Raw genomic sequence first — 262,981 nt, 5'->3', positions numbered from 1 at the left:
AGATGCAGGCGAAACGTCAGGAGAGAATGCCTCTAGACCATGGCCATATAGCCTGAAAAAACCAACAACAACCCAGTGATTCCGGCCATGAAAGCCTTCGACAATACGAATGAATTCCTATGCACACTGCACATATCTTATTTGTAGTGCAAAAAAAACACTTAAAAACAATACAATAATTAAAATGAAGAACAATTCTAACAAATATAAACTTATTAGTATTTCAGTGGGAAGTGTGTGCCTTCTTTTGGCTGATGGAATAGGATTGTTGTTGTTGTTGTTGTGTGCTTTCAAGTCGTTTCAGACTTAGGTTGACCCTGAGTGAGGGCTGGGTAAATGACCTTGGAGGGCCGTATCCAGTCCCCGGGCCTTAGTTTGAAGATCCCTGGATTAACCTGTCCTCAGATGTGGTGAAGAGGAAAGCATCGCTTTTTCAATCCAAGACATTTGACATTTTCATAGAATTATGGAGTTGGAAGAGACCTCCTGGGCCATCCGGTCCAACCCCATTCTGCCAAGAAGGAGGAATATTGCATTCAAAGCAACCCTGACAAATGGCCATCCAGCCTCTGTTTAAAAGCTTCCAAAGAAGGAGCCTCCACCATGCTCTGGGGCAGAGAGTTCCACTGCTGAACGGCTCTCACATTCTTCCAATGTTCAGGTGGAATCTCCTTGTAGTTTGAAGCAATTGTCCCGTAGTCCTAGTCTCCAAGGCAGCATTCGCTCCTTCCTCCCTATGACTTCCTTATACATGACTATCATATCTCCTCTCAGCCTTCTCTTCTTCAGGCTAAACATGCCCAGCTCTTTAAGCCGCTCGTCATAGGGCTTATTCTCCAGACCCTTGATCATTTTAGTCGCCCTCCTCTGGACACATTCCAGCTTGTCAATATCTCTCTTGAATTATAGTGCCCAGAATTGGACACAATATTCCAGGTGTGGTCTAACCTAGGCAGAATAGAGAATGGGGAGCAGGACTTCCCTAGATCTAGACACTATGCTCCTCTTGATGCAGGCCAAAATCCCATTGGCTTTTTTTGCTGCCACATCACATTGTTGGCTCATGTTTAACTTGTTGTCCACGAGGACTCCAAGATCTGTTTCACACGTACTGCTCTTGAGTCACACGTTCCCCATTCTGTATTTCTGCATTTCATTTTTTCTGCCTAAGTGGAGTTTCTTGCATTTGTCACTTTTGAACTTCATTTTGTTAGCTTTGGCCCATCTCTCTATTGTTCAAAGGACTTCTAAGCAACAGTGTTGCTCTTGTCATGTATCTTCTCATTGACGACAGATTGTGGCAATCCTGTCCTAGTGTTTTCTTGGCATTGGCCAAAGCTGAGAAAATGCGCCTTGCCCCGCACACTTTAATGTGTGCTTGCATGAGAGTTGAATGAAAAGTAATGCCTCCACCTTCGTTACTTGGGTTTGGATGGGAATATTTCAATAAATCAAATGCAGAAATAATCCTTAGAATGTGCTCTTTAACTACCACTATTCACTTTTCCGCATAATCACCAGACAATTGGATACATTTCTGCCAAATGATGAACAAGTTTTCTGAAGCCGTCACGGAAGAAGCCGACACTCTGTTTCCGCAACCAGCGTCTCACAGTTCTCTCATCCTGGGTACCCATCGTGCACAGATCTTCCGATAGCCAAACAAAGCAATCATGTGACCCACACATTCTTGTGGAATGCCGATTATGCTTGAAATTTCTCTCTGAGTGATATGATGATCGTCCTGAATCAATCTGTCAACTTTTTGCTTGTGAAACTCAGTGGTTACTGTCACAGGACATCCAAATCTTTGTTCACGCAAGTCAGATGTTCCCACCTCAACATCTTTAGACTTACTCTCCCAATGACGCACAGTCCTCACATCAACACAATCACCATACACAGCTTGCATTCTCTGATGAATCTCCTTTGGGGTGACACCTTCTGCGGTCAAGAATTCAATGACTGCACGTTGCTTAAGTTGCATTGACTGACCGTCTGTGTACAGCTCCATACTTCCTACTTGAATAACACAACCGTTCAATGCTAAGGCTTCCCACCAAAATAGAACTGTAGAGGAGAGTCTACTGAACAAGCCAGTACCTGCCGCATACGTTGCTTAAGTCGCATTGACCAACCATCTGTGCAGGGTTCCATACTATGCACTTTAACAACACAACCGTTCAATGCTAAAGCTTCCTGCTGAAATGGAACTGTAGAGGAGAGTCTACTGAACAAGCCAGTACCTGCCGCATATCAGTACTGCCATCTGTTGAGGAGTTAAGAAGGTGGAGGCATTACTTTTCATTCAACCCTCGTAGAATTTGGAGCCCCCGTGGGACATTGGGTTAAACTACTGAGCAGCTGAACTTACTTACTGAAACATCGCAGGTTCAAATTCAGGGAGTGGGGTGAGCTCCCACTGTTAGGCCCAGCTTCTGCCTACCTAGCAGTTCAAAAACATGCAAATGTGAGTAGATCAATAGGTACCACCTTGGCTGGAAGGTAATGGCATTCCATGAAATTATGCCAATGACCTTGGAGGTGTCTATGGACAACACCGACTCTTCATCTTAGAAATGGAGATGAGCACCATCTCCTCGAGTCGGACACGACTGGACTTAATGCCAGGGGAAAATCTTTACTATTACCTTGTAGAATTTAGCCCAGTGCTATCCAAAATCTTTATCAGAATAAGAGTTGGAAGAGAACACATGGGCCATCCCCCTTCTTCCATGCAGGAAAAGCACAATCAAAGCACCCCCAACAGATGGCCATCCAGCCTCTGTATAAAACCTTCCAAGGAAGAAGTTTCCTCCACACTCTGAGGCAGAGAGTTCCACTGTTGAACAGCTCATATGGTCAGGAAGTTGTTTCTAATGTTCAGGTGGAATCTCCTTTCTTGTCATTTGAACCCATGGCTCCTAGTTCTAGTTTGAAGGGCAGCAGAAAAACAAAGCTGCCCGCTCTTCCTTATGACAGCCTTGCACATATTTATACATGGCTCTTTTTATGTCTCCTCTCAACCTTCTCTTCTGCAGGCTCAACAAACCCAGTTCTTCAAGATGCTTTTCAGAAGGATTATTTACGATCCCCAGACCTTTGATCCTTTCAGTCACTTCCTTTGGAGATCTTCAAGTTTGTCAATATCTTTTTTAAACTGCGATACCCAGAATTGGAGACAGTATTCCAGTTGAAGAGGTCTAACTGTAATCGGAGGTGACACCCCCTCCCCAGGGCTCTGTAAAAGATAGTTCAGAATCAGGGAATTCATAGTTTTGCCAAGAACATCAGGCGAGAATGATCCCATAATCGCCTGTCTCTCCTCCTGTTTTTACGAATGGACTTGGGGGGGGGGGGGCGGCATGAGTTCCCCTTCAACCCTACATGCAGAGGTGGCCCTAGGTCATTTTCAACTGTAAGCAAACAGTATTTTGGCGACCCCCCCCCCCCAACCAATCATTGATATATAGGTTCTTGTGGGTTTTTTCGGGCTCTAGGGCCATGTTCTAGAGGCATTTCTCCTGACGTTTCGCCTGCATCTGAGGATGCTTGCCATAGATGCAGGCGAAACATCAGGAGAAATGCCTCTAGAACATGGCCCTAGAGCCTGAAAAAACCCACAAGAACCTAGTGATTTCAGCCATGAAAGCCTTCGACAATACATTGATATATATTTTCTGTTCGTCGTGGGAGTTCTGTGTGCCATATTTGGTTCAATTCCATCCTTGGTGGAGTTCAGAATGCTCTTTGATTGTAGGTGAACTATACATCCCAGTAACTACACTTGCCGCACTTGCTCCCTTGCCTTGCCCGCTTTGGGTCCGGAGGCGTGCCTGAAGACCCCGGCGTATGCACCAAAAGTCACCTCTTCTCCTGACTTTCTCCTCAGCCATTGCGACCGAGAGAGAGAGAGAGAAAGAGGGAGAGAGAGAGAGGTGGAGATGCCCACCTTTCCTGAAGGTAGGCGCAAAAACAAAGGAGGGAGCGGAAGTGGGAGATACCTCCAGTCGGAGGGTCTCTCTCTTTCTCTCTCTCTCTCTTGGTCCCAATGGCTGAAGAGAAAGTCAGGAGAAGAGGCGACTTTTGGTGTGCATGCTGGGGTCTTCAGACACGCCTCCGGACCCGAACCGGGCCAGGTGCGGTGGCTCCGCCCCTTGGCCCACCCGCGGATTGGGGAGAGGAGAGGATGCAGGTGGAGCGCCAGGGGATCAGGAAAGGGAGCCGGTCATGGGGAAGGGATCGAACGCGGAGAACGATTGCGCGCCGGCTCTGCTTGTGCACTCGGTGGCCAGGTGGAGCAGGAACCAGAGGGGCCAGGCGAGGTTCAAGGGCCCGGCCCCTTTGGGAAGAGGATCGCCCGGCAGTGAGGCAAGAAAGCTGAGGCTCCCCCCGGACTGCTCCCTCTGGACTGTTGTGAGCTGAGGGGGCGCTCCTCAAGTGGCGGTCGAGGGGCATTTACAGAGGCGCCTCTGCGCCCCTGGCCAAAAAAAGTGTTCTGCGACCGCTTACTTCACTCCCATGCCCTATTCCTCATTCCCTATATTTATGTATGTCTATATAAGAAAATAGGAAGCAAAGCTGCCCTTTTTATAAACCAGCAACTCACAGTTCTTGGAGTTTCCAAACTTCCTGAAACAATAATCCCCTAACAAAGGACTCAACCAGATCCATTTGCATGGACAATAAATAAATGGCTCTACTTGCCTGGACCTCAGATGGCTGATAGCCAGGCCATCCAGCATAATGGACTCTATGGACATATTGAATCACTCAACACAAAGGACATTTCCCATCTGCGAGGAACCGGGGATTTGTCATTGCCTCTGACCTCTGGAACCTATCTCTGCTTCATCAATTAACTTCATATCACAGGACAGTGTGACAAAGGACCTGGCCTCTTGGGACCAGACAAAAATGTTAATTCAAGAGACAAAACAATAACTCAGGCCGGGCTTGAGAGCCCAAAGCTATCGCCTGGTCATTTCACAAACACCAGTCATTTGACTGGCCATATAGCCCGAAAAAACCTACAACAACCCATTTCTTCATTGTTTTCCTGTTGCCTGCCTCCCTCCCACCTCATTGGCTGAGCATGGCCAGGGCCCTCATTGGATGTACTCCTGGCTTGTTGATGTCACAACCAATCAGCGAGAAGCTGGCTCAGGAGGCAGGCATGGGAGGTCTGAATCTGACAGCTCTATAACTATTGTATTTCTCTGTCTGTTGGGTTATGTTGGCTCCTGGGCAGATAACTGCGGTTGTCATCCGTTTCAGCTGGAATGAAATAAACATGTATTTATTTATTTATGACATTGATATGCTGCCCTTCTCACCCCAAAGGGGACTCAGAGTGGCTTACAAGATATATATACATACAATATATTATATTATTAGCATAGTACAATATCAGTATTATATATTACTATATTGTACTATACCATTATATTGTAATATTGTTCTGTCGCACGCTGGGCCTGTAACAGTTGTACTTTTCTATAGGACGTATACTTTAAGCCCAGCGGGAAGCCAGGGGGCCTCAAAGAGAGGTTCTCAGGGATTTTTCTGAAGTGATGGTCTTTAGAGTCTTTGATGATACAACAAAGTCTTTATTATGGAACAAACAACAAATCTTCAATGGTTCAAACAACACTTCAAGGCTTTCTTAGTCGTCCTCAATGGGCTGGTACCTGACTTCGATTAACTGAACTTTCTCTGTAGGAAAAACCCTTTTTAACCTCTCCCAGGCTGCTTTCTATCTATGCCTCATCGGTGTGGGACCTACTACCGATTCCAAATGCGTCAGGGTATCGAGTAGACCTACCAGCTGAGGCTTGAAGATATTTCAGCTGGAGTTCCATGGATCTGTAATGCTGTTCTCCCTTTGAGAATTCTTAGAAACTTCAAGGCTGTTCCCTCTGATGCTGTGAGGTTGAGAGGCTGTGAGCTCTCAGTCAGAGCTTTTGGGACCTTTATCCTGGAATTTCTGCTTGCCCGGATGTTCCTTTTTCCCTGGATGGTGTTGGGGTTCAGCCTGAGTTTGAACTTGAACCTGATTCTCTGTTTGTTCCTCCTGATGCTAATGAAAGTATATTTACTGATGCTAGTGGAAATGTACCTTTTGATGCCAATGCTCCAGAAATTAGTGAGGAAGAAACTGCTGTAGGTTTGGAAAATGCCAAAGTTCCTGAAATTAGTGAGGAAGGAACTTCTGTAGATTTGGAAAATGAAAGTACCAGTGTTCATGAGAATGTTTCAGAGGGAGACCTTGAACTTTCCCTCCCTTCTGCACCTGTTAACTGTAATGACAACAGAAGGGGCCAAATTTGGGACGACAGAAATAAATCACTCAGTTTGCGTCGATCCTCCCGAATTCAAGAATTAAAAACATTGGCTTCAAAAAAGAAGGGCGGTTCACGGAACCAATTCTTGAATTTTAATTGCCTTACGCCGGGCTGACTGTCTCAGTTCAGGCATCGTTTCAGAATTGATGAAGACCGTGGCAGTTCTCCCGGTTCCCTGGCCATAGTTTGGGAAGATTTCTAGGATATCAAGTACGGTTAGTGGATTGCTAACAGGTTCCAGTATTTCACAGTGAGGCTTTTGGTTTTGCTTTGTCCATTTAAATTCATGTTTGCTGATTTTGCTGTGGCTTTTGACTTGCATTTTTCCTTTATTTTGTAACCATTTTTCTTCAATAAAAAAGGATTGTTTTTCACAGCCAAGTGTGGTGGATAGTTATCTTAGGGCCTCGTTCCCTGCTCTGGATTGCAACAGATGGTTAATTCCCCTGGATGCTCTTGAGAAAGGAAGCTTTTCTATGGGACGAACTGGTCTACGTCTTATAGCTTAGCTACCTTGTGTGAGACTGCCCAAAAAATGGCTCCTTTCCCTCCCAGAGCCCAGAACAAGGGGCGGAACCAAAGCTTAATTATGATGGACAGGAGGCCTGCCCTATGACTGCAAAACAGATAAGAGAAAGAAAATAATGTTGGAGCTCTTGGTACAGATGTACCAGCACAAATATTATTAGTAATATTACATGCAATATAAAATATATAATTATAGTATTATTATTATTATTAGTAGTAGTATTATATTGTATTACATTATAATATTACAAATATTATATGTATATACAATATGTAACATTACATTACATTTTATTATTAGCATAACACAGGAGACAAGATGGAATTGTCCCCTGCCCCCTCTCTCTTCACTCTGGGCCAGAGCGGAAGTTGGTGCTGGGCCCCTCAGCCACTTAAGCATGAGTTATGGGCCCGGCACTCAGCTTAACTTTGGTTATGGGCCCAGCACCCAGCTTAAGCAGCCGAGGGGGAAAAGGAGTTGGAAGTCCAAAACACTTGGAGGGCTCAAGTTTGCCCAGGCCTGATATATACCATTAGACCTGCTTCAGATGGATTGCATTGCATTACATTACATTGCATTGCATTGCATTGCATCTGAAGCAGCAGAACACAAACTTCACCCAGCCTTTGCCACATTCCCGACCTCCTCCGTGTCTGCCGAGCCACCTGTTCACACATGCCTGTTATTTTTAATAAAAGCCCCCTGGCATCTGTTTCTTTCTGCTGGGCGCAATGGGACCCTCAAACCACAGGCAGCTGGTGGCCTCTGGGTCGGTGGGACAACAAATCCGCTCCAGGATCAAACCTGCATTTTAATAGAATTCCTCCTCCTGTTATTGTCGAAGGCTTTCATGGCCGGAATCACTGGGTTGTTGTAGGTTTTTTCGGGCTGTATGGCCATGGTCTACAGGCATTCTCTCCTGATGTTTCGCCTGCATCTATGGCAAGCATCCTCAGAGGTAGTGAGGTCTGTTGGAACTAGGAAAAAGGGTTTATATATCTGTGGAATGACCAGGGTGGGACAAAGAACTCTTGTCTGCTGGAGCTAGGTGTGAATGTTTCAACTGACCACCTTGATTAGCATACAATGGGCTGACTGTGCCTGGGGCCATCTTTTGTTGAGAGGTGATTAGATGTCCTTGTTTGTTTCCTCTCTGTTGTTGTGCTGTTGCAATTTTAGAGTTTTTTAATACTGGTAGCCAGATTTTGTTCCTTTTCATGGTTTCCTCCTTTCTGTTGAAATTGTCCACATGCTTGTGGATTTCAATGGCTTCTCTGTGTAGTCTGACATGGTGGTTGTGCAGAAGTGTACCGTGTACCATGCAGCTGTGGACAAGTCTACAGAGGGACCACCAAACGCAGCAATGCCCAAACACGGATCAAGGAACATGAAAGGTACTGCAGACTAACTCAACCAGAGAAGTCAGCCATAGCAGAGCACCTGAGGAACCAACCTGGACACAGCATATTATTTGAGGACACAGAAATGCGGGACCACTCTCATAACCACCATGTCAGACTACACAGAGAAGCCATTGAAATACACAAGCATGGGGACAATTTCAACAGAAAGGAGGAAACCATGAAAATGAACAAAATCTGGCTACCAGTATTAAAAATTACAACAGCACAACAACAGAGAGTAAACAAACAAGGACATCTAATCACCTCTCAACAAAAGATTGCTCCAGGCACTGCCAGGCTATCAAATGCTAATCAAGGTGGTCAGTTGAAACATTCACACCTAGCTCCAGCAGACAAGAGTCCTTTGTCCCACTTGGGTCATTCCACAGATATATAAACCCTTTTTCCTAGTTCCAACAGACCTCACTACTTCTGAGGATGCTTGCCATAGATGCAGGCGAAACGTCAGGAGAGAATGCCTCTAGACCATGGCCATATAGCCTGAAAAAACCTACAACAAAAGTTTGCTCTAGGCACTGCCAGGCAATCAAATGCTAATGAAGGTGGTCAGTTGAAACATTCACCCCTAGCTCCAGCAGACAAGAGTCCTTTGTCTCACCCTGGTCATTCCACAGATACATAAACCCCTTTTCCTAGTTCCAACAGACATCACTACCTCTGAGGATGCTTGCCATAGATGCAGGCAAAACGTCAGGAGAGAATGCCTCTAGACCATGGCCATATAGCCCGAAAAAACCTACAACAACCCAGTTATTCTGGCCATGAAAGCCTTTGACAATACAAATTCAGCATTACTTGCTTCTAGGTCAACCCTTTGCAGGAAGAAACGATCAAGCGTGAGCAAGCGTGCAGAGCCACAGGTTCTGGCTAGTAAAATGCATGCAAATGAGACATGTGCGCAGCTACTTATATGGGCAGGCAGGGACTCTTCCAGTCCTTTTGAGTGCGAGTCAAAATGCCTGCAACCAGCCCTAGCTGTTCTTGTCAATTGTAGAGGCATCCAGCCAGAAAATTTCCAAGGATTAAGTTAAAACCATCTGTTTTTAAGCTCCGAAAGTCACTCTATCGCTTTGGGGGGAGCGCAGGGGGAGGAGTAAGCGGCAAAGCAGGCAGGAGGCCCCTAAGTTGAAACACAGCCCTCCGCACAGCACACGCTTCTAGGCAACTTTTGGGTCATCCCTCACTTTCAGCAGGCTTTCTCCAAAAGCAGCAGGGGAGACATTATGTCTTGCATTGCTGAGCTCTTCTTAAGGATCACTGAGAAATCATTCATGGGAAGCTTAGCACAAAAACATATTTATGTAAACACTAGTGTATATAACCAACAGAGCCCAGGTTTGCATTTTGATTGGTTCGCCTTAGGGCAGGCATGGGCAAACTTTGGCCCTCCAGGTGTTTTGGACTTCAACTCCCACAATTCCCAACAGCCTACCGGCTATTGGGAATTGTGGGAGTTGAAGTCCAAAACACCTGGAGGGCCAAAGTTTGCCCATGTCTGCCATAGTGTCTCCATAAGTCAGAACCAAATTGAAGGCTCACAAAACGAACCAAAAATCATAGAATCATAGAATCAAAGAGTTGGAAGAGACCTCATGGGCCATCCAGTCCAACCCCATTCTGCCAAGAAGCAGGAATATTGCATTCAAATCACCCCTGACAGATGGTCATCCAGCCTCTGTTTAAAAGCTTCCAAAGAAGGAGCCTCCACCACACTCCGGGGCAGAGAGTTCCACTGCTGAACGGCTCTCACAGTCAGGAAGTTCTTCCTCATGTTCAGGTGGAATCTCCTCTCTTGCAGTTTGAAGCCATTGTTCCGCGTCCTAGTCTCCAAGGAAGCAGAAAACAAGCTTGCTCCCTCCTCCCTGTGGCTTCCTCTCACATATTTATACATGGCTATCTTATCTCCTCTCAGCCTTCTAAATATGCCCAGCTCCTTAAGCCGCTCCTCATAGGGCTTGTTCTCCAGACCCTGGATCATTTTAGTCGCCCTCCTCTGGACACATTCCAGCTTGTCAAAATCTCTCTTAAATTGTGGTGCCCAGAACTGGACACAATATTCCAGATGTGGTCTAACCAAAGCAGAATAGAGGGGTAGCATGACTTCCCTTGAGCTAGACACTATGCTCCTATTGATGCAGGTCAAAATCCCATTGGCTTTTTTTGCCGCCACATCACATTGTTGGCTCATGTTTAACTTGTTGTCCACGAGGACTCCAAGATCTTTTTCACACGTACTGCTCTCGAGCCAGGCATTGTCCGCCATTCTGTATCTTTGCATTTCATTTTTTCTGCCTAAGTGGAGTATCTTGCATTTATCACTGTTGAACTTCATTTTGTTAATTTTGGCCCATCATCTCTCTAATCTGTCAAGATCATTTTGAATCCTGCTCCTGTCCTCTGGAGTCTTGGCTCTCCCTCCCAATTTGGTATCATCTGCAAACTTGATGATCCTGCCTTCTAACCCTTCATCTAAGTCATTAATAAAGATGTTGAACAGGACCGGGCCCAGGATGGAACCCTGCTTGTGGCACTCCACTTGTCACTTCTTTCCAAGATGAAGAGGAAGCATTGGTGAGCACCATCTGGGTTCGTCCATTTAGCCAATTCCAGATCCACCTCACTGTAGTTTTGCCTAGCCCACATTGGACTAGTTTCCTTGCCAGAAGGTCGTGGGGGATCTTGTGGAAGGCCTTACTGAAATCCAGGTACGCTCCATCCACGGCATTCCCCGCATCTACCCAGCTTGTAACTCTTATCAAAAAAAGAGATCAGATGAGTCTGGCATGACTTGTTTTTGATAAATCCATGTTGACTATTAGCGATGACTGCATTTGTTTCTAAGTGTTTGCAGACCGCTTCCTTAACAATCTTTTCCAGAATCTTGCCCGGTATCGACGTGAGGCTGACCGGACGGTAGTTGTTTGGGTCATCCTTTTTTCCCTTCTTGAAGATTGGGACCACATTGGCCTTCCTCCAATCTGCTGGAACTTCTCCCGTTCTCCAAGAACTCTCAAAGATGATCGCCAATGGTTCCGAAATGACTTCCGCTAGTTCCTTCAATACTCTTGGGTGAAGAGCAAAGCTAGAACCAAACTGAAGTTAACACTGCAGTCGTTCCATTCTGAGTTTGACTTTTTGCAGATCTTATTATCCATGGATTTGATTATAAGGATTTTCTTTAGGAATCTCTAGGTCCTCTATAGTCAACTACAACTTCTTTAGGAATCTCTAGGTCCTCTATGGTCAAATCCAACTTCTTTAGGAATCCTTAGGTCCTCTATGGTCAACCAACTTCTTTAGGATTCTCTAGGTCCCCCATGGTCAACTTCAACTTCTCTAGGAATCCCTAGGTCCTCTATGGTCAACTTCAACTCTTTAGGAATCCCTAGGTCCTCTATGGTCAACTTCAACTCTTTAGGAATCCCTAGGTCCTCTATGGTCAACTTCAACTTCTTTAGGAATCCCTAGGTCCCCTATAGTCAACTTCAACTTCTTTAGGAATCCCTAGGTCCTCTATGGGCAACTTCAACTTCTTTAGGAATCCCTAGGTCCTCTATGGTCAACTTCAACTTCTTTAGGAATCCCTAGGTCCTCTATGGCCAACTTCAACTCTTTAGGAATCCCTAGGTCCTCTATGGTCAACTTCAACTTCTTTAGGAATCTCTAGGTCCTCTATGGTCAACTTCAACTTCTTTAGGAATCTCTAGGTCCTCTATGGTCAACTTCAACTTCTTTAGGAATCTCTAGGTCCTCTACGATCAACTTCAACTTCTTTAGGAATCCCTAGGTCATTTATGGTCAACTTCAACTTCTTTAGGAATCTCGAGGTCCTCTATGGTCAACTTCAACTTCTTTAGGAATCTCTAGGTCTTCTATGGTCAACTTACTTACTTCGGCAATCCCTCGTAGCCTGAAGATGATGGTCCTCCAAGTGTAGCATCTTTGCAGTGAGTTCATAGGTGGCTGTGGAGCCCTATTCATTGATCCACATGTTCTTTCAGTGAGAACACAGGTGGAAGGTGGTGTCAGTCAGGGTTGGCTTGGTGCACCTTCCTCTTGGCACATTTCTCCCTTTTGCCCTCCATTCATGCCTCTTCAAGTTCTGCAGCACTGCTGGTCACAGCTGACATCCAGTTAGAGTGTTCAAAGGACAGGGATCCCCAGTTCTCTCTTGGTGTCTATGCCAGTTTTTAAGGTTGGCTTTGAGCCCATCTTAAAATCTCCACCAACATTACATTTTCTGTTCTGCTTTGGCAGACTGTGATCTTTGGGCATTTGTACACCATGGCCAGTCCAGTGGAGTTGATGGTGTGGGAACATCACTTCAATGCTGGTGGTCTTTGCTTCTTCTTCCAGCACACTGACATTTGTCCACCTGTCTTCCCAAGAGATTTGCAGGATTTTTTTTGGCAGCAACGCTGATGGAATCATTCCCAGATTTGAGTGTGACATGTGTAGACAGTCCATGTTTCGCAGGCGTATAGCAGGGTTGGGAAGACAATGGCTTTATAAACAAACACCTTTGTGTCCCTATGGATGTCCCAGTCCTCAAACACTCTCTGCTTCATTCGGAAAAATGCTGCACTTGCAGAGCTCAGACGGTGTTGTATTCAGTGTCAGTGTTGACTTTTGAGCCAAGGGAGCAGAAATGGTCCACATTTTTTAACGTCACACCATTAAGCTGTATTTCTGGTGGAATATGAACAGAGGATGAGGGCAACTAAAAGGATCAAAGGTCTGGGGACCATGAATCCCTCTGAGGAGCATCTTAAACACCGCCACGAGTCGCCCTAGGGCTGAGAGCGGCGGTTAATAAATGCAAGAAATAAAGAACTGGGTATATTTATCTTGCAGAAGACAAAGTTGAGAGGACACATGAGATCCATGTATCAGTCATGAATCCCTCTGAGAAGCGTCTTAAAGAGCTAGGTATGTTTAGCCTGCAGAAGAGAAGGTTGAGAGGAGACGTGAAAAGGTGTCCTAAGGAAGAGGGAACAGGTCTATTTTCTGCTTCCCTGGAGACTAGGACTTAATAGAGCCATGGTTTCAAATGACAGGAGAGGAGATTCCACCTGAACATAAGGAAGAACTTCCTGGCTGTAAGAAGAGTTGTTCAGCAGTGGAACTCTCTGTCTTGGAGTCTGGTAGAAGCACCTTCTTTGGAAGCTTTCAACCAGAAGCTGGATTGCCATCTGTCAGGGAAGCTTTGATTGTGCTTCTCCTGTATGGTAGGGGGTTGGACTAGATGGGTCATATGGTATCTTCCAGCTCTATGATTCTATGTCTAGGCTTGACTACTCTGGTGCACTGTACATGGGGCTACCCTGACAATAGTTCAGAAGCAAACTGGTTCAGAATACAGTTGTAAGCCTTTTAGCTCAGATAAGGCTGGTCAGTCTCTCTCTAGAGTTTCAAATGAACTAATTGCTCCAATCAATTTAACAATTTGGGGTTAAGCTAAGAAACTATACATAAAAAGAGGGATTGTACAGCCTAGTAGGTGGTGAAAATTCTGTTGTCGGTGGGATGGAAAATCCCAGAAAGCCTCAACAGCCTTGGCCAACAACCAGGGATTCTGGGATCTGAAGTCCAAAATGCTCAAGAGACCAGAGTTTGGGAAATACTGGTTTAGACCAAACTTTGAATGAGCTATCCATGGTGCTGGATTCTATTCTGAAAAATGGCCTCAGCACAATGGATAGCATTGTGGCATCATTGCAATGGATAGCATTATAGCAACTAGTGACCCTTCCTTGATGAATATGCTTTCCCTTTACGTTATTATGGATCCCACTTCTGGGTGACTATTGAAAGAGACTTTTGGGTGGCACCTCAGAATTTCGCAACCGTTTTATGGTTCCAGGAGGATGCTGAGAATTATAGTCCCCTCTGCAATGTTCCCAAGCTCTGCTTTATCTTTGATATGATCTCCCTTTCCAGATATATGGGGTGTCTTTTACTGTTCAATCTGGATTGTTTCTCCCTTTCTCGAGCCCCCCAAAAGTCAATATCTGAGATGGAAATAGATGTGCAGGACTCAAGCATAAATCTTCCTGCCATGGTGCCAAAATCCTACTGGGCTGCTAGCTTTGCATCCCTTCCTCCCAATATCAGCCCACCCAGATAACAAACAGACCATCAGTTTTCCATTTCTAGAATTCTTTAATAGCATATTTAATTTGACCACGGATTTGGCCGTACTTATTATAGAACGACTCCAGTTCAAAGCTATTTAGCAATGTTTATTAACCCAATCCAGGAACTAACATGGAGCTGGCAGAAACCAGAGTTCTATAAAATGTTTTCAGGGTGGATTTCTTTGTAGTATGGATTTGCTTCAGAATACATAAGTAATTAAGTATAAATGACTAGTTACTTGTAATTCATTTGTTTTTGTAAAAATTGGGGCATAGTTAAATTACTATATAGTTACAACAATTCATATGGGATATCCTTGCAGCTTTCGTGGTGCAACTGTAAACTTTTAGTTAATGTATAAAAACTGATTCCCTCAAGAAATGGTGGAGGAGGAATATCATTGTTGCACTCCAGGCCTGGAAATATCTATGACCACTGCACCACACAAGAGTCCAAGAGTATAAGCAAACACCGACCACCGTCTCCCAAAGCAGTTGCTCTACTCCGAACTCAAGAACGGAAAACAGAATGTTGGTGGGGAGGAAAAGAGATTGAAAGATGGGCTCAAAGCCAACCTTAAACACTCTGGCATAGACACTGAGAACTGGGAAGCCCTGGCCCTTGAGTGCTCTAGCTGGAGGTCAGCTGTGACCAGCAGTGCTACAGAATTTGAAGAGGCACGAATGGAGGGCGAAAGGGAGAAGCATGCCAAGAGGAAGGCGCGTCAAGCCAACCCCGACCGAGACCACCTTCCACCTGGAAACCAATGCCCTCACTGCGGAAGAAGGTGCAGAGCCAGAATAGGGCTCCACAGCCACATACGGACCCACAAGAATACTGGAAGACAATCCTCCTCGGAAAACGAGGGATCGCCTAAGTAAGTAAAAAGCAAACAGTTCAATATAAAAAGCATATAAAAGTCAAGAATAAGAAAGGAAGATATATAATCCAAAAAGGTGAGAATTAAACAAGAATCCAAATGTCCCATAAAATTCCAAAGGCAACAAAGTCCAGGAACAGCCAGGAATCACAGATACAGATACAGCATAAGTCCACAAGTCAGGAAAATGTAACTAGTAAGACTTGAACAGGAGTACATTAACAGGAACACAGAAAAGTTCCAGGATATATTAAACTCAAAATCAAAGCTTGACTTGAACCAGGAACAGGAGAACTCAGGTGTAGCTTCTCACTTTAATGCAGTGTTGCCTGAACTGACTTTAAGGTAAACAACTGGTTTCTTCATAGCCCACCCATGGAAGCATCCAATTTTCCATGAATTTCTTTCACAACTTTCCCGCCTAATCTCTCTGAACAATGCAATCTATTTTCAGCTCTGACTATTTAGACATAATGGAGGACATGTGAGACACGGTGTGGCAAGGGTTAACCTGCCCCTATTACTTCCCCAATGGAAGCCCCATTCTCCTCACTACCCTGAAGCTATTAGAGCTACAAAGTGCAGCCAAGCAGGGAGAAAAAGGTCACCTCTTCCTCCAGTGCCCAAAACCTCAGTCCAAATTCCCTCCTTCTCACCTGTTTTTAAGCAAACAAAGATGCCGGAGCCCAGCGGGATGAGGTGCGAGAGACTGAGGTGGGATTTCCCCGTCACATCCCATTTGGTCCTCACACCTTGCGCCTTCGGAGTGGTGGTTTAAGGAACTAAGAGTCTCACAGGCAGCATTGCAGAGTGATTGCTTTCACTCCTGTTGCAGATTAGAGAGGCGATTGTCCAAAACTAGCAAAACGAAGTTCAACAGGGACAAATGCAAGATGCTCCCCCTCTATTCAGCCTTGGTAGGACCACACCTGGAATCACGCTGTGTCCAGTTGAAGGGAGATGTTGACAAACTGGAATGTGTCCAGAGGAGGGTGACTAAAATGATCAAGGGTCTGGAGAACAAGCCTTGTGAGGAATGAGCGGCTTAGAGAGCTGGGCATGTTTAGCCTGCAGACAAGAATGCTGAGAGGAGACATGTTGAGGGCTATGTGTAAATATGTGAGGGGAAGTCCTAGGGAGGAGGGAGTAAGCTTGCTTTCTGCTGCTCTGGAGAGTAGGATGCGGAGCAATGGCTTCAAACTACAGGAAAGGAGATTCCACCTGAACATGAGGAAGAGCTTCCTCATGGTGAGAGAGAGCTGTTCTGCCCTAAACTGTGGTGGAGGCTCCTTCTTTGAAGGCTTTTAAACAGAAGCTGAATTGCCATCTGTCACGGGGCTTTGAATGTGATTTTCCTGCTTCTTGGCAGGGGGTTGGACTGGATGACCCATGAGGTCTCTTCCAACTCTAAGATTCTATGATTCTATGACTGCTGAACTACAAGGGGGAAGTGGATAACATGAAATACATTTCAAATAAAGGGTATCCCCAACTCTGTATACGAACCCACACGATCTCTTCGATCATCTGGAGAGGCCCTGCTCTCGATCCCACTTGCATCACAGGCGCGATTGGTGGGGATGAGAGAGAAGGCCTTTTCGGTGGTGGCCCCTCGACCCTGGAACTCACTTCCTAAGGACATCAGGCTTGCCCCAACTCTGGCAGTCTTTAGGAGGAACTTGAAGACGTGGTTGTTCCAGTGTGCCTTCCCAGAATAATGATTCCGTAGCACCTTGTCCTTCAAAGCACTTTACATTTGTTTAGGTCTGCTTGTGTGTTTTCCACAAACGCCCCATCACTTTTTTGCCCATGTCCCAGCATTACTTCCAATTTTAATTTTACATTTGGCCTTCCCACAGTTTTAACCGTGTGGTTTTATTGTTAATGTTGCATGTTTTTATTTTAATTGCTTGTATTGTTGTTATTATTACGTGTATTGTTGTATTGGGCTCAGCCTCATGTAAGCCGCACCGAGTCCCTTGAGGAGATGGTAGCGGGGTACAAATAAAGTGCTATTATAATTATAATTATTAAAGTAAAAAAATCCTGGAAGAGTAATACCAGTATAGTGGAACCTCAATTTAAGAACATCTCAACTTAAGAGCATTTTGAGTTAAGAGCTACTGCTCAGCCTTTGTTTCACTTTGACATACGAGCAGCAATTTGAGTTAAGAGCTAGCACCAGAGGGAGTGCTAGAGTGAGAATACAGGGCTTTAAGCCTTCAAGGGAGCAGCCTCTGGGCCTTGTGCCTTGTATTCTTGTCACCTTTAGGAGATTGCTGTCCACTTTGCTCTTGTCCACTTTGAGAAACTTTGGCTTAGTTGATTTTATGTGGTTTTATTCCTGGTCTGTTTGGCTTCATGACACTAGAGAGGGTTAAGGAACAGGGAAGGAGTGAGGTTGAAATGAGCACAATATGAAGAAGAAAAGGATGCTTCTGCCTCTTTACTTTATGCTTCCTTGACACAACTTTGTGCTTCTGTCATTTTAAAGTTGATCTTTCTGTTTTTTAAACTGTTCCATGTGAATGTGCATTTACTAGGCGTGTGTGTGAAATTTGTTCCTATTCATGTCTTCCATTTCTTTGGAAGCACGAAACGGGAAGTACCCTCCCCACACGAAAATCTGCTCAACACAAAATCCTGCTTTTGTGTGCATCCAAACTTGCTTCCTTGCCTTGGAAAGAGAGTGTGTGTGTGGTGGGCATGCAGGCAGGCACGCTCAGAGGTTGGCTGCAGGTGCATTTCAGACCTGCCTGCATGCCCCGTCACCAGGGGCGGCTTGTCCATTACGCGAGGTAAGCGGTCGCAGAACACTTTTTTTTGCCAGGGACGCAGAGGCGCCTCTGTAAATGCCCCTTGACTGCCACTTGAGCGCCCCCTCAGCTCACAACAGCCCTAGCAGTCCGGGGGGGGGGGGAGCCTCGGCTTTCTTGCCTCGCTGCCGGGCGATCCTCTTCCCAAAGGGGCCAGGCCCTTGAACCTCGACTAGCCCCTCTCGTTCCTGCTCCACCCGGCCACCGGGTGCATGAGCGGAGCCGGCACTCAGTAGTTCTCCGTGTTCCATCCTTTCCCCATGACCAGCTCCCTTTCCTGATCCCCCGGCGCTCCACCCGCCTCCTCTCCTCTCCCCAATCCGCAGGTGGGCCAAGGGGTGGAGCCGCCATGCCTGACCTGCTTCGGGTTCGGAGGTGTGTCTGAAGACCCCAGCATGCGCACCAAAAGTCGCCTCTTCTCCTGACTTTCTCTTCAGCCATTGGGACCAAGAGAGAGAGAGAGAGAGCCCCTCCGGCTGGAGGTATCTCCCACCTCCGCTCCCTCCTTTGTTTTTGCACCTACCTTCAGGAAAGGTGGGCATCTCCACCTCTGTCTGTCTCTCTCTCGCTCTCTCTCTCGATCCCAATGGCTGAGGAGAAAGTCAGGAGAAGAAGTGACTTTTGGTGCACGCACCGGGGTCTTCAGGCACGCCACCGGACCCAAAGCAGGCCAGGCAAGGGAGCAAATGCAGCAAGTGCAGTTACTGGGATGTATAGTTCACCTACAATCAAAGAGCATTCTGAACTCCACCAATGATGACATTAAACCAAATATGGCACACAGAACTCCCACAAGAAACAGAAAATATATATCAAAGATTGGTTGGGGGGGGGGGCAAAATACTGTTTGCTTACCATTGAAAATTACCTAGGGCCGCCTCTGCCCGTCACACACGCACTCTCAGGGAATGTGGCGGAGTGTGTGTGGCGGGGCGTGTAGCCTGGCAGGCTCAGAGCGCACCCGCAGCTGAGCATCTCTTACTCTAGAGTAAGAGTAGTTTGGCTACAGGTACTAGCAGGTGCAAGTACTTTCCGGGAATGCCTGCACGCCCCGCCATACACGCACTCTCTTTCCAAGGAGAGTGTGTTTGTGGCGGGGCATGCAGGCACATCATTGGGTGCAAACCATGGGTCCCTCCAGGTGGATTTCTCAACATTAGCTATACTGACTAAACATCCCTTCACACTATGCAATTACAGAACTACGAGGGGTATTTTTTAAGTAAGGTCCGTTTTGTTGTAGACACTAGTAGTTCGCGTGCATACCGCAACGAGCGTGTGCGTCGTGTACCGGCATGCCTCGGGAACAACTGTGTTCAGTTTCCGCTCTGTAGTTAACCTGTACGGTTCTGTTCTGTACTTTAAAAATGTTTAAGACTATCAACTCACCCGCCGCACGTGAGGTTCACTCAGTGATACGGTTTTTGTCAGCAAGGAACCTGCCTGCTGCAGAAATTCATCGACAGATTTGTGAAGTGTACGGTGATATTGTTATGAGTGAAAGCAAAGTGCGTAAGTGGGTACGACAATTCAAAGATGGCCGTGACAACGTCCATGATGAGGACCGCTCCGTTCGCCCTTCTTTGATTACAGACGATTTGGTGGCTTCAGTTGAAGTGAGGATTTATGAAGAGGGTATTTTAAAATTGGTTCAGAGTTATGATAAGTGTTTGAACAAACTGGGCAACTATGTCGAAAAATAGAGTGAAGTATGTGCTTTCTGAAAATAAATTTACTTTTTTGAAATAAACTTTCGTTGTGTACTTATGTTCCAACGGACCTTACTTAAAAAATACCTCTCGTATATTTATTTATTTACCATATTTATACCCCACCCTTCCACCACGTAGGGGGCTCAAGGCGGCTTACATATAAAGGCATCAATAAATATTTCACTTTAATTGGCATGAAAGCATTTGATGGAATCCTGGGATTTACAATTTAGGCAGGGACGTTCAGAGTTCTCTGCCAGAAAACCCCAAAAACCACAAATCCCATGATTCTGAGTGAGTTAATGTGGAATCAGAGAGCTATAATTGAGTGGAAGTGTTTACAAGGGCTCTTCGTAGGTGGGGAAAGACTCAATGTGTTTAAGGCAGGAAATAATTAACGATCATTTAGTTTTAGAGGGCTGGTCAGTTTGGGTATCTGTTACATGAAGGTATAGCGAATTCTGACATTTTGTTGTTCTTTGTAACAGGCTCTTTCCCTCCTCTGCCTCCAATATATGCGATGTGCCAATAGCACGTTAATGACTTTCATCACCTTGAGCAAGTTCTGAAGATTTCCAGGCAGTGCAGCTTGGAAATTTGTAGCACCATAAAATCTCAGGTGTAGAATTTTATAACACTTTTCATAAGCAACTGTTGATGTGTAATGAACCACATGCCTGAGGGGACAACAGCAAAAAACATTAAATCGGTTCAGCTCATCAACTCACAAGGATGGTAAAACATCAAAACATCTGGGCGTCCCATGGGCAACGTCCTTGCAGATGGCTAATTCTGTCACACCAGAAGCAACTTGCAGTTTCTCAAGTCGCTCATGACACACACACACGCAAAACAAAAGCCAGCAACCCCCCCCACACAATGTTTTCCATACTTTCAAAAACTCTGTTGTGATCCGTTTGGGAGGAATTTTGTTCTGCTTTCTTTTAGGGCCCTTCCACACAGCCATATAACCCAGAATATCAAGGCAGATACTCCGTGATATCTGCATTGAACTGGATTATCTGCCAGATAATCCAGTTCAATGTGGATTTTATACAGCTGTATGGAAGGAGTCCTAATTACATGAAGGTGGATGCTGAAATAAAGCTAGTAGCACTGACAGTTTGCTATCTTCATTTGGAGACGAGGGGTGCATCTATATTGTAGAATAGATGCAGTTTGGCACCGCTTTCACTGTCATGGCTTAATGCTATGCAATTGTGGAAGTTGCAGTGTTACATAGTCTTTGGCTTTCTGTGCTACAAAGTATTGGTGCATCACCAAACTATGACTCCAAGATTGCATGGCATTAAGTTATGGCAGCTGAAGTGGTGTCAAATTGTACAAATTCTGTATCACCAAACTACGACTTCCAAAATTGCATGGCATTAAGCTATGGCAGCTGAAGTGGTGTCAAATTGTACAAATTCTGTATCACCAAACTACGACTCCCAAAATTGCATGGCATTGAGCTATGGCAGCTCAGTCAAATTGGTGTCAAATTGCACAAATTCTGTATCACTCAACTACGACTCCCAAAATTGCATGGCATTAAGCTATGGCAGCTGAAGTGGTGTCAAATTGTACAAATTCTGTATCACCAAACTACGACTCCCAAAATTGCATGGCATTGAGCTATGGCAGCTGAAGTGGTGTCAAATTGCACAAATTCTGTATCACTCAACTACGACTCCCAAAATTGCATGGCATTAAGCTATGGCAGCTGAAGTGGTGTCAAATTGTACAAATTCTGTATCACCAAACTACGACTCCCAAAATTGCATGGCATTGAGCTATGGCAGCTGAAGTGGTGTCAAATTGCACAAATTCTGTATCACCAAACTACGACTCCCAAGACTCCATGGGGTATTGAGCTATGGCAGCTAAAGTGGTGTCAAAACCAGTAGATGTGTTCACATGTCATTTGTTTTTACAAACTGAGGGATGTAAGGATGTTTTAGTGCTGGACTAACTCAGGCAACTTTGACCCTCTCTCCAGGTGTTTTGAACATCAACTCCCATAGGAGCATCAACTCCCATTAGGAATTGTGGGAGTTGAAGTCCAAAACACCTGGAGGGAAGCCTGAAGCTCACCCATGCCTGCACTAACTGGTCTGAAACTTGAGTTTTTAATCTATCAAGAACATTCCTGCTATAGATGTGGGAAGCTACAGGCAAATTTTAAGATGCGCTTGCATGGATTTCTTACTTCTTTCCACATACTAATGTTTGCATATCCTATTAGTGGAATATGCAAAAGCTTAGTTTAGCTGATAAATTCACCCTTTGGGCTGGCTGGGGCTGAGACTGTTGGCCCAATAAAAAGTTCAGATGCTGTGCATGAAAATACTGGCCAACCTGGACAGTGAGCCGGAGTTAAGTCAGCAAAATATGCCAGCCCAGAATTGTATTGTTATGCAGTTTCCTTGCACCGATGTGCTGTGAGGGGAGCTGGAACAACACTCTTCTTGGCAGCCCTTGGCCCTCTGCTCATGCCAAGCCATAACCATAAAACTCATTAGTATTGATGCTGAGACTCTAAACGATATATGCTTTGGCATGAAAGCAAAGTTAAACTCACTAAACCAGTCAAAACTGCTTTGAACCAGACGGCTCTCATTTACTGCGTCTACATGTAGATCCCTCCATCCTCATTACCCTTTTGAGGAGAAATGAAATATGAGACAGGACGTTCGCTGCCAAGATTGCTCATTCCAGTCAATGAGGTTTCTGCAGTACCTGGAAGAAAGTTATAGAAACAGATGGGTTTCAGAGGGTGAGATAACAGCATGGACGGGGAGGATGTCCCACCAGTCGGATCCTATGGTAGGAATATCTGCTACACTGACCACATACCCAATAAAGTCATCTGATGTGAACACCACAGACATTAGAAGAAGGTTCACAGCGTGACAGTGAATCTAATGTACAGCAGAAATAAAGTCAGTGAATCTAATGTACAACAGAAGTGTAATACTCATTGGTTATTCTGGGAGTCCTAAAAAGTTATTTCATAGGGTTGCCTTAAGAAAGGAAGACTCAGATGTAGTAGCTAGTTCTTTCTTCTGTAATATAGCCTTCTACAGCACCTGGTATTAGTTGGCAGTCTCCCAATTGGGTGTCTTTAGGGTATTTAGTAATATTCAGTATCTACAGCCAGCGCTGTATATGTGTTTATGGTAGGAAACGGGAGATAATATATGCAGGATGCTCTGGTAAAAACGTACCCTATTTGCTCGAAACTAATGCTCACCTTTTTTGGGCGTGGTGGGGCAATAGGTTAAACCCTTGTGCTGCTGAACTGAAGGTTGGCAATTCAAATCCGCGAGATGGGGTGAGCTCCCGTCTGTCAGCTCCAGTTCCTCCCAATCTAGCAGTTCAAAAACATGCAAATGTAAGTAGATAAATGGGTTGAATGAAAAGTAATGCCTTCACCTTCGTTACTTGGTTTTGGATGGGAATATTTTAATAAATCAAATGCAGAAATAATCCTTAGAATGTGCTCTTTAACTACCACTATTCCTTTTCCACATAATCACCAGATACATTGACCGACCATCTGCACAGGGTTCCTTACTTGGCACTTTAACAACACAACCATTCAATGCTAAGGCTTCCCACCAAAATGGAACTGTAGAGGAGAGTCTACTGAACAAGCCAGTACCTGCTGCATACCATTACTGCCATCTGTTGAGGAGGTACGAAGGTGGAGGCATTACTTTGCATTCAACCCTCATAGATACCGCGGTGGCGCGGTGGGTTAAACCCCTGTGCCGACAGGACTGAAGACCGACAGGTCGCAGGTTCGAATCCGGGGAGAGGCGGATGTGCTCCCTCTATTAGCTCCAGCTCCTCATGTGGGGACATGAGAGAAGCCTCCCACAAGGATGATAAAACATCAAAAATCATCCAGGCGTCCCCTGGGCAACGTCCTTGCAGACGGCCAATTCTCTCACAACAGGAGCGGTTGCTCCTGACACGACAAAAAAAAAAAAAAGCAGGAAAAGAGACGCTCCAAGCAATCTTGCTGGCCACACAACCAGGAGGTGACAACGCAGACTCCTTGGCTTGAAAATGGAGAAAAAAGCACCTCCCCAGAGCCAGAGACGAGAACCTCCAGAATCCGAAAATGAAAGGTGAAGCCTCTGCCTTTGTTTGTGTTTGTGTGTCTCATTGCATATGATTGTAAAGGCATTGATTCTTTACCTTGTATGTAAATGCTGTAATCTGTTCTGAGGCCCCTAGGAGAAAAGGGTGGAATATAAACAAAGCCTATTATTATTATTATTATTATTATTATTATTGTTGTTGTTGTTGTTGCAAAAATTGGGGTGTGCATTGGATTTGTGTGGTCATCTTAGTACTGAGCCAAGCAAAAAGGGAATGCCACAACCTGTGTTTACAGTTATTAGTAATGAATAGGATTGCAGTATGGCATGCATATCCATGTGGAGCACCTGGAGCTCCTATTTGAAGGATCTTGTCTCCAATTTAATGGCCATGGCACAAGACTATGCAATCGTGGGATTTGTAGTTTGGTGAGCAACTAGCATTATTTGGCAGAGAAAGCTCAAGACCTTGTAAAACTATTATTTCAGGGAAGCTTTCTGTGTGCCGAGAAGGGAGACTCTCAGTCAGTATCAGCCATGTAATGAGTCAGGTTCAATCCTTGTGATGTGCAGCTTTTGCCTTTCCTGACGCCATCTTGCTGTGGAATCAGACATAGCTCTATTTTTTCCACAATTCTATTCAAAATAAGTAGCTCTAGAACTTTATAAAGCTGGAGACTGGTCTATTTATTTTATTTATTTGTCGTGTCAGGGAAACCAGTCAATTATATTACATTTCTAACAGATCAAAGCAAACAAACAGACAAAATACAAGATTTGTGAGTTTGGTAGTTGATTAAATGTCCTTTGACCAGTATCTGGCCACTTGGAGTGCCTCTGGTGTTGCCGCAAGGAGGTCCTCCATCGTGCATGTGGCAGGGCTCAGGGTGCATTGCAGCAGGTGGTCAGTGGTTTGCTCTTCTCCGCACTCGCATGTTGTGGATTCCACCCTGTAGCCCCATTTTTTAAGGTTGGCTCTGCATCTCGTGGTGCCAGAGCGCAGTCTGTTCAGCGCCTTCCAAGTCGCCCAGTCTTCTGTGTGCCCAGGGGGGAGTCTCTCATTTGGTATCAGCCATTGGTTGAGGTTCTGGGTTTGAGCCTGCCACTTTTGGACTCTTGCTTGCTGAGGTGTTCCAGCGAGTGTCTCTGTAGATCTTAAAAAACTATTTCTAGATTTAAGTCGTTGACGTGCTGGCTGATACCCAAACAGGGGATGAGCTGGAGATGTCTCTGCCTTGGTCCTTTCACTATTGGCTGCTACTTCCCGGCGGATGTCAGGTGGTGCAATACCGGCTAAGCAGTGTAGTTTCTCCAGCGGTGTAGGGCGCAGGCACTCCGTGATGATGCGGCATGTCTCATTAAGAGCCACATCCACTGTTTTAGTGTGGTGAGATGTGTTCCACACTGGGCATGCGTACTCAGCAGCAGAGTAGCATAGCGTAAGGGCAGATGTCTTCACTGTGTCTGGTTGTGATCCCCAGGTTGTGCCAGTCAGCTTTCGTATGATATTGTTTCTAGCACCCACTTTTTGCTTGATGTTCAGGCAGTGCTTCTTGTAGGTAAGAGCACGGTCCAGAGTGACTCCCAGATATTTGGGTGCGCTGCAATGCTCCACCAGTGGGATTCCTTCCCAGGTGATCTTCAGAGCTCAGGATGCTTCTCTGTTCTTGAGATGAAAGGTACATGTCTGTGTTTTAGATGGATTAGGGATCAGCTGGTTTTCCCTGTAATAGGCAGTAAGAGAGCTAGAGCTTCGGAAAGCTTCTGTTTTACCATCCCAAAGCTCCCTGCTTGAGCAGTAATGGCACGATCATCAGCATAGATGAAACTCTCTGTCCCTTCTGGCAGTGGCTGGTCATTTGTGTAGATGCTGAACATGGATGGAGCAAGCACGCACCCCTGAGGCAGGCCGTTCTTGTTTCCGCCATCTGCTTCTCTGGCACTGGAACTCAACCAAAAAGCTCCTGTTTTGTAGCAGGTTTCCTCTGAGGCGGGTGAGGTGGTCGTCCTTTGTGATATTATACATATTTCTCAGGAGGAGGCGGTGGTTCACAGGATCATAGGCTGCTGACAGGTCTATGAAGACATCTCCTGTGATCTGCTGCCTTTCAAAGCCATCTTCTATGTGCTGAGTCAGGTTCAGCACTTGCGATGTGCAGCTTTTGCCTTTTCCTGACGCCATCTTGCTGTGGAATCAGACATAGCTCTATTTTTTCATAATTCTATGCAAAATAAGTAGCTCTAGAACTTTGTAAAGCTGGGGATTGGTCTATAAAACGACATAAAACAGTTCAAAGCATGTAATGTGGATAATACGCTTTGATTATATGTCAGCGTAGAAAAGGCTTGGCTTCCCTCAGTGAAATCTACACTCAAGGCCTTGAAGTTAGGCCTCTGGCTCTCAGCGGTCGCCTAGCAACGTGTAAGCGACGCTGATTGGTTGCGGCTGCTCCCGCCGCCATTTTTCAAACCGAAGCCCCGCCCTTTCTGCTGTTCCCTCCTCCTCGCTCGGCTTCGGCGGCTGCGCTCTGCGTCTCCTAGCAACAGCCAAGCGACGCTGATTGGCTGAGGCCGCTCCCGCCGCCATTTTCAAACCGCTTTGCTTCCTCCGCCGCCATTTAACTCCTCTCCGCCCGGGCTGAGGAAGGGATGGCGAGCCTGGAAGCGGAGGGGAAGCCCCCCGGGGCGGAGAAACCCCATCTGAGGCGGAGGGCCAGCCGCTCGGCGCTCAGGCGGAGCAGCAGCGCCGAGGAAAACGACAACAAGGCCGGGCGAGGCCTAGCGTCGCTGGCGGAGACCCCCCGCGGGGAACAGCAGGCCTCAGGCCGGCGGTAAGAGCAGGCCTCGCGTTTCGGGCCGTGTTAAGGCGCCTGGGCTCAGCTTTCAGTGTTGTGGCACCATGGGAGTTTTACAAGGGCTCGAATATTGTCTGTTAGGCCCCTTGGACACTGTCGTATCAAATCCAGACGAAGCACATCAGTGATAACGAGTAGCAATAAGTGTCAGAAGAAATATGAGTTGCCTTCCCATTCAGACAAATAAGAATAGTAATAATAATCTATCTATATATAAAATGCTCTGTGCATAATGAGTACCTTAAAAACAAAAGAACCAATGAACGAAATCACACCAAATTTGGCAACAAAACGTCTCACAACACAAGGAGTGACCATCACTCAAAAAATTATGATTTTGTCATTTGGGAGTTGTAGTTGCTGGGATTTATAGTTCACCTACAATCAAAGAGCATTCTAAACTCCATCAACGATGGAATTGAACCAAACTTGGCACACTGAACTCTCATGACCAACATAAAATATTGGAATGTTTGGTGGGCATTGACCTTGGGTTTGGGAGTTGTAGTTCACCTACATCCAGAGAGTGCTGTGGACTCAAACAATGATGGATCTGGACCAAACTTGGCACAAGCACTCAATACGCCCAAATATGAATGCAGATGGAGTTTGGGGGAAATAGACCTTGACATTTGGGATTTGTAGTCATTGGGATTCACAGTTCACCTACAATCAAAGAGCATTCTGATCCCCACAAGCGACAATCGGGGCAAACTTCCCACACAGAACCCCCATGAACAACAGAAAATACTTAAGGCCATCCAGTCCAACTCCCTTCACTGGGGCAAGAAAACATAATCAAAGCCCTCCTGACAAAGAGCCATCCAGCCACAGATATAGATAGATATGACACACACACACACACACACAGATATAGTATCATAGATTTGAAAGGGACCCCTAAACAAGGACAATTCTATGTTGCATGCTCCAGAGTAGGCCAACCAGATCAACGCAAACATAAAGAAATTACATATATTAGAAACCAACACTTTCTCATTACTTTATTTTCCAGATCACCAGACTGGGCCACAGCAACACGTGGCAGGGGAAAGCTAGTAATCTATATAAATAAAAATGTAATGTTCGTTTGTGGGATTAACATAACTCAAAAACCACTGGACAAATTGACACCGAATTTGAACACAAGACACCAATCAGGCCAATGAGTGTCCATCACGCCTAAAAACACACACAAAAACACCAGCAGAACGGATTTGTAGATAGTGTTGCAGAAGTCCAGATAGGATGTGACTAAGGTGTGGACTACCATGGCCAAGCCTAGGGGCCAAAATGTACAAAGAAAGACTTTAAAAATAGTAAGTCTTTACACTGAAAATAAGCAGACCCAATGGAGAAGACTAAATGTCATGAAACAGAGACATCATCATCATCTATATTTATATAGTGTCCTATCTCCCTGAAGGGACTTAGGGTGGTAAACAACAAAACCAGCAGATATTCAGTGCCGCACAAGAAACATCAGTACATACCCATCCCACCCAAATCTCAAAACAAATACACATTTATAGCAAAAGTAAGAATCATTAAAACAGAAGATAGCATATAAAATTTACAATTCCATCATAGCCATTGAAAAACAAAAAAAAATCAAACTTGCAGAGTTAGATTTAAAATTTAGGATTAAAATTACAGCTGCACTGGCTCCCAGTTTGCTTGCTTTACCCTATAAAGTCCTAAACAGTTTGGGCCTAGCCTACTTGAGGGACTGCATTGCCCCCTACCAATGCACATGAGCCCTGAGATCACTAGGGCATGTACTACCATGGCCAGATCTGGCATCTCAAGGTACAGGCGCAGCTGGCGCACAAGTTTTAACTGTGCAAAGATACTCCTGGCCACCGCTGACACCTGAGGTTCCAGGGTAAATGATGTGTCCAGGATCACCCACATGCTGTGAAACTGTGTCTTCAGGGGAGTGTAACCCCATCCAACACAGGCTGTATCCCTATTCCCCGATCTGCCTTCTGACTGACCAGGAGCACCTCTATCTTGTCATGATTTAATTTCAATCTGTTTGTCCTCATCCAGTCCATTTCTGTTGACAGACACTGGTAATCAGCTGAGATCCTTTTGTTTAGTGCGTGATGTTGTTTAGAGCTGCATTCCCTTAAAAGGCGTAGCAATAGTGAATAGTTAGATGCCTGCTTTGGATCAAAACTGTACCTAGAAGTACAAGGGCCAGGTAAGCACCCTGTCTGAAGCCACAGGTGGGTCACAAAAACAGCAGCCACGTACCATTGTTCCTCTTGCAGTTGGTATTCTGCACAAGGTTAATGGCCAAGGCTCATCACTGACAGTGCCTCTAGGGAGATCTAGAAAGCTACTTTTTCCTGTGTGAATCACTATGAATGTGTTTGTGTGTGGTCGGGAGTTTCTGTATGGCTATTTTAAATGGTAGCCTTCCTCTGCAAGCAAAAGAGAATTTGGTCCCAAAGTTATTAAAGATTCCTCTATAGAAAGCTATCTGGCAGTACAGCTTTGAGGCTGAGAAGTGTTGGTAACAGGTGGTGCCAGGTTATTTGGCCTATAGTCAGTTGTTATATAAAGTGGGATCATTTGAAATGTGCTGGAGAAGAGATCTTTAGATACCATCAGTTTCAAAAAAGCTGAAGAGTGCAAGAGCAAATCAGTCCTGATCTCTAAGAAGTGATGATGACAAAACTCAAGCTGTCCTGCTTTGGACAAATGATGAAAGAATGACTTCTTAAAAAACATAGAATCATAGAATCAAAGAGTTGGAAGAGACCTCATGGGCCATCCAGTCCAACCCCCTGCCAAGAAGCAGGAATATTGCATCCAAATCACCCCTGACAGATGGCCATCCAGCCTCTGCTTAAAAGCTTCCAAAGAAGGAGCCTCCACCACACTCCGGGGCAGAGAGTTCCACTGCTGAACAGTCAGGAAGTTCTTCCTAATGCTTAAAAGCTTCCAAAGAAGGAGCCTCCACCACACTCCGGGGCAGAGAGTTCCACTGCTGAACGGCTCTCACAGTCAGAAAGTTCTTCCTAATGTACATCTGAGCATGGTAGCTGATCACTAGGGATTTTAAAGGTTTCTCATTTATTTATTATTTGCTTTATTTCTATACCGCATTTTTCAGCCTAATTAGGCGACTCAATGCGGTTCATTTATATCGTCACCTTAACTTGAAATCTATTGGATGGCAATATAACAAATGAAGACTAGCTAATTTATATGGAAATGAAGTAAGTAAGATATGCCTTGCTGTGTTAAAATTATCCAAGTTAGCTGCATATTCTTTCATGAATCCCTGCAGTTGACAAGTAGTCTGCAGATTTATCAGCGCATTTCCAACTGTCATCAACCTTATACCCACCTTGCTCAGGAATTTAACAAAACTCATAACCTTAGTTTAGAATTAGAAAGGGTCTCTGCAAGTTGGCCACCCATCTGTCATTTTTCCAGTCCTATTTTATGTTAAAAGTAGAGATGGTCATGCTTGGTTTTTACAGTTCAGGACAGATGATGAGAAAAGATGAGAATGTTTATTTCTGTGAAGTCAGAACATTCAGGGTTTTTTTTTCTTATCAAGCAGAGAAAACTCACTGCAACATGTTTAAAAACTGAATTTTCAAGAAATTTGTACAGTTTCACTCAGAACTGCAGAACTTTCTGAAGAACAACAGCACAGTTGAAGGTTTGCCTCTGCCCATGGCTGTTTCATTTTTCACAGCTTTTTTTCAAAATGGGAAACAAGACATTACAGGAATGGATGGATTAGGTATGTTGAATTAATAAGTATTGCCTACTGGAGTTTGAGGGAGAAAATGTGGAGGCCGTGACAGACTTTGTATTTCTAGGTGCAAAGATTACTGCAGATGCAGACTGTGGCCAGGAAATCAGAAGACGCTTACTTCTTGGGAGGAGAGCAATGTCCAGTCTCGATAAAATAGTAAAGAGTAGAGACATCAGACTGGCAACAAAGATCCGCCTAGTCAAAGCCATGGTATTCCCCGTAGTCAGCTACGGATGTGAGAGCTGGACCTTAGGGAAGGCTGAGCGAAGGAAGAGAGATGCTTTTGAACTGTGGTGCTGGAGGAAAGTCCTGAGAGTGCCTTGGATTGCGAGAAGATCCAACCAGTCCATCCTCCAGGAAATAAAGCCCGACTGCTCACTGGAGGGAAGGAGACTAGAGACAAAGTTGAAGTACTTTGGCCACATCATGAGGAGACAGCAAAGCCTAGAGAAGGGAATGATGCTGGGGAAAGTGGAAGGTAAAAGGAAGAGGGGCCAACCAAGGGCAAGATGGATGGATGGCATCCTTGAAGTGACTGGACTGACCTTGAAGGAGCTGGGGGTGGTGACGGCCGACAGGAAGCTCTGGCGTGGGCTGGTTCATGAGGTCATGAAGAGTCAGAGACGACTGAACGAATGAACAACAACGAGTTTGGTGGCTTGTTTTTCTAGCCTTGCTTGGCAGAAGGGCCAAAAGCATGCTACAAAATCACCACCAGTCTGCTTTAAGCCAGCTAAGGTAGAGCTGCGAAAGGAACAGCAGCCTTGGTGAGAATGAAGTAAATTAGCAGTAATGGAAAAGCTTCAGGCAGTTAGAGTAAGCAGCTAGGAAAGAAAAGAGAGTGTGGACTCAGAGCCCATGAAGCCAGTGATACCCACATAATAATAATAAACATTTTTTTTAAAAAAAACAAACAGCCAAGAAAGCGTGCCCAAAGAGGAGCAACCTTGGGATGCATAGCATAAGCAAGCTTACTACTATACCAGTAATGCATGGTACCAAATACCCCAGTCTTGGAATATATAAAAGTTAACAGATTTTAGTCAACTTGATGAGATGCAAGTGGACTTATTTCCTAAAATGCTTACTAATGCTTGATAGCCTTTTTCTTTTGATTGATTTGTATCAACCAATGTTGATACAGATAAATTAAAATGTCAGCATTTTTTTTAAAAAAACAACAATTGGGTGCTTTTATTGTATTTTAAAAGGAGGCAGAGTCAAAGAGCCAGCGTGGTGTAGTGGTTAGAGAATTATGATTCAACATCAAGGTTCAAATCCCTGCTTAGCCATTAAACTCACTGGTTGGCCATGGGCAAGTCACTCTCTCTCAGATTCAAAGGAAAGCAAAAGTAACCTTCTGTGAACACATTTTGCCAAGAAAACCCCAGAAAGTTTCACCCTAGGGTTGCCATAGGTCAGAAATGCCTTGAAGATTCATAACAAGAAACAGAGAGTTCACAGTAAATACTAAATATAAATTTCTGATTATTCAAATATAATAGTCCATGGAGATGCGAGATAATCTTAGCAGTCCTGGTCTGCAAGTGGAGTATATGAAGGAGAAGTAGAGTCTGTCTAAATCTCTCCCCAGAAACTACATCCAGCGTGGCTTACTGAAGTTAGTTGAGTGGAACTGTCCTGGCTATGGTTTTCTTGCAGGCATGACATCACCTTTAAAGAAGCCTGTGGCCCTGCTCGGCTGCAAGTAGAGCCTAGTGAAGTAGCAGAAATTTGAGCATATCTTGTTATTGCAGGTGGGGTTTTACATTTCTGGGCATTCCATTTTTATAGCATAGCGGCAAATAATTCAAAACACATTTCTTCATTAAGTAGAAATAGTTTAACCCAGCTATTATCTGTGGTGCAAGCATTTTACTTGTATGTATGTGTCCATCTAAGTGTGGGCGGTGTGTGTGTGTGTGTGTGTGTGTTTATTTTTCCACTTGGGGAGTATCCAGATGTTCTTGCACCCACAATCTAAAGTTGTACAATCCATTCTGCAGACTCAGGCCTTGATTATGTCATTCTGTCAGGCGGGTAGGACTTGAATTTCAATATTTTTCTAACTCTGCAAAATGTGTTCCTACCAAACTTTTCATGTTATTCCTTAAAAGCAACTCTCATTTTCTTTTTGTCGTGTTTTGTTGCAGTACACAAGACCAAGCAAAGGTGTGTTGTGTATAATCTTGGGTAGCTTGCTCCGTATTTTTCAGCCATCTTTCTCTTCAGTCTCCTATGTCATGCAAGTATCCTGATCATAGAATTCTTCATTTCTTGGTCCCATGGGTACACTGAAATATTGGGACAATATAAAAATATTTGTTATAGTTCGTGGCTGATCACAAAATGCCCATTTCACCTCAAGAGTCAAGGACTGTATTTACTCAAATCTAACTCTCACCTTTTTTGGCTAAATCACCTTGCCGAAATTAGGGTGCGCATTAGATTTGTGTGATAGGGTCATCTTAGTGCTGAGTCAAAGCAATAGGGGAAGCTGCTTGAGGAACACCTGAGGCTTCTATTTGAGAGATGTCATCTATAATTTTATTGTCGTAGCTCAAGGCATGTATTGTTATTGTTATTGCTTGTTTTGTTGTATTGCGGGCTCGGCCTCATGTAAGCCGCACCAAGTCCCTTGGAGAGATGGTAGCAGGGTATAAATAAAGTTGTTATTATTATTATTATTATTATTATTATTATTATTATTATTATTATGCTATTCTGGAATTTTGTAGTTTGATGAGGCATCAGCACTCTTTATATATCTATATTTGTATACTGCCCTTCTCAGCTCGAAGGCGACTTGAGGCGATTTACATTTGGCAATCAGTACCCCACATGGCGGTGCTGTAGCCCCCATGGCTCCATACATTGAGCAAAGGTAATTAAAGTGGACTCATTCTGCAGCATAGATGCACCCCAAGGTTTCTTTTCCATTGATGAAAGCTTTGGTTTTCCAACAAAATTGTTTTTAAAGAAGAAATATTTAGCAGTCAGCAACTGTAATGGGAAAATTAAAAAGAGTGCACTTTTTGCTGCTGCGCTTTACATTTGCCAGCAATTTTTTTTTTATTAAAGGGTTTTGAAAATTGAGGTTCGCATCAGATTCGATGGTACATTAGACTCCAGTAAATATGGATAACTTTATCAAGAATCAAAATGTAAAGTGGAATTAAAACCAGCATGACCCCATGGTTTTGTTAATACAATAGAATATCCATTTTGCAGAGGTTTTTCTTTTGCTCAGTTTCCTCCCAGGACAGTGAGAGAGATTGTAGAGAGAATGAAAATATACATACCTGACTGCGAGGGAGATGAATGTTGTGTAGGGAGGGACCCAGCCATGAGAGAGAAAACCTAGACCCCTAAGGAAAGATAGCTGAATGAAGAATGAAAGCACACCCATGTTCAGGGGAGTGAAACCACATCCTGCTCTTTCTTTCCCCATTTCAGTTGCTTCAGGCCATCCTGCTTTGTGTCCTCCCTTTCCAGTGTACATCCCTCTGTCCTCTTAAATACTTTCAAACTGCTTTCTCTCCGCAGGGTTGGGCTTCTTGTCCAGACACTTTCTCTTAGTTCCCCTCCCAGCTCTTAGTGCTTTTCAAGGGTGTAGTTCATTCCTGTGGGGAGAAAGTGGATGTGCGACAGTGAGAAAGCTGGTCTCAAGCTGCTTGACGTTGAGTCAGATTACTAGTTTGTGTAGTAGAATATTGTCTTCACCAGGCATTCCAAGTGTGGATGGACTGTGACTACCATTGTTTCTCAACATCTGGACAGCCATAGCTTATGCTGACTGAAAGTTTCTGGTTAACCAATGATCACATATTATTATTATTATTATTATTATTATTATTATTATTTGAACTTATATGCTGCCACTCCCCTGGGGCTCGGAGCGGCTTACAAGAATGGCTAAAATCTAACAAAAATTAAAAGCAATTTAAAACAATTTAAAAACAGCAATATCAAACATTAAAAGCCTGTCAAAACAGGTATGTCTTACATGCCCTGCGGAAAGCTGGTAAGTCCCGCAAGGCACGGACTTCAGGTGGCAGAGTATTCCAGAGTGATGGTGCCACTGCTGTGAAGGCTCTGCGTCTGGTTGCTGTTAGACGCAAGGTCTTGACACTGGGAATTTCCAATAGATCTTGGTCCTCAGAACGGAGGGATCTCTGGGGTTGGTAAGGGGTGAGGCGGTCCCTCAGGTACATCAGCCCCAGACCATGCAAGGCCTTAAAGGTGAGTACCATCACTTTGAAAGTGATCCGGTGCTCAATCGGTAACCAATGCAGCTGCAGTAAGATTGGTGTTATGTGGCATCTCATCGGCATTCCCGCAAGAAGCTGAGCAGCTGCGTTTTGTACCAACCTGAGCTTCTGGATCACCAACAGAGGAAGGCCAATGTAGAGAGCATTACAGTAGTCCAGTCTTGAGATGACCGTGGCCTGGATCACTGTAGCTAGGTTGTCCCTGGACAGGGAGGGGGCCAGCCGTCTAGCCTGCCGCAGGTGAAAGAAGGCGGTTCTGCTCACGGCGGAGACCTGCGCCTCCATCGTCAGCAGAGGGTCCAAAAGGACTCCCAGACTCTTTACCAACGATGACGGGCGTAACACCTCGCCATCCAGGGTGGGCAGATGGATGTCCCCACTGCCTGGTCCACCCAGCCATAGGATCTCCGTCTTTGCTGGATTCACCCTCAACCTGCTGGCACGCAGCCATCCAGTAACAGCCTCGAGGCACTGATGGAAACAATCGGGTATAGAGTCCGGTTGGCTTTCCATCTTCAGCACCAGCTCAGTGTCATCGGCGTACTGATAACACTCCAGCCCAAAACCTCGAACCAGCTGAGCAAGTGGTTGCATATAGATGTTGAACAACAGAGGGGAGAGAATGGCCCCCTGAGGAACCCCACAAGAGAGAGGCGAGCTCTCAGAGACCAGGCCTCCCCTCTCCACTCGCTGTCCACGGTTGTGAAGAAAGGAGGACAGCCAGTTTAAAGCTCTCCCCCTGACTCCAGCAACAGCAAGGCGGTGGGTCAAAAGATTGTGGTCGACTGTGTCCAATGCTGCTGTGAGATCCAATAACTGGCATCGAAGGTGATCCGTGACGGAGACTAGCACAGTCTCTGTCCTGTGCCCCGCACGGAAGCCGGACTGGAAGGGATCTAGTCCGGCTGTGTTGTCTAGGAATTGCTGCAACTGCTCCGCTGCTGCCCTCTCCATCACCTTGCCCAGGAACGAGAGGTTAGAAACTGGGCAGTAACTGGAGGGAACCAAACAATCTAAGTCTGGTTTCTTCAGCAGGGGAGAGACCACCGCCTCTTTTATATCTGTGTATACACATGCACACTCACAATTCCTTCTTTGTATATGACATTTATATTAGCAGACTTTTGCTATCAGCTGGTGTTTGCTTCCACTGATATTGAAAGTCCCAGCAACATTACAAAACATACTGTTGTTATTAATACTAGCTTTGGCTTACCATCCAGAAAAGGTAGTTTGCAAGAACACTGTGTTAGTTTTTATGGGTGCTAATACTTAAGTCTGCTTATTGCCATCTTTTAGGATAGAAGACATTAAAGCCAATCATCCATTTTATAGCAAAATCATTAACAAAGTAGAAGAAACTTACAAAACGAATGTATTTGCTGTCAGTTTCGCTTATGCTCATTCTGTCCTTTTTATAAAAGGCAGAAATTTTAAAGATGGTTCTATGGGAAGAAAAGAGAACATATGGATCATTCAGAAGTTCCTTTCCAAATGGAAAACATTATGTAGTTCTTTTTGGCTTCTTGATCTTCTAAGAAGGAAGGCATTGCAATACTACAATTGTCTTTGTATACAAGATTTTAAAACACTTTTCATTTTTCAACTTAGTGTAGCTGTCCCTTGTTCAAATTGCTCAGCCTTTGCTTGACTTTTGTTACTTTGTAGACAATCCATAGTGCATCTTCTCAGTTTTTTGGCATTCTGGATCAAAAGTGGATGATCCATGAGTTTGAAATGAGATTAGATGCTGCAAGAAAAAGATTTGTACCAAGGTATTCTGGTAAAGATTAGGAAATATTCCCACAACTGCTTTCCCAAGTTTACCATGCAAACTTTATAATGACTTGGTAAATAGACCAGATCTTGTTTAGTCTGGGAAGCTAAGCAAGGTCAGCACTGGTTACTACTCGGATGGGAGGCTATCAATAAATACCAGGTGCTATAGGAGATATTTCAGAGGAAGGAACTGGCAACATCACCTCTTGAGTAATTCTTGCCTAAGAATGAGTGTGGATTGTAATTTGGTTTTCATTCACTAGATGTCAGTAGAAGATGCTGGTACAGAGTGAGTATTCCTTCTCTGAGTGTTTGAATGTTTAGAGCAGTGGTTCTCAACCTGTGGGTCCCCAGATCTTTTGGCCTTCAATTCCCAGAAATCCTAACAGCTGGTAAACTGGCAGGGATTTCTAGGAGTTGTAGGCCAAAACACCTCGGGACCCACAGGTTGAGAACAACTGTTTTAGAGTTTATTTCCCCTGACTTTGGAATATCTGTATTTGCATATGGGTACGTGATATATCTTGGGGGTGGGACCCAAGCCTAAACATGAAATTGATTTATGTTTCTTATACAACTTTTATATATAACCTGAGGTAATTTTGTATACCATACATTTAACAAGTTTGTGCATAATACAGATTGTCTGTACAGTGATGAAATAGGGCAGGTGAACCCTAAGTATCAGAGGGGAATCCATGCTAGCATCAGAAATTAGATGTCGCATCCTAGAGAGAGTGTTGGACAGGGGTGCATATGAGACAGGTAGATCTAACAGCTTATACTTCCTTCTGCTAAATCTGGGGGTGATGGAGGAAAGCATTCCTTTCTGTTCAAAAGATGAATGGACCTTCTGTGACTGCCCAACCTTGTCTCAAAGTGCACAATCAGTTTTGCAAGTCACCTTTGTCCCTTTCGGAGTGTCTTCATTCAGGAATGCAGGTAGTGTTGCATAGTGGGGTAGCATGGAGGCATCAGCTATTGCAAGACTCAATGTATTGGTAGTCCACTTTACATTTCCTTCCTCCCTTCCTCAGTAGAAGCTATTTGGACTACTGTTGCCAGTGACTGTCAGTGGGAAAACACATCAGCTACTTTTTTTTTTTTTTTGGTCGTATCAGGAATGACCTGAGAAACTGCAAGCCGCTCCTGTTGTGAGCTACTGAATTTTGGACATATATTGTTTTTGCAGCACTTGACGTGGGGAGAAAGTGTGTCTTAAAAAGTGTGACTTAAAATTAAATGTGCAGCATTGTAGTTGAGAAGTTACTGCAATGCAATGACATCAACACAAGGTGGCATACATGAAAATGTTTTGAAATTCTTATCCAGTTGTTCATGGTCCTTGTATGGAGCTGCTTCTGCACAAAACTGGAAACATCAGCATCTTTAGTTCTGCACAGGAAGTCTATCAGTCTTTGATGGCTGGAAAAATATGGCTGTATGGAGAGGTTGTTCTGTGCTTGGGTGTGAAATATTTTTCTTTCCTAACCACAGATGATTTCTCAATCCACCCCCCCCCCCTTAAATAAAAAGGTATGCTTTCTCTCATCATCTCCAACCCCACCCTAACAATTAAAGTTGCTTGACAAGTACACCAAAAGCATTCAGGAGGCTTCAACTTAAACATGTTTCCTTGCAGCAGCATTCCCATATTAATTCCACTAAAAAAATTCTGCAGCTCATTTTTCATAGGCACGTTTCCTTAAAAGTGTGAGTGGGACTTAGTCTCACCTTTAGCACATGCAAGAGGAGATGAGCAAAGTGCAGCCTAAGGCAACAGCAGCCTTAAGGCTGTTTGCTGTGGCCCTTAATCCTTTGAGATTCCCTGCTCCATCTTTTTTTCTAGCCAAGAATTGCAATTGCAGGGGACACTGCTTACTTAAACTCATTGTGCCCCCTCATGATGACAGAAAAAACCCTTGTTTTTCAGACTCAGAGCTGGACCTTCACCAAGTTCTGGTTTTGTGGTCCGTGTGAACCCAGAGGGTCCCAGTTGCAAAATAGTGGCCTCCAAACCCCAGATGCCAATCCCTGTACAGAGGTTATTTATCATATAGTAGTTGTGGTTTTTAAAATTTCTACCAGAAAATGTTTATGTCTATTGTTTCAGTAGCTTTTTACGCAATGTAGATAGTTACACTGTGGTTTTCCTTAACTGGTTGACTCAATTAAAATTCTGTGGCATGAGAGGGAAGCGTTCAGTAACCTTGTAGTCATGTTTAAGGAAGTAGCCAAACTATTCAGGAAGGGGGGGGGGGATAAAACAACTCTAAATGTTTTATTGTATGTCTTACAAGTACTGAAGAGATATATGTTATTTTTCTATGTTGTGCTTTAACAGAAATTACTTGCCACTTTCCCCCACTTTTTTCATCCTGCAAAATACTTCAGACTGTACTTTATGTAACAAATGTTACAGGCTTTGGAGAGTCATGGCTTCTTTGATGGAGTCTCTTCATCTAGAACAGTGTTTCCAACCTTTTTTTTTTTTTAAATCAGGGACCACTTTGACCAGGGACCATTTTAACCAGGGACCGCTCTCCACCATTACTATTAAAAGGATTACGAATCGGTTTTTGGTCAACTTTAGATTTGGTTTGGTTATTTGGGGTGCTATTTCAGAAAATTGCATTGGATAGACCACATCAGCTCTAGTTTCTGATACAGAACATATGCCATCTGCTCACCTACAGAAAACCGTATTAAATAATCTAGAGCTGATGTGGTAGTAGTAATCTTTTGTAGTAGTCAGCCTCTCCCCTCCCGACATCCTTGTTGCCTTGGCACTATAAGAGGGGTTCGCGAAACCAGTCACTCTCGTCGTGTGGTTTTGAGGCAATAGTGTAGTACTGGTGAGACCATATTTTCATTCTTGCAAACCACTGATGGTCCATGGACCACAGGTTGGGAACCACTGATTTAGAAGGTGGTCTTCTCCTTTTCCTCCTACTCATTATATGGCCAGAAAAAAATAGACTCATTTAGTCACCTTGACTTGTAGGGAGAGCTCAAGTCTGATTTGACTTTGTCTTTTAGTATGTTATATCCACATAATTTTTGTTTAGTGATATATCTGAAGTGAGTTGATTTTCTCCCTACTAGGCTTTAAAAATTATCCATCTTTCACAACTATCCATACAAATAGAAAATGTATGTTGAAATAAGAATTTTTTATTCTCTGGAAAGGCAAAGAAGCACAATATTGCAATGTAAATCTCCTCTTATTTCAGCTGGCATCATTTTGGACAAACAAAAATGCTATGTTCATATCTTTTGGTACAGTAAATTCAAAAATTAACTTCTGCCAAGCATCTTAACAGAGCCGACCTTCACTTCCTTTCCAGACAAGGCCATCCGGCTAAGAAATATCCGTACTAGAATCCCTTGCAGAATGTATACATTTCAGCTTGTTGCTTAGGCAGTTCATGTTTTACTTGATTTCCTATTCCTACTAACATTTCCTTTCTTTTGGACTCTTCTGAAAAATATTTACAAATGTTGCTTCTCTTCTCCAGTTCAAAGCCTCCTCCAATTCATGCGGTGTTAAATGTTCATCCAGTTTAACATTGTCTTAATCTTTTCTACATATTAATACAAAACTCATGAGATAAGAAAAACCAAGCATGTCTCTAAAAGGGTAGCACAAGCAGAACTTTTGGAATATGTGCATTTATACTATTGTGCTTTCATCTGATAAGAAGCACCTGTGAGATTGTAAAACAACTATAGGTTTGCAAACCCCTTTGTCCGAGAGCAAACGAGAAGGCTAGTTAGGTATAGATGTGCCTCAGATAATCTCTTTAAATAAAGTTAAAAGGCTGTTCTAATGAAACTGATGGGGCAAGACAATGTTTTCATATGGTAGAGTTTTTTATGGCATTGAGGCAAGCATTATCTTGTATTTCATATCAAGTTGCAATCAAATGCATATTACTAACCCCATCCATTGGTTAAAATGAAGAACAGAAAATATTTCTCCAAATTAAGCACAGAAGGCTAGTATTTTCTAAACAAAATTGTAATCCAGAACAATCAGTGAAGGAAGCAGATGAAGGGCAGACCTCATCCTTCTTGTGGCCTTTTCCAGCTTTTATCTTCAGGCTGCCAAATTAGGCCCGTAATTCCGCACAAACAGCTGCACTTGATGTTGTAACTGCGTTGCTGGGGGAGTTGGATTTTCCATTGCTTCTTACATCACAAGATAACATTTGACATGAATGGCTCTTCATTGTCCCAATATGGTTGTTTGGGGAGGGTAACTGAAATTGTGGAATTATTGCTGATAGCTAAAAAAGTACCTTCAGAGGCGCAATGGGCCATATGGAAGGGATGAGCAGAGACTTGTGGGTGGGCAAGGAGGAAATGTGCCACTGGGCAGCTTGCCTCTTCCCCCCATCTCAAATAATAGAGTTGGTTTGAAATATAACCGTCAGTTCACCACATCTGTCTCTTGACCACAAGTTTTCGTGCAGACACGCAGCTCAGAGGGCTTAGAACAGGCTCTTTGTCCTTCACAACATGCCAGCCACTGAGAGAGCGGGTGGAGACCTATTAACGACCAAAAAGGCAGTTACCAAGTAAACACAGATAGGACTTCTTTTATGATCTTTAATTCAACATAACCCTCAGAGGTTTCAAGTAAAAAATCCATGCTCATAACATGACCACCCACAGTCCAGAAGTCTCTTAAAATAATGTCTGCTTAAATGACACAGTTGTTCCTCCTAACAGTGTTCCCTGCTCTCTTTGTGAAAGTTGCCTTCCTGATCTTCTTTCTAGAGACTACTATGGTTCCGTACTTCACTCGTTGTCTCTCCAGGATACCTAGTTTTTGTTGTTTACTGGATCTTTTCTCATGTTCCCAGCTCAGATTTGAATTCTTTTATTCTTGGAGTCCATCCCTCTGCCCCAAGTACTTACTTACTTAGACGATCCCTCGCTTTCTGAGGATGATTGTCTTCCAGTGTTCTTGTGGGTCCGTATGTGGCTGTGGAGCCCTATTCTTGCTCTGCATCTTCTTCCGCAGTGAGGGCATTGGTTTCCAGGTGGAAGGCGGTCTCGGTCAGGGTTGGCTTGACGCGCCTTCCTCTTAGCACGCTTCTCCCTTTCGCCCTCCATTCGTGCCTCTTAAAAATTCTGCAGCACTGCTGGTCACAGCTGACCTACAGCAGGAGCGGTCAAGGGCCAGGGCTTCCCAGTTCTCAGTGTCTATGCCAGAGTTTTTAAGGTTGGCTTTGAGCCCATCTTTGAATCTCTTTTCCTGTCCACCAACATTCCGTTTTCCGTTCTTGAGTTCGGAGTAGAGCAACTGCTTTGGGAGACGGTGGTCAGGCATCCGGACAACGTGGCCGGTCCAGTGGAGTTGATGGCGGAGGACCATTGCTTCAATGCTGGTGGTCTTTGCTTCTTCCAGCACGCTGACGTTTGTCCGCCTGTCTTCCCAAGAGATTTGCAGGATTTTCCGGAGGCAGCGCTGATGGAATCGTTCCAGGAGTTGCATGTGACTTCTGTAGACAGTCCACGTCTCACAGGCATATAGCAGGGTTGGGAGGACAATAGCTCTATAAACAAGCACCTTGGTATCCCTACGGATGTCCCGGTCCTCAAACACTCTCTGCTTCATTCGGAAAAATGCTGCGCTCGCAGAGCTCAGGCGGCGTTGTATTTCGGTATCAATGTTGATTTTGGTGGAGAGGTGGCTCATCATTGATCATTTCCGCTACCTTGGCCCCAAGTTATGATAGTATCTAAATAAAAATGTTGCTTGCTGATTGGAATATTTGGAATACCTCTTGTTCATTTCCATGATCCTAAAGTGTTTTCCATTGGCTCTCCCATTCTTGCCTATAGTACAGGGGTAGGAATCATATGGCCCTCCCAGGATCCATGGCCAGCCTTGGCAGTGAAGAGGATGGGTTGGAGGTGCAGACCAACAGATCAGCAAGAACCTGCGAGTCTTGCTTCCTCTACAGCACATCTTTTTTCTTTTCTTAAGCCTTGACACCTCTTCTTCTTGATCCACTTTCTTTTGTTGTCTTTTACTACCAATAGTTCTTTTAGGTCCTTACATCTTAGCTCCTCTAACAATCCTGTTTCCAACTTCTCTTTTCTGTCTCTCCTCTTCCACTGGCTTACCGGGACTTAAAGAGGGATTCATATAAGACTTTTCATGGGCAAACTAACTTTTACCTTTTAGCTGATCATCAGATTCTGTTGATGGACTGTTTCCATCTAATCAGTTAAAATGTTTCTGAATTTTCCATATGAATCTTTTGGCCACAATAGGAACAGAATATTAGATTAGATAGCTCTTGGGACTGATCCAATATTTCCGTTTGTATATTTTCATGGTTAGACAAGAGAGGCATTGTGTAGATGTGTCATACCAACAACGAGCACTTTATTGTCTATTATTTATGGATTCCATTATTTTTTTACCTATGAGAAATGTATTTGCTTTTGGAAAAATACAGCTGACCTGTGCTGTTTGCCCCCAATATACTCTAAATAAAGTAAAGTCAGAGCCAGAATTGTGCAACTATTCATTATGAATCTTGCTTTAGGCTAAAGCAGAATTCAAATAAGTTTGTCATCTATAATAAGTAGTGAACTGAGAATAACATCTCAATCATGGGAAATGTTTTCTGTGACAATCTCATGTCACGATTTCGGCTGATCTTATTTGGGAATCCAGTATTTCCCGCAAAAGAAGAAGGTCTGTTGAATTTTCCTCTCCCCACTCACGTCCTCCTTATTCTGAATCTGTGTGATCTCAAAAGGGAGGTTCTTACTCATGGTTCATCACTGCTGATCTTTGAAGTTCAGTGTTTTTCTGTGGAAATACTTGAAAAAGCTAGAGACTTGACTTGAGGAAAGAAATAACACAGTGAGTTCAGCTAATCTTGGAATGGACCTTTTGCCTTCTAGCCAAAAGCATGCCTTTTGTCTGGAATGCATAATGGAGAGCTTACTTTAAAAGGAGGTAGAGCAAAGCCCAAAAGACTGGTGGATGGCGGCGAGGAGCAATGACCTGTGTTGTGTCCCATGTGGAAACAATCTGGCACGCATCATTCCTCCCACTAAAATTAGTACAGCACAATCCGCCCTTTCCCATCAGGTCTGCGCTCTTTGCTGTTCTGCTCTGGAATTAGAGTTCTTTATTTCCCTTGGACATTGACTGCATATTACAACTGTTTATGGTGGAGGCCATAGTTGATGATTAATGCTATGCTGGGTGGGCACAAGGTGTTCATTTTCATTTTTTTAGCTGTATTCAGGCTTTCTTGTTGATTCTTTTAAAGAAGAGGAAGTGGAAGAAAATGCCCTAAATCAGTGGTTTTCAACCTGCCTAATACTACAACGTGGGGCTGCCTCTGAAGACTGCCCGGAAGCTGCAGCTAGTCCAACACTCGGCAGCCAGATTTCTAACGGGGGCTGGGTACAGGGAGCATACAACCCCTCTGTTACGCCAGCTCCACTGGCTGCCGATTAGCTTCCGAGCACAATTCAAAGTGCTGGTTTTGACCTACAAAGCCCTAAACGACTCTGGCCCTGTTTACCTGTCCGAACGGATTCTCCCCTATGAGCCATCAAGGCTATTAAGATCTTCCGGGGGGGGGGGGGGCTGCTCTCGGTTCCACCACTCTCACAGTCGCGCTTGGTGGGGACGAGAGACAGGGCCTTCTCAGTGGTGGCTCCCCGGCTCTGGAACTCCCTTCCACTAGAGATCCGATCTGCCCCCTTCCTCCTGACTTTCAGGAAATTACTAAAGACCTGGCTCTGGAATGTGGCTTTTGAGGACTGAATCTTTAATGAACTGTGACTACGACTATGACTGCGATTGTATTGACGTTTTGGCCTGGGTAATTGTAATGATGATGTTTTATTGTATTTTATTGTGTTGTTTTTAATTCTTAATGATGTTGCACCCGGTTGTATTTGTATACTTTGTAATTGCATATATGCTGTAAACCGACCTGAGTCCCTCGGTTGAGGTGAGAAGGCCGGTATAGAAATCTTCCAAATAAATAAATAAACCCCTGAATACAGGTTCTTCGTTTTGTGGTGACCCCCAACCATAAAATTGTTATCGTTGCTGCTTCATAACTGTTAAGAAGTAAGTAAGTTGTTACTTCATAACTGTAATTTTGCTCCTGTAATTAATCATAATGTAAATATTTGATATGCAGGATGTATTCACTGGACCAAATTTGGCACAAATACCCAATATGCCCAAATTTGAATACTGGTGGAGTTGGGGGAGGTTGATTTTGTCATTTGGGAGTTGTAGTTGCTTGGGTTTATAGTTCACCTGCAAATGAAAGAGTATTCTGAACCCCACGAACGATAGAATTGGGCCAAACTTCCCACACAGAACCACCATGACCAACAGAAAATACTATGTTTTCTGATGGTCTTTGGTGATCCCTCTGACACCCCCTCATGACCCTTCCCCAGGGGCCCTGACCCCCAGGTTGAGAAACACTGCCCTAAATGGATACGATTAGTGGATATCTATGAGACTTAGACCTGCAATGTTTCTGGCTCTGCTATGCATTCAGTTGGGGGACCTTGAATGTTTTGCAGTCCCTAACATCTTGTTGGATACTTTATGTTGGACCTGTCTGATGAAGCACTCAAACAATCTGGCTAAAAATAGGGATTCCTCAGAATGCAACAGTGACAACTGAAGTGGAATTATGGCACTATAGTTATGAGTGTGAATTGTGTATGAGGAAGAGCCCCTCCGTCCAAAACCAGCATCCATCTCTATCTTTCATAAAGTCAGCCTCGCAGACAAGCCTCACACATTGCAAACCAAGAGGAAATGTAAACCTGACAATTAACAGGATGAGAAACACCCAATGATGACTCTGTAATTGGAGTTCACAGTATCTTTCAGAATGTAGGACTGGGAACAGAGTCTGATGCACAGTTGAGATACCTGTGACCCTACAGATGTCTCCCCTGCTTTAAAAAAATTATGCAGAGTCCAGAATGGAAAGGACCGTGTAGCAGTTTGGTTATGTGAGCCTTTGCCAGGGCCTCCTTCTATTCTTATGGCTATACATGTCATGGAACTAGGGATGCCACATTTGGCGTATGTGTCTGCATGAACATATTTTATTTATAAATATATGGTGCTTATTTGGATAAGCAACCATACGTTTATGAAGTATCTTACAAAAATAAATAATAACAAAATGCAATAAAACAGGAACTAAATAGAGCTAAATAACTAACAGAAAATACATTGAGTCATAAGGAATCTGGGGAAACCCATGCAGAACCGATAGTTCCTAACACTGAATGTGTCTTCATTACTTCGCTCAGCAGTGGAACTCTCTGCCCTGGAATGTGGTGGAGGCTCCTTCTTTGGAAGCTTTAAAACAGAGGCTGCATGGCCATCTGTCAGGGGTGCTTTGAATGCAATGTTCCTGCTTCTTGACAGGGGGTTGGACTGGATGGCCCATGAAGTCTCTTCCAACTCTATGATTCTATGATTTGGTTCCCTGTCTTTTAAAGTTGTGTCCAGGACACCCTCTGTGCAGTAATGTAGATTTGACAGGAAGTTGCGGGTATATAGAAGTTGATATTGAAAACAAAAAATGTTATGGAATCCTGGAAATTTATCTAGTTGATTTGGCATTTTATACTCTGTACAGCAGTTTGCAGCAGACAGGTAAAACGTATGCCAGTATCTATCAAAGCTTAGACCACAATTAGATAAATTTTCTGTATAGGGTACGGCAACACTCCCTTTTGAATAAATACTCTTCCATAGTTAACCTGTGGATTTTCTTGTTTCATTGAGGCCATGATAGCAAAGAGGTGGTCCCTGAATTATTTTTCTAGGGAAAGTTTTGATTTTAAATATAACACTGTGTAACACAGTTTTTGTTCCTGGATCATTTCCTAATTGGTTCTATCATAAAAACATGGGAAATGTTTATTAAACTGCAAAACCTTTTTTGAAAAGTTAAAAATGGCATATTTTCATTAAGGAAAATTACAAACTTTTGGGTTTCAGGTAATAGAAGGATAAAAAACAAAATCAAATTTCTGGAATATAACAACTACTTTCAAAGTAAGTGAACAGGAAATAACACTTTCAAACCAGGAACAGAAAACATTTCTAATTTTGTTACATAGTGTAATTGGTCTTGGGCATTTTTGTAAGCTTAGGTATGCATTATGACTCTAAGAAAGTGCCCCAATATAGTATTATAGCTACAAGAAATAGTTTTACATTGCGAGAGTGGGGTAAAAGACCATAACATTATAATTCTACAGAGACATCCTCAAGTTTCAGACTTGCTTGGCCGTGCATACTCATGTTGGCATGTGCATTTGTGAATCGGTGTGGAATCTCTCCTACCTGGTAGCAATTTGTATTCTCCACAGGTATTAAAAACTAATTGCCTTTGCAGAAACATCAGTTCCATACACAGCACAGGTTGCTAGGCAGTTTGGCCTGGACCAGACGTCCCACGCGGTGAGGAAAATCCGGAGACAGCATGAAAGGAAGGCCCTTCACCAATAAAGGAAGTCTGCTGCTGGGAGATAGTAGAGCTTTTAAAGGGAGAATCTAGATTATTGTCCGCATCCTAGCACAGTGGGAAATATGCCATATAGAGACCCACCCTACAAATTAACTTAATGACACTTTGTTGTTTTTTTCTGGTCAGTACAGCGATAACTACTTTGTTTTGCTTCTTTGGGCCAAAAGATAGAAATAAAGTCACTATAGGAACAAACATGCAGGGCAGTTCTCTGCCTCTCCTACTACATCCAGGGGACTTACTCTAATCAGTCAGCTTTAAAAGCAAGCAAAGTAGGGCATGTTTTGCTGAGACCTGTTTGAGATGCTTAAAGTGGCATCCTCCAAAACAGTGAGAGGATATCAAAAGAATACACTAATTGCTATTGTGGGCTTTCTGCAAAGTACAACAAGTCCAGAAATGAACAGCAGTAGTCTATATCCTGTCTGCTTGGTTTTAGCGGTTGGATTTTGTTTCGTCCCTCCACCCTGTTAATTGCTATTTTACCCCTTTCCAGCCAAATTGTGTGGCTTTCATGACTTTACCATTTGGGAACTGGAGGCAGCTGCTAGAATTACTAATTGTCCCAGAGTTGCAAATAGGCAAACAGTGGCTGTTCTGAATGTTTTGGGATCGGCTTTCATAAAAATACCAAAAAGCAAATGACTCCTCCTTTGGGATGTTAGTTTTCTAGACCTGTTCAAGCAGTTGATGAAACTTAATGCAATTCTTCAAAAGCACACCACAAGTGGAATCCTATTCATATTTGTTCACTCTTATTTTCTGTGGCACAACTTACTTTTTAGGGAATGTCTTGAGGACTGTTGTTGATGTCCTCCTTCCCATCATAACTGCTGATGCCAAAAGAACTCTGTTTTGACCCCAGCAAATACCTAGGAGGGGGAATTCATGGCATGGAACAGGAGAAGTTTCTATATCATCTACCATAAGCCAAACTCAGTAAAACAGCTTTTTCATTGCTAAGCTGTACAAATATCGTACAGTTTCCCCTGAGAGAGGAACACAGATGTTTAAGATGTGTTGGAGGCATTCAGACAATTACTTCACAGTCAGTCTTATGCCTCTTGGCTTCACTAATATTTTTATAGTTGTCTCGGTCTACAGATTTATTTGTGTCGCCTGTTCATTTTAGTAGGTTTTCAAAGCATATGTATTTGGGATCCTAGTTGATATGTCCCACTCATACAATAACTGAATTCCTTCCTTTTCCCAGCACATTTGTCGCCCAACTCTAGACTTTGTACATTCCAGTGATCAAAAGACTTGGAAGAAAAGAGGCACAGAACAAATCTCCCTGGAGAACATGATTGTCTTGCTTGTTGCTGTAAAAATGAATATATTTTTATTATAATTGCCACTCTAAATAGTAATATTTCTATTCTAGGATTGGACATGAATAACGGGAAATGGTTTTGGTTGCTTCTTACTGGAAGACCCACTGATTCAGTTTCCACTGTTTGAATTCATGCACACTTGGCCTATAGAATAAGGATGTGGTGAACAGGCTGATCATGGAACTAGAACCACAACAACACCCTTTGCTTGGAAACTACTGTGAAAGAGTATGTTTGAAAGGATTGTGTTCTATATACAGACTCAGTTCAGACAGGCCATTCACCAGATTCCTAGGTTCTCACTGTAGACTAGTAGCTTGTCAAGCTTCCCATTTATATGTCCAATTTGTTTTGTGTTGTAGGGGAAGATGTGATCGGCAAACCATTTATCAGTGAAAAGATCAAATCCCATTTTGTTGAGAAGCCCCTGATATACTTCTGGTATTCCTGACAGCTGTGTTTGAAAGCTATGCATTAAGATTGAGGTCTGTTTCTACTATCTAGGCAACAGAACTGGGCTCTTTTCAGTATTTCAGATATTGTTAAGAATCTAGGAACATTTGGCATCTAGAGTCTGCATTACTGAAAAGAGCTAATTTCATGTCTTATCCTGTTTGCAAGAATATAAGGTTATTTCCTTGTCTTAATTGAAGTGTCTCTTGCTGCCTGTGAATGCATTATTCATCATGCGCTCATGTAATTACATTGGACTGAGTGCCAGTGTATTACGACTGGGGAAAAAACAAAGCAGGTAACCCCTAAAGGAAGGAAATTGAGCATTTCAGACTAGTCAGAAGTGCTTATTTTTTTGGTAGTGAAGGATGTTGAAGGTTAACAAGACTGCCATATTAAATGATCTAAGCTTTCTGGACAAACCATCAAATGGAACAGTGAGCAAAGTCTCTTTGAAGATGCTGATAATAGCTTTTGAGACTTGCAATAATATCAGAAGATGGACTGTAGAACATGCTGCTCCTTAAGAGATGTGCACAGCTCTCTAGATTGATAGCTTATTATGCAGTCTGCATAGTCAGCTGCACAGTGAACCTTACAGCTGAAGATTAAAAGGGCATTTTATATCCTTGTGGGCCATCACTTCTTCAGCTGGAACGGCCAAGCACAGCACCCCGAAAGAACTGTAGATAAGTAAGCAACCAACATTTGTACTACAAAAGGATGTACAAGGATAAGATCTATGACTAGTAAACGAGTCATCTACAAGTATCCCCAGCATAGTTTTTCTTCCACAATTCATAGGGGATGTGCATGATCTGTTCTTATCTCCTACTTCCTACATGGCAGTTGCTTTATGCCGACATAAAAGATGGGACAAGTAGTACATTTTTTACGAGAGGTCTGTCTCGGAATATGAGAGATAAGCAAATATTCTAGCGTTCTTTTTCTTTCAATTAGCAAAGTACGAGATGTGACCTTCATAGATATTGGGGGGAAGGTGGACAAGAGCCATTTGAACATTAGCTTTCATTTGAAAATAGTTCAGCTGTTAACTGAGTTAACAGCTTAGTTTCTCCATTCTGTGTGAGTGTTAGGCTTCTATTCCCTTAATTTTGGGCCAAAGCTAGAAACAGCGTATCTAGCTTTGGCCCCAAATTAAGAAATGTCAGGTGAGTCTAGGATCAATTCTTGGTCTCTAAGATCTTGACAGGTAGCTGGGAGGCCCGGCTTCCTCAAATGTGCAAAGTAAGCCCCCCCCCCCTCCCAAGCAAATTGGATGGGAGATTGTTAATGGAGTATATACAAATTTCTTCTTCGTGATCTCCATAACCACACAACTGGGTTATACTGTGCCTGTGCAGTGCCCTAATGGATCTTCCAAAACTTTAGTGGTTTGAACTTTGGGCAGCTCTGCCTCCTCTCTTCCGGGCATAAAAGTGGCCAGTGCCTTCCTATCCGACATCCTTCTTCAGCGACTGTCTTGCCTTCTTCCATGCCATCAGGGCCACCATAGCCTCAGATGTGTGGGTACTCGACATTTTCCCATATGTCTCTGGTGTCACTAGCTTTACAGGATTGATTCTCTCCTCGAAAAGTGTGGCATTGAAATGGCAACAGTAGAAGAGCATCCATATGTCTTCTTCTCCCTCTATTTCCCTGTTCCCAAGAAGGACAGTGGCCTCAGACCCATTCTGGATCTTAGGGGTCTCAACAAATTCATTCACCCAAGGCCCAGATGTTTGTAGGTGGTCATCACGTCCTCCATATTTCCATTACTCTCTCACTATAGACTTAAAAGACGCTTATTTCCACAGTGCCACGTGCCCATCACACTGACGCTTCCCTTCCCTCCCCAAAAAATCTGGACGATTAGCTGCTAGTAGCAAATTCCAGAGAGACGGTGCTAATCGTCCTCAATGTGACACTCTCCTTCCTACAAGCCCTAGGACGTATCATCAATTGGGAGAAATCCAACCTAATTCCCTCAACCCAGTTCAAGTTAATTGGGGTGCTCTTTGACTTTGCTCAACAAAAGGTCTTCCTCCCTGAGGAGAGGTTCCTTTTCATCCAGTCAGCAGTCAAGGCTTGCCACAGAAATAATCTCAGAAAGGCCAGGGAGTTCCAGGTTCTCCTCAGACATATGACGTCCACAGTAAAAGTCATCCCATTGACCTGCCTCCACATGCACCCACTCCAGTGTTGGTTCCTTGGTGTCTTCAATCCTATCAGATATACCGTTGAAGAGGCTATCAGCTTCGGGACTGGTGATCACATCACTTTTCATGGTGGGACTCCTGAACTATTATCTGTTGCAGTGCAGACTTCCACCCTCCATAACCGGCCACCTCTCTCATGATGGACTCCTCCATGACCAGATTGCAACAGCAATATAGAAATTGTGATTGGCAATCTACAGTTTTTGTAACAGATTGCAACAGCCTCACGATTCACAATCTCTGAAGCCACAAAAATGCTCAGAGACACATCAGTTACCTAGAACTACTAGCAATATTCAAAGCATTGAAGTCCTTCCAGAGAATCCTTCATGGCTCAACGGACAAAACAGTGGCCATGTTTTATCCAAACAAGCAAGGCGGCACACAGAGTGTTGATGGGCTCAAAGATGATTTAAAGATGGACTTGAAGCTAACGTTAAAAACTGTGGCATAAATACCCAGAACTGGGAAGCTCTAGCCCTCAAGCATTATAACTGGAGCGTTCTATTCTAATTGGAGCTAAAACACCTTCATTTGCTGTCAATGGGAGTATTTTAAAATCATTTTTATCTTGGCCTTTGGTGACCATATTGCTTCCCCATTGAAAGCTCCAGTTAAGAGATGTGTGAGCTGGGTTCTCTTATCTATCTTTGGAAAGAATCCAAGCTTATTGTCCTCTTTGATGTTCCAAGAATGCCTCTTTCATAACAATAGGTTGAGAACGGGGAACAGAGTTTCCTTTGAGTTAAACAGGGAGAGCAGGATACCTACCACAAGGATGCAGAGTATTTGTCTGAAGCCAAGCTCTCTCTTGTTTTTCCTGCTTCAGTTTACCTCCCTTGGTACAGATTAATTCTGGAAGGGGAGAGGGTGGGGAAGGTTACACAAACAAGCTGAGCTTCCAACCCGGCAGCCAAAAGGAACTTGCTGTCAAAGCATCTTTGGAGAGGCAAAGCAGAAAGGAGAAAGAGAACCAGATGGCATAATCATTGAGGCTCTCTGGCTAGGCTCCTGGTTGCTTACAAAATGAAGGCACCATCCAACCTCAACAGAATAACATCCTGCTCTGTACTATCCCAGTGAATGGTATGTTCTCCATCATGGGTTTGCTGATGTTGGGATTAGCAGTGTTTCTTCTGTGGTCTGTCAGGGAAGGCAAAAATGGGATAGGATCACAAGTAAGAGTCCTTTCACTAGCACAAGGTTGCAAGTTGTGAAAGCAACAAAAGAAGATGTTTCACTGGCAGTCAAACCTACTGAGAGCCCAGTTGTGGCAGTACACAAGCCCTGTGGTGAATCTGTCTCTTGTGCACCTCTTAATACAACTCTATAACTGTGAGATAGGACTTTTGGATGCCCAGAAAAAATGAAAATATTTGGATTAGAAAAGCATACATTGTGTTTTCTCTGGTTGCCTTTAGGTTAATGCGCATTTGATTACAGAGGGTAAGAAAGTGTTTGCATAATTCCTATTGAAATTAATGAAATTTCAGTATGCATGCATGGGATTGGATCTTTAGTGTCACTCTGATGAACTGTTGCCTTTTGAGGCAAAATTATGTGGGATCTTTGAAACAAAGCTGCCCTTATTCACTCCCATGAAGAATTATAGAGAGCTTGAGGAACTACCAACCTCCCATCCACAACTAGCCCACTCTTCAGTCCTGCAAATGTTTCTAGCCCAGGGTTCTTCTCCTGGGTGATAGTAAGAAAGAAGCTGATATCATTCTATCCATCATAAAAGCCAAGTGATCATCTCGAACCACAACATGTGGGCAGGGTTTTTTGAGAGTGTCAGTACGCATGTGTTTAGGGGCAAAATGGTAGACACTGTTTACTTGGATTTCCAAAAGGATTTTGATAAGGTCCTTTATGAAAGACTCCTGAGCAAATTTAGCTACCATGAGGAAAAAAACAAGTCTTCTTATGGATCAGTATTGGTTTGTAAAATAGAAAGCAAAGATCAGGAATATATGGCCATAGTGGAACAGCCTAAACAGTTCTCCCAAGACCTCTGTATATTGAAGTTTGGCATTTTATAACTTGTTTGTGAATATTCTGGGCTTAGATAATCAAATGAACTGGCCAGGTTCACTGATTAGAGCATTTAGGACAAAGAGGGCAGCAGAGAGACCCCCCCCCCGCCCCCTCTCCCCAAAAGATCTCCAAGAGAGAGGTGGACAGTAAAAGACAAATGTAGTTCTGTTGTCAGCAAATGTGAAGTGATGCCTATTACAGCAAAAGGTCTCACATCACTCCCATCTCGGAAAGGTGGTATTAAAATATATTATTATGTTAATGTTTATATATAGAATCATAGAGAGAGACCTCGTGGACCATCCAGTCCAATTCCCTGCCAAGATATATATCTCCAGCAGAACCAGGAGGACATACTCTCCCAGGCCAGTTTCCCCAGTATCGGTCATCCACCAAAGTGACCAAAGCTGTCTCCCATTCCATAATCAGGCCTGAAGCCAGATTGAAATAGATTTCAATAATCCATTTCATCTAGGAATCTCTGTAGTTGAAAGGCCATCACATGTTCCATAAGCCTGCTCAAAAGGGAATATTGGAGACGTGTTGATAACTGGGTTTTAATCTTTTTTTGAGAAGTCTGGCTTGCTGTAGTGAAGCACTTTCTCCCTTTGCACAAAGTTAAACATATCCAATAACACAGGACAAAAAGGTGCAAAGATTATATCTACTGGACAGTATTCAAGCCAGTGCGGATCCAAGCAATTTTATTTGCAGAGCTGGATCTGCTCCTTATTTTGGACCATCCTGAATCCTGCGTTGAGAGAAAGGCAGAAAACACAACAAAATAAAACCCCTAACAGTGCTTTTGTTTCAATCCCAGTTCATTTCCACACTGCCTCATCCTTGGAGCTTCCATAGCTCTATTCTGTTGGAGGGGAATCGGAGGATGATTGTATCCACTGCCTTAGTCATTTCCCAGTTCTAGAGATAACAAGGTATTCAACACAATTATCTGCCATGGCAATAGGAAACTCTTTAACACTGTGAGCAGCCATAGAGAGTCATCCGCCAAACAGAACTTCTGGTTTCTGATGAAGTAAAATGGGACCAGAAGGTCAATTCAACACTTTAAAAATGGTTCGAGGGGGGAGTGAAGTGATCAGTGCTGTTCATCACAGTGGGCATCATGTGTTAAAAGGATGCCCTGGAGACTTCCTTTTGTACTTTGGGTTCCATGAGGATTGGAGGTCTGTACAATTCACACATCTGCTTAAGACAACAGAATTTAAAACATCATTTACATAGCCTTTGCCCACCATGAGTACGATGGAAATTGAGGCATAAGATGCAAATCTTACAGCCTCTTAGTCATTAGAACATCCTGTACATAATTAAAATGTCTGGTCAAATTAGCTGGAACTGTTGGTTAATTATATAATACTATTCTTCTGAGATTTTAAGAAAATCTGGATTCCCAGTAAAGTCTGGTATGTCCTAAAGAAAATTTAAAAAATCTGCTATAAAGCTGCTAAATTCCAAAATAGCATATCTTCTGTCTTCTCCCTACTACCATTAATCTTTGCAACCACCCTATCTAAAAATGGTGACTTTTGGCCGGTGAATTCATGTCTTAATGGGGTCAAAATAGCAAACAACAGATGCAACTGTGTAAAGTATAGCTAAATGCATAAAGTATGACAACTTAGAAGGTAGTTAATCTGTAAGGGGCAGGAAACAGTACCACCCCCCTGGATTGAGGGACTTCTTTACTGCAATAACTAATTAAAAAAAAACCTTCTTGTTGTGTTCCTTCAAGTCAACTTCCCTGTAAGGTTTCCTTGCCTTCTTCTAAGACTGATAGAGTAGGACTTCCCGAAAATCAACCGGGGGTTTCCAGGGCTGAATGGCTATTTGAAGTCACGTGTCCAGAAGTCCTAATTGAACCTTCAAAATAGTACAGAAATAGTGATTATTCCAAACTGGAATAATAAAATGTAGGCCTGTCCAATTAAAAAGACATTGCCCTTGGCAGAAGGAGAATATTAATTGAGCGGGTAACCCCTCCTTGATATGTAGTATGGTCTGTGAGTAGCCACCTGGAAAACTTTCTGTTGTGTCAACACCAAAGGTGTCTCTTGAAAGCCTTGTGAGACTCCCTCCTGAAATTACACAGACTGCTCAGTATACTTTTTCAATTGACAGATGTTATTGAAGGCAGAAGTCTATTTATTTAGAATATTTGTACCCCGCCTTTCTCTGCGTGCGGACTCAAAGTGACTTACAATATAAAAACATACAAATTCCAAGAAGTATAGAAGTTGATAGGACTCTCCAGGCTCCGCTTGTATTATACTCATAAAAAGAAAATATTTTCTTTCTGCAGGTATTCTCTGCGGAGAGGAAGCTCATTCACATTTCTAACTCCAGGGACACACTGGGATTTTACTCTGGTGAGTAACTTATGGTTGATTTATTAAAAATTTTATATCCAATCCTGCGTCAAAACCTCTATGGGAAAAATACTGATAAAATCAATTGAAAGCAACTATTGGACACAGAAGAGGGCCTCTTCTGGTGTTTTTTTGGAGAGGTGTTTCTTCCAGTATTGTGGTTCCAAAATGCTTAGAGCTTTAAATATCATCACAAGCTCCTTGAAGCACATTGGCAGCCAAAGCAAATACAACAACTGCTGCTCTCAGATAATTTGGGCCTGAGCTGTATAGGGCTTTATAGATCAAACCCAGCACTATAAGATGTTTCAATCCAGCTGCTGCATTTTGTGTTAGCTCTAGTTTGTTGTCTTCAAAAGCACAATGTGGAGCACAATGCCAATAGTCTAATCGAATTGTATCAATTAAGAGTTAGAATCTTGAACAAACAAGCAAGCTATATTCCTGTTTTCTTAAGGTTGTTCTTTGCTGTAGCAAACAAGAGCTGGCTCTCCCTTTCTGTTTAGTGGTCAAACCAGCTTCACCAGCTATTCAATGTTTGCCATTCTGTCTTTTTCAGCCCTGAGCATTGCACAGTAACATATTTCCATGTGTTGAAATATATACTATGGCTGGCTTTTTTTCCTTCTGTGTATTGTGATAGAATTTGCATTCTCAATGGGGCATCTGTAGAACCACATGTTCTACCTGTTAATGTGGGAAGCAGTGCTCCTATAACATTTTTTGGTGGGAGTCCAAAACATTAATTGCCCCAGCACTTTAAACTCATTCGCTTCCCTCTGTTCTGCTTAGTAGCATCATGGTGTGTCCCTTGCAATCATTCCATACACTCAGTGGACTGTTACAAAATAATTCAGAAAGCACTGGGCTTTTAAAGAATTGAGGTAACCAAAAATCTGTGTAAAGAATAAATTACAACCATCAGTAAGCACATGAAGACCTGTTTCTACTCTTATCTGTGATTCCTATATATCAGGTCTGGGCAAACTTCAGCTCACCAGGTGTTTTGGACTTTAACTCCCACAATTCTGAACAGCGTATTGGCCCATGCCTGCTATACATGTTTACTGGTGCAATCTGTACTTCTAGAAAAGTTCATCGACAAAAACCAATAAAATGATTAGTCGATAAGAATTTATTATGCGTCATGTTTTCCTTGCTAGATTCACATTTTACTTTCTAGCCTTCCCACAAAACATTTTTTCCATTAAAATGAATCTGAAGATCAAAAGCTGGTGTCCATCTGGGTTTGGGGAATTTCTTCATTTGACCTTGCTTGATTACAACTAGTGTTAGGGGATTTGACCCTAACAAGTCAAAACAAGTCATGCCAGACGAATCTGATCTCTTTTTTCGATAGAGTTACAAGCTGGGTAGATGTGGGGAATGCCGTGGATGTAGCGTACCTGGACTTCAGTAAGGCCTTTGACAAGGACCCCCATGGCCTTCTGGCAAGGAAACTAGTCCAATGTGGGCTAGGCAAAACTACGGTGAGGTGGATCTGTAATTGGTTAAGTGGACAAACCCAGAGGGTGATTCTCCCCAATGCTTTCTCTTCATCCTGGAAAGAAGTGACGAGTGGAGTGCCGCAGGGTTCCGTCCTGGGCCCGGTCCTGTTCAACATCTTTACTAATGACTTGGACAAAGGGTTAGAAGGCATGGTCATCAAGTTTGCAGATGACACCAAATTGGGAGGGATAGCCAATACTCCAGAAGATAGGTGCAGAATTCAAAATGATCTTAACAGGTTAGAGAGATGGGCCAAAACTAACAAAATGAAGTTCAACGGTGCCAAATGCAAGATTCTCCACTTACGCAGAAAAAATGAAATGCAAAGATACAGAATGGTGGATGCGTGGCTCGAGAGCAGTACGTGTGAAAAAGATCTTGGAGTCCTTGTGGCCAACAAGTTAAACATGAGCTAACAATGTGATGCGGCGGCAAAAAAAGCCAATGGGATTTTGGCCTCCATCAATAGGAGTCTAGTGTCTAGATCCAGGGAACTCATGCTCCCCATGCTCTATTCTGCCTTGGTTAGACCACACCTGGAATACTGTGTCCAATTCTGGGCTCCACAATTGAAGAGAGATATGTGTCCAGAGGAGGGCAACTAAAATGATCAAGGGTCTGGAGAACAAGCCCTAGGAAGAGCGGCTTAAAGAGCTGGGCATGTTTAGCCTGAAGAAGAGAAGGCTGAGAGGAGACATGATGAGTGCCATGTATAAATACGTGAGAGGAAATCATAGGGAGGAGGGAGCAAGCTTGTTTTCTGCTGCCCTGGCGACAAGGACATGGAACAATGGCTTCAAACTACAAGAAAGGAGATTCCATCTGAACATGAGGAAGAACGTCCAGACTGTGAGAGCCGTTCAGCAGTGGAACTCTCTGTCCCGGAGTGTGGTGGAGGCTCCATCTTTGGAAGCTTTTAAACAGAGGCTGGATGGCCATCTGTCGGGGGTGCTTTGAATGCATTTTTCCTGCTTCTTGGCAGAATGGGGTTGGACTGGATGGCCCATGAGGTCTCTTCCAACTCTGATTCTATGATTCTAGGAGAACCAAGCCATAAAACCTATGGGTGGCATTGTGCAAGTCACACACTCTCTGCCTCAGAGGAAGACAAACCCCATCTGAACAAATCTTGCAAAGGAAGCCCTGTGGCAGATCACCATAAGTTGAAAACGATTTGAAGGCACAATGGTGACAACTGGTGTTGAATCAGAGCTGTCGTTCGTAATAGTTTGGATGACTCCATAAGCATTGCTCATTGAGATATGTCTCGAAACAAAGATATTATGATGCTATTTCTGCATGGTGTGTTAACAGCTAATTTGTTTACACACCGGTTTGGATCTGCAGTTCATGATATTACTAAGATTTTGTGTTTTAAAGCAACTTGGACTCTGCAGAAAAGAGTAAACAATATCAGGATCTTGGTACATTATAAACTGCAGATATAGTTTACTGGCTGATGGGTTTTGTAATTAAGTCTTGCATTTTCCTGAAGATGCCAAGAGCTCACACCCCACTGAACCTGTAGTACAGCGGTTCTCAACCTGTGGGTCCTTAGATGTTTTTGCCTTCAACTTCCAGAAAGTCTAACAAAACTGGCTGGGATTTCTGAGAGTTGTAGGCCAAAAAACTTGAGGACCACAGGTTGAGAACCTTCAGGGCTTCCCTAATATGACCACCTGGTTTTAAGTTTGTTGCAAGATCAATCTGTAAGTGATGGAATCTATTGATTAACCTGACCTCGGTATCTCCTGCTTCCATCCATTTTCCCACATTGATTAATCGAGGAATATCAAGTCTAGCTCTGTAAGACCAAATTCGAGTGCCAGTTAAGCTATTGCATTCCTGGGATGACACTGAGGTAGTTATGTCCCAGCTCAATTGTCTCGTAAATTTGTGAGCATAAAATAGAGATAAAATGAACACAGGGATTAGATGTCGAGAGGTAGACTATACATGTAACAGAGGAGAAAAATCAATATTAGTCATAGAAATAGAACAGCCTGTCTCTTATGAGGGAATTTTCTGTCCTTACAAAAAAATCTTGCTAATTGACACATTTCCTAAGAACTTTAGTTTTAGGTTAAAAAAATACTCCTCTCATTGCTATCTTGAGAAGGGCAGCTAGTGATCATTTTAGAACCCTTTGTTGAGTCTAAAGAAAATTCAGTTTCCTTCCCCTTTGCAGACTTTTTTCCAAAGGGACGGAGCTCAGGAGACTTAAACTGTTCATCCAGCCTGAGAATGACAGGTCAGCTGGATAAGCCATTGTTATTTGGAGTCATTTGAAATACTGTTGGTTTCCTTTAAGAGTCTGCTTCTGATTTAGTCGACACGAAGCAGCTGGCTTTTCTGTCAAAACGTCTGCTGCTTGTATGGATCTTAACTGAGGCGAGAGAACGAAGGGCCTAGCCAAAGCAAGACCTATTAAACTAGTCTCGCCAGTCTTCAAAACAAACTTTTGGACTTCCTTTAGAGTCTGGAATTGGAAGGCACTCGGACCTGCATGCTGGAAAGAAAGAAGAATTGAAAGAACTATATATTTTCTAATCAAAGAGCAATTTTGGTTTATTGTAAGGGACACACCAAGAAAAAGATGGAAACTGCAAATTTTGCTATTTTCCATTTTTCCCATGTAGATAAATGTGAATAATTTGCAAATGCCTGGTTAGCATGATAGTAATATTCTTGGGAGGAAAGACCTTCTCAGTTTGATTCTGTGATACCTCTTCATAATGTGTGTGTTTGTGGAGGTCTGCCCTCTACTCTTCTTGTCTCCTATATGCGTCATTTCTCCCTCCTTTCTCCTGCCATGAAACATGGAAACGAAAAGACTGGCACTTGGTCTCTATAATATTATTTCAGCCTAGAGAAAGGCAAGTGCCACGGGTTGCCTCTGTTTGAATTGCCCATGCAACCTCAAAAACACTGTTTTGTGTTTAAAGAGGGCTGTACTAGAAGAGCCTCCATATAATGTTGTAATGACTGCTTTTCTGCTTTGAAGAAAGTACAGATCCATATATATTTTTATAACAGGGCTCTACAGAAATATAGGGCAGTCCTGTAGAAATGGAAGGCATATGTCTGTCCTGACAGTGAAGGACTCATTTGGTCACCTGAAGGCAACTTTCAAGGCCAGAATGGAAAAAAATGTGGTGTGTAGAACCTAGAAGGGTGGTTGAGGGCACTTACATTGCCACATAGTGCATAGCATTTTAAAACACAACACTAAATTACCGAGGCATTTGGAATCAGAATAGGTGTTTTGTTTCACTAAGCTCTTTATTGAATTCCAGTAATTAATGACCTTGTTAATGCATGCTATTCACTTTCATGGTAATTTTTCTTGATTTCTTCCTCTTCTAAAAAAAAACTTCTCATGACTCAACGAAGACGCAGCAACAAAAGTTCACATCTTTTCAGTTCTGTGTAAGGTCAAGTCAAATGACATCAGTAGTCTGAATGAAATACCTCCAGCTTGTTGACATCTTTGTTTGCAAAAAGGAGGGCAACTTTGGGATTGGTTTTGAATTCTTCAGCCTCTATTATATGTAGGAGAGCACACTTCCTTCAATGGATTTCAAAGCCTGGGTCATAATTTGTGTAACTTGTGTTTTCTTTCTTTGCAGAAGAGGAAACGGAGGGAGAAAGATGATGACGTTGTCAGCATTTGTAGCCTTGATCTTAAGGTAACCAAAAACATCTTATTGTGATTGTATTGGAGAGTAAGTTGTTACATAGTACTGAGACTCCTAGCCCACCTTATCATAAAGGCTTATTATGGCAGGCCATATTGTTCCCTTTCTGCTGTTGGGTTCCTTTCAGTGTATTTGAGAGCTTTCTGTTTAAAACACTCGGAGATTAACCCTGCCAAGATCTGCCCAGCTCCACTGCCATGTGAGTTTCCCAGGTTCAGACCCAAGGCATAGTCGTCCACCTTCAAGATCTGGCATCTAGAGAAAGTAAAAGTGACTTGTATGATGACACTCCATTTGTTAAATACTGGTATAAATCATACAAAGATCTTGCTTTTTGAAGCCTTTTGCACATTTCCAAACTTCTCTGTGAACATATGGGCTCTAAACATTTGCTTCTACCTTTTAAACTTTCATTTTGCTGAAAACTACAATGTTTTCTTTGTAATACATGTTAAGAAAACCTTATTCAAAATGCTTGAGGCCAGAAGTGATTTGGATTTCAGATTATGTACATATATGTACATAATGAGAGATCTTGGAGATTATTTTATTAATATGTTTCTGTACATTGAACCACCAAAAAGCAAATATGTCACTATTTCAACTACTCATGTGGACATTTTTTGATTTGGGAGCAATTCGGCTATTTAGATAAAAGATGCTTGACCTGGACATGGTAAAAAGAAGGATTCTGTATAGATATTTTTATGTGTGGGCTTCATTTGCTGAAAATTACAATGCTTTCCTTATGATCTATGGTAAAAAGAAAGAATTCTGTATACATGCTATTATGGGAAAATGTTATTAAACATTTATTCCAGGAAAATGTAATTCAAATGGCCAGTTTTTCAGAATGCAGATTTAATTGGTTGCCTTCCACAATGCTAGCATAGTTTGTCAGCAGATATCCATTTGGCATTCCACAACTTAGCCAACTGTTCTCTGTTTGAGCCTTTCCATATTCATCCTCATCACTTGTTTCCTGTTGTCTTATTGACCTCTATGTATTTAATATAAATGTTAAGCTATTTAGGCAGAGAACTCTGTCCTATGCTTCTATGAAGAAGTACATCATTCTCTCCAGTCTTTCTGGGTGCCATCCATGCTGTGGAATCACCTTGCCAGGGAGACTTGCTATTGTCTGTTTTGCAGCAGAAGGCCAAAGCACATTTTTGCCATCAGCACTCAGAATTGTGCTGCCCAATATTTTTGTGTTTGGTGGTTTTGTAATTCTAGGCCGTGTGCAAAGGACTGTATTTAAACACATGTTTTTTTATGTGTGACTTGAAACATGGCATTGCGTGTCGTCTTGAGCACATAATGAAAAAGTGATTTAAGAGGCATTATAAATCTGTACAGTTCCAAATGTGCTGCAGGAGACCCCTCGGCTGGGGATGCTGCTCTCTGAAATGGATCCCAGATGCTGCGTGAAATGTCATATGTGCAGAACTTCAGAAAGCAAACTTCTGCTCCTCGGTGCCTGTGGATTTGTGGCTTTGGATATGCGTGCATGCACATGTACATTAGGCTTCTTTTTGTGGTAGCAAAGTGATTTCCGAACTGAGCCCCATCTTAAGGGGAACTAACATGCAGCGTTCTCGGTTCAGGTCATCTTCGTGCAGAAGTGAGCCTTTGGAGGAAATCAGAATGAAAATTAACAGTGACTAAAGGTAGTGACCTTTATAATGTGACCTCTTGAACATGCATGTTTGCATGTCTGAGCAAAGCTGCCTTCAGAGTATAAGGAGCAGTACTTTTCCTGCATGTAGCCTTATCTTTCTCTGAGCAATGTATCTAAAGTAAATATCATGAGACTAGAGTTTGTGGAGTGCTTGGCTTTTTAAGAGATATACAGGTCAGGGACAAAACCTCTAATGGGTCTTCAAGTACTGTTGTCTCCTCTGCTGCTGCTTTTCTGGAGATATCGCAGCCTTAAAATGTTTATATTCGTCCCTTTATCCCAAGATCTCAGTCTTGGGAGTGGGAAGGAGAAACATCTCTTCTGTGAAGTGGTAACTCTGGAGTTCAGAGTCAAAGAGCTCTTACAGCTTCTCTGCAAATCCACGTTAATTCTACTTTATGGGAAATAGATCCCTAGGCATTGCCTGCCTCCCTCGTTAATTCATGATTCTGCCTGAAGTTTGAAAGCCTCACTTTTTATGACTTCTACACAGAAAATTAATTACCCTAAGAAAGTTTTCACAGCTTTGTTTTTTAAAAAATAAAAATAAAATCTGGGCTCCAGATATACAATCCTTCAAGTCAGAAAAAGCGAGTATCATGGCGGGCTGGGCAGAACCCAGCAGCAGTTCTCTCGGAGTTGTGCTCGTGTGCTTCCTGTTAGGATATCTCAGGTCATCTGTCCTCTTCTCCAGCTGTGGAAGAACTGAGGCTGAGTGTCATCCGTTCACTAAACGGACTCTGACCTGGGAGGCAGCCCTCTGAAAGGCAGTACGTGCCTCCCATCAGGTGTAGCCAGGCATCTCAGGCCTTTCCCACCCACCGCTGTCTTCACCCCTATTGCTGTGGCACTCCCTACATTCTCCGCTTTCTCCGTCAAGGCGTCCATATTCTCCTCCCTCTTTATTGAAGCCTATCCGGAAGCACATAAGGAGCCTAAACAACCTCACGGTATCCAATCCGTGTTTGGAAGCTAAGCAAAGTCAGCCCTTGTTAATGGGAGACTGCCAACTTATTTTATTATTTATTTACTTCATGAATTTCTCCCCCTGAAGGGGGACTCAGGGCGGCCTCACACAAGCACCATACGATGCTATCAACACCTAAAACAGTCTAAAATACATTAAAAACATTAAAAACTTATTATACAATTTATTTAAACAGTTACTTTAAACATGCCAGTCAAAACCAAATCCAAATCTGGGCAGAATAATGTCTTATTTCCAATTGCCGCTGTCCGTTAATCAAACGCCTGGTCCCAAAGCTTTGTCTTCAGTTGTCTTCAAAAGGACAGGAGGGAGGTGGCCAACCTGATGTCTCTGGGGAGAGATGGGGGGCCACTGCCGAGAAGGCCCTGTCTCTCATCCCCACCAACCGCGTTTACGATAGTGGTGGGATTGAGAGCAGGGCCTCTCCTGAAGATCTTAAGCTTCGTGATGGTTTGTACGTTTGGACAGGTAATCTGGGCCAGAACTGTTTATCTTAACTAGGTAGATAACTCTAATTCATTGGAAGGGACAGGTGAAAACACCACTGAATATTCCTTGTTAAAGAAAACCCTATGAAATGAATGCGGCTGCCATACATTGAGAAGTGGCTGGGAGGTGCATACATACCTCAAAGCACTCCCTTGCACCAAACTTGTCCTCACACTTAGGGACCCACCCTCATCTTATTTCTACCTGGCTTGTCTTTCATTTATTTGGGCTTAATATGTTGCAAGACAAATATTTTGGAAAGGCAACAATCAAATGTAAATAGATTACGGCACTGCAATTAAGCATGATTAAAGGGCTTTTGAGGGCTCTCATTCAAAGTTTAATGTGGCAGCTCTGGTAAATTAATTCTATTGCAGTTTTAATAGTTCTGATCAGGGTTCGCTTTGAAAAGGTGTGCCTATCAACGTGGCAGAAATCTCTTCAACTTAAGACTAGTTAAACAAAAGTGCTGCATTTATTGATAGCATGCAGCTCACACCCCCTCAAAGCACACTTTGGTCTCATTTACAGCTGGTGCAAATCAAGGCAAGGCAAGATAAACATCATTAGCATCTTGAATGTGCCCAGTCAGTTGAACATTCAAAGACAACAAGGTGGAAGGTTAGCTCTTCCTTTTCTGCAGTTGAAAGTCTAACTTGCTGACGTCAATGTAGAAATGCCTTCACTTTCCTCTGGCATTTGGGGCAATCCATTTTCTATCATGTTGGTCCAGAGAAAGGGATAAACAAGCTCCTTTGGCTTTTGTAGGAGCCCCCTGTTGCTGTCCCCATTTGCCAAACAAGTATTAATCCATTGCAAAATACCTTGCCTTCTGTGAACAGATTAATGGCAGTATTTTCCAGGAGATGACTGCCAAGTATTTCCCCCCTCCCCTCCTCTTCAAAGCTAGACAGTGGGGCTTCCTTGGTGATCCATGACTCCCCTTAACCCTATTCTTCTAGCCATAAGAAATCCCTCTGGCCAAAGGTTTTTAAATGGCTGAAGGTTCCAGGGGGGTGGAGTAGATGACCTGTGTGGTCTCTTCCAAGTCTGCTATTCTATGACTAGCCATCCCCTGCCACACGTTGCTGTGGCCCAGTCTGGTGATCTGGAAAATAATGAGAAGGTGTTGATTTCTAATATATGTAATTTCTTTATGCTTGTGGGTAAACAGTATTTCTTGCTGTTTATTTGTCAGTGATGATGTGGAAATTGTCTGGTTTGCGTACTCTGGAACATGCAACATATAATTGTCCTTCTTTAGAGGTCCCTCAGAAATCTATGATACTGCATCTGTCATATCCATATATATGTGTGTCTGTGAATCATATATATCAATCTATTATCTATGGCTGTATGGCTCTTTGTCAGGAGGGCTTTGATTACGTTTTCTTGCTCCGATGAAGGGAGTTAGGATTGGATGGCCTTAAGTATTTTCTGTTGGTCACGGGGGTTCTTCTGTTGGTCATGGGGGTTCTTCCGGGGAGGCCCTGCTCTCAACCCCGCCTCTATCACAAGTGAGATTGGTGGGGACGAGGAGCTGGGCCTTCTTGATGGTGGCCCCTCACCTGTGGAATGAACTCCCTGGGGAAATTAGATCATCGTCATCCCTCCTTTCCTTTAGAAGGAAATTAAAGACATGGATTTGGGATCAGGCGTTTGGGCAATCTGGCAGATAAATAAAGGACATCGACGACCGATAGAAATGGAAAATGTGGAATGAAATTATGGATTCTGAGTTGCGAATGCTGAGCTTAAGATTGGTTTTTTATTGACTGTGATATATATTGATTGTTTTAACTGTTATAACTGTTTTAATTGCTGTCTATATTTTATCTGTATTACTGTGTAGGCATCGAATTGTGCCTTTTTGTAAGCCGCCCTGAGTCCCCCCTCGGGGGTTGAGAAGGGCGGGGTAGAAGTACATGAAATAAATAAATAAATAATACATTCTGTGTGGGAGGTTTGCCCCAATTCTGTCATTGGTGAGGTCAGAATGCTGTTTGATTATAGGTGAACTTTAAATCCCAGCAACTACAACTCCCAAATGTCAAGGTCTATTTACCCCAAACTCCATCATATTTGGGCATTTGGAGTATTCGTGCCAGGTTTGGTCCAGATCCATCATTGTTTGAGTCCACAGTGCTCTCTGGATGGAGGTGAACTACAACTCCCAAACTCAAGGTCAATGCCCACCAAACCCTTGTGTTTTCTGTTGGTCATGGGAGTCCTGTGTGCCACATTTGGTTCAATTCCATTATTGGTGGAGTTCAGAGTGCTCTTTGATTGTAGGTGTACTATAAAGCCCAGCAACTACAACTCCCAAATGACAAAATCAATTTTTTGAGTGAAGGACATACATTGGGATGTTAGGTGTGTGCTGTCCAAATTTGGTGTCAATTCATCCAGTGGTTTTTGAGTTATGTTAATCCCACAAACGAACCTTACATTTTTATTTATATAGATCCTATTCATTAACACTGGGTTTTTTTTACCTGGCAAAGAATTCAGGGGGACAGACATGGATTTATGAGCAAAGAAAAGTCTACACTCCAGGGCCTTATATAGGAAGTGGTTGCAGCAGATGCTGGTGGATTGAATGATCACTGAAACATTATGTGTACGAGAGAGGGGAAAATAACATTTGCTGTTTTCTGTGTAGTTCTTGTGTGTACATCTGCACTTGTACTTCATTGTTTTCTAATTAGAACCCCCTGTTCTGGTTGAGTTGTCAAGATCTGTATTTTCAATACAGTCACCAAGTCCTTCTGTGTCTTGGAAATGACAGAAGTGGCACAGTATGTTCAAGGGAAGGCTTAGTCATAAAATTAGACGGCTTTGGGCTACATTCTTCATGTCACCCTTCTCTCAAGGCTTCTCACTTTCTGCTAAAACCTGGGACTGAACTGGATCATTCACATTGCTGATTTCTCCCACGTTCAGGACAAAACACTCTAAACTGATCCTTGTTTAATCTTTTCCTCTGACGTTTTTGTGGGGATGTTTTACTTGTCTGTCACATGTGCTAGTTAGAAGCAGAGGCACTATACATGCAAAATGATTTAGATGCCATAATTTGTCCTGGGGAAAAAAAGCTAGGAACTGTACTTCTGAGTCCTTCACAAGGTTTTCTGAGAGCTTTTTATTTATGCGTTCTTTCTCTGCTGTATTTCTACCACAAGAGTATATAGTAGGGCTGGGCGGTTTCGTTTCGTAATTTCGTAATTCGTTAAAAATTTGTTATTTTTTTTTTGTTACGAAGCGATAACGAACCATTCAGGAGCATCTAAAAATTGAAACGAATTTTTCAATTCGTTTCGTAATTGCTTCGTATTCGTGTCATATTCGTTTCGAATTCATTTCGAAATCGTTTCGTTATTATTTCCGCATGTCTGGGGCAAGTTTTATAGCTGTTGTTTGTTTAATCAGTGAAAAGAAATTATAAATATCACACCAACAGTCAACAACAGAGGGAGAGGGAAGCTTCAGAAGTTCCCCCTGTCCCATATGGAGGTTTTTTAGCGTATTGCGTGGTCGCGTCCGCCATTAACGAATCGATTCGTATTCGTTTCGTATTGTTTCGTAATTTTACGAAATTTCGTAAATACCAAACTTTTTAAAATAAAAATTTTGGAATTCTTTTAAATGTCGAAACGCAAAAAACCCCCAAAAACGAATCGAGTTTAGAAACAATTTTTTCCGTGGTTGCCCAGTTCTAGTATATAGCCCTGTGGAAACAGGTGTCACAATAGAGTGGCCTCAGAGGTACTCTAGTTTGCCTTGTGGATTTTGCGCAGTCTCATAAAACTATAGAATAATAATAATCATCATCATCATCATCATCATCTTTATTTATACCCCGCCACCATCTCCCCAGTGAGGACTTGTAGTGGCTTACATGGGGCCAAGCCCGGACAACATATTACAGCAGAATAAAACTAAAAACAAAAACAACAAACATCATCGAAATTACATAAGGAGAATGGGAAAAGAAAACATTCTAATAAGCACAGTCACAGTAACAGTGGGCAGGCCACATGTACAGGATAAAACAATTAAAAGACTCTGATGAGATAAAAATAGGAGCAGGTTATTTGCTGGGGGCTCATAAAAACAGAGTTGTGAAACTAAACTTCCTGTTTGGGGGGCATGTACTCCAGTGGCAGAAGCGTTGAGGGGAGCAATAATATCATGATTGTGCACCTACTCGCCAAAGGCACAGCGGAAGAGCCGGGTTTTAAGGTTCTTTTTGAACGTTTTTAGTGAAGGGGCTTTCCTGATCTCTCCAGGTAATGAGTTCCAGAGTCGGGGGTGGGGTGGGGGCACAGAGAAGGCTCTCTCCCTTGTGCCCACAAGACGAGTAAAATCCCCTTATCCACAGCGGATATGTTCCAGGATGGACTCTGGATACAATGAACACCATTACATTTCTGGTCCTCTACGTGTTTTCAAGGAATTTTCTAGGTCCTTCAGGACAACTCCATGGAGACTTCCTGGGGAAGCATATCATAGAATTGTCGAGAACCCAAAAAGACATTTTTTCCCCTCTGGATGCAAGTAAAGGGATACCACGGATATCGGTTGCATCATTGCCGGAGTCTTTCTGTATAGTCTCTGAGCTTCTTTGAGGAAGTTTTGGTTGATAAAATGTGTCAGCATTTGGTAAGAGCCCAAATTGGCCTGGGACAATTCTTTCCTTATGCGTTCTCTCCTACTATTAAGTCGTCTGTTACATAACTTACAAAACTAATGATTCATGTTAGGTGATCCCTTAAAGTGTATGTTCAGAAGGCGTGGATCCAATGTTTGTTAGCAACAAGATTGCAGTGGCCTCTTTATCCAACTGTGAAGCCTGCAAGGGGCACAATGGAACCATTATGGATAACTAAACTTGTCTGAGGTGTAGTGCCTTAGAGCCCAGGCCAAGAATATTGGACGCCTTTTCTCTTTGAACGAAGCAATGGGACTTCTGCACAGGAAAACATTATCATTAAAAACAGGCAGACCCGTGAGATTGGTTCTTTTTAAGTGTAGACTTGCTACTACCCAAAATTGCATAACTTTTTTGCGGCTCACATAGGAAACACTGGAAGAGCTACGTGTTCCCATTTGTACTTGGTTATGCCACATGTGCTTTCTCTCGGTTGATGAGAACATCAGAAGAGACAGACCAGACCAGGTGCAAAGTCAATCTTAATTCTGCTTTCAAGAATAGCTACCAGATGCATTAATTCTTCTGCTTTTATGTTTATGCCTGGGTTTTTCTTTTAATCTTTGTGAACTAATATTTATTGGGGACTGTGATGCAAGCTATTACTAGGGCTAAGCTTAAGCAACTTTCAATGAGAGAAGGTTATTTAATCTTAGCCCTAGCAACAGAAAAAAACAGGAATGGACACCCCCCCCCCCCCGAAAATGATGTGTTAGTTGGGACAAAAATAACACTCTAATGTCAAAAAGCAATTTTAGTCAGCTTTTGGTCCAACTATGTCCACATTTGTAAAACAAAAAAATTGCACGTTGCAAGTGGATTAAAAATTGTTGTAATTGTTTACAGTTGTGCAGATGACAGCACTGTGGAATGTCTAGACTGTGGGTGGAGTTCTGTGAGAATTCAGCAACGAATCCTGACTGTAGTCATGCTAAGATCTCTTCTCCTGACACATGAGGGTTTGGATGCTCAAGTTGGTTTGCAGAATAGGCACAGATATACTATAAAATCAGGGACAGTAAAACGATATACGCTTGCTGCTACTCCTATGTCCTGATTTGTAACCCAGTTGTGTCGGACCTCTTTCAGACCTCTTCATAACTGAAGGCTGTGGAAAAACTCGCCCCAGGCGATTTAATGTAGTCTCTTACTGTAGTTTTGCAAGAGACTAACAACCAGCATGGCAGCTTCATCTTTTCAGGCTTCTCACTCCATTACTTCTCCTACTTCAGTCCAACCGGGTCTGCCTTCCACCTGGAAACCAATGCCCTCACTGCGGGAGAACACGCAGATGAAGAATAGGGCTCCACAGTCACCTATATACCCACTGCCAGTTGGAAGAAAATCCTACCCCGACAACGAGGGATCACCTAAGTAAAATAAAAAGTACTTCAGTGCTTCTCAGGCTATCTTATATTAGGGACTAGCAATCATTTTCATCTGTCGTACCTGAGATCAGCACCATATTGGTGCTCACTGGCTACAGTTGTTTCTGTCTTTTCTGGAAACGTGCACTGGTCCAGGAACCATCACTTTGAGTTGCTCTGCCCTAAGTTGCATCTACATAATAATAATAATAATAATAATAATAATAATAATAATAATAATAACAACAACTACTACTACTACTACTACTACTACTTTAATCTTGTATCCTACCACCATCTCCCCAAAGGGATGGAAAACACAATTTCAAAATACAGTTGAATAAAACATACAGGCATATTAAACGACAACTTAAAACTCAATTAAAACAACACTCATCAACCAATGGTGGTGATCAACTATAAGCGTGGCCAAGCTGTAAACCATTGGGCAAGGAATGGGGTAAGCACAAAGCTGTAACCATTGGACGAAGGCATGGGATGAAGTGCAAAGCTGCATAACAATTGCAGCTTTGACATCACTTGATCTGCCATGGCTCAATCAATGCTATGGAATCCTGGGAGTTATAGTTTGGTGAGTCACCATCACTCCTTGGCAGAGAAGGATTCCATAGCATTGAGCCATGGCAGTTTAAGTGATGTCAAAATGTATTTATTCTACCTTGTAGATACATCCTTAGTTTTCTATCTTGTGGTTATAGAAGCTCAATTTTCATTGACCCTCGTGCTCAAGCTGGCAAGAGCAGGCCATATGATGTTTCCTCATTTTCATGTCTATATGTTTTATGTTTTCTATAATTTTCACATCGTTTTCGATTGATTTGTGACATTTGTGAGTTATATTCTGGCTAATTTATTATGACTTGTTTTATTTTTAGTCATTTAAATGGTTTGACTTGTTTTGTGTTTTATTATTTATGTTATTGTCTTGTAAGCCGCAGTGAGTCCCTTTGGGAGATGGGGTGGGATATAAATAAAGCTTCATTCATTCATTCATTCAAGTGCTCAGATAGTTCAGATTACTATAAACCTACAGCAGAGCTTTGTGATATACCTTCTCCAGCAAAAAGCCTGCAATGGTGTTCCTTTTAAAATAAAAAAATAACTTAGGAGGGGATCTACATCATACGTTTTTGGAAAGAGAGGCTGGTTCTTGTATTTCAAAGGGGAGAACTTTCCCCTTTAGTCTTAAAGAAGGACCCTGGGCTGTTCAGATAAGTGTAGCACTCTCTGCCTCATCTGCTTTCATTCTCTCTTCTTCAAAGGAGCTTTTGACCCTGTGCAAACAAGGGGCCCTTGTTTGCAGATGAAGAAAGAATAGATTAAGAATCTCTCTAATTCTTCTAACAAGGGCTCTCCTTCTCATATATATGTGTAGGCACACGTAGCGGCTATCGCATATCATTTAGGTAAGCTAAGTGGAAAGAGTGGCCTCCAGTCCTAGCCATAACTGACATAATGAGAGCATATTGGGTCAATTTTCTCAGTGCTGAAACTAGTTCATAAATTATTAATAAGATATAAGAGATAATTTAGCAAACTAGCCATCTCTCCACACTTACTGGAGTTGGATTCAGGACTCCCCTCAAAAGTAGCAGCCACAAAAAAAGTTTCTGGTTTATAACAACTACTTTCAAAGTAAGTACCACACGTGTTGTTGAAGGCTTTCATGGCCGGAATCACTGGGTTGCTGTGAGTTTTCCGGGCTGTCTGGCCATGTTTCAGAAGTATTCTCTCCTGATGTTTCGCCCACATCTATGGCAGGCACCCTCAGAGGTTGTGAGTTTGTTGGAAACTAGACAAGTGAGGTTTATATATCTGAGGAATGTCCAGGGTGGGAGAAAGAACTCTTGTCTGTTGGAGGCAAGTGTGAATGTTTCAATTGATCACCTTGCTTAGCACTGAATATCCTTGCAACTTCAAAGCTTGGTTACTTGGTTACTAAACACCTCCCTTCCGTTGGGAGGTGATTAGCTGGCCCTGATATGATATGACATTATAGCCATGTATAAATATGTGAGAGGAAGTCATAGGGAGAAGGGAGCAAGCTTGTTTCCTGCTTCCCTGGATATTAGGATGCGGAACAATGGCTTCAAACTACAAGAAACTGTGAGAGCTGTTCAGCAGTGGAACTCTCTACCCCGGAGTGTGGTGGAGGCTCCTTTGGAAGCTTTTAGACAGGCTGGATGGCCATCTGTCGGGGGTGCTTTGAATACAATTTTCCTGCTTCTTGGCAAGGGGTTGGACTGGAAGGCTCATGAGGTCTCTTCCAACTCCATGATTCTATGATTCTATAATTCCATGTCTGGAATTCCCTTGTTTTAAGAGTGGTGTTCTTTATTTACTGTCCTGATTTTAGAGTTTTTTTTTAAAATACCTGTAGCCAGATTTTAATTGTTTAAGTTTTAATTGTGCAAATACTTCCCTGGCCACCGCCGGGACCTGGGGTTCAGGGCTCACTGTTGAGTCCAAGCTCATTCCGAAACTGCGAACCTGTGTCTTCAGGGGGAGTGTAACCCCGTCCAACACAGGCTGTAACCCTATACCCTGTTCGGCCTTGTGACTGACCAGGAGTACATCCGTCTTGTTTGGATTCAGTTTCAATTTGTTAGCCTTCATCCAGATCATCACAGCTGCCAAGCACCGGTTCAGGACCTGAACAGGCTCCTTAGTAGCAGGTGGAAAAGTGTGATACGAGTTGAATGTCATCTGCATACAGATGACACCAAACTCCAAAACTCTTAATGATTTCTCCCAACGGCTTCATGTAGAAGTTAAACAACATGGGAGACAATAATGAGCCCCTGCGGGACCCAACAGGACAATGGCTATGGGGCTGAGCAGGTGTTTCCCAGTAACACCTTCTGGGAACGACCCTCTAGGAAGGATTGAAGCCATTGCAGAACAGTACCTCCAAGACCTCTTCCTGTGAAGCGTCCCAGAAGGATACCATGGTCTATGAAGCCCACTGAGAGGTCCAGCAGATCCAACAGGGACACACTCCCCCTCTGTCCAGTTCCCAGTGTAGACCATCCCCTAAGGTGACCAAGGCTGTTTCAGTTCCATGTCCAGTCCTAAAGCCATTCTGCATCAGATCCAGATAATCAGTGTCTTCCAAGAACACCGGGAGTTGTGAAGATGAAGGAGTGTGGCGAAGTCTCCTTTGTCAGCTTTTAAATAGAGATTGGATGTCGGGAGTGCTTAGATCAGTGGTTCTCAACCTGTGGGTCCCCAGGTGTTTTGGCCTACAACGCTCAGAAATCCCAGCCAGTTTACCAGCTGTTAGGATTTCTGGGAGTTGAAGGCCAAAACACCTGGGGACCCACAGGTTAGGAAGCAGTGGCTTAGATTGTGTATCCCTGCATTGTCAGGATGGGTTTGGATAGGATGCCCCTTGTATTCTCTTCCGGTTCTTGAATTCTATGGTTCTAGTTTGTGGAGATAAATTTCAAGCAAGAGGTCTTTCCTTCATGCCCTGTTGTAAAGCTTTTCGGACACTTCGTGTTTGTCCCATTGCCACACTATAGAGATTTTTTGTTTTACTAAGATTATTTTTGCGTTTTATCATGATGGAGTGTTGCTACGAGGGACCCAGTGATGCCCACTAGTTTGTATGCTACATCTGCTTCATAAATTCCTATATGATAACTAAGCCAAAAAATGCCACCAATAAAAAGCAGATAAACCACTGAGAGAAAATGACCCTTTTGTATGTAGTATGGGAGGCTACAATTTTTCAAAGAGTCTGAAATTCCCTTTCTTGCCCCAGAGGGACTCAGTTGGTCAAGTTGGGCTCCATTTTCTCTGGGACCACAACTGTTGCAACCCCCCAGAAGGCAGAGCAGTACAGATTCAGTGATTTGTCTTGGCCAGGCATGAAAGAGCAATGCATTTAGAATTAGTGGAACTAGCGTTTTGTGGATGAGCTGCCAACTGGACCACCCAAGTCTTGCAAAAATAACCATGAATGTATGGGTAGCACAGCAGCTTCAGTCAGAAAAAGTACTGTACTTTCAAACTCATTCTGATGGCCGATGTTTTCCCCATCCTTTCAGACAAATTGCAGCTTGTTTTTACATCAGGAGCTTATTGAAAAAGCTTTTAGATTAACATGTGCAGAAGGCAAAAGGCACCAAATCCTATTTTTTGTTCTTCCATCCATCTTAATTGTTGACCTTTGAATGGTACTGATGGAGGTCTCAATTGCCAAATCTCACTGTGTAGGAATGAAAGTTGAAATGAGCCATCTGTGGGGCTGCAATGTGGTTGCTGGATTTTTGTTGTTGATCCAGTTCATCTCAACCGCAAGGAGACATCCCATCAGCCTAACAAAATACTTGGGGTGTACAGATATACACTAGAAGATCCAACTGCCTCCTCTGTCCACTTACAAGAATAGTTATTTATATTTTTGACAGGAGTATAAATAAACTCTAGCTGGAATCTTAGAAGTAGGTTATCTCAGAGAAGAAATGTGTCGAAATAGATTGTGTGGCTGTCCTAGCACCAAATTTGAAGCTAGATATTTTCCCCTAAGTCCTAAAACAGTGTTTCTCAACTTGTGGGTCGGGATCTCTGGCGGTTTTGTGAGGGGGTATCAGAGGGGTCGCCAAAGACCATCAGAAAACACAGTATTTTCCGTTGGTCATTGTGGTTTTATATGGGAAGTTTGGGCCAATTCCATTGTTGGTAGGGTTCAGAATGCTCTTCGATTGTAGATGAGCTATAAATCCCAGTAGCTACAACTCCCAAATGTCAAGGTGTGTTTTCCCCCAAGCTCCACCAGTGTGTACATTTGGGTATATTGAGTATTTGTGCCAAGTTTGGTCCAGATCCATCATTGTTTGAGTCCACAGTGCTCTCTGGGTGTAGGTGAACTACAACTCCAAAATGCAAGATCTGTGCCCACCAAACCCTTCCAGCACTTTATTGTTGGTGGAGTTCAGAATGCTCTTTGATTGTAGGTGAACTATAAATCCCAGCAACTGCAACTCCCACATGACAAAAATTAATCCTCCCCAACCCTACCAGAATTCAGATTTGGGTGTATTGGGTATTTGTGCCAAATTTGCTCCAATAAATGAAAATACATCCTGCATATCAGATATTTACGTTACAATTCATAACCGTAGCAAAATTACAGTTGTGATGTAGCAACGAAAATAATTTTCTCATTGGGGGTCACAACACGGGGAACTGTATTAAGATGTTGCGGCATTAGGAAGGTTGAGAAACACTGTGCTAAAAGGAACTGGAGACCTTCTTCAGGTACAGATATACCTTTGATGGTAAATCGGCTTTTTACACCAACCCTTTTCTAGCTCATCCTGCTGTAGCTGTGGGAGCCTGCCTACAACAGGCAACGTAAGCAGCCATGCTTTCCAAAATCCCATACTGAGCAGGTGGAAACAACAAAACAGAGAAAGGGAAATAACATATATGCCTTCCTTACCAGCCCATTCCATCATATTAAAAATACATGTTAAAGAGTAGGAGTAGGAACCATAAGAAGAGTGATAGGAAGAGTGAAGAGTGAAGAACACATTCTTACATGTGTTTTGGGGAAAGCCTTCAAAAGGTCAAATATCTTTGTTTCGTTATGTAAGTCTCACTTGATGGCTTCATTTCATATGTGAATATTCTTTCGAGCAAAAGGTTTTCTAAAACATGTTGACCTGCTCTTGCATCCTCCCCACTTCTCTTCTCATGGTATAAGAATCTACCACTGTTTTTCTATGTAATTTCTGACTCCGGTACCAGTTTTGTTGTTGTTGTTGTTGTTGAAGAGTAATGCTCGGGAACAGAACTACTTAGTTAGAAAAATAGAATCATAGAGTTGGAAGAGACCTTGTGGGCCATCCAGTCCAACCCCCTGGCATGAAAATCGCATTAAAGCAATCCCAATAGATGGCCATCCAGCCTCTGTTTAAAAGCCTCCATAGAAGGAGCCTCCACCACACTCCAGGGCAGAGAGTTCCATTGCTGAACTGCTCTCACAATCAGGAAGTTCTTCCTAATGTTCAGGTGGAATCTCCTTTCCTTTAGTTTGAAGCCATTGCTCCACATCCTAGTCTCCAGGGCAGCAGAAAACAAGCTTGCTCTCTCCTCCCTGTGACTTCCCCTCACATATTTATACATAGCATAGTTATATATAGTTAAATGAGATCTATGTGTTTTATGGTTATGGCATTTGGGAAAGGTCATCTTTGCACAAGGCAGAATCTTCAACTTATCAGGAAATGCATCTTTTGTTTAAGAGTTCTGCTGCAAGAGCCACTGCATAGTATGTGATCAATATACATAACGGTCCCTGTAAAGAAAGAAAAAACATCTGAGAAGGAGGGTTCAAATCCAGCCTAATCCACTCACTGCTGTTTGTTTTTGACATGGAAGGAGGAAGATGTGTTTTTGGGTGACTAAAATGATCATAGGTCGGGAGAACAAGCCCTATGAGGAGCGGCTTCAAGAGCTGGGCATGTTTAGAAGAGGAGACATGATAGTCATGTATAAATATGTGAGAGGAAGTCATAGGGAGGAGGGAGCGAACTTGTTTTCTGCTGCCCTGGAGACTAGGATGCAATGGAACAATGGCTTCAAACTACAAGAAAGGAAATTCCACCTGAACATGAGGAAGAACTTCTTGACTGTGAGAGCCGTTCAGCAGTGGAACTCTCTGCCCCGGAGTGTGGTGGAGGCTCCTTCTTTGGAAGCTTTTAAGCAGAGGCTGGATGGCCATCTGTCGGGGGTGCTTTAAATGCAATTTTCCTTCTTCTTGGCAGAATGGGGTTGGACTGGATGGCTCATGAGGTCTCTTCCAACTCTTTGATTGTATTTCCTTCTGCCTGAATTCGTGCAATCTATTCCGTTACCTCAGATCCCACTTATTTTGCTTCATGGGCACATTAGACATTCAGCCTCCATCTTGATTGGGGTAACATTATTCTTTGTGACTTTAACCACCGATACCCACTCACACTTTTAATTAGTATTGTATTCCTCCTTTTAGGATAATATTATGTTTACAAACTTTTAAAAAGTATATGTGCTATGACTGTACTGACATGAGCATTTCTTTTTTATATGTTAGTGTGTTTATTAAATAATGTTTATTAAATTTGCACATTATTACAATAACACAATAGCAAATTGTAATCCCAAAATTCTGCATCATCCCATCCCACCCACCCTCCCTCCACAAGTCACAGATGTTTACGCACTACCTTCCTGTCAGTCCTGCTACTGATAAATTATTCTGTACTCTATTGACTAATTTTCTTAATAATAGGCCTATCTTACCTTAGTCATCTAACTAAAATCTCTCTTGATCTGAGGATGGTTTGAATTTGCAATTACTGGCAGCTGTAACAAATAAAAAGTTTCCATCTAGCTTCTAACAAATTCTCTTTTATTTCCCAATTCTCTAATCTTCCTTTTTATGTTAATGTTTTCAGATAAACTGTGGCCCATATTCTGTTTATCCAATTCTGTATCGATACACTCTCCAGTTTCCCCCTCACACTTAGACTATCTTTATCCTTGCTGGTCATACTGGTGGCGCAGTGGGTTAAACCCCTATGCCGGCAGGACTGAAGACCAACAGGTCACAGGTTCAAACCTAGGGAGAGCATGGATGAGCTCCCTCTATCGCAGTGGTTCTCAACCTTCCTAATGCCACGACCCCTTAATACAGTTCTTCATGTTGTGCTGACCCCCAACCATAAAATTATTTTCATTGTTACTTCATAAATGTAATTTTGCTACTGTTATGAATTGTAATGTAAATATCCGATATGCAGGATGTATTTTCATTCACTGGACCAAATTTGGCACAAATACCCAATATGCCCAAATTTGAATACTAGTGGGGTTGGGGGGAGGGACTGGTTTTATCATTTGAGAGTTGTACTTGCTGGGATTTATAGTTCACCTACAATCAAAGAGCATTCTGATCTTCACCAATGATGGAACTGAACCAATCTTGGCACATACGACTCCCATGACCAACAGAAAACACTAGCAGCGTTTGGTGGGCATGGATCTTGAGTTTGGAAGTTGTAGTTCACCTACATCTGTGGACTCAAACAATGATGGATCAGAACCAAATTTGGTACAAATACTCAATATGCCCAAATGCAAATGTGAACACTAGTGGAGTTTGGGTAAAATAGACCTTGGCATTTGGGAGTTGTAGTTGCTGAGATTTATAGTTCACCTACAATCAAAGAGCATTCTGAACCCCACCAACAATAGAATTGTACCTAACTTTCCACACGTAACCCAGATGACCAAGAGAAAATACTGTGTTTTCTGATGGTCTTTGGCGACCCCTCGGACACCTTCTTGCGACCCCCCCAGGGGTCCTGACCCCCAGGTTGAGAAACACTGCTCTATCGGCTCCAGCTCCTTATGCGGGGACATGAGAGAAGCCTCCCACAAAAATGATAAAAACATCAAAACATCCAGGCGTCCCCTGGGCAACGTCCTTGCAGACAGCCAATTCTCTCACACCAGAAGCGACTTGCAGTTTGTCAAGTTGCTCCTGACATCACAAAAAAAATAAATACCAGAAATACTGTAAGGTCTTCATTTGATAGAGTCTTATCTTTGTCTTCAAATAGGGCCAAAAATAGTAAGCCCTCAAAAGTGGACTTTTTTGTCCTATTATATGGCTTATCTAGGTTAAAACCTCTTTTGACATGAGTCATTTTTGGCTAGTGTTTCATTTTCTGATTAGTTTTGCTCATCATACAATCCTTGGCTACCCGTAGTTGATAGGGATGGTAGCCCATTCATAGAGCAAGGAAGAGACATTTTCAAAACCTCGCCAATTCAGTTGCGTTCACTGGGCCAACTTGGGATCCTCAGCCTAATCTCCCTTGTAGCGTATTGTCCGGATATTGTCCGGATAATATGCAGCAGGGAAGTGAGATGGCTCTTTGGAAGAGGAGGAGGAGTTGGGAATAAAAATATATACCAAATAAACTTTTGGCACTGCTTTCTTTCATGCCTGCATGACCTAGAGATTGTCCGCAGGTGACTAATTCCAATAAATAGCTTTCTGTTGAATCATCACATCCTTCCTTCACCTGCCTGTGTTTACCTTGCAGTATAAAAGCATCACCTGCTATTCAGTCCCAAGGCATTTGACATGGTTACACATGACTGTTCAGGGCCTTACATAGTTTCTAGAGGGGAGGAACGATTATGTCAGAATAGATTAGAGGTTCCTTTACAACAAGTCTGCACAACCTTTTGCCATCCAGGTGTTTCAAACTTCAGCTCCCAGAATTTCAGATCATTGGACAAGCTGACCAGGCCTTCTGGGAGTTTGTGTCTCAGGTATAAAAGCCTACTCGACAGGTTCAAAATAGGTTTTTTTTAAACCATGGGTCATATTCATTATCACACACAAGCGCATTTGGGCAGATGAAAGCCAACAGGCCTTGCTCAGTCCAAAATGGGCAAAGATGGCAGATGAGCCTTGTCCCCTCCAAGGGCCTGAGAAACAAAAAAGCACTTGGCGTTCACAAAGCACGGGCTGGTTGATGTAATCGTCCCTCGTCAAGTGTTTAAGGTACAGAACATGAGATCCTCGTGCCAAGTAATTAAGACTAATTACTTAATGACAAGTTCCCATGTGATGGCACGGAACTGCTCTTCTGCTGGGAGCTTTGGCTTTTTGTGTTAATCACGCTTGCATTGCCATGCCTGCCTCCCAAGGGGCCGGGCGTGTCTTCCGGGGTTCATTGGGAAGCCATCTCTCTTGACAGCTACTTTTGTACCTGGATGGAGTAATCTCTCAGCTTCCTGAGAATGATTTGGGTAAAAGATGGCTTTAACGATTCCTTGAGCATCTGAAGAACCAGTGAAATTCGAGTGGTTCCTTGGAGATGTCTACCTGGCCTCGTGGAGTGAGTTTTATATGAGTTTTTATTTCAATTATATGAGCTTTTTTGGGTAGGAAGGAATGCTGAGTGTTTGAGGTGATTATCAAAATAAATATTTGTTATTTAATGTCCTAGAACAGGGCTTTTGTATCTTTAATGACTATGTAAAAGAGCAAATTTCAACAGGTATTGCTTGTATGATAATTATGATTTTTATGATAAATATGTATGTTTGTTTGTATGATAAATAAGATTTTTAAGGTATTCCTCCTTCATTCCTTCATAGACATCACTCGTGGGCAAGGGTAGAGTCTTGCTGGTGGATCTGTAAGTGACTGTGTGGGGAACCAGTTCTGGATACACATGGTCTTTTACAATGAAGTCATAGATTTCCAGGTGGAAGGTGGTTATGACAAGGATTTGCTTGACGTACCTTCCTTCTACCCAGCTATTCCAGGCATTCCATAAATGGAATGTCTTAGCAATGAAGGCCCTCTCCTACATCTCTGAATGATGTATTGTTATCACTAGTGGGCACTACTGGTACATACTTGGTTCTAGGACCGTTATACATATCAAGAGATGTTCCTTCAAGTATCAAGATCCCAAGCTCTTTCACATTGGCAGGAACGTCTTGGCAACCAGGTCTTTAAGACTGGTGTTATGGTGCATGTGTAGTCTGTATGATTCGTGAAAGAGAATGGATTTCATAAAGATGACGGTGTGATATTAACCTCTGGGTTCCTGTGCTGCCTAATGAGCCATTGAGCTATTGGAAGGAAAACCACAAAGTGACAAATTGGTTTGGTTTTGTTATGTATAGGGACTCTCTCCCTCCCTCGTGTCCATGGGCAGGACATTACTAGAGTGTTCAAAACCATATGGAGTAGACTACCCACAATTGTGGGTTTCACTTTTGCAGGTTTGATTATTCAGGGATTTGATTAATATGGTCTCTTTAGGAATTGCTGTCTGCCAACACAGTTCTACAGTCAACTTCTGCCAGAAACTAATCACAGAGTTATGCTGGATGACCTGGAGATTTTAAGAGAAAACTCTTCCTTAAGTATTTGTCGATCCTATTCTATGGCCAACTTCTACCAGGAGCCATGGTAGAAGACCTAGAAATTCCTAGAGTGGTGCTCTCTCAAGTTTAAAAAGTTTTAAAAAAATAGTTTCTCCACTTTCACCAGGATCCTGTGCCCCAACCCCAGCAAATGTGGAGGGCTAACTGTAGTTGTTGTTTGATCCAAATGGTGGAAAGACAAACTGTAAGGTGTGCTTCACAATAAAAAAAGGATATTCAAACCTCCTTTTGCCTAAAAATGAAAGAAGAGAGCACAAAAGCCAGACAATCACCCTGTCTCATTCTTAGGACCTGGATTTAGTGTTCCATTTGAACGGAACAGTATGGTCTCTTGATGTCTCCCGTATGGTCACCAGACTGAAGCAAAGAATTTAAACAGGGATCTCTGTGTGTGAGAGACGTGGTGCTTAAATGAATGCTGGCACAATTGTATTTTGAAGGGAGGAGGCCACGTTTGATGCGAGGCCTTTCCAAGCTGGTGGAGGATGAAAGGGATTTTGGTGCATATTTCCAAGTTGATGTTAAGCTACTTTCCATTTTATTTAAATTATTTTTCACTTTTCTTCAGATGAAAGGGCTTACCATTTGATTATGAGCCTACTGGGACTGTCTTCTTTTTAATCAAAAGCATATGGCACAAAACATGTGCAGGAGGGAGGGAGGCAGCTCAAGCCAAAATTCTCAAATTCAAGTAGTCATTATTGCTGACCTGCTGAAATAGACATGTGTGTCCTACAACATGCCTCTCCTGACCTCTCAGTGTTACTGTGAAGCATGCTTTGCTTTATCACTGGTGAACCTGCATTTCATTGGCAAGACTGATTGCCAAGGTGCTTATTTTGGTTCAGCTTTAACCTGTCTTCGAGACCACATGAACCAGCGCAGGCTCTGAGATCTGCCAGGGAGACCTCCCTCTTGGTCCCACCTCCGTCTCAAGCGCGGTTTGTGGAGACGAGAGAGAGGGCCTTGTCAGTGGTGGCCCCCTGGCTTTGGAATGCCCTCCCGAGGGATATTAGGCTAGCTTCCACTCTCCAAGCCTTCCCTACACAATTGAAGACATGGTTGTTTACACACGATGTTTAGAAACTCTTAATGAGCATATTCGAGGACCTAGAGATATTTCACTGTGCCACTTTATGAGACTGATATTGATTGCAGTTGTTTTATGTCTGCAGCTATTGCTGCATTTTACTGATCTTAACCAGGGGGGTTGCGATATTTATGTTGGTTGTTATTGCTTTTGGGCTATTGTCATAGATTTTTTTTGTATTTTTGTGTGTTAAAACCTTTGAGGAGCCCCTGGTGGTGCAATGGGTTGAACCCTTATGCCGGCAGGACTGCTGATGGATAGGTTAGCAGTTCAAATCCGGAGAGCGGGGTGAGCTCCCATCTCAGGTCCAGCTCCCCGTGAGGAGACATGAGAGAAGCCCCCCACAGGATGGTAAAACATCAAACATCTGGGCGTCCCTTTGGCAACGTCCTTGCAGATGGCCAATTCTCTCACACCAGAAGAGACTTGAAGTTTCTCAAGTCACTCCTGACAGGAAAAAACACACAAACCTTTGAGTGCTTTGTGAGCAGCCCTGAGTCCCTCCGGGACATTTCTGATGATAGGGAAGGGAAACAAAGGAAGGGAAAACAGAGGAGGAAGAAAAGGCCAAATACATACATTTTGGAAGTTATGCATTGTGTTATATTAATTGATATCAATGCCAAATGCACACATTTTGGATGCTATGCAGCTGTGTTATATATTCACAGCAGGTGTGGTTATCCTGTAACAGTTAACACAAGATTATTTTATTATTATTTATTATTATTTACTTTATTTGTATAGCGCTATTCTCAGCCCTTAGGCAACTCAGAGCGGTTTACAACAATTTCGGTATACACAATACAAAATCATTAGGCATTTAAAAGCAATAGCATCACAAATCATTAGACATCAGCATCAATACATCAGTACATCAATATAACAAATCCATCAGGTCTCATCAATGAAATCAGAATCCAAACTCGTTATCCATTATTCCGTGTTCCGATAATTAGTCAATCAATCACACTGCTTAGTCGAATGCCTGTTCAAACAGCCAGGTCTTTACTTTCCTCCGGAATGCCAGCAAGGAGGGGGTCAATCTGATATCTGCAGGAAGGGCGTTCCACAGCTGAGGGGCCACCACTGAGAAGGCCCTGTCTCTCCTCCCCGCCAGGCGTGCTTGTGCAGCCGGCGGGATCTAGAGCAGGGCCTCCCCAGATCCCATCCCTTTGGATTTTCGGACACCTCTCTTGAGCCTTCTCTGACTCCACTGTCACAAAGACAGCAGCATGTGGGAACTGGGCATGTTTAGCCTGAAGAAGAGAAGGCTGAGAGGAGATATGATAGCCATGTATAAATATGTGAGAGGAAGCCACAGGGAGGAGGAGGGAGCAAGCTTGTTTTCTGCTTCCTTGGAGACTAGGACGCGGAACAATGGCTTCAAACTACAAGAGAGGAGATTCCATCTGAACATTAGGAAGAACTTCCTGACTGTGAGAGCCGTTCAGCAGTGGAACTCTCTGCCCCGGAGTGTGGTGGAGGCTCCTTCTTTGGAAGCTTTTAAGCAGAGGCTGGATGGCCATTTGTCAGGGGTGATTTGAATGCAATATTCCTGCTTCTTGGCAGAATGGGGTTGGACTGGATGGCCCATGAGGCCTCTTCCAACTCTTTGATTCTATGATTCTATGATTCTATGTGTCAAAGAGAAAGGAAATACATATATCACCCTTCTGTACTATTCAATGTTGATTTTATATCCTGTTCCCTTCCCTTCCAAAAAAAAATAATTATGACTCAAGGCAGCCCCAATTTAAAACACTACAATTAAAAACATGCATAAAGTTAATAGTGAAATAAAATTAAACTATTTACACTATAAAAATAATTCACACCTGAGCAAAATGATTAAATGTAATTTAAAGAGATAAAAAAGTTCTTTGAAACAACACAGTTTCTCCTAGCCTGTTAGTTGTGTTTTTAAAATCTGTCTGAATATCAAAGCAAGGATAGCAAGATGGATAGCAAGGAGGAATCCATTCTGGGATCCCTGTGGAGGGGGTTTCAGAGCCCGAGGGCAGTCACCAAAGAGGTCCTTTCCTCTGTGCCTTGCAGCCTGGCTTTCGATGGTGGTGGAACCGAGATAAGGGCCTTTCCAAAGCATTGCAGAGCCCCTGGCCAATTCATGCAGAGAGACACAGTCTGTGAAACACCCTGAAGCTAAGTCAGATATGCTTTTCTAGGTCGTAACAACACTTTGAATTGTGACCGGAAACAAACTATTGGTTGCACCTACGCTGCTGGGGATCTCTGCCCCATTTCCATTCATGGTATCACTGGTGGAAGGTGTGGGGGAGCAAACACTTCCTTTTTATTGTGCATTTTATTGTTGGAGCCAGGAGGGTGTGGGTGAAGATTGCAAATAATAAAAATACTGAAGTAAAGCCTGTAGAACAAATATATGTGTGTACACTATTATATGTTTGCCGACTTAATAGAAGCTGAGAATTTCACATGCAGCCTTATCAATTTTCCTAAGAACAGTAAGGATCCTGTGGTGCGTACCTGTTGAAGCCAAGGAGTGGCTCTTCTGTTTCTCGTGAAGTCTGTTCCATTCATTTGCTGTCCAGACTAAGAATGAGTGGTTTTATGGGCCTCTGCACTCCAGCTCTCTAAACAATTTCAAGTAGCTGCTTTTCTCTTTCAAAGCAATAGATTCCAAAGTGTGGGAGGACATCTCTAAAGGGGTTAATGAGGTAGAAAACAGAGTACCTGGTCCAGGCATGCATCTCATGGGTGCCAAATAGTGTGTAGCTTTTCTTCTCCTAAGCTACTGTTTCTCAACCTGGGGGTTGGGACCCCTGGGGAGGGGGGTCACGATGGTCTTAGGAACCCCTTTGGGAGAGAAGGCTAAAGATCTTTCTGTCTGTCCTCTTCCTTTTTGGTGTTAGTGAACTACAAATTCCAGAATTCAAAAACAGCCCCTCAACCCCACCAGTATTTAATGTTGGCCTTGTAGGTAGTGTGCCAAGTTTGGTGCAGATCCATTGTGGGCTGGATTCAGAGTAGTCATTGATTGTAGGCGAACTATAAATCCCAGCAACTACAATTCCCAAATGTCAAGGTCTATTTTACCCAAACTCCACTATTATTCACATCTGGGCATATTGAGTATTCATGCCAAGTTTGATCCAGATCCATCATTGTTTGAGTCCACAGTGCTCTCTGGATGTAGGTGAACTACAACTCCCAAACTCAAGGTCAGTGCCCACTAAACCCTTCCAGTATTTTCTGTTGGTTGTGGGAGTTCTGTGTGCTAAAATTGGTCCAATTCCATTGCTAGTGGAGTTCAGAATGCTCTTTGATCGTAGGTGAACTATAAATCCATCAACTGCAACTCCCAAATGAAAACCCCCCTCCCAAACCCCACCAGTATTCAGATTTGGGGGTATTGGGTATTTGTTCCTAATCTGGTCCAGTGAATGAAAATACATCCTGCATATCAGATACTTGTATTACAATTCATAACAGTAGCAAAATTACAGCTATGAAGTAGCAGCGAAAGTAATGTTATGGTTGGGGGGCACCACAACATGAGGAAATCTATTAAGGGGTCGTGGCATTAGGAAGGTTGAGAAATGCTGTCCTAATCTATTGATTCTCAACCTGTGGGTCTCCGGGTGTTTTGGCCTAGATCTCCCAGAAATCCCAGCCAGTTTACCAGCTGTTAGGATTCCTGGGAGTTGAAGGCCAAAACATCTGGGGACCCACAGGTTGAGAACCACTGTCCTAAGCCAACAAACAGGAAATACTTTGGGCGAGTCAAGCACTCTCAGCCCCAAAAAACCCTATGATAAACTCTGCCTTAGGGTTGTTGTGAGCTGGAAGCAACTTGGAGGCACACAACAACACGCACTGTAGACCACACTGCTCTCTTGTTTTCAGAGGCTTATTTATTTCTGTACTTTTCTGCTGAAAATAATCAAAATAATTCCCAGTAAAAAGAACAACAGAAACATTTGCAATATTAAACACTAAAATAATTTAAAGAGATGCTGGTAGGAATCTCCCATCATTCTTTGACTTGAACAGTCCTTGTATTTATGTTACTGTGCTCTGCTAAAGCCTAAAATGTCAATGCTATGAGTATTTACTGAGCAACAGGTTGCATATTTAGAGCTTCCTTCCTGAGGTGGACTACGACTTGGTCTAGCAATAGCTTTCCAAGGGCCAAGACTGAATTCTTCTCTGTTCCATGTTACCTGATCTGGTCTAGGCTACTGATACCAGGCACGGAACCCAGACCTTCCAAATGCAAGGCATGTGGTTCTGCTTGAGTGTTAGCCTGCTCCCAGCTATATTCAGTGGCACATAAGCGCCTCTCGCCCGTCTTGTGGGCTGCCAAAGTCCAATCAAGCTCCTGTGTAGCAAATTCCTGAGAAGCAAAGGAGGCTGATGTTTCTTTACTCGGGAGCTCCTTGTTTTGGCTCCAGCCCAGGCCCCACTCATTCCTCTTTTAATTAAGCTTTAATGTCGGTTTGCTTGCAACTTGGGAGAGCTCCGACTGTGTTTTTCTCATTGCTTTTGAGGGCAGACAAGGCCTGAGAAGTGCCATTAAGGAGGAGCTTCCTTGAATGCTGGGGGTGCTTTCCCTTTCTTGCCCCTCTCTGTTTCATTAGAAGCTCTTCTTGGCCCCACTGCCTTTAAAAATGGCTAAATATAGGATAGGTTACTTCCAAAGAATGTCAGGAGGAATGGAATGCATTATATTGGGGAGACACGATACCTTGAAAACAGATGAAATGTCATAGCAAAGCTTGTGTGGATGCAAAACGGCTGGTATAATAATACATGTGGGAGCCAACTTTGTTTGATGGCTGGCCAGGGATATAGATCCTGTCTCTTCTACTATTTATTTATTTTTTTATTTACTGTATTTGTATAACGCCTTTCTCAGCCTATCAGCGACTCAAATGTTTCCTTTACCTGGAGGGAGCAAAAGCAGCATCCATGCAGGTGTGTTTGACTTACAGAATAGCTCTCAGTCACTTTGATGCTCAGCTTGATAGCACAAGGAAGTGCTCCATACAGATGGAAGCGCCCTGTTTTCTCTCTGATTTTCACCTGCTTGCCATAGCAAAACAACTATCTACAATATTGCTGGTTTTGCCAACCATGGATGAGCCATTTGCCACTTCTGAAGCATTAAAGCAGCAGCCTGCTATCTGTGGGTGCATCTAGAACAGTGGTTCTCAACCTTTTTTTGACCATGGCCACTTGAACAGGCATCACTTTGACTAGGGACCACTCTCCAACATTAATAATAAATAATAATAAAACTTTATTTATACCTTGCTCCATCTCCCCCAGGGGGACTCGGAGCGGCTTACATGAGGCCACGCCCATCAATATAGTACATACATTATAAAACAAAAACGTAACAATACCTGAAAATAAAATGCATAAAATGCAAAAATCAATATAATAAGCAACACAACAACAGTATAAAAACAAACAATTAAAAACAAAAGATTTCACTGGGCAGGGCCACATTCAAGGATAAGTACCAAAAGGGTTACGAATCAGTTTTTGGTCAACTTTAGATTCGATTTGGTTATTGGGGTGCTCATTCAGAAAATTGCACTGGATAGACCTCATCAGTTCTAGTTTCCGATGCAGAACATATGCCATCTAGTAGTTGCCATCTGCTCGCCCACAGAAAACCATATTTAATAATCTAGAGCTGATGTAGTAGTAGTAACTTTCATGGGTAGTCAGCCTTTCCCCTTCTGACATCCCCAATGCCTCGGCACTATAAGAGGGTTCCGTGAGACCAGTCACTCTCATTTCTGCGTGGTTTCGAGGCAAGAATGGTGAGGCCGCAGACCATATTTTCATACTTGTGGACCACTGGTGGTCCATGGAACCACTGCTCTAGAATGACTGAATGCAGTTTAATTGCTATGCCTCAGTGTTATTTGATCATGGGAATTGTTGTCTTCTATGGTCTTTAACCTTCTCTGACAAAGAGCCACCAAACAACAATTCCCAGGATCCCATAGCATCGAACCATGGCTGCTAAAGTATGGTCAAACTGCATTCATTTTACAGTGTAGATGCACCCTGTAAAGCATGCTTCTTAGGATTCTCTTTTAGTGTTTTTGATCCTTGCATGATCTCATTTGCCCAGCATTCTCCATAGTCATTTTCTCGGGATTCCAGTGCTGGGCTTCTAGCCTTGCAGATATTAAATGTGAAATTTTAGATGGTCATGTCTAAAGGGTCATAGAATCCTTGAGTTGGAAGAGACCTCATGGGCCATCCAGTCCAACTCCATTCTGCCAAGAAGCAGGAAAATCGCATTCAAAGCATCCCCGACAGATGGCCATCCAGCCTTCAAAGAAGGAGCCTCCACCATACTCCAGGGCAGAGAGTTCCACTGCTGAACAGCTCTCTTTCACAGTCAGGAAGTTCTTCCTAATGTTCAAGGTCAATCTAGATTAAAGTGCCCCCACACCTGAAAAGTGGGGATCAGAACAACAATACTGAAAGGTACATCCAATGTAGGCTAGACTTGCCTGGCCCCTTGAATTGCTGTAATGTTTTCCTTCCTTGTACAACATCCAGAGAATTTTGAGCTTTCTGAAACTCCTAGAGCAGGCATAGTTATTTATAGGGAAGCATAAAATAGACATTAACATATCCAGCTTGGCTGGCTGCCTAAGCATTTTATTTTAGAACAAAGTAAATGGACTACAGGATATATTAATTATGAGGCTCCAAGGTTGTTAACGCCTTTAAAAAACCATGTAGCAGATACAGCTATGCTGGAAGAGAAAATATAATAAATTAGATTGGTTTCCCTCACTTTTTCATTACCATTAGGTTTTGAGGATCTCAAAACTTTGAATTGGATTATTCCAAAGGAAGTTGGTTTTAAAACTAAACTAATTCACAGTTACCTAGTTCAACAGCCATTGCTCCTGGCAGCCAACAGCCATCTATATATATAAAAATGCTCTGTGCATAATGAGTACCTTAAAAACAAAAGAACCAATGAACGAAATCATACCAAATTTGGCAACAAAACATCTCACAACACAAGGAGTGACCATCACTCACAAATTATGATTTTGTCATTTGGGAGTTGTAGTTGCTGGGATTTATAGTTCACCTATAATCAAAGAGCATTCTGAACTCCACCAATGATGGAATTGAACCGAACTTGGCACACAGGCCTCCCATGACCAACAGAAAATACTAGCAGCATATGGTGGGCATTGACCTTGAGTTTGGGAGTTGTAGTTCACCTACATCCAGAGAGCACTGTGGACTCAAACAATGATAGATCTGGACCAAACTTGGCATGAATATTCCATATGGCCAAATATGAACACAGATGGAATTTGGGGGAAATAGACCTTGGCATTTGGGAGTTGTCGTTACTGGGATTTATAGTTCACCTACAATTAAAGACTATTCTGAATGAACCCCACGAATGACAGAACTGGGGCAAACTTCCCACACAGAACCCCCATGACCAACAGAAAATACTTAAGGCCATCCAGTCCAACCCCCTTCACCAGGGCAAGGAAACATAATCAAAGCCCTCTTGACAGAGAGCCATCCAGCCATAGATATAGATAGATATATATGACTCTCACACACACACAGATAAATTATTATAGATTTGAAAGGGACTCCTAAAGATGGACAATTATATGTTGCATGTTCCAGAGTAGGCAAACCAGAAAATCTCTACGTCAACATTGTCAAAGAAACACCAAGAAATACTGTTTACCTACAAACATAAGAGCCCCCGGTGGCGCAGTGGGTTAAAGCACTGAGCTGCTGAGCTTGTTGATCGAAAGGTCGCAGGTTCGATTCCGGGGAGCGGCGTGAGCTTCCGCTGTCAGCCCTAGCTTCTGCCAACCTAGCAGTTCGAAAACATGCAAATGTGAGTAGATCAATAGGTACCGCTCCGGCGGGAAGGTAACGGCGCTCCATGCAGTCATGCCGGCCACATGACCTTGGAGGTGTCTATGGACAACGCTGGCTCTTCGGCTTAGAAATGGAGATGAGCACCACACCCCAGAGTCAGACATGACTGGACTTAATGTCAGGGGACTACCTTTACCTTTACCTTACAAACATAAAGACATTACGTATATTAGAAACCAGCACTTTCTAATTACTTTATTTCCATATCACCAAACTGAGCCACAGCAATGCGTGGCAGGGGACCGCTAGTGTCTTATAACACATGAACACACATAGTTAAGGCTGTTCTATGTGGATTAAGTCTTATGAGAACTTACTGGGTGTTGTCCCCAGTAGGAGTGGGCTGCACAGTTAAATTGAGGCTGAATATCATGACCTTGAATGCTCCTACCTACCTGTCTGACAAGTTCTGTTGAGGCTTTTAGGGAGTCGTTCTCATGAGGCATGTTCCAAATGTGGATATGATAGTTATAAGCCAAAGCAAGAGGATTCTATGTTGAAAACTTATTTCAACAGAAGGTAATTGTGTGCACACTTATTTGGGGACAGGCCCTGAATACTCCGAAAGCACAGAATCTTGTCAGATCTTGAAAGATAAGCAGAGTTAGACCTAGTTAATACGTAGAGGGAGAACCACCAAATAATTCCAGGTGCTGTGTATTTCAGACAAACCACTTCCTGAGAATTCCTTGTCTGAGAAATGACTGTGAAATGAATGGGGTCTCTATCAGTCTGTAGTAACCTGGAGACTCAGTGTGACTTTTGCACCCTGTGTATAGGAATTGAGCAGTTTGGGGCAATAACACTATGTAACACGGTTTTTTGTTTCTGGTTTATACATGTCATTTCCTAATCGGTTCTGTCATAAAAACATTGAAAACATTTACTGAACTGCCAAAACATTTTTTGCGGGACATCCTTCAGCACATTTTGCTATAGTTTTCCAATGAATAACTCAAGAGTCTCAAACAATTCAACCTAGTTTGTGGCAGCCAGAAAAATAAAAGTTTATGGGGTAGAACAACTACTTTGAAAGTAAGAACTGCACAATAAAACAGGAAATAACACTTTCGAAACAGGAACAGAAACATTTTTCTCATTTTGTTACATAGTGTAATGGTTCGGCTTGATATAATAATAATAATAATAATAATAATAATAATAATAATAATAATAACAACTTTATTTATACCCCGCCACCATCTCCCCAAGGGACTCGGAGCGGCTTACATGAGGCCAAGCCCAACAACACAATATTCTCTACCGATTACTTATGGTCTAGGAAAGAGTGGGCCTCCTTTTTCTTACACATAGGCTGACCCCTTGTTTTGTCCATTTACTCATTTATTTACGATATTTATATCTGCCTTTCTCTACCCCGAAGAGGATTCAAGGGGGCTTACAGATAGGCAATAATGCAATGCCTTAACCACAGTATGCAATTAAAATACAGTTAAATTAAAGTTAAAAAACCAACATTAAGTACATTAAAAACATTATAAAACATTACTATCATTACTATGCAATCTGCAATCATAGCCCAGGTCATTCTGATAATCATTGCACATAATTCCGATTATTGCACTGTGGTTCTTCTCTGAAGGCTCGATCCCAGAGCCATGTCTTCACTCTCTTTCTGAGGGTCAAGAGGGAGGGGGCTGATCTAACATTGCTGGGAAGAGAGTTCCACAGCCAAGGGGCCACCACTGAGAAGGCCCTGACTTTCGTCCTCATTAGTTGCGCTTGCAAAGCAGGTGGGATAGAGAGCAGGGTCTCCCCGGACGATCTCAAACTCCGAAGGGGAGTTTAAGATCGTCCATCACATTTATATCACAGCCATCCTTCAAGAAAATTGCAATAGCAACAATGGCATACAAGAAATAGTTATTTCTCTCATGTTATTATTTCATCTTCTATCCCAGTGGTTCTCAACCAGATGTTTTTATTTATTTATTTATTTCGTGTACTTCTACCCCGCCCTTCTCAACCCTTGAGGGGGGACTCAGGGCGGCTTACAAAAAGGCACAATTCGATGCCTACACAATAATACAGATAAACGTATAAAAACAGCAATTAAAACAGTTATAACAGTTAAAAACAATCCATATATATCGCAGTCAGTAAACCAATCTCAAGTTTTGACCTTCAGTTGGTAAACTGGCTGGGATTTCTGGGAGTTGTAGGCCAAAACACCTGGGGACCCACAGGTTGAGTACCACTGTTCTATCCATATATGTAAAAGTCAACTTATGTATGTATGTCGGTTGGTACTTCAAAGTCTCTTCCATGGCTTGATGGAGCTGGACCAAGCTTTGCACACCTGGCCTTCATTATCCAATTTAAAATGATTGAGAGGTTTGAAATGGACAAAGAGCAGAATCATAGAGTTAGAAGAGGCCTCATGGGACATTCAGTCCAACCTGCTGCCAAGAAGCTGGAAAGCAAAGGAGTGAAGGAGATTGACTGCTACTAGGTGAAGTGGTCCTCTGTCACTTGACAGAGAAAGATATGAAGTGGATTGGCTGCTGCTAGGTGAGGTGTGTATGAGAGAGAGAGGGGTTGGAAGAAAAGGAGGAAAGGAAAGGAAAAAAGGTAGGAAGGAGGAAGAAGGGATGAAGGAAGGGGGTATGAGGAAAAGCAGAGGAAGAAAAAAGAGAGGGAGAAGGTGAATGAAGGAAATGGAAAAAGGAAAAAAAGCCTCAAAGAACATGCAAACCTGGGCAATGCTAGTGATCTATATAAGTAAAATAGGGCTAATTGCCCAAGATCACACAGTAATATTTTTAGCCTCGATCTGAATTCATATCTTGTTGCTTTAAATTCAAGACTGTGTCTGCTGTCTTAAGTGATATGGTTGAGGGTTTCCAGGTGCAAATGGGGGCGAGATCTGCCTTTTGAGTAGAATGGTAGAGCAGAGGAGGACATTGTTGTAATGTCCCTCTTTCTACCTGAAAAAGCCAGAAAGAGTTCAGGTGTGAGTGGAAATGTATCTCTTAGTCTTCAATGTGTGGCAAGGATTCTGGTAGCAGCTATATATCCTCCCTTGTGTCTTAATCACCTTTTCGTCCATGTTTCAGCACTATTTCCAATTTTAATTTCAAATTTGGCCTTCCCACAGTTTTAATTGTATGTTGTCTCATTGATAATGTTATGTGTTTATTGTTTATGTTTTTATTTTAATTGCTTGTATTTTTGTGATTATTGCTTGTATTGTTGTGTTTTGGGCTCGGCCTCACGTAAGCCACACTGAGTCCCTTGGGGAGATAGTAGCGGAGTACAACAACAACAACAATTCTTTATTGATAGTCAATTTTGACCATATCAAAACATACAAAACATACACACTTGCCCATACATACAATAAAACCATATATGAATACAAGGCATCCCGGCCTACTGGCCTGTCAACCCACTCCTAAATGATTGTGCAACTACAAGATTAAAAAAAAAAAAGATTAAAAATTGATTAATTCCTTAAAGTAGGGTTTGGGCAGGGGCGCGGGTAGGTAAAACTAGTGGCATGTCCATATTAAGTTTTTAAGTTTGAATTTTGTTGATGACAGCAAGGTCACCTCTCTCTGCTTCCATCGTAGCGGGGTACAAATAAAGTGTTGTTGTTGTTGTTGTTGTTGTTATTATTATTATTAATTACTTTTCAGCCCAGTCCTCTGACAGGTTCTCTCTGTGACAGTTCAATATGAGTTACCACCAGATAAACTAAATCTAGAGTGGAAATTTAAAAACTGTCCCTAAAGTTTTGTGTCTGAACTTCATGTAAAGACGTGCTAGTGACAGAAAGGTGGTTGTCTAATGTATTGCCGAAGGCTTTCATGACCGTAATCACTGGGTTGTTGTAAATTTTTTGGGCTGTATGGCCATGTTCCAGAAGCATTCTCTCCTGACGTTTCACCCGCATCTATGGCAGGCATCCTCAAGAGGTTGTCTTCAGACCTTACAACCTCTGAGGATGCCTGCCATAGATGCAGGTGAAACATCAGGAGAGAATGCTTCTGGAGCATGGCCATACAGCCCAAAAAACTTACAACAACCCAGGTGGTTGTCTTCTAGCAATACCTGCAAGTTTGGCAAATAAGATCCATCAAATTTCCAGTGTTTTAAATAAGGGGTTGTAATGCTTCAGGAAGCAAGTGAAGTTTGATAGAAGCTCTTTGAAAGGAGGTTGAATATAAACCATATACATTATGGGGAGCTGAATATAAATATAATATAAACGGTGTACATTATGGCATCAAAACAGCACATGTCTGCAGGCATCTCTTGCTGTATTAAGAAAGTGGGCTTTACGACTTAGGAGCATATTTTCCCCCTAAGTCCCCTGGGCCACAGAGCTTGTTTACTCTCTTGCAGTATCTTATTGACCAAGGGTTGTTTGTCTCTTTGCCCTGAGCCTAACTAAGCATATTTACTCAGGGGTAAACCGTACTGTGATTGCTGCAAACCATGTCCCATCGGCCTTGCTGGGGCTTAATCCTGAGGAAATGTACACAGGAATATGTTTACTCGGAAGTTGCCCTTGCCTTTTGAGGGGCTTGCTCCCATGCAATCATGTCACAGAATCCTAGAGCTGCCTTGGTTTTTTTAGTTTGAATTATGTATTTATCGATTTTAATGAATGGATTAATACCATTGATATTTCATTCTGTTTTAAGGTTTATATATTTGTAGATTTTAAATTGTACTGAAATGTTTTTTAATGTAAGCTACTTCAAGTCTTCCTGTGGAGTGAAAAAGCAGGGTATAAATAAACATAATAATGGGTTGCTGTAAGTTTTTCGGTCTGTATGGCCATGTTCCAGTAGCATTCTCTCCTGGTGTTTCACCTGCATCTGTGGCAAGCATTCTCGGAGGTTTATTCAGAGGTCTGTTGGAAATGAGGCAAGTGGTGTGTGTGTGTGTATGCACATATATCTGTGGAATAATGTTCAGGGGTGGGAGAAAGAACACTTGTTTGTTTGAAGCAAGTGTGAACGTTGCAATTAGAAAGTTTGAATTAGCATTGAGTAGCCATGAAGTTTGCAAAGTTAATCAGTGAGTGTCTTTGCAGAGGGAACCTGGCCTTTGTTGCTTGGAGGCACCCTCTGTGGAATTATGTCCAGGGTGGGAGGAGGATGCAATTAGCAAGTTTGAATTAGCATTGAGTAGCCATGAAGTTTGTAAAGTCAATCAGTGAGGGTCTCTGCATAGAGAGAGCCTAGCATTTGTTGCCTGGAGGCACCATCTATGGAATGATGTCCAGGTTGGGAAGAAGAACCCTTGTCTATTCGAAGCAAGTGTGAATGTTGCAGTTAGCAAGCTTGAATTAGAACCGAGTAGCCATGAAGTTTGCAAAGTCAATCAGTGAGTGGACTCTGCATAGAGGGAGCCTGGCCTTTGTTGCCTGGAGGCACCCTTTCTTCCTCCAGGGTGGGAGGAAGAACCCTTTTCTGTTTGAAGCAAGTGTGAATGTTCCAATTAGCAAATTTGAATTAGAACTGAGTAGCCTTGCAGCTGAAAACTTATTCAGTTAGGGTAGTCTGCATAGAGACAGCCTGTCTGCACTTGCCTCATTTCCAACAGACCTCTGAACAACCTCTGAAGATGCCATTAGCCACAGATACAGGCGAAACGGCAGGAGGGAGTGCTACTGGAACATGGCCATAAAGCCCAAAAAACTCACAGCAACCCAGTGATTCATGGCCATGAAAGCCTTCGACAACACAACAACAACAACAATAATTTGTAGAGACCCCAAGGGCTATCCCATCCAACCCAGGCAGGAACACAACAATAGCAACAACAACAATAATAACTGTATTGTTGAAGGCTTTCATGGCCGGAACCACTGGGTTGTTGTAGGCTTTTCGGGCCATACGGCCATGTTTTAGAAGCATTCTCTCCTGACGTTTTGCCTGCATCTGTGGCAGGCACTCTCAAGAGGTTGTGAAGCTCCCTCTATCAACTCCAGCTCCTCATGTGGGGACATGAGAGAAGCCTCCCAGAAGGATGATAAAAACATCAAATCATCTGGGCGTTCCCTGGGCAGCGTCCTTGCAGATGGCCAATTCTCTCACACCAGAAGCGACTTGCAGTTTCTCAAGTCGCTCCTGACACGACAAAAATAAATAATAATTATTATTTTAAAAGCATCAATTCTGACCTTGAAGGAGCTGGGGGTGGTGACGGCCGACAGGGAGCTCTGGCGTGGGCTGGTCCATGAGTTCACAAAGAGCCGGAGACGACTGAACGAATGAACAACACAACAACATTATTATTATTGCTATTATTATTATAGGGGCTCCTTCTTTGGAAGGTTTTAAAGAGAGGCTAGATGGGAATGAAATAATAAAAAATAAATATTGTATGAATACAAAATGCACTCTTGCTTGGCACAAGGGCATTTCGGTGAGGGCCTAGGGAAGCTGATGAGGAAACACAACATACAAACAATCCACAAACCCACCAAGAAAATCCAACAAATGCTCCGTTCAGCAAAGGACAAGAGGGATCCTCTCACCTCTGGAGGAGTCTACCGTGTACCATGCAGCTGTGGACAAGTCTACAGAGGGACCACCAAACGCAGAAGCATTGCCCAAACACGAATCAAGGAACATGAAAGGAACTGCAGACTACTTCAGGCAGAGAAGTCAGCCATAGCAGAGCACCTGAGGAACCAGCATATTATTTGAGAACACAGAAATGCTGGACCACACCAACAACCACCATGTCAGACTAAACAGAGAAGCCATTGAACAAGCATGTGGACAATTTCAACAGAAAGGAAGAGACCATGAAAATGAACAAAATCTGGCTACCAGTATTAAAAAAAACTCTAAAATTACAACAGCAAAACAGCAGAGAGGAAACAACGAGGCACATCTTAACACCTCTCAACAAAAGATTTTCCCAGGCTCAGGCAAGTCTTCAAATGCTAATGAAGGTGGTCAGTTGAAACATTCACACCTAGCTCTAGCAGAGAAGAGCTCTTTGCCCCACTCCAGCCCTTCCACAGATATATAAACCCATTGTCCTATTTCCAACAGACCTCACTACCTCTGAGGATGCTTGCCATAGATGCAGGCGAAACGTCAGGAGAAATGCCTTTAGAACATGGCCATATAGCCCGAAAAAACCCACAAGAACCTAGAGGCTAGATGGTCATCTGTAGGGGTGCTTTGAATGCAATTTTTCTGCTTCTTGGCAGGGGGTTGGACTGGATGGCCCATGAGGTCTCTTCCAACTATGATTCTATAATAGGTAGAGACCCGAAGGCCACCTTGCCTAACCCACTTCTGCCAGGCAGGAAGGCACAATCCAATCCCTCCAAACAGATGGCCATCCGGCTTCTGCTTAGAAACCTCTAGAGCTGGAGGCTCTAAGGCGATCCCTATTCCACTAGAGTTGGTAGGGACTTCAAAGAACACCCAGTCAAAAAAGCATCAATTCTGCATTGCAGAAGCATCCCCAATTTCAGCCGCCAGTGGGCTGCAATCCCTTCCCGGAAGCAAGCCTCTCTCTGAGCCGCCACGTGGAACCTGAGACGGGGGACGTGTCCGTGCCGCCCACCAGCCAATGGCAGCCGCGCTCCTGGCGGACTTAGCCCCGCCTCTAAGTGTTGCCCCGCCCCCTTGGTCTTGGGCTCAGCCACGCCGGCTCTCCAGCTCCAGAGTCGAAGGCGAGTCACCTGGAGAAAGCGAGAGGGAAGGGAGAGGGAGGGAGGGAAGCAGGCGCCCGGGACTGATGGATTAAAGGAGACCCTCTCTGAGCAAGAGGAGGAGAAACAGCAGGAGTAGCCAAGGGCCATGGTGGCCCACGACGACGCCGGGGGGCTGCTGCCCATCAAGAGGACCATCCGGGTGATTGACGCCCAGAACCAGTCCTTTCGCGAGCAAGAGGTGAGCATCACCTGCCCAGGAGAGGAGGGGTGCAGGCAGGGCCCTCACCACAATGCCCCTGTGCCAAGGAAGAGTGCATTTTGCATTCATACAATATCTTACTTATTATTATTTCATCCACTTTTATATTTTGTCCTATTTTTCTCCCAAAATGAGGGGCTCAAGGTGGCTAATAGTCCCCAGGCACAATATCATTCAATCACTAGGTTGCTGTGAGTTTTCCGGGCTGTCTGGTAGCATTCTCTCCTGATATTTCGCCAATGCGTTAGTATATATGAGTATATATTTGTGCAAAGATTTACATGCGTGTATGTGTATTTATATATTTTGTTGTCGAAGGCTTTCATGGCTGGAATCACTGGGTTTCTGTGAGTTTTTTGTAACCTTACGGCCATGTACCAGTAGCATGCTCTCCTGACGTTTCACCAATCCATTGATATATATGTATATTTGTGCAAAGATTTATATATTTTGTTGTCGAAGGCTTTCATGGCTGGAATCACTGGGTTTCTGTGAGTTTTCCGGGCTGTATGGCCATGTTTCAGAAGCATTCTCTCCTGACGTTTTGCCAATGCATTGATATATATGAAAATATATTTGTGCAAAGATTTATGTGTGTATTGATATATTGTGTTGTCGAAGGTTTTCATAGCTGGAATCACTGGGTTGCTGTGAGTTTTCCGGGCTGTATGGCCATGTTCCAGAAGCATTCTCTCCTGACGTTTTGCCAGTGCATTGATATATATGAATATATATTTGTGCTCCATGGCATAAAAGATTTTCTTGTGTGTATGTGTGTGTGTTGTGTTGTCAAAAGCTTTCATGGCCATAGTCACTGGGTTGCTGTGAGTTTTCTGGGCTGTGTGGCCATGTTCCAGTAGCATTCTCTCCTGACGTTTCACCAATGCAATTATTATATATGGATATATATTTGTGCTCTATGGCACAAAAGATTTACGTGTCTGTACGCATGTGTGTATTTATCTATTGTGTTGTTGAAGGCTTTCATGGCTAGAATTACTGGATTTCTGTGAGTTTTCTGGGCTGTATGGCCATGTTGCAGAAACATTCTCTCCTGACATTTTGCCCACATCTATGGCAGGCATCCTCAGAGGTTGTGAGGTCTGTCGGAAACTAGGCAAGTGGGTTTTATATATCTCTGGAATGATGTCCAGGGTGCGAGAAAGGACTCTTGTCTGCTCGTGGCAAGTGTAAATGTTGCCATTGGCCACCTTGATTAGCATTAAATGGCTTTGCAATTTCAATGCCTGGTTGCTTCCTGCCTGGGGGAATCCTTTGTTGGGAGATGATTAGCTGGCCCTGATTCCTGGAATTCCCCTGCTTTTTTAGGTGTTGCTCTGTTCCTAAACAGCAAAAAGGTTCGAATCCGGACCTTGTTTATAGCAGAGTTGGGCAGCGAAAGCGTGCTTGACCCATAACCCTTATCGATTTTCTTGATACGCTCTTTATTTACTGTCCTGGTTTTAGACTTTTTTCAAACTGGTAGCCAGATTTTGTTCATTTATACATATTTCCCGCCTCTCCTCGTGGCTGGAGGTGGACTACAACATTGCTGAAACACACACATTCATCCAAAAACATTCTTTAAACCACACATATTGCAATGTGTTTCCACAAAATGTGCATATATTAAAATACAAAAAAGAAGATCGAACATAAAACGCATGTTTAAAATTCTTCATTAAAACTTTTGTGCCATGGGGCACTAATATATATTCATATATTAGTGTGTGTGTGTGTGTGTGTGTATACATATATATACACACACACACACACTCCCTTGCAGCCTGGAGCATAAAAACATTAAATCATTTCAAGGTGCACTTCAAAGAGGGCTATGGTGAAGTGCAACTGGAGACCCTTTCCCACTTTGCCTTGGAAGGTTTGATGTTAAATGTGATTGTGGCCAAAGGTAGAGGAAGATTTGTGGAAGCCTAGGGATTTTGGTCTTGGTTGGTTTGAGAGAGACTGGGACTCAGGCATTGGAGGGAAAGGGAGTAGAGCAAAGGCGATGCAAGCTTTTTTGTTTACTTCTTTGGGTGCGTCTACAGCAGGCGTGGGCCAGCTTCGTCCCTCCGGGTGTTTTGGACTTCAACTCCCACAATTCCTAACAGCCGATAGGCTGTTAGGAATTGTGGGAGTTGAAGTCCAAAACACCCGGAGGGCCGAAGTTGGCCCATGCCTGGTCTACGCTGTGGAATGAAAGCAATTGGCTGAGATAAATCATGCCTCAGATGCAGTGATCTGCGGCACACCTGGAAGAAATGGATTAGGCTTCAAGGACTCCTTCCCCACTTTGGTTTTGATCCCTGGGAAGCAATTGTATTGAAGCTGAGAAGATCCATTGTGTTTGGTGAAGATAGAAAGGTGAGAAAAAATTATAAAGGGCTATAGTTGGAGATGTAGCCTTTTGTGTTTGGTGGAGATAGAGAGGTGAGAAAAAATAAGGGCTATAGTTGGAGATGTAGTCCTCTTGTGCAAAGAAGGCTCATGACCTTGTCAGACTACAAAGCATTGCAGTTCAAAGTAGTGTCAGACTGGTTTAATACTAGTTTTGTTGTCCCTTTCAAGGCAAAGGGCTTCTCCCGCTCAGGAAAGACGGACGCAGGTCTCCTCTGTTTGATATGGGGCCAAGGTCCTGTCTCCGGCCCTTCCTGCGAAAGGAAGGAAGCGCTGGGTGAGGGTTTTCTCTCCTGCCGCACCCTCCCGCTGGGTAGTTTTCTCTGTCTCGACTTTGATCTTTTTTAATTATCCACAAAATAAAAATAAGTGGGAGTTACTTGGTAGAAATGGCTGGGAGGAACCGAGGAGTGTTTGTAGTGTGAAGGTATGACACTGTTTACCATTTTGCACTCCTCGTAATGGAGAAAATAGCCTTTCCCTACGTATTTCCTCTAATCTGAGAAATTGGAAATGACTGAACCTTGGTGTTAGTCTTAGACAAAGTTTAATATGACTGATTTTTCAATATTCTTTCCTCCACTTTCCCCATTTGTAAACCTGTTGTATAGAAGCTTTGGTTCCCCAGTCCCTACTCAACACTATTGTCGAAGGCTTTCATGGCCGGAACCATTGGGTTGTTGTAGGTTTTTTCGGGCTATATGGCCATGTTCTAGAGGCATTCTCTCCTGACATTTCGCCTGCATCTATGGCAAGCATCTCACTACCTCTGAGGATGCTTGCCATAGATGCAGGCGAAACGTCAGGAGAGAATGCCTCTAGAACATGGCCATATAGCCCGAAAAAACCTACAACAACCTACTCAACACTGTTATTATAAATATCACTGTATATTAAATGCATTAAGTGGTTGCACACCAGCTGTTCCGCTCACCACAAGCGGGCTGACTCATGTGCGTGACTGAAGGATGCAGTTTTACAGAATTGGGAGCTTTATGTTAATGGCGTTCCTTCTGTTGCGGAGCGTTGTTTGTGTCATTCCCACAAGATAATGCATGGTGTCGTGACGTCATGTTGAAAGTACTTTAATTTCTGTGAAAATGCAGCAGCTCAGAGTTTTCTTCTGCTTGAGTGGCGGGTGCCACAAGAATTAAAAAGTCAGATTTCCCAGGAGTGGCGGCCTCCCGCGACATATGACATCCTGTCCGGAAGCGTTGTCGGATTCTTTATGATTCAGTAGTTCTGCTTTAATAAAGTGGAACTTTAAATTCTCTGTCCTAGTACACACAAGGGCTTTAAAGAAGTCGAGGAGGTGGAATGAACCAGCTGAAAGCAAACAGCAAGATAGTTCTTGGTAAGCTCCCTTTTTTCCTATCGGTCGGCTTGGATGTTAATTATGCGAATAGGATGCTAATCCTTAAGGTAGAACCAGGAGAGCCTTTTGTGTTATGTTAATCATGGACTCAGTTAATTCAATGTTTTGAGCCCTTGCCAGCCTTGGGTCTTGAACCTAACCTTTAAGGGTATTCAGCAGGACTAATCTTCTCCGCCCTTTGAAATGCTTCCTCAATTTGGGATATTGTGATAGCTTTGTGAATACTAGTGTTGTGTGTTGGGCTGTTGAACTTATGGGCCTTTGGAAAGGTGCCCAAATGATGTGATCAGCATCTTGCTTTAGCAAAAAGCACTCTGAAAAAAGTCAGTGTACCTTTTTGTGGTAAGGAAAATAGTCTTCTTAAAGTCAAGTTCTCTTTCCATTTGCTGGTGTTGACATCCAATGGCTTGTTCTTGTGTTTGTACTTGTGGACCTCAGGGAAAGCTGGTAGTTTCTCTGGGCTTAGATTGTGAGTAATTTCCTCCTTCAAATTCCTCTATAACTATTGGGGATTGGACTTGTGATTGTGGTACAGTGGTGGCACAAAATGATTATACAAAGGGTGGAGAGACGCTTCATGGTGGGTTCAAGGAACTTTAAAGTCCTGACTCTAGCCATAGTTGGAATCAAGCTGTGGTCTCCTTTGAAGCAAGTTTCCAAATGTACCTATCGAATGCCCCAGCTGCCTGGTAGAAAAACCTATGTCTGTGTGGTCCTTCACTCTCATTCAGTTTTATATATTACTCTTGAACCTATTTCCCCAAATATCCCCAGTCTTTGTGCTTACCTGCCTTGACACAGGCTTTCAGGTGTGGTTCAAAGCCTTCATTCAAACACAGCTGTATTTTTTCTCTGAAGCCAAAGAAGTATCTGCAAAAACATGTTGAGATGTTCGGCTTCCATTGCTTCTTACTGAAATGTGAAAGATATTTTCTACTTGAGAAGAGACAAGTAATTTCAGAGAGGACATCACAGTCTTCCTCTCAAACACACCACCTGAAAAACTAGTTCAAATGAAATCATGCTCCCATTGGTCCTCCAGAATTCAAACCTTGTGTTCCATCTTCTCATTGAATGCCTTGCAATGAAAAACACATTTTGGAAGTACCTGCAGAGTTTCTTTGTTGTGAGAATGATAAGATGGAAGTGTATGTGATTTGATTCCTGTTTGCTTCAGGGTGAAGTGTCCATGTGGGCTGGAATTGGGTCCACAAGAGACAGGATTTAGAAGGCACTGACTTATCCTTCCTTTCCTCCCAAGACTGGGAAATGGTATTGCTCTCAAAGAAAGAAAACCTTTTGGTCAATTTTATTTATTTTTACTTACTTTGGTGTGGGTCTGTTTGTTGAATTAAAACATATGACTATTTGTATTGGCTAAGTGGAAAAAGGTTGCTGTTGTTTTGTTTTTTGCCAGCCTAGAGCATATGCATACCTACACAATGAGTTACACATTGATGGCACACAGGCACTTATGTGTCATTACCGATCTTGATCCATGTCTGAGAAATCAAGCTGCCACATTGGTTTCTGAAGAATGCCAGCTGCTTAGTATCTTCTTCCTCGCTTCAGTTTTACCACAGAGTTTAGTGCAGAACAATGTGCTCGCTTTCTCTTTCCCCTGGCTCTTAGTAGCCAAGGATATGCAAACCATCTTTAAAGTCCTAATTTTCTTTTTTGTTGTGTCTTGTAACGTTTTCAGATTTCATAATTTCTTAACCAAAGAAGCCCCTAATATGCCGTGCCTTTCTGTCTCTTGCAAGTCTAAAACACAGGTCAAGGGGTTAAGTAAGAATAACAATTCCAGGATAAGCTGTCAGGAGTAAAACAGTTTGTACACCTGTTGTCCATTGCTTTTGAAAATGTAGACATTTCTTTTTCCAGCCTCTTAAAGGAAAAAGCAATATAATCATAATAATTGTTATTATTATTATATTGCTTTTTCCTTATTATTATTATTATTATTATTATTATTATTATTATTATTTGTATCCCGCTCCATCTCCCCGATGGGGACTCGGTGAAGCTTACATGAGGCCAAGCCCAAAACAACAATTACATAAAATAAAACAAAACCGAAAACGCGAATAATAAACAATAATAACGCAATTACATAAAACAAAAGACAACATAGCAATATAAAATTACAATAAACACAATCACAATAACATGGGCGAGCTACATGTAATGGATAAAAGAAAACCGGGTAAAAACAGATTATAAGGCCTCTTTGTGCCCATGTTACAGATTTGGAGGGTTAGGAGGATGGCTTTTGTTCCTGCAAAGCAACATGGATGAAACTTAAACTAAACGCCCCCATCTCCATGTCTAGCTTGCTTTTCTCTGAAATTGGATATTAAGGATATACTAAGGGTATTTATTCATTGGTGGTTCCATCTCTCAACTTCTCTTCTATATCTTTAAGAGGACATATAATTTATTTATTTATCGCGTCAGGAGCGAACCAAAACAGTTGTGTTGCATTAAAAACAAACAAACAAAATTCTATTAAATGTATATAATGGTCTTTATATAGTGTTTCTGGGAAGAGAGATTACATAGGAAAGATTGTCTCTTGAAGTTTGGTAATGTGGCAGGAGGTTACACATTTAAATAATGGCATCAACCTACTCCTAGTACTACTATTTTATTGTCTGCTCTGAGTTATTTTACTTTATTTTACTTTATTTTGACTAAAGCACTGTGTTAGGGTACAGATAAAGCTAGGGAAAACGATTAAGCAAGTTGCAATGAAGCAGAATTGATTTAGAAGAGTTTTTAAATGAGCTAACTTTGGGCATCCCCTCAAGTCTGGGTGCAGTAGGAAACTGCAAGTCAGTCCAGATGTGACTTTACTCCGTGGCTGCAGTGCCTTTTTTTCTATTCTTTTTTTTTGGTTACTTCATCCACCCGTCCATCTCGGCCGTCGCCTCCCCCCCCCTCCCCTTGCGAGGAATGCATGACATCATTTCTGAGTGCTCCTTGGTATCTCAATGGGACGGCTCAGCATTGTTGCGCTTGGGGGCCGTGAGCTATTTCTGAATCGACCTCCTGGACAAGGCAGTGCAGAGTCCGTGTGGTCTTTTCCCTTTTTTGGACCCTCCCAGTTCCCTTTAATTGTTGCTTCAAGCCCACTTGAAACCTACAATGTCCCTTTTTATTAACCATAATTAAAGCCCAGGCACTCCTTATCTCAATGTGATGTTCTCGTTCACTTGAGAGACACTGAGGGACATCAGTTCCACCTTTGAGACTTCTGCCATCCTATTTTCCTTTCCGCACATCATTGGATTATCTGGGATGTTTTTAACAACAACAACAACAAAACAACAAATAAATAAATAAATAAATAATCTTGATTTATACCCTGCCACTATCACCCCAATGGGGACTCGGGGCAGCTTATATGAGGCCAAGCCCGGACAACATATTACAGCAAGATAAAACCAAAACATAAGCAACAAGCAACAGCATCCAAGTTACATTAAAAAACAACAACATATGAATACAATAACAAAATAACATTACAATAAATATATCTTTTCTGGGTTGTTGTAGGCTTTTCGGGCTATATGGCCATGTTCTAGAAGCATTCTCTCCTGACATTTCGCCTGCATCTATGGCAAGCATCCTCCTGAGGATGCTTGCCATAGATGCAGGCGAAACGTCAGGAGAGAATGCTTCTAGAACATGGCCATATAGCCCGAAAAACATACAACAACCCAGTGATTCCAGCCAAGAAAGCCTCCAACAATAAATCTCTTCTAATTGTTGTAAGCCGCCTTGAGTCCCAAACTAGGGGAAAGGCAGGAAAAATAATAATACCCTGGAGTGGTGGCAAAGTCTCCCAATTCTCTCTCTTGACCAGGGGTCCACAAACTTTTTAAACAGAGGGCCAGATCACAATTCCTCAAACTGTTGGAGGGCCGGATTATAATTTGAAAAAAAATATGGATGAATTCCTATCCACACTGCACATATCTTATTTGTAGTGCAAACAACATTTAAAAACAATACAATAATTAAAATGAACAATTTTAACAAATATAAACATATTAGTATTTCAGTGGGAAGTGTGGGCCTGTTTTTAGCTGATGAGATAGGGTTGTTGTTGTTGTTGTTGTGTGCTTTCAAGTCATTTCAGACAGGTTGACCCTGAGCAAGGGCTGGGTAAATGACCTTGGAGGGCCGCATCTGGCCCCCGGCCCTCCAGTTCTAGAAGCATTCTCTCCTGACGTTTCACCTGCATCTATGGCAATCCAATTTTCCTAGTTTCCTCTGAGGATGCTTGCCATAGATGCAGGGAAAAACATCAGGAAAGAATGCTTCTAGAACATCGCCATATAGCCTGAAAAACCTACAACAACCCAGTGATTCCAGCCAAGAAATCTCTTCTAATTGTTGTAAGCCACCTTGAGTCCCAAACTAGGGGAAAGACAGGAAATATAATAATAATACCCTGGAGTGGTGGCAAAGTCTCCCAATTCTCTCTCTTGACTATTTGCTGGTATGCAGTGGATCATGTTTACTCACAGCAGGATGGCTCTTTGTTGTGATGCTCATGGTAAACTACTCTCTTTAGATCAGAACCAAAGCTGGCAAGACCAAAACTTTTGCCAGCTGCATGTAGTTGTGTGACTAGCTTGTCAGAACTTTGCTCAAGTGCTTGCAGTCTAAAAAGGGAAGGGAAGCTGAAATTGAAACTAGAACTTCAAAAAAGGGGGAGTTTTGGACCAAAGAGAAAGCAGGCAATATTCTTCAGGGAGTTGAAGGGAAATCCTGGTATTGCAAACTCTGGGAGCAAGTTGTGCAAGTTCAGGCTGTTATCTCTGGCAAGTCAGTCCTTTCCTGTGACATGGCCCTGGGCCATGCAGTCTTAAGGTATTTGTAAGCAGCCTGTGGATCTTTGTAGTTTAGGCTTTTGAGTATCTCCTTCCCATTAGAATTCATCAACTGCATCTTCTCCTGGGGAGTCCTGTATCTTTTGCTGGGGGACAGGATGATGTTGTGGCCTCGGTGCTCAAGCTATATTTCCTTGTAGTCATGTTGTTTGTTTCTTCTGCTGCACTCTTACCTTACTTGTACATGGAAACACTGCAGCAATGATGAAAAGCACAGGAGGAGAAGGGAATGCAAGGCTGTGTCTTCCATCTCCTTCATGTCCCTTGCCAGGAGCAACACTTCTGCAGTTATGCTAATTTTTCATCTTCAGGGAGTCAGCATATGGCATTCTCTGCTGTCTCCCCACTGTGAGGAAGTCTTTGGAGGGGGCAGTTTTCAAAGACTCTTTCAGCCCAGGACTTGCTCTATAAAAATATTGCATATTTTTGTGCAGAAGAGCAACATTTGTTGCTTTCTGTATAAGAAAAGCTATTTTCTGCTCAAACTTCTTTTCTGCATTCTTTGTTTTGTGTATGAAAAAAGGGTTTAGCAAACTAGAACTCTCCACTGTGTGGTATAGGACACTCAAAACTTGGATGGAGTTCAGCATAAGTAGGCAAGGTGGGGGCGGAAAAAACGCCCTTGATGAACTTAGGGAAACAGGCAGCGCAGCGTGTATCCTGAAAACAGCCCTTGTTTGTCATGGCTACAGTGGACTCTGCTCTCCTGCTTTCTTGCTGACCCTTGTTTGCAACCGGCTTATAACTGTAATGTTTGAACAAAATATTTGTCTTGAAGGAGCCTGTGTGGTTTGGAGCTTGGGTACTTTGATGTAATCTGTACCGGCTCCCACCCTCCACCCCCCGCAAGGCAGTCTGGACACTGTCTTGGCCCCAAGTCTTGAGTAAACCATGAGTACAGCTTGTTCTCTCCTTTATCTCTTTGCAGGAGCCTAGCAATAAGCGCGTCCGGCCTCTGGCTCGGGTCACCTCCTTGGCAAACCTGATTTCTCCTGTGAGAAATGGTGCAGTGCGGCGATTTGGACAGACCATACAGGTAAAGGAGGAGACGTGGACTCATTAAATGTGCTGCAGCATAAATGCTACCCGTGATCCCCATGTCGAAGAAAGGACTCAAAGAGCTTGTGCAAAACTGCAAAGGCGGCTTTCCCTCCTTAAAAGTTTCTAGTCCTTTTCGTCTGTTGTTATGTGCCTTCAAGTGGACTCTGACTTATGACAACCCTGTCTAAGGGGTTTTCTTGGTCTGATTGGTTCAGAGGGGATTTTCCATGGCCTTCCTCTGAGGCTGAGACTATATGACTTACCCAGTGGCAAGCCAGCGTATTGGCATGGCTGAACAGAAATTTGAACCTGGTTCTCCAGAGTCCCAGTCCAACATTCAGAGCCCTGGTCACATACTGGAACTATGTGATGGTTGAAAGCATGGATAGTTTCTCTCTCTGTCCTGCAAGGCATTGTGAAGAGACTAAGAGGAAAACACAGAGATATTTGCTCAGAACATTCAGAGCTTGCATGCAGCATTCTGTTTCTACAACTCCTACCCTGAGTCCTTTTGGGACTCACCTGAACTCTCTTAGCTGAATTAATCCCCACAAATTGGAACACTAGAGATGCAATGGTCTTGAATGCCAAGTTCCGCTTCATTGAGTACTTCTGCTGATGTTGAAGAACGATTAGCCTTGCTTCAGACTCAAGTGCAATTCCATAAGGAACGCCAGCCCACCAATAGCATGAGTCCAGTGGGGGATGGACGTCAGAGCGACGCCTGGGCCCTCACTTACCGTCTGCGGGTGACATACTGGAGCATGTGCTGAAGTCTGAAATTACCCGGCTGTTCATAATAGGAACGTGACATCAGGGAAGCCTGTCGTGTAAGAGACACCGTCTGCCCCAACTGTGTAAATACTGGCAGGACTTGCTTTGGGTGCAGAGGCCCTTGCAGCCTTCAAAAGAGCACGGCTCGCATGGCTAGTTAATGCCACCAAGTTTGGGAGAGGTAGAATTACATTTATTTTTGTCTTTGAAATCAGACGCGCAGCCAGTTCTGTGAGATTAACCCTAACCTTTGCAAACTGGTACAGTGGAGAAGGGAGCGCAGGGTTTTAGAGACCGCAAGGAGGATGAGCAGCATCCCACCCTACAAGGCAGGCATGATGGGAAATATGACGAGTGAAGTCTTTTACGGCAGGTCTGTGCAACTCATAGTTCAGCTTTCCTGTGGCCTCCCAGGTGCCTAACACCTCTTTGCCATGCCAAGTCCTAAGACAACAAAACAAAGAAATCTGTTGTACTCCAGTGGGCTGTGCACTTAACAGAATGCACATGGCACTTTAAGGATATTCTTTTAGGCTTTTCAGAGTCATAGTATCATATATTGTCATAGGCTGTTGAGTCCAAGCCCTGCTCAATGCAGGATCCCAACTTGAGCATCTCTAGCTGTACAGCCATTTTTTGGAAGATGTCCAGTAAAGGATACCGTGTCAACTCTCTATTGCCAAACTGCTCTTACTGTCCTCTCAAATTCCACACCAAGGCAGGACAATTATTACTCCCAAACTACTAGAAAATGAAAATATATCACCAGACAAATGAAAATATATCACCAGAACCCCAGACTGCCTCCATTTGCCCCTCCAGTACCTCTCCAAATGGTAAAAAGAAGTGGACATCACTTACTTCTGCTTACCTCTGATGTAGAGGCTGGAGCAGCTGATGCACCAGGGCTATGGCATGCCATGCTCTGTGTTTAGGTCCACGCCACCTCATTTAGTCTGAAATGTGCCATTTTTTCCATCTTAGAAAGTACAGAGCTTGTTATACTCACAAATGAATTCTTTTCCCCCCTTCCAGTCATTCTCCCTTCGTGGTGACAGCAAATCTCCAGTCAGTGCTCAGAAGACGTGCAGCCGGTCAGCTGCCCCAACACCTCCCAAAAGGAGAAACAGCGCATTGTGGTCTGAGACGCTGGATGTCACTATGAAAGAGACACTGAGCGCGAAAGAGATCAAACGCCAAGAGGTAGGCTTGGCAGACAGAGAGGAGGGCATTGCTGGAGTTCAGGGCTGAATTGGGACTTCTGAGCAGTTTGGCTTCAACCTGAGAGGAGAACATTTCCACATTTCTAACTCTCATGATGCTGAAATGGGAGGGGGGGGGGTCATAGGAGGAGGAGGAGGATACAGCTTTTGAGAAGTTGGGTATCCCCCCCCCCCCCCAAGATGTGTTTGAAATGCCACACTTATAAGTCTCTTTCCTGTAGCCTCTCAGTTTCTTGCTTAGCCTAACCCTTAAAGCTTCTATTGTGATGACAAAAGTGAACCAGGGAAATTGGAGAAAAGAAAAATGATGTAAATAGTACCCACTCTGAGCAGGGCTTTTTAATTTCCATATTGCAGTTCAAAGAGATTGATGGGTGGTATAGCAAGAGGTCATGGTGGCATGTTAAAGAATTGCCTTTCCTTAGTTTTGGAGGGTAGGGCAGGTTAAAAAAAGTTGATGACACAACATGTCAATTTCATTATGCTCCACTGCACCTCTGAACTGACTCTCCAAAACCTCCCCTTCTGAAAAAAATGGTCTTCTGGTGCCAAAGTACAGGCAGTAGTATACTTGAGAAGAAACGTAAGACTGGCAAAGGCCCAAATGCCAATCTGTTTTCACACAGGACCCAGACAAAAGAGTTGCCTTGATGCTGGTGACTTACAAAGCAAATGAGGTGAAGAAGGCCAAAGTTCAGTCCTTTGAGGGAGTTCAGCTCTTCATGTTGAAGGGGAGCACAAGTCCCTGCAAAGAGTATTTAGTTTGGCTCGGTGTGCAGGCTTCAGAACCTCCCTGCATGACAAGGAGTTTGTTTTTTGCAGGGGTGACTCAAGTCTTTGCCTTTTGTGTGCCAAGGTGGAGGGTTGCGCGCGTAGCAACCTGACCGTTGGGCTTCCTTTGTCCTGGGCCTCCAAAAGGACTGGCCTCTTGTCTTTGATGATACTGGTGGGGCTGAATTGGTTCCTATCTTCCATTTCAGTGGAAATGGGCCTAGTTAGAAATGGGTCAACTTTGACTTTGTTTGGAATTCCAGAGCATTAAGATGGAGACCTGACCATGTGCTTTGTCTTTTCCTTCTACAGGCGATATACGAAATGTCCAGGGGCGAGCAGGATTTGATCGAGGACCTAAAGCTTGCCAGAAAGGTGGGTCTTTCTCTACTTCTCTGTTGATTGCATGTTAAATTAATACAGACCCTGAAAATGGCCACCAGATGATGAAAGGCATTTCTAGAATCTTACGGTGCCACCAAAATTCTACGAAAGCGTCAACCCTGCCTGTTATCCCATACATTACAACATATTCCTTGCAGTTGTAGATGTGTTGGCTACTCCTTTGATGTCACTGTGTTTCAGGGAGATGATTCACAGGCTATGCATGTTGAAATGCCACACAGCCTTTGTTGGTTTTTATGGGGAAGGCAGGCATTCACTGAGCAACAGCTTATTTGTTGACTTAATTGCTTCAGGCTGGAAGGCTAAATGTGGAACACCAAGTATTTGGCTTGTGTGTAGAGCGTAGCCCCAACTTACTAGGATAAAAACAGCTTTTTAGCCATTTTCAGGGGCATTGATCCTGAGGACAACCCCAAAATCCTTTGGAGTTTTTGCCAGTTTTCTATAGAGGTGTGCAAACTAGAGCCCTTAGCTATCTTTGAGTTTCAATTCCCAACATGCCATACTATTGGCTGTGCCATTTTGGCTTAAGAGGAACAACTGGGCTGTACTTTTGCCCATCCTGCGTCAAGACACTCAAATGGCAGTTCTGTTGGGCCAGACTTGAGATGAATCATCTCCATTTGCTGGCAGCTATGTAGGAGTCTTTCAGTGACTTTCCTAGGCACTGAACCTGGGCACATAGTCTGACCCTCTTCTCTGTTTCACCATACCTCCTTAGGCCTTTCCTTTGGCTAATTCCCACCCCTGTTTGTTGGCAGGCTTACCATGACCCCATGTTGAAGCTGTCCATCATGTCCGAAGAAGAACTGACGCACATCTTTGGGGACTTGGACTCCTATATCCCTTTGCACGAAGGTATGCGCTTCCCCTTTCCCCACGCTCATGTCTTCGTTTTATTCCTTGCTGTCCACAAGGAACTTAAAAGCAATTTACAAAGCAAACCAAAACAAACTGTGATCGTGCCATTCCTTGTAAAAACAATACCACATCTAGACAAAACAACCATGTAAGAAATCTCACAAAAAAATGCTTTGCAGCCACTCAAAACACGGTGGAATGGCTTTTTGGAAAGCTAGGTTTTAACGTGGCAATGGCAACGGCATGCAGTGTGGTTGCTCTTTGACATGTAGGCCTTAGGAATGGTGCCAATACCCTTTTATGTGTATGTTACAGACCTTTTGGCAAGGCTGGGAGAGGCAACAAGACCTGATGGGACAGTGGAGCAGATTGGAGCCATCCTTGTGAAATGGGTGAGTTATTCTTAACTGTCTGTCCTCCAGTTTCCTATAAAATCTCAGCTGATGACTCAAAAATTACAGAATCAGGTGTACATTGCTCTAGATTTGATTTGCATACTAAACTACTCTGGCCTAAATATTTCTCTTAGTTGTCATAACTTGTGGTTTTTGGGTCTTCTATTGGTGATCTCAAATTTACATTTGAGGGGGGCATATGTCACTAATGCCTGTGTTTCAGTCACTGATCTATATTACTATAATATAGGGTGATACACTAGAGCAGGGTCCTCAAACTTTTTAAACACAAGGCCAGGTCACAGTCCCTCACACTGTTGGAGGGCCAGATTATAATTTGAAAAAAAATATGAATAAATTCCTATGCACACTGCACATCTTATTTGTAGTGCAAAAAAACCCCTTTAAAACAATACAACAATTAAAACAAATAAGAACTTATTAGTATTTTTATGGCAAGTGTGGGCCTGCTTTTGGCTGATGAGATAGGATTGTTGTTTTTGTTGTTGTGTGCTTTCAAGTCGTTTCAGATTTAGTTTGACTGAGTGAGGGCCGGGTAAATAACCTTGGAGGGCCGTATGTGGCCCCTAGGCCGTAGTTTGAGGACCCCTGCACTAGAATAAAGTAAGGATTACTAGTATTATAACCTGAGAACTTGAAACGAAGTGTACAAAAACAAAGTGTTATAAAACAGATACAAGGGTCTAAAAGCTTCATTGCATCCTTAATTTGAAAAAGAATAGTGTGTGATGAGTTGATGGAGTTCACAAGACTCTCATTGAAAATGTGAAAACTGTCATGTGACTCCCGTACATCTTCTAATGTCTTCAGACCTGAGGTTGTACTTCTTTCCTGTTACTGATATCAGCTATGAACTTCAGAGGAACTGAATGTCTAAGATGTTCCTCTCTTCCTTTTTTTCTCTCTCCTCTCTGAGTGACGTGGAAATTACATAACGTTACTTAGCTTCATACTTAATACTGTGAAGTATCCAATTTTAGACTGCCTGACTCATTTGAGAAGGTCATTGAGTTTGAAGTCGCGGTTGAGCAGTGTTCTCTCATTATATGCCTTCCCAGTTGCCAGGGCTGAATGCCTACAAGGCCTATTGCAGCAACCAGCTGGCCGCTAAAGCCCTTCTGGACCAGAAGAAGCAAGACCCCCGAGTCCAGGACTTCCTCCAGCGTTGCCTCGAGTCTCCTTTCAGCCGCAAGCTGGACCTCTGGAGCTTCCTGGACATCCCTCGAAGTCGCCTGGTGAAGTACCCGCTCCTCTTGAAGGAAATCCTTCGGCATACGCCCAATGATCACCCGGACGTCCAGATTCTGGAAGAAGCAGTAAGTGGCTGTGGATTGTCAACACCCACCCACTTTTTTACCCTGTGAAAATGTAAACACAGCTCACTGAGTAGTAGTTTGGAAATAGCCAGAGTTCAGGAAAGTTACATTTTCGAACTGTAGTCTCCAGAATCCTCTAGCTACCATAACCTAGGGACGTAACTTTTCCAAAGCTCAGGAAACGCCCTCACAAATGAATAGAGGCTCCCGTCTTTGGAATTCACTACCTGGTGAGATTAGGCAAGCCCCCTCCTTAGCAGACTTCAAGAAAAACTTGAAAACCTGGCTTTTCTGATGTGCTTTCGGAGAGTGACCATTTATTCCACTTCTGTTTTGCCCCATCTATAGTGTTGCCCCTGTGTTGCATTCTCCCCTGCCCTAGACTGAAAGCCTTACCCCACTGATTATCCTTCCTGGGCTCCCCTTACTTACACATTTTCTTTTCCTACCTCACTCAGGGTTTTAACATATTACCATTTTATTTCATCCGTCTGGCCTGCCCTTCCAGTTTGACTTTTATATTGTGTTAATTTGTTTTATAGTTTTGTATTGCTAGTGTAATTATTTTCTGATGTAAGTTTTGGTTTTTTTGCATTCTGTATTTTATTGTGTTGTACTGTATTTTGGGGGGGGGGGCTTGGCCTCATGTTAGCCACCTCAAGTCCTCATTGGGGAGATGGTGACGGGGTATAAATAAAGATGATGATGATGATGATTATTATTATTATTATTAGCACACGCCATATCTCATAGCTATCCTTATTTCAGTGATGATGGATTATTAAGGTGACAATAAGTTTTGACAAGATGTCACCTGGCAAAAGGAAAGAGTAGGGAAACGTGTCCTATGGTCCCCTTGCTCCCTTAATACCATTAAAATGAACACACCTTGTGCATGACTTTGGCTCATTTCTTTGTGCTTTGTGTGTGAAAATCCCTGTGTTACACCAATTAGTGTAAGAGGGTGGTATACCTGTGGAGTAGGAGTCCCTGGTGGCGCAGTGGGTTAAACCCCTGCACCGGCAGGACTGAAGACCCGACAGGTCGCAGGTTCGAATCCAGGGAGAAACGGATGAGCTCCCTCTATCAGCTCCAGCTCCTCATGTGGGGACATGAGACAAGCCTCCCACAAGGATGATAAAAACATCAAATCAATCCAGGCATCCCCTGGGCAACGTCCTTGCAGATGGCCAATTCTCTCACACCAGAAGCGACTTGCAGTTTCTCAAGTCACTCCTGACACGACAAAAAAAAACCCAAAACCTGTGGAGTTTCACATTCCAGCTCCAAAATGTCACAGCTGGTTCCTGTTCAGCTGATGTAATACCATTCTCATTAAGTAATGTGGTATTTGAGCGAAACTCTTGCTGTGGCCTCCAGTCATGCGGCACCGTCTTCCCGATCTGTTATCACATCATTACCTGCACTGAGCTTTGTGCTTAAGTATCCTGACTTCCAATTGCCGAGGGTCATTAAAAGCTGGGCACTTTGTTTCCAGATCTCCATAATCCAAGGAGTCCTCTCCGACATCAACCTGAAGAAAGGCGAGTCCGAATGTCAGTATTATATTGACAAGCTGGAGTACCTGGACGAGAAGCAGCGGGACCCCCGGATCGAAGCCAGCAAAGTGCTGCTGTGCCATGGCGAGCTCAAGAACAAGAATGGCCATGTAAGTCTCTTGCTCGGCCTGCAAAGTCAAGGACTTTGAAGGAATAGCTAAGCAAGATTACCTGAGATCAGTTGGAATGGGCAAATTGGGCCCTCCAGGTGTTTTGGAGGGCCCAATTTGCCTATTCCTGCCCTTAAATCATCTGGGAACATATGGCTATCCATAAGTGGTTGAACATCAAGTCCTAGCAGTCTTTGCCAGCATAAACAATACTGGAAAGTGCTTAGTGTTGCAGTCCTTCAATATTTGGAGGGCCTACTTTGCCTTTAGGAGGAAAATGAGATCAGTGTTATCTTGTCTCAAATTTTTGGTGGAGCGAGTTCTTTAAGCTAGTAGAAATGAGGCTGGGTTGTTGTAGGGTTTTTCGGGTATATGGCCATGTTCTAGAGCAGTGGTTCTCAACCTGGGGTCCCCAGATGTTTTTGGACTTCAATTCCCAGAAATCCTCGAACAGCTGGTAAAGTGGCTGGGATTCCTGGGAGTTGTAGGACAAAACATCTGGGGACCCACAGGTTGAGAACCACTGTTCTAGAGGCATTCTCTCCTGACGTTTCGCCTGCATCTATGGCAAGCATCCTCAGAGGTTAGCGAGGTCTGTTGGAACTAGGGAAATTGGGTTTATATATCTGGAATGACCAGGGTGGGACAAAGGACTCTTGTCTGTTGGAGCTAGGTGTGAATGTTTCAGCTGACCACCTTGATTAGTATTTGATGACCTACCAGTGCCTGGAGCAATCTTTTGTTGAGAGGTGATTAGATGTCCTTGATTGTTTCCTCTCTGTTGTTTTGCTGTTGTAATGAGGAATGAGGCTGCTTTGAAAATGGGGCTATAGTGTCTACCATTGTTTTTCTTCTGGGGGAGGCTTTTTCTTTGGAGGCTTTGAAGCAGAGGCTGGATGGCCATCTGTTGGGGGTGCTTTGAATGCAATTTTCCTGCTTCTTGGCAGAATGGGGTTGGACTGGATGGCCCAGGAGGTCTCTTCCAACTCTAGGATTCTATGATTCTCCTTTTTACATGTTCAAGACTCCTAGAACATCGAAACCACCAAGAATGGTGTCTTATGAGAACTGAGTTTTAACGGTATCAGAATTAGTATTCCTTCCTCTTTCTAGCCTTTGGCACCAGATTTAGAGTAGGTAATAAGGAACCCCTTTGAAAGCACCCGCTTTGCTTAAGAGGAAAAGCGGTATCTGTTCAGATTACAGGTAGTGACGAAATAATTAGCACTGAAAATACCATGGAAAGCATGCCATGCATTGTTCAGTGTGGTCAAGACGTGATTTCTGAGAAGTCCTGCTGATGTCACAGCAGGACTTTGCAAACGTGAAATCTTCTGGATTGGAAGAAACCGATGATGATTTTCAGTCTGAACATGACTCCATTGAGGCTGCTTCTCAGGAAGAAGAGTTGGGACTGAAAGGCCTTTGTCCTTCCTCCTTGTTGTGAGCAAAACAGTTTCCAGTAGGTCAACTTAACCTCTTTTCTAGGCAAAACTGTTTGGCTGTTGAAGAAATAATAATTGCATCACGGATTTTGAAACAGTTTGGCTTCAGTCGGTCTCAAAAATTACTGGGCTGCCATTCCTTTAGGGTTTTTGTATCTGATGGAGTATCCCAGCCTCCTCTGCATTTTTCCCATTAGTCGCTGGCATGTTGGAAAGCCAATAGAAATCACATGAGGTTTCTCTTGCCTAAATTGTATATATTTTGGGCTGATAGAATATATTATGTAAAGACATCTGCCATGCAGACGCCTCTATCCCAGTCACTCCTGCCTTCATTTGTATTGTTATAATTAAAATTTGGACAGCTTTTCCAAGAGCATCAGGCCATTTAATTACAATTAAAATGCACAAAATGGATCAAAAACATCCAAAATACGTCATATGAGAACAAAGCATAGGAACAACCACTTCGCATAAGCCTGATGCAAAAAACCAAAAAATTGGGGACCAAATATTTCTCTATTCCCAGACTACACTTCCTGTGTAGTCTGGGAATAGAGAAACATTTGGTCCCCAAAATATGATAATGATGAAGCCTGTCAGACTTCAGTGGGGAAACCTTTAAATACCAGAAGGAGGAATCTCTCCTGTGGGAATGGTTCCCTGATGGTGAGAAAATGGTTATCTTCAATGATGCAATTTCAGCATTGTGCATTGTCTGACCTTGTAATTACAGGCGAGATAAGGGAGCAAAAGAGCTTGCATTCGATGATTTTTTTTATTTGAGTCCAATTGTTGGTCTGTTTTAATCCAGTATGGCAACGGTATCTCAGAGTCATAATAGACAACAAGCTGAACATGAGTCAACAGTGTGATGCGGCAGCTAAAAAAGCCAATGCGATTCTAGACTGCGATTCTAGTAGTCTAGTGTCCAGTCCAAGGAAAATCCTAGTCATAGAATGATAGAATCCTAGAATTGGAAGAGACCTGGTGGGCCCTCCAGTCCAACCCCATTCTGCCAAGAAACAGGGAAATCACATTCAAAGCCACCCACATTAAAGGGTCTGGAGAACAAGCCCTATGAGGACTGGCTTAAGGAGCTGGGCATGCTTAGCCTGAAGAAGAGAAGGCTGAGAGGGGATATGATAGCCATGTATAAATATGTGAGAGGAAGCCACAGGGAGGAGGGAGCAAGCTTGTTTTCTGCCTCCTTGGAGATTAGGACAAGGAACAATGGCTTCAAACTACAAGAGAGGAGATTCCACCTGAACATGAGGAAGGACTTCCTGACTGTGAGAGCCGTTCAGCAGTGGAACTCTCTGCCCCAGAGTGTGGTGGAGGCTCCTTCTTTGGAAGCTTTTAAACAGAGGCTGGATGGCCATCTGTCAGGGGTGATTTGAATGCAATATTCCTGCTTTTTGGCAGGGGGTTGGACTGGATGGCCCATGAGGTCTCTTCCAATTCTTTGATTCTATGATTCTATGAAAGCCCCCTCGACAGATGGCCATTCAGCCTCTGCTTAAAAGCCTCCAAAGAAGGAGCTTCCACCTCACTTTCGGGCAGAGAGTTCCACTGCTGAACAGCTCTCTCTCACACAGTCAGGAAGTTCTTCCTAATGTTCAGGTGGAATCTCCTTTCTTGTAGTTTGAAGCCATTGTTCTGCGTCCTAGTCTCCAGGGCAGCAGAAAGCAAGCTTGCTCCCTCCTCCCTATGACTTCCTCTCACATATTTATACATGGTTATCATGTCTACTCTCAGCCTTCTCTTCTTCAGGCTAAACATGCCCAGCTCTTTAAGCTGCTCCTCATAGGGCTTGTTCTCCAGACCCTTCCTCCTTTGAGTCACTCTCCTTCTCTGGACACATTCCAGCTTAGAGTCAACATCTTTCAATTGCGGTGCCCAGAATTGAACACAGTATGATTCCAGGTGTGGTCTGACCAAGGCAGAATAGAGCATGGGAAGCATGACTTATCTGGATCCAAACACTAGGCTCCCATTGATGCAGGCCAAAATCTCATTGGCTTTTTTGCCGCCACATGACATTCCTGGCTCATGTTCCCCTTCCTCCCCAGGAGGACTCCAAGATCCTTTTCTCATGTCCTGCTCTTGAGCCAGGCATCGTCCCTCGTTCTGTCTCTTTGCATTTCATTTTTTCTGCCTAAGTGGAGTTTCTTCCATTTGTCCCTGTTAAACTTTATTTAGTTAGTTCTGTATCTATTTGCTTATACTTGGTTTTTAATTATGCAGGTATGAGTCTATACATTATGTAGTATTTTAGAGGTGCATCTTGCCATCGATATATGTATCATTTTAATGATTTATAGGATTTTATTGTGTATTTTACATCGTATTTAATAATCTGGTGTTCATGTATTTATTTATTTGCCTTGTATGTGAAAGACCTATGGTCTAAGCATCGAATAAACTACTACTTCTACTACTATTTAGTTTTGGCCCATCATCTCTCTAATCTGTTAAGGATCTTGATCCAGGATTTTGAACACAAATCTTTCCCCATGCATTTCTTTGGTTCGTTTATGTAAAGAAGATGGAAATGAAATAAACTGTAAATGTAAAGGTACTTCTGTGAAGTATTTCTACCTAAAATGTATGTCATCCTGGGATTTTATACCAAGATGCTTACACAAAGCCGCCGGTCTCTTTCTCCTCTGCAGAAGCTCTACGTCTTCCTCTTCCAAGAGATCTTGGTCCTGGCTCGACCTGTGACCCGCAACGAGCGCCATTCCTTCCAAGTCTACCGGCAGCCCATCCCTGTCCAGGACCTGGTGCTGGAGGACTTGCAAGACGGGGACGTCAAAATGGGGGGATCCTTCCGAGGCGCGTTTGGCAACTCTGATAAAGGTAGGAAGCAAAGACACTCCTCTTGCTCTCAAGAATATGCCTTTTGTGTAAAGCAGGCATGGTCAAACTTCGGCCCTCCCTCCAGGTGTTTTGGACTCCAACTCCCACAATTCCTAACAGCCTCAGGCCCTTTCCTTTTCCCCCTCAGCCGCTTAAGCGGCTGAGGAGGAAAAGGAAGGGACCTGAGGCTGTTAGGAATTGTGGGAGTTGGAGTCCAAAGCACCTGGAGGGGCCCAAGTTTGCCAATTCCTGGTCTAAAGTCTGTTGTGTGAATGACTCCAATTGCTTGAATGACTGCCAGGTCTGCCTTGTTCTTGAGTGTTGCAATTGTCCACCTTGATTAGCATTGAATGGCCTTGCAGCTTCAAAGCCTAGCTGTTTTCTGCCTGGGGGAATCCTTTGCTTGGAGGTGCTAGCTAGCCCTGATTGGTTATTTTTCTGGAATTACCCTGCTTTTTGGGTGTGTTGCTCTTTCTTGATTTTGGAGTTTATTTATTATTTATTTACAGTATTTGTATACCGCTTTTCTCACCCCAAGGGGGACTCAAGGCGGTTTACATATAAATAATGGCAAAAATTCAATGCCAGTACAAACAATTACAATTATACACTACAATTAGACCTAAATCAAATTAAAGATACATCCATGAGCAATAAAACAATAATTAAAACAGTCTCGTTCGTCGAATCACCGTTCCAGTCATTGTCTTTCCGAAATGCTGCATACATTCACTTCTACTGCCCAAAGGCCTGGTCCCAAAACCATGATTTTAATTTGTTTCTAAAAGCCAGGAGGGAGGGAGCAGATCTTACCTCATTCGGGAGTGTGTTCCATAGGCGGGGGGTCACAGCCAAGAAGGCCCTGTCTCTCGTCCCCGCCAGACGCATTTTGCTGTTGACGGGAGCAAGAGCAGGGCCTCCCCGGATGATCTTCGATTATGAGGAGGGATGTAGGGGTGGATGCGTTCGGACAAGTAAGCTGGGTCAGAACCGTATAAAGCTTTATAGGTCAAAACCAACACTTTGAATTGGGCTCGGAGATGGACCGGCAGCCAGTGGAGCTGGCATAGTTGCTAGCAAGGTGGCTATTGGCAGCATTCACACTTGCCTCAAGCAGACAAAAGAGTTTTTTCTCCCACCCTGGGCATAATTCCACAGACAAGTAATAATCATCATCATCAGCATCTTTATTTATACCCTGCCACCATCTCCCCAAAGGGGACTCAGGGCGGCTTACATGAGGCCAAGCCCGGTAGTGCAATTACAATAACATAACACAAAAGTATAAAACAAAACATGGCAATAAAATAAGTAAACATAAAAACACAATGCAAAAATGCAAAATAATACAGTGAAAAATCAGACACAATCACAGTGAGAGGGCCACATGTACAGGTAATGATAAAATTCAGGATGAGATAGGAATTTCTTTATTTGTCAAGTCAGGAGCAACCAAACAGTTGTATTACATTTTTAACAGAACAAAACAAACAGACAAAACACAAGGTTTGCAAGCTTGGTAGTTGATTAAATGTCCTTTGACCAGTATCTGGCCACTTGGAGTGCCTCTGGTGTTGCCACAAGAAGGTCCTCCATTGTGCATTGCAGCAAGTGGTCTGTAGTTTGCTCTTCTCCACACTTGCATGTCGTGGATTCCACTTTGTAGCCCCATTTCTTAAGGTTGGCTCTGCATCTTGTGGTGCCAGAGCACAGTCTGTTCAGCGCCTTCCAAGATGCCCAGTCCTCTGTGTGCCCAGGGGGGAGTCTCTCATTTGGTATCAGCCATTGATTGAGGTTCTGGGTTTGAGCCTGCCACTTTTGGACTCTTGCTTGCTGAGATGTTCTAGCAAGTGTCTCTGTAGATCTTAGAAAACTATTTCTTGATTTAAGTCGTTGACATGCTGGCTGATACCCAAACAAGGGATGGGCTGGAGATGTCACTGCCTTGGTCCTTTCACTATTGGCTGCTACTTCCCAGCGGATGTCAGGTGGTGCAATACTGGCTAAAAAGTGTAGATAGGAATAAACACGTATATTTGTAAGGGGGAAACTCATGAACCACGGAGTAGTGGAGACAGGCTGTCATATAGGCTGGAGGCAGTGCAGGACAAACATTATGGGGGGGAGTGACAGAGGGAGATGTAAGATCACTCTCCAAAGGTGCAACGGAAAAGCCAAGAAAGAACCTCAAATATAAGCCCCATTGCCTAGTTTCCAACAAACCCCATTACCTCTGAGGATGCCTTGGTGAAACGTCAGGAGAGAATGCTTCTGGAACATGGCCAGATAGCCCAGAACACTCACAGTAACCCAGTTATTCCAGCCATGAAAGTCTTCGACATTGAGAAGCTTTGTCTTATCCACTCATTCCCTAAAGCAGTGGTTCTCAACCTGGGGTCCCCAGATGTTTTTGGCCTACAACTCCCAGAAATCCCAGCTAGGATTTCTGGGAGTTGTAGGCCAGAAACATCTGGGGACCCCAGGTTGAGAACCACTGCCCTATAGCAAAATGCCGAGCAGCCTTTACAGAGCCAAACCTCACAGCTTGCTACTGGAATGTTGTTAAGCAAACCTGACTGAGCTTTCTCCTTCCCTTTCCCCCTCCAGCCAAGAACATCTTCCGCGTGCGCTTCCGGGACCCCTCCCCGGGCCAGTCCCACACGCTGCAGGCCAACGACGTCTTCCACAAGCAGCAGTGGTTCAACTGCATCCGCTCAGCCATTGCGCCCTTCCAACTGGCGGTGGGGCCTCCCGAGCTCAAGGAGCTGCCAGAGCTGAGCGAGGAGGCGGAAGAGAACAGCCCCTCTTTGTCGGGCCCCAGGATCCTGAGGAGGCAGTCCACGCTCTCAGGCAGCGTCCGCATGGAGCTGGACGAGAACTCGCCCGAGGGCCACCCCTCGATGGACACGAACGAGGTGGCGCCCAAGCCCGGGAAGGGGTGCCGGATGCACTCGGGGCTGCGAAGGACGCGGGAGAAAAGCCAGCTCAGCGGCAAACGGAAAGAGACTCTCGTCTGAAGGAGGAAGCAGAAGCCCTTCTCCGCTGTTTATTTATAAATAAAGTGTACATTTTCTTTCCTTTGTAATGTGAGAATGAGGGGAGGGAGGGGGGCTCCTCCTTCCGAAACGCCTGTGTGGTTTCTGTTTTTGTTGTTGTTTATGTTTATGGCAGCTACTGGTTCTCAGCAAACCACGGTTGAACCGGAGTCTGTTCTGGGAGGACAAATTGGGTGTCTAGGTTAGCTTGGACCCTTTGGAAAATGTGACATGGTGGGATCCCTGCTCTCACTGCGGTTTTGACAGAGAGTAATTCAAATTGCTGAAGTTTAGTTCCCTTGGGATTTTGAGCAGCTTCACTTAGAAAAGCCTGCTTTTTTACCCAGATCAATACGGCAAAAGGATGAATTGAAATGGACTTAAATGTGAATCTGATTTTCACAACAATTTGAAATTAATTAACTAAAAGACAATGGGATTACACCAACTTTTAATTCCTGACAGGGGCCTTTCTGAGGCCCAATCCCCACATTTATTTATCCAGGAAACAGACTCCCAAGTTCAACAGGTTTCCCTCTTTTTTTTGACTGGAATTCTGTACTTTTTTTGTTGTTGTTCTTGTACAGTCTCTGTGTGAATTGACATGACCTGCCAAGTATTTAATCTTTTATTATTATTATTATTTGAATAAGTTTGTAGGGGACTCTTTTTGTACTTCGATTTCAGTGTATTTTTTTTTCCAACATTCAGATTGGCTTCTTTTTTTTATGTATTTGATTTTTTTTTTTTGTGGTGTGTACGTTGTTTATATTTAAAAGCCAATTTGATTCTTGACCGGGTGAAACGAAAAGCCATACGTTCTTGAGCCATTTGGGGAAATAGGTGAACACAGTTTGCAATCCCCATCCCCTGCAAACCCAAAACAATCTGGTCTGGGGTTCTTGTGCCTTTTACTTCAAACAGGAGGAATTGCATTGCCAGACCTCTGCGTCCACCCAAAAAAAGGCACAGCAGAACCTGAAATGATCAGCGAGAGGCAATCTTTATTTTTTTCTGGGGGGAAAGGATTGAGTTGCAATTTAATGTAGCATTTTGGGGTGAACCGCCACAGGCCTGTAGAGCAGCTGGTGTGCTCTGAACTACTGAAAGGGGATCGCAGTGAATGCAGAAAGACTTTGGGAATGTCGCAGAAAGCTTTAGGGAAAGCAGAAGAAACGGGATGAGAATGAATAGAAGAGGATGTCATGTTTCTGGGGGCATCCAAAGATGTCCGCCGTTGGAAGCAAAAGAAGGTGCAAAGTATGTCGTGAGAAGGTTTGGGAAGTAGTGGTAGTTGGGTGTGTTAGTGAGAAGGAAAGAGAAGCAGAGGAAGGCTCCTTGCTTATTTTCCCCCAGCACCAAAAGGACCCGTTCCCAAAGAAAAAGGGAGGCAGTTGGGTCTACTGTAGAGTAAAGCAGAACAGCCTCCCGAAAGGGCACCGAGAGAAAAAAGGTGAGGGGTGCCTTTGGTGCGGAAGAGGTTTTGGGTCAAAAACCATGCTGGGGAGGGAGTTCTGGAAGCAAATGTAAATAACCAAACCACTGTGGATCTCTGTAAATGTTTTTCTTGTACAGTGCCAAGAGCGGAGTACAATTAAAGTTGTCACTGCATCTTGTATGGCTTTGTCGCTTTCGAGAGGTGGGCAAGCGGGGTATGCGGAGTATTTGGGGCTCCGGCTCACAAGATTTAATTATTTATTTAGTATCAAAAGCATTGCATCAATAAGTGTAAAACTGATAAAAATAGAAGGACTGTTGCAACCCAGAGCAGGAAACTGGACCCTAAGACAACAATCCACCACACTTGACTTCAGGAAAAAAACAATCCTTTTTATTGATGAAAGATGAGTACAAAAATAGAGGAAAAATGCAAGGTAAAATGCCACAGTAAAAATCAGCAACAAGAAATGTCCATGAACAAAATCAAAAACCCACAGTAACACTGCTAAATCCTGGAACCTGTTAGCAATCCACTAACTGTACTTGAAACTAGAAAGACTCCTTGGAACAAAGCCACTGGAAGCAGGAGAACTGCAAGAGTAGGCACATGAATCTGAAACGATGCCTGGACTAAATGGGCATCCAGGCCAAGCGTTTTTAAAGCATAGAAATCTATTTCGTGACATGCCTGAAGGCCGTGTTTGCATATCTCTTAATCTAGCTGACCTCCGTAAACTCTGCACTTCGCCTCTGCTTTGCCAAATCTGCCCCCATCTATCCTCGTTAGAGGGACCAGGTGTCAGATTATCTGAAGAGCTAAAAGGGAGTGAAAGTTCAACGCTTGGCTCTGAATCATTCTCATGTGAATTTGGACTTTTGCTTTCCAAAGAAGCAGGATTTTCACTACACAAACAGTCATCTTCTACATTGACCTCAGAATCATTGACATCAGGAAATACAATCAGAGAGTCAGGTACAGGTTCGCACACAGGCTGAACCCCAACAAGGACCAAAAAGTAGCCTCAGTGACCGCATCGTCTGTACCTTTAAACAATTCTTCCTCTGTATATGAGGCAGGATATTGTGGACAAGCATGCAGGTGCAGAGTTGTTTGCTCTGCTCTACAGTCACAAAAGATGGAGGATTCTTCTAGGTTGTGCCATTTTGCCAGCTTGTCTTTTGATCTGCCCACTCCACTTCTGAACCTGTTCAGGGACTTCCAAGTAGCTCATAAGATCACCTCAAGGAATCCCTCTCATTCATTTATATAACAACAACAATACCGGCTGTTAGGAATTGTGGGAGTTAAAGTCCAAAACACCAGGAGGGCCCAAGTTTGCCCATGGCTGCTCTATGGCATGCTGGGCCTTTTTGACTTCCCCACCCAGCCTTTGTTCTTAGGTTGGAATACAATCCCAGAAGGTTCTGTTTTGGAGGGTCCATCCCCTCCCTAAGTTCCTTTTGAGGCCTTGAAACAATTCCTTCTGCCCCAAATTACAATCTATTCAGAGCCGCGTCTGGTTGCGTGCCTCGTTGCGCATGATGTGCTGCTGGAAAACATCTGGCTCGGGAACATTGTAGTAGTAATAAAACCCATGAAATCAAAGGGGAATCAATTGAAACTTAGTTGGTTTCAGCTGTTGCTGCAGATGTTGAAACAATAGGGGAAAACGGCAGTGCGGCGACCATTGTTGGTCATTGCAGGGGGTAGTTTAATGTCTGGAAAGTAACGGTAGAAAATGCATACATATGCATTGATTTCAGTTTCTGTCTTGCCTTTCTCCCAACACGAGATCCAAGGAGGTGGGCAGCATCGATGAAAAGGAAATATAATGTATACTGCAGATGCAGACTGTGGCCAGGAAATCAGAAGACACTTCCTTCTTGGGAGGAGAGCAATGTCCAGTCTCGATAAAATAGTAAAGAGTAGAGACATCAGACTGGCAACCAAGATCCATTGCCTAGTCAAAGCCATGGTCTTCCCTGTAGTCACCTACGGATGTGAGAGCTGGACCTTAGGGAAGGCTGAGCCAAGGAAGAGAGATGCTTTTGAACTGTGGTGTTGGAGGAAAGTGCTGAGAGTGCCTTGGACTGCGAGAAGATCCAACCAGTCCATTCTCCAGGAAATAAAGCCCGGCTGCTCATTGGAGGGAAGGAGATTAGAGGAGACATCATGAGGAGACAGCAAAGCCTAGAGAAGACAACTATGCTGGGGAAAGTGGAAGGCAAAAGGAAGAGGGGCTGACCAAGGGCAAGATGGATGGATGGCATCCTTGAAGTGAAGTGACTGGACTGACCTTGAAGGAGCTGGGGGTGGTGATGGCTGACAGGGAGCTCTGGCGTGGGCTGGTCCATGAGGTCACGAAGAGTCGGAAACGACTGAACGAATGAACAACAACACAGTGGGTCCTTGGCACCCAACATCTCTTTACTCTAAGAGCTATTCAGCATTGAAGGCTGGTAGTCTTTCTTTCTTAGGAGGACTTTAGAAAGACATGGGGTGAACCTCTTTCAGGAGTGTTTCATTAGTGCATTCCTGCATGGGAGGGGGTCAGACTAGCTGACCTTTGGGATCCCTTCCCAATGCTCTGTCATCTCAACTATGGATGAGTAATAAGAGGGTGATTCTTGCTGGGGATAGAAACAAAATCCATGGACTGACTTGTTCTCCAACAAACTTATCAAGTTTCTACGTTTGCAACGGAATGTTGTTGCATGCTGAAAATTCACATTGTGATCTCAACTGTAAAAAATGATTTTTCTTTTCATGTCAGAAGTGACTTGAGAAACTACAAGTCGCTTCTGGTGTGAGATGCATACAAAATCAACAAAAGAGCTCACAACAGTTAATACACCTTATGGCAATGTTTCTCAACCTTCCTAATGCTGCGACCTCTTAATACAATTCCTCATGTTGTGGTGACCCCGCAACCAAAACATTATTTTTGTTGCTACTTCACAACCGTAATTTTGCTCCTGTTATGAATCATAATGTAAATATCTGATATGCAGGATGTATTCTCATTCACTGGACCCAATTTGGCACAAATACCCGATACTCCCAAATTTAAATACTGGTGGGGTTGGGGGAGATTGATTTTGTCGTTTGGGAGTTGTAGTTGCTGGGATTTATAGTTCACCTACAATCAAAGAGCATTCTGAACTCTACCAACAGTGGAATTGGGCCAAACTTGGCACACAGGACTCCCATGAGCAACAAAAAATACTGGAAGGGTTTGGTGTGCATTGACTTTGAGTTTGGGAGTTGTAGTTCACCTACATTCTGAGAGCCCTGTGGACTCAAACAATGATGAATCTGGATCAAACTTGCCATGAATACTCAATATGCCCAAATGTGAGCACTGGTGGAGTTTGGGGAAAATAGGCTTGACGTTTGGGTGTTGTACTTGCTGGGATTTATAGTTCACCTACAATCAAAGAATATTCTGAACTCTACCTACGATGGAATTGGGCCAAACTTGGCACACAAAACTCCCATAACCAACAGAAAATACTGGAAGGGTTTGGTGTGCATTGACCTTGAGTTTTGGAGTTGTAGTTCACCTACATCCAGATAGCACTGTGGACTGAAACCATAATGGAGGTGGACTAAACTTGGCACAAATACTCAATATGCCCAAATGTGAGTGGAGTTTGGTGGAAAATAGACCTTGGCATTTGGGAGTTGTAGTTGCTGGGATTTGAGGTTCACCTGCAGTCAAAGAGCCAAGCTACCCCACAGAACCCCCATGACCAACAGAAAACACTGTATTTTGCTATGGTCTTTGGTGACCCAACACCCACGGTCTGACTTGTTCTCCAACAAACTTATCAAGTTTCTGCGTTTGCAATGGAATGTCGTTGCATGCTGAAAATCTACATTTTTCAGAATGGTACGATCCCCTTTTCAACTGTAAAAAATAAATACAAAATCAACAAAAGAGCTCATAACAGTTAATACACCGTATGGGAAAGTACACACAAAAATGACAGCTATGAGAAGGGAGAAATATTGCTAAAGATGTGCACAAAATGCATACAACAGGCAAACCTTGGACACCTGTGTACATGTTTCCTCCAGAATTTCCCACAATGTATTTTGCTCTTTTTGCCAAGGGATTGAATGAAGGCCACTTTTTTTAGGCGATCCCTCATTGGACAAGTAAGATGGTCTTCCATGATGGGTTTCCTTGTGGATTCCATGATGGGTTTCCTTGTGGATTCATAGATGGTCTTCCATGATGGGTTTCCTTGTGGATTCATAGCAATAGGCTTCATGCAGAGCCCTATTCTTGCTCTGCATCTTCTCCCACAGTGAAGGCATTGGTTTCCAGGTGGAAGGTGGTCCCGGTCGGGGTTGGCTTGACACGCCTTCCTCCTGGCACGTTTCTCTCTTTCACCCTCCACTCGTGCCTCCTCGAATTCTGCAGCACTGCTGGTCACAGCTGACCTCCAGCTGGAGCGCTCAAGGGCCAGGGCTTCCCAGTTCTCAGTGTCTATGCCAGAGATTTTAAGGTTGGCTTTGAGCCCATCTTTCAATCTCTTTTCCTGTCCACCAAAGTTCCGTTTTCCGTTCTTAAGTTCAGAGTAGAGCAACTGCTTTGGGAGACGGTGGTCACGCATCCGGACAACATGGCCGGCCCAGCGGAGTTGATGTTGGAGGACCATCGCTTCAATGCTGGTGGTCTTTGCTTCTTCCAACACACTGACGTTTGTCCGCTTGTCTTCCCAAGAGATTTGCAGGATTTTCTGGAGGCAGCGCTGATGGAATCGTTCCAGGAGTTGCATGTGACGTCTGTAGACAGTCCACGTTTCGCAGGCATAGAGCAGGGTTGGGAGGACAATAGCTTTATAGACAAGCACCTTGGTATCCCTACGGATGTCCCGGTCCTCCAACACTCTCTGCTTCATTTGACCACAACAAACAAACAAACAGGTGTGCTCGGCGCATGGCAGCATGGTGCGCCTATGCAGGTGAGGGAGAGCATGCGTGGTTGGAGGGAGGCTCGCATCCCTTCAAGGCAGAGGGAAAGGCACCCTTTGATTTTAGGTGAACTATAAATCCCAGCAACTACAACTCCCAAGGGAGCCCCCGGTGGTGCAGTGGATTAAAGCACTGAGCTGCTGAACTTGTTGACCGAAAGGTTGCAGGTTCGAGTCCGGGGAGCAGCGGGAGTTCCCGCTGTCAGCCTCGGTTTCTGGCAACCTAGCAGTTCGAAAACATGGAAATGTGAGTAGATCAATAGGTACCGCTCCAGTGGAAAAAGTAACGGTGCTCCAAGCAGTCATGCTGGCCACATAGCCTTGGAAGTATCTACGGACAACGGCGGCTCTTCGACTTAGAAATGGAGATGAGCACCAACCCTCAGAGTCAGACACAACTGGACTTCATGTCAGGGGAAAACCTTTACTTTTACTACAACTCCCAAATGACAAAATAAATAAACACCAGTATTCAAATGTGGGCGTATCAGGTATTTGTGCCAAATTTGGTCCAGTGAATGAAAATTGAGATACGGCTTTTCCATTTACAGGCTTCCCCTTTCCCCAGATTTTCCACTTTGATGGCACAATCAGTCGCAGAATCTGTTAGGAGGGCTTGGATGGTGCCTTTCCAGTTTGGCGGAAATGGGGTTGGACTAGATGGCCCTTGGGGGTCCCTTCCAACTCCAGGATTCTATGACAGCAAGCAGCCCTTGTATAAACCATGCAAAGCTGAGCTACTATCCACTGCACTTGGATCTCTTTCCTCCTTCCTTGTGTGTTCATCTGGCAGCTTTGGCCCGGAGCCCATCCGAAGCATCTCTGCGCACATTGCTGGGGATAGTATGACACTTCAGTTCCTGGACCCGACACTCTCTGCCAGCCACACGGGCGCCAGGCGCTTTTGAATTCCCCCGATAGAGATCAGGGCTTCCTCCGCCACATTTGGAAAGCGGGACCCAGGCGGAGGAAGGAGGAAACACCTAGAAAGCAAAGGTGGCCTTTGTCTTTACTGAAAGTGAGAATCTGCAGTATGAAATAAGAGATCTACACCTTGGTGTGCATTTATGCTATAGAATAATTACATTTCGAGACCATGGCTGAGCCACCGGGACTGTGGCACAGCTGGCTGGGAGTCAGCTGCATTAAGATCACTACTGACCGAAAGGTCATGAGTTCGAAGCCAGCCCAGGTCGGAGTGAGTGCCCGACCAATTTGGGCAGCTTGCTGTCGACCTTGCTGTCTAGGTCCAGGGAAGTCATGCTCCCCATGCTCTATTCTGCTTTGGTTAGACCACACCTGGAATATTGTGTCCCATTCTGGGCACCACAATTGAATAGATATATTGACAAGCTGGAATGTGTCCAGAGTAGGCTTGGGTGGTTTCGTTCGTTAATTTCGTAATTCGTTATTAATTCGTATTTAAATTAGCTTACGATCCAATATTGAGCCATGCAGGAATTGTGTGAGGAGTAATAAAGATTCGAAACAATTTTTCAATTTATTTCGTAATTATTTCGTAATTATTTCGTAATTATTTCGTAATTATTTCGAAATTATTTCATAATTATTTCGTAATTATTTTGGCATGTCTGGTGCAAGTTTTATAGTTGTTGTTTGTTTTATCACACCAACAGTCAACAACAGAGGGAGAGGGAAGCTTCAGAAGTCCCCCCTGTCCCATTTGGAGGTTTTTTTAGCATATTGCACAATCTCGTCCGCCATTAACGAATCGATTCGTAATTTTACGAAATTTCGTAAATTTTGAAATTTTTTAAAGGAAAATTTCGGAATTATTAAAAAAAACGAAACGCAAGGGCCTCCTAAAAACAAAACGAGTTTAGAACCAAATTTTTCAGTGGTTACCCAGGCCTAGTACAGAGGAGGGCGACTAAAATGATCAAGGGTCTGGAGAACAAGCCCTATGAGGAGCGGCTTAAGGAGCTGGGCACGTTTAGCCTGAAGAAGAGAAGGATGAGAGGGGATATGATAATCCATGTATAAATATGTGAGAGGAAGCCACAGGGAGGAGGGAGCAAGCTTGTTTTCTACTTCCTTGGAGACTAGGACGCAACGGCTTCAAACTACAAGAAAGGAGATTCCATCTGAACATGAGGAAGCACTTCCTGACTGTGAGAGCTGTTCAGCAGTGGAACTCTCTGCCCCGGAGTGTGGTGGAGGCTCCTTCTTTGGAAGCTTTTAAACAGAGGCTGGATGGCCATCTGTCAGGGGTGATTTGAATGCAATATTCCTGCTTCTTGGCAGAATGGGGTTGGACTGGATGGCCCAGGAGGTCTCTTCCAACTCTAGGATTCTATGATTCTATGATTCTTTGCAGCCCGAAAGACAGTTGCAGCTGTCAAGTAGGAAATTTAGGTACCTCTTATGCGGGGAGGCTAATTTAACTAATTTACGATGCCATAAAACTCTCCAGCAGCGTGCAAAAGAATGAGGAAGTACTCCATCACAAGTGGACAGTGAAGTGACAGCTCCCCCAGTGGTCGGAATTCAATCATACCCTAATGGAAAGTTAAACAGCCTCTGTGTGTCTGTCTATATATGTTGTGTGTCTATGACATTGAATGTTTGCCATGTGTATATCCCCTGTGGGGTGAGAAGGGCGGAATATAAATACTGTAAATAAATAAATAAATGTGACAGGTTCTTGGGATTTGTAGTATGACAAGGTCTTTAACCTTCTCTGTGCCTCACTGAACTACAAATCCAAAAATTCCATAGCATTGAATCCTGGCAGTTAAAGTGGTGTAAGACTGCATTCATTCTACAGCAAACATGGGACCGTGCTTCGACCTACAAGAAACACTGCTTAAATATCAAGCAAAAACTGGAGGCTAGAAACAATATCATACAAAAGCTGACTGCCACAACCTGGGGATCACAACCAGACACAGTGAAGACATCTGCCCTTGCGTTGTGCTACTCTGCTGCTGAGTATGCATGCCCGGTGTGGAAAACATCTCACCACGCTAAAACAGTGGATGTGGCTCTTAATGAGACATGCTGCATTATCACAGGATGTCTGCGCCCCACACCACTGGAGAAATCATACTGTTTAGCAAGGCATCGCACCACCTGACATCCGCCGGGAAGTAGCAGCCAATAGTGAAAGGACCAAGGCATTGACACCTCCAGCCCATCCTCTGTTTGGGTATCAGCCAGCACGTCAATGCCTTAAATCAAGAAATTGTTTTCTAAGATCTACAGAGATACTTGCAGGAACGCCTCAGCAAGCAAGAGTCCAAAAGTGGCAGGCAAAAACCCGGAACCTCAATCGATAGGGTTGGACTGGATAGGGTTGGACTGGATGGCCCATGAGGTCTCTTCCAACTCTTTGATTCTATGATTCTATGATTCTATGATAGGTGATACCGAATGAGAGACTCCCTCCTGGGAACACAGAAGACTGGGCGACTTGGAAGGCGCTGAACAGACTGCGCTCTGGCACCACGAGATGCAGAGCCAACCTTAAGAAATGGGGCCACAAATTGAAGTCCACGACATGCGAGTGTGGAGAAGAGCAAACCACTGACCACTTACTACAATGCACCCTGAGCCCTGCCGAATGCACAATGGAGGACCTTCTTACAGCAACACCAGAGGCACCCCAAATGGCCAGCTCTGAGGATTTGTAATAGATATCATGAGGTAAATGGGTTGACTGGGAAGACATTTTGAATTCTGCTACTGAATTATTATTGATAATAATAATAATTAAATAATAATAATAATAATAATAATAGTAATCCCAGCAAACAAAAAGAGAAGCCTACCTCTCCTCTAGAGTAGAAAGTAGAAACAGCCTTAAGGAAGCAAAACCCCAAGCAGAAAGGAGATTGCAGGTAGTAAACAAAACAGAGGGGATTTTTAAGGTAGTCCAGGAAGGATAGCTTGCTTCACTGAGCTACAGGTCATTGCTTTTCCTTCCCTGGGCCTCCTTAAAATGCCTTGAAAGCTGTGTGTGGGGTGCTGCTTGTGCTAGCGCTCTCATCTGCCTCTCCTCTAGAGTAGAGACATTAAACATTAAACCCAATCTCTTCTACAAACAGAAGGGAAAGGATCCACAAAGCATGGCATCTTAACTATTATGTTTTTTTAAAATCCAGGTCTTAATGAAGGATGAGTGGTGCGGTGGGTTAAACTGCTAAGTTGCTGAATCTGCTGACCGAAAGGTTGGTGGTTCAAATCCAGGGAGCAGGGTGAGCTTCTGCTGTTAGCCCCAGCTTCTGCCAACCTAGCAATTCAAAAACAAAGTCTGAGTAGATCAATAGGTAATGGAAGATAATGTGGCTCCATGTACTCATGCTGACCACATGTCTATGGACCGCACCAGCTCTTCAGCTTAGGAATGGAGATGAGCACCACCCCCTTGAGTCAGACACAACTGGACTTAAGGTCAGGGGAAAAACTTTACCTTTACCTTTAATGAAGGACATGGAAAGGGAGCCTGGATGGGGTGCTTTCTACATCCTGTTGCTGACACCTAGGCTTCCTCAAGCAGGGAGCTTTAAGATGGTTGAACAGAAGCTCTCCGAAGCTCTAGGTGCTCTTACTGCCTATTACAGGGAAAACCAACTGATCCCTAATCCATCTAAAACACAGACATGCGCCTTTCACCTTAAGAACAGACAAGCATCCCGAGCTCTGAGGATGACCTGGGAAGGAATCCCACTGGAGCATTGCAGCGCACCCAAATACCTGGGAGTCACTCTGGACCGTGCTCTGACCTACAAGAAGCACTGCCTGAACATCAAGCAAAAAGTGGGTGCTAGAAACAATATCATACGAAAGCTGACTGCCACAACCTGGGGATCACAACCAGACACAGTGAAGACATCTGCCCTTGCGCTGTGCTACTCTGCTGCTGAGTACGCATGCCCAGTGTGGAACACATCTCACCACGCTAACACAGTGGATGTGGCTCTTGATGAGACATGCTGCATTATCACGGGGTGTCTGCGCCCTACACCACTGGAGAAATTACACTGCTTAGCCGGTATTGCACCACCTGACATCCGCCAGGAAGTAGCAGCCAATAGTGAAAGGACCAAGGTCATCTCCAGCTCATCCCTTGTTTGGGTATCAGCCAGCATGTCAACAACTTAAATCAAGAAATAGTTTTCTTAGATCTAGAGACACTCGCTGGAACACCTCAGCAAGCGAGAGTTCAAAAGTGGCAGGCTCAAACCCAGCACCTCAATCCGTGGGTGATACCAGATGAGAGACTCCCCCCTGGGCACACAGAAGACTGGGCGACTTGGAAGGCGCTGAACAGACTGCGCTCTGGCCCCACGAGATGCAGAGCCAACCTCAAGAAATGGGGCCACAAAGTGGAATCCACAACATGTGAGTGTGGAGAAGAGCAAACCACTGACCACCTGCTGCAATGCACCCTGAGCCCTGCTACATGCACCATGGAGGACCTTCTTGCGGCAACACCAGAGGCACTCCAAGTGGCCAGACACTGGTCAAAGGACATTTAATCAGCTACCAAGTTTGCAAAATTTGTGTTTTGGTTGCGGATGACACGATAAATAAAAAAATAAATACCTAGGCTCCCTTGAAGGAAAGAAAGGAAAGACTCCCAGGGGAAAGTGGAGCCTCGTGAATGGACCAAAAAGATAATTTCTTTTCAGATGCAGAACAAAAACACCCATTTGGCAACATGCCCGTTTTCGGGAGGCATTGGAAAACGGATATGGGGGGCTTCCAGAATCTGGCAAGCAGAAACGGTTAGCGATCGCCTTGAAATGCACAAGCCTTGTCTCAACCAATTCGACATAGTTTGTGGCCACAAAAACGAAGTTTCTGCAGTAGAACAACTACTTTGAAAGTAAGTACCGCACAATTAAACAGGAAATAACACTTCCAAACCAGGACAGAAAATGTTTAAGATGTTGTTACATGGCATTATCCAAGTTTCATCACTAGGCTTAAAAAGAAACTAAAACTACAACACTGAACTATTACAGTAAACACAGCCAAAATATAAATGAAACAGAAACAATCTGAATTTATTGGAGGGCTTGCTTTTCTCAGACTGTTTGGAACTTTTTGCTTTTTTAACTGAGACATTGTTTAATTCTTTTGTTTCTAAGTTCGGTATGAATAATGTTTTAAACCGAGGCCTGTTTTGTTTTGCATGCTGTAAACTTGGATCCTGGATGGAAAAGAACGGGATATAAATCAAGAAATGGAGAAAGAGAGAGAGAGAGAAACAAAGAAAGACAATAGTCCTTCCACTTCCATGGAGAAATTGAGAAATCTAACCTCAAAATTATGGAATATATAAAATAATGTGAAATACAAAGCGTGGCTCTGCAAAACCTAGTGAAACGTACCTTCATTTTATGTTTTCCAACTAATTAGGACTTTGCACAGATTTCTCAAATAGCTGTCAAATGAAATTAACAAGATCTGTTTTTGCAATTGTGTATGTCAGTGTTTTTAAGTGCTTTCTCCGCTGACATCCTCTTTGGCCATTGAGAATGAACCTCTGCTTTTGCCTTCTACCTGTCTGTGTCGGATTTGGCCTTTTGGATTAGATAGGCACACCGGGCTTCTGAATCCTTGGTTCTTGCGGAAGTAAAAATCACTAAATGTCCCCACAAAAGTGGAAAAACTGCACATACACACACACACACACAGAATCATAGACTCCTAGAGTTGGAAGAGACCTCGTGGGCCATTCAGTCCAGCCCCATTCTGCCAAAAAGCAGGAAAATCACATTCAAAGCACCCCCAACAGATGGTCATCCATCCAGTTTAAAAGCCCCCAAAGAAGGAGCCTCCACCACACTTCGGGGCAGAGAGTTCCACTGCTGAACGGCTCTCACAGTCAGAAAGTTCTTCCTCATGTTCAGGTGGAATCTCCTTTGATGTAGTTTATTTATTTATTTATTTAAAACATTTATATTCCGCCCTTCTCACCCCGAAGGGGACTCAGGGTGGAGCACAGCATATACATGGCAAACATTCAATGCCGGGACACAAATTCACATACAATACATAGTTTAAAGCCATTGCTCCTCATCCTAGTCTCCAGGGAAGCAGAAAACAAGCTTGCTCCCTTCTCCCTATGACTTCTCCACACATATTTATACATGGCTATCATGTCTCCTCTCAGTCTTCTTGTTTGCAGGCTAAACATGCCCAGCTCTTTCAGCCGCTCCTCATAGGGCATGTTCTCCAGACCCTTGGTCATTTTAGTCGCCCTCCTCTGGACACATTCCAGCTTGTCAATATCTTTCTCCAATTGTGGTGCCCAGAATTGGACACAGTATTCCAGGTTTCGTCAAACCAAAGCAGAATAGAGCATGGGAAGCATGACTTCCCTGGATCTAGACACTAGACTCCTATGGATACAGGCCAAAATCCCATTGGCTTTTTTAGCTGCAGCATCCCATTGTTGGCTCATGTTTAACTTCCTGTCCACGAGGACTCCAAAATCTTTTTCACATGTCATGCTCTCGAGCCAGGCATCGTCCCCCATTCTGTATCTTTGCATTTCATTTTTCCTGCCTAAGTGGAGTATCTTGCATTTGTCCCTGTTGAACTTCATTTTGTTAGTTTGGCCCATCATCTCTCTAATCTGTCAAGATCGTTTTGAATCCTGCTCCTATCCTCTAGAGTATTGGCTCTCCCTCCCAATTTGGTGTCGTCTTCAAACTTGATGATCCTACCTTCTAACCCTTCGTCTAAGTCATTAATGAAGATCCTGAGCAGGATCGGTTCCGCTGATGGCACTCTGCTCATCACTTCTTTCCAGGATGAAGAGCAAGCCTTGGGGAGAATCACCGTCTGGGTTCGTCCGCTATCAATTACAGATCCACCTCACCGTAGTTTTGCCTAGCCCACATTGGACTAGTTTCCTTGACAGAAGGTCATGGGGAACCTTGTCGAAGGCCTTACTGAAGTCCAGGTACACTACATCCATGGCATTCCCTGTATTTATGCAACTTGTAACTCTATCGAAAAAAGAGATCAGATTACTTACTTACTTAGGCGATCCCTCGTTGGATGAGTAAGATGGTCTTCCATGATGGGTTTCCTTGTGGATTTGTAGGTGGCTGTGGAGCCCTATTCTTGACCCGCATCTTCTCCCGCAGTGAGGGTATTGGTTTCCAGGTGGAAGGCGGTCCCGGTCGGGGTTGGCTTGATGCGCCTTCCTCCTGGCACGTTTCTCTCTTTCACCCTCCACTCGTGCCTCCTCGAATTCTGCAGCACTGCTGGTCACAGCTGACCTCCAGCTGGGGCGCTCAAGGGCCAGGGCTTCCCAGTTCTCAGTGTCTATGCCAGAGTTTTTAAGGTTGGCTTTGAGGCCATCTTTCAATCTCTTTTCCTATCCACGAACGTTCCGTTTTCCGTTCTTAAGTTCAGAGTAGAGCAACTGCTTTGGGAGACGGTGGTCAGGCATCCGGACAACGTGGCCAGTCCAGCGGAGTTGATGGCGGAGGACCATCGTTTCAATGCTGGTGGTCTTTGCTTCTTCCAGCACGCTGACATTTGTCCGCTTGTCTTCCCAAGAGATTTGCAGGATTTTCCGGAGGCAGCGCTGATGGAATCGTTCCAGGAGTTGCATGTGGTGTCTGTAGACAGTCCACGTTTCGCAGGCGTAGAACAGGGTTAAAAGGACAATAGCTTTATTGTCCTCCCAACCCTGACAATAGATCAGATTAGTCACACACACACACACAATTTGCTCAGTGAATGTGGAAGTCTGGTTCTCCTTTGTTAAGTGGCATAAACCAATATTCTTTTCCAAATGGAGACATGATCCCACTCCAACCGATCTGCTGCAACCAATTTGGCAACCTTTTCCAAGATGCTTTCTGGAAACTTCATGTCATAACCAACAGCATTTGTGGGTTTTTTGTGTATATATATATGTGTGTGTGTATTCCTTTTCTTTCTTTGGATGGCTGTTGGTCTGAAACGGTTACGAAACCACACCTTGGCTGCCGCCCAAAGAAAGAGAGACGGAGCAAGAGGTGGAAAGGAAGGCAGGAGGCCAGCAAAGGTCACCCGATAACCGTGAAAGTTCAGCCGCGCCGGAGAGCGAAGAATAGGTGGAAGCGTGCCAGTTTCACCCAAGAAGCGGAGAGGAGCCGGTCGGAGGAGAGGCAAACAACCGCAACCTGGGAATTGTCTGCTGCTTTGTTTCTCTTTGCTAAATAAAGAAGCAAGTCTGCAAAAACAAGGCAGTTTGGCACCCGAAAGTCAACATGCAAACAGAACAAAGAATCTTCTGTTGGGTCTTTTGGCCCCTACCATCACCTGTAGAATCACAGAATCTTAGGCTCCCATCTACACTGCAATATAACGCAGTTTGAAATTCATTACATTATGTAACACTATGAATCATAGAGTTGGAAGAGACCTCATGGGCCATCCAGTCCAACCCCATTCTGCCAAGAAGCAGGAAAGTCGCATTCAAAGCACCCCTGACCGATGGCCATCCAGCCTCTGTTTAAAAGCTTCCAAAGAAGGAGCCTCCACCACACTCTGGGGCAGAGAGTTCCACTGCTGAACGGCTCTCACAGTCAGGAAGTTCTTCCTCATGTTCAGGTGGAATCTCCTTTCTTGTAGTTTGAAGCCATTGTTCCATTGCGTCCTAGTCTCCAGGGAAGCAGAAAACAATCTTGCTCCCTCCTCCCTATGACTTCCTCCCACATATTTATACATGGCTATCATATCTCCTCTGAGCCTTCGCTTCTTCAGGCTAAACATGCCCAGCTCTTTAAGCTGCTCCTCATAGGGCTTGTTCTTCAGACCTTTGATCAAAACAAGCTTGCCCCCTCCTCCCTATGACTTCCTCTCACATATTTATACATGGCCCTCATCATATCTCCTCTCAGCCTTCTCCTCTTCAGGCTAAACATGCCCAGCTCCTTAAGCCGCTCCTCATAGGGCTTGTTCTCCAGACCCTTGATCAAAACAAGCTTGCTCCCTCCTCCCTATGACTTCCTCTCACATATTTATACATGGCCCTCATCATATCTCCTCTCAGCCTTCGCTCCTTCAGGCTAAACATGCTTAGCTCCTTAAGCTGCTCCTCATAGGGCTTGATCTCCAGACCCTTGATCATTTGAGTCGCCCTCCTCTGGACACATTCCAGCTTGTCAACATCTCTCGTCAATTGTGGTGCCCAGAATTGGACACAATATTCCAGGTATGGCCTAAGAAAGGTGAAATAGAGCATAAGTAGCATGACTTCCCTGGATCTAGACACTATACTCACGTTCTGTTCCTGGTTTGCAAGCATTATTTCCTGATTAATTGTGCAGTTCTTACTTTGAAAGTAGTTATTCTACTCCAGAAATTTCATTTTCTAGGTTGAATTGGTTGAGACTCATTGAGATGTCCATTGATAAACTATAGCAAAATGTGCCATAGAAAGATGTCCCTCTTGCAAAACAAACAAACAAACAAAAGCAAAACAAAACCAAGTTTTTGCAGTTTTCCATGTTTTTATGATAGACTCAATTAGGAAATCATAGACTAATAGAGTTGGAAGAGACCACATGTGCCATGTCGTCCCATTCTGCCATGCAGGAAAAGCATAATCAAAGTACCCCTGACAGGTGGCGATCCAGCCTCTGTTTAAAAGCCTCCAAGGAAGAGCTTCCACCACACTCTGAGGCAGAGAGTTCCACTGCTGAACAGCTCTAACAGTCAGGAAGGTCTTCCTAATGCTCAGGTGGAGTCTCCTTTCCTGTCGTTTGAACCCATTGCTCCATTGAGTCCTAGTTTCAAGGGCAGCAGAAAGGAAGCCTGTTCCCTCTTCCTTGGGACACCCTTTCACATGTTTATACATGTGTCCTCTCAACCCCCTTAAACAGCTGAAGGGGAAAAGGAAGGGGCCTGAGGCTGTTAGGAATTGTGGGAGTTGAAGTCCAAAACACTTGGAGAGGCAAAACTTGGCCAGGCTCATATAATGCAGTTGAACTAAGTCATATGAGTCTACACTGTACATATGATGCACTTTCCCGCATTATATGGCAGTGTAGATGGACACCCCCAAAGGCCATCCATTCCAACCCCCTTCTGCCAGACAGAAAGACACAATCCAATCCCTCCTGACAGATAGCCATCCAGCTTCTGTTACAAACTCTCTCGACATGGCTATCCAGCCAATGCCTTGAAAACCTCCAGGAGAAGGAGGTCCCACCATACTCAGAGGCAGCATCTCACCATCTGAAAATCCTTCCTCATGTTCAGGTCGAATCTCTTCTCCTGCAGTTTTGAATTCATTGTTCCATGTCCTAGTTTCTGGAGCGGCAGGAAACAAGCCAGGCTCCATCTTCAATATGATATCCTTTCAAATATTTAAACATGGCTCTCGTGTCACCTCTCGACTTTCTGCTCTCCAAGCTACACAGACTCATTGCGTGAGTTGCTCCTCAGAAGGGTTCATGGTTTCCAGACCTTCTCGAGGCACCTTCCAGCGTAGAGTCCATCTCCTTCTTGGATTGTGGAGCCCAGGACGGGACACAGGATCATTTCAGGTGAGAAGCAAAAGGGATTTGGAAAGGGTGGCCAGGTCTCAGGGTCCAGTCTTTGTGGGTCACTTCAAGGCAGGAGGATCAATGGAAACTCTCTTGTTTGGAGGGACATAGACTTCTGAGTCTCTCTAACCTCTGCAGCACTATCGAGGTCTTGCAGAATAAGCCCTACGACTTTCTTGATCCAGTCTATTAATTTGGGGTGCAACTTCCTGTTTTTCTTATTGCCAAGCATCATTATTTTTTCCATGATGTGGTCAAAATAGGTCAGGCTCAGTTCAGTCATTTTGCCTTCTAGGATAGGATTTCTCAACCTTCCTAATGCTGTGACCCCTTAATGCAGTTCCTCATGTTGTGGCGACCTCCAACCATAACTTCATAACTGTGATTTTGCATCTACACCAGTGGTCCTCATCCTTCCGAATGCCACAACCCCTTAATACAGTTACTCATGTTGTGGTGACCTCCAACAATAACGTAATGACTGTGATTTTGCATCTCCACCAGTGGTTCTCAACCTTCGTAGTGCTGCAACCCCTTAATACAGTTCCTCATGTTGTGGCGACCTCCAACCATAACTTCATAACTGTGATTTTGCATCTACACCAGTGCTCCTCATCTTTCCGAATGCCACGACCCCTTAATACAGTTCCTCATGTTGTGGTGACTCCCAACCATAACTTCATTAGCTGTAATTTTGCATCTCCACCAGTGGTTCTCAACCTTCCTAATGCCACAACCCCTTAATACAGTTCCTGATGTTGTGATGACCCCCAACCATAACTCCATAACTGTAATTTTGCATCTACACCAATGGTCCTCATCCTTCCGAATGCCACAACCTCTTAATACAGTTCCTCATGTTGTGGTGATTCCCAGCCATAACTTCATTAGCTGTAATTTTGCATTTACACCAGTGGTTCTCAACCTTCGTAATGCCGTAACCCCCAACCATAACTTCATAACTGTAATTTTGCATCTCCACCAGTGGTTCTCAACCTTCCTAATGCCACGACCCCTTAATAAAGTTCTTCATGTTGTGATGACCCCCAACCATAACTTCATGACTGTGATTTCTCATCTACACCAGTGGTCCTCATCCTTCCCAATGCTACAACCGCTTAATACAGTTTCTCATGTTGTGGTGACCCCAACCATAACTTCATAGCTGTAATTTTGCATCTCCACCAGTGGTTCTCAACCTTCCTAATACCACAACCCCTTAATACAGTTCCTCATGTTGTGATGACCCCCAACCGTAACTTCATAACTGTGATTTTGCATCTACACAAGTGGTTCTCAATCTTCCTAATGCCATGACCCTCAAACATAACTTCAAAACTGTAATTTTGCATCTCCACCAGTGTTTCTCAACCTTCCTAATGCCACGACCCCTTAATGCACTTCCTTATGTTGTGGTGACCCCCAACCATAACTTCATAACTGTAATTTTTCATCTGCACCAGTAGTTCTCAACCTTCCTAATGCCTCGATCCCTTAATGCACTTCCTCATGTTGTGGTGACCCCCAACCATAACTTCATAACTGTGATTTTGCATCTACACCAGTGGTCCTCATCCTTCCAAATGCCACAACCGCTTAATACAGTTCCTCATGTTGTGGTGACCCCAACCATAACTTCATAGCTGTAATTTTGCATTACAGATCCACCTCACCATAGTTTTGCCTCGCTCACATTGGACGGGTTTCCTTGCCAGAAGGTCATGGGGGCCCTTGTTGAAGGAAGGCCTTCCTGAAATCCAGGTACACTACATGCACGGCATTCTCTGCATTTACCCAGCTTGTAACAACAACAACAACAACAGGCTCTCCGTACTCATAGTTTATTTCTCCATGGATTCCATCAATCCATGGCTTGAAGATCCAAAAAGCAAAGCTTGATTTTTCATGTTTATATAAGGCATGCCATTTTACTACGGCATTGTCTATAATGGGACTTGAGCATCCAAGGAGTTCTGGAACCAAATCCTGATGGATACCAAGCGTCCATTGTATTTGTATCCTTTCCTTTTACTATCCATAACGTCACCACAATCCGCCGGGAAGAGGAACGTAGATGCCTTCCTTTCACTTCTCTTTCCTTGCCTCTCCCAATCTGCCTTTCAAAGAGGTGACTCAGGGCAAAACAGGATGTGCTCCTTGCCAGTTTCTCTTTGCGCGTATCACTATTGTGTCCTCTTTGTTTCGTTTTTTCACATGTTTGTGTGTCCTGAATGTAAATGACAGCCAGGCTTTGAAATAGGAGCGCATGGATGCGTATGCAGAAGTCAACATGAGCTCTGCGCCCTTGAACTTCCACCCTCTTTAAGGTGTGAGGCAGGAAGTGGCGGGGAAACCCTATATTTGCTTTTGCAGATTCACTCACTGTTTTATGATTTCCTGAGTTGTAAAAGGACCACCTTTCACTTTCTTTCCCTTCCTGGATGTAAAAGAATGGAGGATTTGCATATCTATTGGAATGAAGGCGACAAATGTTTGGATTCCCTCCCATTTTAATTGTATTATGAATTGTATTGTCGAAGGCTTTCATGGCCGGAATCACTGGGTTGTTGTAGTTTTTTTCCGGGTTATATGGCCATGTTCTAGAGGCATTTTCTCCTGACGTTTCGCCTGCATCTAGGGCAAGCATCCTCAGAGGTAGTGAGGTCTGTTGGAAGTAGGAAAATGGGTTCATATATATGTGGAATGACCAGGGTGGGACAAAGGACTCTTGTCTGCTGGAGCTAGGTGTGAATGTTTCAACTGACCACCTTGATTAGCATATAATCAAGGTCTGACAGTGCCTGGAGCAAACTTTTGTTGAGAGGTGATTAGATGTCCTTGTTTGTTTCCTCTCTAGAGGTTTTGCTGTTGTAATTTTAGAGTTTTTTAATAGTGGTAGCCAGATTTTGTTCATTTTCATGGTTTCCTCCTTTCTGTTGAAATTGTCCACATGCTCATGGATTTCAATGGCTTCTCTGTGTAGCCTGACATGGTGGTTGTGAGAGTGGTCCAGCATTTCTGTGTTCTCAAATAATATGCTGTGTCCAGGCTGGTTCATCAGGTGCTCTGCTATGGCTGACTTCTCTGGTTGAAGGAGTCTGCAGTGCCTTTCATGTTCCTTGATTCGTGTTTGGGCAATGCTGCTGCGTTTGGTGGTCCCTCTGTAGACTTATCAGACCTCACTACCTCTGAGGATGCTTGCCATAGATGCAGGCGAAACGTCAGGAGAGAATGCCTCTAGAACATGACCTTATAGCCCGAGAAAACCTACAACAACCCAAGGCGACAAATATTTGGATTCCCTCCCATTGTAATTGTATTATGAATTGTTTGAGCTGCTCTTACTTACATTGTAAGGCACCTTTTTACAAGCAGTGAGAAAATGGCACGGCAGAGGATTATTCTGGGCTGTCCTTGTCAAATTGCGGCAGTTTGTGAGCAAGAGAACCAAGAAGTCATGAAATAAGGGAATGCACCTGAAGTCTAGACTTCCTACAAAAGAGGCAAAACTTCTGTTAAGGTGCATCTACAATTTTGAAGTCCAAAACACTTGGAGAGCCAAAGTTTGTCCATGGCTGTTCTGCACTGCAGAATGAATGCAGTGTGATACCACTTTGTGATGTTTCAGTGCTATGGGATTCTACAATTTGTTGTTTGGCAGAGAAGGCTTGGGATCCCAGGATAACTGAGCCAAGGCTGTTAAAATGGTGTCAAGCTGCATCCATTCTATAGTGTAGACACCCCAAAGTTTCAACATCCATTTCAGAGGTTGCGGAGAGGTCGAAATCTGGTTGCAGAGCATCCTCTACTCCAACAACCCTATATGAGTGTCAGCAATGAGTGCCGATCCTATTCTTCCCATGGGTTCCTTGCAAATAAGGACCTTGGGTCATTAAAAAGGGTGTGGACCACATTTATTGCCTTCTTTCTCTTCCCAATTTTCCAGTTTCGGCAACGATAACAAGTGTGCCAGGTGGGATTACAGGTGTCAACATGGCTCATCATTTTACAAAGGAGCAGCTGGCCGAATACAAAGAGGCCTTCACCCTGTTTGACAAAGATGGAGATGGGGCTGTCACCACCGCCGAGCTGGGGGTCGTCCTGAGGTCCTTGGGCCACAACCTCACCGAGATTGAACTCCAGGAAATTGTCCGCGATGTGGAAGCCAACCACAATGGCAAGGTGGACTTTCCCAAATTCCTCGCTCTGGTGGCTAAGAATATGAAGAGCAACGAGGATCAGGAGGCGGAGATCCGAGAGGCCTTCCGGGTCTTCGACAAGAACGGGAACGGCTACATCACCGTGGGGGAGCTGCGGCACGTCATGACCAACCTGGGCGAGAAGCTGACAGATGCAGAAGTGGACCAGATGATCAAGGAAGCAGATCTGGACGGAGACGGGAAAGTGAACTACGAGGAGTTTGTCCGGGTGATGACGGACCAGTGAAGGCCCCAAAGGTGTCATGCTGGAGGTAGGGGAGGTACTCTTTTCAAACTATACCAAGTTGAGTCTTCCTTATCCAAAATGCTTGGGACCAGAAGTATTTTGGATTTTGGACACATATATTGTGTGAGAAATTAACTTTGTCTATAGGTGTATATCAGGAATGGGCCAACTCCGGCCCTCCCTCCAGGTGTTTCAGCCCTCCCTCCAGGTGTTTTGGACTTCAACTCCCATAATTCCTAACAGCCGGTAGGCTGTTAGGAATTATGGGAGTTGAAGTCCAAAACACCTGGAGGGCCCAAGTTTGCCTATGCTTGGTGTATATGAATCAGATATGCTATTCAACTATAGACTTTCTTCCCATCTCCAAGATATCTCAGAATGTATGGACAGGTTGAGTTTCCCTTATCCAAAATGCTTGGGACCAGAAGTATTTTGGATTTCAGGTATGTATGTATGTGCGTGCATGCGTGTGTGTGTGTGTGTGTATAGTATTTGGTCTATGTTTATAAGGTGTCAGTGATTTCCATGTTTAGACTTGGGTCCCATCTCCAAGATATCTCAGAACGTACATACAGCTTGAGATATCTTGGAGATGAGGCTCAAATCATAAAGATGAGACCATTGGTTGAGTCTCTCTCATCCAAAATGCTTGGGAACAGAAGTATTTTGGATTTCAGTTACATATATATTATGTAATCTGTCTGTGTTTATAAGGTATCAGTGATTTCCGTGTTTAGACTTGGGTCCCATCTCCAAGATATCTCAGAACGTACATACAGCTTGAGATATCTTGGAGATGAGGCTCAAATCATAGTGATGAGACCATTGGTTGAGTCTCTCTTATCCAAAATGCTTGGGAACAGAAGTATTTTGGATTTCAGATACATATATATTATGTAATCTGTCTATGTTTATAAGGTATCAATGATTTCCATGTTTAAACTTGGGTCCCAGCCCCAAGATATCTCAGAACGTACATACAGCTTGCGATATCTTGGAGATGAGGCTCAAATAATAGAGATGAGACCATTGGTTGAGTCTCTCTCATCCAAAGTGCTTGGGAATAGAAGTATTTTGGATTTCAGATACATATACATATACATACATATATATATATATATATATATATATATATATATATATATATACTGTATTCTGTCTATGTTTATAAGGTATCAATGATTTCCATGTTTAAACTTGGGTCCCATCTCTAAGATATCTCAGAACGTACATACAGCTTGAGATATCTTGAAGATGAGGCTCAAATCATAGAGGTTAGTGTTAGGGTTAGAGTTAGGGTTAGGGTTAGGTGAGACCCATGGTTGAGTCTCTCTTATCCAAAATACTTGGGACGAGAAGTATTTTGCATGTCAGATACCTATATATATTGTATTCCTTCTGTGTTTATAAGGTTTCAATGATCTCAATGTTTTGACCTAGATCCCATCTCCAAGATATCTCAGAAAATATGTACAGTTTGAGATATCTTGGAAATGAGACTCAAATTGTCGTGATGAGACCCATGGTTGAGTCTCTCTTCTCCAAAATGCTTGAGATCAGAAGTATTTTGAATTTCAGATACATATATATTTTGTATTCTGTCTGTGTTTATGAGGTTTCAATGATTTCCATGTTTAGACTTGGGTCCCAGCTCCAAGATATCTCAGAACATACGTACAGCTTGAGATATCTTGGAGATGCGGTTCAAATCATAGTGATGAGACCATTGGTTGAGTCTGTCTTATCCAAAATGCTTGGGAGCAGGAGTATTTTGAATTTCAGATACATATATATTTTGTATTCTGTCTATGTTTATAAGGTTTCAGTGATTTCCATGTTTAGACTTGGGTCCCATCTCCAAGATATCTCAGAACGTACATACAGCTTGAGATATCTTGCAGATGAGGCTCAAATCATAGAAGTTAGGATTAGGGTAAGGTTAGGTGAGACCATTGGTTGAGTCTCTCTTGGGATGAGAAGTATTTTGGATTTCAGATACATATATGTATTGTATTCTGTCCATGTTTATAAGTTTTCAATGATCTCCATGTTTTGACCTAGATCCCATCTCCAAGATATCTCAGAACATATGTACAGTTTGAGATATCTTGGAGATGAGATTCAAATTGTAGTGATGAGACCATTGGTTGAGTCTCTCTTATCCAAAATTCTTGGGACCAGAAGTATTTTGGATTTTGGACACATTTTGTATATAAAAGTACCTTGGGCTATGGGCATATATGAACCAGACATGCTATTCATGTTCAATCTTTGGTCCTATCCCCAAGCTATCTCATTAAGTATGTACAGGTTGAGTCTCCCTTGTCCAAAATTCTTGGGACCAGAAGTGTTTTGGATTTCAGATGCAGATATTATATAGAAAATTAGCTTAAGTTTTCAGTTTAAGGTGTATATGCACCAGAAATGATTTACATTAGATTTGGGTCCCATGTTGAGGATATCTCAAAACGTATGTACAGTTTGAGATATTTTGGAGATGAGACCCAAATCTTGGAGATGAGACCCATAGCTGAGTCTCTCTTATTCAAAATATTTGAAACCGGAAATATTTTGAATTTTGGATACATATATTGTGTATAAAATTACCTTAGGCTATGGACGTATATGAACCAACCATGAATGGAAACCTTCAAGTTGTCCTTTCCAATATATAGGAAATTCCCACTCGTAGGTGGAGAAAGCCCATCTAGGGAAGTCATGCTTCCCATGCTCTATTCTGCCTTGGTCAGACCACACCTGGAATACTGTGTCCAATTTTGGGCACCACAATTGAAGAGAGGTATTGAGAAACTGGAATATGTCCAGAGGAGGGCAACTAAAATGATCAAGGGTCTGGAGAACAAGCCCTATGAGGAGCGGCTGAAGGCATATTTAGCCTTCAGAAGAGTAGGCTGAGAAGAGATATGATAGCCATGTATAAATATGTGGGAGGAAGTCATAGGGAGGAGGGAGCAAGATTGTTTTCTGCTTCCTTGGAGACTAGGACGCAATGGAACAATGGCTTCAAACTACAAGAAAGGAGATTCCATCTGAATATTAGGAAGAACTTTCTGACAGTGAGAGCTGTTCAGCAGCGGAACTCTCTGCCCCGGAGTGTGGTGGAGGCTCCTTCTATGGAGGCTTTGAAACAGAGGCTGGATGGCCATCTGTCGGGAGTGCTTTGACTGCAATTTTCCTGCTTCTTGGCAGAATGGGGTTGGACTGGATGGCCCATGAGGTCTCTTCCAACTCTTTGATTCTTTGATTCTATGATATCTATGTACAGTTTGAGATATTTTGGAGATGAGTCCCAGATCTTGGAAATGAGACCCATAGCTGAGTCTCTCTTATTCAAAATATTTGAAAACAGAAATATTTTGAATTTCAGATACATATATTGTGTATAAAATTACCTTAGGCTATGGACATATATGAACCAGAAATGCTATCCATCTCTAAGGTAACGAGGAGGTATAGTGTAAAACCAAGGAAGGGTACAGGAAAGAGGGAGAAGCCCTTTGAAAAGAGACCAAGGTTCAAATCCCTGCTCAGCCACGGAAACCCACTGGTTCATACTGGCAAGTCACTTGAGAGTATTGCACAAAGCTTGTTAGACATTTCCCAACCATGAATGGAAACCCTCAGCACATTCTTCAAGTTGTCCTGTCCCATTTCCACTCGTAGGTGGAGAAAGTCCTCCCAGGGAAAGTCATGTTCCCCATGCTCTATTCTGCCTTGGTTAGACCACACCTGGAATACTGTTTCCAATTCTGAGCACCACAATTGAAGAGAGATATTGACAAGCTGGAATGTGTCCAGAGGAGAGCAACTAAAATGATCAAGGGTCTGGGGAGCAAGCCCTGTGAGGAGCGGCTTAAAGAGCTGGGCAAGTTTAGCCTGAAGAAGAGAAGGATGAGAGGAGACATGATAGCCATGTATAAATATGTGAGGGGAAGTCCTAGGGAGGAGGGAGCAAGCTTGTTTTCTGCTTCCCTGGAGACTAGGACGCAATGGAGCAATGGCTTCAAACTACAAGAAAGGAGATTCCATCTGAACATTAGGAAGAACTTCCTGACTGTGAGCGCTGTTCAGCAGTGGAACTCTCTGCCCCGGAGTGTGATGGAGGCTCCTTCTATGGAGGCTTTTAAACAGAGGTTGGATGGCCATCTGTTGGGAGTGCTTTGACTGCAATTTTCCTGCTTCTTGGCAGAATGGGGTTGGACTGGATGGCCCATGAAGTCTCCTCCAACTCTAGGATTCTATAATTCTATGTTTCTATGAAAGTGTGTTGAGGTGATAGGCCAAGAGCATTGTTTCAGCGAGTTTAGGGCATGCACGTATTCTTGTGGGTGAGTTATGGGCATCACATCTAAGTTGCATTTCACTTCCTCATCCCCAAGGTGATTGCCATTTCACTTCCGGTGAGTAACCTGAAAGGACCTCTGGCTTCAAAGCCATAATGATGGCCCTGAAGTGGCAGGTTGGCCAGATAAGCAAGAAGAGCAGAAGACAAAAAGCGACTATATATAATATTGACTTTTGTTTTGTCCATCCAACTAAAACAGGCATGAGTAAACTTGGGCCTTCCAGGTGTTTGGGACTTCAAGTCCCACAAGTCCTCACAGCCTACTCGCATTGAGGAGGAATGGACAAGGCTTGATGTCTGCCACTCTTATTTGGGGTCACCTGCCAATTTGATAAACATTGCATCATCTGAATCATAGAATCAAAGAGTTGGAGGAGACCTCATGGGCCATCCAGTCCAACCCCATTCTGCCAAGAAGCAGGAATATTGCATTCAAAGCACCCCTGACAGATGGCCATCCAGCCTCTGTTTAAAAGCTTCCAAAGAAGGAGCCTCCACCACACTCCGGGGCAGAGAGTTCCACTGCTGAACGGCTCTCACAGTCAGGAAGTTCTTCCTCGTGTTCAGATGGAATCTCCTGTCTTGTAGTTTGAAGCCATTGTTCCATTGTGTCCTAGTCTCCAGGGAAGCAGAAAACAAGCTTGCTCCCTCCTCCTCCCTGTGGCTTCCTCTCACATATTTATACATGGCTATCATGTCTCCTCTCAGCCTTCTCTTCTTCAGGCTAAACATGCCCAGCTCTTTAAGCTGCTCCTCATAGGGCTTGTTCTCCAGACCCTTGATCATTTGAATCGCCCTCTTTCTCTGGACACATTCCAGCTTGTCAATATCTCTCTTGAATTGTGGTGCCCAGAATTGGTCACAATATTCCAGGTGTGGTCTAACCAAAGCGGAATAGAGCATGGGGAGCATGACTTCCCTAGATCTAGACACTAGGCTCCTATTGATGCTGGCCAAAATCCCATTGGCAAATCAAGATGTTGCACACAAATAGTAACTTTTCTCCAGGAGCCAGTTTAGTGTTTGTGTGTGTGTGTGTGTAGTATATATATACATACACATATATGTGTGTATGTGTGTGTGTGTATGTATGTATGTATGTATGTATGTATGTATGTATGTAAATGGATGGATATCCACTAAGCTGGATCAATTTTGAAACTAAAATTCCTACACTTCTGGTGACTTTCTACCGCTCTGCTGTAGAGAGTGTCCTAACCCACTGCATCTGCGCATGGTTTGGTAACTGCACAGTGGCAAATAGGAAGGCACTCCATAGGGTCACCACTTCTGCACAGAGGAGCACTGGTTGCCCTCTTTCTCCCCTCTCTGAAGAAGAGGGAGGCTGAAGAAGAGAAGGCTGAGAGGAGACATGATAGCCATGTATAAATATGTGAGAGGAAGCCACAGGGAAGAGGAGGGAGCAAGCTTGTTTTCTGCTTCCCTGGAGACTAGGACGCAATGGAACAATGACTTCAAACTACAAGAGAGGAGATTCCATCTGAACATGAGGAAGAACTTCCTGACTGTGAGAACTGTTCAGCAGTGGAACTCTCTGCCCCGGAGTGTGGTGGAGGCTCCTTCTTTGGAAGCTTTTAAACAGAGGCTGGATGGCCATCTGTCAGGGGTGATTTGAATGTAGTATTCCTGCGTCTTGGCAGAATGGGGTTGGACTGGATGGCCCATGAGGTCTCTTCCAACTCTTTGATTCTATGATTCTATTATTCTCTCTGGAAGAACTTTATTTGTCCTGTAGCCTTAAGAAAGTTCAGAGCATTCTCAGGGATCCATCTCACCTGGCATATTCTTTTTTTTGAATTATTGTCATCTGGCAGGTGGCACAGCGTGACAAAAACAAGGACAAACAGACTGAGAGAGTGCTTTTATCCTAGAGCTGTAATTATATTGAACTCCATGGTTTTGCATTGATATGGCATTTGGGGGCTGTGCGGTGGTGGTGGGAATGCGAAGGGATGGGTGTGTTGCTTTGCGGTGTGTGCCGGGGAAGGCGCTTATTTCGTAGCACAACATACAATGACAATAAAGCAATTATATTCTTATCCAGGAGTATTACTTACTTACTTAGGCGATCCCTCGTTGGACGAGTAAGATGGTCTTCCATCATGGGTTTCCTTGTGGGTCCGCATGTGGCTGTGGAGCCCTATTCTTGCTCTGCATCTTCTTCCGCAGTGAGGGCATTGGTTTCCAGGTGGAAGGCGGTCCCGGTCGGGGTTGGCTTGACACGCCTTCCTCCTGGCACGTTTCTCTCTTTCACCCTCCACTCGTGCCTCCTCGAATTCTGCAGCACTGCTGGTCACAGCTGACCTCCAGCTGGAGCGCTCAAGGGCCAGGGCTTCCCAGTTCTCAGTGTCTATGCCAGAGTTTTTAAGGTTGGCTTTGAGCCCATCTTTCAATCTCTTTTCCTGTCCACCAACGTTCCGTTTTCCGTTCTTGAGTTCAGAGTAGAGCAACTGCTTTGGGAGACGGTGGTCAGGCATCCGGACAACGTGGCCTGTCCAGCGGAGTTGATGTTGGAGGACCATCGCTTCAATGCTGGTGGTCTTTGCTTCTTCCAGCACACTGACGTTTGTCCGCTTGTCTTCCCAGGAGATTTGCAGGATTTTCCGGAGGCAGCGCTGATGGAATTGTTCCAGGAGTTGCATGTGACGTCTGTAGACAGTCCACGTCTCACAGGCATAGAGCAGGGTTGGGAGGACAATAGCTTTATAGACAAGCCCCTTGGTATCCCTACGAATGTCCCGGTCCTCAAACACTCTCTGCTTCATTCGGGAAAATGCTGCACTTGCAGAGCTCAGGCGGTGTTGTATTTCGGCGTCGATGTTGACTTTGGTGGAGAGGTGGCTGCCAAGGTAGCGGAAATGGTCGACATTTTCTAATGTTACACCATTAAGCTGTATCTCTGGCATTGGAGAGGGGACGGCTGGTGACTGCTGGAACAGCACTTTGGTTTTCTCAATGTTCAGTGACAGGCCAAGCTTTGTGTATGCTTCTGCAAAGGTGTTGAGAGTGGCTTGTAGATCTTCTTCCGTATGCGCACAGACGACATTGTCATCAGCATACTGGAGTTCTATAACAGATGTTGTTGTGACCTTGGTTTTGGCTTTCAGTCTGCTGAGGTTAAACAGCTTGCCGTCTGTCCGATAGATGATTTCCACTCCAGTGGGAAGCTTCCCATCAACAAGGTGAAGTATCATAGCAATGAAGATGGGTATCCAGGAGTATATACACTAAGCTAAAGGTAAAAGGGGAATATGGGATGATTTATTATTTATTTATTTAGAAGTTTTCTATACCGGCCTTCTCACCTCGACGAGGGACTCAGGTCGGTTTACAGCATGTATAAAATACAATCATATAAAAAACAACAAGTACAAATTCATTACATATTAAAATAGTGCAATACAGTATAATAAAACATCTTCATTACAATTACCTAAGCCAAATCGTCAATCCAGTTATGGTCATAGTCATATTCGTAGTCACAGTTCATCATAATTCATGATGACATGGAAACCAGGATATTTTAATAGCAGCTTCGAAAGTGGGTCGGCAGAGGATTACTTGGAATTGCCTTCTCCAAACCAAGACAATTGAAGAGTAGGGAAATAGTTGGGTGCATTTGGGTGCACAAAGATATCCGTTGAGATTACGCACCTTGACTAATGGCATCTTGGGATCATAAGGCTGGATGTGTCAAGTGCCAAAGGGGACATCATGTGCGGTCACCCATTACTAAGGCTTTAGAAACGCCGAAAAATCAGCGGCAATCAGCGGCAATCAACCTCATGGCAGGGCTACAAGGCTTTGGAAGAAGATCAGGTCAAGACCTACACTTAAGAAGAAATAGGATGCAAGACCAAGCCTTGGGGTTGGGAAGAGGGTGTGGAGCCCTTCGGTTCTTCCTTCCCAGAATTTCCTGTTTTTTCGGAGAAGGAGCTGCCTTTAAATAGGGAGCGAAAACGGACTCCGGGCACCAGAAAGGGCAAGATGGTACCCCGCTTCACCAAGCCGGAGTTGGAAGCCTTCAAGAAGCACTGGAATCAGTTTGACTCCAACGGCGATGGAGCCATCAACGCCAGTGAGCTGAAGAAGGCCATTTCCAGCTTCGAAGATGCCCGGCGCAGGTTCGGAGGGGAGCCATCGGATCAAGTGTTGGCCACTCTGATCAGGCAGGCCGACGGCAACGGGGATGGAAGGGTGACCTTTGAAGAGTTCTCCAGGATGGTGATGATGAGCTAGGGACCTCCGAGGACATCCCTTTAGGTACCCATTTGCCTTTTATGCCCTGCTCTCTCACAAGGAATGGCGTGAGATAGATCTACACCAGGCATTGGTCAACTTGGTGCTTTGGACTTCAACTCCCACAATTCCTAACAGCTGGTGGTTGGAGTAGAGGTCCAAAACACCTGGAGAAGAATGAATGCAGTTTGACCTTACTTTAACTGCCTTGTGTCCATTTGGTGCTGTTTTTGGAGGTGATGCATTAGTGTATTGTCGAAGGCTTTCATGGCTGGAATCACTAGGTTCTTGTGGGTTTTTTCGGTCTATATGGCCATGTTCTAGAGGCATTCTCTCCTGACATTTCGCCTGCATCTTTGGCAAGCATCCTCAGAGGTAGTGAGGTCTGTTGGAATTAGGACAACGGGTTTATATATCTGTGGAATGGCTGGGGTGGAGCAAAGAGCTCTTCTCTGCTGGAGCTAGGTGTGAATGTTTCAACTGACCACCTTCATTAGCATTTGAAGACCTGGCTGAGCCTGGGAAAATCTTTTGTTGAGAGGTGTTAAGATAGGAACATGAAAGGCACTGCAGACTACTTCAACCAGAGAAGTCAGCCATAGCAGAGCGCCTGATGAACCAGCCTGGACACAGCATATTATTTGAGAACACAGAAATTCTGGACCACACCAACAACCACCATGTCAGGCTACACAGAGAAGCCATTGAAATCCACAAGCATGTGGACAATTTCAACAGAAAGGAAGAGACCATGAAAATGAACAAACTCTGGCTACCAGTATTAAAAAAACTCTATAATTACAACAGCAAAACAGCAGAGAGGAAACAACCAGGCACATCTTAACACCTCTCAACAGGGGATTTTCCCAGGCTCAGCCAGGCCTTCAAATGCTAATGAAGGTGGTCAGTTGAAACATTCACACCTAGCTCCAGCAGAGAAGAGCTCTTTGCCCCACCCCAGTTATTCCACAGATATATAAACCCATTTTTCTATTTCCAACAGACCTCACTACCTCTGAGGATGCTTGCCATAGATGCAGGCGAAACGTCAGGAGAGAATGCCTCTAGAACATGGCCCTATAGCCCGAAAAAACCCACAAGAACCTAGTGATTCCAGCCATGAAAGCCTTCGACAATACGATGCAACATGGTTCGATATGCTTTTGCAAATTGGAAAAGAAATACAAATAACATCACTTTTTGTAAATAGTAGGAACTGATAGTATTGGGAATCCAACTCTCATGGTGGAATTTGATTGGATTGCCTCTTTCTTCTACTTCGGTGTTTCTCAACCTTCCTCATGTTGTGGTGATCCCCAACCATTACGTTGTTTCTGTGTATTGTCGAAGGCTTTCATGGCTGGAATCACTGGGTTGTTGTAGGTTTTTTGGGCTATATGACCATGTTCTAGAAGCATTCTCTCCTAATGTTTCACCTGCATCTATGGCAAGCATCCTCAGAGGTTGTGAGGACCTCTGAAGATGCTTGCCGTAGATGCAGGCAAAACATCAGGTGAAAATGCTTCTAGAATATGGCCATATAACCCGAAAAACCTACAACAACCCAACATTATTTCTGTTGCTACTTCATATGCAAATGGTTTTTATAATAACATCTGTGTTGCAAACAGGATTGCAAATTGCAATTGCATGGCTGTGGGGCTGGAATGGATCGTCATTGGGTTGTTGTAGGTTTTTCGGGCTGTATGGCCATGTTCTAGAAGCATTCTCTCTTGATATTTTGCCTGCATCCTCTGTGGCAAGCATCCTCACAACCTCTGAGGATACCTGCCACAAATGCAGGTGAAATGTCAGGAGAGAATGCTTCTAGAACATGGCCATACAGCCCGAAAAACCTACAACAACCCAGTGATTTTGGCCATGAAAGCCTTCGACAATAGATAGTCATTGGGTTTGGTCATGAGTACTAGGTACATCTACACTTTTTTTTTTGTCGTGTCAGGAGCGTCCTGTTGTGAGAGAACTGGCCGTCTGCAAGGACGTTGCCTAGGGGACGCCCGGATGATTTGATGTTTTTATCTTCCTTGTGGGAGGCTTCTCTCATGTCCCGCATGAGGAGCTGGAGCTGATAGAGGGAGCTCATCCGCCTCTCCCTGGATTCGAACCTGCGACCTGTTGGTCTTCAGTCCTGCCGGCACAGGGCTTAACCCACTGCGCCACTGGGAGCTCATCTACACTCCAGATTTAATGCAGCTTGGCACCACTTAAACTGTCAAGGCTTAATGCTTTGGAATAATGGGATTTGTAGTTTGGGTGCTTTGTCAGAGAAGGCTAGAGACTGTGTAAAACTGGGAGCCCGTCCAGACAGTACCTTTATCCCAGGAGCTTCCGCAGCAAACAGGAAGGTGGCCAGACGCTGTTCCCTGTAAACCCGGAAGCAATTACTACAAAAGGCAAAAAATGTGAGATTTCCAGGTGTGGGAATATTGCAAATATGCAAATCTTCTGCACATCCCTGCAATAGGATATCACGGGATTTTTTTAATCTGGGTTTGTTCCCAGGTTTTAGATACTTGTTCCTGACTGGTCAGGTCCTTAAAAGAGGTGACACTTGAGTAGAAGGCAAAAACTTTGTTTATGTGCCAGAAACTTTATGATATGTGTTTGAGGGCACAGTTTCTCTGGCCTGCACATAGAACAGAACTTTTGCAGTGATCCGCATAACCAAAAAATCTCTGCGTCTCAGCATATCCACATCTCGTGGGTTTTTAAAAACTGCCAGTTTTTATTTATTTATTTATTTATTTGTGATATTTATAGCCCACCTTTCTCAGCCATATGGTGACTCAAGGTGGGTTACAGGTTGGCACAATTCGATGCCATACATCCATAAAAGTGAAGTTAAAAACCATCAGCATAACAATATAAAAACATATATTTTTTCGTAGGTTTTTGTAGGTTTTTTCAGGCTATATGGCCTTGTTCTAGAGGCATTCTCTCCTGACGTTTCACCTGCATCTATGGCAAGCATCCTCAGAGGTTGTGAGACTTCACAACCTCTGAGGATGCCTGCCATAGATGCAGGAGAAATGTCAGGAGAGAATGCCTCTAGAACATGGCCATATAGCCAGAAAAAACTTACAACAACCCAGTGATTCTGTCCATGAAAGTGTTTGACAATACATAGATAAAAACCATTAAAACATCTAGTCATCGGTGTCATCTTGTTAAAAGCGTTTCCAGTAGCATCGTCTAGCCATTCCATGTTCATGAATTCATAGTTCCATGTTATCTATTCCGCTACATTCTCGAAAGCTTGCTCAAAGAGCCACGTTTTTACCTTTTTTCAGAAAGTCAGGAGGGAGAGGGATGATCTAATATCCCTGGGGATGGAATTCCATAGCCAGGGGGCCACCACTGAGAAGGCCTTGTCTCTCGTCCCCGCCAATTGTGCTTGCAAGGCAGGCGGCATCGAGAGCAGGGCCTCCTCAGACCATCTTAAGCTCCTAGATGCTTCATAGGAGGGGATACGTTCGGACAGGTAAGCTGGGCCAGAACGGTTGAGGACTTTATAGGCTAAAGCCAGCACTTTGAGTTGTGCTCGGTAGCAAATTGGTAGCCAGTGGAGCTGGCGCAACAGAGGAGTAGTGTACTTCCTGAGCGCCGCTCCCGTTAGTAACCTGGTTGCTGCCCGTTGGACTATTTGAAGCTTCCAAACAAAGGTAACCCCACGTAGAGCGCATTGCAGTAGTGGAAGTCCCGTGGCGGATATCTTGGGAGTCTCTAAATTCCCAAACAAAGCATCAAGTCTGGACAATGGAGGATGAAATCCCGGGACCAACAGGTCTGTATGTAGACCTCTACTGAAGTCCCAGGATTTTTTGCCTCTCACTATAACCCGTGATTTCGTGCTGTCTGGAAGCACCCTACAACTCCCAGGATCCCATAGCCATGAGCCAAGGCAGTTTTAGTGCTTCTAAACTGCATTAATTCTATAGTGTGAATGCACCCATTGATAGGCATTCATTGAATCATAGAATCAAAGAGTTGGAAGAGACCTCATGGGCCATCCAGTCCAAACCTATTCTGCCAAGAAGCAGGAATATTGCATTCAAATCACCCCTGACAGATGGCCATCCAGCCTCTGTTTAAATGCTTCCAAAGAAGGAGCCTCCACCACACTCCGGGGCAGAGAGTTCCACTGCTGAACGGTTCTCACAGTCAGGAAGTTCTTCCTCAAGTTCAGATGGAATCTCCTTTCTTTCTTGTAGTTTGAAGCCATTGTTCCATTGCTTCCTAGTCTCCAGGGAAGCAGTAGTTTGATGCTCAGTTCAAGGTTGCAGAATAAATTAGCAACCAAGCAGTGTTGAGCCTCCGGTGCATGGCTCAGAGATGCACACTGATACGCATTGATGCACATGATTCATATTTAACCTTCTCTCTCTCTTCTGTCCTTGTGTGTCTTTGCAGTGCGGCTACAAATCCGGTTTCAGTTGAAGCACAATGAGAAGCGACAACCACCTCTCTCCCTCCGCCCTCCCTTTGCCTCATAGATGGAGGAGATTCTCCACCGCGTTGGACCTCCTTTGTTGGATTTCACCTCCGCCTCTTCTCACATGTTGATGCCTCCAGCCTTGGGGTGTTGTGTACATGTGTGTCTCCTTCCAGAATAAATTAGCAACCTGCTTTTGTGTTGTGGTGCCTTTTGGTCGGGGAAGTGGGTGGGAAGGGAGAAAGCTTGAGCAACTCCTTCTTTTCAGAAGGAAATCTCTCATGCAGTGTATTGTTGAAGGCTTTCATGGCTGGAATCACTGGGTTGTTGTAGGTTTTTTCTGGCTATATGGCCATGTTCTAGAGGCATTCTCTCCTGACGTTTCGCCTGCATCTATGGCAAGCATCCTCAGAGGTAGCTACCTCTGGATGCTTGCCATAGATGCAGGCGAAACGTCAGTAGAGAATGCCTCTAGAACATGGCCATATAGCCCGAAAAAACCTACAACAACCCACTCTAATGCAGTGTTTCTCCACCTTCCTAAAGCTGTGACCCCTTAATATAGTTCCTCGTGTTGTGGTGACCCCCAACCATAACATAATTTTTGTGCTACTGTAAGGGATCACGGGTTTAGGGTGTGGGGTCCGTTTTCGAAGAAATCCACAGAGTCCAATTGGTTCATGTTGATCAAGCTGATCAACATGAGACGGGCAGAAACACTTCTGTTTGTGATTTCAAAGATTGCCACGCCCCTCTTCTGTTTCTGTTGACTTTTATACTCAAGTAATAGGTCATGGAAAGTACTCTTTTTCCAGCCCCTCTCCCTTGACCTTTTGATGGAAAGTACCTTCTTGTACCTGCAGACTCTGCGCTTAACCACAACCTTTGAACTTAACCACAACACAACTACTTCCTATGTAGGCTTGAACTTTGTATGACCTCTACATGTCACATCTTGTTTCTTAAAAACATTTTCTTCCGTGTTGCTCCTTTTCTACAGAGAAAGGGTGTATTTCTCTTTTGCTGTTGATTTCATTCAAAGCCCTTTGCTTAGCATTTGCAAATTTCACTCAAAGACCCTTTCACTATTTCATAACTGTAATTTTGCTAATGTCATGAATCGTCATGTAAATATCTGATATGCAGGATGTATTGTCATACACTGGACCAAATTTGGCACAAATACCCGATATGCACAAATTTAAATACTGTTGGGGTTAGGAACGGGGATTGATTTTGTCATTTGGGAGTTGTAGTTGGTGGGATTTATAGTTCACCTACAATCAAAGAGCATTCTGAACTCCACCAATGATGGAATTGAACCAAACTTGGCACACAGAACTCCTGTGACCAACAAAAAATACTAGAAGGGTTTGGTGGGCATTGATCTTGAGTTCTGGAATTGTAGTTTACCTACTTCCAGAGAGCACTGTGGACTCAAACAATGATGGATCTGGACCAAACTTGGCACACATACTCAATTTGCCCAAATGTGAACATTGGTGGAGTTTGGGGGGAAATAGACCTTGACATTTGGGAGTTGTAGTTGATGGGATTTATATTTCACCTACAATCAAAGAGCATTCTGAAGTCCACCAATGATGGAATTGAATCAAACTTGGCTCACAGAGCTCACATGACCAGTAGAAAATACTGGAAGGGTTTGATGGGCATTGACCTTGAATTTGGGAGTTGTAGTTCACCTACATCCAGAGAGCACTGTGGACTCAAACAATGATGGATCTGGACCAAACTTGGCACACATACTCAATTTGCCCAAATGTGAACATTGGTGGAGTTTGGGGGGAAATAGACCTTGACATTTGGGAGTTGTAGTTGATGGGATTTATAGTTCACCTACAATCAAAGAGCATTCTGAAGTCCACCAATGATGGAATTGAATCAAACTTGGCTCACAGAGCTCACATGACCAGTAGAAAATACTGGAAGGGTTTTGTGGGCATTGACCTTGAATTTGGGAGTTGTAGTTCACCTACATCCAGAGAGCACTGTGGACTCAAACAATGATGGATCTGGACCCAACTTGGCATGAATACTCAATAACACTGGTGGAGTTTGGGGAAAATAGACCTTGACATATGGGAATTGTAGTTGCTGGGATTTATAGTTCACCTACAATCAAAGATAACCCCACCAACGATAATTTGGGCCAAACGTCCCACACAGAATCCCCATGATCAACAGAAAATATTGTTTTTTCTCATGGTCTTCGGTGACTCCTCTGACACCTCCTCACGACCCACCCCCAGGGTCCCGACCCCCACATTGAGGAACACTGACCTAGGACATTGGAAGTAAAGAGTTTGAATCCTTGCTTGTACACGGAAACTCACATGATACACTCACTCTCTCAGCCACAAAAGAAAGCAATTGCAACATCCCTCCAAAGGAGTGGTTCTCAACCTGTGGGAGTTTGGGAGTTGTAGTTCACCTACATCCAGAAAGCACTGTGGACTCAAACAATGATGGACCTGGACCAAACTTGGCACAAATACTCAATATGCCCAAATGTGAACACTGGCGAAGTTTGGGGATTTTCCTCCTTTTGGCTTTCTTTGCTCACATGTGCGGCTGAGAGCGTGGCACCTTCCTTTTCTGTTGGTTCAATATCTACAAATCCCAGAAGTCTTTGGAAAAGAAGAGTCAAGACCTTGCCAAACGACACCTCGCAGGATTCCATAGCATTGCGCAATGAATGGGAACGATCCAGCATTTTGGAAGATGCCTTCAAAGGGTAGGGGAGACATTGAGTTGTCTGCACAGTGCATTAATTTCTGTCTTCCCAGCGCACTCCCTGCTCTCTTTCTGCAAACAGGTCCAATCCTTTCTGTCTTGACAGGCCTTTGAAGGCAGGTCGTTAAGGCAAGATCAGACATGCGTTATGTGCAAGGTTTTCAATGTATTACTTGTGTTGTGCTGCTGTGCTTTGAGCTCCAAACTGGGGGGGAAAGGAACGATATAAATAAATACAGTAAGATCTAGAAAAGGCCTAATGAGCATAGATTTTGTTGCATGTGGATAAAGGAAACTGCTGTCACAAATCCTATATACTATAGGGTCGTACTATAATATATAGGTGGAGGCTCCTTTAATGTGGTGGAGGCTCCTTCTTTGGAGGCTTTTAAACAGAGGCTAGATGGCCATCTGTCGGGGGTCACCACCAAGAAGGCCCTGTCTCTTGTCCCCACCAGCCACATTTGAGATGTTGGTGGGAGCGAGAGCAGGGCCTCCCTGGATGATCTTAAGTTACGAGGTGGGATGTAGAGGCAGATGCGGTCGGACAAGTAAGCTGGGCCAGAACTTTATAGAGCTTTATAGGTCAAAACCAGCACTTTGAATTGAGCTCGGAAGTGGACAGACAGCCAGTGGAGCTGACGTAGCAGGGGGGTGGTATGCTCCCTGTATGTAGCTCCTGTTAGTAATCTAGCTGCCATCCATTGGACTAACTGCAGTTTCTGAACCATCTTCAAAGGCAGCCCCACGTAGAGTGCGTTGCAGTAATCTATTCGAGATGTGAACAAATCGTGGACCACCGAAGCCAGATCAGGATTAGTTGTCAGGATTAGGGTGACCAGTGTTTGCCAAATGACCCAACGATAGCCTAAGCCCTCAAGTCAGATCAGAGTTATTGTTTTAGTCCTTTGAATCATCATTTTTTGTCTGGACCCCAAAAGGCTATATCCTTTGTCTTATAGTTCTGGGATATGGTGTTCATAGATGAAGTGTGAGGTTGGTTTCAGACGGTTGGGATTGACACAATGGAAAGGCTGTGGTGAAATTCGTGGTTCCTCGCAGATAGGAAGACACCCTTTGTGTTGGGTGATTAAATTGTCCCTTTGTCCTTTCAGGCCAGATGGCCTGGCTTTTGCCCTCCGAGGTCTGGCCTGATAAGAACCATTTATTCTTATTGTCCATGCAAGTGGGCTTGGTGAAACCTCTGTCTAGGGATTTACTGACTTGGGAAATTGGGAAAGCTTCCTGGAGCCATGGGGTGCTGGTTTCATGAAAAGGTGGCTTTTCTTTCATTGTTAATATAAATATATAGACACACTCACATATAATGATATGGGGAAGGGGAACATACAAGGAATTCATAAGGGATAGATCATGCATAGTCAAAGGGGAACCATGTCTGCTTTCCTTCCCTCCAAAGTTCATCAAAAGTCCATAAAGATGGGTGAAAATCATATGAATTCATAGGGTTTTGGTAAGAGGGTTCCCAAGAGTTCCAAAGTCCTTTAAAAGTTGATTAAAGTTCCATAAGGTTGTTGTAGGTTTTTTCAGGCTATATCCCATTGTCTAGAGCAGTGTTTCTCAACCTGTGGGTCGGGACCCCTGAGGGGGTCGCGAAGGGGTGTCGGAGGGGTTGCCAAAGACCATCAGAAAACAGTATTATCTGCTGGTCATGGGGATTCCATGTGGGAAGTTTGAGCCAATTCTATCGTTGGTGGAGTTCAGAATGTTCTTTGACTGTAGTGAACTATAAATCCCAGCAACTACAATTCCCAAAAGTCAAGGTCTATTTTCCCCAGACCCCACCAGTGTTCTCATTTTTGCATATTGAGTATTTGTACCAAGTTTGGTCGAGATCCACCATTGCGTGAGTCCACAGTGCTCTGTGAATATAGGTGAACTACAACTCCCAAACTCAAGGTCAATGCCCACCAAACCCTTCCAGTGATTTCCCTTGGTCATGGCAGTTCTGTGCAGCAAATTAGGTTCAAAATCATCGCTGGTGGAGTTGAGAATGCTCTTTGATTATAGGTGAACTATAAATCCCAGCAACTACAACTCTCAAATTACAAATCAATCCTCCCCCTAACTCCACTAGCATTTACATGTGGGTGCATTGGGTATTTGTGCCCAGTTTGGTCCAGTGAATGAAAATACATCTTGCATATCTGATATTTATATTATGATTTTTAACCGTAGTAAAATGACTGTTATGAAGTAGCAACAAAAACAATGTTATGGTTGGGGGTCACCACAACATGAGGGACTGTATTAAGGGGTCACAGCATTAGGAAGGTTGAAAACCACTGGTCTAGAGGCATTCTTTCCTGACGTTTCGCCTGCATCCATGGCAAGCATCCTCAGAGGTAGTGAGGTCTGTTGGAACTAGGAAAAAGAGTTTATATATCTGTGGAATGTATTTAAAAACCTCTAAAATTACAACAGCACAACAACAGAGAGGAAACAAACAAGGACATCTAATCACCTCTCAACAAAGGTTTGCTCTAGGCACTGTCAGGCCATTATATGCTATTCAAGGTGGTCAGTTGAAACATTCCCACCTAACTCCAGCAGACAAGAGTTCTTTGTCCTACCCTGGTCATTCCACAGATATATTGTCGAAGGCTTTCATGGCTGGAATCACTAGGTTCTTGTGGGTTTTTTCGGGCTATAGGGCCATGTTCTAGAGGCATTTCTCCTGACGTTTCACCTGCATCTATGGCAAGCATCCTCAGAGGTAGTGAGGTCTGTTGGAAATAGGACAATGGGTTGATATATCTGTGGAATGGCTGGGGTGGGGCAAAGAGCTCTTCTCTGCTGGAGCTAGGTGTGAATGTTTCAACTGACCACCTTCATTAGCATTTGAAGGCCTGGCTGAGCCTGGGAAAATCTTTTGTTGAGAGGTGTTAAGATGTGCCTGGTTGTTTCCTCTCTGCTGTTTTGCTGTTGTAATTTTAGAGTTTTTTAATACTGGTAGCCAGATTTTGTTCATTTGACCACACCTGGAATATTGTGTCCAATTCTGGGCACCACAATTCAAGAGAGATATTGACAAGCTGGAATGTGTCCAGAGGAGGGCGACTAAAATGATCAAGGGTCTGGAGAACAAGCCCTTTGAGGAGCGGCTTAGGGAACTGGGCATGTTTAGCCTGAAGAAGAGAAGGCTGAGAGGAGATATGATAGCCATGTATAAATATGTGAGAGGAAGCCACAGGGAGGAGGGAGCAAGCTTGGTTTCTGCTTCCTTGGAGACTAGGACGCAATGGAACAATGGCTTCAAACTACAAGAAAGGAGATTCCATCTGAACATGAGGAAGAACTTCCTGACTGTGAGAGCCCTTCAGCAGTGGAACTCTCTGCCCCGGAGTGTGGTGGAGGCTCCCTCTTTGGAAGCTTTTAAGCAGAGGCTGGATGGCCATCTGTCAGGGATGATTTGAATGCAATATTCCTGCTTCTTGGCAGAATGGGGTTGGACTGGATGGCCCATGAGGTCTCTTCCAACTCTTTGATTCTATGATTCTATGATTCTATGTCAGCCTTCCTTCCCTCCAAAGTTCATCAAAAGTCCATAAAGATTGGTGAATATCATATGAATTCATAGGGTTTTGGCAAGAGGGTTCCCAAGAGTTCCAAAGTCCTTTAAAAGCTGATTAAAGTTTCATAAGGTTGTTGTAGGTTTTTTTGAGCTATATGGCCATGGTCTAGAGGCATTCTCTCCTGACGTTTCGCCTGCATCCATGGCAAGCATCCTCAGAGGTAGTGAGGTCTGTTGGAACTAAGAAATTTGGGTTTATATATCTGTGGAATTTATTAAAAAACTCTAAAATTACAACAGCACAACAACAGAGAGGAAACAAACAAGGACATCTAATCACCTCTCAACAAAGGTTTGCTCTAGGCACTGTCAGGCCATTATATGCTAATCAAGGTGGTCAGTGGAAACATTCCCACTAGCTCCAGCAGACAAGAGTTCTTTGTCCTACCCTGGTCATTCCACAGATATATTGTCGAAGGCTTTCATGGCTGGAATCACTAGGTTCTTGTGGGTTTTTTCGGGCTATAGGGCCATGTTCTAGAGGCATTTCTCCTGACGTTCCACCTGCATCTATGGCAAGCATCCTCAGAGGTAGTGAGGTCTGTTGGAAATAGGACAATGGGTTGATATATCTGTGGAATGGCTGGGGTGGGGCAAAGAGCTCTTCTCTGCTGGAGCTAGGTGTGAATGTTTCAACTGACCACCTTCATTAGCATTTGAAGGCCTGGCTGAGCCTGGGAAAATCTTTTGTTGAGAGGTGTTAAGATGTGCCTGGTTGTTTCCTCTCTGCTGTTTTGCTGTTGTAATTTTAGAGTTTTTTAATACTGGTAGCCAGATTTTGTTCATTTGACCACACCTGGAATATTGTGTCCAATTCTGGGCACCACAATTCAAGAGAGATATTGACAAGCTGGAATGTGTCCAGAGGAGGGCGACTAAAATGATCAAGGGTCTGGAGAACAAGCCCTATGAGGAGCGGCTTAGGGAACTGGGCATGTTTAGCCTGAAGAAGAGAAGGCTGAGAGGGGATATGATAGCCATGTATAAATATGTGAGAGGAAGCCACAGGGAGGAGGGAGCAAGCTTGTTTTCTGCTTCCTTGGAGACTAGGACGGGGAACAATGGCTTCAAACTACAAGAGAGGAGATTCCATCTGAACATGAGGAAGAACTTCCTGACTGTGAGAGCTGTCAGGAACTCTCTGCCGTTCAGCAGTGGAACTCTCTGAGTGTGGTGGAGGCTCCTTCTTTGGAAGCTTTTAAGCAGAGGCTGGATGGCCATCTGTCAGGGGTGATTTGAATGCAATATTCCTGCTTCTTGGCAGAATGGGGTTGGACTGGATGGCCCAGGAGGTCTCTTCCAACTCTTGGATTCTATGATTTTCATGGTCTCTTCCTTTCTGTTGAAATTGTCGACATGCTTGTGGATTTCAATGGCTTCTCTGTGTAGTCTGATGTGGTGGTTGTTGGTGTGGTCCACAGATATTCCACAGATATATAAACCCATTTTCCTAGTTCCAACAGACCTCACTACCTCTGAGGATGCTTGCCATAGATGCAGGTGAAACGTCAGGAGAGAATGCCTCTAGAACATGGCCATACAGCCCGAAAAAACCTACAACAACCCAGTGTTTCCGGCCATGAAAGCCTTCGACAATACAAAGTTCCATAAGGTTTCTGAAAGTGGGGGAAAGTTCATAAGAGTTGGGCCATGGGGCCATGGAAAAAGCCTTAGGTTCCCACATTGGAAGAGATAGGGGATTATGGGATCATTCCAGCCTGGTGTCCTTGGCAAAGCTATGAATTCCCCAATTTTGAACGATCTTTTACAGCAGTGTTTCTCAACCTTCCTCATGCCATGACCCCTTAATACAGCTCCTCATGTTGTGGTGACCCCCAACCATAATATTATTTTTTGTTGCTACTTCATAACTGTAATTTTGCTACTGTTATGAATCATAATGCAAATATCTGATAGGAGGACTATAAGTATTTTCATTCACTGGACCAAATTTGGCACAAATACCCAATACACCCAAATTTTAATACTGATGGAATTGGGGGAGGGTGGCATTTGGGAGTTGTAGTTGCTGGGATTTATAGTTCACTTATGATCAAAGAGCATTCTGAACTCCACCAATGATGGAAATGAACCAAACATGGCACACAGAACTCCCATGATCAACAGAAAATACTGGAAGGGTTTGGAGGACATTGACCTTAAGTTTTGGAGTTGTAGTTCACCTACATCCAGAGAGCACTGTGGACTCAAACCTTGATGGATCTGGATCAAACTTGGCACAAATACTCAATATACCCAAATGTGAACATTGGTGGAGTTTGGGGAAAATAGACCTTGGCATTTGGGAGTTGTAGATGCTGGGATTTATAGTTCACCTACTCTCATTCTGAACCCCACCAATGATAGAATTGGGCCAAACTTCTCACACAGAACCCCATGACCAACAGAAAATACTGTGTTTTATGATGGTCTTTGGTGACCCCTCTGACACCCTCTTGTGACCCCCCCAGGGGTCCCGACCCCCAGGTTGAGAAACGCTGTTTTACAGAGTCCTGGGGGGCGGGGCCACCTCTGATCTCGATCACACACTTAACGCAGTGAGAAAAGAATGTGAAAAAGTAACTTCTCCAAACCTGCCAGTCAACCTTCGCTTGCCCTTGGAGCTTTGGCAAATGCCTTGTGACTGACTGATTAATTTATGTAATGTGATGCATTTTTTTTAACCGTTTGCTTTGGCAATCAATAAAAGGTGTGAGGTTACCCAGGTTAGCTTTCAGATCAATAAAGAATGAGAAGACAAAAGCCATCGCTAGATTAAAAAGAGAAAGAAATGTAATCATATGCCGGAGCCTAGGTCGGTCCCTCTCGGTTTAATCAAGGAGTCGACTGCTTGGCTCAACAGAAAAGGAAACATACATCAAATGAAGTCATTCGTTACACAACAAGATGGGGAAAGCTTCAAGGAATTTGCTACTATGGAGAGAAGAATTCATTCTTAAGCCGTAGAAGCCGGCGGCTCATATATCAGTTTCATAACGAACCCACAGTGGGCGTCACTCCCAATTTTAAAAGAGCGATTGAAGGTGACAAAGGGGCCCAGATCCTTTAAAGTTCGGACTAAAACCCGGAACGGAGTCAGTATTTCCACTGATAGAGGCTGCATCTGCACTGTAAAATTAATATCTTTTGACAACACGTTAACTGCCATGCTTCAATGCTATAGAACTCCAGGTGTTTTGGACTTCAACTCCCACAATTCAGGGATCTGTCCAGTAGAGTGAACAGATTGGCAGGGCGGAAGCTGAACTCACTGATTTATATTATAGTATTTGTAACGTCAAAGCATACCTAGGAGAAGGCCACAAGAAAACTACATTTCTATCACCTAATTGTCTACATCAGGAATGGGCAAACTTGAGCCCTCCAGGTGTTTTGGACTTCAACTCCCACAATTCAGGGATCTGTCCAGCAGAGTGAACAGATTGGCAGGGCGGAAGCTGAACTCACTGATTTATATTATAGTATTTGTAACTTCAAAGCATGCCTAGGAGAAGGCCTCAAGAAAACTACTTTTCCATTACCTAGTTGTCTACATCAGGCATGGGCAAACTTGGGCCCTCCAGGTGTTTTGGACTTCAACTCCCACAATTCAGGGATCTGTCCAGAAGAGTGAACAGATTGGCAAGGCCGAAGCTGAACAGCAGCTAATCTCACTGATTTTTAATTTCTTCAGAAAGAAATTAAAAACATAAATGTGGGACCAGGCGTTTGGGCAATCTGGCAGATGAATAAAGGACTGTGACGATGGATAGGAATTGGACAAGGTGGAACGAAATATGGACTCTGAGTTTGCGAACGCTGTGTCTGAGATTGGCTATTGATTGTGAGATATATTGTTGTTTTAATTGTTTTAATTGTTGACCATTTAATTGCTGATTTTTATATGTTATTGTATTTGTGTAGGCACCAAGATGTGCTTTTTTGTAAGCTGCCCTGAGTCCCCCCTCGGGGGTTAAGAAGGGCGGGGTAGAAGTATACGAAATAATAAAATAATAATAAATAGTATTTGTGACTTCAAAGCATGCCTAGGAGAAGGCCACAAGAAAACTACATTTCTATCACCTAATAGTCTACATCAGGCATGGGCAAACTTGAACCCTCCAGGTGTTTTGGACTTCAACTCCCACAATTCAGGGATCTGTCCAGCAGAGTGAACAGATTGGCAAGGCGGAAGCTGAACTCACTGATTTATATTATAGTATTTGTAACGTTAAAGCATGCCTAGGAGAAGGCCACAAGAAAACTACCTTTCCATTACCTAGTTGTCTACATCAGGCATGGGCAAACTTGGGCCCTCCAGGTGTTTTGGACTTCAACTCCCACAATTCAGGGATCTGTCCAGAAGAGTGAACGGATTGGCAAGGCGGAAGCTGAACAGCAGCTAATCTCACTGATTTATATTATAGTATTTGTAACTTCAAAGCATGCCTAGGAGAAGGCCACAAGAAAACTACATTTCCATCACCTAGTTCTCTACATCAGGCATGGGCAAACTTGGGCCCTCCAGGTGTTTTGGATTTCAACTCCCACAATTCAGGGATCTGTCCAGCAGAGTGAACAGATTGGCAAGGCGGAAGCTGAACAGCAGCTAATCTCATTGATTTATATTATAGTATTTGTAAGTTCAAAGCATGCCTAGGAGAAGGCCACAAGAAAACTACATTTCTATCACCTAATTGTCTACATCAGGCATGGGCAAACTTGAACCCTCCAGGTGTTTTGGACTTCAACTCCCACAATTCAGGGATCTGTCCAGCAGAGTGAACAGATTGGCAAGGCGGAAGCTGAACAGCAGCTAATCTCACTGATTTATATTATAGTATTTGTAACTTCAAAGCATGCCTAGGAGAAGGCCACAAGAAAACTACGTTTCCATTACCTAATTGTCTACATCAGGCATGGGCAAACTTGGGCCCTCCAGGTGTTTTGGACTTCAACTCCCACAATTCAGGGATCTGTCCAGAAGAGTGAACAGATTGGCAAGGCGGAAGCTGAACAGCAGCTAATCTCATTGATTTATATTATAGTATTTGTAACTTCAAAGCATGCCTAGGAGGAGGCCACAAGAAAACTACATTTCCATTACCTAATTGTCTACATCAGGCATGGGCAAACTTGGGCCCTCCAGGTGTTTTGGACTTCAACTCCCACAATTCAGGGATCTGTCCAGAAGAGTGAACAGATTGGCAAGGCGGAAGCTGAACAGCAGCTAATCTCACTGATTTATATTACAGTATTTGTAACTTCAAAGCATGCCTAGGAGGAGGCCACAAGAAAACTACATTTCCATTACCTAGTTGTCTACATCAGGCATGGGCAAACTTGGGCCCTCCAGGTGTTTTGGATTTCAACTCCCACAATTCAGGGATCTGTCGAGCAGAGTGAACAGATTGGCAAGGCAGAAGCTGAACTCACTGATTTATATTATAGTATTTGTAACGTCAAAGCATGCCTAGGAGAAGGCCTCAAGAAAACTACCTTTCCATTACCTAGTTGTCTACATCAGGCATGGGCAAACTTGAGCCCTCCAGGTGTTTTGGACTTCAACTCCCACAATTCAGGGATCTGTCGAGCAGAGTGAACAGATTGGCAAGGCGGAAGCTGAACAGCAGCTAATCTCACTGATTTATATTATAGTATTTGTAACTTCAAAGCATGCCTAGGAGATGGCCACAAGAAAACTACATTTCTATCACCTAATTGTCTACATCAGGCATGGGCAAACTTGAACCCTCCAGGTGTTTTGGATTTCATCTCCCACAATTCAGGGATCTGTCCAGAAGAGTGAACAGATTGGCAAGGCAGAAGCTGAACAGCAGCTAATCTCACTGATTTATATTATAGTATTTGTAACTTCAAAGCATGCCTAAGAGAAGGCCACAAGAAAACTACATTTGCATCACCTAATTGTCTACATCAGGCATGGGCAAACTTGAGCCCTCCAGGTGTTTTGGACTTCAACTCCCACAAGTCCTAACAGCCTACCGGCTGTTAGGAATTGTGGGAGTTGAAGTCCAAAACACCTGGAGAGCCTAAGTTGACCAATGCCTAGAATCATGGGAGTTGTCACTTGGTGAGGCACCTCTCCTTCAGCGGAGAAGGCTAAACGACCCCATAGTACTAAACCATTGCTGCTACAAGTGGTTTCAAACTGCATTAATTCTACAGTGTAGATGCGCCCAGAGCCTATCAAGCAGTGTAGGCTTGCTGCCAACTCTGTCCCCTTCTACACTGCCACATAAACCAGATTATCAAATCAGACAACCCACATTATCCTATTTAAACTAGATTATCTGGGGCTACACTGCCATATAATCCACTTCAAAGTGGATAATCTGGATTTTATATGGCAGTGTAGAAGGGGCCTTTGTCTCTGTCCTATAGAATCCATAAGGGAGACTGCAATCACCTCTCCTTGCAAAGATTGGCAGCCTTTCGCGTCTTGCAAACGCATTGAGGAAAGTAGAGTATAGTTATCCCTCTGTATCCACAGATAGTGTGTCCATAGAGTCTTAATCCATGGATTTGGTATGCACACACTCCTTATCCACAGATTCAGTATCCACGAATTTCATATCCATTGAGTCCGTACCAAAGGAATTTGCACCCATGGATTCTGTAATCATAGAATCATAGAATCATAGAATCAAAGAGTTGGAAGAGACCTCATGGGCCATCCAGTCCAACCCCATTCTGCCAAGAAGCAGGAATATTGCATTCAAATCACCCCTGACAGATGGCCATCCAGCCTCTCTTTAAAAGCTTCCAAAGAAGGAGCCTCCACCACACTCCGGGGCAGAGATTCATGGATTTTGGATCCACAAATGCTGTGTCCATGGATTCTATATGCATGGATTGAGAAAGCCATGAAACTTGGAACTGGTACAAAACAGACACCAGCTTGCAAGACAGTATATTCACTGGAATGACAAGGAAGGTGTGGGGAATGCAAACTACTTTCACTCAGCCCAGCATCAACATGTTTTTTTTTTGCAAAAGATTAAGCATATTAATGCAAGCAAGAGATTAGGCATGTTCTCTAGGATACAGAACTATGTTTCCTTTACGGGAGCAGTCTCTACTTGCAGGACATGATCTGGAGGAACTCTTCGTAGAATGCTAGAGTTGTAAGAGACCTCATGGGCCATCCAGTCCAACCCTATTCTGTCAAGAAGCAGGAATATTGCATTCAAGGTTGGATGGCCGTCTGTCAGAGGTGCTTTGAATGCAATTTTCCTGCATATTGGCAGAGTGGGGTTGGACTGGATGGTCCATGATGTCTCTTATCACAGAATCATAGAATCAAAGAGTTGGAAGAGACCTCATGGGCCATCCAGTCCAACCCCCTGCCAAGAAACAGGAATATTGCATTCAAATCACCCCTGAATCTAACTCTAGGATTCTATGATTCTATAAGGATGCCTTCCTTTTAATTTCACAATCTTCTCCGAGCACAGATTGAGAAATCCCCAAAACCACATGTGCCTCTCTCTCACGCCGTGCCCAAACGGGAACGGCGGGTTCTATCACGAAGAGGGGTGCGGATCGTCGTTTATTCCTATCTTTACAATTCGGTTGGCTCCATCCGAAAGGCCCAACTTGGGTGTTCCCCTTCTCCGAAAGACTGACTAGCTCATGTTCGGGCATGGGTCCAAAGGAGACACCCTTACTTCTTTGGCAACTCTAAAAGAAGGAAAGAGGAATCACTACTTCATTTCGTATCTGAGAGAAGCAGCTGAGAGTTGGACGGCTACAACCGAGTGTTGGACGGCTACAACCGAAGACAATGGCTTCCCATTCGTTTTCAGAGGAGCAGGTCTCCGAGTTTAAGGAAGCCTTCCTGCTCTTCGACAAGGATGGGGATGGTGCCATCACCTCTCAAGAGCTGGGCACAGTCATGAGGTCCCTTGGGCAAAACCCAACAGAAGCCGAGCTGCAGGACATGATCAGGAAGCTGGACACCGACGGGAACGGCATGGTGGACTTCCCCGAGTTCCTCAACCTCTTGGCCCGGCGGATGAAGAACGCCGACAGTGAGGATGAAGTCCGGAAGGCCTTCCAGGTATTTGATAAGGATGGCAATGGCTACGTCAGCGCGGCCGAGCTGAGGCACATCATGACCAAGCTGGGCGAGAAGCTGACGGACGAAGAAGTGGAGGAGATGATCAAGGAGGCCGACGTGGACGGAGACGGGCAAGTCAACTACGAAGAGTTCGTCCGGATCATGTCCTGCAAGTAGAGACTGCTCCCGTGGAAGGAACATAGTTCTGTATCCTTGAGAACATGCCCGATCTCTTGCTTCCATTAATGTTGGGCTAATTGAACGTTGGAGATGAGCCTTAATTCATCATTGGGAAGAATGGGGACTTCAGGTATCTGGTGTGCTTTGTTCCTCTGCTACCCAAAGCTGAAGCGTTGCTTTGTCATGGGACTTTTCTATATCCTACACTATGATATGGAGGAACTTGCTATTGTAATCTATACTGGTGGTGGACAGAAGGTAGATTGGACTCCTGTTAGATCTTTGGGTGGAGAGCAGGACATTGACAACGCTTCTTGTTATCCAGAAATAGCTTAATCATAGCAAGTCAAATAAATCCTGCTATGACTCGTCTTCCTTGGATGATTTATTTCAACCTCAACACTCTTTAAAACACAAATATGACTCAACGCAACAAGCTTGTTCTTTAGAGCGCTGAATTAGAAAATTGCATTGGATGGGTCACACTAGTTTCTTAGATAGGGTTATCATGGTCTCCTATGCATGAGTAGATGGCAACTGGTGATGGCCTATGTTCTGTATCTCAAAAACTAGACCTGAGAGGGGGGAACTGGTGACATTTTTGGAATCTGCAGGTCAAATATACCCAGGAAAAGGGCTAACATCGGAGAGAGGGGGAAACTGGTGACATTTTTTGGAATCAACAGGTCAAATATACCCAGAAAAAGGGCTAACATCGCAGACATCAAAATGTGTGTCAGCCAATGCTATTAATTGTTGGGTCTTCAAGGTTGAGTCATTATTTGACCTACAAGCTGTAGCTCTGTGAGTCAACCCATGGCTCTTGGGATAGAAGGCTAGTTGGTGGTTTCCATGTCCGCTTTCGGTTTTAGTCAGAACTATAAACAAGTTAACCAAAGTACTAGAGTAGTGGTTCTCAAGCTTTCTAATGCCATGACCCTTTAATACGGTTCCTCATGTAGACCCTCAACCATGATATTATTTTCATTGCTACTTCATAACTATAATTTTGCTACTGTAATGAATCGTAATGTCAATATCTGATATGCAGGATGTAGTTTCATTCACTGGATCACATTTGACACAAACACACAATATGTCAAAATTTGAATACTGGTGGGGTTGGGGGGATTGATTTTATGTCATTTGAGAGTTGTAGTTGCTGAGATTTATAGTTCACCTACAATCAAAGAGCATTTTTAACTCCACCAATTGAACCAATCTTGGCACACAGAACTCCCACAACCAACAGAAAAAATTGGAAGGGTTTGGTGGGCATTGACCTTGAGTTTGGGAGTTGTAGTTCAGCTACATCCAGAGAGCACTGTTGACTCACACAATGATGGATCTGAACCAAACTTGGCACAAATACTCAATATGGCCAAATGTGAACACTGGTGGAATTTGGGGGGGGAGGGGGGGGGATAGACCTTGACATTTAGGAATTGTAGTTGCTGGGATGTATAGTTCACCTACAATCAAAGAGCATTGTGAACTGCACCAACGATAGAATTGAACCAAACCTGGCACACAGAACTCCCATGACCAACAGAAAATACTGGAAGGGTTTGGTGGGCATTGACCTTGAGTTTGGGAGTTGTAGTTCACCTCCATCCATTTGTGAATTCAAATTCTGAATTCCACCAATGATGGAATTGAACCAATCTTGGCATACAGAACTCCCACAGAACTCCCACAGCCAACAGAAAATACTGAAAGGGTTTGGTGGGCATTGACCTTGAGTTTGGGAGTTGTAGTTCACCTCCATCCATTTGTGAATTCAAATAATGATGGATCTGGACCAAACTTGACATGAATTCTCAATATGCCCAAATGAACTCCACCAATGATGGAATTGAACCAATCTTGGCACACAGAACTCCCACGGCCAACCAAAAATACTAGAAGGGTTTGGTTGGGATTGACCTTGAGTTTGGGAGTTGTAGTTCACATATATCCAGAGAGCACTGTGGACTCAAACAATGATGGATCTCGACCAAATTTGGCACGAATACTCAATATGTCCAAATGTGAACACTAGTGGGATTTAGGGAAAATAGACTTTGACATTTGGGAGTTATAGTTGCTGGGATTTATAGTTAACTTATAATCAAAGAGCACTCTGAATTCAGCCCACAATTGATCTGCACCAAACTTGGCACACTACCTACCTGACCAACATTGAATACTGGTAGGGTTGGGAAGGGGTCATTTTTAAATGCTGGGAGTTGTAGGTCACCAACACCAGAAAGGAGGAGAAGGACAGGCAAAGAGATCTTCAGTATTCTCTGCCAAAAGGGTGCCTAAGCCCACCAGAAATATGTGTTTTCTGATGGTCTTTGGCGACCCCTCTGAAACCCCCCTCATGACCCCCCCGGGGGTCCCGATCCCTAGGTTGAGAAACACCATACTCTGCACCAGGATCATTAAAATAATTTTGAAGATCGGCTGAACTTCTTGGGTAGCATTTTGGAAGTTCGGACTAAAATCCGCAGTGGGTTACGCACTTCATTGAAATGGGAGCTGCCACTGTGGATTAAATAACCTTTTCCAGGCTCTCCTTATAGGTAAGACGAGTTGGTGGCTTCCATGTCTGCTCTGGGTTTTAGTCTGAACTTTAGACAAGCTGCCCAAAGTACTACTAAAGCAAACTCTGCACCAGGAGTTCATCTTGAAGCTTGGTTCAACTTCTTAGGTTGCATTTTGGAAGTTCGGACTAAAATCCGCAGTGGATTACCCACTTCATTGAAATGGGATAAAATAGCCTTTTCCAGCCTCTGCTTACCTTCTCCTCGCGTCCTGAGAAGTGTGCTTGACTTCAGAGGACAGGTTACATAAACCAGGTTCGGATAGTCTCCCTGCTCTGCGTAATGTCAGAGTGATGGAAAGATCGCGCCTGACATTGGAAACAATGCCTGGCTCTTTCCTTCCTCCTCCAAACCCAACAGGCATCACCTTATAAAGAAAGCTTTCAGCCACAATCCAGAGTCATCCAGGTTCAGCCGTCAGGATTAATGGAAGTGGCCTCGCACTCAAAATTAGAGTGAGGGAAAAGTTACTTTTGTAGACCACACATACAGAGAGAAAACTGACACTGATGAAGGGATTTGGGATTGTATTCTCTGGGGTCCTTTAATATTAGACAGTTATAGACCTATGTTCCATTTGAATTCCATCCATAACACTACGCAAGATACTCCACTTTGGCAGGAAAAATTAGTGAGATGATTGGCCAAAACTAACAAAATGAAGTTCAACAGTGACAAATGCAAGATACTCCACTTAGGCAGAAAAAACGAAATGCAAAGATACAGAATGGGGGACAATGCCTGGCTCGAGAGCAGTATGTGTGGAAAAGATCTTGGAGTCCTTGTGGACAACAAGTTAAACACGAGCCAGGAATGTGATGTGGCGGCAAAAAAAGCCAATGGGATTTTGGCCTGCATCAATAGTAACATAGTGCCTAGATCTAGGGAAGTCATGCTCCCCATGCTCTATTCTGCTTTGGTTAGACCACATCTGGAATATTGTGTCCAATTCTGGGCACCACAATTCAAGAGAGATATTGAGAAGCTGGAATGTGTCCAGAGGAGAGCGACTAAAATGATCAAGGGTCTGGAGGACAAGCCCTATGAGGAGCGGCTTAAGGAGCTGGGCATGTTTAGCCTGAAGAAGAGAAGGCTGAGAGGAGATATGATAGCCATGTATAAATATGTGAGAGGAAGCCACAGGGAGGAGGGAGCAAGCTTGTTTTCTGCTTCCCTGAAGACTAGGATGCAATGGAAAAATGGCTTCAAACTACAAGAGAGGAGATTCCATCTGAACATGAGGGAAAACTTCTTGACTGTGAGAGCCGTTCAGCAGTGGAACTCTCTGCTCCGGAGTATGGTGGAGGCGCCTTCTTTGGAAGCTTTTAAACAGAGGCTGGATGGCCATCTGTTAGGGGTGATTTGAATGCAATATTCCTGCTTCTTGGCAGAATGGGGTTGGACTGGATGGCCCAGGAGGTCTCTTCCAACTCTTTGATTCTATGATTCTATGGCTACGCAACACAAATTTTGTTCCTGGGCAATCCATGTCATTTCCTAATTAGGTCTATGATAAAAACATGGGAAAAGTTTATTAAACTGCAAAAACTTTGCTTCTGCAAGAGGGACAACCTGTAGTACATTTTGCTCTGGTTTTGCAATGAATCTCTCATCATCGAGTCTCAACCAATTCAACATACAAGGGTTGAATGAAAAGTAATGCCTCCACCTTCGTTACTTGGGTTTGGATGGGAATATTTTAATGAATCAAACGCAGAAATAATCCTTAGAATGTGCTCTTTAACTACCACTATTCACTAGGTCCGTGATGCACCCACAACACAACAGAAGTCATTGAATGTCATGAGTAGCATGTTAAGAGCATAGAATCCTAGAGTTGGATGACACTTCATGGGCCATCCGGTCCAACTCCCTGCCAAGAAGCAAGAAAATTACATTCAAAGCACCCCTGACAGATGGCCATCCAGCCTCTGTTCAAAAGCCCCCAAAGAAGGAGACTCCACCACACTCCAGGGCAGAGTGTTCCACTGCTGAACAGCTCTCACAGTCAGGAAGTTCTTCCTCATATTCAGATGGAATCTCCTCTCTCGTAGTTTGAAGCCATTGTTCCGCGTCCTAGTCTCCAGGGCAGCAGAAAACAAGCTTGCTCCCTCCTCCCTATGAGTCCCGCTCCCATATTTATACATGGCTATCATGTCATATCTCAACCTTCTCTTCTTCAGGCTAAACATGCCCAGCTCCTTAAGCCGCTCCTCATAGGGCTTGTTCTCCAGACCCTTGATCATTTCAGTCGCCCTCTTTCTCTGGACACATTCCAGCTTGTCAATATGTCTCTTGAATTGTGGTGCCCAGAAGTTGAAACAATATTCCAGGTGTGGTCTAACCAAGGCAGAATAGAGCATTGGGAGCATGACTTCCCTAGATCTAGACCCCAGGCTCCTATTGATGCGGGCCAAAATCCCATTTGGTTTGTGGACTCAGATAATCCAGTTCTAAGCAGATATTGTGGATTATATGGCTGTGTGGAAGGGCCCATGGAGAATGGCAAAGCCAAACATAAATCTTGGCAAGAAGCTCTGTGATAGCATCACCGTGAATGAGAATTGACTTAAAGGCACATAAGAAGAACAAAACTCCAACTAGGTATGACTTTGTATCATAATATCCTTGTGTTTGGCGGGGATGTGCTCTTGGCCAGACCACAGATATGACCAAACAGTACTAAATTGCTTCTCTTCCATTCCCAATGCACCACAGCAAAGAGGAATCTCTAGATCTTCCAATGCAACTCTATATTCAATTTTTAGGGGGATGATATAATAGAATTATCTGAAAGTCCTAGGAAAGGAATGGCTATATGAAACCATAGATATGGGTTGTGCAGTTATGGGACCTTGGTGGGCCTAGTGAAGGGCACCATTATACCCATTATACCCGTGTTTCTGCCTCATCAACCTAGTTCAAGATCACTCCAGGGATCTCGACTTGCAAGGTGGAACTGTCTCTCATTAACTCCTCTCCCTCTCTTCTTCAGGCTAAGCATGCCCAGCTCTTTCAGCCGCTCCTCATAGGGCTTGTTCTCCAAATGTTCTTGCTTATGTAGACTTGACCTCGGATGACTAACCATCATGGACAACAAGTTAAACATGAGCCAACAATGTGATGTGGTGGCAAAAAAAGCCAATGGGATTTTGGGCTGCATCAATAGGGAGCATAGTGTCTAGATCTAGGGAAGTAATGCTACCACTCTATTCTCTTTTGGTTAGCCACATCTGGAATATTGTGTCCAATTCTGGGCACCACATTTCCAGAGAGATATTGACAAGCTGGAATGTGTCCAGAGGAGAGTGACTAAAATGATAAAAGGTCTGGAGAACAAGCCCTATGAGGAGCGGCTTAAGGAGCTGGGCATGTTTAGCCTGAAGAAGAGAAGGCTGAGAGGGGATATGATGTTGGTTGTTCATTCGTTCAGTCATCTCTGACTCTTCGTGACCTCATGGACCAGCCCACGCCAGAGCTCCCTGTCGGCCGTTACCACCCCCAGCTCCCTCAAGGTCAGTCCAGTCACTTCAAGGATGCCATCCATCCATCTTGCCCTTGGTCGGCCCCTCTTCCTTTTGCCTTCCACTTTCACCAGCATAATTGTCTTCTCTAGGCTTTGCTGTCTCCTCATGATGTGGCCAAAGTACTTCAACTTTGTCTCTAGTATCTTTCCCTCCAATGAGCAGCCGGGCTTTCTTTCCTAGAGGATGGACTGGTTGGATCTTCTCGCAGTCCAAGGCACTCTCAGAACTTTCCTCCAACACCACAGCTCAAAAGCATCGATCTTCCTTCGCTCAGCCTTCCCTAAGGTCCAGCTCTCACATCCGTAGGTTACTACAGGGAATACCATGGCTTTGACTAGGCGGGGATATGATAGCCATGCATAAATATGTGAGAGGAAGCCACAGGGAAGAGGAGGGAGCAAGCTTGTTTTCTGCTTCCCTGGAGGCTAGGACGCAATGGAACAATGGCTTCAGACTACAAGAGAGGAGATTCCATCTGAACACAAGGAAGAACTTCCTGACTGTGAGAGCCGTTCAGCAGTGGAACTCTCTGCCTCCAAGTGTGGTGGAAGCTCCTTCTTTGTAAGCTTTGAAACAGAGGCTGGATGGCCATTTGTCAGGGGTGATTTGAATGCAATATTCCTGCTTCTTGGCAGAATGGGGTTGGACTGGATGGCCCAGGAGGTCTCTTCCAACTCTTTGATTCTATGATTCTATGATGCTCTATATATGACTTAGCCTTGACTAACCATCATCTGAGCCGTGTGATATTTTCTCCATCAATCTTAAGGGCGATTGAAGAGCAAAGCTGGAGTTGAGACAATGCAAAAGAAAGACAAAAGACAGCGAAGTAGCAGCGGCTGCCCTCCCACTGCTTCCAGGTCGATGCTTGTCATTTCAAGAGCCAACGAAAACACCAGACTCAGCAGCGAGATATAAAAAGACCAGCGTCACCCGTTCTCCAGAATGAAACACAATGGGACGGTTGTGTGCTATTTATAGGCGGCACTTGCTTCCCTTTCTTCCCTCGCTCTCTTGCGGTCTGGCCTGAACTCCGAAAGCATCCAGAGAGAGTAAACAACACCCCTTTGGAACAGAGTTGCGTCAAAGGTTTGCCTTTCCAAATAGAGTCCGAAATGCCGATAGCAACGTGTGTAGTCTGGGAGAAACAAACAATGATCCACACTGAAGACCAAAACACACCGAACAATTACAGCAGCTTGATAACATTCCAATGGGTATAGGTAAAGTTTTTCCCCTGACATTAAATCCAGTCATGTCCGACTCTGGATGTTGGTGCTCATCTCTATTTCCAAGCCAAAGAGCCGGCGTTGTCCGTAGACACCTCCAAGGTCATGTGGCCATTGGCATGACTGCATGGAGCACCATTACCTTCCCACAGAAATGGTACCTATTGATATACTCACATTTGGATGTTTTCAAAATGCTAGGTTGGCAGAAGCTGGGGCTAACAGTGGGAGCTCACCCCGCTCCACAGATTCGAACCTGCGACCTTTTGGTCAACAAGCTCAGCAACTCAGCAGTTTATCCCACTGCACCACTAATGGGTATATAGTCTTTCCTTGCTACTTCGCAGTTCGCCTATTGCGGACTCGCTGTTTCGCGGATTGCAAAAAATATCAAGTTAAAATATATATCATGGTATTTTCGCTGTTTTGTGGGGTTTTGCAACCGCTGTTCTCCAAGACACTTCAAGGCTTTCTTAGTCTAGTCCTCAATGGACTGGCACCTGACTTTGATTAACTGTATTTTCTCTGTAAGAAAAAACCCTATTTAACCTCTCCCAGGCTGCTTACTATCTATGCCTCATTGGTGTGGGCCCTACTACTGATTCCAAATGCGTCTGGGTATCGAGTAGACCTACCAGCCGAGGCTTGAAGATATTTCAGCTGGAGTTCAGTGGATCTGTAATGCTGTCCTCCCTCCGAGAATTCTTCGAAACTTCAGGGCTGTTTTCCCTCTGATTGCTGTGAGGCTGAGAAACTGTGAGCTCTCAGTCAGAAACTTGGGACCTTTTTCCTGGAATTTCTGTTTCTGTATCCCCGGATGTTATTGAGAAAGGAAGCTTTTCTACGGGACGAGCTGGTCTATGTCCTATGACTTAGCTACCTTGTGTGAGACTGACCAAAAATGGCTCCTTTCCCTCCCAGAGCCCTGAACAAGGGGCGGAACCAAAGCTTAATTATGATGGACAGGTGGCCTGCCCTATGACTGCAAAACAGATAACAGAAAGAAAATAAAGTTGGAGCTTCTGGTACGGCCGTACCAGCACAAAGGTCATGATTGCTTGGAGCGCCGTTACCTTCCCACTGGAGCGGTACCTATTGATGTACTCACATTTGCATGTTTTCAAAACTGCTAGGTTGGAAGAAGCTGGGGCTAACAGCGGGAGCTCACACCACTCCCTGGATTTGAACCTGCGACCTTTCAGTCAGCAAGTTCAGCAGCTCAGCGGTTTAACCAACTGTGCTACCGAGGGAGTTCTGGTTAGACTGTTTGTATCTTTCATAAAAAGCTCACCAAACTATACATCTGGCCATGGCAATTAAAGTGGTGTTAAACTACTAACCAGGAGTTCCTTGATGAAGAAACCCATTGAAATGGTTTGTCCCTGCAATGAACAGCCATAGAAATGGCCAGTCATATTCAGGGTTAGTGCCAGGGGCTAGCTAGTATAAATGGGCATCTGAGATAATGAACTTTATAGTCAGCAACCTTTGCATGACACTATTTAGTAATTGCTAGTTTGCAGGTCATGCCATAGGCATGAAGGACAACGTATGTTTATGTGGGGTTTCCCCTCTTCCTGCATCTCCTCTAACCTACAGCAATTCCAAATTTCTTTCCTCCATTAGAACATGTATTTGATTATACACAAGTATTTGCAATTGCAAACACAACAAACTCTCAGGCCCCTTCTACACCGCCATATAATCCAAATTAGCAAAGCAGATAATCCACATTATCTGCTTTGAACTGGATTGGATGACTTTCTACACAGTCATATAATCCAGTTCAAAGCATATAATCTGGATTTTATATGTCAGTGTAGAAGGGGTATTTGATTATTTTAGATCGGTGGGATTGATCATTGTTCAGCTTCTGCCTTACCCATCTGATTACTCTGCTTGACAGATTTCTGTGCAAATAAAAACAGATGTTGTTGTTATGGTTTGAATTTTGGACTATGACTCTGGAGACCTGGGTTCAGATCCCTGCTTGGTCATGAAACTCAGTGGATGACCTTGGGAAAGTCGCATACTCTCAGCCTCAGAGGAAGGCAACAGCAAATGTCCTCCAAACCAATCTAGGGAAGGAAGTCTTGTGATAAGGTCACCCTAGGTGGGAAAAAGACTGAAGGAACACAGCAACAACAATGTTTTGTGGGCTGGAAGGGAATTACACTTATATTCCTCCTCTCTCTCTCTCTCTCTCTCTCTCTCTCTCTCTCTGTGTGTCTATATATATATATATATATATATACACATGCACACATACATTACAGACACACACACACACATATATATGCAAATATACACATATACACACACACATATACATCTACACACATATACATATATATATACACACACACATATATGCATATACACAAGCACACACATATACACAAATTTATAACCACATATACACACACACACATATTCATATACATATATCCATGCACACATACATGCAGAGACACACACATACATATATGCAAATATACACATACACACATACATATACACCTCACACATATACATATATATACACACACAAATTTACACATATATGCATATACACAAGCACACACATATCCACAATATACATATACACATATAAACACAGAAATACACAAATACACACACATATATGCATATACACAAGCACACACATATCCACAATATACACATACACATGTAAACACACAGAAATACACATATATATATACACAAACACATATATATATACACACATATATGCATATACACAAGCACACACATATCCACAATATACATATACACATATAAACACAGAAATATGCAAATATATTCACACACACACACACATATATATACACAAACATACATATACACACATATACACAAATATATACACACAAAAAACACACATACACAGACTGGGCCACAGCAACGCGTGGCACGGGACATCTAGTTTTGCATCTTACACCTACACACCACAGGCTCTCCCTTTGAGCTATGATCCACTTAACCCAGAGCTTCCTTATAGACACTAGTGACCCATTCCACAATGAGGGTCAAACGAGATGTCACCCTTGTGATGAAGACCTGCCTTTGTTTATTTGCATAACTACAGTCTCTATTTGGGGAAGTGGTGCATTTAATCCACGTCTCCCCTTCATTTACTCCTGTCTAATCACCAGGAAAGCACCTATTGTCTTTTGCAGGTGAGGGGGAAAAAAGCACAGGTGCTCATCTCGTTCCTGGGGAGTTAATGCCAGCTTTGGAGTGTTCCCAAATGACCACGGGGTGGGATGGGGAGGGCTAAACTACAGCCTTCCCGTTCTTCAAAGTAGCCCAGGACTTTGCAAACAAAACACATTGAAGTCCTGATCACTGATGTTTTAATTTATAGCCTGGCCCAGAACGGTTCCTACTTCAATATAACATAAACACTTGGTTTGCGGATCTCACTTTTGAACAGTTGATTAATATGAGGGTTGAATGAAAAGTAATGCCTCCACCTTCGTTACTTGGGTTTGGCTGGGAATATTTTAATAAATCAAACACAGAAAGTAATCCTTAGAATGTGCTCTTGAAGTACCACTATTCACTTTTCCACATAATCACCAAACAATTGGATACATTTCTGCCAACGATGAACAAGTTTCTGAAGCCATCACGGAAGAAGTCGACACTCTGTTTTGGGTACCCATCGTGCACAGATCTTCTGATAGTCAAGCAAAGCAATAATGTGACCCTCACGTTCTTGTGAAATGCCGATTATGCTTGAAATTTCTCTCTGAGTGATACGACGATCATCCTGAATCAATCTGTTCCATCTCCCAGGAGCCTGATTTGCCTTACTTTATAGTTGCTTGAGGTTGCTTCCTCTTGCATTTTCTCCCAGGGCTGCTGCAGCTTTGCAAGAGTCTTAAAAGTTAATAGTATCAGAGTCTGCAGGCCTCTTTGCAACTATTGGCTTAGAGAGAAGCTCTTTGAGTTTAGGGACCGCCTTTTCTCCCAGGGAAAGATCCCCATTTTAGATTCTCCCCTGCCTTTTCAGTTTGAGGAAAGACTTCTGACGTCCTGATGACTAGGCAGTTAGCTCTGGGAGAACCATTGCAAAAACTAAATTGAGTAAGTTATATTAAGCTATAGATAGTATATATACATTATAGATAAGTATTAAGCTATATTGAGTTAATACAGATAGTATATTGTGTATTGAGCTGTATTGAGATATTATAGACGGATAAGCTTAATTGAGAAGATTGAGTTATATAGTTATAGAGAGAGAGTCTTGACTGCTTTGTCTCCAGAACTAACCTTAAGTTATATATAGGGAAAAACCTGCTTTTTTTCTAAACCACAATAGCTTAAGGTTAGGGTGTTAAGATTCCAGGATCTTATCTGCTGTCTGGAAAAAGGGTTACCTCTGTAACTAAAGAAAGGAAAGAATATTTTTGTAGTTTCATCTATTGACTGTTTGTTTGCAATTTTGATGAACTGTGCCAAGTCTTCAAGGACTTTGAATAAATAAATATCCTTTTTTTATGTTTAAATCAGTAATAGTCTCAGTTGCTGAGTATCTCAAGCTTCTCAATATAGACACCTGCAGTTCGCTCAGACATAGAGAAAAGCACATCGCAGTTTTATTTTTTATATCATCTGGCAGACCGCACACAATCTATCAACCTTTTGCTTGTGAAACTCGGTGGTTGCTGTCACAGGATATCCAACTCTTTGTTTGTCACGCAAGTCAGACGTTCCCACCTCAACATCTTTAAACTTATTCGCCAATGACACACAGCACTCACATCAACGCAATTACCATAAACAGCTTGCATTCTCTTTTGAATCTCCTTTGGGGTGACACTTTCTGCTGTCAAGAATTCAATGACTGCACCTTGCTTAGGTTGCATTGACCAACTGTGTGCTCAGGGTTCCATACTTTGCACTTTAACAACACAACTGTTTAATGGTAAGGCTTCCCACCAAAATAGATCTGTAGAGGAGAGTCTACTGAACAAGCCAGTACCTGCCGCATACTAGTACTGCCATCTGTTGAGGAGTTACGAAGGTGGAGGCATTACTTTTCATTCAACCCTTGTATGTTTGGATTCTCTGTTCCCCACTCTCTGGAAGTTCTAGACTATGGTATTTAAGGAAAGGGACCAAGGTCAGGCCTTGTGAATGTGCCTTCAAGTTGACTCATGGCGATCCCATGAATTTCCTAGGATTTCATGGAACCATAGTGTTGGACGAGACTCCAAAAGTCATCCAGTCCAACCCCCGCCATGCAGGAATACACAATGAAAGCACTCCCAACAGATGGCCATGCTCAGAGGTGGAATCTTTGGGGTGGAACTACTATTACTTTCCTCATCAAGTTCAGCTAGGAATTAAAATTCCTCCCTTGGTAGAATGGCTCAGCACTCCCTCATCCTCACTCCTCCCTAACGCTATTTTCTGCGTATTCTCCATGGGAAGGGAGGTTGCAAAAGATCTCATGCTTTTGAGGGCTTTGTCCTAAACCCTTGCAATCCCTTAGGAATGCCACACTCAGTCTCCTCCATTTCTGGTTTTCTGAGTGGAACAAAGACACGCACCTCCTGTTTTCCATCTAGCCTGAAACGTAGACCCAAACAGAGCTCCTCTTTTGCCCCAGGACTGGAAAAACCCAAAAGAGAAACAGATGCAGCAAAGGAGGGAGAGAAGCTAATGAGAGACAGTTCCACCTTGCAAGTCGAGATCCCTGGAGTGATCTTGAACTAGGTTGGTGAGGCAGAAACACGGGTATAATAAGAAGAAACATGGCTCAGATGATGGCTAGTCAAGGCTAAGTCATATATAGAGCATCATCTGAGGTCAAGTCTACATAAGTGAGAACATTTGGAGAACAAGCCCTATGAGGAGTGGCTGAAAGAGCTGGGCATGCTTAGCCTGAAGAAGAGAGGGAGAGGAGTTAATGAGAGACAGTTCCACCTTGCAAGCTGAGATCCCTGGAGCGATCTTGAACTAGGTTGGTGAGGCAGAAACACGGGTATAATGGTGCCCTTCACTAGGCCCACCAAGGTCCCATAACAGCACAACCCATATCTATGGTTTCACATAGCCATTCCTTTCCTAGGACTTTCAGATAATTCTATGATATCTTCCCCCTGAAAGTTGAATATAGAGTTGCATTGGAAGACCTAGAGCAATGATTCTCGACCTTCCTAATGCTGCGACCCCTTAATTCAGTTCCTCGGGTTGTGGTGACCCCCCAAACATAACATTATTTTTGTTGTCATTTCACAACTGTGATTTTGCTACTGTCATGAATTGTAATGTAAATATCTGCTATGCAGGTTGTATTTTCATTCACAGGACCAAGTTTGGCACAAATACTCAATATGCCCAAATTTGAATACTGGTGGAGTTGGGGAGGGGATTGATTTTTGTCATTTGGGAGTTGTAGTTGCTGGGATTTATAGTTCACCTACAAAGAGCATTCTGAACTCTACCAATGATGAAATTGAACCAAACCTGGCACGCACAATGCCCACAACCAAAATACAGGAATTGATTGGTGACCATTGACCTTGGGTTTTGGAGTTGTAGTTCACCTACATCCAGAGAGCAGTGTGGACTCAAACAATGACAGATCTGGACCAAATTTGGCACGAGTACTCAATATGCCGAAATGTGAACACTGGTCGAATTTGGGGAAAATAGACCTTAACATTTGGGACTTGTAGTTGCTGGGATTTATAGTAAACCTAAAATCAAAGAGCTTTCTGAACCTCACCAAGGATAGAATTGGCTCAAACTTCCCACACAGAATCCCCATGACAAACAGAAAATACTCTGTTTTCTGATAGTCTTTGGTGACCCCTTTGACACCCCCTCGCGACCCCCTCAGGGGTCCTGACCCCCAGGTTGAGAAACACTGACCTAGAGATTCCTCTTTGCTGTGGTGCATTGGGAATGGGAGAGTGGCAATTTAGTACTGTTTGATCATATCTGTGGTCTGGTCAAGGGCACATCCCCTCCAAACACAAACATATTATTATACGAAATCATACCCTGTTGGAGTTTTGTTCTTCTTATGGGCCTTCAAGTCAATTCTCATTCACGTTGATGCTATCACAAAGCTTCTTGCAAAGATTTCTATTTGGCTTTGCCTTCCTCAGTCTAAGGCAGTGGTTCTCAACCTTCCTCATGTCACGACCCCTTGATACAGTTCCTCATGGTGTGGTGACCCCCAAACAGAACATTATTTTCGTTGCTACTTCATAACTGTCATTTTGCTACTGTTATGAATCGTCATGTAAATATTATTTATCATGTAAATATTATTTATCATGTAAATATTATTTATTTATTTATATGAAGAATGTATTTTCATTACTGTTCCAAATTTGGCACAAATACCAGATACACTCAAACTTGAATGCTGAGACCTTGACATTTGGGAGTTGTGGTTGCTGGGATTTATAAGTAAAAGTAAAGGTTTCCCCCTGACATTAAGTCCAGTTGTGTCCGACTCTGGGGGTTGGTGCTCATTTCCATTTCTAAGCCGTTGTCTGTAGACACCTCCAAGGTCATGTGGCCAGCATGACTGCAAGGAGCACCATTACCTTCCCGCCAGAGCAGTACCTATTGATCTACTCACATTTGCATGTTTTTGAACTGCTAGGTTGGCAGAAGCTGGGGCTGACAGCGGAAGCTCACCCCGCTTCCGGGATTTGAACCTACGACCTTTCAGTCAACAAGTTTTAGCAGCTCAGCAGTTAAACTCACTGTGCCACCAGGGGCTCTGAGATTTATAGTTCACCTACAATCAAAGAGCAATCAATGAGCAAAACTCAAACAATGATGGATCTGGACCAAACTTCCCACACAGAACCCCCATGACCAACAGAAAATACTGTGTTTTCTGATGGTCTTTGGCGACCACTCTGACACCCCCTCATGACCCCCACAGTGGTCCCAACCCCCAGGTTGAGAAACACTGGTCTAAGGGCTCTTCCACAAACTCATATAACTCTGAATATCAAGGCAGATAATCCACAATATATGCTTTGTATTGTCAAAGGCTTTCATGGCTGGAATCACTGGGTTGTTGTAGTTTTTTCGGGCTAGAGGCATTCTCTCCTGACGTTTCGCCTGCATCTATGGCAAGCATCCTCAGAGGTAGTGAGGTCTGTTGGAACTAAGAAATTTGGGTTTATATATCTGTGGAATGACCAGGGTGAGACAAAGGACTCTTGTCTGCTGGAGTTAGGTGTGAAGGTTTCAACTGACCACCTTGATTAGCATATAATGGCGTGACAGTGCCTAGAGCAAACCTTTGTTGAGAGGTGATTAGATGTCCTTGTTTGTTTCCTCTCTCTTGTTGTGCTGTTGTAATTTTATAGTTTTTTTAATACTGGTAGCCAGATTTTGTTCATTTTCATGGTTTCCTCCTTTCTGTTGAAATTGTCCACGTGCTTGTGGATTTCCATGGCTTCTCTGTGTAGCCTGACATGGTGGTTGTGAGAGTGGGAGAGCCTATCCTGATCTCCAGAGCCATGGATATCTTATATCGGTGAGCAGGGATCTGTCCAGCAGAGTGAACAGATTGACAAGGCGGAAGCTGAACAGCAGCTAATTCCACTGATCCATATTGTAGGATTTGCAACTTCAAAGCATGCCTAGGAGAAGGGCACAAGAAACCTTCATTTCCATCACCTAATTGTCTACATCAAGCATGGGCAAACTTGGGCCCTCCAGGTGTTTTGGACTTCAACTCCCACAATTCTTAACAGCCTATCCTGATCTCTAGAGCCATGGATATCTTATATCGGTGAGTAGGGATCTGTCCAGCAGAGTGAACAGATTGGCAAGGTGGAAGCTGAGCAGCAGCTAAATTCCACTGATCCATATTATAGGATTTGCAACTTCAAAGCATGCCTAGGAGAAGGCCACAAGAAACCTCCATTTCCATCATCTAATTGTCTACATCAAGCATGGGCAAACTTGGGCCCTCCAGGTGTTTTGGACTCCAACTCCCACAATTCTTAACAGCCTATCCTCATCTCTAGAGCCATGGATATCTTATATCGGTGAGTAGGGATCTGTCCAGCAGAGTGAACAGATTGGCAAGGTGGAAGCTGAGCAGCAGCTAAATTCCACTGATCCATATTATAGGATTTGCAACTTCAAAGCATGCCTAGGAGAAGGCCACAAGAAACCTCCATTTCCATCATCTAATTGTCTACATCAAGCATGGGCAAACTTGGGCCCTCCAGGTGTTTTGGACTCCAACTCCCACAATTCTTAACAGCCTATCCTCATCTCTAGAGCCATGGATATCTTATATCGGTGAGTAGGGATCTGTCCAGCAGAGTGAACAGATTGGCAAGGTGGAAGCTGAGCAGCAGCTAAATTCCACTGATCCATATTATAGGATTTGCAACTTCAAAGCATGCCTAGGAGAAGGCCACAAGAAACCTCCATTTCCATCATCTAATTGTCTACATCAAGCATGGGCAAACTTGGGCCCTCCAGGTGTTTTGGACTCCAACTCCCACAATTCCTAACAGCCTCAGGCCCTTTCCTTTTCCTCCTCGGAAAAGGAAGGGGCCTGAGGCTGTTAGGAATTGTGGGAGTTGAAGTCCAAAACACCTGGAGGGCCCAAATTTGCCCATGCCTCATATAGAGACTTCCTGCTTCCCAGAATCCATATCCGAGTTGCCCTTGACCTCTAGCACCAATCTCCTGAGCAAGATTGCCTTTGCCCCAAAGGGATGATGACCAGCCCTTGGCGGAGAGTAGAGACTGATATGGAGCCTGGATCCTTTGTTGTTTTCTGGGAATAACTGGCCGCTATCATGGGATCTTGCAGGCTGAGCAAACACGTCCTTTGATGAAGTCATCCTTGGCGAGATCTTCACTTCATCTCTCTGTTCTTGGCCATTATCAGTCAATGGCTAAGCCCCTTCTTTCAACCCAAGGTGTCAGGAGACAGCAACAAAAGGATCCTGGCTTGACCTCGGCGTGTGCTCAAATAAACCGCCTTGGTTTCCTTGGTGGGCAAACATTAAGGAAGGGGTGGGATGTGTCTCCATTCATTCTTCCGTGATGAGTATCTCAATGACCTTTAATACCATCCCACAGAAGGTCTCTCCTTCAAGCTTATTGGCTTTCAGTCCCGACTTTCAGAAACTTATTATTATTTGGATAACAACACCCAGGATCCAGGTCTTTTTGGGTATGGAGAGTCTGAAGCCTGCATCCAGTCTGGACTAGAGAAGACCATTCACCCAATTGTTGAATGAGAGATAATTAAACCCAAGAACAGTCAGGATTAATTATGGGGTTTGAACACCAACTTGGCAGATGACATCACACTTGTAGGTTCTGCAGTGGAATTTTATGGTCACTTTTATGGAAGGAAACAAGAGAAAAAGAAGTGAAGAGAAGAGAAGGAAGGGAGAAGGGACAGAGGGAGGGAGGGAGGGAAGTAGGGAAGGAAGGAAGGAAGGGAAAGAAAGGGGGAGAAAGGAATCTGAGGAGAGAAGGAAAGAAAGAGAAAGAAGGGAAGAGAAAGGGAGAGGGAAGGAAGGAAGGAAAGAAAGAAAGAAAGAAAGAAAGAAAGAAAGAAAGAAAAAGAAAGGGAAAGGAAAGGGGGAAAGTATGAGGGGAGAGAAGGAAAGGAAAAAAGGAAAGGGAAAGGAAGGGAAAGGGGAAGTAAGAGAAGAAAGAAATGATAAAGGCAGCAAGGGAAGGAAGGAAGAAAAAGAAGGGAAGAAAGGAAGAAGGAGGGAAGTAAGGTGAGGAAGGGAGAAAAACGAGGGCAAGAATGAAGGGAGGGGAGGAAAGAAAGAGAAAGAAAGGGAAGAGAAAGAAAGGGAAGGAAGGAAGGAAGGAAGGAAGGAAGAGAAAGGAAAGGGGGAAGTATGAGGAAAGACAAGGAAAGGAAAAAAGAGAAATGAAGATAAGAAAGACGGGATAAAGGGAGTGAGGGAAGGAAGAAAGAAAAAGAAGGGAAGACAAAAGGAAGGAAGAAGGAGGGAAGTAAGGTGAGGAAGAAAGAAAAATGAGGGAAAGTATGAAGGGAGGGGAGGAAAGAAAGAGAAAGAAAGGGAAGGGAAAGGAAGGGAAAGGGGAAGTAAGAGAAGAAAGAAATGATAAAGGCAGCACGGGAAGGAAGGAAGAAAAAGAAGGGAAGAAAAGAGAAAGGAAGAAGGAGGGAAGTAAGGTGAGGAAGGGAGAAAAACGAGGGCAAGTATGAAGGGAGGGGAGGAAAGGAAGAGAAAGGAAGAGAAAGGAAAAGGGGGAATTATGAGGGAAGAGAAGGAAATGAAAGGAAAGAAAGAGAAATGAAGATAAGAAAGAAGGGATAAAGGGAGCGAGGGAAGAAAGAAAGAAAAAGAAAGGAAGAAAAAGGAAGAAGGAGAGAAGTTAGGTGAGGAAGAAAGAAAAATGAGGGAAAGTATGAAGGGAGGGGAGGAAGGAAAAAGAAAGAAGGGAAGAGAAAGCAAAAGAAAGAAGGAAGGAAATAAAGAAAAAAGGAAAAAGGAGGAGAAAGGAAAGGGAAGTATGAGGGAAGAGAAGGAAAGGAAAGAAAGAGAAATGAAGATAAGAAGAAGGGATAAAGGGAGTGAGGGAAGAAAGAAAAAGAAGGGAAGACAAAAAGAAGGAAGGAAGGAAGGTGAGGAAGAAAGAAAAATGAGGGAAAGTATGAAGGGAGGAGAGGAAAGAAGGAGAAAGGAAGAGAAAGGAAAGGGGAATGTATGAAGGAGGAGAAAGAAAGGAAAGGAAAGAAAGAAATGAAGATAAGAAAGAAGGGATAAAGGGAGCAAGGGAAGGAAGAAAGAAGGGAAGATAAAAGGAAGGAAGAAGGTGAGGAAGAAAGAAAAATGAGGAAAAGTATGAAGGGAGGAGAGGAATGAAGGAGAAAGGAAGAGAAAGGAAAGGGGGAAGTATGAGGGAAAAGAAAGAAAGGAAAGGAAAGAAAGAGAAATGAAGATAATAAAGAGGGGATAAAGGGAGCAAGGGAAGGAAGGAAGAAGGGAAGATAAAAAGAAGGAAGAAGGAGGAAAGTAAGGTGAGGAAGAAAGGAAAACAAAGGAAAGAAGGAAAAGAAAGGGGGGAAGTATGAGGGGAGGGGAGGAAAGAAATATTAAGAAGGGAAGAGAAAGAAAGGGAAGAAAGAAAGAAAGAAAGAAAGAAAGAAAACTGAGGAAGGGAGGTTTATGATGGAAAGCAAGGGAAGAAGGAAAGGAAGGGAGAACAGAGAGAGAGAGGAGGTCTATGAGGGAAAGGGAGGAAGGAAAGAAAGAAAGAGCCACAAAGAAAAGGCACATCCAGGCAATGCTGGGGAATGGAACATGGAATCCTGCGCCAACTTTGATTTCTTTTCTAGTCTGGAAAAAAGACAAAGTAATCGTAACAGCTGATTAGAAACTCAAGAGAGTTGGAAAACCAGCCTGCCCGTTTCTTATCCAAAACACTTGTTTTCATGACTTACAGGTCTCTCCATTTAGACATTCTAAATATAACACTTTTCTGCAGTGATTCTCAGGAAAAAATGAAAGAAAACAAGCGACGGCTTTTATTTTTAGACCCGATTTTCCGATATGCCGCCTCTTTCTAATTCCGGGATGTTTTATTAGCGAAGCCCTATTTTCCCCTCCTTTTAAACATGGGTTTAAGAGAGATTACACCCAACCTAATACCACGAATAGTTCCCAGCAAATATCTGCTGCTTGAAATGAAGGGGGAAAACAAAACTATGATGGACTATATCCAGAAATGACAACACTTCCAAATAAAGGAAATTTGCTGTATTATTTTCGGTGGGACTGGACTGCTTGTGAGAAAGTTTGTTTCAAAGCTTATGTTGTTGTTCATTTGTTCATTCGTCTCCGACTCTTCGTGACGTCATGGACCAGCCCACGCCAGAGCTCCCTGTCGGCCGTCACCACCCCCAGCTCCTTCAAGGTCAGTCCAGTCACTTCAAGGATGCCATCCATCCATCTTGCCCTTGGTCGGCCCCTCTTCCTTTTGCCTTCCACTTTCCCCAGCATCATTGTCTTCTCTAGGCTTTGCTGTCTCCTCATGATGTGGCCAAAGGACTTCAACTTTCCCTCTAGTCTCCTTCCCTCCAGTGAGCAGTCGGGCTTTCTTTCCTGGAGGATGGACTGGTTGGATCTTCTCGCAGTCCAAGGCACTCTCAGCACTTTCCTCCAACACCACAGCTCAAAAGCATCTCTCTTCCTTCGCTCAGCCTTCCCTAACATCCAGCTCTCACATCCGTAGGTTACTACAGGGGCTTATGCAAAGCTTGTGCAGTTTAATAAACTTTCCCCATGTTTTTTTTAATGATAGAACTAATTAGGAAATGACATTTATAACCCAGGAACAAAATAGTGCTATAATACCATCTTCCACATCCACCAGAACAGTATTTACAGTTTCATTTCGCCTATACCAGGCAAGATTCTGGGAAAGATTGTTAAGGAAGTGGTCTCCAAACACTTAGAAACAAATGCGGTCATCGCTAATAGTCAACATGGATTTATCAAAAACAAGTCATGCCAGACTCATCTGATCTCTTTCTTCGATAGAGCTACAAGCTGGGTAGATGCGGGGAATGCCATGGATGTAGCGTACCTGGATTTCAGGAAGGCCTTTTTTGACAAGGTCCCCCATGACCTTCTGGCAAGGAAACTAGTCCAATGTGGGCTAGGCAAAACTACGGTGAGGTGGATCTGGAATTGGTTAAATGGACGAACCCAGAGGGTGATTCTCCCCAAGGCTTCCTCTTCATCCTGGAAAGAAGTGACAAGTGGAGTGCCGCAGGGTTCCATCCTGGGCCCGGTTCTCTCCAGGATCTTCATTAATGACTTGGATGAAGGGCTAGAAGGCAGGATCATCAAGTTTGCAGACGACACCAAATTGGGAGGGATAGCCAGTACTCCAGAGGACAGAAGCAGGATTCAAAATGATCTTGACAGATTAGATAGAGGATTGGCCAAAACTAACAAAATGAAGTTCAACAGGGACAAATGCAAGATACTCCACTTAGGCAGAAAAAATGAAATGCAAAGATACAGAATGGGGGATGATGCCTGGCTCGAGAGCAGTACGTGTGAAAAAGATCCTCGTGGACAACAAGTTAAACATGAGCCAACAATGTGATGTGGCGGCAAAAAAAAAGCCAATGGGATTTTGGCCTGCATCAAGAGGAGCATAGTGTCTAGATCTAGGGAAGTCATGCTCCCCATGCTCTATTCTGCCTTGGTTAGACCACACCTGGAATATTGTGTCCAATTCTGGGCACAATTCAAGAGAGATATTGACAAGCTGGAATGTGTCCAGAGGAGGGCGACTAAAATGATCAAGGGTCTGGAGAACAAGCCCTATGAGGAGCGGCTTAAGGAGCTGGGCATTTTTAGTCTGAAGAAGAGAAGGCTGAGAGGAGACATGATAGCCATGTATAAATATGTGAGAGGAAGCCACAGGAAGGAGGACGGAGCAAGCCTGTTTTCTGCTTCCTTGGAGACTAGGACGCAATGGAACAATGGCTTCAAACTACAAGAGAGGAGATTCCATCTGAACATGAGGAAGAACTTCCTGTCTGTGAGAGCCGTTGAGCAGTGGAACTCTCTGCCCTGGATTGTGGTGGAGGCTCCTTCTTTGGAAGCTTTTAAACAGAGGCTGGATGGCCATCTGCCAGGGGTGATTTGAGTGCAATGTTCCTGCTTCTTGGCAGAATGGGGTTGGACTGGATGGCCCAGGAGGTCTCTTCCACCTCCAGGTTTCTATGATTCTATGATTCTATGCCCTCCAATGTGGCTCTGGGATATTCTTGGGACAGAATTCCTTCATTTCAATAGGGTTTACTATCATCAACATATCTATGTGAAGTCCTCAAAAGTTATGTAAGTCATCTTTGACTTCCTTAGACTTTTTCAACTACATTTGCATTTTTCTTCTTGATTTTCCTCGGGGGTCATTCCAATGGTATTTGGCATTTTCTGCAAATGATATGGTGTCATCTGCACATGGTTGACATTCCTTCTCCTAATGTTCATGCTTCCTTCCTTTGACTTGTCTTCAGTTCTCCATATATTAGATGTTCTCCATAATCAAACAGAAGGGGTATACGCACACTTGGGGGCAACAGATGGACAGGTGAACCGATAACTTGGGTTCTCCTTTCGTGTGAAGCATTTGGACCACACCAATGAATCTCTCATCATCGAATTTCAACCAATTCAGCATAGTTTGTGACACAAAAACAAAGTTTCTGGAGTATAACAACTACTTTTAAAGTCAGGATCACACAGTGAAACAGGAAATAATCCTTTCAAACTAGGAACAGGATGCCTTTCAAATTTTGTTACATTGTGTAGTTAGTCAGTGGGTCTGGCACCTTGGATAGATCTTTTAAAGTTCAGACTAAAATCCAGTATGGATTCAATACCACCATCAAAGGGGTTGTGTTGCTTTTTCTGACACGGTAAAAGCAGGTTGGTCTGGATAACCCTTGGGATCTTTTGCCAATGATGATTCTGAAATAGGAGGAAGAGGAGCAGGGGGAAAAAGAAGCGGAAGAGGAAATAGAAGAGGAGGAGGAGGAAGAAAAGGAGGAGGAAGAGATAGATTGGATTGGATAGCTCTGGAAGTTTCTTCAAAATCTAGGATGCTGTGGTTCCATGACCGCAATGCCCCGTATCTCCATAGCTGTGTGGATTTTGAGAACTAGCCCAGGATCTAAATTGCATTACAAGTTCCATATTTACTCATCAAGTTTGCAGACGACACCAAATTGGGAGGGATAGCCAATAGTCCAGAGGACAGGAGCAGAATTCAAAACGATCTTGACAGATTAGAGAGATGGGCCAAAACTAACAAAATGAAGTTCAACAGTGACAAATGCAAGATACTCCACTTTGGCAGAAAAAATGAAATGCAAAGATACAGAATGGGGGACGCCTGGCTCGAGAGCAGTACGTGTGAAAAAGATCTTGGAGTCCTCGTGGACAACAAGTTAAACATGAGCCAACAATGTGATGTGGCGGCAAAAAAAGCCAATGGGATTTTGGCCTGCATCAATAGGAGCATAGTGTCTAGATCTAAGGAAGTAATGCTGCCCCTCTATTCTGCTTTGGTTAGACCACATCTGGAATATTGTGTCCAATTCTGGGCACCACAATTCAAGAGAGATGTTGACAAGCTGGAAAGTGTCCAGAGGAGGGCGACTAAAATGATCAAGGGTCTGGAGAACAAGCCCTATGAGGAGCGGCTTAGGGAACTGGGCATGTTTAGCCTGAAGAAGAGAAGGCTGAGAGGAGATATGATAGCCATGTATAAATATGTGAGAGGAAGCCACAGGGAGGAGGGAGCAAGCTTGTTTTCTGCTTCCTTGGAGACTAGGACGCGGAACAATGGCTTCAAACTACAAGAGAGGAGATTCCATCTGAACATTAGGAAGAACTTCCTGACTGTGAGAGCCGTTCAGCAGTGGAACTCTCTGCCCCGGAGTGTGGTGGAGGCTCCTTCTTTGGAAGCTTTTAAGCAGAGGCTGGATGGCCATTTGTCAGGGGTGATTTGAATGCAATATTCCTGCTTCTTGGCAGGGGGTTGGACTGGATGGCCCATGAGGTCTCTTCCAACTCTATGATTCTATGATTCTATGATTCTATCCCTATGGCTCAGGTCCAAACTATTTGACAAACTGCATCTCCCACTATAGACCAACTCGGACAATACGTTCCTCGGAGGAGGACCTACTCTCAGTCCCACCCCCGTCCCAAGCACGGCTGGTGGGAACGAAAGGGCCTTCTCCGTGGCTGCCCCCACCTCGTGGAACAATGGCTTCAATCTACAAGAGAGGAGATTCCATCTGAACATGAGGAAGAACTTTCTGACTGTGAGAGCCGTTCAGCAGTGGAACTCTCTGCCCCGGAGTGTGGTGGAGGCTCCTTCTTTGGAAGCTTTCAAACAGAGGCTGGATGGCCATCTGTCAGGGGTGATTTGAATGCAATATTCCTGCTTCTTGGCAGAATGGGATTGGACTGGATGGCCTATGAGGTCTCTTCCAACTCTTTGATTCTATGATTCTATGATTCTGGAACTCCCTTCCTAAGGAGTTAAAGGTGCCCCCTCCCTCCTTGCTTTCAAGAAACTGCTGAAGACGTACCTTTGCTCACTGCCTTACCAGGAGGAGGAATAGTAGTCGGTAATACTACCATTATATCTCTGAGTAATAGCTACCATCCGTATCCGTGCCCTGATCATCCCACCAGCTCAATAGATATCTTGAGCAGTGATAAATCTATCTGCCCCAAGGAAATAGGAAATTGTTGCTTCTGTTTGATGTTTGATGTTTTGTCTTACGCCTGTTATAACAGGTTGCGTTTTGTATTTAATTTTAGTTGTTAAGTCATAATTCGTGTGTATATGTTTGTTAGTATGGATGCATTGTTATTGTATTTGGGCACTGAATGTTTGCCTTTTCTGTTTGGAATCCACACTGAGTCCTTCCAAGGAGATAGAGCAGAATAATAGTAATAGTAATAATAATAATAATAATAATAATAATAATAATAATAATAATAATTCTATGTGTTCCAGTGTTTCAAGGTGTCTAGTAATGATCCAAAAAGCTATAGACCAATCTCCCTGTTGTGCCACCTCTACAAAATTCTGGAGAGACTTATTTTGCATAGAATTACGGAAAAAAATAGACCCATGTCTGATTCCACAGCAAGCTGACTTCAGGAAAGGCAAAAGCTGCACATCGCAAGTGCTGAACCTGACTCAGCACATAGAAGATGGCTTTGAAAGGCAGCAGATCACAGGAGCTGTCTTCATAGACCTGTCAGCAGCCTATGATACTGTGAACCACCCCCTCCTCCTGAGAAAAATGTATAATATCACAAAGGATGACCACCTCACCCGCCTCATAGGAAACCTGCTACAAAACAGGAGCTTCTTTGTTGAGTTTCAGGGCCAGAGAAGCAGATGGCGGAAACAGAAGAACGGCCTGCCTCAGGGGAGCGTGCTTGCTCCATATCCATGTCCAACATTTACACAAATGACCAGCCACTGCCAGAAGGGACAGAGAGTTTCATCTATGCTGATGATCGTGCCATTACCACTCAAGCAGGGAGCTTTGAGATGGTAGAACAGAAGCTCTCCAAAGCTCTAGGTGCTCTTACTGCCTATTACAGGGAAAACCAGCTGATCCCCAACCCATCTAAAACACAGACATGTGCCTTTCATCTCAAGACAGACAAGCATCTCGAGCTCTGAGGATCACCTGGGAAGGAATCCCACTGGAGCATTGCAGCGCACCCAAATACCTGGGAGTCACCCTGGACCATGCTCTGACCTACAAGAAGCACTGCCTGAACATCAAGCAAAAAGTGGGTGCTAGAAACAATATCATATGAAAGCTGACTGGCACAACCTGGGGATCACAACCAGACACAGTGAAGACATCTGCCCTTGCGCTATGCTACTCTGCTGCTGAGTATGCATGCCCAGTGTGGAACACATCTCACCACGCTAAAACAGTGGATGTGGCTCTTAATGAGACATGCCGCATTATCACAGGGTGTCTGCGCCCTACACCACTGGAGAAATTACAGTGCTTAGCCGGTATTGCACCACCTGACATCCACTGGGAAGTAGCAGCCAATAGTGAAAGGACCAAGGCAGTGACATCCCCAGCCCACTGTTTGGATATCAGCCAGCATGTTAATGACTTAAATCAAGAAATAGTTTTCTAAGATCTACCGAGACACTCGCTGGAACACCTCAGCAAGCGAGAGTCCAAAAGTGGCAGGCTCAAACCCAGAACCTTAATCAATGGCTGATATCATATGAGAGACTCCCCACTGGGCACACAGAAGACTGGGTGACTTGGAAGGCGCTGAACAGACTGCGCTCTGGCACCACGAGATGCAGAGCCAACCTTCAGAAATGGGGCCACAAAGTGGAATCCACGACATGCGAGTGTGGAGAGGAGCAAACCACTGTCCACCTGCTGCAATGCAACCTGAGCCCTGCTACATGCACCATGGAGGACCTCCTTGTGGCAACACCAGAAGCACTCCAAGTGGCCAGATACTGGTCAAAGGACATTTAATCAACTACCAAGCTTGCAAACTTTGTGTTTTGTCTGTCTGTCTGTTTGTTTGTTTGTGTTAAAAATGTAATACAAATGTCTGGTTGTTACTGACAAGATAAATAAATCGTCGTTCAAGGTGTCTAGTCTAGTCTAGAGGGCAAGGAACCAAAAGTGTCCCAAAACCTCCCCAAATGAACTTTAACGAAATTTTGTAAATGCTCGAAAACAACTAGCTAAATAAACATTTCTTCCTCCGATTTGGATTTTTTGAAATCCCTCCTTTTTCTCTGAAAGGTCCCATTCATTCTGCTTTTGTTTCCTTTTTTTACTGCCTTTCTTTTCTTCCAAAAAGCACTTCATGTTGTTTAGATCTGGGAAACCTCGTATTTATATCACGCCAAGGAGACTTCGTCGGCGTCCGGTTAATCTCCAGATGTCATGCAATTCCTGTGCTGTGTAATCCTGACAACAGCTGCGTTGAAGTGTGGTTGTGTAACTCCACTCAGTAACAATGTGTGTATGTGTGTGTAAGGGAATATGCCTCAACAAAGGGGAAGGGAAAGAAAATAAGACTTTGGTTATGGATATTTTCGCATGGAAGTTGAAACAGGCAGAAAAGCAGGTCTGTCCCCTCCATGTGATAATGCCCATAATGTCACCAAAGAAATCCCCTTCTCTGGAAACGGCAGGTCCATCTTTTGGGAGTGGTTTGATTGTGTCCTCTTCCGTCTGGTCAGCCTCACGTCGATACCGGGCAAGATTCTGGAAAAGATTGTTAAGGAAGCGGTCTGCAAACACTTAGAAACAAATGCAGTCATCGCTAATAGTCAACATGGATTTATCAAAAACAAGTCATGCCAGACTCATCTGATCTCTTTCTTCAATAGAGCTACAAGCTGGGTAGATGCGGGGAATGCCGTGGATGTAGCGTACCTGGATTTCAGGAAGGCCTTCTTTGACAAGGTCCCCCATGACCTTCTGGCAAGGAAACTAGTCCAATGTGGGCGAGGCAAAACTACGGTGAGGGGGATCTGGAATTGGTTAAATGGACGAACCCAGAGGGTGATTCCCCCAAGGCTTCCTCTTCATCCTGGAAGGAAATGGCGAGTGGAGTGCCATCCGCAGGGTTCTGTCCTGGGCCCGGTCCTGTTCAACATCTTTATTAATGACTTAGATGAAGGGCTAGAAGGCAGGATCATCAAGTTTGCAGACGACACCAAATTGGGAAGGATAGCCAATACTCCAGAGGACAGGAGCAGGATTCAAAACGATCTGGACAGATTAGAGAGATGAATGGCCAAAACTAACAAAATGAAGTTCAACAGGGACAAATGCAAGATACTCCATTTTGGCAGGAAAAACGAAATGCAAAGATATAGAATGGGGGATGCTTGGCTCGAGAGCAGTACGTGTGAAAAAGATCTTGGAGTCCTCGTGGACAACAAGTTAAACACGAGCCAGGAATGTGATGTGGCAGCAAAAAAAGCCAATGGGATTTTGGCCTGCATCAATAGGAGCCTAGTGTTTAGATCTAGGGAAGTCATGCTCCCCATGCTCTATTCCGCCTTGGTTAGACCACACCTGGAATATTGTGTCCAATTCTGGGCACCACAATTGAAGAGAGATATTGACAAGCTGGAATGTGTCCAGGGGAGGGCGACTAAAATGATCAAGGGTCTGGAGAACAAGCCCTATGAGGAGCGGCTTAGGGAACTGGGCATGTTTAGCCTGAAGAAGAGAAGGCTGAGAGGAGATATGATAGCCATGTATAAATATGTGAGAGGAAGCCACAGGGAGGAGGAGGGAGCAAGCTTGTTTACTTCTTCCTTGGAGACTAGGACGCAATGGAACAATGGCTTCAAACTACAAGAGAGGAGATTCCATCTGAACATTAGGAAGAACTTCCTGACTGTGCGAGCCGTTCAGCAGTGGAACTCTCTGCCCCGGAGTGTGGTGGAGGCTCCTTCTTTGGAAGCTTTTAATCAGAGGCTGGATGGCCATCTGTCAGGGGTGATTTGAATGCAATATTCCTGCTTCTTGGCAGAATGGGGTTGGACTGGATGGCCCATGAGGTCTCTTCCAACTCTATGATTCTATGATTCTATCAAAAATTGGGGCCCCAAAATGATCAATTATTTGAGTCTTCATAATGCCATAGAAAGCATGCCAGTTAAACAGCTATCAAACTGTTTCAATTGCACAACATGGACACACCTCTGCTGGGTTTTACAGGCATGAATACTTGAGTTGTTTTGGACAAGTTGTTTCTTTCTGTTGCTACAACAACAGATTTTCCCAGTGAAACGAGCCACATTATATCACTCCGGTGATATTTCTACTCCCACGCCAAACTCACTCAATGCCCTCAGGTGAAAAGAGAAAAGCAGGGGTTCAAATGACTTGTCCCAACCTGGTTTTCTGTCCAAGGTATTCATAAAAACCAATACCACGTCACCACCTGCCCTTTTGGGTGGCTTTGGCTGAGTGAGACATCTCTGTCCTACTCGCTGGTCACGATAACGGATGTGGTTTGGGGTCTTTTGGGTGGGAATTGTCCCAGATTTCAGCATAAGACCCTGGGTGTCTCTGCATTTCCGGCTTTCCAACTAAAGTTCACCAAACACAACCTCTTATCATTCACTCCTGACTATAAACCACTTTGATTGACTTTGCTCAGGCGATGATGTAACAAGACAATAAAGATAAGATGAAACGGTGATCAATTCAATGCTTCCTTCTCCTCTTCTTCTTTCTCCTCGTAGTATTTTTCCCTCAGCCTAACACTTGAAAACAGCTGGTTATTTCTCAATTGTAAAAGTTCCCATTTGGACTATTACAAGAAAAGGGATTCAACAGTAAAGATATTTTTTTAAATACTAAGGGAACATTTTGATGGTGAGAAAGACCGCTTCGGAGGGTGGTAAGGTCTCCAAAGATGGCTGAAGTTGTGTATGGTTGGACTAGATGGCCTTTGGGGTCCCTTACATCTCTCTTCTAGAGCTGTGCATTCTTGCATTGTGGGGGGATGACTAGATGGCATTTGGGGGTCCCTCCTGTTGCATCCCAGACCAAGAAACGAGACCATAAGATTAAATCCACCACACTGGACTGTAGGAAAAACAATCCTTTATTGATGAAAAATTGGTTACAAAAGAAAGGTAAATGCAAGGTCAAAAAGCCACAATAGAAACACAGCAGTCAGTAAAATCTCTGAACTTGAGCAAAATTCCAAAAGCCAAAATACAAGAACCAGGAACCTGTTAGCCTCTCACTAACCATGAACTTGAAAACTAGAAGCCTCTGGGATTACCGGCCATGGAACACAGGAATTCTGCCAAGGCACAGCCACAGTCCCAATCGTTGCTTGATCTCAAGAGACACCCGGCAGGAGGCCCCTTAAACCAAAGAAGATATTCTTTGAAACGCCCCTTGACTTTGAAGCCTGGGCCTGTCTCTCCTGTAAACGATTTGACCTTCGTAGAAACTGTGAAACATTTCTCTCTCTAACTATCTATTCTCTTCGGTCCTCATTAAAAAACCCAGGTGGAGAGATATCACGGCTAGCTTCCAAAACATTTTCCTCCAGCTGTTCAGTTTCATTTTCTTTGCCGCTGACCTCAGCATCAACAACAGATTCCACACTGTCAGGGAGAGCTTGCTCAGTTGGAAAAACGATCAGAGAATCCGGTTCACACAGATCAGGATCAGGCTGAACCCCAACACCTCCTAACGATGACTCCATACCCTCCAAAATTGCAAATGAAACAGTAGCACACTATGGTCTTGCAACACCAGACTATGGTCAAGTTGGCAGAAATTTTCCTGGTTTGCTTTTAGCCAAATCTACATGAAAGGTCAAGACCTAGCTCCCAACTCTCCTCACTGCTAAGCAAACTAAATACAAGCTAGTTTTGCATTTTGAATTCCATTTGCAGCCGTTGAAAGAAGCAAAGAAGGAAAGTGGGAGGAAAAGAGAAGAACCGGGACGTTGAAAAGAACTGGAAAAATTGGGATGGCAGAGGATTAACTGGGACTATCTGCATCAAATTGGAGAGTATGTGATTCTATGGTATTACCTCTCCTTAAATCAGCCCCTCTTTTCTGAGAATTTAAGTGTTCACCTATTATTATTAGAGGTGGACAAATTTGGCTGGGGGGATAAAAGTGGTCCTCAAAGCAGACTCTGACCCTTTTAGGGCCATTTTCTTCCCCCAAAAGAAAAGATTGCATTACTTCTTCTGAAAGCTACGGAAAGCTTGTCCTTACCTATAATAATACATTTTATGTATTTGTTGCATTTGTATGCTGCCTATTAGGCTTTTGCAATTTGGTGTCCCAGGTTTCAGTGGGGCCTCAATCCATTTTTTTGGAAGCCTCCTGAATTTAGGAGGGCAGAAATCTGTTTTTACTCTAGGGAGCTGAAAGATTCGTTTTTTTACTCGGCCCATTATGGGAGGGGAGACTTCTACAAGGAAGGTTAATCTTTCTTTCTTTGCTAGACCCTGTGAATTGGTGAGATCGACTTGTGTTCAGCTTCTGCCTTGACAGTTTGATTACTCTGCTTGACAGATCCCTGTTCATTCATACAATATACAAACAGAAGAAGCTCCAGTAGACTGAGCATTGGAATATGAGCCTGAAGACCAGGGTTCGAATTCTAGCTCAGCCATGAAACTCACCAGGCAAGCCACACTCTCTCAGCCTCTGCAGCTGAATGCTACGGAATTATGAGAAGTGGAGTTTTACAAGAAATTTTGCAAGTGCACTAACCCAGGCCTGGACAAATATAGTGAATATTACCTTGTAGGCCTGAAAGGAAGCCTGGATAACAGTATGGCAATCCTACATTTTGGGAGTGGAAGCCAGGGAAGCAGCCATCTTAAGTGAGGATAGTTAGAAGAGGGAAGGAATTTGGAGTCTCCTAGGATTGGCCAGAGCAGTTGGGAGGAGCCAGGCCTTAGGAGGGAAAAGGTTTCAGCTTCAGAGAGAGTTGAGAGCTGGTGTGTGAAGAAGGAGTTTTTGAAACTGGGTTTTTAGGGAGAGAGTGTCTGTGTTAGACAGTGCTGTAAGCTAACAGGAAGAAGGTCAGACAGCAACCTGATTTCTTGTGAGAGTTAGCACAAGAGATTGTCTCTCCAGGCTGGATTAGTTAGCAGGAAGAACTCTGGTGCTAGAGTTAGTTAATAACCCAGAGACTACCTAGGATAGGTTAGTCAGAACTCATTACTATTTCTCTGAAGTAGAGTGAGGGCTTTTGTTGCCAACAGCTAGATCTGCTTGGTTAACTCTGTCTGTAACGAAGTGAAGAGAATTGTTCAAGCAACCATCAAGCTGAAGTACTTTTGTAACAAGTCACGCTTTTTGTACTTCTCAGAAGTAGTTAGTTGTCTGTTTTTATAAATAAATCCTGTCTCGCTATCATATTGGAGGCACAGGGGTGGGATTTTTATGGAAAGGAAAATCTTTGGGAAGATCTATCCTGCCCAGATATAATACTAATAAGCCTCCAGCCTTGCGTCACCAGTTGTGTTATATATACATTATATTGGTGTCCACTGGTGTGATATTATATATATATATATTCCTTTACAGTGGTGTTCAGCTGTGAGATATATATTATACATACTTTGTTCTTCAGCAAACTTCAGCTCTCCAGGTGTTTTGGACTTCACCTCCCCAAACCTAAAATAAAATGGTGTGCACATATCTTCAAATCATAAAGTCATGGAGAGCCCATGAATTTCAAACAGTTCCAGTGTGGAGGAAAAATGGAAGATGACTAAAGAGCCCAAGCTGGATGTCTACTAAGGAGCTTTCAATTGGACTAAGATTCAAAAGGGATCTGTATAAAAATGGAAAAGGGGAGAAATTGCCAAAAAGGAATGCAACCAAATTGCTAGTTCAAGTAAGGAGAAAGTTAGGAAAACCAAAGTGCAGAGCAAGCTCAAGCAGAAGGGGAGATGCAGCACCGAATAGGTAAAGGGGAAGCACAGGAATATCTGGCTGATCTAAACAAATTCAAGTCTCTAGGACCATCCAATTTTTTTTAAAGTAATGGATAAAAAGTTAAGGGGAAAAACTTAGACAAAATAGGGGATTGGATAAGAGTTGGAATGAAGAAGGAAATGATTGTGGAAGAATTTAGAGAAATAAAATTGACATGGTTCCATTGTATACAATTAGAACAGTGGTTTAAAAACTGGGTAAAAAAATGGAAATAAGCTTAACCAGCTTAACAAATAATGCAAAATGGAAAGTCTGCAGAGGAAAAACGAGTAAAGTATACAAGATAATAATTGAAATAAAGGAAGGAAAAACAAAAAAAACATCCTCAAGGAGGTCTGCGAAGAAGATTTAGGGATAAAAATAAATGAAACAGAGTGGCAACAATTATGGAGACAAAGACATCTAAAAAAATTATCAATACGGGTTAAAGAAAATTACTATAAATTAATATGGAAATAGTACCTAACACCAGTAAGAATAGCAAATATAAATAAAAACTACTAAATAAATTTTTGGAGAGGATGCCAAGAATCAACATATATACCTATGTGGTGGATTCCCTTGGTTTGCAATCATAGGGCTAGCCACCTGTCTATCATTGTTAAGTTTTGGTTCCGCCCCTTTCCCCAGGGCCATGGGAAGAGAGGGAGTCATTTTTAGTTCAGTCTTATAGTGGAAAGCTAAGCTACAGGACGTGGATTATCTCCATCTGTAGAAAAGCTTCATTTCCTACAGTATCCAGGGCAGAAATTCCAGGGGAAAACAGTCCCAAAGCTCTGGCTGGGAGCTTACAGCCTCTCAGCTTTACAGCATCTGAGGGAAACAGTCCTAAAGGTTCGGAATAAAACAGTTTTGCAGACCCAAAGAACTCCAGCTGGAGAATCTACATAGCCTTGACTGGTAGGTCTACTCAGGACCCAAGACACAGATTGGAACCGGTAGTAGAACCCACATCAGCAAAGCTTAGACAGTAGATTGCCTGGGAGGGGTTAAAAATGGTTTTCCTTGTTAAAGAAAGAAATAGTTCTCCAAGCAAGGTGCCTGTCCATTTTGGGGCAAGTTAAGAAGCATTTGTTTAATCTGTTGAAGATCCAAGAAGTGTTTGTTGTTTTATTGAAGACCTAAGTAATAATAAAGGACTTTGTTAAACATTTCAAGCCTTCTAAAGACTGTGTATGGGAAAATCCTTGAAGGCCTCTCACCTGAGGCACCCCGGCTCCCCGCTGGGCACAAAGAGCACGTCCTGTTTAAAAAATCAATTATTACAGGCCCAGCACGTGGCAGCACAATATGTATAAGCAGAAAAATAACAGTAGATGCCAAAAGTTAAAGTATGGTAGACTGTATTGAATAATATGAATCTGCTGTGAAATAAACAATGTATAACAAATGTATCGAACTATGATAAAATAATAAAAAATATTTTCTCCAGGACCAGATGGATGGCATCTAAGGGCATCGAAAGAACGGCAAAACAGCCATGAAAGTACAATCGTGCATGTAGTGAAATTGACTTTGGTGTCAGACACCAACGGGATCATATTCATTGTGCGTTGGGTTTCTTTAAACACCTGATCCTGCCCGGTCTTTTATCACGTCAGGTGGAAAACAAAGCGAAAACCGACAATCAGAGGTTGAATTATTCACCGCTGAACTTTTGCACCCAACACTTTGGGACTAGCCTTTCATTACACTTGTAATCAAGGTGTTGTTGTTGTGCTTTTTGTGTGTCTGCCCCGTCAGAAAGGAAACACAGCTCACTGCCTTGGTTTGGGACGGGTCGCCTCCAATAACTGGTTTGCTCTCTCGTCTCCTAAGTGCCTGGTGGGAAAAAAAGATATTATAAATGCCAGCCTTTGTGTGTCTGTCGGAGAGCCAAGTCCTCACTTGTCCGGTCAGGAAGATAAACAAGGCGAGGAGGAGCTTTTCCCTTGCGGCAGGGCAGGGACGGAAACCTGCGGTGTTTGCTTTGGCATCCAAAGGCCGGGCAGGTGGAAACATGCAGGAAGGAGGAGAAGTGTGTAACAGAGATGCCTCTCAGCCACAGGCCAAGAAGAGGAGGAGAATCATCATAATAATCATGTGCAAACAGCAATTTAAAGTCCATTTAAGTCAGCCCCTGAGTTCGGTCACCCCTGCTTTGTCAAACCAAGAGGAAATTATTCAGAAAATTAGGTCTACCAGGCACAAATAGGTTCGCAATGTTTCCTTTTTGTCTCTGGTTGATGTCTCTTTGGGTGCATCTACACCAGTGGTTCTCATCCTTCCTAATGCCACAAGCCCTTAATACAGTTCCTCATGTTGTGGTGACCCCCAACCATAACATTATTTTTGTTGCGACTTGTGCCGTCGCGACTGGGGACTATTATTCTCAATAAAGGAGGGATGGAGGTGGCACCTTTCCCCCAGGGGATTGCTTCTTGCCCTCCTATAGGAAACTGGAACTCCCAAAAACCCAAAACTCTGTAAATAGCTCAAAATAAGTTTTATTTATCACAAAGTCATTTCTTCAAAGCAATGAGCTGGAAAACTTTAGAGGGGTGAAGGAAAACATACGTTACAGTCTCAATCAGTCCTGGTTCCAAGGGGTTTGAAGCTGAGAAGCCTCACCAAGTTTCCTCCTTCCTCAATGGCTGTGAATGCCGGAGCAAACCACAACCCCAGTTCAGATGGCCTATGTTTTGAAGATTCAGGATCTTCCTTTGGTGTCAAAAGACCAGCTTGAAGGCGCCTGGACCTCCTCAGTAATTGTCCAGGACGATCTGGACATAAAGCATGAGTCCCAGGGGTAAAAAACCTCAGAACTGGTGCTAAGAGGTAACTTAAATCAGGGTCCTTAAGAATCAAGTCTCTTACTCACGTCCATATGGTACGAACTCTGATGGCAGAATGAAAAGAAAAAGGTTCTCCCTCTTGCAGGAAGAGGTGGAGCCAAACAGTACTGATTGACTGCTACAAGCAACTAATCCATACAACTATACATAAGCAGTGTAAAAGGGGCAGGATTAAGCATGATACAACAGTTTAAATCTTACAACTAACAGTTCTATACATAGGTGGCGCCACTCGCGCCATCACACAACTTCATAACTGTCATTTTGCTCCTGTTCTGTCACACGCTGGGCCTGTAACAGCTGACTTTTCTATAGGGCGTATACTTTAAGCCCAGCGGGAAGCCAGGGTGCCTCAAAGAGAGGTTCTCAGGGATTTTTCTGAAGTAATGGTCTTTAGAGTCTTTAATGATACAACAAAGTCTTTATTATGGAACAAACAACAAATCTTCAATGGTTCAAACAACACTTCAAGGCTTTCTTAGTCTCGTCCTCAATGGACTGGTACCTGACTTTGATTAACTGTACTTTCTCTGTAAGAAAAAAAACCTTTTTAACCTATCCCAGGGTGTTTACTATCTATGCCTCATCGGTGTGGGTCCTACTACCGATTCCAAATGCATCTGGGTATTGAGTAGACCTAACTTGTAGATATTTCAGATGGAGTTCCGTGGATCTGTAGTGCTGTCCTCCCTCAGAGAATTCTTTGAAAACTTCAGGGCTGTTTTCCCTCTGTTTGCTGTGAGGCTAAAAGGCTGTGAGCTCTCAGCCAGAGCCTTGGGACCTTTCCCCTGGAATTTCTGTTTCTGTTTCCCCGGATGTTCTTGAGAAAAGAAGCTTTTCTACGGGACAAGCTGGTCTACGTCCTATAGTTTAGCTTCCTTATGTGAGACTGCCCAAAAAATGGCTCCTTTCCCTCCCAGAGCCCTGAACAAGGGGCGGAACCAAAGCTTAATTATGATGGACAGGAGGCCTGCCCTATGACTGCAAACAGATAAAGAAAATAAAGTTGGAGCTCCTGGTACAGCCGTGCCAGCACAGCTCCTGTTATGAATTGTAATGTAAATGGAATTGAACCAAACTCAGCACACAGAACTCCCATAGCCAACAGAAAGTACTGGAAGGCTTTGGTGGGCATTGACCCTGAGTTTGTGAGTTGTAGTTTGCCTACATTCTGAGAGCATTGTGGACTCAAACAATGATGGATATGGATCAAACATGGTATGAATACTCAATATGCACAAATGTGAACACTGGTGGAGTTTGGGGGAAATAGACCTTGACATTTGCGAGTTGTAGTTGCTGGGATTTATAGTTCACCTACAATCAATGAGCATTCTGAACCCCACCAACGATAGAATAGGGCCAAACTTCCCACACAGAACCCCCATGACCAACAGGAAATACTGTGTTTTCTGGTGGTCTTTGGTGATCCCTCTGGCATCCGTCAACGCAACCCTCCCCAGGGGTGCCAACCCCCAGGTTGAGAAACGCTGATCCACAGTATCTGCTTTGAACAGGATTATCTGAGTCTACACTACCATATAATCCAGTTCAAAGCAGATAATATGAATTTTTATATGGCAGTGTAGAAGGGTCCACAATGTCAAGATGGAAAATATTATCAATGCAGAAGGAGAGCCATCATGGTGTGGTGATCTGAGCATTGGACTACAACTCTGGAGTTCCGAGTTCGAATCTTCGATTGGCGGTGACATCCATGAAATATGTTTCAGAGCCAAAGCTTTTCCAGAGAACATTTTTAATCAGTGTATTTTGGGGGGAACTAACATTTGTTCTGGATGATGACCAGGAATTATTTATGGACAGGCCAAGGCAACTGGTTGTTTCCTGTAGTATCCAGCCTAGATGTTCATGGTCATATTCAGGATCAGAGTCCAGGGCTGAGATAATTACATATCTGCTATAACGTCTGAATCAGGGGAAGGTGTTAAGAGTTTGCAACCTTTGCATGACTATTCCTTACTAATAGTTAGTTTTAATATTATGCCGTAGGTGTTAAGCACAGCATATATTTACGGAGGCTTCCTAGTGTGTTTTCCCCTTCCCTCCCTTCCTCTTCCTGCATTTCCTCCAACCTACAGCCATTTTTATCTCCTTCATTAGAAGATGTCTTTGTTTATGCACAGATAATGACAAGTAATTGTATGTTTTACAAGGAAGACTAATTTTCTTTTTTCCCTTCTTTGCTAGAGCCTGTAGCTCATTGGGATGGATTGTCGTTCAGCTTCTGCCTTGCCAGTTTACATAATCTGCTTGACTGAAACGCCATCCAGATATAGGCGCCAACAATGATTATCTATATAAATAAAAATGTAATGTTCTTTTGTGGGATTAACATAACTTAAAAACCACTTGCAACCCAGAGCAGGAAACGAGACCATAAGATAACAATCCACCACACTTGACTGTGGGGAAAAACAATCCCTTTTTATTGATGAAAAATGGTTACAAAATAGAGGAAAATGCAAAGTCAAAAAGCCACAGTAAAATTCAGCAGTCAGGAATATCCATGAATTAGGTCAAAATTCCAAAAGCAACACTGTAAAAACCTGGAACCTGTTAGCAATTCACTAACTGTACTTGGAGCACTAGAAGCCTCTTGGGATGTAGGCCATGGGAAACAGGGAAATCTGCCAAATCTCCTCAGTCTAAACTATGCCTGATCTAACGAGACAACCTGGCGAGAGGCACTTAAAATTGAAGAAACTGTTTCGTGACACGCCTCCAGGCTTTGAAGCCTGTTTTTCCTTTTCCCTTAATCTGCTTGACCTTCGCAGACTCTGTGATTCACTCCTGTTTTTCCAAATCTGTCCTTTTCTCTCCTCATTAAGGAAGCCAGGTGTTAGCTCCTCTGGAGAACTATCACCGCTTGGCTCTGAAACTTTCTCATCAGAATGTGTAGTTTCACTTTCCAAGCCACTGACCTCAGAATCATTTTCATTACCCTCAGGGAGAAATACATTTTCAGTAGCATCAGGAAATACAATCAGAGAATCAGGTTCGGGTTCAGCAATCAGAGAATCAGGTTCAGGTTCACATGCAGGCTGAACCCCAACACCACTGGACGAATTGACACCAAATTTGGACACAAGACACCTCTCAGGCCAGCGAGTGACCATTACTCATAAAAACACTGAAAAACACAGCGGAAGGGACTTTAAAAAGCAAAAAACCCCAATAATTACAACGCAATCACAAAACCACACACATATATGCAAACACACATATATACACATATACAGAAATGTATACACACATATACACAGAAAGGGGGAAGGAAGGAAGGAAGGAAGGAAGGAAGGAAGGAAGGAAGGAGAGAAGGAGGAAGAGAAAGAGGGAAAGAAGGAGGGAAGGAGAGAAGGAAGGAAAGAAAGAAAGGTAGAAAAGGAAGGAAGGAGAGAAGGAAATCAAAAAGTGAAAGAAGGAAGGAAAGAGAGAGGGAAGGAAGGAGAGAAGGAACAAAAGAGAGAAAGAGGGAGGGAGGGAAGGAAAGAGACAAGGAAGGATGGAACCAAAGAGCAAAGGAAGGGAGCAAAGAAACAGGTAAAGAAAGATGAAATAAGAAGGGAAGGAAAAAGAGTGAAGGAGAGAAGGAAATAAAAAAGTGAAAAAAGGAAGGAAAGAGAGAGGGAAGGAAAGAGAGAAGGAACGAAAGAGAGAAAGAGGGAGGGAGGGAGGGAGGGAAGGAAGGAAGGAAGGAAGGAAGGAAAGAACAAGGAAGGATGGAACCAAAGTGCAAAGGAAGGGAGCAAAGAAACAGGTAGAGAAAGATGAAAGAAGAAGGGAAAGAAAAAGAGGGATAAAGGAAAGAGGGAGGGAGGGAAGGAAGGAAGGAGAGAAAGAAAGAAGGAGCGAAAGAGGGAGAGAAGGTTAGCCACAGCAATGCATGGCGGGTACAGCTAGTTTCTAATAAATAGTGTTTAAAATGCACATTGGAAAATGGTAGGAATTTATGCTAGTACAGGCCATCCCCAAGTTACAAACATCCGACTTACAAACGACTCATATTTAAGAACGGGCGTAAGACAACAGGAAGTGCGAGAAATCTCCCCCTCAGAAGAGAAATTAACTCCTGGAAGAATTATAATCATGGGGAAAATGAGTCTCTAATGAAGCTTTATTCCCAATCCTTGGTTTCCACAACAAGCCAAATTTTCCAAAATCAGATTCTCACAGAGTCCGAAAGTGAGGTGAAATCTTCTGAACAGGGCAACAAAGGAAATCCCACAGGAATGTTGACCCTTCCTATGCTATCCAAAGCTTACACACACACACACTGTTGGGGTTCAGCCTGAGTTTGAACTTGAACCTGATTCTCTGTTTGTTCCTCCTAATGCTAATGAAAGTATATTTACTGATGCTAGTGGAAATGTACCTTTTGATGCCAATGCTCCTGAAATTAGTGAGGAAGAAACTGCTGTAGGTTTGGAAAATGCCAATGTTCCTGAAATTAGTGAGGAAGGAACTTCTGTAGATTTGGAAAATGAAAGTACCAGTGTTCATGAGAATGTTTCAAAGGGAAGCCTTGACCTTTCCCTCCCTTCTGCACCTGGTAACTGTAATGACAACAGAAGGGGCCAAATTTGAGAAGACAGAAGTAAATCACTCAGTTTGCGTCGATCCTCCCGAATTCAAGAATTAAAAACATTGGCTTCAAAACAGAAGGGCGGTTCACGGAACCAATTCTTGAGTTTTAATTGCAATACGCCAGGCTGATTCCCTCAGTTCAGGCATCGTTTCAGAATTGATGAAGACCTTGGCAGTTCTCCCGGTTCCCTGGCCATAGTTTGGGAAGATTTCTAGGATATCAAGTACGGTTAGTGGATTGCTAACAGATTCAAGTATTTCTCAGAGAGGCTTTTGGTTTTGCTTTGTCCATTTAAATTCATGTTTGCTGATTTTGCTGTGGCTTTTGACTTGCATTTTTCCTTTATTTTGTAACCATTTTTCTTCAATAAAAAAGGATTGTTTTTCACAGCCAAGTGTGGTGGATAGTTATCTAAGGGCCTCGTTCCCTGCTCTGGATTGCAACACACACACACACACATGGCTGTCTGTTCTTAATTATTGACAAGCTGGAATGTGTCCAGAGGAGGGCGACTAAAATGATCAAGGGTCTGGAGAACAAGCCCTATGAGGAGCGCCTTAAGGAGCTGGGCATGTTTAACCTGAAGAAGAGAAGGCTGAGAGGAGATATGATAGCCATGTATAAATATGTGAGAGGAAGCCACAGGGAGGAGGAGGGAGCAAGCTTGTTTTCTGCTTCCTTGGAGACTAGAACGCGGAACAATGGCTTCAAACTACAAGAAAGGAGATTCCATCTGAACATGAGGAAGAACTTCCTGACTGTGAGAGCCGTTCAGCAGTGGAACTCTCTGTCCCGGAGTGTGGTGGAGGCTCCTTCTTTGGAAGCTTTTAAACAGAGGCTGGATGGCCATCTGTCAGGAGTGATTTGAATGCAATATTCCTGTTTCTTGGCAGAATGGGGTTGGACTGGATGGTTCATGAAGTCTCTTCCAACTCTTTGATTCTATGATTCTATTGCTAGTTTGCACATTATGCCATAGATTTTAAGTAGAGCATGTCTCCCTTTCCAACTTGGATTTCCACCAACCTGCAGCCACTTATCCTCCATTAGAAGTGGTATTTGATTGCGCAGGTAATTGCAAACTATTTTATGTTTTACGAAGAAAACTAATCTCCTTTCTTTTTTTGCTAGACCCTGTGACTCAATGAGATCAAGTGCTGTTCAGCTTCTGCCTTGTTAGGTTGATTACTCTTCTGGACAGATCCCTGTTCATTCATACAAAATAAAAACAGAAGAAGCTTCAGTAGTCTGAGCATTGAAATATGAGCCTGAAGACCAAGGTTCACATTCTTGCTCAGCCATGAAACCCACTGGGCAAGTCACACTCTCTCAGTGCTTTGAATGCAATATTCCTGCTTCTTGGCAGAATGGGGTTGGACTGGATGGCCCACGAGGTCTCTTCCAACTCTGTGATTCTATGATTCTATGAACTGAGGACAAAGGAGGAAGGAGTGGAGAGAGAAACCAGGACATTTTATGAGATGCTCAAAAAGAGTGTCAGAAGATTAATTGGTTTGGAAGAGTTGTTGAGTTTGTGACTTGAGACAATGCAATGCTCTGCTTAAAAAAGCAAGCCCGGCATACCATTGAGAGTAGAGCTTATGCGACTGTTAAGCAAACATTACATATTCCCCAAGATATGCGGATACCCCACGGAGCTCCGCCGCTGCTCAAGTCTGGGATATTTTGCAGCCACGCTTTTGGGAAACAAAGATGTGTGTGTGTGTGTGTGTGTGTGTGTAATGTTCATTAGGGAGATTAACATAACTCAAAAACCACTAGACGAATTGACACGAAAATTTGACACAATACACCTAACAGTTCAATGAGTGTTCATCACCCCTAAAATAGTCCAGCAGAACAGACTTAAAACCCCGCAAAATACACCATATATATATATATATATAGAGAGAGAGAGAGAGAGAGAGAGAGATACACTCATATACATATACACATGCACACATACATACATAGAAAATACTTAAGGCCATCCAGTATATATGTGTATGTATAGATGTATGTGTGTGTATATTTGTGTGTGCTTGGATATATATATATCCAAGCATACACAAATATACACACACATACATCTACACACGCATGTGTATATGTATATATGTATATACATAAACACATGCAGACATACATACACACATATATAAACACAAATATGCATATAGACAAGCACACACATATATACAATATACATATGCACATGCACACATACATACACATACGTATATATATACCCAAGCACACACATATATACACACACATACATATACACATGCACACATGCATGCACACATACATACACATATATAAACACAAATATGCATATAGACAAGCACACACATATACACAATTTACATATACACATATAAACACACAAATATATACACACATATATACACAACTACACACACACATATATACACCCATATATATATACACATACACACATGCGCAAACACACATCTATACACAGATACACAAATATATACAGACATATAAACACATATATAAACACATGCATACAAATATACATATACACATACATGCACACATATGTACACACAAATATGCATATAGACAAGTACACACATATACACAATACACATATATACACATATGCACACACATATATACATCCACACACACACACACACACACAGACATGTATATGCAAACACACATATACACAAATATACACATACATATAAACACATATATAAACACATGCATACAAATATACATATACACATACATGCACACATATGTACACACAAATATGCATATAGACAAGTACACACATATACACAATACACATATATACACATATGCACACACATATATACATCCACACACACACAGAGACATGTATATGCAAACACACACATACACAAATATATACAGACATATAAACACATGCATACAAATATACATATACACATACATGCACACATATGTACACACAAATATGCATATAGACAAGTACACACATATACACAATACACATATATACACATATGCACACACATATATACATCTACACACACACACAGACATGTATATGCAAACACACATATACACAAATATACACATACATATAAACACATATATACACACAGAAAACACACATATAGAGACTGGGCCACAGCAATGTGTGGCAGGGGACAGCTAATATATATATGTGTGTGTATGTGTGTGTGTGTGTAACCTTTTGTACATGAACCGAGAACAAAGGCCTGGCCTAGCCCAAAAACAGGAGGAAAATCCCATCGATTCTGGTTCCTCGTAGACTGTTTGAAAGAAAGCATGGAAAAATCATCAGGCGGGACTCGGTCCAAGTCTGCCGGCTTTTGTTCTCTCCCTCTTTTTCAAATAAATGGAGTCGAATGACCTCCACCTCACTTTCGCTAATGAAAAAACAACCTTTTTCCATGTCCGCCTTGCCTTGTGCCGCTCAGCCTGGGAGGTAGCACAAGCCGCTTTCCCTGCCATCCGAATCCCGGAATGGCCATTAAAAACCCCTGCCAGGGAGAAGGAATGGATGTCTGGACAGCAGAGGAAGGAATAACTCTTGCTTGAAACTGAGAATTGAAACATCCACCCCAGCCCAGTCAGCAGGAAAAAAGAAATATGATTAATTTAGGAATGCAGGAAAGTGTGAAAATGAGTTTTATTCCAGGACAAACAATTCATCCGTCTAGCTCAGAATGGTCGAATGTGGAAAAGCTATGTACAAGATCAGCATTTCTCAACCTGGGGGTTAGGACTCAAGGGGGGGTGAGTTGCAAGGGGTGTCAGAGGGGTCACCAAAGACCATCAGAAAACACAGGGGGTTCTGAGTGGGAAGTTTGGCCCTATTCTATCATTGGTGGGGTTCAAGGGGCTCTTTGATGGTAGGTGAACTATAAATCCCATCAACTACAACTCTCAAATGTCAAGGTCTATTTTACCCAAGTTCCATCTGTGTTCCTAGTTGGGCATAAGGAGTATTCGTGCCAAGTTTGGTCCAGATCCATCATTGTTTGAGTCCACAGTGCTCTCTAGGTGTAGGTGTACTACAACTCCCAAACTCAGCGTCAATGCCCACCAAACCCTTCTAGTATTTTCCCCAAACTCCACCAGTGTTCACATTTGGGCATGTTTACTATCTGTGCCAAGTTTGGTCCAGATCCATCATTGTTTGAGTCCACACTGCTCTCTGGATGTAGGTGAACTACAACTCCAAAACTCAACCATCAAACTCTTCCACTATTTTCTGTTGGTCATGGGAGTTTTGTGTGCCAAGTTTGGTTCAAGTCCATCACTGGTGGAGTTCAGAATGCTCTTTGATTGTAGGTGAACTATAAATCCCAGCAACTACAACTCCCAAATGTCAAGGTCTGTTTTCCCCAAACTCCACCAGTGTCCACATTTGGGCATGTTTACTTTCTGTGCCAAGTTTGGTCCAGATCCATCATTGTTTGAGCCCACAGTGCTCTCCAGATATAGGTGAACTACAACTCCAAAACTCAACCATCACACCCTTCCACTATTTTCTGTTGGCCACAGGAGTTTTATGTGCCAAGTTTGGTTCAAGTCCATCATTGATGGAGTTCAGAATGCTCTTTGACTGTAGGTGAACTATAAATTCCAGCAACTACAACTCCCAAATGTCAAGGTCTATTTTCCCCAAACTCCATCAGTGTCCACATTTGGGCATGTTTACTATCTGTGCCAAGTTTGGGCCTGATCCATCATTGTTTGAGTCCACAGTGATCTCCAGATGTATGTGAACTACAACTCCAAAACTCAATAATCAAACCCTTCCACTATTTTCTGTTGGTCATGGGAGTTTTGTGTGCCAAGTTTGGTACAAGTCCATCATTGGTGGAGTTCAGAATGCCCTTTGATTGTAGGTGAACTATAAATCCCAACAACTACAACTCCCAAATGTCAAGGTCTATTTTTCCCAAATGCCACCAGTGTTCACATTTGGGCATGTTTACTATCTGTGCCAAGTTTGGTCCAGATCCATCATTGGTTGAGTCCACAGTGCTCTCTGGATGTAGGTGAACTACAACTCCAAAACTCAACCATCAAACCCTTCCACTATTTTCTGTTGGTCATGGGAGTGAGGGAAGGAGTGGTTCAAACGCAAGGGAGTGGTTCAAACTATATATAACTCTGGAATCCAGGGATTTATAGTATGGCTAGGCATTGGATTCCATATCACTGAGCCGCGGCAGTTGATTTGGCACCAAACCTCATTCTTTCCTTCTTTCTGCAATGTAGAACCATAGTATCTTTCATCCTCTGGTGCCAAAGGAACTGATTTGAAGGCACTTGAGACTTCCCAACGTCGTTCAGGTTGATCTGAACATGAAGCATAAGTCTCAAGGGTAAGAACATCAGAATTGGTGCTGAGAGGTAACTTAATCAGGGGCTTTTAGAGCCAAGTCTCTTACTCATGTCCATCTGGTAGAAAATCTGATGGTGGAATGAAAAGGAAACACTGTCCTGCTCCAGGAAGAGGAGGAGCCAAACATTTGAGCTGAGAAAGAGCAATTCAACTGGTGCAAACAACATTGATTGACAGCTATAAATAACCAATCAATCCAACTATACATAGGCAGGTTAAAAAGGCAGGATTAAGCATGATACAACAGTTTAAATCTTGCAGCTAACAGTTCTACACATAGGTGGCACCACTCGCGCCGTCACAGTACTTGTGATGCAGGCAGGACCGAGAGCAGGGCCTCCCCAGGTGATCTTAACGTCCTAGTTGGTTCATAGGAGGAGATGCGTTCGGACAGGTAAGTTGGGCCATAACCGTTTCGGGCTTTATAGGCTAATGCCAGCACTTTAAATTGTGCCCAGTAGCAGACTGGCAGCCAGTGGAGCTGGCGCAACAGAGGAGTGGTATGCTCCCTGAGCGCCGCTCCTATCAGTATCCTGGCTGCCAAACGTTGGACCATTTGAAGCTTCCGAACAGTCTTCAAAGTCAACCCCACGTAAGGAGAAAGAACGCTAACACCTCCCAACAAAGGATTCCCCCAGGCAGCCAGGTTTTGAAGCTGCAAGGCCATTAAATGCTAATCAAGGCGGTTCCTTTCTTAGGTTTGTTGTTGTTGTTGCTACTATTTCTGTTCTACTTCCTACCCATAGGTACTCAAGGTGGCTAACAGTCCTATGACAAAACAATATAAACAAAGGCCTATGTATTGTCGAAGGCTTTCATGGCCGGAATCACTGAGTTGTTGTAGGTTTTTCCGGGCTATATGGCCATGTTCTAGAGGCATTTTCTCCTGACGTTTCGCCTGCATCTATGGCAAGCATCCTCAGAGGTAATGAGGTCTATGGCCTATGTCTTGATAACTATTTCTGAATCTTCTATGCACTTTAAAATCTTCTAAAATCTATAATGTAATGAAAGTGAGGCAGGAGATATTGGCTCCAGGAGCATCTGGTTTAGGTAAACTCTTCCCTTGCCTTTCCTCTTTCTCCAATTGTTACTCAGGGATACTCCAGGTTTGGAGGGCAAAGTCTCCTTCCCAGGAAAAAAGAGGGCTTTGATGTGGTGAGCAAGCCGCCCTGCTTTCCCTCGCAGGGTCTCTTGATCAAACGCACACGGAGACGGCGGGCTCGTACATTTCCAGATGTTGGCTGATCCCTTTGGGCTGCTGGCAGACACAGCTGGAAAATGGGGTTTTGCTCCAGCGGCCTATGTAAATATTCGTGCTTCGGTGATGCATGGAGTTCGGAGGTCTCATGGAAAGGGATGGAGGCCATGCAGCCAGATACTCCATGAGGGATTATATATAATCACAGAGCTGGAAAGGGACCACAAAGGCCATCCAGTCTGACCCTTTTCTGCCAGGCATGTGGTGGAGTTCAGAATGCTGTTTGATTGTTTTGTTGTTGTTGTTGCTCATTCGTTCAGTTGTTTCCGACACTTCGTGACCTCATGGACCAGCCCATGGCAGAGCTCCCTGTCAGCCATCACCACTCCCAGCTCCTTCAAGGTCAATCCAGTCACTTCAAGGATCCCATCCATCCTTCTTGCCCTTGGTTGGCCCCTCTTCCTTTTTCCTTCCATTTTCCCCAGCATCATTGTCTTCTCTAAGCTTCCCTGTCTTTTCATGATGTGGCCAAAGTACTTCAACTTTGTCTGTAATTACTTACTTAGTAGGGCTGGGTAACCACGGAAAAAAATTGTTTCTAAACTCGATTCGTTTCCAGGGAGCGCTAGCGTTTCCAAATTCTAAATACTTCCGAAATTTTGAGATTTCAAAGTTTCATTATTTACGAAATTTCGTAAATTTCGAATCGATTCGTTAATGGCGGACGCGATTGTGCAATATGCTAAAAAAAAAACCTCCAAATGGGACAGGGGGAACTTCTGAAGCTTCCCTCTCCCTCTGTTGTTGAATGTTGGTGTGATAAAACAAACAACAACTATAAAACTTGCACCAGACATGCGAAAATAATTACGAAAAAATTACGAAATAATTTCGAAATAATAACAAAATAATTACGAAATAAATTGAAAAAATTGTTTCGAATCTAATTTACTCCTCACACTATTCCTGCATGGCTCAATATTGGATCGTAAGCTAATTTAAATACGAATTAATAACGAATTACGAAATTAACGAACGAAACCGCTCAGCCTTATTACTTAGGTAATCTCTCATAGTCCGAGGATGATGGTCCTCCAAGGTCGGTACTCTGGCGGTGGGTCCCTAGGTGACTATGGAGGCCTATTCTTGATCTACATCTTCTTCCGCAGTGAGGACATTGGTTTCCAGGTGGAAGGCAATCCTGGTTAGGGTTGGCTTGATGTGCCTTCCTCTTGGAACGTTTCTCTCTTTTGCCCTCCATTGGTGCCTCTTCAAATTCTGCAGCACTGCTGGTCACAGCTGACCTCTAGCTGGAGCGCTCAAGGGCCAGGGCTTCCCAGTTCTCAGTGTCTATGCCAAAATTTTTAAGGCTGGCTTTGAGCCCATCTTTAAAACTCTTTTCCTGCCCTCCAACATTCTGTTTTCCGTTCTTGAGTTCGGAATAGAGCAACTGCTTTGGGAGATGGTGGTCGGGCACCCGGACAACATGGCTGGTCCAGCGGAGTTGATGGCGGAGGACCATGCCTTCAATGCTGGTGGTCTTTGCTTTTTCTTCCAGGATGCTAACATTTGTCTGCTTGTCTATTGAAGAGATCTGCAGGATTTTTCGGAGGCACTGCTGATGGAATGATTCCAGGAGTTGCATGTGATTTATTTATTTATTTATTTCGAGGTTTTATATACCGACCCTCTCACCTTCAAAGAGGGATTCGGACCGGTTCACAACATGTGTTAACATACAAAAAATATACAATAACAACACAATGCCACTTCATTACACGATTAAAATATCAGCACCATACACATTAAAATATTAACATCCTAGTTAAAAGAGCCAAATCGTCCAACACCATCACAATCACATTCATCATCCTCCTTTCATGTGGGCAAAGAATTAAATCAGTTGTCAAATGCCACGTTCCACAACCAGGTCTTTGTTAGTTTCCTGAACGTCATGAGGGAGGGGGCAGTTCTAATCTCTAATGGCAGGGAGTTCCAAAGTCGAGGGGCCACCATCGAGAAGGCCCTGTCCCTCGTCCCCACCAGCCGTGCTTGTGCAGGCGGAGGGACCGAGAGCAGGGCCCCTCCAGACGATCTTAGTGGTCTTGATGGTTCGTAGGGGAGAATACGTTCGGAGAGGTAAACAGGGCCGGAGTCGTTTAGGGCTTTATAGGTTAACACCAGCACTTTGAATTGTGCTCGGAAGCTAATCGGCAGCCAGTGGAGTTCGAGTAACAGCGGAGTGGTGTGCTCCCTGTATCCCGCACCCGTTAGTAATCTGGCTGCCGCGCGTTGTACTTGCTGCAGCTTCCGGGCAGTCTTCAGAGGCAACCCCACGTAGAGAGCGTTGCAGTAATCTAAGCGGGATGTAACCAAAGCGTGTACTACCGTGGCCAAGTCAGCCCTCCCAAGGTACGGACGCAGCTGGCGCACAAGTTTTAATTGTGCGAATGCTCCCCTGACCACCGCTGAAACCTGGGGTTCCAGGCTCAGCGATGAATCCAGGAGAACTCCCAGACTGCGTACCTGTGCTTTTAGGGGGAGTGTGACCCCGTCCAACACAGGCTGTAACCCCGTACCCTGTTCGGTCTTACGACTGACCAGGAGTACCTCTGTCTTGTCTGGATTTAGTTTCAATCTGTTGTCCCTCATCCAGTCCGTGACAGCGGCCAAGCACCGGTTCATGACCTGAACAGCCTCCTTAGTGGCAGGTGGAAATGAGTGATAGAGTTGGACATCATCTGCGTACAGATGACATCGCACCCCAAAACTCCGGATGATCTCTCCCAACGGCTTCATGTATATGTTAAACAACATAGGGGACAGTATTGAGCCCTGCGGGACTCCACAGTACAATGGCCGAGGAGTCGAGCAGGAGTCCCCTAGTGACACCTTCTGGGAGCGACCCTCGAGAAAGGACCTGAGCCACTGCAAGCAGTACCCCCGAGACCCATTCCCGCGAGGCGTCCCAGAAGGATACCGTGGTCGACGGTATCGAAGGCCGAAGAGAGGTCCAGCAGAACTAACAGGGACACACTCCCCCTGTCCAGTTCCCGGCGCAGATCATCAACTAAGGCGACCAAGGCTGTCTCAGTACCATGTCCCGGCCTAAAGCCAGACTGTGACGGATCTAGATAGTCCGTGTCCACCAGGAATTCCTGGAGTTGCGAGGCCACCACACGTTCCAGGACTTTGCCCAAGTAGGGGAGATTGGAGACTGGCCGAAAGTTGACGAATTGAGTGGGGTCTAGTGATGGTTTTTTCAACAGCGGTTTGATGACAGCTTGTTTTAAGCTGGCTGGAATCTTGCCTTCCCGAAGGGAGGCATTAACCACCACCTTTACCCACTCTGCCAAACCCCCTCTGGCTTCTTTTACCAGCCAGGAAGGGCAGGGGTCTAGGATGCATGTGGTGGGCCTCGCCTCTCCCAGAACCCTGATGACCTCGTCGAGTTGAACAGATCAAAACGAATCCAACAAAACTGGACAAGCAGATGCTTGAGTTACATCCTCAGAGACTGCAGTTAATGTGGTGTCAAAGCCCGCGCGGATTAAAGCGACTTTGTCCGCAAAGTACTGAGCAAATGCTTCACAGCGTGCTGTCGAGTCATCAGGGGACCCACTCAAGGTGGGATTCAACAACCCTCTGACTACTCGGAACAGCTCTGCCGGACGGTTCCTTGCGGACGCAATATTGGCCGAGTAGAAAGCATTTTGCGCGGCCTCTATTGCCGCGCCATACGCCCTTAGATAGAGGCATAGGCGTGTTCGGTTTGACTCGCTGGGCTGTTTCCTCCACACGCTCTCTAGCCACCTCTTTGTTCGCTTTAGCTCCACCAGCTCCTCATTGAACCAAGGGGCCGGTTTCGCTCGGCGACTTAAGAGGGGGCGCTCCGGAGCAATCGTGTCTATTGCCCTAGTCAACTCCCTATTCCAGTGAGTGACCAGGGCATCGACAGAATCACCATCCAAGGCAGTGGAAACATCCCCAAGAGCCATCAGGAGTCCTTCTGGATCCATAAGCCTCCTGGGGCGGACCATCTTAATGGGTCCACCACCCCTGCAGAGGTTAGAAGTTGCAGCAAGTCTAAACTTGATCAGGTGGTGGTCAGTCCATGGCAAAGGGGAGATTGATAACTCCTCCACACCGCCACCTTCTTCCCAGCCCTGACAGAAGACCAAGTCAAGTGTGTGTCCAGCACAGTGGGTAGGGCCAGATATTAATTGGGACAGCCCCATAGTTGCCATGGAAGCCATGAAGTCCTGAGCCGCTCCTGAAAGAGTGGTCTCTGCATGGACATTGAAGTCCCCCAGCACTACAAGACATGTGATGTCTTGTGATGTCTGTAGATAGTCCATGTCTCGTAAGTGTATAGTACGTTGGGAGGACAATAGCTTTACAAACAAGCACCTTAGTATCCCTACGGATGTCCCGGTCCTCAAACACTCTCTGCTTCATTTGGAAAAATGCTGCACTCGCAGAGCTCAGGTGGTGTTGTATTTCAGTGTCAATGTTGTATTTCAGTGTCAATGTTGTATTTCAGTGTCAATGTTGAGGCTGTTGTGGAGAGGTGGCTGCCACAGCAGGGTTGGGAGGACAATAGCTTTACAAACAAGCACCTTAGTATCCCTACGGATGTCCCAGTTCTCAAACACTCTCTGCTTCATTCAGAAAAATGCTGCACTCGCAGAGCTCAGGCGGTGTTGTATTTCAGTGTCAATGTTGACTTTTGTGGAGAGGTAGCTGCCAAGGGAGCAGAAATGGTCTACATTTTTTTAAATGTTACACCATTAAGCTGTATTTCAGGCCTTGGAGAGGGATTGGCCGGTGACTACTGGAAGAGCACTTTGGTTTTCTCGATGTTCAGTGACAGGCCGAGCTGCTCATATGCTTCTGCGAAGATGTTTAGAGTGGCTTGTAGATCTTCCTGTGTAATGATGAAGGCATCAAAATACTTTGGCTCAGGCATCAACCCAAATAGTGATGGTATTTGAGAAATACATTGTATTATAGGAGTCTACACTAGCCACACAACACACTCTCAAACCCATAGTACCAACACCCAAGTATGCAGCCTTCCACTTAATTCCTACTTTTGTGCATGAAAGAACTAAAGAAACAAAGCAATGTCATCCCCGGAAATGATTGAAGGTAATGTGTATTTTTCCTGCTGCAGCCATCCAAGAGGAAACTTTTCTCCCTTGTTTAGAACAAGATGGGTGAGTGAGTTGTGCATGTGAGAAGAGAGATGCCGGAAAGCTTTGATGCGTCATGCTTGAGCCACAGGGAAGGGAGACAATGCCGGAGACAATGCGCCTCGGGGCAAGGCCTGGCACCCTCCGAAAGGGATCCCGTCATCATTGGGAGGCAAATCAATCACCCCACGCAAACAGTCGGTCGAGAGGGAACTTGCCCACAGTCTAGTCCCAAAGCACCACTCATGACGGAGTCATAGCGAGGCGTTCCCTGACCCCGGCCACAACCTGTCCGCATGGCTTGTCTGCCTTCAGTGGACACAAACAATGCCCAAGGGCTATTATAATCTAATAAGACTTGGAAAGGTGTTGAGCAAGCGGACTACATTCTTTTAGGAGAGCCTTTGGAGAGGAGAAGCAAAAATGCGCATCATGCGCTCTTCCTCAGCATGCAGACTACCTCCAGATGTTTTGAGGTGCATCTACACTGTAGAATTAACACAGTTTGACACTACTTTATCTATCATGTTTTCATGGCTGGAATCATTGGGTTCTTGTAGGTTTTTCAGGCTCTATGGCCATGTCCTAGAAGCATTCTCTCCTGACATTTCACCGGCATCTATGGCAAGCATTCTCAGAGGTTGTGCAACCTCTGGGAGGGAAAGGAGGCATTTTTGGGCTGTCTCACATAAGGAAACTAAACTATAGGATGTAGACCAGCTTGTCCCACAGAAAAGCTTTTCTCAAGAACACCCGGGAAATCAGAAACAGAAATTCCAGGGAAAAGGTCCCAAGGCTCTGACTGAGAGCTCACAGCCTCTCAGCCTCACAGCAATCAGAGGGAAAACAGCCCTGAAGTTTTCAAACAATTCTCTGAGGGAGGACAGCACTACAGATCCACAGAACTCCAGCTGAAATATCTTCAAGCCTCGGCTGGTAGGTCTACTCGATACCCAGATGCATTTGGAATCGGTAGTAGGACCCACACCGATGAGGCATAGATAGTAAACAGTCTGGGAGAGGTTAAAAAGGGTTTTTCCTACAGAGAAAGTACAGTTAATCAAAGTCAGGTACCAGTCCATTGAGGACTAGACTAAGAAAGCCTTGAAGTGTTGTTTGAACCATTGAAGATTTGTTGTTTGTTCCATAATAAAGACTTTGTTGTATCTTTAAAGACTCTAAAGACCATCACTTCAGAAAAATCCCTGAGAACCTCTCTTTGAGGCGCCCCTGACTTCCCGCTGGGCTTAAAGTATACGTCCTATAGAACAGACAGCTGTTACAGGCCCAGCGCGCGACAGAACTGAAAGTCTTGACCTTGTTAGAGATCGTGAACTTTTGTAAAATATGATCTCCTTGAGAAGAGTTAAAAACTCACTTGAGTCAACCTTCTCCTTATTGGTATTACTGCACTAGTATTCATGCAAGGCAATTAGGTTTCTCAGCTGTTAGACTGCTATACCTAGATATCGCTTTGAACTGCCAGGAACAAAGATATGCCAATGCATAAAAAACAGCAGAGTTTCAGAAGTGTTCTTTTCAGTTGCCTGCCCAACTTGGAAAGCACTGAACAGACTGCACTCTGGCACCACGAGATGCAGAGCCAACCTTAAGAAATTGGGCTACAAAGTCCACGACAAGTGAGTGTGGAGGAGAGCAAACCACGGACCACCTACTACAATGCAACCTGAGCCCTGCCACACGCACAATGGAGGACCTTCTCACAATGACACCAGAGGCACTCCAAGTGGCCAGCTACCGGTCAAATGACATTTTGCATTATGCCAAGTTTTTATTTAATTGCTTGTGTTTTAGATGCATTTTAAGTGTACCCTCAACTTGCTTCTGACATGAAAAATAAACATATCTGGATTGTATGGCAGTGTAGAAGACATTTTCTTCAGTTTTTGCAAGTTTTAAGGGAAGACAGAAGCTCGGCATGTTTTTGTTGTTGCCCTCCACAACCCCATGGATGGCTCCACATCTAGCCAAACTGGCTATTTTTGTTCCCTTTTGTTTATTCCTTACAGTTAAAAGCCACACAAAATAAATATTGTTTACGATGCAAACCACAACAGCCATCACCTGCAGCCATCAAGGTTTGGACGCCCTTGTATTAAGGTTTAAGGTTTCTGCCATATCCCATTGATGTGGTGGCAAATTATAGCCTTGTTGCCGGGGAAAATAAATAGGAGCGGTCACATGGGGTGAGGCAGTTGCCGGTTGCTTTGTATTGTGGCCAAACAGTGGCAAGAAGTTGGTGGCATCTACACTGCAGAATCATAGAATCATAGAATCAAAGAGTTGGAAGAGATCTCATGGGCCATCCAGTCCAACCCCATTCTGCCAAGAAGCAGGAATATTGCATTCAAATCACCCCTGACAAATGGCCATCCAGGCTCTGCTTAAAAGCTTCCAAAGAAGGAGCCTCCACCACACTCTGGGGCAGAGAGTTCCACTGCTGAACGGCTCTCACAGTCAGGAAGTTCTTCCTCATGTTCAGATGGAATCTCCTCTCTTGTAGTTTGAAGCCATTGTTCTGTGTCCTAGTCTCCAAGGAAGCAGAAAACAAGCTTGCTCCCTCCTCTCTGTGGCTTCCTCTCACATATTTATACATGGCTATCATATCTCCTCTCAGCCTTCTCTTCTTCAGGCTAAACATGCCCAGCTCTTTAAGCCGCTCCTCATAAGGCTTGTTCTCCAGACTCTTGATCATTTTAGTCGCCCTCCTCTGGATACATTCCAGCGTGTCAATATCTCTCTTGAATTGTAGTGCCCAGAATGGGACACAATATTCCAGGTGTGGTCTAACCAAAGCGGAATAGAGCATGGGGAGCATTACTTCCCTAGATCTAGACACTAGGCTCCTCTTGATGCAGGCCAAAATCCCATTGGCTTTTTTTTGCTGCCACATCACATTGTTGGCTCATGTTTAACTTGTTGTCCACGAGGACTCCAAGATCTTTTTCACACATACTGCTCTCGAGCCAGGCATTGTCCCCCATTCTGTATCTTTGCATTTCGTTTTTCCTGCCAAAGTGGAGTATCTTGCATTTGTCACTGTTGAACTTCATTTTGTGAGTTTTGGCCAATCATCTCTCTAATCTGTCAAGATCGTTTTGAATCCTGCTCCTGTCCTCTGGAGTATTGGCTATCCCTCCCAATTTGGTGTCGTCTGCAAACTTGATGATCCTGCCTTCTAACCCTTCATCTAAAAATCAATGCAGTTTGACAACACTTGTAACCCCCAATTGTATTCGGAAGTGACCGCCCCGCCCCCCCAATAAAAGATAGTTCGTAATCAGGGAATTGATACGAGGGTTGAATGAAAATAATGCCTCCACCTTCGTAACTCCTCAACAGATGGCAGTACCGGTATGTGGCAGGTACTGGCTTGTTCAGTAGACTCTCCTCTACAGTTCTATTTTGGCTGGAAGCCTTAGCATCAAATGGTTGTGTTAAAGTGTGACGTATGGAACCCTACACAGACAGTCGGTCAATGTGACTTAAGCAACATGCTGTCATTGAATTCTTGACAACAGAAGGTGTCACCCCAAAGGAGATTAATCAGAGATTGCAAGCTGTTTATGGTGATTGTGTTGATGTGAGTACTGTCCGTTGTTGGGCGAGTAAGTTTTAAAAAGTTGAAGTGGGAGCATCTGACTTGTGTGTCAAATAAACTGTTGGACGTCCTGTGACAGCAACCACTGAGTTTCACAAGCAAAAGGTTGACAGATTGATTCAGGACGATTGTCGTATCACTCAGAGAGAAATTTCAAGCATAAGCAGCATTTCACAAGGACGTGTGGGTCACATTATTGCTTTGCTTGGCTATCGGAAGATCTGTGCACGATGGGTACCCTGGATGAGAGAACCGTGAGACGCTGGTTGTGGAAACAGAGTGTCGACTTCTTCCATGATGACTTCAGAAAACTTGTTCATTGTTGGCAAAAATGTATCCATGTGGAAAAGTGAATAGTGGTAGTCAAAGAGCACATTCTAAGGATTATTTCTACATTTGATTTATTAAAATATTCCCATCCAAACCTAAGTAACGAAGGTGGAGGCATTACTTTTCATTCAACCCTCGTAGTTTTGCTAAGAACACCAGGCTGGGATGATATAATAAGAGTTAAGTTTTGGCCAATCTGCAGAAGGACTAACAACCACAACAAGGACCCATCCCTTCCCAACCCTGCATAACCCTTCATCCTTTTATGAACCCCTGTATATGCCCCATGTCCACAGTAATTTCATATATGTAAGTATCATATATGTAAGTAATTACATATATGTAAGGAGGCCGTGACAGACTTTGTATTTCTAGGCGCAAAGATGACTGCAGATGCAGACTGTAGCCAGGAAATCAGAAGACGCTTCCTTCTTGGGAGGAGAGCAATGTCCAGTCTCGATAAAATAGTCAAGAGTAGAGACATCACACTGGCAACAAAGATCCGCCTAGTCAAAGCCATGGTATTCCCTGTAGTAACCTACGGATGTGAGAGCTGGACCTTAGGGAAGGCTGAGCGGAGGAAGAGAGATGCTTTTGAACTGTGGTGCTGGAGGAAAGTCCTGAGAGTGCCTTGGACTGCGAGAAGATCCAACCAGTCCGTCCTCCAGGAAATAAAGCCCGACTGCTCATTGGAGGGAAGGAGACTAGAGACAAAGTGGAAGTCCTTTGGCCACATCGTGAGGAGACAGGAAAGCTTAGAGAAGATAATGATGCTGGGGAAAGTGGAAGGGAAAAGGAAGAGGGGCCGACCAAGGGCAAGATGGATGGATGGCATCCTTGAAGTGACTGGACTGACCTTGAAGGAGCTGGGGGTGGTGACGGCCGACAGGGAGCTCTGGGGTGGGCTGGTCCATGAGGTCACGAAGAGTCGGAGACGACTGAACGAATGAACAACAACAAGTATCAAACATGAGGCAAGGTGACCTTTTTTAATGAACTCTGGCCAACTCTTCCTGACTCAGGTGCCACAAGCTGCCCTGGGTCTGCTTTTTATTGAATGGACTTTCAATCATTTCACAATATAGACAATAGCTTGATGGCCCCTTTCCTTAGGTCTCGGAGGGTCAACAACCAGGCCACCAGAGTATCAGGGACTTTTGGACTTGTTACTCTTTCATCACAAAGGACATTTCCCCATCCACGAGGAGAGGGGGATGTTGCAGCTTCTCCAACAATGATATTCCTGTCCCCCAAAATGTGTAGTGACTTTTCCCCAGAATGTGTAGTGACTTGTTGTAAACCGCCTTGAGTCACTGATAAGGCTGAGAAAGGCAGTATACAAGTATAGTAAATAAAGAAATAAATAATGTCTATTTCAGCAGCTTACTGCAGCCGTCATCCTTTTCCAGCTGGAACAACAATAAATACCTCGGTGTCGAAGGCTTTCATGGCTGGAATCACTCAGTTCTTGTGGGTTTTTTCGGGCTATATGGCCATGTTCTAGAGGCATTTCTCCTGACGTTTCGCCTGCATCTATGGCAAGCATCCTCAGAGGTGAGGTCTGAGGATGCTTGCCATAGATGCAGGCGAAACGTCAGGAGAAATGCCTCTAGAACATGGCCATATAGCCCGAAAAAACCCACAAGAACTGAATACCTCGGTGGCTTCTGCTTCATAGAATCATAGAATCAAAGAGTTGGAAGAGACCTCCTGGGCCATCCAGTCCAACCCCATTCTGCCAAGAAGCAGGAATATTGCATTCAAATCACCCCTGACAGATAGCCATCCAGCCTCTGTTTAAAAGCTTCCAAAGAAGGAGCTTCCACCACACTCCGGGGCAGAGAGTTCCACTGCTGAACAGCTCTCACAGTCAGGAAGTTCTTCCTCGTGCTCAGATGGAATCTCCTTTCTTGTAGTTCGAAGCAATTGTTCCATTGCGTCCTAGTCACGGTAGTCCACACGCTGGTTACATCCCGTATAGACTACTGCAACGCTCTCTACGTGGGGTTGCCTATGAAGACTGCTCGGAAGCTACAAATGGCCCAACGATCGGCAGCCAGGTTGTTAACAGGAGCGGCACTCAGGGAGCATACCACTCCTCTGTTGTGCCAGCTCCACTGGCTACCAATTTGCTACCGGGCACAATTCAAAGTGCTGGCTTTAGCCTTTAAAGCCCTAAACGGTTCTGGTCCGACCTATCTGTCCGAACGCATCACCCCCTATGAACCAGTTAGGACATTAAGATCGTCCGGGGAGGCCCTGCTCTCGATCCCGCCAGCCTCACAGGCACAGCTGGTAGGGATGAGAGACAGGTCCTTCTCAGTGGTGGCCCCTCGGCTGTGGAACGCCCTTCCCGCAGACGTTAGATCGGCCCCCTACCTGCTGGTGTTCAGGAGAAGAGTAAAGACCTGGCTCTTTAAACAGGCGTTTAATTAAGCAGTGCAACCAATTGATTGATCTTGGAACTTGGAATAATGGACGAGGAGATCGGATTATGACTTTACTGATGAGACGTGATGGATTAGTTATATAGATGTATTGATGTTATATTGATGTATTGATGTATTGTTATATTGATGTAGTTGCCTTAGTTACTGTTTTAAATGCTAATGTTGTGCACTTTGTATATTGACCTGGCTGTAAACCGCACTGTCGCCTACGGGCTGAGAGAGCCGAGGGGCCACGGTATACAAATAAAGCAAATAAATAAATAGTCTCCAGGGAAGCAGAAAACAAGCTTGCTCCCTCCTCCCTGTGGCTTCCTCTCACATATTTATACATGGCTCTCATCATATCTCCTCTCAGCCTTCTCTTCTTCAGGCTAAACAATGCCCAGCTCCTTAAGCCGCTCCTCATAGGGCTTGTTCTCCAGACCCTCGATCATTTGAGTCGCCCTCCTCTGGACACATTCCAGCTTGTCAATATCTCTCTTGAATTGTGGTGCCCAGAATTGGACACAATATTCCAGATGTGGTCTAACCAAAGCAGAATAGAGCATGGGGAGCATTACTTCCCTGGACCCAGACACTAGGCTCCTCTTGATGCAGGCCAAAATCCCATTGGCTTTTTTTGCTGCCACATCACATTGTTGGCTCATGTTTAACTTGTTGTCCACGAGGACTCCAAGATCTTTTTCACACGTACTGCTCTCAAGCCAGGCATGGTCCCCTATTCTGTATCTTTGCATTTCATTTTTTCTGCCAAAGTGGAGTCTCTTGCATTTGTCCCTGTTGAACTTCATTTTGTTAGTTTTGGCCAATCATCTCTCTAATCTGTCAAGATCGTTTTGAATCCTGCTCCTGTCCTCTGGATTAAATCTTCAACTTGGTGAGATTTATTCTGGAATACCGGCTTCTTTTTCTCACCAGGCTAAACCCACGGTGGCTTGGATCTCACTATCCACAGTCATTCTAACTTGCTTGACAACATGGTTTGCCAAATCCATGAACAATGCAGCCTTTCAGTGAAGAAGGCAAAGCAGATAGGATCGATTTGGTGCGGAAGGAAGTAAACAACAGCCAAGCCCGGAGATGAATCACAAGGAAAGTGGGCACGGAGGCCTCCCAACCCAACCTTCAAGATCCCTTTATGGGATTGAGTCAGCCAGGGACTTAAAAGCCGTGTTATGTTATGTTTTTCCACGTTTGGTTGCATAAAACACCTGAGAAAAGGTGCCTCTCGCTTTCTTACCTGCCAATAACCATGTGTTGCATGGCATAATGGGTTATGTAATACTTTGCGTTCAGGTTTATCATTCCAAAGGAGTGAGTCTATACCAGGCATGAGCAAACTTGGGCCCTCCGGATGTTTTGGACTTCAACTCCCACAATTCCTAACAGCCTACCGGCTGTTAGGAATTGTGGGAGTTGAAGTCCAAAACACCTGGAGGGCCCAAGTTTGGCCATGCTTCGTTTACATCATAGAAGCGTAGTTTCTAGCTTCATGCTAGACTAAAGACCTTGCAAAACTACAACTCCCAGGAAGCAATAGAATTGAGCCTCTTGCAAATAAAGTAGGGCCAAACCGCATTCATTCTACAACATCGACACAACCACAGTCACGACAGAAGTCTGAAGCCATTTCAACAGCCATGGCTAGGGAATCATGGGATTTATAGTACGGCAAGGCACTGGAGTCTTTGGCAAGGAGTGATGAACTCCTCTTTGTTGTTTGTTGTTGTTCATTCGTTCAGTCGTCTCCGACTCTTCGTGACCTCATGGACCAGCCCACGCCAGAGCTCCCTGTCGGCCGTCACCACCCCCAGGGTCTCCTTCAAGGTCAGTCCAGTCACTTCAAGGATGCCATCCATCCATCTTGCCCTTGGTCGGCCCTTCTTCCTTTTGCCTTCCACTTTCCCCAGCATAATTGTCTTCTCTAGGCTTTGCTGTCTCCTCATGATGTGGCATTCAAAGGACTTCCACTTTGTCTCTAGTATCTTTCCCTCCAGTGAGCAGTCGGGCTTTATTTCCTGGAGGATGGACTGGTTGGATCTTCTCGCAGTCCAAGGCACTCTCAGTGAGGAGATGAACTCCTCACAAAACCGCAAATCCACAAATTGCCATTCTTGTTTGAACCCGAATTGTCTGTTGTTGCTTCCTTTCAGCCTGATACCCTCCAGAAATGTTGCACTACAGTTCCCATCATCCTCTACCCAGGCTGGATCCTTGGATTTCAGAGTCATATATAGTTTGAACCACTCCCTCGTGCTGTAAGAAGTGCTTGCTTTTTTTTGCATGTGAAGATCTATGCTATGCAAGCCCAATATCACATCTCGACCCATGTGAATGCTTAATCCTGGGCAAACATTCTCATGTGGATTGTTCCAAGCACGGTCTCCGATGTCTCCCGTCTCGACATGTGACAAAGACATACAAAGGATGATGCTCCCGGCCCATTTTTTATTTAATTCTGCTTATTTTTAGTGCACGGCACAAATGGGCCGAGGGTGCGGCACCGCCATGCCATGCTCTCATGAGGCTTTTGTTTGTTGATCTTTTGCAAAGGGATTAATGGTGATGAGAGTGCAGGAAACGCATGGCGGAGGATCTCTGACCCGGGACCCGGCAACACAAAAGGGGAGTTCATCAAAACTGAAGCTGACCTCTTCTGCGGGGCAGGATTTATATAGAGCAGAACCAGCCAATCAGGGAGTAAGTCAAGCAGCCAATCAGGAAAAAATGCCAAATGGGCTACGATCAATAGTTGAAGCAGGAGCAAAATACGGGCATTTCCATTAACCATGAATAACAGGCATAGGCAAACTTCGGCCCTCCAGTTATTTTGGGCTTCAACTCCCACAATGGGTTGCTGTAAGTTTTTTGGGCTGTCTGGCCATCATCATCATTTTACTGACACAAAAACACAGTATGTCACAGCAAACAAGATCTATATGCTGGATTTCATATCACAAAGTCGAACACTTCCCAAGCGTCTAGGACTGTGTATGTATTTTCGAATGATGAGTGCAGATCCAAGTCAGGTGGCCTTTTGCAGTTGACTGATTGTGATTTTGTCAATGTTTATTGATTCAAAGAAAATTTGACAAAATCATGATTATTATTATTAGAAGTAGTAGTAGTAGTAGTTAATAGTAGTAGTCATGAAGCTGTACAATCAAGCAGTGATAGTATCTGCATATAGGTAGCCTGGCTGTTGTTGCCTGGAGGCATCCTCAGCACTTGATTGTTTGCTGTTTGGAGTTCTCCTGAAGTCCCAATCATGCACACACCAAATCAACACTTGGGCCACACAGTTTACAGGAAACCTAATGATAGGGCCAGGCTTTAGCACCATTATTATTATTAGTAGTAGTAGTAGTAGTAGTAGTTAATAGTAGTAGTCATGAAGCTGTACAATCAAGCAGTGATGGTATCTGCATATAGGTAGCCTGGCAGTTGTTGCTTGGAGGCATCCTCAGCACTTGATTGTTTGCTGTTTGGAGTTCTCCTGAAGTCCCAATCATGCACACACCAAATCAACACTTGGGCCACACAGTTTACAGGAAACCTAATGATAGGGCCAGGCTTTAGCACCATTATTATTATTATTAGTAGTAGTAGTAGTAGTAGTAGTTAATAGTAGTAGTCATGAAGCTGTACAATCAAGCAGTGATGGTATCTGCATATAGGTAGCCTGGCAGTTGTTGCTTGGAGGCATCCTCAGCACTTGATTGTTTGCTGTTTGGAGTTCTCCTGAAGTCCCAATCATGCACACACCAAATCAACACTTGGGCCACACAGTTTACAGGAAACCTAATGATAGGGCCAGGCTTTAGCACCATTATTATTATTATTAGTAGTAGTAGTAGTAGTAGTAGTAGTTAATAGTAGTAGTCATGAAGCTGTACAATCAAGCAGTGATGGTATCTGCATATAGGTAGCCTGGCAGTTGTTGCTTGGAGGCATCCTCAGCACTTGATTGTTTGCTGTTTGGAGTTCTCCTGAAGTCCCAATCATGCACACACCAAATCAACACTTGGGCCACACAGTTTACAGGAAACCTAATGATAGGGCCAGGCTTTAGCACCATTATTATTATTATTAGTAGTAGTAGTAGTAGTAGTAGTTAATAGTAGTAGTCATGAAGCTGTACAATCAAGCAGTGATGGTATCTGCATATAGGTAGCTTGGCAGTTGTTGCTTGGAGGCATCCTCAGCACTTGATTGTTTGCTGTTTGGAGTTCTCCTGAAGTCCCAATCATGCACACACCAAATCAACACTTGGGCCACACAGTTTACAGGAAACCTAATGATAGGGCCAGGCTTTAGCACCATTATTATTATTATTAGTAGTAGTAGTAGTAGTAGTAGTAGTAGTTAATAGTAGTAGTCATGAAGCTGTACAATCAAGCAGTGATGGTATCTGCATATAGGTAGCCTGGCAGTTGTTGCTTGGAGGCATCCTCAGCACTTGATTGTTTGCTGTTTGGAGTTCTCCTGAAGTCCCAATCATGCACACACCAAATCAACACTTGAGCCACACAGTTTACAGGAAACCTAATGATAGGGCCAGGCTTTAGCACCATTATTATTATTATTATTAGTAGTAGTAGTAGTAGTAGTAGTAGTTAATAGTAGTAGTCATGTACAATCAAGCAGTGATGGTATCTGCATATAGGTAGCCTGGCTGTTGTTGCCTGGAGGCATCCTCAGCACTTGATTGTTTGCTGTTTGGAGTTCTCCTGAAGTCCCAATCATGCACACACCAAATCAACACTTGGGCCACACAGGTTACAGGAAACCTAATGATAGGGCCAGGCTTTAGCACCAGCTGCAATAAATATTGCCAATCACAAGGTTGGCAGTTCGAAACCTGGGTCAGGGGTGAGCACTCGACCTTCATTCCAGCTCACTGCCCACCTAGCAGATCGAAAGCAGCTGTGAGTAGATAAGTAGGTACCGCTTAAGCAGGGAGGTATTTTAATGGCACTATAAGGAAATCCAGAAAAATGTCGGTGATCCGATCAAAAGGAGGAAGTCTGTGAACAGAGCTCTTTGGTATGGTGGATAGAGCGACAGCGCCCCCTGTGGCCAGAATCAAACAAAACCTCCAAGACGCCAAAGACGGGAAAAGCCTATATGCCTCTATCTATGTACTGTGTCTGTCCTGTCAGTGTATAACGGCATTGGATGTTTGCCGTATACGTGTTCTGTGATGCGCCCTGAGTCCTCTTTGGGGTGAGAAGGGTGGAATATAAATACTGCAAATAAGTAAAGAAATCAATAGATACCTACATAAAAACACCAACAGAATGCCAACAAGCACGACATCAACAATTTCAACAGAAAGGAAGAAACCATGAAAATGAACAAAATCAGGTTACCAGTATTTAAGACTGCAAATAAAGAACAATACTCAGAAACAAGGGAACTCCAGACAGCAAACAATCAAGTGCAGATTACCACCTCCCAAACAGAGGATGCCTCCAGGCAACACAGACCACGCTACCTTTATGCAGATACTTTCACTGATTGACTTTGCAAACTTCATGGCTACTCAAATGCTAATTCAAGCTTGCTAATTGCAACTTTCACACCTGCTTCAACAGACAAGGGGTCTTTCAAGACTGTGAGGAACACCACCCAGACATAGGAGAACTCCAGACAGCTAACAATTGAGGGCCAGTTAATACCTCCCATATAGAGGGTGCCTCCAGGCAACAAAGGCCAGGCTACCTCTATGCAGATACACTCACTGATTGGACTTTGCAGCTGCAAGGCTTTTCAATGCTAATCAAGCTTGCTAATTCCAACATTAACAGCTTCTTTAAACAGGCAAAGGTTCTTTTTTCCACCTTGGACATTGTTCCACTATTTTCTGTTGGTCATGGGAGGTCTGTGTGCCAAGTTTGGTTTAATTCCATTGTTGGTGGAGTTCAGAATGCTCTTTGATTGAAGGCGAACTATACACTCCACTTGCTACATTGCCAGCGGAATATCTGAGAATGTGTGCCACAGATGGAGGGGAAATGTCAGGAGATAATGCTGCTGGAATATGGGCATACAGCCTGAAAAACTCACAGCAACCCAGTGATTTTGGCCATGAAAGCCTTTGACAACACAACTCCTAGTAGCTGTTAGAAATTGTGGGAGTTGAAGTCCAAAACACCTGGATGGCCCAAGTTGGCCCACGCCTGATGCATATCCTTTGGTGCCTCATGCAACAAAAAAGTCTTGGGTGGGCACACAGGCTTATTCCTCCTTGCGTGCTCCCTTTTGCAAACATCAATTTGGAATGAATTAATCCTGTTCCTCCTCTGCACGCCAACACCTGAAATGCATTATCCGGGGCTGTGCGTCCACCTAAGTCAATTACATTCTGGCCAGGAAGCAGCAAAACAGCACGTAGCCGGGGACGTAACGACATTAAAGCGAATATAACGAAATTTGAAGGAAAACCAGCAGAAGGGAGGCATCACAAAAGAACACGGACCCGGAACCAAGATGGAACACATTACGTCTGGCTTCTGGCCAGACTTAACCCCACATTTCTGCTTTTGGTGGCTATAACTCCCATCATCCCCAGCAAGCCAAAGTGGTGGCCTGTGTTCTGAATAATCTGGAACAGGGATGGGCAAACTTGAGTCCTCCAGATGTTTTGGACTTCAACTCCCACAATTCCTAACACCTTTGCAGAAACATACGAGAAGCTCGGCCTCTCATTGAACATCGAGAGAACCAAAGTGCTGTTCCAGCAGTCAACAGCCAACCCCTCTGCAATGCCAGAAATACAGCTTAATGGTGTAACATTAGAAAATGTTGACCATTTTTGCTCCCTTGGCAGCCACCTCTCCACAAAAGTCAACATTGACACTGAAATACAATACCGCCTGAGCTCTGTGAGTGCAGCATTTTTCCAAATGAAGCAGAGTGTTTGACATCCAAAGGAAGACCAAAGTGCTTGTCTATAAAGCTATTGTCCTCCCAACCCTGCTATACGCCTGCGAGACATGGACTGTCTACAGATGTCACATGCAACTCCTGGAACAATTCCATCAGCGCTGTCTCCGGAAAATCCTGCAAATATCTTGGGAAGACAAGCGGACAAATGTCAGCGTGCTGGAAGAAGCAAAGACCACCAGTACTGAAGCGATGGTCTTCTGGTATCAACTCTGGAGAACAAGCCCTATGAGGAGCGGCTTAGGGAACTGGGCATGTTTAGCCTGAAGAAGAGAAGGCTGAGAGGAGATATGATAGCCGTGTATAAATATGTGAGAGGAAGCCACAGGGAGGAGGGAGCAAGCTTGTTTTCTGCTTCCTTGGAGACTAGGACGCGGAACAATGGCTTCAAACTACAAGAGAGGAGATTCCATCTGAACATTAGGAAGAACTTCCTGACTGTGAGAGCCGTTCAGCAGTGGAACTCTCTGCCCCGGAGTGTGGTGGAGGCTCCTTCTTTGGAAGGTTTTAAACAGAGGCTGGATGGCCATTTGTCAGGGGTGATTTGAATGCAATATTCCTGCTTCTTGGCAGAATGGGGTTGGACTGGATGGCCCAGGAGGTCTCTTCCAAATCTTTGATTCTTTGATTCTATGATTCTATGATTCTCATCCTTCCTAATGTGGCATACCCTTAATATTAATACTGTTCCTCATGTTGTGCTAACCCCCAACCACAACATTATTTTTTGTTGCTACAACTCCAAAACTCAAGGTCAGTGTCCACCAAACGCTTCCACTATTTTCTGTTGTTCATGGCAAGTTTGGTTCAATTCCATTGTTGGTGGAGTTCAGAATGCTCTTTGATTGTAGGCGAACTATACATCCCAGCAGCCAAAACTTCCAAATGTCAAGGTGTATTTTCCCCAAACTCCACCATTGTTCACATTTGGGCATATTGAGTATTGAGTGTTGCTACTTCCCAACTGTCATTTCACTACTGTTATGCATCGTAATGTAAATATCTGATATGCAGCAGGATGTATTTTCATTCCCTGGACCAAAATTTGACACAAATACCCGATACGTCCACATTTCAATACTGCTGGGGTTGGGGTGGGGGGGGATTGATGTCATTTGGGCATTGTAGTTGCTGGGATTTACAGTTCACCTACAATCAAAGACCATTCTAAACTCCACCAACAATGGAATTGAACCAAACTTGGCACACAGAACTCCCATGACCAACAGGGTTTGGTGAGCATTGACCTTGAGTTTGGGAGTTGTAGTTCACCTACATTCAGAGAGCACTGTGGACTCAAACAATGATGGTTCTGGACCAAATTTGGCACGAATACTCAATATGCCCAAATATGAACACTGGTGGAGTCTGGGGAAAACAGACCTTGACATTTGGGAGTTGTAGTTGCTGGGATGTATAGTTCACCTACAATCAAAGAGCATTCTGAACTCCACCAAGGATAGAATTGAGCCAAACGTCCCACACAGAACCCCCATGCCTTGAAGGGACTTGCTGGTGTGAGCCTCCCTCCAGTCTCGCAAACCCTCCCTTGCCCGCATATGTGCACCACGCTACTATGCGCCAAGCACGCCTATTCTCCCCTCCCCTCTTGGAGTCTCAGAAACAGCCTTCCCCTTGGCTGAGAGGCTGGTTGAGAGGCCGGCCAATCGCCGTCTGTTTCCAAAAAGGAAGAGAAGGACTGGCAGAGAGATCTTCAGCCTTCCCTGCAAAAGTGGTTCCTAAGACCACCAGAAATATGTTTTCTGATGGTCTTGGCAATCTCTCTGAAACCCCCTTGCAACTCCCTCCCCAGGGGTCTCGACCCCCAGGTTGATAAACGCTGTTCTATACTGTAGGGTCAATACAGTTTGACACTGCTTTATAACTACCATGGCTCAATGCTATAGGATCCTGGGAGCTGTAGTTTTACAGGGTCTTTCTCTGCCCAAGGCAGCTTGTCAAGGTCTATCGGCACAGAGACGGCTTTGGTTGCCTTGGTGGATGACCTCCATAGAGAGCTTGACAGGGGGAGTGTGACTCTGTTGGTTCTCTTGGACATCTCAGCGGCTTTCGATACCATCAATCATGGTATCCTTCTGGGATGCGTCTCAGGGGCACGGTTTTGTCCTGACTCCGGTTCTTCCTGGAGGGCTGATCCCAGATGGTGAAGTTGGGAGATGCCTGCTCGGACCCCTGGCCCTTGACCTGTGGGGTCCCGCAAGGCTCTATTTTGTCTCCCATGCTTTTTAACATCTACATGAAACCGCTGGGAGAGGTCATCCAGAGTTTTGGAGTTAGGTGCCATCTCTACGCAGATGACACACAACTCTACTACTCATTTCCACCTAACTCCAAGGAAGCCCCTCGAGTGCTGGACGAGTGCCTGGCCGCTGTGTCTATCTGGATGAGGAGGAACAAGCTGAAGATCAATCCTGACAAGACAGAGATCCTCCTGGTCGATTGAAAACCAGATTGGGGTATAGGTTGGCAACCTGTGCTGGACGGAGTTACACTCCCCCTGAAGTCACAGGTCCGCAGTTTGGGAGTCCTCCTGGATTCATCGCTTATGTTTGAGGCTCAGGCGTCGGCGGTGTCCGGGAGGGCTTTTGCACAACTGAAACTCATGCGCCAACTGTGACCTTACCTTGTGAAGGCTGATCTGGCCGGGGTGGTCCATGCCTTGGTCACCTCTAGATTGGATTACTGTAATGCCCTCTACGTGGGGCTGCCCTTGAAAACGGCTCGGAAATTTCAGCTAGTCCAGCGGGCGGCAGCCAGGATGTTAACTGGTGCTCCTTACAGAGAGAAGTCAAACCTCCTGTTCAAGGAGCTCCATTGGCTGCCATTCATTTTCCGGTCCCAATTCAAGGTGCAGGTGCTCACCTACAAAGCCCTAAACAGTTTGGGACCTGCCTACCTGCGTGACTGCATCTCCGTTTACGAACCCGCACGCTCCCTTCGATCATCTGGAGAGGCCCTGCTCTCGATCCCACCTGCATAGCAGGCGCGTTCAGTGGGGACGAGGGACAGGGCCTTCTCTGTGGTGGCCCCCCGACTCTGGAACTCTCTCCCCAAGGACATCAGACAAGCCCCAACGTTGGCTGTTTTAGGAAGAGCCTGAAGACCTGGCTGTTCCAGCGTGCCTTTCCAGAATAGGAAACTCCTGGTTTTAAGCCCAATTGCACTTTGCTAGAGACTCAGGATTATCTGCACATTGCACCTACCTCCATATACCTCTACATATTACCTGTCAAGTTCAGCATTTTAATTTTTGTCCATTACATTTGGCCCGGCCTTTGGTTTTAATTATGTCATAGTGTCATTGTTTTACTGTTTTATTGTTTTACTTGATGTTTATTATTTGCTTTTGAATTTATTGTGTATTGTATGTTGTTGATTGTTGGCGGCCTTGGCCTTTGTAAGCCGCATTGAGTCCTACAGGAGATTTTGTGGGGTGTAAATAAAGTTAATAATTAATAATATCTTTCCTGTATCATTCCTGTATGGCAGGGGGAAGGGCTTGATGACCTTTAGGGGTTCCTTCCAACTGAACAATCCTGATTCTCATTCACTCATTTCCAGCCTAGATGAAAGGGTTGATCTGCACCACATGCACTTAACTCAGACAAGGTAAAAATAGCCCATTGGTGTATCTTTAAAGCAACCTGATCTCAGCACTAAATTCACAGGTACAGATGTGGATCGTGGCATCCGAAGAAAGCATTATTCCATACGAAACATTATATGCAAAACAGATGTCCTGGTGGTGTGTTTTATCTCATTGCTGGCAAGCGTTTGTGTTTTGTCTACGAATGTATCCCGGCCCTTTGTTCATGAGGGTGGTCGGCATTCTGACCCCAAAGGCTGTTTCTTTGCAAATGAAATTAATTGGAATAGGTTGCAGGGATGTGTCTTACCTAGCATTGCACACCGATTCAAAACCAGAAGTGGGTCTATAGTCAGTTTGTGTCTCCTGGGCCAATACCAGATGATTGCTAAGCGTTCAAATCCTCCACATGTGGGCAGATTTATGGCAAACCTGTAGCCACAACCATTTTGCTAGCCATAAGCCTGTCTTTGTCTTTCAAAAACAAATAGGCAGTGCAGCAGGTTTCAATTTGCTTATTGATTTGGATGAGGCCTTAGTTCCTGGAATCCTAGAGTTAGAAGAGACCCAAAGTGTTCTGTCATGCGCTGGGCCTGTAACAGCTGTACTTTTCTATAGGACGTATACTTTAAGCCCAGCGGGAAGCCAGGGGTGCCTCAAAGAGAGGTTCTCAGGGATTTTCTGAAGTGATGGTCTTTAGAGTCTTTAATGATACAACAAAGTCTTTATTATGGAACAAACAACAAATCTTCAATGCCTCAAACAACACTTCAAGGCTTTTTTAGTCTAGTCCTCAATGGACTGGCACCTGACATTGATTAACTGAACTTTCTCTGTAGGAAAAACCCTTTTTAACCTCTCCCAGGCTGCTTACTATCTATGCCTCATTGGTGTGAGTCCTACTACCAATTCCAAATGCATCTGGATATCAAGTAGACCTACCAGCCGAGGCTTGAAGATATTTCAGCTGGAGTTCCGTGGACCTGTAGTGCTGTCCTCCCTCAGAAAATTCTTTGAAAACCTCAGGGCTGTTTTCCTTCTGTTTGCTGTGAAGCTGAGATGCTGTGAGCTCTCAGCCAGAGCCTTGGGACCTTTTCCCTGGAATTTCTGTTTCCCCGGATGTTCTTTTTCCCTGGATGCTCTTAAGAAGCTTTTCTATGGGACGAGCTGGTCTACGTCCTATAGTTTAGCTTCCTTATGTGAGACTGCCCAAAAATGGCTCCTTTCCCTCCCAGAGCCCTGAACAAGGGGTGGAACCAAAGCTTAATTATGATGGACAGGAGGCCTGCCCTATGACTGCAAACAGATAACAAAAAAAATAAAGTTGGAGCTCCTGGTACAGCCGTACCCACACACAAGGGCTATCCAGTCCACACTTTCTGAAAGGCAGGAATCCAAACCCTTCTGAAAGATGGCCACCCAGCCTCCATTATGTCAATGCTAGTTAATTTCAATCAAGTTCTTGTAACTTGCAGAAACATCAGCTGTACTGCGTGTTTATGTTGATTATCCAGGGACTTCATCACATGGGATATGTACAACATTTGGGATAGTTGGTTTTCGCTTAAGCTTCGCAAAGCCCTGTTTGGAAATTAAACAAACGATTTCCCTACCCCCATCACATCCTTCTCCTTCTATACCTGGGACATATGACTGGTCAAATAAATAAATTATTATTATTACATCATTCTCCTTTTCCACTTTCTTTGGGATTTATCTGTTTGATTTTGCCACCACACAGTAAAGACTCCCACTTTCCCTCCCTGTTTTCTTTCTCTCTTTGTAATCTCAGGATTTCGTCTTGCAGCCCAAAAAACATATATAGAGTGTTATTTTTACGTTGCAGAATTGAGAACAGGAGCGAGGGGGAAAATAAGCTTTAGCTCTGTTATGTCTCTCTGCTAACCTTTTGATAGGCAAAACAAAAGCCTGACAGCAAAGCAGGATTTCTTAGAGCCAACTGAGAAAACTGTAGGTAAGAGTTCAAAAGGATTTTTAGGAGAAGGGAGATAACACAGGAAGAAGGGGAAATTTGAAAGAGGGAGCTCAGAGACAAGTGCAGGATTTGCATGTTTTGCTGCATTTATCTCCTGAATGTTTTGAATATCTTTGAATGTTTGCTATCGCTCCTCAGTCCCAAGGGTTCAGGTTTGGGGCCAGAAATCTCAACCTATTTTTCAATAGGCCAGAGAAGACAATGGGTGCATCTACACTGTCAAATTAATGCAGTTTGACACCATTTTTACTGCTATGACTCAATGCACTAGAATCCTGAGAGCTGTAATTTGATAAGGTAGCATCACTCTTTGACAGGGAGTGATTAAATCCCTGTAGCATTAAGCCATGGCAATTAAAGTGGTACCAACGTGCATGAATTCTACAGTGTAGATGCACCCAATGGCAAAGGAGGTTTATAGTAATGATTGTGATGAAATGTATAAGGAAAACTCCAGAACCCAATAGCATCCACTTTTAACTGGTTTTGCAGGATAGTGGTGTCAAACCGGCTTAGTTCTACAATGTAGATGTACCCATAGTAGCCTGTGGAATTATCCTACTCAGAAAACAAAATAGATAGAAGATACAAGCTTTTTGAAAATAGGGAAAACTTTACTATTAGTAGAAAAGACAGTAGGAAACATTAACCATATGTAAACACTTGATTTTTCAAAAAGATAAAAGTGCAGGGAGGAAAAGAGAACACATTGAGGAGCAACCAATTCCTTCCCTTCTGGGTTTCGTTTCACAGACTTCCTCCCTAAATGGAGGAAGATAATATCAAACCATGATGCACAATGACTTCTTTTGCTTCATATCTTCCATTGGAAGACTTTGGAGTATATATGCAATCGATCCATTATATTTAAGTAGAACTGCATCTTCTCTTAGTCTTTGTCAAGGAATACCGCAAAGTCCATTTAGTCTTTGTCAAGGAACACATCAAAGCTCAACCAAAAATAGTTCAGTCTTCTTAGCAACGGCTTTCCCAAATAAGTGCAAAGGACATCCCATGGACCTGTCACTGCCATTGCCAAAAGAAAGGTTAAAACCAATTCTAGCTCTAATAACATTAGAGCGCGAAACTCGTCCTTGCTTAGTCTTTCAAAAAGGAGACCAAGCTGCAGGGCGGACAATAAACAGGATTATCAAGAACATCTTGAAATGACAATCACGTCAAAAAGCATCCAGAGATTGGCGTGGCCAGGTGGTCATGGTAAATGATGTCTCTGGCAAGAAAGGATAACAGAGGATGTAGGAGAGCCTCTTCTGGGTGTATTTAATTCCATTGGAGGTGACTTGATTGGAAGTACATGAGTAGTACAAGTGACTCATGAGTGGCGGGATTTCTGGGATTTTTTGTTTATGAGTTGTGACTCTAACTGAACCAACTCCTGGGCCTTCTGGACCCTGTGTTCAATATATCGATGCGCCTCCTCATCTTCTGCTTCGTCTTCTTCCTCCTCTTGACCCGTTTCGCAGGTGTACATCAGGTCATGATCTGATATGCCGAACATCTCCAGGGTATGAAGATAGGCAATGTGTTCATCCAGCTCAAGGTCCGAATTCCTCTGAGTGGCATGCAAGGACTGGAGCTGGAGTTGCGTCGCAGACTGTGTGGTGTCCTCCAGCGTGAAGAGCTCCCTCAGTTCCTGCTTGGTGAAATACCGATACGGGTTTTTCTTATCCCCGGTGCTTTGCTGGATCAACGAGTCCTTGAAGACTTGACGCCGGTAGATCTTCTCTTCCACCGTCCCACAAGTGATGAGTCGGTAGATCACGACATTCTCTTTTTGTCCAATCCGGTAGGCTCTATCTACAGCTTGGGCATCGGTTGCAGGGTTCCAGCTGGGATCGAAAATAACCACTCGAGTGGCCGAGGTCAAAGTCAGACCAACACCTCCAACTTGGGTGGTCAGGAGGAAGACCGAATAGCTTTTGTCCATCTGAAACTGCCTAACCCTCTTCTCCCGTTCTGCTAAACAAGTCACCGTCCCATCGACACGCATCAGCCGGAAGTTCCGTTTGGTTAAGATGTGCTCTATGATATCCAGCATTTTCCTCGACTGGGAGAAGACAAGAGTTTGGTGTCCTTCTTCTTGAAGTTTCTCCAACAGTGCGACAAGGAAAACTAGCTTTCCCGACTCCTCGATGAGAAGTTTATCAGAAACACGTTTGATTTCTTGGGTCATGCTTGAAGTTGACTCATCTGTTGGCTCAGAGTATTCAGATACTTCCAAACCCAGCTTGAGACAAGCTTGTGCAGACAGCAACCTGGGGTGATCACAGAGTTTCTTCAAGACGGTCAACTCGGCTAACGGGGAGCGCGTCGCCATTAGCAGCGCATGGATATGATCCAAGGAGAGAAAACTCCTATAGATCTCTTCTTGCGTGGGGGACAAGTACACCCAGATGATAAAATCATTTTTCCTTGGCAGAGACGGCATTTCCAGAGCAATGTAGTCCCTCTCTTCGCCGGGCAGGCAGACGGACCGCTCCGAATTCAGCTTTTGTATTTCCCCTTTACTCCGACGCAAGAAATATGGCTTGATGATAGCCATCAAGTTCTGAGAGATCTTCAGGCCAAGGGCTTTCTCACCTGGAGTTGCATCTTTCTCTCTGGCCTTCATGATGGGATCCTCATACTCCATCTTGAAGGTTTTGGCTGTACCAAGGAGGGAACCTTGACAAGCGAAATCAAAGAGAGCCCAAAGCTCCCGGAGGTTATTTTGCACTGGTGTCCCAGTAAGGAGGATACGGTTGGCAGCCGGGATGCCATACACAGACTTTGTGGTTTTCGCAGAGGGGCTTTTGATTTTATGGGCCTCGTCTAAGATGACGTAGTTCCAAACGAAGGGCTGCCCGTCAAGACTGGAGAGCTGTTCCCAGTTGGCCAAGACCATCTGATAGGAGGTGAGCAAGACCCCAGGTTTCCTCTGGATCTGCTCAAGGTTTTGCTCTCGTTCTTTCTTGCTGGTCCCATGGAAGACCTTCACTCTAATTCCAGGGGCCCAATTGACAAACTCCCGCATCCAGTTGTTAACGAGCGTAACCGGCATGATGAGCAACACAGAATGGACGAGTGCGACGTCAAACATCCCTGAAAGGAAAGCAATGATCTGGATGGTCTTCCCGAGGCCCATGTCGTCGGCCAAAATGCCGCCCCGTCGCTTCTTGTGATATAGATTGTAAAGGAAGGCCACCCCTTCCTTCTGATGCTCAAAAAGTTTGTCATGGAGCTCTCGATAGATCATAAGTCCACTCTGGCACACGTCCACAAATTCGTCTCCACCCCCATCCCCATCTTTATCCAAAGCCAGTGACATAAGCTTCTCCTCTGCATCTTGGACATGCTCCATTGGGTCTTCATTGGGCTGGAGATCGTGATCCTTGCTGGGACGTTTGACGGATGTTTTCAAATTCTTATTTGGGGTTTTCACATTCTTATTTGGGGTTTTCACATTCTTATTCGGGGTCTTCACATTCTTATTTGGGGTTTTCTGCTCCATCTGCACCACAGCTCTGCGAAACATAGCATAATATGGCCAGTTAGAATAAGGGATAGAGAACTTCCCCAAAACAACTTAATAGGTGCAACTTAATAGGTGCAACACTACAATCCCCATATCTGCAGGACTGGTATCCATGTCTGATAAAATATGACCTCTCTAAGCATTTGCTTGATCTTTTAGAGCTTTTAGTTTCTCAACCTGGGTTTCGAGACCTCTGGATGGAGCACAAAGGGGGTGTCAGAGGGATCACCACCAAAGACCATCAGAAAACACAGTATTTTATGTTGGTCATGGGGATTCAATGTGGGAAGTTTGGCCCAATTCTATCATTGGTGGGGTTCAGAATGCTCTTTGATTGTAGGTGAACTAGAAATCCCAGCAACTACAACTCTCAAATGTCCTTATTTTCCCCAAATAAACCCAACCACATGCGGAAAGCTTGGGCAATGCAGTGTAGCAAGAGGAGAACCAAGCTGGTGGGACAAATCACAGCCAAAATGTGAAACTACAGTATACTTGCAATTTTCTAAGGTTGTGTAATTAATACATTTGATGCTACTTATTTGAGTCAACAATGTGTTGTGGTGGCAAAAAAAGCCAATGGGATTTTGGCCTGCATCAATAGGAGCCTAGTGTCTAGATCCAGGGAAGTCATGCTCCCCATGCTCTATTCCGCTTTGGTTAGACCACATCTGGAATATTGTGTCCAATTCTGGGCACCACAATTCAAGAGAGACAATGACAAGCTGGAATGTGTCCAGAGGAGGGCGACTAAAATGATCAAGGGTCTAGAGAACAAGCCCTGTGAGGAGCGGCTTAAGGAGCTGGGCATGTTTATCCTAAAGAAGATAAGGCCGAGAGGAGATATGATAGCCATGTGAGAGGAAGCCACAGGGAGGAAGGAGAAGCTTGTTTTCTGCTTCCCTGGAGACTAGGACGCAATGGAACAATGGCTTCAAACTACAAGAAAGGAGATTCCATCTGAACATGAGGAAGAACTTCCTGACTGTGAGAGCCGTTCAGCAGTGGAACTCTCTGCCCCAGAATGTGGTGGAGGCACCTTCTTTGGAAGCTTTTAAACAGAGGCTGGATGGCCATCTGTCAGGGGTGCTTTGAATGCAATATTCCTGCTTCTTGGCAGAATGGGGTTGGACTGGATGGCCCATGAGGTCTCTTCCAACTCTTTGATTCTATGATTCTATACTTGAACTATGAGATCCTAGGACTTGTAGTTTCACAAGGTCTTGAGTCTTCTCTGCTCAGGAGTGCTCACCAAACATTTATATGGTTTTGAATATATTGCCATCTGCCTTGAATCCCATTAATGGAAAATAGGCAGGATATATGTCAGCATTTCTCAACCTGGAGGTCAGGACCCCTTGGGGGGTCATAAGTGGGGTGTCAGAGGGGTCGGCAAAGACCATCAGAAAACACAGTATTTTCTGCTGGTCATGGGGGTCCTGTGTGGGAAGTTTGACCCAATTCTCTCATTAGCATGGTTCAGAATGCTCTTTGATAGTAGGTGAACTATAAATCTCTGCAACTACAACTCCCAAATGCCCCTATTTTCCCCAAATACACCCAACAACAGGCGGAAAGCTTGGGCAATGCATTGTAGCAAGAAGACCAAGCTGGTTGGACAAATCACAGGCAAAATGTGAAACTACATCATACTTGCAAATTTTAAGTGTGTGAAATTAATACATTTGATGCCACTTGAACGATGAGATCCTGGGAGTTGTAGTTTCACAAGGTCTAGAGTCTTCTCTGTCCAAGAGTGCTCACTGAACATTTATATGGTTTTGAATATAAATGTATATCTGCCTTGAATCCCATTAATGGGAAATAGGTAGGATATATTTCATTGTTTCTCAACCTGGGGGTCAGGACCCCTTGGGGGGGGCATAAGGAGGGTGTCAGAGGGGTCACCAAAGACCATCAGAAAACACAGTATTTTCTGCTGGTCATAGGGGTTCTGTATGGGAAGTCTGGCCCAATTCTATCATTGGTGGGGTTCAGAATGCTCTTTGATTGTAGGTGAACTACAACTTCCAAATGTCCCTATTTTCCCCAAACTTCACCAGTGTTCACATTTGGGTAGGTGAACTATAAATCCCAGCAACTACACCTCCCAAATGTCCTTATTTTCCCCAAACTCCATCAGTGTTCATATTTGAGCATTTGTGCCAAGTTTGATCCAGACCTATAGAGTCAACAGTACTCTCTGGATGTAGGTGAACTACAATTACAAAATTCAAGGTCAATGCTCACCAAATGCTTCCAGTATTTTCTGTTGGTCATGGGAGTTTTGTGTGCCAAGTTTGGTTTCATTCCATCAATGGTGGAGTTCAGAATGCTCTTAGATTGTAAGTGAACTATAACTCCCAAAAGTCAAGGTCTATTTTCCCCAAACTCTACCAGTGTTCACATTTGGGCACATTTGAGTATTCATGCCAAGTTTGGTCCAGATCCATCGTTGTTTGAGTCAACAGTGCTCTAGATGTATGTGAACTACAACTCCCAAACTCAAGGTCAATGCCCACCAAACCCTTCCAGTATTTTCTGTTGTTCATGGGAGTCCCGTGTGCAAAGTTTGGTTCGATTCCATCATTGGTGGAGTTCAGAATGCTCTTTGATTGTAAGTGAACTATAAATCCCAGCAGCAACAACTCCCAAATGACAAAATGAATTTTCTTTTCAAAATAAGAGATATTCAGTTTACTTGGAGAGGTACAACCTAACACACATTTGCTCCTTCAATGAGAAATTGCACCTTTTCTGGGTTGTTGTAGGTTTTTCCGGGCTATATGACCATGGTCTAGAGGCATTCTCTCCTGACGTTTCGCCTGCATCTATGGCAAGCATCCTCAGAGGTAGTGAGGTCTGTTGGAAGTAGGAAAATGGGTTTATATATCTGTGGAATGACCAGGGTAGGACACCTTTTCTCTCACCTTTGACACTGCTTCACCCGTCCAGGGCTTTTGGTTTTTGCTATTACGACGGTTGCCATAATATTAAGGGATCAGGAGACCGACTCGCCAAGCCTGAAAAATAGCAAAGTTTTCTATTACAATAGATGTTGTTTGTTGTTGTTCATTTGAGGTGGTGGAAGATCCATTTGCAGTGGATCAGTTGTCCAAAAAGCTAGACAAATCTCCTTGTTGTGCCATCTCTATAAAGCTTTGGAGAGACTTGTTCTGCCTAGAATTATGGAAAAAATAGACCCCTGTCTGATTCCACAGCAAGCTGGCTTCAGGAAAGGCAGAAGCTGCACATCGCAAGTGCTGAACCTGACTCAGCACATAGAAGATGGCTTTGAAAGGCAGCAGATCACAGGAGGAGTCTTCACAGACTTGGCAGCAGTCTATGATACTATAAATCATCACCTCCTCCTGAGAAAAATTCATAATATCACAAAGGATTACCACCTCACCAGCTTCATAGGAAATCTACTACAAAACAGGAGCTTTTTTGTTGAGTTTCAGGTCCAGAGAAGCAGATGGTGAAAACAGAAGAATGACCTGTGTCAGGGGAGCGTGCTTTCTCCATCCATGTTTAACATTTACATAAATTAGCTAGAGCCAGAAGGGACAGAGTGTTTCATCTATGCTGATGATAGTGCCATCACCGCTCAAGCAAGGAGCTTTGAAAGGGTTGAACAGAACCTCTTCAAAGCGTTAGGTGCTCTTGGTGCCTATTACAAGAAATACCAGCTGATTCCTAACCGATCTAAATGCAGACATGTGTTTTAACTTTATTTATCCACCCTATTTTTATTTATTTTGCATCAAAAGCATTGCATAAATTTGTATAAAACCAATAAAAATAGAAGGAGTGCAGTTGGCTAAATATCTTTTGACCAAAAACGGGCAACAGCATGGCATTGTCTGTAGCCTCCAACAATTCTTCCTCTGTACATGAGGCAGGGCATAGTGGGCAAGCATACAGATGCGGAGTTGTCTGTCCTGCTCCATAGTCACACAAGGTGTGGGATTTTTTTTTAGGTTGTGCCATTTTGCCTGGTTGTCTTTTGATCTGTCCACTCCGCTTCTGAGTCTGTTTATATCCCTATTTATATCCCATCTTTCTCTACACTGAAGGGGACTCAAGGTAGCTTTACATATCAGCAACTATTAAATGCCTTTACATATAGGCAACTACTCAATGCCTTTGGAAGAACAGACAAGCATACTGAGCTCTGGGGATTACCTGGAAGGGAATCCCAATGGAGCATTGCAGCATACCCAAATACCTGGGAGTTACGTTGGACTGTGCTCTTACTTACAAGAAGCACTGCTTGAATATCAAGCAAAAAGTGGGTGCTAGAAATAATATCATCTGAAAGCTAACTGGCACAACCTGGGGATCACAACCAGACACAATTAAGGCATCTGCCCTTGCACTTTGCTACTCTGCTGCTGAGTACGCATGCCCAGTGTGGAACACATCTCACCACGCTAAAACAGTGGATGTGGCTCTTAATGAGGCATGCTACATTATCACAGGATGTCTACACCCTACACAACCATAGAAATTATACTGTTTAGCTGGTACTGAACCACCTGACATCTGGTAGGAAGTAGCAGCCAGCCATGAATAGACCAAGGCAGTGACATCTCTATCCCATCATCTGTTTGGATATCAGCCAGCATGCAAATGCCTTAAATCAAAAAATAGTTTTCTAAGATCTACAGAGATACTTGCAGGAACACCTCAGCAAGCAAGAGTTCAAAAGTGGCAGGCTAAAACCCGGAACCTCAAGCCATGGCTGATATCGAATGAGGGATTCACCCCTGGGCAAACAGAAGACTGGGTGACCTGGAAGGCACTGAACGGACTGCACTCTGGCACCAAGAGATGCAGAGTCAACCTTAAGAAATTGGGCTACAGGTCGACTTCCGGTAGGGGAATCATGGCGGACGCCACGGTTTGTGGAGCTCCTGCTCCCCAAGCTGTCCTTGCTAGGAGCTGAGGCAGAGCCAGGCTCTCCCCTCGAGGATTGGAGGTTCTCGAGGTGCCAACCCAACAAGGGAACCAACCTCGGCAGTAGGAGACCCCTCCCCAGAGCCAAGGAGAGAGGTCCCACGGAGGTGAACCCAAGGGAAGCAAGCGCAGCAAGGAGCGCCTGAATTGGTGAGGCCGTCAACCCCTATTTTAACCTGTAAGAAGCGGACGACGGGAGAAAGGAATAGAAAGAAAGAAAAAAAAGGTTCCCAGCAGCACAGAAGGGACTATTAAGCGAAAACAGCTAACCCACTCCCCCCCCCCCCCGAGGACCTGGGAGGACCCTGGAGGACCCCGGGGACAGGGAGAAGGGAAGAGAAAAGGAGGTCGCAGTGCAAGAAACTATAGGAAAATCAAAGCAAAGAGGAGATATGGCGAATCCGGAGGGACGCTAAACCGAAGAAATCTAAAGAATTGAAAAACTGTTGTAATTGCTCTACTCAGTGTTTTATTTATTAAATACTGGCCCTTCTATGCATACTTGTGGGACATTGTGTGATACTAGTGGACGCCAACCCTGGTGGATCCATTCTGAGGCCTACGAAAGGGCCCAGAGCCCAGTGAACTGACTTGCCGAACCCAAACTAAACGGTGAATAAAACCAGCTGAGATAAACACGGAGGGTAAAATAAAAGCAGCTGAGACAAACCCGAAGGGCGAACGCCGGTGAAATACGGACACATCTCTGATGGTCATGAGGCGGGAAGCCTAGAGACTAGAGACGGCGTCGGAGGCCCAGGCGCGACGCGTTGACGCACTGACGCATTGACGCAGAGAACAGCTACGTCACCGCGCCCAGACGTCACCACGCCCGGACGCCACGGAGACGGAGACGGAACAGGAAGGCGTGGAGACGCAGAGACGAGGGCAACGAGGACAACGAAGGGAAGGGGTCGCCGCGAGCCCTGAGGAGAGACAGCTAGGACCCACGGAGACGCGGGGACGCCGAGACGGGGGTGAGGAGGGTGGCGAGGGGGAGTGACACAGAGAGGTCGGAGAGGAGACGGCCAGGAAAGGCGAAGAGCAGGAGGAGCGAGGACAACAACATAAGTAAGTGGAAACACCAATCTACTAGGACAGGAAGAATTAACAACAGTGATTTGTAACCGCGTGGGACCGGACTAACCCCCATGGTCTAATAGCCATAGAGACTTTAATACTTACCTTAATGACGCGCAACTAAGAAGAAGACACGACTGACTGCGGACGGGGGATATTGGGGAACACCCCCTCCACACGGGTGCCCCCTTCCACGCGTGCTCCCGGTGGACCCCCCTCCCCCTCAGCATTTCTTCTGCTCCCGAGTACTCCCTCCCAAGTGGTGCCCCCTTCTTCCTCTCCCCCATCAAATAGAGACGCCTTTGCCAAGAGCATCAGACCCTAACCAAAACCCAAACCGGCGAAGAGCTTGCTTACTTAATAGATAGAATATGATTTGTGTATAATGGGACTTGTTTAATAACAGTTCTATTCTATTAATATTTGCCCTAAGTATAAAGACCACACTGTGGCAGATAGACATCAGGCCTGGTGTGCCCCTGAAAAGGTTGGACTTTAACTGCAAGAACTATGGCTAAATAGGAATTTGTAAGCAAGGTTAAAAAGAAATAATGTGAATGTCTGTAAAGTTTGGACTGATTTTTACATTGTGTATAAGTGAATGCTTGTGTAAAGCCCTGATTGAGTATTATACTATGCCAAAGGCCGAATAGGCGCCAAAATAATGTGTTATGCTAATGTGTACTTCTCCCTAAAGCCCTGAGTGTATATAACTGTGACATGCAAATGTAAGAATATACAGACCCAGGGTAAAAAAAAAAAACCTGAGGCCTTAGCCAGAAACGAGGACTATAACATTAAGATTGTACATTAAGGGGACACGATAGGCGAGAATAAGAGATAACAACTAAGGAAGGTGAGTGAATAAAAGGACTGGGACCAAGGTAAATACTAAGATGACAACGCCTAAAGCCAAGATGGATAAAGACAAAGAAAAAGATAAGAAAATGCCAAATAGGAAAGACTCCTTAACGAAAGACCCTCCAACAAAAGAGCCCAAAGAAACATCAAGCGAAGAAACCACGGCAAAAAAGGAAGAATTTACAATGAAAGACCTGATGAGAGAAATCCTTAAATTGCAATCAGACGTGCAGAGACTAGAGGGGAAACAAGACAAACAATACAATAATATAAAGAAGGAAATGGAGGAAATGAAGAAAGAAATTAAGAAAGAAATTAAGGAAGATGTACAAACAGCAATGAAGGAGGAAGTGCAAAACATCTATAGAGAAATAGAAAACATGAAACAGGAAAGAAAGGAAGAGGTGAAAGAGATCAAGGCCGGGAAACTCCATCAAAGAGAACTTGAAAAAACTGTACACTCAATGGAAAAAAAAATCGAAGTGCTGCAAGACCAACAAGAGACCCTGGAAGCCAAGGAGAAAGAATTCCAACTAAGATTTAGGAATGTCCAAGAAGAAGATAAAGAAAACATCAGAGAAACAATTGTGAACATAATCGCGCAGTTGTTGCTGATCAACCAAGAAGATAGTAATGCCAACATTGACCGAGTCTATAGGATTCATTCCAACTATGCCAAGAGACACAACGTCCCAAGGGACGTAATAGTATGTTTCGGGAGAAAAAGCTTTAGAGATAGAGTACTGACGGAGAATGCCAGCAAAACCGCCCTCCACAAAGGTAATAAGATAGCCATCCTAAGAGAACACCCAAAAGCTGTTCTGGAAAGAAGGCGCAAGTACTTCTTTCTCACGGACGAACTTAAAAAAAGAAATGTCAGATTTAAATGGGAAAGAAGGGAAGGAATAATGGTTACGTGGGAGGGCAACCAATTCTGGCTAACATCAGAAATGAAGGCAAAAGCTTTTTTCAGGAAATATCTGGAGAAAGGTGAAGGAAAACAGGAGATAGACAAAGAAGAAGAGGATACGGACGACTACGGATCTAATGAGGAAAGGCTAAGGAAAAGACCGAGAGAAGCTTCCCCAAAGGGCTACAGAAAATTTGCGGATTTGGCAATGGCGATTAGGCTTGATGATAAAGACAAAAAGGGTAGCAATGAACCAAAAAATTAAAATTTATTCTGTAAATGTAAATGGTATGAACAACCCTAATAAAAGAGCCAAAATATGGCATCAATTAAAGAAAGGACAATTTGACATCATGTCTCTACAGGAAACACACATATGCCATAGACACGTTGCATACTTAGAGCAAAAGAGCCTGGGAAAAATGTATTATGCATCGGGAGGGGAAAAGAAGAGAGGGGTAGTCACGTATATAAATGAGAAAATACCATCGAATCAAGCCTTCAAGGACCAAGAGGGAAGAATCCTAGGTACCATCATCGAATTCGACGGCAGGAAAGTGCTACTGGTTAACATCTATGCCCCTAATGGCACTAAAACAAAATTTATAGAAACACTTAACAAAAAAATTCTCGAACAAGAGTACGACGACCTAATTATATTAGGGGATTTTAATGGGGTATTAGATAGTAAAAAGGATAGGACCACATGCCCCAAAAAAAAGAAGAATCAGCAAGTGGGAGTACTCCCCAAGGAATTTCTAAGGCTAAGAGAAAATTTAGGACTCCAGGATATCTGGAGATTCCGTAACGAAAACGTACGTGATTACACCTTTTTCTCAGACCGCCATAACACCTGGTCGAGGATTGATATGGTATGGGGATCAGAAATAATTATAGCAAAAACAACAAAAATCAGTATTCAAACTAGAGTAAACTCCGACCATGCCCCATTGGAATTAACACTACAAAAATCCGACATTGTGACAGGAACATATAGATGGAGACTTGACGACTTATTGTTAAAAGAACACAAAGATCAAGAAATCAATAAGAAAATCTTAGAAGAGTTTTTCCAGATCAACACGGCGAGAGACACGACGATTGAGACCATATGGGACACCTCCAAGGCCTACATGCGTGGACACTTCATACAGCAAAAAGCAAGGAGAAACAAAATTAGGAGAGAAGAGCTATTTAAGACAGAAGAAGAGATCAAAAGGGTAGAAGGAGAATTAAAGAAACGCCCAGACAATAAAAAATTAAAGTTCCAATTAGAGATATTAAGGAAAAAGATTGACTCACTACAGCTAGAAGAAATAAGCAAAAAACTAAAATATATAAGACAGAACCAATTTGAGAATGCAAATAAGATAGGGAAATACTTGGCCTGGAAAATAAGGAAGAGGAAGCACAAACATCAAATAATCAAAATAGAGGAAGGAGGGAAGTGCTATACTAAACAGATTGAAATAGAGGAACAATTCCGCAAATTTTACAAAAAATTATATACGGATGACAACATCCCCAAAGAAAAAGTAATTAGATATCTAGGCAAACAGAAAATTAAAAAACTATCTGAGGAAGAAAGGGAAATACTAAATAGGGAAGTAACGGAGGAGGAAGTTAGAACAATCATAGCGGGCTTACAAACGGACAAATCTCCAGGGCCAGATGGTTTTACGAACAAATACTATAAGATATTTAGCAACATTATAACACCACACTTAACAAAAGTGATAAATAGGGCACTGGAGGATAGAAAAACACCAGAATCATGGAAATCCGCCTATATAACCTTAATCCCCAAGGATGAAAATGACACCACTAAAACCAAAAACTTTCGTCCAATATCCCTACTTAACGGGGACTATAAAATATTTGCGGGGGTAATAGCCGCTAGACTGAAAAAGGTATTAAGCACAAGGATACATGAAGATCAGACGGGCTTCCTACCAGGCCGACAAATAAGTAACAACATGAGACTGATTCTCAATACAGTAGAATACTATAATAGGCATATACAAAAGGAAGTAGGTCTTCTCTTCTTGGACGCAGAAAAAGCGTTCGATAGGGTCAATTGGGGGTTTATAATGGAACTGCTGAAGGAAATGGACGCAGGCTTCCATTTCATAAATGGGATCAAGTCAATCTATTCTCAACAATCAGCATGCATTATTGTAAATGGACAGATATCGAAACCAATCAATATAAATAGGGGTACTAGACAAGGCTGCCCGTTGTCCCCCCTAATTTTTATATTGACCCTGGAGGTAATGCTTGAAAGTATTAGAAACAACAGTGAAATCAAAGGCCTAACATTGAGATCCCATAAGTACAAGGTGGCAGCGTTCGCCGATGATGTAGTGTGTATTATGGAGGACCCCCTGATCCAATGGAATAAATGGTGGACGGAAATAGTCGACTATGGGGAGGTAGCAGGATTGAAGATCAACATCGACAAGACCAAATTCCTGACAAAAAACATGCCCAGAGAGAAGAAAGAGGAATTAAGACAAAAATCGGGGGTAGAAATCACAGCAAAGGTGAAATACCTGGGTATACAGATAACCACCAGTAACGCACAATTAATAAAAAATAACTATGAAACCAAGTGGAAAACAATAAAGGACAAAATGAGACACTGGTCAAGACTAGACCTATCTCTCTTAGGCAGGGTCGCTGTCGCCAAAATGAAAATCCTGGCCGAGGTCCTATATCTCTTCCGTATGATCCCCGTGGCAAGATCTACAAAAATAATAACTAATTGGCAAAAAGACCTTAATAAGTTCATATGGCAAGGTAAGCGGGCCAGAATTAAATTTAGAAACCTGAGCGATGACCCAACAAGAGGAGGCCTGGGACTGCCCGACCTTCTACTTTACTACGAAGCAGCGGCCCTATCATGGACTCGAGAATGGGCTAAGTTAAAAAATGAAAGAGTACTGGCACTAGAAGGGGAGGACCTGCCCAAAGGTTGGCACGCCTACCTTTGGAAGAAGAAAGCATCCACAGGAAGAAACTTTAATACCCACCCGCTCAGAGCATCCCTGCTGAAGACGTGGGAAAAATTTAAAGAAAGATGGTACTTAAAAACCCCACTGTGGATAGCCCCAAACGAGGCAGACCAGAGGAGGAACTCCATGGAAGAGAGCTGGCTAACATACAAGCAACTATTAAAGAGCGATAATCAGGAAATAAAATTAAAATCCTTGGAAGAAATAAGGCAAACACACCCCAGATTCTCATGGTTCCAACATTGGCAAGTCAACGAAAGCTTTAAAGAGGATAAAAGACTAGGATTTGAAATGAAAGAAAAAACCTGGGACAAAATCCTGAGAACGGAGAAAAAGACGATTAAAGTAATATACCACCAACTATTAACTTGGGCAACGGAGGAGGAACGAGTAAAGGAAGTGATGATTAAGTGGGCCAGGTTATTTGGGCGCACCGTCACCATGGCTGAATGGGAGAAAATGTGGAATACAAAACTCAAGTATGCATACGCCACCGAAATAAAAGAGAACTGGCTCAAAATGTTCTATCAATGGTACCAGACTCCGGAAAAAATTGCAAAGTACAGTAAAGGAAAATCAAACAAGAATTGCTGGAGATGCCAGGACAAAAAAGGAACCTTCAATCACATGTGGTGGGAGTGCAAGGTGGTGAAGAAATTTTGGAAAAAAGTACACCAGATAATCAAGGAAATATTAAAGATCGAAATAGAATTCAGACCAGAGATATTCCTTTTGGGAATGAATAAAGCCAACCTAAACAGAAACGACGACATAATCCTCTTTCACCTCACCACTGCGGCGAGAATCTGCATAGCTAGAGTATGGAAAAGCAAAGAAACAGCCACATACAACTCATGGATCGCCAAAGTAATCGACGTTATGAACATGGATCACTTAACCCAAATGATGAGGAAAGCTGAAGTAGCGAACAACAAAACAGACTGGAGCAAACTTACAACCTTCCTAAAGAAAAATAACATTAAATATTGGTAAAACAATAAAAAACAATCAATAGATAATTAGAGTTAAATGGTGGTGACCTCTAAGCTATAACAAGACTAAAGGAAAGCAACCAGATAGACAGGAAAGAAAAGAGCAGCTGCAAAGGACCCTGGAAGTCAACTCGACAAGGGATGTGTTATCTGTTTGTCTGTCGTCTTTTATGTGTAGAGACGTTCTTAGTGGGGGGGGCGGGGACGGGCGGGATAGGGGGACGGCATGGCAGAAGAGAGTAAAGAATAAAGAATATAGTTGACCAAGATAAACTGAGCTGGTGCCCGCTATGTGGACACCACCCAAAAGGATATTTTAAATAGGAACTGTAGGGCCAGACCCAACCAAGTGGCTGTCTATATCGTCCATACTTGTGTTATTTGTCTTTCTATCTGTATTTGTACTCTTGTTTTTTTAAACTGAAAATCAATAAAGACTATTTAAAAAAAAAAAAAAAGAAAAGAAATTGGGCTACAAAGTGGAATCCACGACATGCGAGTGTGGAGAAGAGCATATCATGGACCACAGACTACAATGCAACCTGAGCCCTGCCACATGCACAAGGGAGGACCTTCTCATAGCAACACCAGGGGCACTCCAACTGGTCAGCTTCTCATCAAAGGATATTTAGCTTTTTTTTCCATGTCAGGAGCAACTTGAGAAACTGCAAGTCGCTTCTGGTGTGAGAGAATTGGCTGTCTGCAAGGTCGTTCCCTAGGGGATGCTCTGAGATTTGATGTTTTATCATCTTTATGGGAGTCTTCTCTCATGTCCCTGCATGGGGAGCTGGAGCTGACAGAGGGAGCTCAACCCACTCTCCCCAAATTCGAACTGCTAACCGACAGGCACATTGGTTTAACCCATTCCACCATCGGGGCATTTAGCATAATGCTAAGCGTTTATCTTTGTGGGTTTTTTTTAATGCATTATAACTGTATTTTTAATTTGCTTCTGACACAGTAAATAAATAAATAGTTGTCAGAGGGGACATATTTTGTCAGATGTGGATACATTCCTGGTTTCCTATATGGACCTGGGTTTAAACTGCTCCTTCTTTGGAAGCTTTGAAACAGAGGCTGGATGGCCATCTGTCAGGGGTGATTTGAATGCAATATTCCTGCTTCTTGGCAGAATGGGGTTGGACTGGATGGCCCAAGAGGTCTCTTCCAATTCTAGGATTCTATGATTCTATGCTCTTTTTTGCATATTCTTGGAACGTTTGTGCAAAGTGTGGTCAAGATGGCAAAGAGTTAATATTGGAAAAGAGCACATCTACACTACCGAATTGATGCAGTTTGATAGTGCTTTAACTCCCATGGTTCAATGATATAGAATCTCGGGAACAGTAGTTTGGTGAGGCACCAGCACTCTTTGGCAGAGAAGGCTAAAGACCTTGTGAAACTACAAATCCCATGAGTCCATAGTACTGAGCCATGGTAGCTACAATGATGTCAAATTTCATTCATTCTACAATGTAGATTCATCCCTTGTGATTGTCTTTGAAATGCTGGAAAAGTATCCATTCATTCAACAAATCCCTCAACAAACTATTATAATTATTCCTATTATAATTAGCTTAGTTTCTCCCTTGGGGAGATCATAAAAAAGTTGTTGTTGTTGTTGTCCAAACGGACCTAATTAATCTTATTTTAGTTATCCTGTTTTCCCATTGACCAAACTGATACACTTACTCTCATTCTATTTACCTCCATTTCCTATTGACCAGATTGATACAATTACTCCCAGTATAGTTACCCCTGTTTTCCTACTGACCAAACTGATGCAATTACTCCCATTATAGTTACCCCTGTATTCCCACTGAATAAACCAGTGCTTCTCAACTTGGGGGTCGGGACCCCTGGAGAGGGGTGTCATGAGGGAAGTTTCAGAGGGGTTGCCAAAGACCATCAGAAAACACATATCTCTCCACCTGTCCTCTTCCTTTTTGGTGCTGGTGAACTACAACTCCCAGAACTCAAAAACCATGTAGGTAGTGTGCCATGTTTGGTGCAGATCCATTGTGGGTTGGGTTCAGAGTGATCTTTGATTGTGGGTGAACTATAAATCCCAGCAACTACAATTCCCAAATGCCGAGGTCTATTTTCTCCAAACTACACTTGGGCATATTGAGTATCCGTGCCAAGTTTGGTCCAGTTCCATTATTGTTTGAGTCCACAGTGCTCTCTGAATGTAGGTGAACTACAACTCTAAAAATCAGGGTCAATGCCCACCAAACCCTTCCAGTATTTTCTGTTGGTCATGGGAGTTCTGTGTGTCAAGTTTGGTTCAGTTCCATTGCTGGTGGAGTTCAGAATGCTCTTTGATTTTAGGTGAACTATAAATCCCAGCAACTACAACTCCCAAATGCCAAGGTATATTTTCCCCAAACTCCACTTGGGCATATTGAGTATCCGTGCCAAGTTTGGTCCCGATCCATCATTGTTTGAGTCTACAGTGCTCTCTGGATGTAGGTGAACTACAACTCCAAAACTCAGGGTCAATGCCCACCAAACCCTTCCAGTATTTTCTGTTGGTCGTGGGAGTTATGTGTGCCAAGTTTGGTTCAATTCCATCGCTGGTGGAGTTCAGAATGCTCTTTGATTGTAGGTGAACTATAAATCCCAGCAACTACAACTCCCACATGCCAAGGTCTATTTTCCCCAAACTCCACCAATATTTACATTCGGGCATATTGGGTAGTTTGGTCCAGTTGCATCATTGTTTGAGTCCGTAGGTCTTTCCGGATATAGGTGAACTACAACTCCAAAACTCAAGTCCACAAAACCCTTCCATTATTTTCTGTTGGTCATGGGATTTCTGTGTTCCAAGTTGGGTTCAATTCCATTGCTGGTGGAGTTCAGAATGCTCTTTGATTGTAGGTGAACTATAAATCCCAGCAACTACAACTCCCACATGCCAAGGTCTATTTTCCCCAAACTCCACTTGGGCATATTGAGTATCCATGCCAAGTTTGGTCCAGTTCCATCATTGTTTGTGTCCACAGTGCTCTCTGGATGTAGGTGAAGTACAACTCCAAAACTCAGGGTCAATTCCCACCAAACCCTACCAGTACTTTTTGTTGGTAATGGTAGTTCTGTGTGCCAAGTTTGGTTCAATTCCATCGTTGGTGGAGATCAGAACGCTCTTTGATTGTAGGTGAACTATAAATCCCAGTAACTACAACTCCCAAATGCCAAGGTCTATTTTCCCCAAACTCCACTAGTGTTCACATTTGGGCATATTGAGTATCCGTGCCAAGTTTGGTCCAGTTCCATTATTGTTTGAGTCCGCAGTGCTCTCTGGATGTAGGTGAACTACAACTCCAAAACTCAGGGTCAATGCCCACCAAACCCAGTATTTTCTGTTGGTCGTGGGAGTTATGTGTGCCAAGTTTGGTTCAGATCCATTGCTGGTGGAGTTCAGAATGCTCTTTGATTGTAGGTGAACTATAAATCCCAGCAACTACAACTCCCAAATGACAAAATCAATCCCTCCCCAACCTCACCAGTATTCAAATTTGGGCATATTTAGTATTGTGTGCCCAATTTGGTCCAGTGAATGGCAATACATCCTGCATATCAGATATTAACATTATGATTCATAACAGTAGCAAAATTACAGTTATGAAGTAACAACAAAATTATATGGTTGGGGGTCAACACAACTTGAGGAATTGCATTAAGAGGTCATGACATTAGGAAGGTTGAGAAACACTGGACTAAACTGATACAACTACTTCCATTATAGTTACTCCTGTTTTGCCATTGATTAGACTGATACAATCACTCCCATTATAGTTAGCCATGTTTTCCCATTGACCAAACTGATACAATTGCTATAGTTACCCCATTCTCCCATTGACCAAACTGATACAATTACTTCTACTGTAGTAGTTACTCCTATTTTCCCATTTACCAAGCTGATACACTTACTCTCATTATAACTACACCTGTTTCCCCATTGACCAAAACCGATTCAATTACTCTCATTATAATTACTCCTGGGTTGTTGTAGGTTTTTCCGGGCCACATGGCCATGTTCTAGAGGCATTTTCTCCTGACGTTTCGCCTGCATCTATGGCAAGCATCCTCAGAGGTAGTGAGGTCTGTTGGAAGTAGGAAAATGGGTTTATATCTCTGTGGAATGACTAGGGTAGGGTAAAGGACTCTTGTCTGTTGGAGCTAGGTGTGAATGTTTCAACTGACCACCTTAATGGTTTGGCAGTGCCTGGGGGAATCTTTTGTTGAGAGGTGATTAGATGTGCCTGATTGTTTACTCTCTGTTGTTTTGCTGTTGTAATTTTAGAGTTTTTTTTTAATATTGGTAGCCAGATTTTGTTCATTTTCATGGTTTCCTCCTTTCTGTTGAAATTGTCCACATGCTTGTG

General features: G+C 43.8%; 4 protein-coding genes and 1 long non-coding RNA gene across 7 annotated transcripts; 3 read left to right on the top strand and 2 right to left on the bottom strand.

Annotated features, from left to right (window-relative positions):
• Positions 1-22,462: 22,462 nt before the first annotated feature.
• Positions 22,463-34,164, bottom strand: LOC137097210 (uncharacterized). The gene is made up of 3 exons (XR_010910062.1): positions 33,891-34,164; positions 23,097-23,213; positions 22,463-22,582 (listed from the first exon to the last, which is right to left on the bottom strand). It is a non-coding gene; the product is annotated as an uncharacterized lncRNA (long non-coding RNA).
• Positions 26,555-124,128, top strand: NET1 (neuroepithelial cell transforming 1). 2 transcript variants are annotated; one of them, XM_060776392.2, is made up of 12 exons: positions 26,555-26,783; positions 55,570-55,636; positions 60,775-60,834; positions 107,623-107,730; positions 109,545-109,712; positions 110,816-110,878; positions 111,670-111,766; positions 112,085-112,161; positions 113,244-113,501; positions 115,000-115,170; positions 119,291-119,477; positions 122,085-124,128. In XM_060776392.2, the coding sequence occupies exons 1-12, from the start codon at positions 26,602-26,604 to the stop codon at positions 122,492-122,494; spliced, it is 1,848 nt and encodes a 615-aa protein (XP_060632375.2). In that variant the 5' UTR covers positions 26,555-26,601; the 3' UTR covers positions 122,495-124,128. The 2 variants fall into 2 exon arrangements, with proteins under 2 accessions (XP_060632375.2, XP_060632374.2); XM_060776391.2 differs by lacking the exons at positions 26,555-26,783; positions 55,570-55,636; positions 60,775-60,834 and adding an exon at positions 97,761-97,997.
• Positions 124,129-134,726: 10,598 nt separating this feature from the next.
• Positions 134,727-144,927, top strand: LOC137097104 (calmodulin-like). Of its 2 annotated transcripts, none has more exons than XM_067468401.1 (2): positions 134,727-134,786; positions 144,407-144,927. In XM_067468401.1, the coding sequence occupies exon 2, from the start codon at positions 144,454-144,456 to the stop codon at positions 144,904-144,906; it is 453 nt and encodes a 150-aa protein (XP_067324502.1). In that variant the 5' UTR covers positions 134,727-134,786; positions 144,407-144,453; the 3' UTR covers positions 144,907-144,927. The 2 variants fall into 2 exon arrangements, with proteins under 2 accessions (XP_067324502.1, XP_067324503.1); XM_067468402.1 differs by lacking the exon at positions 134,727-134,786 and adding an exon at positions 140,336-140,460.
• A 27,067-nt stretch (positions 144,928-171,994) lies between these two features.
• Positions 171,995-172,969, top strand: LOC132775648 (calmodulin-like). The gene has a single exon (XM_060776394.2). It carries the CDS (start codon positions 172,142-172,144, stop codon positions 172,592-172,594), a length of 453 nt encoding a protein of 150 aa, XP_060632377.2. The 5' UTR covers positions 171,995-172,141; the 3' UTR covers positions 172,595-172,969.
• A 71,353-nt stretch (positions 172,970-244,322) lies between these two features.
• On the bottom strand, positions 244,323-246,759 carry ERCC6L (ERCC excision repair 6 like, spindle assembly checkpoint helicase). Its single transcript, XM_060779682.2, has one exon. The coding sequence runs from the start codon at positions 246,748-246,750 to the stop codon at positions 244,573-244,575; it is 2,178 nt and encodes a 725-aa protein (XP_060635665.2). The 5' UTR covers positions 246,751-246,759; the 3' UTR covers positions 244,323-244,572.
• Between the last annotated feature and the right edge of the window lie 16,222 nt (positions 246,760-262,981).

The sequence above is a fragment of the Anolis sagrei genome, chromosome 5 (assembly GCF_037176765.1).
Source record: "Anolis sagrei isolate rAnoSag1 chromosome 5, rAnoSag1.mat, whole genome shotgun sequence".
In the NCBI taxonomy this organism is placed as follows: domain Eukaryota; kingdom Metazoa; phylum Chordata; class Lepidosauria; order Squamata; family Dactyloidae; genus Anolis; species Anolis sagrei.
The sequence above is the reverse complement of the archived record's forward strand: the minus strand, read 5'-3'. Positions and strand labels throughout refer to the sequence as shown.

What these genes read in the sequence shown, in the direction of transcription:
- ERCC6L (XM_060779682.2), bottom strand. Translation starts at nt 246,750, where the DNA reads ATGGAGCAGAAAACCCCAAATAAGAATGTGAAGACCCCGAATAAGAAT.
- NET1 (XM_060776392.2), top strand. Translation starts at nt 26,602, where the DNA reads ATGGCGAGCCTGGAAGCGGAGGGGAAGCCCCCCGGGGCGGAGAAACCC. An exon ending in AAGAGATCAAACGCCAAGAG is followed by an intron (nt 109,713 to 110,815) that starts GTAGGCTTGGCA and finishes TTCCTTCTACAG; the next exon opens with GCGATATACGAAATGTCCAG. An exon ending in GTTTGGCAACTCTGATAAAG is followed by an intron (nt 119,478 to 122,084) that starts GTAGGAAGCAAA and finishes TTCCCCCTCCAG; the next exon opens with CCAAGAACATCTTCCGCGTG.
- LOC137097104 (XM_067468401.1), top strand. Translation starts at nt 144,454, where the DNA reads ATGGCTCATCATTTTACAAAGGAGCAGCTGGCCGAATACAAAGAGGCC.
- LOC132775648 (XM_060776394.2), top strand. Translation starts at nt 172,142, where the DNA reads ATGGCTTCCCATTCGTTTTCAGAGGAGCAGGTCTCCGAGTTTAAGGAA.